Below are 288358 nucleotides of genomic sequence, written 5' to 3'. Positions count from 1 at the left end.
GAAAATAGCCTCGGACGGATCCGTCCAGACTTTCAATGTAAAGTCAATGGGGGACGGATCCGCTTGAAGATTGAGCCACATTGTGGCATCTTCAAACGGATCCGTCCCCATTGACTTACATTGTAAGTCTGGACGGATCCGCACGGATCCGCACGGCCAGGCGGACACCCGAACGCTGCAAGCAGCGTTCAGCTGTCCGCCTGTCCGTGCGGAGGCGAGCGGAGCGGAGGCTGAACGCCGCCAGACTGATGCAGTCTGAGCGGATCCATTCAGACTGCATCAGGGCTGGACGGCTGCGTTCGGGTCCGCTCGTGAGCCCCTTCAAACGGAGCTCACGAGCGGACACCCGAACGCTAGTGTGAAAGTAGCCTTACATTGTGTGCCAGGACGGATCCGTTTGGCTCAGTTTCATCAGACGGACACCAAAACACTGCAAGTGGAATGGAGACTGAACTGATGCATTCTGAGCGGATCCTTTTCCATTCAGAAGGCATTAGGGCAAAACTGATCCGTTTTGGACCGCTGGTGAGAGCCCATGACATATCTCACAAACAGAAAGCCAAAACACTAGTGTGAACGTATCCTAATCTGTATGTGACCCACAATGTGGTATTAACAGCTTGACATGACTGAAGATGGTGACAGACTCCCTTTAATGATCTTACTACAATGTTGCGCCAATTTTGTTACTATTGCTAATTTTGTTCATAAATATTTTTAAAACTCTTTCTAGTGCATCAATAAAGAGGTTTGTACTGGGGAGCCAGAGAGTAAGGGAAGGAGAGTACAGGAGGCTGTCCAGCGCATGTCCATGGCAGAATAGATGACATATAACTAGTGACCATACATCCTCTTTTTCCAGGAGAAGGAATAAAGTGGAATAAAGAGCCATTTTTCACTAATAACATATAATACAATGTTTCATATATTGGCCATACCACCCCCAATTGTTTGGACAGACAAAGAGGAGATCCAATCCCTGTCTGAGGAGGGTCATGGCTGGAGCCAGTGAGCGGCTGAGTAGCATTCACAGCCATGTCCTGCCGTGTCGAAACAGTACCAGCATGTGGGGTGTAGCAGGGATACTTTCATGATGAGAACTGCAGCGGCAGGGGATTGGTGAGGTGAGTATAATTATTATTTTTTTAATTTTTTTACAGCACATGCAGTCCCTTTAAATATTAGCATAAAAATCATCTGATTAAGAGCCCTTGCACACGAACGTATACCCTCCGAGACATACAGTCCGTGAGCGGGCCATAGGTCCCGGAGCGGCATTGATTGTGGGCACGGGAGCACACAGCATCATAGGTTACAATGATGCTGTGCACGTCGGGCCGCCCGCGGGGCTATTGTCCCACACTTATATGATCTTATGCGGGCGGCCCGACGTGCACAGCATCATTGTAACCTATAATGCTGTGTGCTCCCGTGCGCACGATCAATGCCGCTCTGGGATATATGCCCCGCTCACGGACTGTATGTCTCAGAGGGCATACGGTCGTGTGCATGAGCCTTAAGGCAATTTAAGTTGAGGTCTAATATACAGTTTCTGGAGACGTTTCACAAGCTTATCAATGCACGTTTATTTCCCAGGTCACAAAAGAGGGACATTTAAGGAGCAAAAACAGCAGGACTGGAGACAAAAATAGGGACTGTCACTCCAAAAGAGGGACACTTGGTAGACATGCAGTCACTCATAGCATTGATTCATGCAAAGTTTGTTGATAACTCCAGTGACCATTTAAATTTGTCTTCCTTCTGCAAATACTATTTTTGTGAAGTGAAGATATCTGGCAACGAGCAGCCGAGTTCTGGAATACATGGGGCAGATTTACCATTGCAAATGCGGCAGAATTATGATGCAAAGGCTGTGCACCACATTTTGTTTTCACCTCCAGACAGGGAGTAATAAACATAGCGACAAAGGGGACTTGACTTTAGACAGGGGCGGACTGGCAACCTAAAGGGATTCTGTCAGCTGGATTTTAGTAACAGTGCTTTTGACATCACCACATCAGTCTCCTCGATTTGTTTTAAAATATACCAGTATTACTGCCATCTGTCTTGTCATTTTGTAAAAAATATGCTAATTACCTCAGTAAAGTGCCCAAGGGGCTGTCCCTCTGGCCGTTGGTGCCCAGCCATGCCCATTCTCTAGGAGCCCAGCACTGCCCCACTGCTAATTATTCACTCCTCTCATCGCCGAAGGTGCGCCGTAATCTCGTGCATGTGCCCTGGATCCAATGGTCAGCACCCACGAGCGAAGTGCGCAGACAGCTGGCGCATGCGCGCTTCGTTCGCTGAGGCTGCTGCCAGGACACCTTGCGGGCACTGACCAGTGGATCCAGGGCGCATGAGCGAGATTATGGCGCACCGTCGGCGATGAGAGGAGTGAATAATTAGCAGTGGGGCGGTGCTGAGCTCCTAGAGAATGGGAGCATCTGGGCACCAACGGCCAGAGGGACAGCCCCTTGGGCACATTACAGAGGTAATTAGCATATTAATAAAAGTTTTTATTTTTTATTTTAACAAAATGACAAGACAGATGGCAGTAATACTGGTATATTTTAAAACAAATCGAGGAGACTGATGTGGTGATGTCAAAAGCACTGTTACTAAAATCCAGCTGACAGAATCCCTTTAAAGTTGCCCTGGAAAAAAACCTAAAAGTGGTCCAACCAAACTGACAGAAGGTGGGGCAACACAAGTAGGCATGGTCAGCCATACCATCTGCAGTGCCGGGCACAGGCCTATTCCAGCAAGAGGCCTTAGATGCTTGGTCCCTAGGACAGGGATCAGCAACCTTCGGCACTCCAGCTGCTGTGAAACTACAAATCCCATCATGCAAACATTCTCGGCTGTTCTCACAACTCCCATAGCAGTGAATGGGGCATTCTGGGAGTTGTAGTTTCAGAACACCTTGAGTGCCGAAGGTTGCTGATCCCTGCCCTAGGACATCTGTACACTGCCTCAGAGGCTTCAAGCCTAGTGGCCTGTTTCCTCTGAGGGTGAACGGCAGGGCAGGATGCCACAGTATTCAACTGTAACACCGTCCTGATAATGGTGATACAGTTGAATTGAGCAGAGCCCCTCAGGTACTCAGCCGGGAACGTAAGTACCTGATGATCCAAACATTAATCAACTCTGGGAATGTCAGATCATTATGTACCCGAGGAGAGCTCAGCTGCCCCATGAGCCTCAACCCAATGGGAAATTACCCCGTGAGGTCTATGGCCAGTCTGCCACCGATTTTAGATGAGATAAAAATACACCTAAATCCAGGCAGGTTTCCAGCACAAAGTAAGCCACATAAGTGGTAAAAGCCTAGGCCACACCATCTAAGGGTGCGTGAGATGTATGTGAGATGTACCATCCAGCATCAGCCACTGTGATAAATCTTGCACATTTTTATAGTGTCCAGTCTTAGATGCATTTGAACAGCACTAGTTAATCTACCCCATAGTGTTTGTGAAAAACCATCTATATTGGGTTGCAGCACTATTATAGTCTAAACTACCTCTGGAAGCGACAGACCCGAGACGGGAACACCTGTTTACATGGCCGGATAGGGTGCAAAAGATAAAAAAATTGTCTCACTTTTCACTGGAGCTCCAAGTCCAGCACCCAGTTCCTTTCTTCTCCTCTTCTGGACTGGAACATGGAACTATAAGCAGTACCATGCTGTGCCTGACCACGACCACCGAGTCTAATGACAGTCCGTCAGTTGTATTATGCATGTAGATGGCATGTCGCACTTCTGGTCCAACGAGGACTGTAAACAGAGAAGAGGGGAGCACGGTGCTGGACCTGGAGCGTCTTTGACAGATGAGACTTTCTTTCCCTTTGCACCCTGCCCGGCCATACAAACAGCAGTATCTGGTGTCAGGGAACCCGGTTACGAAAGGAGCGGAGGCTATTAAACCACCTGTGCCAGTTTTCGGACGTCAAATAGTTGCACATTTTGGTGCAAACCCGACTTGGCAGTTTTGCGCAGTGCTTGGTAACTTTTGGTGAGGAGTGGACGGAGCAAGGCCAGGCGTAGGCAGTCAGGCACATTTATCATAATGTACATCAGAAAACTAGACTGAATGATACCTGAATGAGAGATGACATCGATTTCTGTTCTGACACAACTGGGATGCATCACAATTATTGACTCGCATTTCTTAATAATTGGGGCGCATCTGACACCAGTGGAACGGAGAATAAACCCGGCTCAAAACACCAGTCTTATTAACTTTCCCTCTATATCTTCCAAGGATTATCATTTAAGCAAGTGCATGATCGAATATGAACAAATCGTACATGATACTCTCTGATGTCGCTATCATTGCCATTGTGTCAGTAGGTCACTGGTGTCGCCAGTCGCCTGAACGATTATCTACTCGACTAAATGAGCCTTTCGTTTTGGTAAGGAATGATCTTAAAGTGTCCCCAATGCAAAATCTGTGACAAGTTCCTCTACTACCACTTTCCAACTAAAATACTAGTGTTTTCTTTTGCAGTAGAGGGACATTTGGGCCCCTCTATGACCAGGAGCAACTGCTACCTCTACACCTCTTATAGCTATATCCCTGAGTGCACTTAGCAGGCAAAACATGCTTTCCTAGCATATTCTGGAGACACAATATACACTACCAGAAAATGGTATCAGCCATCAACAGCAAACTACAGTGTTCAGTGGTGAAAGCAGGTTCTGCCTTGGGACTAAGGCTACTTTCACACTAGCGTTCGATCGGATCCGTTCTGAATGGATCCGCTCATATAATGCAGACGGTGGCTCAGTTCAGAACGGATCCGTCTGCATTATATTGTCAAAAAAATGTCTAAGTGTGAAATTAGCCTGAACGGATCCGTCCAGACTTTTACATTGAAAGTCAATGGGGGACGGATCCGTTTGAAGATTGAGCCATAGTGTGTCATCTTCAAACGGATCCGTCCCCATTGACTTACATTGTAAGTCTGGACGGATCCGCACGGCCAGGCGGACACCCGAACGCTGCAAGCAGCGTTCAGGTGTCCGCCTGCTGAGCGGAGCGGAGGCTGAACGCCGCCAGACTGATGCATTCTGAGCGGATTCGCGTCCACTCAGAATGCATTGGGGCTGGACGGAAGCGTTCGGGTCCGCTTGTGAGCCCCTTCAAACGGAACTCACAAGCGGACAGCCGAACACTAGTGTGAAAGTAGCCTAATGATGGTCACATCAGAGTTCACAGGAGGACTGGAGAGTGCCTACTGCCATCATGCACCTAATCTCATGGTGTGGGGCGTCATTAGCTACCATGGCCGTTCCAGTCTGATATTCGTGAAGGGAACATTGACCCGCCTTCAGTCCAAGACATTGTGGATCCAGTCCTACTGACTTTTTTGACTCAGAAGATGTGGCGTTCCAACAAGATAATGCCTGTCCACACACTGCCCACACTAGACTCAGATTGGGTCACTGTCACTAGTGGGGTACCTCAGGGGTCAGTATTGGGCCCTATTCTCTTTAATATATTTATTAATGATCTTGTAGAAGGCTTGCATAGTAAAATATCAATTTTTGCAGATGACACTAAACTGTATAAAGTAATTAACACTGAAGACGACAGTATACTACTACAGAGGGATCTGGATAGACTGGAGGCTTGGGCAGATAAGTGGCAGATGAGGTTTAACACTGACAAATGTAAAGTTATGCACATGGGAAGGAATAATGCAAGTCACCCGTACATATTAAATGGTAAAACACTCAGTAACACTGACATGGAAAAGGATCTAGGAATTTTAATAAACAGCAAAGTAAGCTGCAAAAACCAGTGTCAGGCAGCTGCTGCCAAGGCCAATAAGATAATGGGTTGCATCAAAAGGGGCATAGATGCCCGTGATGAGAACATAGTCCTACCACTTTACAAATTATTAGTCAGACCACACATGGAGTACTGTGTACAGTGCTGGGCTCCTGTGAACAAAGCAGACATAGCAGAGGGTCCAGAGGAGGGCAACTAAAGTAATAACCGGAATGGGGGGACTACAGTACCCTGAAAGATGATCAAAATTAGGGTTATTCACTTTAGAAAAAAAGACGACTGAGGGGAGATCTAATTAATATGTATAAATATATCAGGGGTCAGTACAGAGATCTATCCCATCATCTATTCATTCCCAGGACGGTGACTGTGACGAGGGGACATCCTCTGCGTCTGGAGGAAAGAAGGTTTGTACACAAACATAGAAGAGGATTCCTTAAAGTAAGAGCAGTAAGACTATGGAACTCTCTGCCTGAGGAGGTGGTGATGGTGAGTACAATAAAGGAATTCAAGAGGGGCCCGGATGTATTTCTGGAGCGTAATAATATTACAGGATTTAGCTACTAGAGAGGGGTTGTTGATCCAGGGAGTTATTCTGATTGCCTGATTGGAGTCGGGAAGGAATTTTTATTCCCCTAAAGTGAGGAAAATTGGCTTCTACCTCACAGTTTTTTTTTGCCTTCCTCTGGATCAACTTGCAGGATGACAGGGCGAACTGGATGGACAAATGTCTTTTTTCGGCCTTATGTACTATGTTACTATGTAGACAATGTGGTCTTCACGGTGTCCAGCAGCTCTCCTGGCCAGATGTCTCCCAAAAACATCTGGGACTGGATGCAGAGACAGATCGCCCGTGTACTGCAGCCAACAACCACCTTGTCTGAACTACGGCTCCAAGTTGTTAGAGCTTGGAATGACTTCCCACAGGAGGATATCCAGTATCTGTGTGACCATTACCATGCCAGAGTGGCAGCGTGTATCACTGCAAGGGGAGATACCACCCAGTATTAATTAATGTGACCCTGCCTCAACATATACCCTGCTGCAGAACCCAAAATAAAGAGTGCACCACCTTGGTTGTGTGATCACTGACCAAGCACCACTAGTAGCTCATACTATAATCTCAGCTCAATCGCATTAAGTTTTTCAGGTGTTCTATCTTCATAGATGCAGAGGTTCAGTTATCTCGAAAACCTAAATAAATAAATATCTACTATTGTACTATTTATTTGGGTTTGCAGCCTCTTTGGGTGGTCATTTTTCATGTTGCTTTGGTATAATTGAGTTCGCACGACCACAAGACGCACATTGGAAAACTTTATTAAGTGGATAAATGACATGAGTGATTCTGATGTGGCATAATATGGTTGTCTGACCTAAACTTCATCTGTCAGACATTTTTCTTAAGAACACAGACATTAAAAACAGAAATGCACACCTATCTGAACACATCCAATCACAGTGCAACAAAATATTCATAGAAACGTGTACAACCTCTTAGATTCTGGGGGGCCAAGTAGCAGCTACAAATGTGCCGCCCCATTGAACAGGTTGAGTTTTGCCCGACATTTTGAACAAAACATACGTACTGGTAACACAACACTATTCATACAAGCAATGAGAGATGTCACTGGCACCAGACATACCCGGTGTTGTGTCCTATGCTCCTAGGTATATTCTGAAACCGATACAGCCCTTTATGCCCAGGACGTCATCTATGTGTATATTGCCTCCAGTAGTCATATGCAATAGAGAATGGAATAAAGTAACACCCTTAGTACATTGCTTTCATGTATGGCTGGTGGGACCCAGTTTTAGAGACCTAACTGTAAATATAATGGAAATGAATAGGGAAACTCTATGGATATCTTAACAAACTGATAAATAAAGTATAAAATAATAGTAATAAATTATAAACAGACATACATGGCCTAAAACATAGGGTTTGTGATGCAGACAGGAGTCCAGAAATAGCCAGTGCTAGAGACAATACTCTTCCTATGGTGGTCTTCTATTCCCCCATGCTTAAATTTCTATGGACAGTACGGGACGGAAGGTCCCAGCCTTGTTACGATTACTGCTTGAAATGAAAGTGCTGGAAAGGCAGGAAAACACAAGCATGACGATGCAATCTTTAATGCTGTTCAGTGTCACGGAGTCTACACCCAACGGCTGTGATCAATGCTGCGCCCTTCCCGCTGCCATCTTCTGAGAGGAGGAAGGACACGTTACACTTTGGAGCAAGGTCGACTACAGTCTGGTGCATTATTCTGGAAAAGCTGCAAGTAGAAGCAATTAAATGGTTAATTTAAATGCCCAGAAAACTTCATTTAGCTTTTACACTATTCCCATCAGCCAACACAGTGTCAAAGCCATTAATACCATCGTGGTGAAGTGGGCTACAACATTTTAATACTTTGCACGGTTTCCAGTTACAGTGGCCGGTTGTATCCCCCTAGACCTCCGTTATTTGACAGCGGCTCTTGTCAGCAGGGCGCCATGCTCAACATTTGGTGTGGATTTGAAAGGTTAATGAGGTATTCTGGTTTTAATGATTAGATTTATGTAGTGAATAGGATGTTAAACAATTTTCTAATATACATCTATTTAAAATTTTGGGACAGGGCATCAATATCAGAATGGTGGAGTCTCTGACACCTGGCATCCCCCGATAGCTCATCAACTGAAGTGAATGGAACTAAGATGCAATGCCAGCCAAAGTATGGAGCTGTGCATAGCAAACAGTAGGGGGGCCCTTCATTCAGGTGTTTGCTTTTCTAACAATCACTCACAAGCTCTTTACTCTTTCACCACTTTCCCAAATGGGGGTTTGTGGGAAGGAAGAGGGGGGTCGTGTGGCCAGCCCATTTGTCATCACTTATGGCAGCTCCGAGTTGCTGTAGATTTCTGTTCAGACGAACGGACTGCCGGAGGAAACGCCTAATTAGTGACAGGGCCTGCGCCTTTTCTAGGCAGGACATCATAGACCGGCATGTCCATGACCTTTGTCAATCTTGATATCTTACAAGATTCTCGCACCTACAGTCTACTCATTGATCGGAACCAATGAAAGAGCGACCATCAACCTGATATGTACAATTTGTACACATGACTGTACAAGAGCTCATGTCCGCCGGGCCCATGCTTCAGACCACAATGCACGGGCACCGAAAGTAGGGCCGCTGCATGCGGACCCATTCACTTAAATAGGGTCCAGGATCCGCATCCAACCGTCGGCACCGTAAAAAAGTAGTTCATGCACTACTTTTTTGCTGTGCGAAGGCACGGACAGAAACCACACGGAAGCACTCCATTGTGCTTCCGTGCCGCACCAGACCTTCCGGATTGCGCACCCATTCAAGTGAATGGGTCCGCCTCTGTGATGTGGTGCAAAACTCGACAGGGCCCGTACATTGCTGACCCGCTGGTCTTTGTTACGAGTAATTCAAGTAAATACATTGTAAATCTTCTTTTAAAACACATATAGTTTTTTCTAGCTGGACAAATCCTTTAAAGGCGTCCTTTACACAGGCAGATTACCGGGAATGAACATTCATATGAAGGCTTATTCCCTATAACTTGCCTGTGTAAATGTGCCGCCAATCAACCAACGTACAGGCAAACGTTATTTCATTGAGTGAAAACATTATTGATCCAGACACCAAAATCCCAGTTTCTGGGCAGCAGATTATGCTGTATAAACAGGGATATGCTGCCCAGAAAAAAATGAATCCATATGAGGATCATTAATCGCAGTAGCTCCAATGTAGAGGAGACAATTGCTGCATGTAAATGATGCCATCACCTCCTGTAAAGTTACACTACTTTATTAAAATTGCTTTACTCACTGTGGATGTAATTTATAGAGAGTTCCATCAACACCAACGGTGACCTCCAAATGGTCGAGGCCTCTGTTTTCCCGTATCTTATCTACCACGGCTGCCATCCCTGCCCCACACAACTGGGCCGCTCTTCGAGATACAACGCCACAGACTTCTTTGACAATTATACTGTCATCGCAGGTGCTGTTCAGACCCAGCTGCTGAAGGATTGATCGTACTTGCAGCAACGCTAACCTATCACTGTATGAAAAAAGATACAGCATCTCTTTAGTATCACATATTACATGACTAAGTAAGAGGGTTCCCTGCGTCCAGGTATTTGGAGCTTAAAGTGAAACACCATTTAAAAAAATCAAAATATACTGAAGTTCTGCCCTTATTAATTTCCAAATCCCCTGGTTGTCTGAGTGTTTAACCCCTTAATGACCAGCCTGTTTTGGGCCTTACTGACCAAGCGTTTTTCTTCCTTTTTTCATCTTCGCCTTCCAAGACCTATAACTTTTTTATTTTTCCGTCTATATAGCTGTATGAGGGCTAGTTTTTTACGGGAAAAGTTGTAGTTTTTAATGGCGCCATTTTTGGGTACACAAAGCTTTCTGATTAACTTTATTAACTCTTTCTCGGAGGGAGATGGGAAAAACAGCAATACTGCCACTGCGTTTTTACGTTATAAACTTTACGGCGTTTACTTTTCAGTATAAATAACATAACATCTTCATTCTCTGGGAAAGTACAATTACAGTGATACCAAATACATATAGTTTTATTTATGTTTTACTACTTTTTTGCAATTTTACTTCCCAAGACCCATAACTTTTTTATTTTTATTTCTATGGAGTTGTGCGAGGGCTTGATTTTTGCGGGACAACTTGTATTTTTCTTTGGTATCATTTTGGCTTTTTGATCTCTTGGTATTACCTTTTTTGGCATTCACCGTAGGGGATAATTTACATGATATTTATGTAGTCTGGGTCGTTACGGACGAGGCAATACCAAACATATGGGGGAAAATGTTTTTTTGCAATTCTTTTCATGAAAAGCATATTTTCTATTGACTTTTTTTACCACTTAATAGTCCCACACGGGGACTATAACAGACAATATTCAGATTGATTTTAAAATGCAATGCACTATCCCTATAGTGCATTGCATTTTAATGTCAGTGCTTTACTGACATTGACCAGCAGGCTGCGCCAGAGGCACAGCCTGCTGGAAACTATTCAAGGCAGGCTTGGGGCCTTTATAAGACCTCAGCCTGCTCTTACACACATCGGCACCCCGCGATCGCATTTGCGGGGTGCCGATGGGAGACAGAGGGAGTCCGGTCCCTCTGTCAGCGCTTTACATGCGGCAGACGCCATTGCCCGTGGCTTGTAAAGCGTTAAACAGCCCGGATCGGTACTACTGCTGGTCCGGACTGTTAGAGCAGGACTGCGGCTTTCATGTGAGAGCCGGGTCCCCAGCTCGCCGCTGCCTGGGGACCCGTAAAAATGTGACAGCCCAGCCTAAGGACCCTTAGTGAACGCTGTAAAAAGGCATATGGGTGGTCACTAAGGGGTTAGGGATAAGACCACATGGTCAGGTTTCTGCTTGCAGTTTTGGAAGCCAAGACCAGGAGTGAATTAAAAAAGAGAAGTCGTATCTGCCCTTTAGATTCTCTCTCCATTTAATATCCAATCCTGATTTTGGCTTTCCAAAACTGCATCAGTAAACTTGACCGTGTGGCCGCACCCTAATACTAATGACTTCTCTGGATGGTCACCGGTATCTGATTGGTGGAGGTCAGACTCCAGGCACCCCGCCGATCAGCTGTTTGAAGAGGCCTCCAGGGAGTGCTGTAGCCCCTGTTCCTAGGCCAATAACATCAGTGGTCATGGCCTAGGCACAGCTCAATCTCATTCAAGTGTTTTTTGCCAGACAAGTTGTAATTTTTAATGGCACCTTTAATCCCACCATGGTGAATGCCATAAAAAAATGCACAGTGCCAGAAGTGCTATCTCTTGGTTACCTCACAAAAAAAAAAAAATTGTACCAATAAAGACTACAATTCACCCAGCAAAAAAGTAAGCCTTTAGTAAGTCCCCTCTCTCTGTCTAACCCAGCAGAAGCAGAGCCGGCAATCAGAAACAGAATCAGAGCTCTGACAGGTTTAGGTTTATTACACTGGCTGCTAGTGTCCAGGATACAGCGACCGGCGGGGGACCTAGGACATAGCTAGGCATCGGTAAGGTGAGCATTCCTCAGTTTGTTTCTTATACCCTTCTAACCTTTAGATCAAACATGTCCATGAGCTGGAGAACCCATTGATATAGTGACCCCTCACATCTATTCAGACTGGCAGAAAAAGAGCAAGTTGTACAATAAGACACTTCTTTTAATACCCACACGCACATTATACCCATCACCTACCTCTCAATCTGAGAAAGGAATTTAGTTTCAAAGATACTCCTAGTTTTCAAGGCCTCAGAGATCTGGCCACGGAACAGAAATCCTCGCTTAGTAAAGTCCATTAGAATGTTTCTTACAATTTCTCCTAAGTACATTCCACTTATCATTTTCTCATATCTAGAAATATAAAAGAGATTTAATGCAGATACTATACATGCAGGTTTTCCAGTATTTAGCTTAGTTGGATGTCTGAATTTTATACCTCTGCTTTCCTGAATTTAGGGACAGTTCATCCACAGCTTTGTCATATTTTGTTCGGATATCATCCAGACATCCATTGTCACCGAAGGCTCCCCATTCCATGTTGACACACATTCTCCCTTCATCCCCATCTACCATTTCTATATTTTTTGTCTCTTCCATGTAGCATGCATTACTGCCGGTACCTAACACAAAAGAAGACATGCTCAATGTATATACATGAAGATATATAGACAAAAAAGGGGTTGTCCTACAATAAAATATTCTACATTTTTCAAGCCAGGACACTGGTTCTGAACACTTTTTAAATTTCACATACTATATAATTTTGTATAGCCAGTGAGTTATTCACTGATCTCTATCTGTATAGCGCCACCTGCTGTTTGCTCTTTTTCTAATTTCTCTGCTGACTGAGATGGCCGCACATGCTCAGTTCCATCCTTCAACTACCACTTAGCTGCAGTAGAAAGGACACACCCTAAAAACTGGGAGATCTCTGGATCCATGTGAGGTACAAGGCTGGTTCCCAGTTTGTTAGAAAGAAATCTTGTACCATATGATGTCTTATTTTCATTTTTTCACATTAATCATGAGATAACCCCTTTAACTATGGTAATAGCAGAAGACTAACATTCTGTTGACCAAAGGCAGTCAACATTTACAGATGGGTGCATTATGTATATCAGGATGCTGATATCTGGATCAAATGCAGCTGGGAAAATAAATTAATACCATTTTAATGGTTACTATTATTACTATAGGAAGGTGATTTGAGTGTAAAGCTGAAATTGGGTATTTCTATGCTTAACAGCATAGCCACAAGATATATACTGAACTGATAGATGTGGGTCCCATATCCTACATGTGCGTGGCTTTCTCCATTTACTTCTATGGGAGTCACAGAAACAGCTGTCCAAACTTGCGGTCAAATTTACGGACCCACCAGAGCGATTCGCTTGGGGGACACATGGGGGCAATGACCCCCCTTTTTTATTGCATTTATATTAGGTAGCTCTTGCTATCCTCCCCCCCCCCCCTTTTTTCTCTCTTTTCCCCTTGTTTTCCCGCCTTTATTTTTCAGGTAAAATTACCTCAGTCACGGTGTTGAAGAAGCTCAATCCGGTTGGAGCTGGTACTTGTTTACACAGAGGAACTTGTATGGTAACTAAAGCTGCGCTCCTGATTGGTTACTGCCTTTTGCTGGGGGAGATTTCCAGCTCTCTGATTTGTCCTTGCCCGCACGGCGGGAATTTTGTCCCCTTTATATTTGCAGGTTCGGCGCTACTTCAGGGCAGTCGACGCAGATCTGGACAGGGCCCGCCCTCCCTCCCTTAATTTTAAGCTATTTTGTCACTGTGCTTTATTAGAGAGGCTGTATCGCTCAGGTGATGCTGAGTGGATCTTGGTCTATATATGAATGGTTTTAAATAGTTTTTTTATTGTTATGGTTTTAATTTTTTTTTTTTTTTTTTTATTGGTTTTAATTATGGTTACCCTTAATAAAGCACTGCGGCCATTTCTATTCCAATAAAAGTTGTCAGTGTTGTTATTTATTTTAGTCACATAAGGTTGAGGCGGAGTGGTATCATTTGCCTCCATGGACGACATGTTTATGGAATGCGTACTTACCCACAATGAGACCAATTTCACAGTTTGGATCTTCATATGCACAAGTCATCATTGTCCCAACCGTGTCGTTTACTATAGCAACTACGTCAAGGTCAAATTCCTGTTTTAAAAAAATGATGTCATACTGTTAATCCAGAACTGATATTCTGCGATGTCCGGTAATCAGACACGGCACGTCTCAGCCGACTAGCACTAAGCAGCACATCTGAGAGCCAATTCCCTGGTACACTCTGCACCAAACCATATGGGGGTAGATCCTGCCACCTGAACTCAGGATATATGCCCAGTGTGACCACCCAGGCTGATCCTTCACAAGGCTGTGGGCTCTGTTGTAGTCTGTATGTGAATAAATACGTGTATACCGCCTGCTCTTCTCTGAAGTGACCTTTGCAAAGGCAACCAGAAGCGCAGTATCCAATGCACAGATTCTGTAACACTCCAATGTTTTATTTAGGTCATATTAAAAACCTTGAAAAAGGCTCTGTGGGGCCAAAACGTTGCCTAATATGACATAAATGACAGCTTTATAGAATCTCTGGTACCTTCGAGAAGATTACATTTCACATATTATATAGAGCCATTATAAATGAGGTCCTGGAGGGTGTGAAACAAACAGTAACGGAGGAGTTCTTCATCGTACATACCTCTCTCCTCTTGATTCCTTCCCTCAGCAGGTTAACCACATCTTCACCCTCGCAGTCAGTTGCTTTAAAGCCCTTAGTCCACGTTAGCAGGATGCCCTGTAGACAGACATGCATTGTTAGATCACAAGTCACCCTGGGTTCACACCTGAGCGTTTTACAGCGCGTTCCTACGCGCTGTAAAACGCTCAACAAGGAGAAACCAATGATTCCCTATGGGCATGGTTCTCACCTGGGCGTTTTACAGCACGTACGATCGCGCTGTAAAACGCCCGACGCCCCAAGAAGTACATGAGCTTCTTTGGGGCGTCTTGTCGGGAACGCACGACAATGGGCGTTCGCTTGTCTCTGTATGCGCGATTGCAAACGCCGGTACAATCGCGCATACAGAGCGCTCCATCGCGAACGCTCAGGTGTGAACCCAGGGTCAGGGTCAAAGCCCTAATCTGCCAAAACTTGAAGTTACACCCAGTTCAAAATAAGTATATGTTTGATTTTAGTATGTATGGAAATGCTATTTTATAATATACATTAGGGTGGATTCGAATTGGCGTTATTAAATTCCGTTAAAGGTTCATTATGACTCTTAACGGAATGCAAAACGGAAGCCTTTAAGAGGCATTGTTTTGCTCCGTCCTAATACATGACTATGGGGACACATAACGGTTCAGTTTTGTTCCGTTATACATGACAGAAAATATAGTCCTGTTTTGCATTCCATCCTAGAAATCCGTTATAACTCTGTTATTACGCAACCTATAATGGAATTCAATAACGCCAATGTGAACCCGCCCTTACTTACCTGTGTTGTATCTTGAGATCATGACTCCAGTCACATAAGCCAGTGCAGTAAACATGAAGGAGTTCCCACCGATATCACATCCACTTCTCTACTTCTGTCTTCCGGTCCAAAGAACGTCACCACCATAGGTGTCCAGAAGGCGATGCCGGAATCCTTCCCCAAGTTATGACTGGAGGAAGGCATCCAGCACAGACTAGGGACCACTCATGGTGGTAACACACTCTGGTCTGGAAGATCTTAGAGGATCGGCGCCTGAATTCCAATCTCCAGATACATCCCACACAGGTAATTAAAGTATATTATAAAATGAATAGGAGAAACAATGGAAAACAGCGACTCGACCTATAGACCGAATGAATAAGGGTGCTCACCTCTCGGTCCACCCAGACCGCACAAATAGACTAAAGAGAATTGTAGATAAGTGAGGGGCTCTCCGTATATGGGAATGGAGACAGCAAATGGATAATGGCTAAATATTATTTAATCCGATGTATCATAAAAAACCAATGCATCAAACAATAACAACATTAAAAACATCCATACAATACAATACAATAAAATGCAATAAAATAAATACCCAATGGATAAGGGCCCTGAAAATTCGCCAGACAATCGTAAAAATTATCAATATTCGTATTCGCGAATAATCGGCAGTCCCCACAATATTTCTCTGTGTGAGTAATCGCAGGGGATATTCATACACTTGGAGAGTTCGTTCTTAACTCCGGCCTCTGTCAGGCTCCAAATAATTTGCATGCACGATCTAACTGTGTCAGAAATATCGTACTGCGTACTGTCCGAATTAAATCCTCCAGTTTAGGCCGAATGCACACGGCCGTTGTTCACGGCCGTTGTTCACGGCCGTGAGCGGTCCGTGGAACCGCGGCCTGGATTCCTGCTGAGTGCAGGAGCGCACGGCGTTATGGGTTGCTATGACGCTGTGCGCTCCCTGCTGCCGCCACAGTACAGTAATATACTGGTATAGATCATACCAGGTATTACTGTACTGCGGCGGCAGCAGGAAGCGCACGGCGTCATAGCAACTAATGACGCCGTGCGCTCCTGCACTCAGCAGGAATCCAGGCCACGGTCGTGAACAACGGCCGTGTGCATTCGGCCTTATTCGGATAATCTGATATATCAGTGACCCCTTCCTCAGTGGTATACACCCCTTCCACTGAGGAAGGGGTGTATACCCTGAAACACGTCTGGGTCAGTTGGGACAGTGAGCTGTTCCCCAATAAACCAGAAGTCACCTAGAGGAAAAGACTACGTTAGGGGTGATCCTCGCATTTGGACTATTACCTTGTCTCGAACCAGAGGCTGTATTATTAAGAAGGATCGACAATTCCACTACTGCTTTAGCCGAGGAGTCACGTGAGACGTCACGTTCGAGACTCCATACCACGTGGGACGCCGCGTTTGGGTAAGATCGGCTGTATCTTCGATTCAGTACATCGAGCCGGTGACGGAACAAGGTAAGAGATCTCCTTCACTGATATATCGGATTATCCGAATAAACCGGAGGATTTAATTCGGACAGTACGCAGTACGATATTTCTGACACAGTTAGATCGTGCATGCGAATTATTTGGAGCCTGACACAGGCCGGAGTTAAAAACGAACTCTCCAAGTGTATGAATACCCCTGCAATTACTCACACAGAGAAATATTGTGGGGACTGCCGATTATTCGCGAATACGAATATTGATAATTTTTACGATTGGTGGCGAATTTTCAGGGCCCTTATCCATTGGGTATTTATTTTATTGCATTTTATTGTATTGCATTGTATGGATGTTTTTAATGTTGTTATTGTTTGATGCATTGTCTTTTTATGATACATCAGATTAAATAATATTTAGCCATTATCCATTTGCTGTCTCCATTCCCATATACAGAGTGCCCCTCACTTATCTACAATTATATTATAAAATGACCGTTCCATACATATTGTTATCATTGACGAATACTTATTGTAGACTGAAATGCTCCTTTGAGTGACCACTAAAATAAAAATAAATACTAAATAAGGTATATATATATATATATATATATATATATTATTTTTTTAAAGTTCCCATCATCGCCCAAGTGACTCACAGCATCCAAACTGGTTTGCTTGCAGGGGAAAGAGAAGGTGAATCCCAGAGGAAGTCGTGCCCCTTTAATTCCCATGTAATCCAGGAAATCAGAGATGCAGTGAACAATGTGATCGAATAGCTGAAAAAAGAGAAGATCTGTCAAGCACGCTAAACACAGGAACGTGGACCGTCCATGACATCCTAGGACAGAATACATCTTTAAAGAGCAACAGTTTGACTAGTCAGTATAGACGGCAATACAGGAGTGACAAACTATGTGTCTCCCTGACCTATGGACTGCCGTAAATTTGACTTCTTTCTATACAGCCAAGATATTCAGCTTTAAAGGGGTTCTGCAGTTATTTTAAACTGATGATCTATCCTCTAGATAGATCATCAGCATCTGATCGGGGGGGCTCCGACACCCGGGAAACCCGCCGATCAGCTGTTTGAGAAGGCAGCGGCGCTGACAGTAGCGCCACGGCCTTCTCGCTGTTTATCGCAGGCCCAGTGACGTCACAACTAGTATCACTAGCCTGGGCGGGGCTAAGCTCCATTCAAGTGAATAGAGTTTAGCCCCGCCCAGGCCAGTGATACTAGTCATGACGTCACTGGGCCTGCGATAAACAGCGAGAAGGCCGTGGCGCTACTGTCAGCGCCGCTGCCTTCTCAAACAGCTGATCGGCGGGTTGCTGATGATCTATCTAGACTAGAGGATAGATCATCAGTTTAAAATAACTGTAGAACTCCTTTAATGTGACAGTACTGCAAGTGTACCTTGAATACTCATGAGAATGGCATGGTGGCCTGGTCCCATCTCAACACACAGGAAATACCTGCTCAGCTAATCACTGGCTGAAGCAGGTCACTATGCGGCCGAGCTCTTTCCAAATAATTTTGCTGTGTTGGACAAACCCTTCAAACAATAAAAGATTTTAAGAGCAAGTAGATCTTGTATCCCATCTAGCACCTACATATAATGTATCACAAGTTCCTATTTTTTGTTGTTTTATTTAGCTGGCGACGTGTGCATTTTTACAATTGATTTAGCATTTAAGGCAACAATGCCTTAATAAAGTCTTGAAGGGACTGTCCAAATCGTCCACTTTCATATACCCTATTAGGGAATTCTAATGAAATAGAGGGGGTCCCCTGTTCATGATCTTAATCTTCGCTTGCTTTGGAGGACCCAAACTCTCCTGTATTACAAAGAAAACCGACTGATTTAAAAGGGACACTGTGTAATGTTTTATTCCCCCTGTGGTGGCGCTGCAGGAAAACTGAAACGCTTACTGCCAGGTTCCCTCACAGATTAGAGAGCTGATCTATGGGGGGTGCCCGCACACGGACACTCTATTAGCTGCTTATTTTCAAAGGACCCCTCTAATAAGTCAGGATTGTCAAAAGTGGGGATACCCTTTAATACACATAATTAAATCCATAGCTTTCCATATCGGACTAGAAGGATAAATGTAGTCATGATGTATTGGACTTACTTCGTCCCCAGTCCCTTGCATGACATCTGTAGGAATGGCATAGATTTTATTATGCATTTCCACTGTTCTTCTTTTGCCACTACGGATCTTGACAAGTAAAACTCTAAAGTTTGTTCCTCCAAGGTCCAGAGCCAGAAAATCACCATTTTCTAGAAAGCAATGAAACAAGATAAGCACTATGCGGCACACAAATATACATGATACATCATTAGCAAAAAACAAAGGAGGTCACTTATTAAAACCGGTGTTTTAGACGCCGGACTTAATAAGCCCCTGCGCAGGCGGTGGATCTGCAGAAGTTATGTAGAGGTGCCAGCCTCTACATAGCTTCAGCATAGCCAGCGCCGGTCTAAATGTAGGACAGCTATCGAGCTGTCTTACCTTTAGACCATTTTCTACACCTAAAACAGGAATAGAAAATGATGAATTAAAACGCCCCCTTTTTTAGATTTGGCGTGAGCGGAGAAAAGATGCAGATCGCCATAGGCGAAGTTCTGAACGTAAATGGTCCTCAGAGACTTTGTTGTTTTAGACTTGAAACCATAACCAACAAATCAATTAGCAATCAGCTTTCTATTCCCATTATTGTGTAATAGACGGGGCGGTGTGTTCAGGACCCTCATGTCTTAACCAGAGGGGGGAGCTGCTAAAAATAGCATATCAGGGGATCATTCTAACCAGCAGGTACTTTCCTGCCTTTAATGCGAATTTGTCACTTCTTCCTAAAGGGATTTTAATGCTTTTATCATTCAAAACATAATATCTGTATCATGAAAAACAGAATTTTCTATAATACTTTATGTTTCGACCATTTGTAAGATACCTGCTTGCTGTCGGTGGTCTGAAAGGTTGCTGTTTATATTCACAGGCTGAAAACTCTCCCTGCAGACACAGCTGTTGCTACAATGTATCAGTCCAGGACAGGGGAAATATCTGTGTTGCTGCCAAGTTTAGGGTCCATTCACGCGTCCGCAAAATGGGTCCGCATCCGTTCTGCAATTTTGCGGAACAGGTGCGGACCCATTCATTTGCAATGGGGCCGGAATGTGGTGTCCGCATCCGCATTTGCGGATCCGCACTTCTGTTCCGCCAAAAAATAGAACATGTCCTATTCTTGTCTGCAATTGAGGACAAAAAAAAATAATTTTCAATGAGAGTGTCGGCGATGTGCGGTCCGCAAAATGCAGAAAGCACATTGCCGGTGTCCGTGTTTTGGGGATCCGCAAGATCACATACGGATGTGTGAATGGACCCTTACCCTGCAAAGATTGTAGTGAACAGTTAAAGGGATATTTCATCTTTTAGGGTACTTTCACACTAGCGTTATTAGAATCCGGCAGGCAGTTCTGGCAATGGAACTTCCTGCCGGATCCGGCAAGCCGTATACAAACGGATAGCGTTTTAGACGAATCCAGTATTACATTTTTTTTCAAAGCTCAAAACAGAAAGTAACTCCTCCTATGTCCTGGTGCGTGCACAGACCGGAAAACTGGATCCAGCGATGCGGCAATTTCTGGAACACTTGGTACCGGATCTGGCATTAATACAGCTCTATGGAAAGTGCGGTATTGTTCCGGTCTAATACCGTACAAGGGACGGAACGGAAGACATCCTGATGCACACTGAACGGATTGCTTTCCATTCAGAATGCATTAGGACAAAACTGATGCGTTTGTTTCCGGTATTGAGACCCTTTACCGGATTTCAATACAGGAAAAGGATAACACTAGTGTGACAGTACCCTTAGATATTGACGACCTATCCTCCAGATAGGTAATCAATGTCAGATCGGTGGAGGTCCAACACCCGGCAGCCCCACCGATCAGCTGTTTTCAGTAACTGCCGGCACTAAACAGTGGACAGAGCCAGAAGCAGAAGTCTCCATCCACTGTGTACTGCCTGAGCCAGTATACTGCAACTCAGCTCCCATTCATGTGACGTTCACAGTCACTACACCGAGGACGGAGCCTTCTGCCTTCGGCTCTGCTCACTGGTGTCTACAAAAACAGCTGAGGATAGGCCATCAATATCTAAAAGCTAGAATACTCCTTTAAGGTGCCCATACTCCTTCCTTAGCTCTCCATGTGCGGTGTGCTCTCCTTCACTTCAGGCGATAGGAGTGACACTGATGGTATATCCTAGTGATATGCCGTTAAATTTCTGAGATGGGAATAACCCTTTAAAGGAATGAAAACTGGTAAACGTCATACGTAAAATACAGATGTTTAGACCAGGAAACATGGTACGGACACATGCTGATTGTGCACCATATTCACAGAATGTTTACATATGTAATACCGTAATCTGTAGCATATGTTTCTGGCAATTCTGGATGACTTTCCTGTTGTTATGAATGTGGAATTTGAAGTTTAGGACCTTGACCACCGTCCACCATAAATGATGCATGGATGTTCTACGACTATGTCCCCCAGACAGACTTCACGCATTGTGCTTCCCCCTCAATAATTTATAGATAGCGATCCTTACCAGAGCCATCTGGTGTACTGCGAACGAACGTTGGCAACATTTTCACTTTTGCAATCTCATTAGTCTTCTTCCTCAGTCCGTTCTCCATCTCGATCCGCATCCTTCTCTTCACCTCCAACAGCTGCTCATGAGTGAGGTTGAACTCCTCAAGTGTCTCATCCATCTGTCTCCGCTGCTCGGCCAGCCGGTAGGCCACTGCCGTCACCATAGCCGCTCCCTTACCGCTGCCGCTCTCGGACAACAGAAATCGCACATCGGAGTCAGGGACCAATCGTCTCACTGTTTTGTGTAAGCGCCTGGCGTATCTGCACAAATCGTACGGGAGAAAAGGTCAACAATTTTTAAAAATTGCCTGTATTTGATACTAAAGTTACACTCATTGTATGGATTTTAATATTTTACATTGAGCTCATTTGTCAGTGCCAAAGTAAAAACATCAAAGAACATTTTTCAACTATATAAGCAATAAGGAACTTAAAGGGGTTCTTCGAGATTTTGATGGCCTGTCCTCAATATCAGATTGGCGGGGTCCGACTCCCGGTACACTGTTTGAAGACACTCGGCATTCCAGTTATGTCACGGTCATCAGTCACACGGCCTAGGAGCAGCTCAGTCCTATTCAAATGAATGAGGCTGAGCTGCGATATCACGCACAGCCGCTATACAATGGATGGTTGTGCTTGGTAAGCTGCGTGGCGGCCACAGCACTCACTGGACAACCGCGCCTCCTCCAACAATAGATCGGCGGGGTGTCGGACCACCATTGATCAGATTCTGAAGTCCTATCCAGAGAATAGGCCATGGACCTGGAAAACCCCCTTAAAACGAATAGTGTTGGTACTGTGAGATCCAGAGAGCATTCATTCTGCAGATACTAATGGGACCCCGTCAGCTCCCGTATGCAGCGCTCACTGAGGATAGCGTAGTGCAGTGATAAACACACTGAGGTCTGTAACTGCCGCAATGGCATTCAGTACTTTTAGAGTACTTACCTGCTAAAGCCCGCAGTGTGCACCAGCGCTCTAAGGCCCCTTTCGCCTGGGCGAGAATTCCGCGCGGGTGCATTGCGTGAGGTAAACGCATTGCACCCGCCCTGAATCCGGACCCATTCATTTCAATGGGGCTGTTCAGATGAGCAGTCATTTTCACGCATCACTTGTGCGTTGCGTGAAAATCGCAGCATGTTCTATATTCTGCGTTTTTCACGCAACGCCGGGCCCATAAAAATGAATGGGGCAAGCAAGTGCGGATGCAATGCGATTTTCACGCATGGTTGCTAGGAGATGATGTTAGTAAATTGATAAAAGTCAATTTACTGTCTTATTTTCCCTTATAACATGGTTAAAAAGGAAAAAAAATGCATTCTTAATACAGAATGCTTACTAAAATGTGGCTTGAGGGGTTAAAAAATAAATTAACTCACCTCATCCTCTTGTTCGCGCAGCCGGCATCGTCTTTCTTCTTTTTCTTTCAGGACCTGCAAAAGGACCTTTGATGACGTGAGCGCGGTGACATCAGCACAAGTCTTGCTGAATGAAGATAGGATCTTCTATCTTCATTCAGCAGGACCTGCGCTGATGTCACCACGTGGTGAGCGCGATAACATCATCAAAAGGTCCTTTTGCAGGTCCTGAAAGAAGAAGAAAGAAGATGATGCCGGCTGCGCGAACAGGAGGATGAGGCGATTTTTATTTTAATTTTTTAACCCCTCAAGCCACATTTTAGTAAGCATTCTGTATTAAGAATGCTATTATTTTCCTTTATAACCATGTTATAAGGGAAAATAATAAAATGAGTAGAACACCTAACCCAAACTTCAGTGAACAAGTCCGGGTTTGGGTCTGGGTACCACATTCCGTTTTTTCTCAGTCGCGCACAAAACACAAAAAACTGAATGTCGGAATGCAATCACAGTCAAAACTGACTGAAATTGCGTGCCTACTCGCGCGGTTTTCCTGCAATGCACACGCGAAGCGTCCAGAGCAAATTATTCGGAACGCCCATGTAAAAGAGGCCTAAGAGAAACTAGACCGATTCAGACAATGATTGACAGTAGTCTATCAAACACTGTCTGGAGGCAGGGGGGAGGGCAGGGGCGTCGTACTGCATCAGACTCATCTCTCTTGAACGCTACGTTCTTTGGCAGGTAAGTACTCTAAAGCTACTGAATGCCATCACAGGAGTGATAGACTGCTGAAATCAGCGGGTCTATCACCACACTATGCTGCCCTCAGTGAGACCAGTATGCCATAGCCTTTAAAGGCTATGTGCAACTTCAGGGACCATTTTTTTAGGATTGCTTTTTACTCATATCAGTCAAAAAATAATTTTTTCAATTGGTTTTATTAAAAACTAGCAGAAGGACCCAGCTTTGCACGCGTATATTTCATCTATTTAATTTAATGTTTGTGTGTGTCGTTAAAAGATATCCCCCATTACAGTGACCTCCACAGCCCCCCACCCCTTAACACTAACCCCCCACAGTGCCCGCCTCCTTAAAATGTGACCTCCACAGCAGCCCACCACATTAACTTTGACCTTCACAGCAGCTCACCCCTTTTACAGTGACCTCCACAACTCGCCACCCGCACCCCTAACAACGACCCCCGCATTATTGTCTTTAATGGACGGTATATAAAACCCCACAGAATTCGTATACACTTAAGGTCACGTGAGTTACATCAGCCTATACAACAACGCTGGCTAAGCGTCGCAATCAAAGTTAGATTCAGGGTCTATTCACACGTCCGTTTTTTCTTTCCTGATCTGTTCCGTTTTTTGCTGAACAGATCTGGACCAGATCTGGACCCATTCATTTTCAATGGGTCCTGAAAAAAAATCAGACAGTGTGCTGTCCGTTTTTTTTCAGGTCCCATTGAAAATGAATGGGTCCAGATCTGGTCCAGATCTGTTCAGCAAAAAACGGAACAGATCAGGAAAGAAACAACGGACGTGTGAATGGACCCTAACTCACACATAACCTGTCTTATACTAAGAATGTCCTTCGTTGCCTATAGCAACCAATGACCTGTAGCAAAATAGAAGCTGTGCTGTGATTGGTTGCTATATGCAACCTGATGAATGTCTAGGCTAACTGCCAACAGACAATGGCTCCTGTAGTTTGGTGGTTAGGTTACTAAGCGTATTGTTTTGGGCAAATAATTGGAAAGCGCGGGGTGAAAATTTCCACTGAAAACATAGTCTATAACGTTCTCCGAGTCACAAGAGGCGGCTGTGCAACATTTCGTGATTGTAAATGCGATGGTGTGGATTTCTTTAGCGGACATACACACACACTCAGCTTTATATATTAATACTAGCTGTCCCGTCACAAAGGGTTAATTTGTCTAGCTGTGTGAATGGTACATTCACTTTTTGTCAGTCAGCTAATAAAAGTTATCTCTAAATTACTAAAAGGTAATAAACACTAATTTAAGACACATTCTTATCAGTAAGATAAGAACTGAGCCATAATGAGTGTTTATAAGGTCAGAGATAAGGAGCCTGTCAGCTCCCTGCCTGACAGAACGAAAACAGACAGCAGCTACTAGAGAAACTCAAGGCTGCACAAAGACAGTGGGTCAAGATTTTTAACAAAGACCAATTCAAAAAATAATTTTTAGCCCAAAATTAGTACTATGCAATAATAATAAAAAATGCCACTGTAACAACCAGCAATGGTGCATGTGGTCACCTCATTAAAAGTATCTATTCAAATAAATGTGTCTCCTGTCATTGCTCTGTTATGTCCTGCCATGCTTCTTGCTCTGCTAGATTACTTGTAAGTATTTGTCTGTAACACACACAAACACCGTTCTGGTACACACACAACACTACTATACTACTAACAGCTCAACTACACCCATACAGTTCTGCTACACCCATATAATACGCCTACACCCATACAGTTTTGTTACACACATACAGCTTGGCAACACACATACAGCTCTGCTACATACAAATAGCACTGTTACACACATACAGCTCTACTACATCTATAATGTGCAGGTACACACATACAGCTCTCCTACACACATACTGTTCCGCTACACATATATACAGATGCACACTTATCATCTTTAATAAAAACTCACATTTCCCTGCACTAGTGCTGGCTGTATAGTTTTTTGTTCTTTCTGGCTCCTCCCATTGATGACATCATCAATGGTCCTTAAGCTGTACTTTTTTCATGTCCTTTCAGTACAGCTGTAGGACCTTCCTCCCCGTGGTCTCTCCTGCTCCTCCACTGATCACACAGATCGGTGTGGGCACGGAGAGAGGTGTCTGCAGATGCACAGCTCTCACTAATTGGGCACAGCGCTGAATGTGCGCTCTGACCAATCATTAAGACAGCAGTCAGGGGGTCTGGCCATGCTGGATCTCCCCGATTGCTGTTTATATGACGCAGGCACTTTTTAGCAAGATTTTTCTTGCTAAAAAGTGCGTCTTATAAAGCGAAAAATCTGGTATAGGGTTGTTGAATTATTCTGGAGATGCTTTCGTGTAAATAAATGTATAACTCTTTATCGGCATGGATGAAACTAAACAGTTCAGCTTCTGTAAGGAGGTAAGTAACAGCATGGTCGATAAAATGAGGTTGATGGAACTTGTGAGGATGATATGTAACTGAGTAGATCACAACACAGCAGGTTACAGGTACAGATAAAACCTCCACACAACATTCTCTTTACTGAAGATCTATCACTTCCCTTCCATAGAACATTTGTCATTACTGGTCTAGGAGTCTGGAAGTTGTATCTACAGCAGTGACAGATAAATATTAATGGTACAGACTCGGTTTGGGTCACAGGGACCAGTGGGGTCCCACGGGGGTCAGTACGAGGCCCTCTTCCTGTTAATATTTATGAATGACCTTGTAGAGCGCTCACAGAGCAAAATGTCAATAACTGCAGATTATCCTCAGCTCTGTAAGTTAATCAACACAGCGGAGGATAATATAATATTACAGAGGGATTTGGGGAAGCTGGAGGCTTAAAAGGAGACAGTGGAAAATTAAAGGGGTTGTCCGGCCACGCAACAAGATTAATCAGCACCCGGAATGTGTGCCCTAAAAAAAAGAAAAAACACCATTCACATGTTCACACTGAAGCCATTCCAGGCCCATGTCTCCATATCTGACCGCTTCGGGAACCTCCCGGACTACAAGAGGCTCCGTAACGGCAAGGCACATTTTAAAACTTTGCACGTAGGCCGAGGAAAAATAATTCTACAATTATGTAGTGCATGTAAATAGTAAAACATTGAGATAAACAGAAAAAGACATGGGGACATTGGTGGACAGTAAACTTAAAGCTGCTCTGTCACCAGGATCAACCCTGCACAACCAGGCATATAGCCTGGTAGGGTTGGTGCAGCTGATTAAACGGATACCTTTTATTTTTTTTCTGCAGGAACCTGCATTTTTGAGAAATTTTAACTTTTATTAATATGCAAATGGTCTATTGGAACACCAGGGGACGGGCTTATGCGGTTTGAGCACTGCTCCAGTGACGCCCCTGGTGCTCCATACTGACGCCCCTTTCCTTCGAAACAAACCCCCCCACCCCCTAAATTGACAGCATTAGGCCAGAGGTGCATGCATGATGTTGCTACTGTACCTTGTGATATCATTGGTGGCAGTGCGCAATAGCAACATCATGCATTTGGTTCCTAATGCATGATGTTACTACTATTTTTTTATGCTCCCTGTTCTCACTGGTGGCAGTGGAGTCTCAGGGGAAAGAGACAGTGGCAGAGAGGGAGGTGAGAATACTCACCCTTCGATCCTACCCACAGCCAAGCTCCTCTGCTTCAGCTGAAGATGCATACTGCACACGCACCGTCACGTCACTGAACCCGGGAGTGGTGGCGCGGTCATCTTCAGCTGAAGCGGAGGAGGCCTACAATTTTGGGCATAAGAAGGACAGCCAAGGGAATGGGGTTACCAAGAAAAGAGGGTGTCCTCTACATCTACAACCTTCATCACAGATTGGCTTGTTTAATGTAAGATCAGCGATACTATGGGTCTCTCTACCACACATTGCCATGATGGTTGATGCATTGAACAAGTTCAGAGAAGCCTGGGAGCCTTTCGTGAAAAATCTAATATTACAAGCTATGGATACTAGATTTATACAGACCCATGGATTATATTCCCCCCTAATATTGTTCCATTGGCATCTGCCTCATAGGAGGTTTTTTGCTTTAATCTGGACAAACATGGTGGAATTAAAGGTTGGACTTGATGGACCTGTGTCTTCCTTCAGCCTTCACAACTATGTAACTAGGTAATGCTGAAAAAACATCAAAAGATAGAGTATGCTAAGAGGACTCTTCCTGAGACATGTACTCTATCTCAGCGTGTACTGTACATAAACAAATCCCAGGCCTTGCTGTCATCTTTAGTCTAAACGTCATTACAAACAAGTAGTCAAACTGACATACTACAAGCAAAGCAGAATTTATATAAAATAATGTACTGATAGGAAAAAATCCCAGCAGAATCTATTTATTGAGTATTTATTTCTTTGGGGGGGCACTCTGGTCTTTGCACTACTTCATGAAATGCTAAAAGGTTATCAGTGTGTCACGATACAAAGAATATCTCAGATGTCCACTTCCAAGATCAAGTGGAATCATGATGTGGGGAGGGAGATCATCACTTAATGACCATAAGGACACTTACTGTGGATGCATCTTGTACAAAGATCCATCAATGCCAACTGTGGTGCGCAGTCTGGGAACACCTTTGTTGTCCCGAAGACGAATAAGGATCCCACCCAGCGTGGAAGCAATCAGGTTAGCCGAGCGGAAGGAAACAATTGTGCAGACATGTTGGACAGCTATACAGTCTTCATGGGAGGGTTCCACCCCCAATCGAGTCAGTATGTCTTTGGCTTTGCTTAAACCTTCTTTGCTCCTGAAAAGCAAATAAAAAATTATTGAAACGATCAAAAAAATACACGACTCCTTGTGCTATAAGTAGACATTGCAAACGTGTAGGCTAAAATTGGGCACCTCAACTCTTTCCCATGTTCCTCTTTCTGGGGTTAACATTTTTAAGTTCTACGGGGTAGGGGATAACCCTTGTATGGAAGCTACAGTTCTTAGTAGTCTTAAGAAGGGCCGTCCATACAACCCGTGCTGGGTGTTACAAATTTACTTCACGTAACCATACTAAAATACCTATATGCCTCCTGAAAGAGAACTTGGAAGGTTCTTCAGCCAGAACTGTGTGGGTCAGCTGGAGTTATTGCCACCACTTGCGCCCTTCAGTAATATCCCAGTATAAGGTGCTCTTTGAATGGAATATGAAGATATATATTTCTTTGGCCCTTGGGATTTTCTTACACATCTTTGTAAGAGGTAACTTACTTTTCTATGGCCGATAAATGTTTAGTTTCAAATTTTCCTCTAGTTAACAGCTCTGGAGTGATTCTTCCTTCAAACAGTAGTCCTTCTTTGGCCATTTTGACCAAGATGAGTCTGACAAGTTCTCCCATGTACATGCCACTCACCATCTTTTCAAACCTGCAGTAAAAAAATCATACACAAAATGTGATTACTAGAGACAGGCCAATATGGTGTACTGTTCTCGGAACTGCCTGCTCCCGGTGACCGCACGTGTTTCAGAGCGGCTCGCGGCGCAGGCACAGGTAAGGCCTCACCTCTGCATCGCCGGACTTGGGAGTGAAGATGGCAGATCACATGTGTTCGTCATCGAACACTGCGAACTGGCCATCACTGGTCTCTACCATGGTCAACATCATCTGCATTTTTATCTGTGACGAGACTGTGACGAGGGGACATCCTCTGCGTCTGGAGGAAAGAAGGTTTGTACACAAACATAGAAGAGGATTCTTTACGGTAAGAGCAGTGAGACTATGGAACTCTCTGCCTGAGGAGGTGGTGATGGTGAGTTCACTAAAAGAGTTCAAGAGGGGCCTGGATGTATTTCTGGAGTGTAATAATATTACAGGCTATAGCTACTAGAGAGGGGTCGTTGATCCGGGGAGTTATTCTGATTGCCTGATTGGAGTCGGGAAGGAATTTTTATTCCCCTAAAGTGGGGAAAATTGGCTTCTACCTCACAGTTTTTTTTTTGCCTTCCTCTGGATTAACTTGCAGGATGACAGGCCGAACTGGATGGACAAATGTCTTTTTTTGGCCTTATGTACTATGTTGCTAATATCACAATCCCAGAAAACCCCTTTAAGAATCTTTGGAGCTGGGCATTTAGATTGATTATTCACATAGAAAAATGTTCTGAGTTCGTACAATACCATCAATATAAACATGCAGCAAATTAAACATGTAACGTCTACATTCGCAAATGTAAAAGTGAATTCTGGGTGGTAGAGAGAAGGACTCTGGATATGTAAAGTTACTTACAGCTGTTTTCCCGGATTCATGGAACCTCTGTCAATCTCTCTATCAAATTCAGTCCTAATGTCCTCCAGAGATCCATCATCCCCGAAAGCTCCCCATTCAGTGTTTATGCACATTCGTCCCTCATCTCCTTCTACTAAATCAATGTGTCTCAACTCCTCCATGTAACAGGCGTTAGTTCCAGTACCTTAGAAGACAGATCACAGTAAGCCAGGCTCCATATTATCCATGGTGAGAACCCTATATACAAATGGTTGCATCATGTTACCAATGATTATGCCAACTTCACAGCGCTGATCATCAAACCCACAAGTCATCATAGTCCCAACGGTATCATTTACAACCGCCATGATGTCTGCGTCATAGTCCTGTGGAATAAGAGCGAAACAATCAGTGTATTACTCATAAATCTTAATAAATACATATATAAAATCACCAGGGAACTGCAAAATTATGGAATAGTGAATAAGCCATACATAATGAATGCATCGCCGATTTCTATCCTGAATGATTGCGTCATCAGAAAATGACCTATTGTTTGAATCAGGGTTTTTATGTTTACATATTTCAAGATTTTTTTGTAATGTTATTTAAAATTTTCCAAGTCACAATCTATATGTAAAAACATCCTACAATCCTGCATTTTTCACATTGACCACTAAGCCTAATAATTTTCAGTAGTCATCTCATTATCATCACAGACAGGATTACAATGAAATAAATACTATCTTTATATAGATAAACCAGAATCGGTTATTTACAATAGGTGACAGACACAGCTTTTCTGTCATCTGTTCCTGTTCTGCACAGATCACTTTTCAGTAGTCATCTCATTGTCATCCCAAACAGGATTACAATAAAATATATCGCCTGTATATAGATAAATCAGGATCCACTAATGAAAAAAAGTAATAGACTCAGCTTGTCTATCACTTGTTCCTATTCTGCAGAGATTACTTTTCAGTAGTCATCTCATTATCATCACAAGCAGGATTAAAATGAAATATATCACCTGCAAATAGATAAACCAGAATCCACTATTTACAATAGGCGATAAACACAGCTTGTCTGTCACCTGCTCCTGTTCTACAGAGGTCGCTTTTCAGTAGTCATCTCATTATCATCACAAGCAAGAATATAATTAAATATATCACGTGTATAGATAAACCAGGATCCAGTATGTATAATAGCTGATAGACACAGCTTTTCTGTCATCTGTTCCTGTTCTGCACAGATCACTTTTCAGTAGTCATCTCATTGTCATCACAAGCAGGATTACAATTCAATATATCACCTGTATATAAAAAATAAACCAGGATCGACTATTTACAATAGGGGATAGACATAGATTGTCTTTCAACAGCCCCTGGTCTGCAGAAATCACTTTCAGTAGTCATCTCATTTTCATCACAGCCAGGATTACAATGAAATACATACCACCTGTATATTGATAAACCAGGATTGACTATTTACAGTAGGTGATAAACACAGTTTGCCTATCAATAGTCCTTGGACTGCACAGATCATTTGTCAGTAGTCATCTCATTATCACCACGGGCAGAATTTCAATGAAATATACAGTATCACCTGTATATAGATAAACCAGGGACCACTGTTTACAAGAGGTGATAGACACAGCTTATCCACCTCCTCCCTGAAGAATGACCTCTGCACAGGTCACAGAGCATGTCTAAGCAAAAAAAATAATCTATAATCAGAATAGAAAATCTAATAAAAAAAAATACAATTCTTTCACTATCTGGTTCTTAGTTAACAATATAGGTGATGCGTTCCCTTTTAATTGGTTTCTGGCTTTAATGAGCACAATCTGCACTAGATGAGTCAAGTAAATGTACAGAATGTTAGTCATCTGTGACCATCTGTACCTCCAAAATAGAAGAACTCCAGAAAACACGGCACAGCTCACACAGAGACGGAGGGCAACAGAGACTCCACCACAAATATATTTGTCACAATAGATAGAAATTTAGTGGGAGACGTATCAAACTAGTGTAAAGTAGAACTGGCCTATTTGCCCATAGCAACCAATCAGATTCCACCTTTCATTTTCCAAAGAAGCTGTCAAAAATGAAAGGAGGAATCTGATTGGTTGCTATGGGCAACTAGGCCTGTTCTACTTTACACCAGTCTTGATAAATGTCCCCCTTAGTTTCTGTACAGAACATTTACAACTCCAGCTCAGAAACAAAGACTCACCCCTCGTTTCTTGATGGCCTTGTTCAGTAGCTTGACCACATCCATTCCCTCCACTCCACTAGCCTTGAATCGCTTGGTCCACGTGAGCAAAATACCCTATGGAAACAATACTGAAATGAGGGACATGTTCTAGATATAACCTTCTAAAGTAGATTTCCAGGAGCTCCATCCCTGTACAGCCTGTGCGCGAGACGCTTCTGCTGGTCTGGGCCGTTAGAGCAGAAGCACGGCTCTCATGTGAGAGACAAGCCCCACTCTCCACTGCACGGAGTCCCCTGCAGAATTTAGACTAGGCCAACATACAAAGGCGGACGCCTAGCCTAAGACCGCTGTAAAAAGGCGTACTGGTAATCACTAAGGGGGTTAATTCTGATGACCAATCCTCAGGTCACTTGTATCTGATTGGTGGGGTCCTCCATCTGGTGATTAGCTGTTTGACTGGCCTAGGACAATAGAAGGAAAGCCCTGCCAGATATCTACTTGAGGTCCAGGAACTTCAAGCCAAGTGTCTCCCATACATGATAATCAGCTCAGAGATACTCATTTGTCATACTTGGGTTACGTTACCTCATCTAATTTTGACTGGCTGCATGGGAAGGAAAAGGTGAATCCCACCGGCAGCTTCTTGTCTTTGATCTGCTTCTTCTCCATGAAATCTCCAAGGCATTCAGCAACATGGTCAAAGAGCTAATGGGATAAAGAAGAACACTATATCACAATACTGCAGGAAATGAAAATACCGTATAAAACATGAGTATTGGACCAATACTGCCTATAATAATCTCCCTGGCCACTCAATTGTATGTGGGCATGTCTACGGCCCCCATGGTCACCATACTTCAAAAATACGATACCCTCATTTATAATCAGTGCCAGACCCTGAGTAATACACTCCCATCCTCATTTAGGGTACGGCTACAGAGTAATTCTGGGGCCGACACATGTCGCACGTCAAAGTATCGCAGTGTAGCCGTACCCTTAATTTTGTGAAGAGATACAGACATCAGTTCAGAACAGGGGTTTTGTGTTTTTGGTGCAATTTTTTGCTGCCTTTTATGCCACATTTTATAGGCTAAAAACTCCAGTTCCAGATGTTGCATTGAAGTCTATTGGAATCTGTCAGCAGATTTGTACCTATGACACTGGCTGACCTGTTACATGTGCACTTGGCAGCTGAAGGCATCTGTGCTGGTCCCATGTTCATATGTGCCCGCATTGCTGAGAAAAAGGATGTTTTAATATATGCAAACGAGCCTCTGGGAGCAACAGGGGCGTTGCTATTACACCTAGAGGCTCAGCTCTCTCCGCAACTGCCACGCCCTCTCCACTTCGATTTACAGGGCCAGGCAGGCGTGATCACATTTAAGGTACATTCACACAACCGTATTTATGGCAAAATGCGGAACGGATGCAGACCTATTCATCTCAATGGAACCACAAAAGATGAGGATGTCCACATCCGTACTTCCGTTCCGCGGCCCCGCAGAAAAAATAAAGCATGTCCTATTCTTTTCCGCAACTGCGGACAAAAATAGGCATTTCTACCATAGGCCTGGCCGTATCTGTTCCGCAAAATGCATAACGCACACGGCCGGCATCTGTGTTTTGCGAATCCGCAATTTGCGGCCCACAAAACACAGACGGTCATTTGAATGTGTCATTACACTGCCTGGCCCTGTCAATCGAAGTGGAGAGGGCACGACAGTTAAAGAGGTTATGCCCGGACCTGTGGAAAGCATGGCATTTTCTTTTCCCAATGTTTTTTCTTCATATAGCTCTAGAGAGGAAGTGAAATGGAGGGCACAAATCCTCTGGATAGATCATCAGCATCTGATTGGCGGGGGTCAGACACCCGGGACCCCTGCCGATCAGCTGTTTGAGAAGGCAGCGGTGCTGGCAGTAGCACCGCGGCCTTCTCGCTGTTTACCGCAAACCCAGTGACGTCACGACTAGTATCAATGGCCTGGGAGGGGCTAAGCTCCATTCAAATGAACAGAGCTTAGCCCCGCCCAGGCCATTGATACTAGTCGTGACGTCACTGGGCCAGGGGTAAACAGCGAGAAGGCCGTGGCGCTACTGCCAGGGCCGCTGCCTTCTTAAACAGCTGATCGGCAGGGGTCCCTGGTGTCGGACCCCCGCCGATCAGATGCTGATGATCTATCCAGACGATAGATCATCAGTTTAAAAAAACTGCAGAACCCCTTTAAGAGAGAACAGAGCCTCTAGGTGTAACAGCAACGCCCCCATTGCTCCTAGAGACTCATTTGAATACATGAAAACGTCCGTTTTCTCAGCAGTGCGGGCACATATGAACACGGGACCAACACAGGCGCCTTCAGCTGCCGAGCGCACATGTAACATGTCAGACGGTGTCATAGGTACAAATCTGCTGACAGGTGCCCTTTTAATGAAGTGCAAATAGACTTTTTTCTGGTGCAATTTTTTCACCCTTTAGGCATTTTTTTTTCAAATCGCAGCTGCATTTTTCTACCATAAACCTCAAAATTAAAACTCAATTTGCAATAAGTGCTGGAGTTTTTGTATGGCATTTTCTTTTCCCAATTTTTTCTCTCCTTACAGCTCTAGAGAGGAAGTGAAATGGAGGGCACACATTTTCCTCAAAAAAAAAATGTCAGGTTCTAAACATACTATATGGGCAAAAAAAACCTCACTATTACCCCAAAAACTATTTTTCTCCTTATACAAACCATATGCATCATGGGAAATTTCTTTCCATGGATGGCCCTTTCCTAATGACAATAATGGGAGCAGAAACCTATTGAAGTGCCCCATGGACTGAGCCGAATTTCCCACGTATGGCCATCGTAATGCTCAGCTTAAGTAATCGTCCGGGAAGTGCGGCAGATGCGAGCTACAAAAGGGCGGAGAAAGACTGACCATAGTAATGAATGAGCAGAAAGGTCTGCTGGTGACTGAGGTATTGTCTCTTAGATGTCCCTCAGCACCCCCGTCACCCTTGTATTGACCACCACCAGCCTGGTCAGACGTAATTACCCAATGTTCTATAGATTTGGTCTCTACAGACACCAAGTGCCCACAACATCTGTCACAAGATGTCACCGCGATCACAGAAACAGTAAACGGAGAAGGATTTGTGAGGTCTCATAGAAAGAAGAAAAAACTAGAAAGAATATCTGTAAAATACATCACAGTGAATCAAAGAACATAGTAAAGATGGGCATTGGTTTGATGTTCCTCGGGCCTCATGCACACAACCGGAAGAGCTTTTCTATCTGCAAACTACCAAACTACGCAAATACCGGCCATGTGCACCCCGCACGGAAAGAACACAAATACCGGCCATGTGCACCCCGCACGGAAAGAACACAAATACCGGCCATGTGCACCCCGCACGGAAAGAACACAAATACCGGCCATGCGCACCCCGCACGGAAAGAACACAAATACCGGCCATGTGCACCCCGCACGGAAAGAACACAAATACCGGCCATGTGCACCCCGCACGGAAAGAACACAAATACCGGCCATGCGCACCCCGCACGGAAAGAACACAAATACCGGCCATGCGCACCCCGCACGGAAAGAACACAAATACCGGCCATGCGCACCCCGCACGGAAAGAACACAAATACCGGCCATGCGCACCCCGCACGGAAAGAACACAAATACCGGCCATGCGCACCCCGCATGGAAAGAACACAAATACCGGCCATGTGCACCCCGCACGGAAAGAACACAAATACCGGCCATGTGCACCCCGCACGGAAAGAACACAAATACCGGCCATGTGCACCCCGCACAGAAAGAACACAAATACCGGCCATGTGCACCCCGCACGGAAAGAACACAAATACCGGCCATGTGCACCCCGCACGGAAAGAACACAAATACCGGCCATGTGCACCCCGCACGGAAAGAACACAAATACCGGCCATGTGCACCCCGCACGGAAAGAACACAAATACCGGCCATGTGCACCCCGCACAGAAAGAACACAAATACCGGCCATGTGCACCCCGCACAGAAAGAACACAAATACCGGCCATGTGCACCCCGCACAGAAAGAACACAAATACCGGCCATGTGCACCCCGCACGGAAAGAACACAAATACCGGCCATGTGCACCCCGCACGGAAAGAACACAAATACCGGCCATGTGCACCCCGCACAGAAAGAACACAAATACCGGCCATGTGCACCCCGCACGGAAAGAACACAAATACCGGCCATGTGCACCCCGCACGGAAAGAACACAAATACCGGCCATGTGCACCCCGCACAGAAAGAACACAAATACCGGCCATGTGCACCCCGCACAGAAAGAACACAAATACCGGCCATGTGCACCCCGCACGGAAAGAACACAAATACCGGCCATGTGCACCCCGCACGGAAAGAACACAAATACCGGCCATGTGCACCCCGCACAGAAAGAACACAAATACCGGCCATGTGCACCCCGCACGGAAAGAACACAAATACCGGCCATGTGCACCCCGCACGGAAAGAACACAAATACCGGCCATGCGCACCCCGCACGGAAAGAACACAAATACCGGCCATGCGCACCCCGCACGGAAAGAACACAAATACCGGCCATGTGCACCCCGCACGGAAAGAACACAAATACCGGCCATGTGCACCCCGCACGGAAAGAACACAAATACCGGCCATGTGCACCCCGCAGAACCTCTCTATTGCCCACTGACTGACTGCAGCCTTTCATCTGGAGACTACTTATATACTACTTGCTAAGGCCTCGTCCAAATTTCCGTGTCAGTGTCAGGTCCATGAAAAAAAAAAGCGTACGTGTTTCATCCGTGAAGGATCTGTAGTTGGTCTGTGTGTCCCTTTTTACTATCCGTGTGTCCATCCGTAATTCACTGACGTTGCTCAGCTGAAAATTAATTTCCAGAGAATCTCCTATCAGTCTTCAGTGAAAAACGGACGCACCACAGATGCCATGAGTCGTGTGTCTATGATTTTCACGGACCCATAGACTTCTATGGGCGTGCTTGGTCCGCATCACGGATCAAAGTAATGCATGTGATTTTTTGGGGTCAGTAAAAAAATACTGAAATGCGAACAGACACATTTAAATCAATGGATACGTGTGCTGTCCGCAGAAAATGCGGACAGCACACGTCAGTGAAAAATGGAAATGTGGACGAGGTCTAAAAGGTAGAAGGTGTAACAGTTATTAACGGCTTAGTATCTAAAAGTGAACCAGTCGGCACAATATCGGCCTCCAAACTGCCTGGAGAACCCTAATAGTCGGCTTATGTGGTCTCTGCTGTCTGCCGAGTGCACCGAAACTCATCTTTATTCACCCTCCCCACTGTATGTTCATCAGCAATTAAAGCCAAGGAGGCTGGCACCATCGAGCTGTGCCCCAAATCCTGCCCCATATCCTTTGATTGATGTTTCCTAGCCCAGAAGACATCATCCCCTGGCCTCCCCTTGCCTGTGCTCCCCCGCTGATTAGCATAGAGCGGTGAATAAAGATGGTTCTGACTGCACTGGGAAGACACCGGTAGGACATAAGAACTCCATCAGCTGACATGTGCACAGTGCTTATGTGTACGTTAGCCTATACGTGAAGATAGAAAAACGTGGCATACTGTGCCTTCCCATCCTGCAGAGTACAGGTTTTTTTGTTTTTTTTTACAAAGGCACAGATATGGCATCTGTCAGAGGCATCCGATAACATATCCGTTTTTTGTGTATGTTAAACGTCTGACAAAAACCCAGCCTTACGTCCCGATCCAGCAATTCCATTATTTCTGTTGTTCTGCTCATCTAACGGCAGAACAACAGACATAAATAGAGGCAGTGTGAACGGGGCCGACGAGGGGGGAACCATTACTGGTCTAAATAACAGCAGGGAATTATAGCCAAGTGATAAAGCCCAGTCCAATATGGCGGATCTTCCCTGTACCTTATCACTTCACTAAAATGCCTGCATTCACTACACACTGCACCACACACATCACACACTGCACCACACACATCACACGCTGCACCACACACATCACACACTGCACCACACACATCACACACTGCACCACACACATCACACACTGCACCACATACATCACACACTGCACCACACACATCACACGCTGCACCACACACATCACACACTGCACCACACACATCACACGCTGCACCACACACATCACACACTGCACCACATACATCACACACTGCACCACAGACATCACAAACTGCACCACACACATCACGCGCTGCACCACATACATCACGCACTGCACCACATACATCACGCACTGCACCACACACATCACACACTGCACCACACACATCACACGCTGCACCACACACATCACACACTGCACCACACACATCACACGCTGCACCACACACATCACACACTGCACCACACACATCACACACTGCACCACACACATCACACGCTGCACCACACACATCACACACTGCACCACACACATCACACGCTGCACCACACACATCACACACTGCACCACACACATCACACACTGCACCACACACATCACACACTGCACCACACACATCACACGCTGCACCACACACATCACACACTGCACCACATACATCACACACTGCACCACACACATCACACGCTGCACCACACACATCACACACTGCACCACACACATCACACGCTGCACCACACACATCACACACTGCACCACATACATCACACACTGCACCACACACATCACACGCTGCACCACACACATCACACACTGCACCACATACATCACACACTGCACCACAGACATCACACGCTGCACCACACACATCACACACTGCACCACACACATCACACACTGCACCACACACATCACACACTGCACCACATACATCACACACTGCACCACACACATCACACACTGCACCACACACATCACACACTGCACCACATACATCACACGCTGCACCACACACATCACACACTGCACCACATACATCACACAATGCACCACATACATCACACACTGCACCACCGTCATGTTTGCCAGGGTCCTCGGTCACAGCGCACCGCTCCCCTTACTACAGAAACTCTCGGGAGTTAGACCCATCTCTTTGCACATCCCGCCAGCTGCAGGACCCGTATCTCTCCGGCATCCTGCCCAAACCAACCAATAACCAGGCTCCTTGCTGTAAAGGAACTTTGTTAACGGTTATTTCAGGAACACGCAGTGTCGCTGCCCGTGCCGTTCAGAGCGTTTACTGCTCTGATGAATGTGAGGGAAAAGGCTGAGACGTATTGGTACACCTTAGACTGCTTTCAAGGAGTAAAATGGCCTGAACAAGCGTCTATGGCGTCTATACACTGCAGCGGGGGGCCACTTCTGGAGATAGAAGCAGGATCCAGGTGGATATGCTATAATGGTGGTCCTGTGGATGAGATGGGAATACCCCTTTAAGGAGGGAGAGGCTTGGCAATTGATGACTGAATGCAGAACCAGGGGCAGCTTTTGTGCTCCACATGAAGCACTGAACAATCTCCCACAGCTCTGGATTCTTCTTGCATATTTCCAAAAAGACGATACCTCGAAGACTTTTGAGGAAGAAGCCCCCCGTCCCATGTAGAAAACTCTTACCCGCGTTCCAGTGCCATGAATGATGTCCTCAGGTGTGTCGTATATCTCACTTTCCATCTGGACCGTCTGCTTCTTTTCATGGGAGACCTTCACCCGCAGAATGCGGAAATATGATCCACCAAGATCCAGGGCGATGAAGTCTCCCTTCTCTGTTTGGGGAGACAGGAATTGTGCATATCTTTAGCTGACTACTGGACATGTAGCACAGAGCCAACACTATGTCACAGATGTCCCTCTGTCACCCTTGAGTGACTCCAGAGCTGCACTTCAGCTAAACACTGGATAATTCGAATGTACATAACCTGGTAAGTGCGCAGCTAATGTGGTGAAAGCGATCTGACATCAATGTAATGAGGCAAGGCAAACAGGAGACATCCCGATAGATCGGCACCGAGCACAAGACATCAGTTATAAGTAGAAGTAACCCTTTCAGGATCATTCATATTTTTTTATAATGCAACAATAAATACTTTTCTCATTTCAAAGTTCAACAAAATGTTTTTTTTTTGCAGTACATATTAAGATTTCTAATAGCATCAATACAGATCCACTAACTTTTTGATTTGCTGACATTATTTAATGAAAAAGAGGGGAAAAAAGACAGAAATTCAACTTTCCTTGGATCTTTCTTTCCCCTCATCTAGTTGGTATATCCAATCAAATGGACCACAGAAAATACCTAAACAGTCACCCGTTACTTGTTGACCGCTGCAGCAATTACAGCCCTATTAAAGTGTTTTTTCCATAAAATACATTTTTAAAATAAATAAAATACAAATACGGCTAGTTTCACTAGCGGTAAATTCTTCCGGCAGAGGAACAGCCTGCCAAAGACATTGTATCTGGAAGAGGTTGGAGCATTGCCAGGCCCCATTGACTATAATGGGACTCGGCAGGGATATGGCCTGCTTCCGGCATTAGTGCCAGGATTCGGCCCGGACAAATAGCTCTGCAAGCAGCAAATTTTTGTCTGGCCGAATCCCAACGCGAATGCTGGAAACAGGCCGGATCTCCGCCAAGTCCCATTATAGCCAATGGGCTCTAGCAGGGTCAGGTAGTATCTGGCTATGGCTCTGTGAAACTATCCTAAACTTAACTCACTGATCCCCACCACTGACGGTCCACCTGCTCCAGTCCCCAATGCTCTTCACTGACGTCCAGGTTCCGGCTCCACACTGAAAATGGCAGGAAAGGCCCAATCAGCCTGAGGTACAGTACAGACCAAAAGTTTGGACACACCTTCTCATTCAAAGAGTTTTCTTTATTTTCATGACTATGAAAATTGTAGATTCACACTGAAGGCATCAAAACTATGAATTAACACATGTGGAATTATATACATAACAAAAAAGTGTGAAACAACTGAAAATATGTCATATTCTAGGTTCTTCAAAGTAGCCACCTTTTGCTTTGATTACTGCTTTGCACACTCTTGGCATTCTCTTGAGGTAGTCACCTGAAATGGTCTTCCAACAGTCTTGAAGGAGTTCCCAGAGATGCCTAGCACTTGTTGGCCCTTTTGCCTTCACTCTGCGGTCCAGCTCACCCCAAACCATCTCGATTGGGTTCAGGTCCGGGGACTGTGGAGGCCAGGTCATCTGGCGCAGCATCCCATCACTCTCCTTCATGGTCAAATAGCCCTTACATAGCCTGGAGGTGTGTTTGGGGTCATTGTCCTGTTGAAAAATAAATTATGGTCCAACTAAACGCAAACCGGATGGAATAGCATGACGCTTCAAGATGCTGTGGTAGCCATGCTGGTTCAGTATGCCTTCAATTTTGAATAAATCCCCAACAGTGTCACCAGCAAAGCACCCCCACACCATCACACCTCCTCCTCCATGCTTCACGGTGGGAACCAGGCATGTAGAGTCCATCCGTTCACCTTTTCTGCATCGCACAAAGACACGGTGGTTGGAACCAAAGATCTCAAATTTGGACTCATCAGACCAAAGCACAGATTTCCACTGGTCTAATGTCCATTCCTTGTGTTCTTTAGCCCAAACAAGTCTCTTCTGCTTGTTGCCTGTCCTTAGCAGTGGTTTCCTAGCAGATATTCTACCATGAAGGCCTGATTCACACAGTCTCCTCTTAACAGTTGTTCTAGAGATGTGTCTGCTGCTAGAACTCTGTGTGGCATTGACCTGGTCTCTAATCTGAGCTGCTGTTAACCTGCGATTTCTGAGGCTGGTGACTCGGATGAACTTATCCTCCGCAGCAGAGGTGACTCTTTGTCTTCCTTTTCTGGGGCGGTCCGCATGTGAGCCAGTTTCTTTGTAGCGCTTGATGGTTTTTGTGACTGCACTTGGGGACACTTTCAAAGTTTTCCCAATTTTTCAGACTGACTGACCTTCATTTCTTAAAGTAATGATGGCCACTTGTTTTTCTTTACTTAGCTGCTTTTTTCTTGCCATAATACAAATTCTAACAGTCTATTCAGTAGGACTATCAGCTGTGTATCCACCTGACTTCTCCACAATGCAACTGATGGTCCCAACCCCATTTATAAGGCAAGAAATCCCACTTATTAAACCTGACAGGGCACACCTGTGAAGTGAAAACCATTTCAGGTGACTACCTCTTGAAGCTCATCAAGAGAATGCCAAGAGTGTGCAAAGCAGTAATCAAAGCAAAAGGTGGCTACTTTGAAGAACATGGACTATGACATATTTTCAGTTGTTTCATAGTCATGAAAATAAAGAAAACTCTTTGAATGAGAAGGTGTGTCCAAACTTTTGGTCTGTACTGTATGTCACCTCTACTGCCAGTGATTGGTTGAGTGGGCCTTTCTTGGCATTTCTGGTGTATGGAGCAGGAACCAGGACGTGAAGAGCAGCGGGGATCGGACCAGTCTGCCGGGCGCCGGGTGTCAGACCTTATCAATCTAATACTGATAACCTATCATGAGGATAGCTCATAAATATCTACGTGTCAGAAAACCCCTTTAAGGTTCTGAGCCTGTGCCCCTGACTTGGCATCTATGTAGTGTCTGTACATGTACCTGGCCCCAATCATTTTTTGGTTAGGTGTAAGAGCAGAGAGGGGTAGGGCGGCTGGTGGAGGACAAGGATTTAATTTTGTAGGAAACGACTATTCTGTGTAAATTATAATTTTATTGATTTTTTTCCTTAAAATATGTAAATTCACATTTTTACACATAAACAAAAGTATAATCATATGTTAATCAGCATGAAAATTCAATATTGGAATTACGTCATTCCATTCTTGAAACAAATATAAAGAAATAAGAGCAACAAGTATACACAGGTATAAAGCATTTTGTACAAACAATTTGAAGAGCAAATAGGTACATCATAAAAAGGTTGGATGGGAGAGGAAGGAAGGGAGGGGAGGGGAAATGGACATTAGCAGAACAAAGTGGATGTCCCTATCTCGTATAGTGAACAATAAAATCCCTGACATTATAGAAGAGGATTGATGTTGTCATTCTCTATAGCTTGAAGCCACTTTTCCCAAACCTTGTAAAATTTTTCCGGTTTATGAACTGTGTACCACCTTTTCTTCTCAAAATCACAAACCTTACTAAACTCAACAAACCAATCTCCTAAAGTAGGTGGATTTTTCTGGAGCCATCTCCTCGGGATCAATAACTTTGCTGCATTCAGAATGAACGAGCACAGGTCAGACTTCACACAATGTTGATGAGCATTATGTATATTAAAAAGGACCATGTTGGTGGACAACTTAATCTCGGAGTCAAAAATTTTGTTTATGATTTTGCTGATGCCCTCCCAGAATGATGAGAGCGCTGAACAGGAAAACCACAGATGCTCGTAATTCCCAACCCCCTGTCCGCATCTCCAGCAAGTGTCAGGTATCTCCTGATTGTATCTATGTAGCAAGACAGGAGTCTTGTACCATCGTGTAGTAATCTTGTACTGCAGTTCTCTATAATTGAACGCAGGAGAATTGGAAAAGGCGAAAGTGGATCATACTGCTTCTCAGAAATAATGGGTAAACCTAGAAATCTCTTGGAAGGGGGCAAAGCAAACAGAACCCCACAGAGATCCCTCAGCACTCCCAGAGCACAGAAACTCTGCCCGGAAGCACCGGAATTTGTTCAAGGAAGACCTTCTAAGTCGTCAGAAATGTACCAACGTGGGGCTAGTTATGCCTCTGAGTCAGAAGAGGACTCGGTTCAAGAACAGGACGACCTTAAAAAACATATTAAAAGTATACCTACTATGGAGGATATGAAAGGTCTGTTCAAAGAAATGCTTGCTCCCATTAGAAGTGACATCACCGAGATTAAATCAAATCTTGTACAACTTCATGACAGGATCGATAACGTTGAAGACTCTACTACAAAGTTATCTTCACACGCTACATACATGGAGGAGAAAATCTTGTCACAGCAGAGCGAGATACATGACCTAAGATTGCACCTGGACGATTTAGAGAACCGCTCAAGGAGGAATAATTTGCGTATAAAAGGCATGCCGGAATCCGTAGAGGACAAGGACATTTCCTTTGCTCTTACCCAGGTATTTCTTGAACTTTTGGGGAAAGAAGAAGGTTTCCATCTAGGCATAGAAAGGGCGCATAGAGTGTACCGACCTAAATCCGCTCCGGCTGATGCCCCAAGGGACATTTTATGCTATGTACTTAGCTTCACGATCAAAGAGGAGATACTCAAAAAGGCGAGATTTGCGAAGAAGATAGAATACGAGGGTGGAGTAATCACCATATTCCAAGATTTATCTAGACTTACATTGGAGAAACGCAGGCAGTTAATCCCCCTGACGAGATCCTTGAGAGACAAGAATGTAAAGTACAGATGGCTCTACCCCTTTGGTCTTCTGATTAGCAATAATGGGAGACAACTGACCATTCGTACCTCAGGGGACTTAGCTTTCGCCTTGGAAAAACTGGATCTTACCCACCTGCATATTCCTGAATGGTTACCAGGGGAAGATACGCCTCCACCGCCAATCCTCTCTTCATCTGACAAGCTGGATCCGATGACTACTCCACAATCAAGAAGAAGGGAGGAGGAAAGCTTCCAGCGACCTAAAGCTCCTAGAAAGCAGGCCAGAGGATTTACTCCCTCCTCACGCCAACACTCGCCAGGCTGAGGTAGCCTATGCATACATATCCTTCTCTGTTGCCATTTCACATAGTTAGGGATATACATTCTAGCATATATTTAGATACTGCTATATACTAGTAGTTGTATTGAAGGATTATGATATGTTGCTCTATGACAGATGCTTGTCCTATGTTGAGCATCCACACATTTGCCACGACTCTTAGAGTTGCTGGCTTAGTTGTTTGTACAACTTTGAAATGTTAACCGTGTTCAAATTTTTATTCTTATTTTTTCTCCACTTCCTCATTATATGTTGTTTGACACCATCACCTTACATGTCTCTGGGAGCTCCCCCCAGTATCTATTACATTGTAGATTATACACAGTATATGTCATCTCTAGTGGCTATTTGACATGAGATTAAAGGTGATCTCTTTGTAAGGGTAAATTTGACAGTTACACCTCTCCACACCCCCCGATAGGTGGCGGTTCCACACGTTTGTGTGGGAAAACTCAGTCTTTCTTTCAAGAAGGACTGACACTGCTGTTGTCCATCCTTGGTACTATTCCTCTGAAATTTTGGAGGAGTACCAACTTTTTTGTTATTGTGTTACTATATACAGGAAACGACTATTCTGCATGATGTGGGCATATTATGGCATAGGCATAGGCATTCTGGATAGGCCAAGCATGATAATTGTGTGCCTGTACTGAAGGTAAGGAGATCTTGATTTATTTATTTTTGTTGTTTTTGATTTTTATAGGAAAAATTTCTGTCTCTAAATTTGAAAACAGAGCATCTACATTTGTGCCATTTTAGCGACAACAACACAATTATTTTGGTTCTTTACCACATCAGTAAGATCAAGTGTTGACAAAGTAATCACCCATGAAACAAATCACCTAAATAAATATGGATGATAATCTCGAAGAGGTTCATACTTCTGCACAATCTTTTTCATTAGGAGGTATTTTTATTTACAGTGATAACACTTCCCATCGACGTAGCTCTCACAAGCATCTATCTAGAGATCACAGGGCTCTATAAATGAGCGTTCACCTGCCTGCCCTCTGACGGCAACTGGCTCGGCTCCAGTGATACCGAAATTTGTACTGAGCGTGATGACAGACACAGAACTGGATGTCAACTCAAGGAGCAAGCAAAGGCATAAAAGGGAGTTATGAAAGCGGTCATTAGTATGCGGGAGGCAAAGGAAGGTGAGAACAGCGCTGCACTGGTTGTCCTCGCCTTCCCTGGTCTTCTTCCGGCAACACGCTGTGTCATGACATACAGTGTCAGGATGTAGTGCACGTAGACATGCACTATGATCTGATGCTGTGCGCTGTCGGGTCACATTACAGCGCGGCAGGAAGAAAACCAAGGAGGGTAAGTGAATCTGCCAGGTCTGACTGGGGGGGTCTTAACTGAGGCTGGGGATATGATCTGAGGCTGGGGGCTATTGGAGGTCTGATCTGATGCTGGGGGGGGGGGCTGATCTGAGGCTGAGGGGTCTGATCTGAGGCTGGGGGCCTATTGGGGATCTGATCTGAGCCAAGAGGGTCTGATCTGAGCCTAGAGGGTCTGATCTAAGGGCTGGGGGGGTCTGATGAGGGTCTGATCTGAGGCTGGGGGGTCTGATGGGGGTTAATCTGAGTCTGGGGAAGGTCTGATGGGGGTCTGATCTGAGGTTGGGAGGTATGACAGGGGTGTGATCTCAGGCTAAGGAGGGTCTGATCTGAGGTTAGGAGGTCTTATGGGGGTGTGATCTGAGGCTGAAGGGCCTGATGGGGGATGATCTGAGGCTAGGGAGGGTCTGATGGGGGTCTGATCTGAGGTTGGGAGGGTCTGATGGGGGTCTGATCTAAGGTTAGGAGGTCTGATAAGGGTCTGATCTGAGGCTGATGTAGGCTGGGAGGTCTGATCAGAGGCTGATGGAGGTGGGAGCAGATCTGAGGCTGAGAATGGGACAAAGGCAGGAACATTTGCGAAGAAAGAGGCAGGGACAGTGGCAGGGAGATTTAAAGCTGGACGAATCCCTCTCTGGGCCCCTCTGGGATGAGCTTGGCTGCCATTAAGGCCAAATAAAGAACTAAATATATAACATTCTTAACTTAAATATTAGACTGCTATGTGGTCAAAATGGTGCCTGTACTATTTGTAATATATAGTGCAGGCGCCATTTTGTGCTACAAAAATACAGCGCTCTAGATTTAAGGGCAATTTCTGTAACCTACTCTTAGGTCAGTTGTATGTTTGACCAAATGTAGCCATCAAAGTTGAGAATTTTGTATGGCCCCCGAACGATGTTACAAATATCCAAATGGCCCTCGGCAGCAAAAAGGTTCCCCACCCCTGGTCTAGAGGATAGATCATCAGTTAAAAAGAACTGCAGAACCCCTTTAAGAAACAAAACTGCAGTGTGTGTCAGGCGTATCAGAAGATGGATTTAGTGTCGGACTGGGGTTTCTGGGGCTCACCAGTGGAAATTATTATGGAGGCCCAACCACCTATATCAATACAGTTTAATAGGTGTTTAATTAAAGAAATACATCGTAATGGCAAGTGATTGACTCCAAAGGAAGCCAAATAGTTTTTTTTCTCCTGTATCTTTGGGGTCCATTATGGTATCAGAGCCTGGGCCCAGTGGAGGATCCTCTGGTACTCTGGTGGGCCATGTCGACCCTGGGTGGATTTCAGGCTACCCCAAAATCTGTATCATCAATAATCAGTGTAGCTAAGTACTACCCAACTGGATATCTACTGTAATGGCTAATGTTTTGCGAAGTAAGGTGGACAACTGAGGCAAATCTGATCGGTGGCCAAAAAATGATGCTGGCATATGTGACTTTCGATACCCAATCGATGATTTTGCACCCAGATTGATATGATTTGCTATTTTCCATCTGCACAGCCTAGTATCTTCTAGAGAACATGGCGACCACCACAAAGCGCAGGGCAGCAGGGACAATGTACAATCCTATTCTCCCTAATAGATTAAGGAGAATAAGACAAGGGTTCTAGCCCCATAAGGTGGCTAATAAGGAAAAAGAAAAGTTAAAAAGAGAACACCACAATATTAAAAGATTAAATCACCCCCTTTCTCAATTTTACATATTAAATATATAAACAAAAAAAAATAAACATATTAGGTATTGCCACGTCTAAAAAAACACGTCATTCAAATGGTATCGCAATATTTTTTTATGGTATCGAAATCTAATAAAAATTTTGACAACCATATCGTGACAACCATAGTGGCATACTACCAGATCCTCTCATTGTGGAGCAATGGATCAGAAATTTGGAAACTCATGTCCTGATCCACTTTTTCTCCAAAGATAGTCGTGCTGCTCCCATACACAGTAGATTGTCGGACAACCGTTTTACACCTTTTAACGTGTATGGCCGGCTTAGGGCTAGGGTCAGGTATGAGCTTTACATGTTATAATGACATTAGATTCAGTTTTCAATACACTTGTTCTGACTCTGAAATAGGCAGATAACAGGGAATTCCTGTTAAATTAATTAGTCTCCAACCGTTGATGGCTGCAGCCGCTGCTATCTCACCAGACACATGCTGTAATTATCCTGTCACAGCAATGGGAAGAGAGTAAGAGGAAGAACATAGCATTTTAGAACAACTTTCAGTTTCCTGATCATCTGCTTTTTCCTAATTACACATAAACCTGTATAAAAACATATGACGTGTATGACAATATTTATACTCAAAGATCAACATATGGCTGAAGATGATTGGGGTAGTGTCAGGACCTGCTTCTCCAACCGTGGTGAGATATATCTCCTCACACGCCATGTCCTGAAAGCTGGACATACATAGTTCAGTTAAGAAACGATATCAAATTATTGTTGCATTTTATGGTTATGTTGTCCCATGAAAAATAAAGCGGTCCTTGAAAGTTTGTGAACCATTCCGAATTTTTATATTTCTGCATAATTTTGACCTAGTACTACATCAAAGACTTGGTCATTTATTTAAATAGAGTAAATTGGTGGTTGGCTCACACTTAGATAAGTACGGGCGGGTGCTGCAAACTCACAAATTGGGTGCCCGAACCCAAAAATTGATAAACAATATGACAAAAAGAGAAAGGAGTGAGCACTCACACTATCTGGACCATGGGGAATAAATATTATTTAATTCTTATTTAATAATTCATAACACCACTCAAATACAATAAAATCACATAAAATAATAAGTGGTACCAACATAAAATCACACTGGCGGGTGATAGTTGCGCAAGCCTTGTATAGTAATCAATTCACACTTGCCACCAACTGGGATTATATGGTGGCAATGAAACCGCAGACCGCAAATATAATGTCCCAATACAAATTCGTGTGGCTCCGGATTAAAGTGTCCACGTGCATAAAGATGTCTCTCAATCAAGCAGTCTCTCCACAACTGGTACAGTGTGTCCGCAAGGGGCTATAGGTATTATATGCCCAATTCAGGTTCCTACCTTAATCCAAAGTTTTACCAGACTGTTCTCCGCTGGGCCGTCCTGCCACGAGTAGCAAGTGTGCCGGCCGCTTCGGCGTCTCACGTCACAGATCTCGAGCCGCTGACGTCACAGTATCGCGGGAACACAGGATTTGGCTGGTATGGATGGTAGGCAATTGTTGGGACCTGTATTCAGCTCCTATGTCTTAGTGGAGTATTAATAGGATTCCTTATCGCATGGCCATGTAATGTATTTTATCAGAATCCAGTAGATTGGGTGGGCGCTTCTTCCAGTCACCAGACGCGTTTCGGGGCGTTCTACACCCCTTCCTCAGTGGTAAGAGCGCAAGACCTCCCACTCCACCCTTTATAGTCCACTCGGTACTCACAAAAATCCGGATTTGGGACAAATGTGTTCCATTGCGGTTTCGATCCGGTAATGTTGCGGTTTTTCACAACCTCATTGCGTTTTATCACAAATCCAGTTAAAAACATATTAAAATTGACATATACCCCATTCAAAAATCAAAATAACATAATATTATCATTGGTAACATTAATATACCTAAAACTCTAAAAATATAAATAGGTCCCTAATCATGCAAATTCATCCATATATACTAAGCTGGGAAGTCCATAGAACAAGATCATATATATATGCATTTTTATGGAGAAACTGATAGCAGCATGGGAAGATCAAAAACGAACGTGTTTAATGCGGGAGCCCCAACTCCGAGGGAAAGTCCCAGAACCCAAAATGGTAAACTCTGGGACCCCCCATCGGAGACGGGACCCCCACCTTATAAGAAGCCGAAAATCTCCAGATCCGAATTCAGACCTGCCGGTAATAGGCAGCCAAATTCATAGATAAGTTTAGATTCGGCTCTGGACATCCTCTTTATATAGTCCCCACCTCTCCAGTGTTTATTGACTTTCTCTAACGCTGTAAAGAATAATTTAGACGGGTCCCTATTATGTACCTCATCATAATGTTTCGAAACAGAATGTTTTGCATAACCCTTTTTGATATTAGCAATGTGTTCACTGATTCTAATCTTTAATGTTCTTTTGGTTCTACCAATATACTGGCGTTTACACGGACACTGTAGTAGATAGATGACTCCAGATGTATTACATGTGAGACAATCATTTATCTCCCAAGTAAATGTATTGTGTGTCGAGTGTACGGTATCTGTCTTTCTTTCTTGTAGGCTCATTTTACATCCTATACACCTCCCACATTTGAAGAACCCCTTTAGATTTAGAAAAGAACCCATAATAGATGTAGATTTTTTCTCTTTTACTGATGGGGCAATTTTAAGTTTTAAATTCGTGGCCTTTGTATATATTATTACCGGTGTATTTGGTAGCTGTGGGCCAATCACCCTATCACTCAATATGTGATGCCAATGTTTTGTTATGATACTCTTGATCTTCTTATAATTACTACTAAACGGTAGAATCATCTTGATGTCAATCTTGGGATCCCCAGATGTTACTATTGGCCCTTTTATTTCAAAAAATGACTTTCTCTCAAGAGTTCTCACTTTCATCAGAGATTCATCCAAAATAGAGGTTGGATATTTCTTCTCTAAAAATTGGAGTCTCATTTTGACGGCTTCTTCCTCAAATCTAGCTTCTTCTGTACAATTCCTTTTGAGCCTACGAAATTGACCTAGAGGAACATTCAGTAGCCACCGTGGTAGGTGGCAACTGCTAAAGAGGATGAAGCCGTTCTTAGCCGTCGGTTTTTGGTATGTACTACACACATAACGATCATCCACTTTCTTAATTAACAGGTCTAGAAACTCCGTTTCTTCCTTAATGTTTGGTGTGAACACCAGATTACGATCATTGTTATTGATGGTTTCCAAAAATTCAGATAATTCAGTCTCCCCCTTCTTCCAGATAAAAATTATATCATCAATGTAGCGCCGCCATAGGACCAGATCCACCCCAAGTCTGGGCCCAATGTTGGTATGTTCCCATTCTGCCAAAAATAAATTAGCATAACTTGGGGCGAATCTGGTCCCCATGGCGGTGCCACATTTCTGCAAGAAGTATTCCCCCTCAAAATAAAAATAGTTGTGCTCCAAAATATATTGGATACCTTCCAATATAAGTTGGATTTGGGGATCCTTAAATGTACCATTTTTAATCAATTGTTGCTCGATTGCATCCAACCCCTGCTGATGGTCGATGACCGTATACAGGGATTGGATGTCCAGGGTCCCCATTAACCAACCAGGCTCAATATTCAATCCTTCCAAAATTTGTATGACCTGGGTTGTATCCTTCAGGTAGGATTTTATATTCTTCACTAGTGGTTGGAGCTGAGTGTCTATATATTTAGACAAATTGGAGGTAATAGATCCTATTCCGGACACTATGGGGCGTCCCGGGGGATTAATTAAGCTTTTGTGTACCTTGGGCAAACAGTAGAAGGTGGGTAGCCTTCCCTCTGTGCCCAAGATAAACTCTGACTCTTGTTTAAGGAGAACACCCTGTTCCAAGCCTTTGTTACAGAGGTCCTCCAACCCCTGGCTGAATCTTTGTATTGGATTATCTTTAAGTTTAACATATGTCCTCTGGTCCTCCAACAGTCTGAGACACTCTGTATTATATTGATCGGTGTCCAAGATAACTGGTGTCCAAGATAAGCGGTTGAAAGCTGAGAGCTATAGATTCAATGATTCTAATCAAAATGGAGCTCCAGCTAATAATACAATGACAGAGAGCTTCAGGACTTTGGAGAATCTGTTACAGAAACAGTTAAGGCAGCATTGGGAGATCCGTTCCCTACAATACTTTGTGGAAGAAACTAAGATCCCAAAAGGTTTATTGATTAATAAGAGTCCCGCACAGGACCTCGTCAGTGATGAATTCACTAGAGAGTGGAACAATTTACTTACCAGTCAGTCGATTGCTCTGATGAATTGTATCATTAAAAGGAGAACAGAAATTCTTGGTGATTTGAATATAAAGATTGGGAAACTAAAAGAATATATAGAGAAATTCCCCAAAAACACAGAATTCAGTATGTGGCAAGATAGATTGTGTAAAAGTTTAGATAAGTTAGAAGCTGATATAATAAATAAGAAAAGTAATAAGCATATAGAAGTCTATACTGATAGACGACAGGATAGATTGGTAGAGACTGAGGGAGAAGGGAACAACTCTCATCAGGAATTGTTGGATTTGGGGAGAGAGGAAGTGACGGATACCTATAATGTACCAGTGAATAATAGGTATGAGGAATTAGCAGGACAGCATTTTTTAGATTTAACCCCGGCACATCACAGGACACGTACGAGATACAGGGAACAGACACCACCACAGCACAGATCACCGTACAATTTGAGGCACAAGAACACCAGGTATCAACACCCGACAGGCAAGAACTCACATCCCAATTATCAAACACGGAACCAGTACACACACCATCATTACAACCACACCAATCACCGACAGCACCACCACGTAGAAAAACAAGGAGAAGTAGGAGAAAGGGATCCAAGACACCGGAGACATTCACAAACCCAGAGATGGGATCGGTAATTAATTTGAGCACAAAAATTCTCACTGTATCACAGATTAATTTATTAAATAAAGGGCTTAAATTTGCCCCATCCAATATTATAGATAAATTTTCAACCTATATAGGTGTCCAAAAGTTCATTAGGAGCCTTTGCCTCAAAAAATACTTTTTAAAAAATCCCCAAATAAAAAACTTCCCGGTTAATAAACCCTCAGAGGGATTTAATCATACTTCCCTAAAAAAGAAATCTAAAATGTTTCCACGTAATGAGATCAGCAGAGAAATTGCAACATTCCAAAAATGTGTTGAGGACGATTTGAGGAGAATTAAAATTAGACCCCCTAATAACAATAATTTAACGAAAAGGGAAATCCAGGCCATAAAATTGCTCCAGAAGGATAATAATGTGACCATCCGTCCGGCCGATAAAGGCGGAGCAACAGTTATCTTGGACACCGATCAATATAATACAGAGTGTCTCAGACTGTTGGAGGACCAGAGGACATATGTTAAACTTAAAGATAATCCAATACAAAGATTCAGCCAGGGGTTGGAGGACCTCTGTAACAAAGGCTTGGAACAGGGTGTTCTCCTTAAACAAGAGTCAGAGTTTATCTTGGGCACAGAGGGAAGGCTACCCACCTTCTACTGTTTGCCCAAGGTACACAAAAGCTTAATTAATCCCCCGGGACGCCCCATAGTGTCCGGAATAGGATCTATTACCTCCAATTTGTCTAAATATATAGACACTCAGCTCCAACCACTAGTGAAGAATATAAAATCCTACCTGAAGGATACAACCCAGGTCATACAAATTTTGGAAGGATTGAATATTGAGCCTGGTTGGTTAATGGGGACCCTGGACATCCAATCCCTGTATACGGTCATCGACCATCAGCAGGGGTTGGATGCAATCGAGCAACAATTGATTAAAAATGGTACATTTAAGGATCCCCAAATCCAACTTATATTGGAAGGTATCCAATATATTTTGGAGCACAACTATTTTTATTTTGAGGGGGAATACTTCTTGCAGAAATGTGGCACCGCCATGGGGACCAGATTCGCCCCAAGTTATGCTAATTTATTTTTGGCAGAATGGGAACATACCAACATTGGGCCCAGACTTGGGGTGGATCTGGTCCTATGGCGGCGCTACATTGATGATATAATTTTTAGAAGAAATCGTTTTTATTGGCATTTTCTGTAACTTGGCAAGATGAGCCAAAATTTGCATTACTCCAAAGTATAACAATACGTGCCTACGCAGTAGGCTTGCTCATAATACAATAGTATACAAGTACAAATTGCATATCTGGTGAGGTCTGTAACACATAGACCATAACATTGAGGGGTAAGGGGGGGAGGAAAAGAAGGGAGGAAAGAAGGGGTTTGGGATGAGCCCTAACGTAGTCTACCCAGGTTCGAGAGACCTGTATCCACTAGGCGTACCTCACTGTCTTCCCTCTCAGTGCAGGAACGTCTTGGTTATTCAGGGGGAATAGTTGGAGTTATGGAACCATAGATCCCAAGTGAGAATCCTGGATTTAAGGGAGATAACCGTGGGAGGCAGTAAACTCTCATATCTACATGACTTGTTAATCTCCTGTATAACCTCTGCTATAGTCGGTGAAATGGATTGCTTCCAATAACGTGTAACAATCAGTTTAGCGCTAAGTAGGACGTGACCAACCAAGTTCCTACCATCCAAGGGGATGGTGTGTATGCCCAAGAACAAGAGAGCCAACTCAGGGCTAGGATCCACTGCCTGAGCTAGTACCCTAGAGATCAGGTCAAAAACACTGCGCCAGTAAGGGGTAATTACGGGGCATGCCCAAAGGATATGGAGTAGAGAACCTCTAGCACCGCATCCTCTCCAGCAATTGGGGGAGGACGAAGGATAGATTGTGTGTAGCCTCTGTGGGGTGAAATACCAGTGTAATAGGGTTTTCAACCCCGCTTCGTAGTGGGTAACGCATTTGAAATTAGAAACCAGAAATCCAATAGCTTGTGCCCAATCTTCACCAGGAAATGACTTCCCCAGTTCAGCTTCCCATTTTTGGATAGGCAAGGTTTTGGCAAAAGTGGCTTTGTCCCCTAGAACATCATATATATAGCGCGTGGTATGTTTTTTAAAAAGGAGCGGGAACTGGAATAATCTCAGGATGTCGGAATTTATTGAGGGTGGATTCTGCGTAATCTGCGCAATAAAGTGTCTAATTCTAAGGAAATTATAGAATTCAGTATGCGGCAATGCGAATAAACGGTGGATAGAAGCAAAGGGGAGAAGACATCCGTCTGACAAAATTTGCGATACAGAAGTAATCCCTTTTTCTCGCCAATTTGTCAAATTAATGTCAGGAATGGTTAATTCCAGTGTTCTCATAGTGGCGTGAGTTAAGAGGGTAGATGTCGTGTCTTTCTGAACAGTATGAATCGTGGACCATAGGTTACAAACATGCTGTACCGTGAGCAGATTCCTGCGCGACTGGGACGGGTTCCACAGTTGATGAATTAAGTAATCTTTCAAGGAAGCGTGCTTTATAGTGGATGATTCAATCTGAATCCAGGCCTTTGTATCATCAGGGATCCACCATTCCCGGCCAAAGGAAAGCGCTATCGCTCGAAAGTAGTCCCTAATATCAGGGAGGCCTAATCCGCCAGCGTGTTTTTTCTTAGAAAGTAATGCCCTCGCTACTCTGGGTTTGGTTGGACCCCATACGTATTTACCCAAGTTTAACTGTGCTTTCTTAAAAAATGTCATAGGGATCGGGATTGGGAGAGCTCTAAATATGTAAATAAACTTAGGAAGGGTCATCATTTGAAATGATGCCACTCTACCCACCCAGGACAATGCTTTCATAGAGAAGCTGTTGAGATCGCCCATCATGGTATCTAGGAGAGGAAGGTAGTTCCTACTGTACAGTAGAGAGCAAGGAGAGGTAATCTTTACTCCCAAATACGGGAGCTCTGACGTTTGCCAGTCCAAATCATGAGAGGATCTCAAGGAGGCCACCTCCGCTAGCGGCATATTAATAGGGAGAGCTTGAGATTTGGCATTGTTAATTTTATAATATGAAAGGGACCCATACTCTGCAATCATGGAAAGGGCAGCGTCTATTGAGTTGCTGGGGTCAGTCAACGTGAGAATAATGTCATCTGCGTATAGCGTAATTTTGTGGGACTTGTTACCTATTTCCATTCCAGCTATTAATGGTGAATTCCTAACAGATTGCGCCAAGGGTTCCAGTGCCAACACGAACAATAGAGGCGATAGGGGGCAACCCTGTCTGGATCCGTTAGTAATACTAAATGGATCTGACACCACTCCATTAACCCATACCTTCGCCGATGGAGAAGAATATAGGCTATGAATAGTCTGTAATATTGGTCCTGAGAATCCCATTCGACGGAGTGTAGAGAATGTGTAGTCCCAATGCAAGCGATCAAATGCTTTTTCTGCATCTAATGTGATCGCCAGCATTGGGAGGTTATGCCACTCTGCATAATTGAATAAGTCTACAATCCGTCTAGTGTTGTCAGACGCCTGCCGACCAGACACAAACCCTGTTTGGTCAGGGTGGATCAGGGAAGGGAGAAGAGGAGCTAATCTATTGGCGATCAACTTGGCAAAGATTTTTACGTCAGAATTAAGCAATGAAATTGGGCGGAAATTCTGGGGTACATCAGGCACTTTACCAGGCTTTGGGATAGTGACTATTAGGGCTTCTAGCATGTCCGAGGGAAAAGAGTGTCCATCCTGCACTAATTTAAACATCTCGTGCATGTAAGGAGCAAGGATATGCTGAAAGTGGCGGTAGTATTCATTAGAGAGTCCATCAGGACCCGGGGATTTACCCAGCTTGAGAGACATAACAACCTTTTGAATTTCCGTAAGTGAGAATGATGCATTAAGGGACTGCAATTGCGCCTGAGTGAGAGTAGGGAGAGCCGCTTGCGAGAGAAAATTCTCCACCAAGACAGAGTAATTGTCAGGAAGAGGAGTGCTATCTTTAAGATTATAAAGAGATTGATAATACAATTTAAATTGGTTGGCAATCTCGCGGGGGTCTATCAGTTTTGCTTTATTTATAGGGTGGATCAAGTGCGATATTTTAGACTTTGCCTGTTGGGTTTTTAGTTGTTGCGCCAAAAGCCTACCTGCTTTATTGCTCTGGGAGTAGTATTTGGAGCGGAGCCGTAGGAGTGATTTTTGGTAATTTTGGGAGAGTAGGCTACTAAGCCTATTACGCGCGTCCCGAAGCGCAGCAGAGCATTGAGAGGTAGGAGCGGGTTTATTTGTGGCCTCTAAGTTGGCAATGTATTCTAGGGCTTGGGTAATGTCTCGTTCTCTGAGCTTTCTCACAGTAGAATTAAGTTTAATCAACGATCCTCGCATGTATGCTTTGTGGGCCTGCCACAATATAAACTTGTTCGAAACCGAGCCGTCATTAAACTGAAAATACTCATTCAACTGCGTAGAGAGCTCCGACACATATTTTGGGTTGTTAAAGAGAAATGTATTATTTCTCCAGATAGGGGGTCTGGTCGATTGAAACTGCTCCTCAAGGGTAATGGTAATCGGGGCATGATCTGACCACTTAATAAGGCCTATGTCAGTGGAAATTGTATGAAGCAGAGCAGTGTGATCTACCATAAACATATCTATTCGCGAGTAGGACACATGTATTGGGGAGAAAAAGGTAAAATCTTTTTCGAGGCTATGTTGCGCTCTCCACACATCCGTAAGGCCCTCAGAATGCAAGAAGGAGGCAACCCCTGCATCTGGTCGCCTGGTAGGAGAAGAGGAGTCAATAGTGGGGTGTAAGACGGTGTTGAAATCTCCGCAGAGGATTACCTTCCCCTGTTTGAGTTTATTCACATTGCGCATAAGTTTACGTAAAAAAACCAACTGGTGAGAGTTAGGGGCGTATAAGTTAACTATAGTGTACGTAATGCTGTTAATAGAGCAAACTAGAATAACATAACGACCTTGCGGGTCTGTTCTAGACTTAATCAGGGTATAGGCAACAGTGTTTTTGACTGCGATCAGCGTACCTCTCTTCTTCTTGTCACAGTGTGAATGTAGGACCGCAGGAAACAGGCGGTGGTGTATTCTATCAGCGTCTGCTTTCAGTAAATGAGTCTCCTGTATACACAAAACATCAACGTTAGCCGTCAGAGCTTCCTTCCACATATAAGACCTCTTCTGAGGGCAGTTGAGGCCCTTAACATTGAGGGACATAATTTTGAGACCCATAATGTCAAAGGGAACAGCTAAGTAAGGGAATACAGCGATATGCTTCAAGATCAATAAGGCAAAGTGTCAAGCACTAAGGCAATGGGGGGAAGAGGGGGGAGGAGAATGGCAGGGAGGAAAGGACAACAATCAAACAGACAAACAATTAAAGCGAAGTTAACCGCCTGAGACTTTGTAAGAATTGAACAGGACGGACACAACCGTCTAGGCAGAGAAAGGGCGAAAGTTCAATGCTAGAATTGAAATAAATCAAAAATTAAACTAAACGGTGACAGAGGACCTGCACCCAACATGGAAAGTCCTGTTCCAACGCCCAGATAAGGTAGCATAGAAGGAGTCACAGCATGATAGACAGAACAATGTACCACCACACCGGTAATTCCCAATTCCTGGCTGCCAGGCATAGGGGAGACACTCAGGGCATCAGCCTTCAGACGTGCGTGAGGTAGCAGGAACTACAGTAGCAATGTCTGCGTCCACATTACTGGAGGACAATGGGATCTGCCAGAGATGGAGTAGTCGCTTCCCTTCTTCCAGGGTCTTGATGGCGTGCGTCTGTCCGTTTCTGCGAATAAGGATTTTTAGTGGGTAACCCCATTTGTAAGGGAAGTCATTATCCCTGAGGGCACTAGTAATAGGTTGTAGTGCTCTGCGCCGGCGGAGAGTGACCATAGAGAGGTCCGTGAAGAGTTTGATCTTCTGATACGGAGCAGGTAGCGAAGGCGTATTCCGTGCTGCCATCATGAGTGCCTCTTTAGTATGAAAGAAATGGATACGCGCCAGAGTATCACGTGGAACATCAGGATCCAGGTGAGGGGGTTTAGGAAGTCTATGGGCCCTGTCAATGATCATATCAGGGATTGGGATCTGTGGTAATAGTGCCCTTATCAACCCTTTCAGGTAAGTTTGCAGTTCCTGGGGGGCAACATCCTCAGGAATACCCCTGAATTTCACATTATTTCGTCGGGAACGGTCTTCCAGATCCGCCATTTTCAACTTGACAGCTTCCAACTCATCAGCCATAGCATTGTGGGCATCAATAATAGCATTTTGTGACGCTGCAAATTCAGCCATTTTCACCTCCACATGCTGCACCTTGTCCTCAGTGGTCTGCAATCTGGCAGAGAGAGGGTTAATCAGTCCAGCTATGTCTGTCTGCAGGGAGGATTTCAGGGCTAGTAACATGGCTTTAAGAGAGTCCTCAGTAACAGGCTTATCTGAGGTGGGAAGCATTTGGAAGGGATCCAGGGGTGGAATATTGTGAGAGGTGTACTCACTCAGCTGTGGATGGCCTCCGGTACATCCGATATGCGGCCGGGTATGTTGTATGCTGGGCGGCTGTTCCCGCTGCGCCATAAGACGGGCGCCATCTTGGATCCCTTGCTGCGTCTGCCTTGGAGCTCTGGCCTCTTCTGGAGTCGGCGGGAGCGACGGAGGCGACACATGCAGCAGGTTAGTGCTGCCAGAAACGTCCGGTGGGGAGGGAGAGCGGGCTGTAAGCGCTGGCGACATCGCGCTGATAGGGGATCCCAGCGCTGCCTTGTCAGCTCCATCAGCGCCATCTTTGAATCGCCCCCATTCAAAATAGCTCTCCAAGTTTCCATCCTGCAGTTTCTGCAGGTTCTTTCTGGACTTCCCCATAGTGTCGGCGGGGGAGTAGTGCATCTGAGGGAGTCGGCAAATGCTGCTGTATGCTGGGTGAAGACGGGCTGGCAAGATTACAGTCGCTGAGGTGCAGGAGCTCCTCACTCAAGCAGCCATCTCCTTCGGCAGCCTAGCCACGCCCCCCTGATGATATAATTTTTATCTGGAAGAAGGGGGAGACTGAATTATCTGAATTTTTGGAAACCATCAATAACAATGATCGTAATCTGGTGTTCACACCAAACATTAAGGAAGAAACGGAGTTTCTAGACCTGTTAATTAAGAAAGTGGATGATCGTTATGTGTGTAGTACATACCAAAAACCGACGGCTAAGAACGGCTTCATCCTCTTTAGCAGTTGCCACCTACCACGGTGACTACTGAATGTTCCTCTAGGTCAATTTCGTAGGCTCAAAAGGAATTGTACAGAAGAAGCTAGATTTGAGGAAGAAGCCGTCAAAATGAGACTCCAATTTTTAGAGAAGAAATATCCAACCTCTATTTTGGATGAATCTCTGATGAAAGTGAGAACTCTTGAGAGAAAGTCATTTTTTGAAATAAAAGGGCCAATAGTAACATCTGGGGATCCCAAGATTGACATCAAGATGATTCTACCGTTTAGTAGTAATTATAAGAAGATCAAGAGTATCATAACAAAACATTGGCATCACATATTGAGTGATAGGGTGATTGGCCCACAGCTACCAAATACACCGGTAATAATATATACAAAGGCCACGAATTTAAAACTTAAAATTGCCCCATCAGTAAAAGAGAAAAAATCTACATCTATTATGGGTTCTTTTCTAAATCTAAAGGGGTTCTTCAAATGTGGGAGGTGTATAGGATGTAAAATGAGCCTACAAGAAAGAAAGACAGATACCGTACACTCGACACACAATACATTTACTTGGGAGATAAATGATTGTCTCACATGTAATACATCTGGAGTCATCTATCTACTACAGTGTCCGTGTAAACGCCAGTATATTGGTAGAACCAAAAGAACATTAAAGATTAGAATCAGTGAACACATTGCTAATATCAAAAAGGGTTATGCAAAACATTCTGTTTCGAAACATTATGATGAGGTACATAATAGGGACCCGTCTAAATTATTCTTTACAGCGTTAGAGAAAGTCAATAAACACTGGAGAGGTGGGGACTATATAAAGAGGATGTCCAGAGCCGAATCTAAACTTATCTATGAATTTGGCTGCCTATTACCGGCAGGTCTGAATTCGGATCTGGAGATTTTCGGCTTCTTATAAGGTGGGGGTCCCGTCTCCGATGGGGGGTCCCAGAGTTTACCATTTTGGGTTCTGGGACTTTCCCTCGGAGTTGGGGCTCCCGCATTAAACACGTTCGTTTTTGATCTTCCCATGCTGCTATCAGTTTCTCCATAAAAATGCATATATATATGATCTTGTTCTATGGACTTCCCAGCTTAGTATATATGGATGAATTTGCATGATTAGGGACCTATTTATATTTTTAGTGTTTTAGGTATATTAATGTTACCAATGATAATATTATGTTATTTTGATTTTTGAATGGGGTATATGTCAATTTTAATATGTTTTTAACTGGATTTGTGATAAAACGCAATGAGGTTGTGAAAAACCGCAACATTACCGGATCGAAACCGCAATGGAACACATTTGTCCCAAATCCGGATTTTTGTGAGTACCGAGTGGACTATAAAGGGTGGAGTGGGAGGTCTTGCGCTCTTACCACTGAGGAAGGGGTGTAGAACGCCCCGAAACGCGTCTGGTGACTGGAAGAAGCGCCCACCCAATCTACTGGATTCTGATAAAATACATTACATGGCCATGCGATAAGGAATCCTATTAATACTCCACTAAGACATAGGAGCTGAATACAGGTCCCAACAATTGCCTACCATCCATACCAGCCAAATCCTGTGTTCCCGCGATACTGTGACGTCAGCGGCTCGAGATCTGTGACGTGAGACGCCGAAGCGGCCGGCACACTTGCTACTCGTGGCAGGACGGCCCAGCGGAGAACAGTCTGGTAAAACTTTGGATTAAGGTAGGAACCTGAATTGGGCATATAATACCTATAGCCCCTTGCGGACACACTGTACCAGTTGTGGAGAGACTGCTTGATTGAGAGACATCTTTATGCACGTGGACACTTTAATCCGGAGCCACACGAATTTGTATTGGGACATTATATTTGCGGTCTGCGGTTTCATTGCCACCATATAATCCCAGTTGGTGGCAAGTGTGAATTGATTACTATACAAGGCTTGCGCAACTATCACCCGCCAGTGTGATTTTATGTTGGTACCACTTATTATTTTATGTGATTTTATTGTATTTGAGTGGTGTTATGAATTATTAAATAAGAATTAAATAATATTTATTCCCCATGGTCCAGATAGTGTGAGTGCTCACTCCTTTCTCTTTTTGTCATATTGGTCATTTATTTATTGAGGAAAATGATCCAATATCACATGTCTGTTCATGGCAAGTGTATGTAAACATTTAGGATCAGCAGATGATTTGAAGGCCAAGCTAGAGTCCGGTGGGATGATATTCAGGTGTACATGGGCCACCTATTTGATTTCAAGAACAGGGATCTATCAAAGTCTGATATTCACAACACGCTTGTAGAAGTGTATCATGGTATGAACAAAGTAGATTTCTGTGGTCCTCAGAAGAAGAGTTGCTGATGCTCAGCAGGTAGGAAAAGGTTACAAAACCATCTTTGAAGAGCCTGGACTCCACCAACCAGAGTTACTTAGATTGTATAAAAATGGAGGAAATCAAGACCATTATTACTCTCCCCAGAAGGGGACAACCAACAAAGATCCTGCCAACAGCGAGGTGTGTAATAGTCCACGAGGACTCAAAGGAACCCAAGGTAACCTCTAAGCAATTAAAGGGCTTCTGTCAGCCCACTAAACCCTTTTTTTTTTTTTTTCGTTAATATTAATCCCTACACTGCAAGCTCCCTGTACATATGCTAAATATTAATTTTCGTTCAGTAGATATTGTTAAAAATCAAGTTTTATCATATGTAAATTACCTTGCTACCAGCAAGTAGGGCGGCTACTTGCTGGTAGCAGCCGCATCCTCCTCTCATCATGACGCCCCCTCCGCCGTTTGATTGACAGGGCCAGGGAACGGGTTCGTTCTCTGCTGGCCCTGTTCGAATTCAAAATATCGCGCCTGCGCCGTACCTTTCTTTAATCGGTGCAGGCGCACTGAGAGGCGGCCTCTCTCCCGGCCGCTCCATCCTCAATGCGCCTGCGCCGGGTGTAGATGTGACGTCATCGGCGCAGGCGCATTGAGGATGGAGCGGCCGGGAGAGAGGCCGCCTCTCAGTGCGCCTGCGCCGATGACGTCACATCCACACCCGGCGCAGGCGCATTGAGGATGGAGCGGCCGGGAGAGAGGCCGCCTCTCAGTGCGCCTGCACCGATTAAAGAAAGGTACGGCGCAGGCGCGATATTTTGAATTAGAACAGGGCCAGCAGAGAACGAACCCGATCCCTGGCCCTGTCAATCAAACGGCGGAGGGGGCGTCATGATGAGAGGAGGATGCGGCTGCTACCAGCAAGTAGCCGCCCTACTTGCTGGTAGCAAGGTAATTTACATATGATAAAACTTGATTTTTAATAATATCTACTGAACGAAAATTAATATTTAGCATATGTACAGGGAGCTTGCAGTGTAGGGATTAATATTAACGGAAGAAAAAAAAAAAGGGTTTAGTGGGCTGACAGAAGCCCTTTAAAGACCTTTTTTTACAATAGCTAATATTAAAGGGGTTTTCCAGGATTTTAATATAGGATAGGTCATCAATATCAGATGGGCGGGGGTCCGACAGCCGACGCCCCGGCCGATCCGCTGGTTGAAGAGAAGGCTGCGCTCTGTGCGAGCACAGCCTTCCCTTCATTATTTACCTGCTCGCTGTCGACATCGCAGTGGTGAGCAGGTGTATAGGAACGAGCCGTCCCATAGAAAAACAACGTTTTGTGGACAGATAAGACCAAAAAGGAACTTTTGGGATTAAATGAGAAGTGCTACATTTGGAGAAAGGAAAACAGTTTTCCAGCATAAATACTTCATCCCATCTGTGAACCACGGTAGCAGTAGCATCATGGTTTGGGCCCGTTTTGCTGCATCCAGGATCACTTGCCATCATTATGGAACAATGAATTCTGAATGAAACCAGCAAATTCCAAAGCAACATGTCAGGACATCCGTCTGTGAGCTGAATCTCAAGTGATTGTGGGTCATGCAGCAAGACAAAAACCCTAAGCACACAAGACGTTCTACCAAAGAATGGTTAAAGAAGAATAAAGTTAGGCTACTTTCACACTCGCGTTTTGTGCGGATCCGTCTCGTATCTGCACAGACGGATCCGCACGAATAATGCAAACGCTTGTATCCGTTTGCATTATTCATAAAAAAATACGTCTAAGTCAATCAGTTTTCAATTGCACCATATTGTGTCAGTGAAAAACGGATCCGTCCCCATTGACATACATTGTAAGTCTAGACGGATCCGTTAGCCTCCGCATAGTCAGACGGTCACCAATACGCTGCAAGCTGCATTTTAGTGACCGTCTAAAAAATGTAACGGAGACCAAACGCAGCCAAATTGATGCATTCTCAGCGGATCCTTATCCATTCAGAATGCATTGGGGCTTAACTGATCCGTTTTGGGCCGCTTGTGAGAGCCCTGAAACGGATCTCACAAGCCGACCCAGAAACGCCAGTGTGAAAGTAGCCTAAAGCGGCTCTGTCACCAGATCACCCCTATTAAACCAGTCACATCGCCTGGTAGGGGTGATCCTGCAATTTAAAATAATACCTTCCTCCTCACTGTCGGCGGCACGACTGTTGATAAAATCATACTTTATTTGCTTTTCTGACATGCAATTTCAAGCACCAGGAGGCGGGCCATTTCAGTACAAGCACCACTATGCGACGCCTACCGATGTCTGAACACCCTCCCTCCCCTTGATTGACAGTGTCAGAGTACGACCTCAACTTGGTCTAGTGCTACCGGAGGGCTGTTTAGGCGTCGGTAGGCTCGTACTGAAAAGCCCACCTCCTGGTGCTCCAAATTGCCTGCCAGCAAAGGAACTGTATTCTATATTTTCCAAACCAGCACTTGGATTTTAATACTTTTATAACTGCATGTAATTAAAAAATGTAAATAGTCACTGAGTTATTCAATAAAATATATCTGTATAGCTGTTTGTTATTTTCCTCATCTCTTTGTCCACCAATTTAATTTGGACACACATGCTCAGTTCCATCATTTAACTGCCACCAATTATATCTACTGTTAGCAGCTGTGGCAGGTACAGGGATATAACTGCAGAACAAAGGACACACCCCCTCAGAAAAGACAATAAATAAATCTAGCAGAGCAATTGGAGCAATGAATGAGCAGAGCTCTGGATGCACGTGCGGTACAGGGCTGGCTTGAAAACGAACACTGGTGCAGACGATCTTTTAGACAACGATGACCTACCCCACCGGATAGGTCATATATGTGAGATTGATGGGTATCGATACCTGGCACCCCCACTGATCAGCTGTTTTTGGCTGGTGTCAGAAACTAGTTAGTGGATGGAAAGGGAAAGAGAAGGCTATGTCCGCTGTGTAGCGGCTGTGCCAGAAAAATAAAGCTCAGCTCCCATACATTTAAATAGGAGCTGGGCTACAGTAAGCCAGGCCAGCTGATTGGTTGGGGTGTTAGGTATCGGACCCCCATCAATATCAAATTGATGACCTATCCCGCGGATAGGTCATCAATATCAAAATGCTGGAATACCCCTTAAAGGCATCATGCATAGAACTGTATTTTTCATCCATGTTCTGTCCACATCTTTTGGACCTGTCCTAGGTTGCTATTACAGCTTATATGTTTATACAGCTAGACCTGCCGATAACCTTAATACAGTTCCTATGTTTGTGTGTTAAAGACAAAAGCAGAGTTATTCAGAGTGACTCCATTTTTGGATGTCATATCACTGTTATATTTTGTGTTCACAGAAGCAGAAAAGATAATATGCCTTATATGAATGTTAAAAGGTAAGCTCAATGACAAAGCAGAAACAACAGAAAGCATAGAGTTAAACTGTTGTTGCTGGGTAGGAGTCTAAACCAATCACAGCCAGCCTCACACACAGCAGGAGTTTTGACCAACCACAGCCAGCCTCACACACAGCCTGTGTAGGAAATTCCCCTAGCAGGAGCTGCTGGAATCATTACACCAGAGAGAGTAGCTGAACAGACACACACTCCACTAGGAGCTGTGTTTTATGGAAGCAGAGAGGCCAAAATAGGTATTTAAAACAGTTATATAATGTTCATACTGTTAATATAGTGATTAGAACTGTATACTGATCCAGTTATATGTGTGTTTACTTACAGTTCACCAATTGCAAACTACAACGTTCACAATCCAAATTCAAATTCCATATTGCAATCCAAATTGCATACAACCAAACCAATCTGCAAATAGTTACTGCTAACTGCATACTGCAAATTGCAACCAAATTCAGCAAGTGCACTATTAGTTAGACCTCAGATATACCTCTCAGAGAGATCATAAAGTGCTTGAATAACTTAAAGTGAGAGTACAGATACTGAAGAGAGAAATATATCCACCATTTTTTGTTGAATGACAAGATTGAACAGTTGAACCGCCATCTTATGCATACCACCATTTTGTGATATCTTTTCAACACGTGTTATGTACATGGACTATCTGCGGAGGTGGCAGTGTTATAGATGAAGAAAAGTTGAAGTTAATAAAGAAGTTATTTCAAGCATTTGGTGTGCTCTTTAAACCTACTGTTTCCATAGAACGGCGCTAAATTACAGAGTAATAGACAGTCTGGTTAGACTAAAACCTTAATGAAAGCTATTCTGATGAATGAATCTTTCCTGTCCATCTGCAAGTAAATGACATGCACTGGCATACAAATACAGATACCAATGGGGTCAAACGTGAAAGGAGATAACTGCCTGTGAAATTCTACAGCCAGAGAATCATACAAAGGGCTCACATACATGGCAGTTGCCCGGCTGTTCCGTGCATTAGGGACCACAATTTGCGGTCCCCAATGCACTAGTAACATCCGTGCAGTTTCCGCAAACAGATCCAGACCCATTCAACTTGAATAGGTCCGTGATCCGTCCGCACCGCAAAAAAAATAGAACTAGTTCAAGTGAATAGGTCTGCATCCGTGATACAGTGCACAAACTGCCGGGGCCTGTATATTGCGGACCCGATGTTTGCGGGCCGCAATACGGGCCCGGCGGGGGAACGGAGGTCTGCATGAGCCTTAAGGGTTCATGCACACAGCTATAGTTTCGGTCAATATCTTATCTGCATCATATTGGATGTGGACCTATTCATCTCATATGCTGTCTGCATCCTCATGTATGTGCCACAAAAAAGGAGGCGCATTTTGTGGAGAGGGGAGGCCGCACACTGCCACCAATGTTATTAATGCAATAGAGGGAGGGAGGGAGGGGGGGCCGGGGGAGGCCGCACACTGCCACCAATGTTATTAATGCAATAGAGGGAGGGAGGGAGGGAGGGGGGGGGGGCCGGGGGAGGCCGCACACTGCCACCAATGTTATTAATGCAATAGAGAGAGGGAGGGGGGCCGGGGGAGGCCGCACACTGGCCACCAATGTTCTTATTACAATAGAGGGAGGGAGGGGGGGCCGCACTGGCCACCAATGATATTCAAACTGGGGAGGGAGGGGGTCTGCCCCCTGCTGCCTGGCAGCCCCTGATCTCTTACAGGGGGCTATGATACGGCACCTGAGGGGTTAATTGTGCTGATCACGGCCCCCTGTAAGAGATCAGGTGCTGCCAGGGAGCAGGGGGCAGTCATGTACACAGTTTGTAGTATATTCTAACTAGAAGCGTCGCCATCACCATGGGAACGCCTGTGTTAGAATATACTGTCGGATATGAGTTTTCACGATGTAACTCATATCCGGCAGTATATTCTAACATAGAGGCGTTCCCATGGTGATGGGGACGCTTCAAGTTAAAATGTACCATCGGATTGGAGAAAACTCCGATCTGATGGTATAAAAGGGACTCCAGACTTTACATTGAAAGTCAATGGGGACGGATCCGTTTGCAATTGCACAATATTGTGTCAACGTCAAACGGATCCGTCCCCATTGACTTGCATTGTAATTCAGGACGGATCCGTTTGGCTCCGCACTGGCAAGGCGGACACCAAAACGACTTTTTTTTCATGTCCGTGGATCCTCCAAAAATCAAGGAAGACCCACGGACGAAAAAACGGTCACGGATAACGAACCTACGAACCCCGTTTTTGCGGACCGTAAAAAAAAAACGGTTGTGTGCATGAGGCCTAAGGAAAACACCTGAAAAAATGCAGGTCAAAGTGTGTGATAAATTTTTTTATGTAATGTAAATTTGTGTGTAAAGGAAGCTTGAATGAGCTTCGTAAACGCAGTGTGCTGTCCGCATTTTATTGCGGCCCCATTGAAATGAATGGGTCCACATCCAAGCCACAACAAATGCGGATCAGATGCAGAGCAAATACACGGTTGTGTGAATGGGGCCTTGTAGTGACAACACATGCCTCATCTTAAAAACATCATAATCTATTGCAGGAACACGTATAACACTGTATGCCTTATATGTGCGTAGGGTGCACAGATATGTACGTAACCTGTAACAAAGGAGAGCAGATGCTCGGGTGTCAGAGACAGGTCTTCAGTCTGAACCACTCTGTCCTTCTCATTTTGATAGCACCCTGTATTTTTAACCAGCCTGCGCTCAGCTGTCATTGCCTCCAGGCTAAATATAGGAAAACAAGAAACGAGAGACACCGACGACGCGGGCCAGAAATGCTGCCTTTGAAATGTCACAGAGTAAATATCATCAAACTGCTCAAATTAGCAGATCACCAGAACAGGTCAAAATGTCCACACGGGTTAAAGCTTGTCTGCCTCTGCTTTTGCAAATGGACGGCTACTTGGTTGGGGCAATGTTGTCCCATTGTTTCTAAAACAATTCATATACAGTAGATAAAACGGATAAAACAAAAAGTTACTAGGAAGCAAGTAAAAGTCTGATCACTGGATCCTCGGTGATCCCAAGAACTGGGGTGCATGGTCCTTAAAGCTGTAGGAGACGTGTCCACCCATGCATGATCACTCTCCACTGAAAAGGTCCACCATCTCTGAGATTTTCTGGATAACATGTAGAAGTTCTATCGGTTGGTCCTCAGCATCTGACAACCAGGGTCACGTTCTTTGGATTATTATATGTTGTGAGTGACAGTGTTGTGTTTTTATAGAGGCTTCTACTGCCACAGTCTCTCCTGTGCCAACAACAGGGATCATGCAAAGTGTTCATGGGATGTCTTCTAGTCTGTGATAAAGGTTATCCATCTTGGGTGGAGATTCCAAAGCCTCCATAATTCTAATGCACATGGATCTCTGCTCTCATCTGAGATAAGATCATTTTTTCTTTTTAATTTTACTTTTTTAAGTTTTATTCATTAGTATAGGTGATAATACAACTTATTCATGAAAACTGCCAGTTCCTGTGCTTACTTACCTCCCCTCTGCTCCTGCCCTGAACCCATTCTCAGAACTGACTGAACAAATCCATACATAGAAGTCCATACAGAGCCCATTAAAGTCTATGGTGGGGGAATGAGCGGCTGAGGCAGACAGAGGGCAGATGTGGCTGCAGCTTCTACTGAGTGATTTATCTCTCCCCAGAGCGGGATTATCAGGTACAATATATTACTCATCTCTGGGGTGAGATAAATCAGTACCTACAGCTGAAACCAGAAGTTTACATACTCTATATAAAAATACACATATGCATGTTTTTCTCAATATCTGACATGAAATCAGAATAAACCTTTCCTGTTTTTGGTCAATTAGGATTACCATAATTATTATTATTTGCCAAATGCCAGAATAATGAGAGAGAGAATGTTTTAAGGCAATGTTATTACTAGGGATCGACCGATTATCGGATTTACCGATATTATCGGCCGATATTCAGGATTTTGAACACTATCGGTATCGGCATTTATTTTGCCGATATTCCGATAGTGTATGGGGAACACAGATCGCGCTGCTGACAGCGCTCTCCGTGTTCCCTCAGCAGCAGCACAGGGGAGAAGGAGCAGTGTCTCCTCCCCCTGTGCTGCTGCTGCTGCCGCCAATAAAAGGACAGGGGACAAGAGGAGGGGAGGAGCTATGGCCACTGCGCCACCAATGAAGCTTAATCTCTCATTTATTCATATACAGGAGGCGGGAGCTGCAGAATCAAATACTCTATGAGCTGTAGCTGCGATCTGCGGTAGTTAACTCCTCAGGTGCCGCGGATCGCAGCTACTGCTCATAGAGGTCGGGAGCCGGCTATGTGATACTGCAGCCAGCTCCCGCCTCCTGTATATGAATAAATTAGAGATTAAGCTTCATTGGTGGCGCAGTGCGCCCCCCCCAAGCCCCCCAGTATCAGACATTGGTGGCGCAGTGTGGACCCCCCCCTCCCCCCCAGTATTAAGCATTGGTGGCGCAGTGCGCCCCCCCCCCCCAGTATTAAGCAGTGGTGGCGCATAGGGCCCCCCACCCCAGTCGCAGTGCGCCCCCCCCCACAGGATTCCCTCTCCCCTGCTCCTAGATCGGAGCCCCAGCAGTGTAATGCTGGGGCTCCGATCGGTTACCATGGCAGCCAGGACGCTATTGAAGCCCTGGCTGCCATGATAAGCTCCATGCTGCTGTGTGCACAAAGCACACAGCAGCAGGGACAGTGTGAGCTCCTATTCACCCTGATAGATCTCTATCAGGGTGAATAGGACAAGGGTTCTAGTCCCTAAGGGGGCTAAAAGTTAGTTAAAAAAAAAAGTTACAAAAATAAAAATAAAAACACCAAAATATTAAATATAAATGAAAAATAAAGATTTACAAAAAAAAAATACACAATAACAATAAACATTAATTTTCAGCAGATTTGTGTGAATTTTTAATTTTTTTTCAAAAATGAAAATTCCCAGAATATCGGTATAAATTATCGGCTATCGGCCTGAAAGTTCACAAATTATCGGTATCGGCCCTAAAAAATCAATATCGGTCGATCCCTAGTTATTACTTTCTGCAAAGTGAAAAGTTTATATACATTTCATTAATATTTGGTACCATTCCCCTAAACTGTATGACTTGGGTCAAACGTTTCTGATATCCTTCCACAAGCTTCTCACAATAGTTGGTCAGAATTTGGGCCCATTCCTTCTAAAAAAAAACTGGTGTAACTGAGCCATTTTTGTTGGTCGTCTTGCTCGCATCTGCCTTTTCAGCTTTGCCCATAAATTTTCAATAGGATTGAGATCAGGGCTTTGTGATGGTCACTCCAAAACATTGACTTTGTTATCCTTAAGCCACTTTGTAACCAGGTTGGCAGTATGCTTCGGGTCATTGTCCACTTGGAAGACCCATTTCCGCCCAAGCTTTAACTTCCTGGCTGATGTCTTGAGATGTTGCTTCAGTATTTCCACATAATCTTCTTTCTTCATGATGCCATCTATTTTGTGATAGTGCACCAGTCCCTCCTGCAGCAAAACAACCCCACAACGTGATGCTGCCAACCCCGTGTTTCACAGTTGGGATGGTGTACTTAGGCTTCCAAGCTTCTCCCTTTTTCTTCCAAACGTAACGATGGTCATTATGGCCAAAAAGTTCAGTTTTAGTTTCGTCAGACCACAAGACATGTCTCCAAAAATGTAGGTCTTTGTTCCTGTGTGCATTTGCAAACATTAATCTGGGTTTTTTAGGTTTCTTTTGGAGTAATGGCTTCAGAGTGGCCTTTCAGCCCATGTTGATACAGCACTCGTTTCACTGTGGATTTTGACACAATCTTACCAGCTTCTGCCATCAACCTGTCTCCTTCCTGAGCAGTATGATGGCTGGACATTCCCATCTTGTTTGTACTTGCATATAATTGTTTCTACAGATGAACGAGGCACCTTTCAGGTATCTTGAAATTGCACCCAAGGTTGAGCCAGACTTGTGCAAGTCCACAATTCTCTTCCTGATATCTTGGCTGATTTCTTTAGGCTAGGTCTACACGACGACATTTGTTGCGCGACAAAAAGTCGCGCGACAGATAGGGCGCAACAGTTGTCGCGCGACATTTTGTTGCACTAATGTCGCGCGACAATTTTTATAATGGCAGTCTATGGTGTCGCACTGCAACATGCGACATGTTGCGACTGCGACGCGACAGTCGCAGAAAAATCCATCTTGAATGGATTTTCTGCGACTGTCGCGTCGCAGTCGCAGCATGTCGCATGTTGCAGTGCGACACCATAGACTGCCATTATAAAAATTGTCGCGCGACATTGGTGCAACAAAATGTCGCGCAACAAATGTCGTCGTGTAGACCTAGCCTCAGACTTTCCTATGATGCTACACAAAGAAGCAGTGTGTTTCAGGTGTGCATTTAAATACACCCACAGGTGTGTCTCTAATTAAGACCTCATGCACACAAACGCATTTTCATTCCGTGTCCGTTCCGTTTTTTTCTTTGTGGACAGTATGCGGAACCATTCATTTCAATGGGTCCGCAAAAAAACAGAAGGTACTCCGTGTACATTCCATTTCTGTATGTCCGTATTTCTGTTCCGCAAAAAAATAGAACATGTCCTATTATTGTCCGCATTACGGACAAGGATAGTACTGTTCTATCAGGGGCCAGCTGTTCCATTCCGCATTTTGCGGATCTGTTTTTTGCGGACCGCTAAATACATATGGTCGTGTGCATGAGCCCTAACTCAGATGTTGCCAACAAACAAAAGTTTCCAAACACATGAGATCATCATATAGGCAGTTCAGAATTGTTTAACCCCTTCCTGACCAGCACCGTACTAGTACGGCGCTGGCCGGGTCTTTAAAGATGGCGCCCGCGCCTGAGCAGAGCCGCGGGGTGTCTTCTTTTTCTTATAGCAGACACCCGCGGGTAATATCGGCAACCGGCGGTAATGCCGATCGCGGACATTTAACCCCTTAGATGCCGTGGTCAATCCTTCCGGTGATGCTCCGGCTCTCCTGTGCGGCCATCGAAGGAGCCAAAGCTTGTTCGCAGCAGCACGTCTTTGTGAGTGACAGGAGTGACTGTTACATAGTATTTCCTATAGAGCCCTTGCCTGTAATAGGGCTGCATAGGAAACTAATTTTCTCATAGACTCCAATGCTAATGCATTGGAGTCTATAAGAATAGCAATCTAATGACTGCTTGTTATAGATCCCTATGGGAACTATAAAAAAGTGTAAAATAAAAAATAAAAAAATTAAAATCACCCCCTTTAGTCTAATGTGTGTGGGGACAGACGGCCTCCCGACGTCTAACGTTGGGTTAAACATAGATTAGACATGTTGAGGAACCACACGAAACTTCCTATGTGGAAAAGTAAAAAAGAGTGGCGTGCTGAAAGAAAAAGTGAAGACATTAGGAATAGCAACCAGCGCCCAGCTACTACGTTCCTTGTGCAGGTCAGGAAATATCATTGCTTACTACGGCAAACGCCTCCACTCTTCATCTAGAAGGTTTCATGTCACTTTTCATAGCCTGTGAACTTCAGAGTCCGGGTAACAAGCTGTTCTCAAAGCTTGTAACCAAGGGGACCTTTGAAGGCTTCAAACATGATGTTCCCCTCTGTAATGTGACATCTCATAGCTACAAGCATAGACGACACCGAACTAAATGCCACCTTGTGATGCAAGACCAATTCATACCACACCCGACTATTGTCTCCTGTAAGTATAGACTCCAGCTTCTGATCACCTGAGAGGCCCACCAAAGTCAATTCAAGAGGGAAATGGGCACAATAAAATGGTGGAAGTCTCAGTGTCAATGCCCACTGAGACCTGTTATCAGAAGTGAATTCCAATGCAGGTTTTAGGATGTGAATGTGGTATTCTTCACTGACTGACCTGAATTGGGAAACATAAGCACAATGAACGCTGCAGGCAATGGTTTCCTTGGGCAGCTGGGAAATGACTCAGTTTTATGATAACCACAGGAGAAACATGAATAAGCTCCTTACTTGAGCAATGCCCTGACCCCCCTGGTGCACCCCCATGTTGTTCTGGTACTAACAATATCTCACATTATACTGCATTAGTACCGGAGTGATGGAATGAGTCACGAGCGCTGGAACCATGCCCGGGACTGGTAAGGTACACACATCACCTTGACGTTGAATCTGTGGGAACTCTGCCTGCATGTAAAATGCAGTTTACAGATTACAGTTTGCAAAGTGGTTGACATTTTTCTATAAGGGCTTATACAGACGAACGGTAGAAAACTTGTCCGTGTTCTGGGAGATAAATGGACCGCAGACGGTACGTTTTTGTCACAGACTCGTTCGCTTGAGTAAATGTAAATCAGAACTGAATGGTGCATTTCTTGGCTCGGGCCGATGTTCTGTGATTTCATACAACATACTTGGTTAAAAATAAAAACGGTGTAAAACACACCAAGGAGGAGATTTATCAATCTGATGTAAAGTAGAACTGGCCTAGTTGCCCATAGCAACCAATCAGATTCCACCTTTCATTTTTCAAAGCTCCTTTGGAAAATGAAAGGATCAATCTGATTGGTTGCTATTGGAAACTGAGCCTGTTTTCCTTTACACCAGTTTTAATAAATCTCCCCCTTGGTGCGTTTTACATAGTTTTTTTGTTTTGTTTTTTAAATAAATTTGGCGCGTCTTCCAGCAGTCGTTGCACCAGAAATTCTAATCTATGCGAGCTATGAGTGTAGATCTTAATTACAATTCACACCAGTTTCTGGTGTAAATTATAGTAAATCTGGCTACTAATGACTGGTGCCGTCTCTCCCACTACGCCAGCCCCTTTTCGCAGCACTGACAAGAAGGTCAAAAGTCGAAAACTGGGCAGAAAATATGGTTGGTGCCATTATTTGCCTCTATTTAATGTCACAAAAGTGGCGTAAATACTGTGAAAAATCTGCCCCATTCAGAGAGTCCAATTTGCCCATGAATTCCTGGATACCAGTTAAACAGATGCCAGTTGTATCCGTACATAATGTGGCCATCAATAAATCATGTATGAGTCATTTTAAAAAGGTGAAATTATTTTTATATCAATACGAAGATTCTAAAAAGACAAGCATGAGTGTTATCGACAATGTAAGGCTACATGCACACGACCGTATGTGTTTTGCGGTCCGCAAATTGCCGATCCACAAACACAAAATGGATGACATCCGTATGCCATCCGTTTTTTTTTTTGGCGGATCCATTGTAACAATGCCTAAAAACGAACAAGAATAAGACATGTTCTATTTTTTTTGCGGGGCTACGGAACAGACATACTGATGCGGACAACACACTGTGTGCTGTCCGCATTTTTTGCTGACCCATTGAAATTAATGGTCCACATCCTATCCGCAAAAAAAACTGAACGGACACGAAAACAAACAACGTTCGTGTGCATGAGGCCTAAGGCCTCATGCACACGACCGTTGTGTGCATCCGTGGCCGTTGTGCCGTTTTCATTTTTTTTTCGCGGACCCATTGACTTTCAATGGGTCTGTGGAAAAATCTGAAAATGCACCGTTTTGCAGCCGCATCCGTGTATCCTGTCCGTCAAAAAAATATGACCTATTTTTTTGACGGACAACGGTTCACGGACCCATTCAAGTCAATGGGTCCGTGAAAGAACACGGATGCACACAAGATTGGCATCCGTGTCCGTGATCCGTGGCCGTAGGTTACTTTCATACAGACGGATCCGAAGATCCGTCTGCATAAAAGCTTTTTCAGAAAACTTTTTCGTGAAAACTCAGATCCGACAGTATATTCTAACACAGAGGCGTTCCCATAGTGATGGGGACGCTTCTAGTTAGAATATACTAAGAACTGTGTACATGACTGCCCCCTGCTGCCTGGCAACACCCGATGTCTTACAGGGGGCTGTGATCCGTACAATTAACCCCTCAGGTGCCGCACCTGAAGGGGTTAATTGTGCGTATCATAGCCCCCTGTAAGAGACCTGGGGCTGCCAGGCAGCAGGGGGCAGACCCCCCTCCCTCCCCAGTTTCAATTTCATTGGTGGCCAGTGCGGCCCCCCTCCCTCCCTCTATTGTATTTATATCACTGGTGGCCAGTGCGCACAGTGTGCGCCCCCCCCCTCCCCCGGCCCCCCTCCCTCTATTGTATTTAACTCATTGGTGGCACAGTGTGCGCCCCCCGACCCCCCCTCCCTCCCTCTATTGTATTTAACTCATTGGTGGCACAGTGTGCGGCCTCCCCCCCCCCCCCGATCATTGGTGGCAGCAGAGAAGCATCATACTTACCTGCTGGCTGCTGCGCTGTCTGTGACCGGCCGGGAGCTCCTCCTACTGGTAAGTGACAGATCATTAAGCAATGCGCCGCACAGACCTGTCACTCTCCCGGCCGGTCACAGACATCGCAGCAGCCAGCAGGTAAGTATGATGCTTCTAATACTGCTAAGTAACCATGGCAACCAGGACTGCAGTAGCGTCCTGGTTGCCATGGTTACCGATCGGAGCCCCAGCGATTAAACCGGGACTCCGATCGGAACTCTCCGCTGCCACCAATGATCGGGGGGGGAGGCCGCACACTGTGCCACCAATGAGTTAAATACAATAGAGGGAGGGAGGGCCGGGGCCGCACACTGGCCACCAATGATATTCAAACTGGGGAGGGAGGGGGTCTGCCCCCTGCTGCCTGGCAGCCCCTGATCTCTTACAGGGGGATATGATACGCACAATTAACCCCTTCAGGTGCGGCACCTGAGGGGTTAATTGTGCGTATCATAGCCCCCTGTAAGAGATCGGGTGCTGCCAGGCAGCAGGGGGCAGTCATGTACACAGTTTGTAGTATATTCTAACTAGAAGCGTCCCCATCACCATGGGAACGCCTCTGTGTTAGAATATACTGTCGGATATGAGTTTTCACGATGTAACTCAAATCCGATGGTATATTCTAACATAGAGGCGTTCCCATGGTGATGGGGACGCTTCAAGTTAAAATATACCATCGGATTGGAGAAAACTCCGATCCGAAGGTATAAAAGGGACTCCTAACTTTACATTGAAAGTCAATAGGGACGGATCCGTTTGCAATTGCACTATATTGTGTCAACGTCAAACGGATCCATCCCCATTGACTTGCATTGTAATTCAGGACGGATCCGTTTGGCTCCGCACGGCCAGGCGGACACCAAAACGACTTTTTTTTCATGTCCGTGGATCCTCCAAAAATCAAGGAAGACCCACGGACAAATAAACGGTCACGGATCACGGACCAACGGAACCCCGTTTTGCGGACCGTGAAAAAATACTGTCGTGTGCATGAGGCCTTATGCTGTAGAAAGCTGTCCACTAATAGCAGGACTGCAGTGCACCTTGTAAAGGAGATTAGCGGCTGTGTTAGAGGCCCATGCTCTAGCTACTTAGGAGGAAAGGAGAAAGTGGGTCATTCCAAACCGGACAAGGTGAGAGAACGCGGCTATTCAAATACATCCTAGTAAGGAGCCGGAAGCAGATATAAAGCCCACTTAGTACATACGGAGCTGTGCCCGTCTACACACAGTACAATATCAAACACTTGGTATAGATACATATGTGAAATATATGAGATATGCAGTCAGGAGCGTATCTATAGGGGTGCAAAGGCAGTAGTCGCACCCAGGCCCTAGAAACGGAGGGGGCCTAAAAGACTCCTTGCCTCATAAGAGCACAACAGAATTAAAAAAGGCACATATTAGGTAGGAGAGCCTTAGTTTCAAGTTACACCTCTGTATGCAACTGTATAATATACTGTACTTTGTGTATCAACTCCTTAAAGGGGTTGTCCAGGCTTTTAATAATGATGACCTATCCTCAGGATAGGTCATCAATATCAGATCATCAGGGGTACGACACCTGGGACCCCCCACTGATCAGCTGTATGATGAGACGGCGCGCAGTGCGCATGTGTTGTCTCCCTTCTCTCTTCCTGCTCGCTGCTGCTATCTATGGCAAAGCAGCGGCGAGCAGGAAGAGAGAAGGCACGTGCGCACTGCGCGTGCCGCCACCTCGTACAGCTGATCAGCGGGGCTCCCCGGTGTTGGACCCCCGCCAATCCTATATTGATGACCTATCCTGAGGATAGGTCATCAATAGTAAAAGCCCGGACAACCCCTTTAATATTTTCAAAATCTCAAATTTTGCAATCATTGTTTACTTCCAGAGGAAGAAATCTGTCCTAATCATGCAAGGAGTTATTTGCAGTATCCCTGGTGGTCTAGGGCTGTCAGGGTCAGACTGGCACACAGAATACCAGAGGATCCTCTGGAGGGCCCAAGCTCGGACACAAGAAAGAATCCCTGATAAATCAGGACCTCTAAGATTTAGCAGAAGACAATTTCATTTGGAGTAGACAATCATGGATGGGCATACCCTATGTGCAGCTGCACGGGTGGGGTCCACCACCATCTTATCCTATGCTTCCTAATATCGACCTCAATGCATGGGAAGGTCAACTATGGTCATGGCTGTAAATGGTGGATTAAACTCTGCAAGAAAAGTTGGTACATCATGAAACACCTTGCTAGAAAGGAGCTCTGTGATAGACGCCTCACTCTCAATAAACTAGCAGTTATACAAATGGGGCCCAACATTTTCCTTGCAAAGTGGCCCTATGCAGTCCATGAGGACAGGTTCTTAAAGAATCATTTTCTCTGGTGGGCCCAAGAAACCTTAGTCTGATATTGAGGGCAGTGAAAAGGTTAATGTTAGTACCCCTGGTGGAGCACAGTGAATGAATGAATGCTTTGTGCCTAGAGTCTTGTAGTTCTCCACCTCTCCAGGCTCTGGCATTGTCCTTGCTGTAACTTCCTGCTTCCCTTTAGCCCTGCAATGATCACTGTGCAGCCGCTGTAACTGTACGGCTGCACAGTATTCTCAATGATCAGGCAGAGCGCTTGGGAGCACCCTGCCCCATCATTAAAGGGCACCTGTCAGCAGATTTGTACCTATGACACTGGACACCTATGACACTGGCTGACCTGTTATGTTTTCACATATGTAAATGAGCCTTACCATTACTCTGACCTAGAGGCTCAGCTCTCTCTGCCGCACCCTCTGCACTTTGATTGACATGGGCAGTGAAAATGGCATCACACCTGCCTGGCCCTGGCAATCAAAGTGGACAAGGCGTAGCAGTTGCAGAAGAAGCTGAGCCTCTAGGTCGGAGCAACGTCAACGCCCCCGTTGCTCCTAGAGACTCATTTGCATATATTAAAACTTCATTTTTCTCAGCAATGCGGGCACATATGAACATGGGACCAGCACAGATGCCTCCAGCTGCCAAGTGCAGATGTAACAGGTCAGACGGTGTCATAGCTACAAATCTGCTGACAGATGTTAGATGAGGGGAGCCCCATTGGTTTAGTGGCCTGGTCTAAACTGCAACCGCTACAGCTATGCCGAGAGTTGCATATGGCTAAGCATCCCTATCCTAAATGTATAATGCTGCACACACAATACCTGGGTATTAGCAGATATGATCTTGCAGTAGTTTTATGAGTTTTATTGTTGAGTATTACACCATAAACAAATATTTTATTGTTGAATTTTCGACCACATAGACTTGTAATGTTCTCAGAGTTTCCTTATTGTACATTCTCATGTCCCTAACTGTTCAAAAATAATAATCTCCCATAAATCTGCTTAGCCATATAATCAGGGGATATAACCCCGGTGTGGGAGCGCAGCCCTAGGAAAGCGTATCTCCCTCTGCTCACCTGATCCATCAGGAATCGACCTCACAAATGTTGGAAGCATTTTGATGATTGCTGTTGGATTGGTGTCCCTCGAGAGACCATTTGCCATCTCTTTTTTGAAGCGGGACATAATATCCAATAACATTTCGTCTGAAAGTCGCATGGCGTACAGGTACTTATCAATCTGTGAAGAGAAGAACATATTACCAAAGTCAGCATGGCAGAAACTGTTATATATAAAGGGCGTTATGTTATCATTATATTATCATGCTGTCTGTATGATATTTTCAAGGTCGTGTAAAAACCTCAGCAGCACTGAAAGGGTGGAAAATCCACAGCCAAAAAAGTCTGCCCTGTCTGAACTTACCCTTGGATGTTGCGTAACACAGGTGACAGTCTAAGGCCTCTTTCACACGAGCGTGTCCGGATGCGTCCCGGTGCATTGCAGCAAACCCGCGCGAGTAGGTACCCAATTGCAGTCAGTTTTGACTGCGATTGCGTTCCGTTGTTCAGTTTTTATCGCGCGGGTGCAATGCGTTTTGCACGCGCGTGATAAAAAACCAACTGTGGTACCCAGACCCAAATAGGACCTTTGATGAGGTCACTACGCTCATCACATGGTCAGTCACATGATCCATCACCATGGTGATGGATCATGTGATGGACCATGAGATGAGCGCAGTGACATCACCACAGGTCCTTTACCCAGGTCCTGAAGAAAGAAGACAGAAGAAATGCCGGTTGCGCGAACAAGTGGATTAAGGTGAGTTAAAATATATTTTTTTAACCCCTCCAGCCCTATTTTACTTAGCATTCTGTATTCAGAATGCTATTATTTTCCCTTATAACCATGTTATAAGGGAAAATAATAATGATCGGGTCCCCGTCCCGATCTTCACCTAGCAACCGTGCGTGAAAATCGCACCGCATCCGCACTTGCTTGCGGATGCTTGCGATTTTCACGCAACCCCATTTATTTCTATGGGGCCTGCGTTATGTGAAAAACGCACAAACAGGAGCATGCTGCGATTTTCACGCAACGCACAAGTGATGCGTGAAAATCACAGCTCATGTGCACAGCCCCATAGAAATGAATTGGTCCGGATTCAGTGCGGGTGCAATGCGTTCTCGCCCGTGTGAAAGGGGCCTAATTTAAGAGGCCTCTGACCAAGGAAAACTCCACTTTTAAATAAAATTCACATTTTCAAAAGTGAATTTTTCTTTTAACTATATTTTTCTGCAATTGAGAGTTGTTGGCTACCGGTCCTTTTACATGGCCGGACGCGGGGCAACAATAAGACCTGACTGGAGTTCAAATAAGTCAGTCAGAAGCCATTTACACGGGCCAAGGGCTCATGCACACAAGTATTTTCTTTCCGTGTCCGTTCCATTTTTTTTTTTTTGCGGAACGCATGCGTAACGATTTATTTCAGTAGGTCCGCAAAAAAAAAAACACAGAAGTTACTCCGTGTGCATTCCGTTTCCGTATGTCCTTATGTCCGTTCCGCAAAAAAAAAATAGAACATGTCCTATTATTGTCCACATTACGGACAAGGATAGGACTGTTTTATTAGGGGCTAGCTGTTCCGTTCCGCAAAATATGGAATGCACATGGACGTCATCCGTATTTTTTTGCAGGATCCGTGTTTTGTGGACCGCAAAATACATACGGTCATGTGCATGGGCCCCAACTGAAACATTAGGGGAAACGAATGATCGTTGCTATGATTCATCCCCCGTACACTTTACATTATGTCAGCGGCACATCCCTGATGACATGAAGGCATGCGCAGCCAACCAGCGGCTAATCGGTGGGGTGTTTAGCCAGGACGATGATCAGCCGAACGAACGTTTCCATGAACATTCATTCCTGATCACCGGTTTATGTAAAAGGCCCTTAAAGGGGTTTTCCAAGACATTCAGGACCACCCGCCGATCTGCTTTTTGAGGTATCGGCTCTCGCAGTAGCGCTGCAGCCTTCTCACAGCTCACCAAGCTCAGCGCTGTACATTGTATAGCGGCTGTGCTTGGTATCACGCTCAGCCCCACTCACCTCAATGGGGCTGAGCAGCTCCTAGGCCACGTGACCGATAAACATGACACCACATGGTCTAGGCAAAGCTGGAGAAGGCCGCGGCGCTACTGCGATCGCCCGTGCCTTCTCAACCAGGTGATCGGCAATGGTCCCGGGTTTTGGACTCCCACCGATTAGATACTGATCACCAATCCAAGGGAACGGTCATCAATATTAAAGTCTTGGAAAAACCCTTTAACTCTGTGTTTCTGTGTTAATACTCTTTGGCATATAATAAAGATAACAAAAGGCATTTTAGAGAAGTAACATGCAGGACTGAACATGTCTGATAACTGGGAACCAGGAACCACTACGTAAGGGTACTTTCACACTAGCGTTATTTTTTTCTAGTATTGAAATCTTGTAAAGGGACTCAATACCGGGAAAAAAAACGCATCAGTTTTGTCCTAATGCATTCTGAATGGAAAGCAATCCGCTCAGTGTGCATCAGGATGTCTTCCGTTCCATCCCTTGCACAGTATTTGACCGAACAAAATCCCGGAACAATGCCGCACTTGCCGGATCCGGCATTAATTTCCATAGAGATGTATTAATGCCGGATCCGATACCAAGTGTTTTAAAAATCGCTGCATCGCCGTATCCGGTTTTCCCATCTGCGCCAGGATATAGGAGGAGCTAGTTTCGCTTTTGATCTTTGAAAAAATGTAAATACAGTAAACAAATTTGAATACGGTATATCACCGGATCTGTCTAACGGATCCGGAAAAAAAGAAAACCGTTTGCATACAGTTTGCCGGATCCGGAAGGCAGTTCCGGCAATGGAACTGCCTGCCGGATTCTAACAACGCTAGTGTGAAAGTACCCTAATGTGTATCTTTACACCTCGACTTATCTGAAGATTCATCTTGAGAAATATCCTGCTGTATTCACACAGGGGATCAAAACTGTCAGTCCCAGCTCACAGTCCAAGGAAGATGTTGGACGGTACCCGGTTCGGGCTCATGGGTGTGACTGGAGTTACTCGGGGAAGCTGAGTTTTGATCAACTAGATCTGTGTTCAGTGTTAATACATAACATGGACAAATACATACCTTTTACCTTTATGCACCTATGGTATGTACTACCTACCTTTAATGTTTCACTTAGCTCCTGCTCTTGTGAAGCCCAAAAAATATTTTATATGATATGAATTTGATATTCCACTTGACACTAATTAATAGGTTATGCCACCGCAAAGGGCCGCTGGAATACCTGGCAAGCTAGCATGTAGAAGGTCATCTCTATTACTATGCATGTGGTACTGCACTTAATAGAGCTTGTGAGAGGCGACAGACTCTTTCTTAGGCCTCATGCACACAACCGTTGTTGTGTTCCGTTCTGCAAAATTGGGTTCCGTTGTTCCGTGATCCGTTTTTGTTTCCGTGTGTCTTCCTTTATTTTTGGAGGATCACCAGACATGAAGGAAAGTAAAAAAAAAGTCTAAGTCAAGTTTGCCATGCAAATGATAGGAAAAAAACGGATGCGGATGACAATCTTGTGTGCCACCATTTTCCATGGAAAAAATAGGACAGGTTATATTTTTTGGACGGACTGGAACCACGGATCATGGACGCGCATTAGCCGAGTTTTCAACGGACCCATTGAAAGTCAATGGGTCTGCAGAAAATCACGAAAAACGGAACAACGGACACAGAATGAAACAACGGTCGTGTGCATGAGGCCTTAAGGGGTTGTCCAGTGGGAAAATTTTTAGAAAGGGCCCACAGTTCGATGAAAAAAGGGATAATTTTTTTGTCACACATTGCTCCAGATATACTACCCAAAGAGTTGGAGTAAGCTTAGCCGGGCTGTCTAGATCGGCACCAGATTTATAACAGGGGCTCAGGCTGCATGATAAACGTGGGGCAGGGATAGACAGTTTTCTCTAAATGTCAATTTACTGCTTAGATACGTTTTCGGAGAAGACCATTGTAGACAGGCTGCCTGCTCACTGAAGGATCAGATTACCTAGAAGTCTATGGGGGGGAGGTAGAGGAGGAGAGGGGAGGAGCTGATGCACGAAAGCACAATCAGAAAGGCTGAGGAGAGACTTGTAAGTGATTTGCTGCCTTATTTCACTCCTGAATTCACACCTAAACTGCTCAGTTCTGCTGTGTAATGACCTCCATTTCTGCGGCTGCTTCTGAGGATGTGCAACAGGCAGTGAGCAGGTATTCCTCTTTATCCATGTCCTCAGACATGATGATCAGCTAGTCTCCACCCAACAGCTTTGACAAATGCTAAAAATGGCAGATACCAGTGATATAATGGTCAAATTTATTGGTAGTACTCATACACCCACATGGCAGCTTATCCTGACAAATCACCTACATCAACTACACTTTAAAGGGGTATTCCCATATGGGACATGGATGGCATATAGCTAGGATATGCCATCAGTGTCAGAAAGGTGCGGGTCCTAAATCTGGGACCCACTCCTATCTCCAGAACAGGACACCCGAAGTGAACATAGAGCGACTGCGCATGCACTCACCTCTATGGGAGTTCTGAAAAAAGCCAAGCTGTTTCTGGAAGTCCAATATTTGTGAATGGAGAAGGGTCTGCGCATGCGCAATGTCCTCTTCATTTACCACTATGGGAATTATGAAAATAGCCAAGCACGCTTGTTCGGATGTTTTCGGAACTCCCATACCGATGAACAGAGAGGGCACTGCGCTTGCGCTTCACTTTGGGGGCCAGTTCTCTAGATAGGAGCAGGTACCATATCCTAGCCAAATGCCATCGATGTCCCAGATGGGCCAACCACTTTAAAGGGAGTTCATACTAATTTGGCCCTAAGAGCAGATAATGTGGACCCCGGTAAATGGACTTGGATCGCGTTCATAGATCTCCATGTACAAATGTCTCATCATGGACAGATGGAAGCAGTGCCGTCATCTGCATTTTATTACAAACTATATAGTTTTATAATGTCATAACATTATCACTGAAAATCGAATCAGACTATAAAATTGAATTGAAGCTATTTGTACGTTTCTCAGTGCTACGCAACATATTATGTCCACTGAAGGGTATTGCCGAGACGGAACCAGCAGACGGATTACCACGCAGGCACAGTGGCTGAAGAGATTCGGACAACGCACCCGGGGAAGCCTGTAATATGAAACCCTGTGATTCTTAGTGTTTGTGTAGCAATCCCGGTGCATTATAGAGAAGAATGCAGTAAAACTGGCCGCCGGGGTCTGCCCACACATGCCGTGGAATCCTTACTGCGAAACGCTTCAGGATAGGTTTTCTGTGCAAGAAGAATAAAAAATCCGTAAACTTTGATAGACAGCGGACAGTCTGCTATACAGATCAATACAGAAATGTCGCAAAATGGTCACGAACGTGCGAATAAGCCCTAAAGTTGATTATAAGCATTAAATTAATATACACCAAACCTAATGATTTTGTCAGGACCAGCCGAGTGTATGGGGGTATCCCAACTCTAATGGTACATGTCAGGGGAAAGAAGGATTGGGCATATTGGACTTCAACATGCATGATGCTTTGTTCTCCTAGGAGATAAGTGGCCACCAGAAATGTCTGCCAGCAGCTTATTCCCTCTCCCTGATGATAACACATGCATGCTCGGCTCGAGGGGCTCTAAGCTGTACGGCTACCATAAGGTTATGTGCTTCAAAGCTCTCTACTGTAGAGCCTGTCACAGCAGCAGAAATATCAGGAGTGAAGAGACTGCAGTGACCAAGAGACACCCCCTCTGACCCATCTGGTTACATAGACAGTCCCCTATCACCGCTCAGCTAGTTCATAGCTCCTCCCACCCTGCTAGTTACATAGACACTTCCCTATCACTGCCCCTAACAACACCCAGCTAGTTTATAGCTCCTCCCACCCCACTAGTTACATAGACACTCCCTATCACTGCCCCTAACAACACCCAGCTAGTTTATAGCTCCTCCCACTCCGCTAGTTACATAGACACTCCCTATCACTGCCCCTAACAACACCCAGCTAGTTTATAGCTCCTCCCACCCCACTAGTTACATAGACACTCCCGTATCACCGCCCCTAACAACACCCAGCTAGTTTATAGCTCCTCCCACTCCGCTAGTTACATAGACACTCCCGTATCACCGCCCCTAACAACACCCAGCTAGTTTATATAGCTCCTCCCACCACACTAGTTACATAGACACTCCCCTATCACCGCCCCTAACAACACCCAGCTAGTTTATAGCTCCTCCCACCCACCTGGTTACATAGACACTCCCCTATCACCGCTCAGATAGTTCATAGATCCTCCCACCCCGCTAGTTACATAGACACTCCCCTATCAATGCCCCTAACACCCAGCTAGTTTATAGCTCCTCCCACCCACCTGGTTACATAGACACTCCCCTATCACTGCCCCTAACAACACCTAGCTAGTTTATAGCTCCTCCCACCCCACTAGTTACATAGACACTCCCCTATCACTGCCCCTAACAACACCCAGCTAGTTTATAGCTCCTCCCACTCCGCTAGTTACATAGACACTCCCCTATCATCGCCCCTAACAACACCCAGCTAGTTTATAGCTCCTCCCACCCACCTGGTTACATAGACACTCCTCTATCACTGCTCAGATAGTTCATAGATCCTCCCACCCCGCTAGTTACATAGACACTCCCCTATCAATGCCCCTAACAACACCCAGCTAGTTTATAGCTCCTCCCACCCACCTGGTTACATAGACACTCCCCTATCACTGCTCCACCCATGGACATAAGAAGGAGCTGCATGTGACCACAACCCTAACTGGGAGATAGGAGCAATAAAGGTGAAATAAACACATTACAGAATTACCGTGACCTTCATAGATGATTATTTTAAAAGATGTTGAAACAAACCAAAAAACCCTGTTAAACCAAATACCAAGTAGGGTTGATCCTACTGACAAAATTGGCATCTGTCTTGTCAAAATCGGTTGCAGCATTCCTGACAGAAAATACTTTAATTCTTTATGACTGGGCGTGGCCATCACTGGAAAGCTGAGGTGCACTGGGGGCTTGGTCCTCAGTGCACTGAAGCCCTAATTTGCATAAAGAACAAAAGTCCTTCTTTCTCCGGAACAGTTATCTTTAATCAGCAGGATCAACCCTCGCTGGCAGTATGTCTTGTCTAATGTGGTTGATCCTGCTGATACATCGTTTTACTCTGATAACTCTTTGGCCATGCAGTAGGAAATCCATTTTAAGACCTGTGCCCTCTCCTGACATGTCTGCTTTACCAACTATACCAACCTTACCTCCTATTATAACCATTCTAGAGCATCTATTCTTATGGCTCTATAATGCGCAATTCCTTTATCATTCCTGCTAGAAGTTACGAATGGTGTGTCAGTTGTTTACAATAAAGGTCCAGATGGGTGTTACCAGTTGGGGGGGGGGGTCCCTGCACAGTATATTATCCAATCAGTGCTGCAAGAGTGTGGCTGTGCAGGGACACACCCCAACTGGTAACACCCATCTGGACCTTTACTGCAAACTGCTAGTAATTCATTCATAACTTCTAGCAGGAATAATAAAGGAATGGCACAACACAGTCATAACAATAGATGCTCCAGAATAGTTATTACATGGGGAATGCAAGTAGTTACTAAAATAGACATGTCAGGAGACAGGTCCTCTAATGCAAGACTTTCCAGACAATCTTATCTTTATGTCCAGTCAACCAGATGCTCCGATGATGTCATCAGTCAGCAGCAGGGAGTGTGTGAACAGGTGGACGGCTCTGTCTACATAGGTGTGTCCTGGCATCCCCACCTGAAGGTGTACAGCTACATGGCGACACTGGTCGTGGCATGGCAGTGTGGTTGTCATCTCATAAAAAAATGAATGGGGTTGCAACACAACACTGCTGGATTTTTTGGAGCATGTGCTTCTCGCGCTGTGACCCCATTGATTTCAGTGTCGCCATGTAGCCACCCCTCTACTGAGAGATCTTATTTATTACCAATACTTATAGTGTCGGCATTTCTTATGATGCAGTGTATGGCGGTGATGTCCAGTGCAGACCATGCGGGTTATTATATACTGCGCAGGATGGAAGGAGGACCAGGGAGGACTACTGCTGTGGGTGAAGGTCACTGCCCGAGAAAACTGAACTGGGTGAGACAAATACTTCATCCCCCAGCAATTAAAGGGTCATTAACTTTTTCAAAAACTTTTGATATGTCATAGAGATATATCAATAGTGTAGATCGGCGGGGGTCTGAGCACTGAGACCCCCACCGATCTCTAGAACTAGGGGAGAGAAGCACTTACTTAGGCACAAACATTGCTTGGTTCCGCACTTCAATGGGGCCGCAAAAGATGAGGACAGCACTCCGTGCCGTGTCCGCGTCCGTTGCTCCGTTCCGTAGGCCCCACCAAAAAAATTGAATATGTCCTATTGTCCGTTTTGTAGACAAGAATAGGCATTTCTATTATGGACGTCCCATTCAGCAAATTGCAGAACGCACACGGGCGGCATCCCAATACGCAGAAACACGGCGCGGTCGTGTGAATGAGGCCTTAGCGTGCTCCTTCTCCTCGCTGCACCAGACAGACTCCATAAAAGTCCTCCGCAGCGAGGAGAGTGTGCATCTCTCCCCTTATTATAGGGATCGGCGGGGTCTCAGCGCTCAGACCACCACTGATGTAAACCGCGGCTACACCTCCACGCTAGGTAATGGTAGCTGAGCCGGGACACACTGCGTCAATGTGACTGCTGAGCGGCCGGGACAGAATTAGCACAGATCATTGCGGTGCGCCATTTTCTTTTTGTGCCCGAGTGGAACAGGAGAGGAGACGGTAAATACAACTGGAGGCAGCGAGCTCTCTGAGGACAATATGGCAGCAGGCTCTCTGAGGACAATATGGCAGCAGGCTCTCTGAGGACAATATGGCAGCAGGCTCTCTGAGGACAATATGGCAGCAGGCTCTCTGAGGACAATATGGCAGCAGGCTCTCTGAGGACAATATGGCAGCAGGCTCTCTGAGGACAATATGGCAGCGGGCTCTCTGAGGACAATATGGCAGCGGGCTCTCTGAGGACAATATGGCAGCGGGCTCTCTGAGGACAATATGGCAGCGGGCTCTCTGAGGACAATATGGCAGCGGGCTCTCTGAGGACAATATGGCAGCGGGCTCTCTGAGGACAATATGGCAGCGGGCTCTCTGAGGACAATATGACAGCGGGCTCTCTGAGGACAATATGGCAGCTGGCTCTCTGGGGACAATATGGCAGCGGGCTCTCTGGGGACAATATGGCAGCGGGCTCTCTGGGGACAATATAGCAGCGGGCTCTCTGGGGACAATATGACAGCGGGCTCTCTGGGGACAATATGGCAGCAAGCTCTCTGGGGACAATATGGCAGCAAGCTCTCTGGGGACAATATGGCAGCAAGCTCTCTGGGGACAATATGGCAGCAAGCTCTCTGGGGACAATATGGCAGCAGGCTCTCTGGGGACAATATGGCAGCAGGCTCTCTGGGGACAATATGGCAGCGGGCTCTCTGGGGACAATATGGCAGCAGGCTCTCTGGGGACAATATGGCAGCAGGCTCTCTGGGGACAATATGGCAGCAGGCTCTCTGGGGACAATATGGCAGCAAGCTCTCTGGGGACAATATGGCAGCAAGCTCTCTGGGGACAATATGGCAGCAGGCTCTCTGGGGACAATATGGCAGCAAGCTCTCTGGGGCAATGGGGGGACAATATGGCAGCAAGCTCTCTGGGGACAATATGGCAGCAAGCTCTCTGGGGACAATATGGCAGCAGGCTCTCTGGGGACAATATGGCAGCAAGCTCTCTGAGGACAATATGGCAGCAGGCTCTCTGGGGGCAATATGGCAGCAGGCTCTCTGGGGGCAATATGGCAGCAGGCTCTCTGGGGGCAATATGGCAGCAGGCTCTCTGGGGACAATATGGCAGCAGGCTCTCTGGGGACAATATGGCAGCAGGCTCTCTGGGGACAATATGGCAGCAGGCTCTCTGGGGACAATATGGCAGCAAGCTCTCTGGGGACAATATGGCAGCAGGCTCTCTAGGGGCAGTATGGCAGCAGGCTCTCTGGGGGCAGTATGGCAGCGGGCTCTCTGGGGGCAGTATGGCAGCGGGCTCTCTGGGGACAATATGGCAGCAAGCTCTCTGGGGACAATATGGCAGCAGGCTCTCTGGGGGCAATATGGCAGCAAGCTCTCTGGGGGCAGTATGGCAGCGGGCTCTCTGGGGGCAATATGGCAGCAAGCTCTCTGGGGCAATATGGCAGCAGGCACTTTGGGGTCAATATGGCAGCAAGCTTTCTGGGGGCAGTATAGCAGCGGGCTCTCTGGGGGCAGTATGGCAGCGGGCTCTCTGGGGGCAGTATGGCAGCGGGCTCTCTGGGGGCAGTATGGCAGCGGGCTCTCTGGGGGCAGTATGGCAGCTGGCTCTGTGGGGGCAGTATGGCGGCGGGCTCTCTGGGGGCAGTATGGTAGCAGGCTCTCTGGGGGCAGTATGGCAGCGGGCTCTCTGGGGGCAGTATGGCAGCGGGCTCTCTGGGGGCAGTATGGCAGCGGGCTCTCTGGGGGCAGTATGGCAGCGGGCTCTCTGGGGGCAGTATGGCAGCAGGCTCTCTGAGGACAATATGGCAGCAGGCTCTCTGAGGACAATATGGCAGCGGGCTCTCTGAGGACAATATGGCAGCGGGCTCTCTGAGGACAATATGGCAGCGGGCTCTCTGAGGACAATATGGCAGCGGGCTCTCTGAGGACAATATGGCAGCGGGCTCTCTGAGGACAATATGGCAGCGGGCTCTCTGAGGACAATATGGCAGCGGGCTCTCTGAGGACAATATGACAGCGGGCTCTCTGAGGACAATATGGCAGCGGGCTCTCTGGGGACAATATGGCAGCGGGCTCTCTGGGGACAATATGGCAGCGGGCTCTCTGGGGACAATATAGCAGCGGGCTCTCTGGGGACAATATGACAGCGGGCTCTCTGGGGACAATATGGCAGCAAGCTCTCTGGGGACAATATGGCAGCAAGCTCTCTGGGGACAATATGGCAGCAAGCTCTCTGGGGACAATATGGCAGCAAGCTCTCTGGGGACAATATGGCAGCAGGCTCTCTGGGGACAATATGGCAGCAGGCTCTCTGGGGACAATATGGCAGCGGGCTCTCTGGGGACAATATGGCAGCAGGCTCTCTGGGGACAATATGGCAGCAGGCTCTCTGGGGACAATATGGCAGCAGGCTCTCTGGGGACAATATGGCAGCAAGCTCTCTGGGGACAATATGGCAGCAAGCTCTCTGGGGACAATATGGCAGCAGGCTCTCTGGGGACAATATGGCAGCAAGCTCTCTGGGGGCAATATGGCAGCAGGCTCTCTGGGGACAATATGGCAGCAAGCTCTCTGGGGACAATATGGCAGCAAGCTCTCTGGGGACAATATGGCAGCAGGCTCTCTGGGGACAATATGGCAGCAAGCTCTCTGGGGACAATATGGCAGCAGGCTCTCTGGGGGCAATATGGCAGCAGGCTCTCTGGGGGCAATATGGCAGCAGGCTCTCTGGGGGCAATATGGCAGCAGGCTCTCTGGGGACAATATGGCAGCAGGCTCTCTGGGGACAATATGGCAGCAGGCTCTCTGGGGACAATATGGCAGCAGGCTCTCTGGGGACAATATGGCAGCAAGCTCTCTGGGGACAATATGGCAGCAGGCTCTCTAGGGGCAGTATGGCAGCAGGCTCTCTGGGGGCAGTATGGCAGCGGGCTCTCTGGGGGCAGTATGGCAGCGGGCTCTCTGGGGACAATATGGCAGCAAGCTCTCTGGGGACAATATGGCAGCAGGCTCTCTGGGGGCAATATGGCAGCAAGCTCTCTGGGGGCAGTATGGCAGCGGGCTCTCTGGGGGCAATATGGCAGCAAGCTCTCTGGGGCAATATGGCAGCAGGCACTTTGGGGTCAATATGGCAGCAAGCTTTCTGGGGGCAGTATAGCAGCGGGCTCTCTGGGGGCAGTATGGCAGCGGGCTCTCTGGGGGCAGTATGGCAGCGGGCTCTCTGGGGGCAGTATGGCAGCGGGCTCTCTGGGGGCAGTATGGCAGCGGGCTCTCTGGGGGCAGTATGGCGGCGGGCTCTCTGGGGGCAGTATGGTAGCAGGCTCTCTGGGGGCAGTATGGCAGCGGGCTCTCTGGGGGCAGTATGGCAGCGGGCTCTCTGGGGGCAGTATGGCAGCGGGCTCTCTGGGGGCAGTATGGCAGCGGGCTCTCTGGGGGCAGTATGGCAGCGGGCTCTCTGGGGGCAGTATGGCAGCGGGCTCTCTGGGGGCAGTATGGCAGCGGGCTCTCTGGGGGCACTATGGCAGCGGGCTCTCTGGGGGCACTATGGCAGCGGGCTCTCTGGGGGCAGTATGGCAGCGGGCTCTCTGGGGGCAGTATGGCAGCGGGCTCTCTGGGGGCAGTATGGCAGCGGGCTCTCTGGGGGCAGTATGGCAGCGGGCTCTCTGGGGGCAGTATGGCAGCGGGCTCTCTGGGGGCAGTATGGCAGCAGGTTCTTTGTGGGAGGGGGGGTTATGTGACAGCAGTTTTCCTGAGGGGGCACTTATGTGACAGAAAAATGGTCCTAAAGGACATCCTCATCTTTTACTTAGATGGTGCATCACAACAGCTGGTGGAACATGGTGGCATAGTTACATTTTGAGGACTGAACCCATTCAGTCATGGTTACATCAGGCGGTGTAAGACATTTTATATTATTGTACGGTATTTCTGTCCTCAGTCTTTCTATTACCAGGCTGCACCAGCACGGCGGTGTCACTGATCGCTCCTCTGATACAAGTATATGTACACTCCCAAGGGTACGCTGTACTTCTTCCTGTCACACCTCCTGGGCGTTGCCATGGATACAACACAATTGAAGAAGCTGAGTGACTGCTGCCTGTTCTATGATCAAGTAATCTGACCACAGACATAACAATAACTGGTATCCTTCTCATCACTGCAGACACCTTACAATAATGAAAAAATATCAGTAGGAGATAATCCTCCAGTGTATGGCCGACACCATGACAAAATTTCACAAATTCATCTAGAAATGTAGTCCTTGATATTAGTCCTTAAAGGGGTTGTGCCAAGTTTGCAAGTCATCCCCCATCCACAGGGTCGAGGATAGCTTCTCTACGGGACTGCCGGAGATAGCAGACTACAGCAATCGGCTATTTCCGGTCGCCCCTTACAGAATGAATGGAGCGGAGGGCTCATGTTCCACTTATCAGATCAGAGGAACAGGACCCCTGTTCTCAGGATCGGTGGGGGTCCCAGAGGTCAGTTAGTTATCCCCTATGTCCTGCTTTGGACAACAGAACAGGTAATTAAAGGGGCTGTGCCACTAATGACACTTATCCCAATAAGTGTTTGATCGCTGGGAGTTTGACCAAAGAGACCTCCTGCCATCCCGAGAATGGGGGTCCCAAGCTGCCCCATGAGAAAGGTGCAGTGGTGCATATGTGTGACCACCGCACCATTCACTTCTATGGGACTGCTGCCAGCACTAGACTCTGCAGTCCCATAGAAGTCAATGCAGCGGTGGCCATTCATGTGCATCACGGCTCCATTCTCATGGGGCACCTTGGCAGCACTTGTGGACCCCATCTCCTGACAGTAATCTCGTATGTAAGGTGCCCAGATTACTGTGACCCCCAGGACTGAGTCCCCTAGGAGAGCAGAAGACCACCTCCTACATAAAAGAACTATAAATAACACCCTAAAAAGCTGGGTGATACCCCCTGGGGCAGTGATAATGGGAGCCTTATGGGTTATCACCCACTATTTTCACATTTATTTGAAGAGGTTGTTCAGCAGTATAAATGTATCAAATATGGCTCACTGTGAGTTAAAAAAAAAAATCACTAATCGCTGCCACTATTGTTCCAATGATTAGCAGTCTCCACTGCCCTGCACCTCCTGGTTCCAGCTCCACACGCATAAAAAATGCCAGGCACGGCAGCGCAGCCAATCACTGACTGAGGCGGGGCACTTTAAATCCCTTTAAAGGGATTTTCTGGAATCTTTTTTTACAGATATGCTCATGTAATTGCTCACCTCATATACATCTTCCCCATGTTTTTATTTTTTCAATTTGGATTCTCCTAACTCTTTTTTACCATGTAAGCCAATCCCTCTGGTGGGCTTCCATCCTGTATGTAGCACTTCCTGTTCCTGTATCCAACCAAACCCATGATGCAGTTCTCCTTCCTCTACCACAGCTCCAGCACCGCCCCTAACAACATCCAGCTAGTTTATAGCTCCTCCTACCAGCTAGTTAAATAGACACTCCCCTAACACCACCCAGCTAGTTTATAGCTCCTCCCACCAGCTAGTTACATAGACACTTCCCTAACACCACCCAGCTAGTTTATAGCTCCTCCCACCAGCTAGTTACATAGACACTTCCCTAACACCACCCAGCTAGTTTATAGCTCCTCCCACCAGCTAGTTACATAGACACTTCCCTAACACCACCCAGCTAGTTTATAGCTCCTCCCACCAGCTAGTTACATAGATACTCCAACAATATCCAGCTAGTTTATAGCTCCTCCCACCAGCTAGTTACATAGACACTCCCCAGACACCACCCAGCTAGTTTATAGCTCCTCCCACCAGCTAGTTACATAGACACTCCCCCATCACCGTCCCTAACAACATCCCACTAGTTTATAGCTCCTCCCAACAGCTAATTACATAGACACTCCCCTATCACTGCCCCGCCCAGGGACATGGTCATGTGACCACAGCCCAGAATTGGAGATAGGAGCAATACAGGTGAAATAAACACATTACAGAATTCCCGCGACCTTCATAGATGATTATTTTAAAGGATGTTGATGCAAACTGGAAATCCCCCGAATTAATATGGGTCCCTGTAGGGGGGGATTCAAGGACGTCATTTATTCCTATAGGTATTTATAATGATCCGGACGCTATGCAGAGTAACACCCTGCCATATCATCCATGACGGTGGCTTCCTTTCTGAGGACACGTACGAGGTCACGAGGAGAGCGGATAACATGCGCTCGGCCACTTCACATTCCAGGCCTATCTCAGTGCCGGACGTCCATCAGATCCATGGAAGGTTTCATGACGAGAACCACTAAGGAGCCCGGTAATGGCCGCCTTCTATTTAATAGTCAAGTGCTGTGACCTCCCCTCAGGATATCCTCAGAGGTCGTGTGCAGCAGCCAGGCCGGGCGCCCAGCAACAGTATAGCAGTATGGAGGAGACCTGACATGTCTTCAAGACACAGGCGTGTCCCCGCACATAGACCGCCTGATGGACCGACATGTCACCTGCATGCAAGCATCAACATGACCCCTGCAACTGCACTACTGATAGAGAGATAGAGGGCAGCGCCGCTCTCCTTCTGTGCCAGTCTGTAACTCGTCTTGCTCCTGCTTAGTGCAATTCTCTGTATTATGTCTGTGCACCCCCTCTCATATGTACAGGTCTGTATTATGTATGTGCACCGCTTCTCATATGTACAGGTCTGTCTTATGTATGTGCACCGCTTCTCATATGTACAGGTCTGTATTATGTATGTGCACCGCTTCTCATATGTACAGGTCTGTATTATGTATGTGCACCCCCTCTCATATGTACAGGTCTGTATTATGTATGTGCACCGCTTCTCATATGTACAGGTCTGTCTTATGTATGTGCACCGCTTCTCATATGTACAGGTCTGTATTATGTATGTGCACCGCTTCTCATATGTACAGGACTGTATTATGTATGTGCACCCCCTCTCATATGTACAGGTCTGTATTATGTATGTGCACCCCCTCTCATATGTACAGGTCTGTATTATGTATGTGCACCCCCTCTCATATGTACAGGTCTGTATTATGTATGTGCACCGCATCTCATATGTACAGGTCTGTATTATGTATGTGCACCGCTTCTTATATGTACAGGTCTGTATTATGTATGTGCACCGCTTCTCATATGTACAGGTCTGTATTATGTATGTGCACCCCTTCTCATATGTACAGGTCTGTATTATGTATGTGCACCCCCTCTCATATGTACAGGTCTGTATTATGTATGTGCACCGCATCTCATATGTACAGGTCTGTATTATGTATGTGCACCGCTTCTCATATGTACAGGTCTGTATTATGTATGTGCACCCCCTCTCATATGTACAGGTCTGTATTATGTATGTGCACCGCTTCTCATATGTACAGGTCTGTATTATGTATGTGCACCCCTTCTCATATGTACAGGTCTGTATTATGTATGTGCACCCCCTCTCATATGTACAGGTCTGTATTATGTATGTGCACCGCTTATCATATGTACAGGTCTGTATTATGTATGTGCACCCCCTCTCATATGTACAGGTCTGTATTATGTATGTGCACCCCCTCTCATATGTACAGGTCTGTATTATGTATGTGCACCCCCTCTCATATGTACAGGTCTGTATTATGTATGTGCACCGCTTCTCATATGTACAGGTCTGTATTATGTATGTGCACCGCTTCTCATATGTACAGGTCTGTATTATGTATGTGCACCCCTTCTCATATGTACAGGTCTGTATTATGTATGTGCACCCCCTCTCATATGTACAGGTCTGTATTATGTATGTGCACCCCCTCTCATATGTACAGGTCTGTATTATGTATGTGCACCCCTTCTCATATGTACAGGTCTGTATTATGTATGTGCACCCCCTCTCATATGTACAGGTCTGTATTATGTATGTGCACCCCCTCTCATATGTACAGGTCTGTATTATGTATGTGCACCCCCTCTCATATGTACAGGTCTGTATTATGTATGTGCACCCCCTCTCATATGTACAGGTCTGTATTATGTATGTGCACCCCCTCTCATATGTACAGGTCTGTATTATGTATGTGCACCCCTTCTCATATGTACAGGTCTGTATTATGTATGTGCACCCCTTCTCATATGTACAGGTCTGTATTATGTATGTGCACCGCTTCTCATATGTACAGGTCTGTATTATGTATGTGCACCGCTTCTCATATGTACAGGTCTGTATTATGTATGTGCACCCCCTCTCATATGTACAGGTCTGTATTATGTATGTGCACCGCTTCTCATATGTACAGGTCTGTATTATGTATGTGCACCCCTTCTCATATGTACAGGTCTGTATTATGTATGTGCACCCCCTCTCATATGTACAGGTCTGTATTATGTATGTGCACCGCTTCTCATATGTACAGGTCTGTATTATGTATGTGCACCGCTTCTCATATGTACAGGTCTGTATTATGTATGTGCACCGCTTCTCATATGTACAGGTCTGTATTATGTCTGTGCACCCCCTCTCATATGTACAGGTCTGTATTATGTATGTGCACCGCTTATCATATGTACAGGTCTGTATTATGTATGTGCACCGCTTCTCATATGTACAGGTCTGTATTATGTATGTGCACCCCTTCTCATATGTACAGGTCTGTATTATGTATGTGCACCGCTTCTCATATGTACAGGTCTGTATTATGTATGTGCACCGCTTCTCATATGTACAGGTCTGTATTATGTATGTGCACCCCTTCTCATATGTACAGGTCTGTATTATGTATGTGCACCCCCTCTCATATGTACAGGTCTGTATTATGTATGTGCACCGCTTCTCATATGTACAGGTCTGTATTATGTATGTGCACCGCTTCTCATATGTACAGGTCTGTATTATGTATGTGCACCCCCTCTCATATGTACAGGTCTGTATTATGTATGTGCACCGCTTCTCATATGTACAGGTCTGTATTATGTATGTGCACCGCTTCTCATATGTACAGGTCTGTATTATGTATGTGCACCGCTTCTCATATGTACAGGTCTGTATTATGTATGTGCACCCCCTCTCATATGTACAGGTCTGTATTATGTATGTGCACCCCCTCTCATATGTACAGGTCTGTATTATGTATGTGCACCGCTTCTCATATGTACAGGTCTGTATTATGTATGTGCACCGCTTCTCATATGTACAGGTCTGTATTATGTATGTGCACCGCTTCTCATATGTACAGGTCTGTATTATGTATGTGCACCCCTTCTCATATGTACAGCAACATGGAATGAATGGCGCTTTAATATTAAATAATAATAATAATAGATAGATAGATAATAGATAGATAATAGATATTAGATAGATAGATATGAGAGATAGATATGAGATGAGATGAGATAGATGATAGATAGATAGATGATAGACAGATAATAGATAGATAGATAATAGATAGATGATAGATAGATAATAGATAGATAATAGATAGATGATAGACAGATAATAGATGATACATAATAGGCTCAGCCACCCATGTTACAGGTCAGCTCCTGTTTCTAGCCCCTGTGAACGGCTGTCCATCAGGTACCGCACTGCCTGCCGCTCCTGTACATGGTGCTTTTGCAGGTGACGTTCTGCCGCCGCTGTGTGTGCACAGGCTCTACAGAGAGGCCTAATCTGAGACTACATGTCTTCCACATCCTGCTTTCAAGGACACTGCAGCCTCCACCATGGATACCGCTCTGTACCTGCATCCTACTCAACAGTGCTAATGAACGAACACAGGAATATACGTGCGGTTTGTGATGCGGTAAGCACCGGTAAATGTCGCCTGGTGTTGGGGAGTGTCTCTCACCTTTTTGACCTGATCATCTTTCAGCTCAGTGAAGTAATAGGCCAGGAGCTGGGCAGCTATCATCCTGCAGACTGTCTTCAGTCGACTCTACTTCCTTTGATGTGCTGCAAAAAGTCCCAAAACGTCTAGTGTGAACGAGCCGCAGCCGCAGCGCTGTCTCCTTCTCTCTGCGATCTGAGATGTGGACGTTCTGTCCTCCTCCGCAGTGACAGGATAGCCCCGCCCACTTCCTGCCCTGTGATTGGCTGCAGCGGAGAGAGCGCAGCCTGAGGATCAGCACTGGGGGCTGTGCGCTCTGGAGACCCCATCACTACAGTGCCGCTTCCTATCCGGTGTGTGTGCAGCCACCGAGGTGTGGGGGGAGGGTGTGCAAGACGTCAGCAAGTGATGGAGGGGGTGCACCTACTTATAAGGGAGGTCCTCCTCATCTCCTAAATATGTAATTCCAGCACGTTCAGCACGTCCTATGAGTGCGGTGCCCACCGCCTACCCCCATCACTTCCCGAGCCTGTGCACAGAGCCCTGACTGCTACAGCCTGCCCATATAACTAATTCTACAGCCTGTCCATATAACGACTGCTACAGCCTGCCCATATAGCTACTGCTACAGCCTGCCCATATAACGACTGCTACAGCCTGCCCATATAACTACTGCTACAGCCTGCCCATATAACTACTGCTACAGCCTGCCCATATAACGACTGCTACAGCCTGCCCATATAACGACTGCTACAGCCTGCCCATATAGCTACTGCTACAGCCTGCCCATATAAGGACTGCTACAGCCTGCCCATATAACTACTGCTACAGCCTGCCCATATAACGACTGCTACAGCCTGGCCATATAACGACTGCTACAGCCTGTCCTTATAACGACTGCTACAGCCTGTCCATATAACGACTGCTACAGCCTGTCCTTATAACGACTGCTACAGCCTGCCCATATAACGACTGCTACAGCCTGTCCTTATAACGACTGCTACAGCCTGCCCATATAACGACTGCTACAGCCTGCCCATATAACTACTGCTACAGCCGGTCCTTATAACGACTGCTACAGCCTGCCCATATAACGACTGCTACAGCCTGCCCATATAACTACTGCTACAGCCTGCCCATATAGCTACAGCCTGCCCATATAACAACTGCTACAGCCTGCCCATATAACAACTGCTACAGCCTGCCCATATAACTACTGCTACAGCCTGCCCATATAGCTACAGCCTGCCCATATAGCTACAGCCTGCCCATATAACAACTGCTACAGCCTGTCCATATAAAGCCAGCGCTGCTATAGGTCCTCTGTGGTGGAGACATCACATGGGTGACCCTGGTGACCTTGGGACCTGCTGCAGGGCTGTCTACTGTACACAGATCTCATTCCTTGTCTATTACCGAGTCATGGTGACGTCTTACAGCCGGTGGTGACACAGCAGCCCATCCCCCATGTATCTGCCAGGCTACTGACATATAATTTAACATGCCCCGGGTGCAGTTGTTCTGAACACCGGAGAACAGGTGCACCGCATCAGGTGATGTCACTGCTGGGAAGACACATCCAGTGTCGGGGGGGGCAGCCAATGGCAGGTGTTTTTATCCGTGTACAGGGAGAAGCAGCAGTGCGGGGACCAGGAGCGGTGCCGGGAGCGGGGTAAGTATATTACCTGTGAGGGGCTGTTTCAGAACTTGGATAACCTCTTTAAAGGGGTTGCCTGGGTTCTAGATATTGATGACCTATCCTTAAGGGGTTGTCTAGGTTCTAATAGCTGAGTGAAACTAGTAGTTATAGAAGTATCACCGATATTTCAAGAAACAAAATTTACCAGGGACCCACCGAAGAATAGTGGGGAAATATCCTTTTCTAAAATTTAACTTTTATAAGGTATACAATAAAAAATACACCAGAGGATGTATCAAATTGACAAACATACATACAAATAAGGGGTTCAATAATAGATACCCCGATGCTGGTAAGGAAAAAGATGATAAATGGAACTGCTGCGCCTGGGTAGACGCCAGCAGTCTTACCTGACCAACCGAGTAGCTAGGATCAGATCAGCAGACGTGATGCCTGGGTAAGACGGAGTCCTGTGTAGGCGTGCAGTCAGGGATGATGTACTGTGCCCTATCTCACCCTAGACTTGGGGGAAGGGGTCTGCTCCCATACTGCCTGTCTACACAGAGCACTCGCCCTAAAAAGGGCGACCCCGTCAGGATACCTGTCCCTAGTTATGGACCTGATCACTGGCACTAAAATTACTTAATTACTACAGACCTCCCGACGTGGCACGTTTCTGTCGTGTCGACTCCTCAGGGGAAAGCAAGTACATGTAGAAAAAGACTCAATAGATACCATATGTACCCGCAGGTAAAAAGATGCAGACACTGCGGTCAAATGGTACTAGAAAAATGGGCTCAGGTGGTTAAAATCAGAGCCTAGAAGATATGACATCCGTGGTGCAGGACTGCCATGTTGCGGAGGAAGTGATATTCCTCTGCTCTTTGGTGTGTGAGGATATGGTGGTCCTCACTCAAGGTAATATCCCTATGGTTTAGGGGGTTCCTCAGCCAATACCAGCCACAATGATACCTACCTTGATGGTGTTTTAAATAGAGCCCATTCGCGCCTCTTTCTGGAAGCCCGCCCTGTCAGCATCTGCGCCGACGTCACGCGCATGCGCCGGCGCATGACCTCACGCTCACGCGCCGCGTAGTGACGTGCCGGACGCCGATACCACATGACAGCGGCGGCCAATGGTATGGGGAGGCGGAGGGAGTGATCGGTTGCCTAGGAGACATATCAACAATGAGGCAACCGCACGGTACGTCTATTGATAAGGACGTCCATGAGAGAGCCATGACACAGAATCATAGCGAGATTAAACTGACATTTTTTTCAGGCATTATTGGAAACGGGAATAAGTGACAGAGTATACTGAACCTGTTGCCAAATTAGTATGACACCATGAGATATCTCATATGGACACCTCCCATCACGGTAAATGGGGTAACGCCGTTAATATGAGAAACAGGAATCACCACAGTTTATACAAAGCACCCAAAGTCTAATCTTTCGTTCAGGCCTAGGGGTGCAGACGTTTTAAGGCGAAAGATCCAACGAGTTTCACGTTGCAGGAGACATTTGTCCCAATCACCCCCTCTAATGGGAGGCTTAACGAGATCAATTCCCAAGAATTTCAAGGAGGCATTGCCATTATGGGCAGTGTGTACATGCTTTGATAGTGGGGTATCCCGTTGATGTGAGATATCCCCCAGATGTTCCCCTATCCGCCTCCTGAATTCTCGGATCGTCTTGCCTACATATTCAATCCCACATTCACATTGGATACGGTATATAACCCCTCTCGATTTACAATTAATGAAATGTGGGATTGAATATGTTTTACCTGTCACGTGGCTTACAAATGACTTAGTCGTTTGTATGCGCTTGCATGCCACGTAGTTTCCGCATTTGTAACAACCCACAATCTTGGACCGCAACCAGGTGGAGTTGGTGCGGTCAGGTGCGTAGTGACTATGCACCAATTTATCACGTAGGTTGGGTCCCCTTCGATAGGTAATTTGAGGTTGATTGCCCAAAACATCTTTCAGGTCAGGGTCCATTTTGAGCACCTCCCAGTGACGTTTAATGATGTTTTTAACTTGTTTGGACCCCCTATCAAAATTAGTGATGATTCTAAAGATTTTAGTTTGTGGGGTGGATGGTTGGTTCGGAGTAAGCAAGGAGGATCTCGGTCGGGACAGGGCTGTTTGGTAGGCCGATCTCAAGACATGATCAGGATAGCCCCTAGATAAAAATCTCATCCTCAAGTCAGCTGCCTGATTGATGAAATCGTGCTTGTCTGAACAGTTACGTCTGAGTCGCAGATATTGGCCCCTAGGAATTCCTCTCCTGAGTGGGAGAGGATGGTTACTCTCCCATCTCAGGAGCGAATTAGTAGAGCTAGCTTTTCTATATATGGATGTGTCCAGTTCCCCCTTATCATTCTTGGAGATCTTAATGTCCAGGAATGGCAAAGTAGTAGGATGCGATTCGCAGGTAAAATGCATACCTATCTGGTTCCGATTAAGTTGCTGTACGAAGGCTTCGAAACCTCCCTGATCTCCATTCCAGAGAATAAAGATGTCGTCAATGTATCGCGCCCACAGACCAATTTTATAGGTGTCCAGAGCTACATCTTCCCTAAAGACGAGGGTCTCCTCCCACCAGCCCAGGAATAGATTTGCGTACGATGGGGCACAGGGATTCCCCATCGCCGTACCCCTGAGCTGGTGGTAGGTCTTCCCGTCAAAGGTGAAGAAATTGCGCGTTAGCGTAAATTCAAGGAGACTCAGGACGAATTGGCTGTGGGCGCGATACTGACATCCCCGTGAACGGAGAAAATGTTCTACCGCAATAAGGCCCAAATGGTGTGGTATAGATGAATAGAGGGCCTCCACATCAATACTAGAGAGAAGACAAGTCTCCTCCAATGTCAGACCCTCCAGTCGTTTGAGGAGATCAGTGGTGTCTTTGACATGGGAAGGGAGAGCCAGAACAAAAGGTGCCAATATCCGATCAATGTAGATGCCTAAATTCTGGTTAAGGTTATCCACCCCCGAAACGATAGGTCTTCCCTTAAGAGGGGATGTCCCCTTGTGCACTTTGGGGAGACTGTAAAACGTTGATTTACGGGGATGCATCGGGAAGAGGAAAGCAAATTCCTCCGCTGTGATGATGTTGGAGGCCTTAGCCCCATCCAATATGGTTTTCAATTCCCGCCTATAACCCTCGGTAGGGTCACAATACAAGATCTCATACGTCCCAGTGTCTGACAATATATTCCTACACATATTCTTGTATTGCACCGAGTCCATGACCACAATATTGCCCCCCTTATCCGCAGGTTTGATGATAACCTGAGGGTCATCTGCTAATGAAGAGATGGCAGTGGTCACAGATTCGGCGCAGTTAGAATAATGTGTGGATACTCTAAGGTCCTCCAGGTCCCTGGTGACCATATTCAAAAATACATCAATACATGACAGTTCATTCGCCGTAGGTGGCATTTTGGTACTTTTTGCTTTTAGATCAGTAAATGGGCCACTGCCCTGCGTAGTATCTTCCTCAATGTTGAGTGAATGTAAGAGTTGTACATCCTGTAGTAGATCAATGGGGATCCCCAACTCTAAGCACTGGCGACGGTCCATTTGTTTAAAGTGTTTATGCCACCTAAGTTTGCGAATGAATAAATTGATGTCCTTGACAGATGAGAATCTGTCAAATTTAGGGGTGGGTACAAAAGTCAGGCCTAGTTCGAGGGCCTTAGTCTCATTCACACTAAGAACGCGTGAAGAGAGGTTAATAACTTGTGGTCCCAGGACTAGGTCGGAGGTTTCTGCAGACGGTTGCGCAGTGGATATTCAATGTCTAGGTTCTAGATACTGATGACCTATCATTAGGATAGTTCATCCATTTCAGATTGGTGGGGGTCTGACACCTGCCGCTCCCACAGGTCAGCCATTCTCAGCAGCCACCGACGCTGGCACTAACACAGTGGACAGGACTGGAAGCAGAGAGCTCCGTCCACTGAGGACCACATCTCAGCCCCCATCCTCCGTGGTAATTCCAACATTGGACAGCTGACCATGAGGTGTCGGACTCCACCAGACTGATATCGATGACTGATCCTAAGCATAGGTTATCGATATCTAGTTTCAGGAGTTAAAGGGCATCTGTCAGCAGATTTGTACCTATGACACTGGCTGACCTGTTACATGTGCGAATGGCAGCTGAAGGCATCTGTGTTGGTCCCATGTTCATATGTGCCCGCACTGCTGAGAAAAGTTATGTTTTAATATATGCAAAAGATCCTCTAGGAGCAACAGGGGCGTTGCTGTTACACCTAGAGGCTCTGCTCTCTCTGCTGCCACACCCTCTGCATTTTGATTGACAGGTCCAGACAGTGTAAATGACATCACATCAAAATGCAGGGGGTGTGCAGTTGCAGAGAGAGTGTAGCCTGCAGGTGTAACAGCAACGCCCCTATTGCTCTTAGAGGCTCATTTGCATATATTAAAACATAATTTTTCTCAGCATGGGAGAAAACACAGATGCCTTTAGCTGCCAAGCGCACATATAAAAGGTCGGACAGTTTCATAGGTACAAATCTGCTGACAGATGTCCTTTACAAACTATCTTCAGGGTAAAGAAGAAGAAGGGGTCCTGGAAGTGATGATATAGCCCCCACAAAGCCCTGATCTCAACATCATCGAGTCTGTCTGGGATTACATAAAGAGACAGAAGGATTTGAGCAAGCCTACGTCCACAGAAGATCTGTGGTTAGTTCTCCAAGATGTTTGAGCAACCTCCCTGCCGAGTTCCTTCAAAAACTGTGTACAAGTATACCTAGAAGAACTGAGGCTGATGAAGGCAAAGGGAGGTCACACCAAATAGTAATCGGATTTAGATTTCTCTTTTGTTAATTTTTCATTTTGTTAATTGATAAAAAAAATAAACTGTTAACACTATTTTTAAAAGCATTCTCACTTTTTATCCACACCTCTGCACAGCACATGCTAGCGGACGCAGTATAGAGGCAATCACAAAGTCTTTAACTTAAACAGTTCGGTGTTTATTCACACATAAGGGAAAACAAAATGACCGTTCACAGTCTTGGTGTTTGTTCACACCACGCAATGTCCATAGAACAAAATCTTCACCTGGTTAGCAGTTTTCCACCCGCAGTCCACAGCAGGCATTAGGGTCCTGTTTCCTGGCATGTGGCTCTCAGCCCTTTATGTCTGGGAAGGTTCTCAGTTATCCAGGTCATGGTATATCTGTAAAGAATAAATCAAGGCAACTGGACTTACTGTAGATTTCTTGAGTTAGTAGGTGATAATGACCTCCCAGAAAAAGGTGTCAAGACAGCATTGTATGTGGCAGACAATAGATGTCTAACCCCCCCCCCCCGCCTCTATTCAAGCTTGGTTCTCCAATTTTACGTAGATGGCCTCCTTCACACCTCGTTTGTACCAATCGGCCTCCTTATACAAAACACGTTGACTGTTTTGGACTTGACTGTCTTCAAAGGTGTGACCTGTTTCTTCTAGATGTAAGTACACGGCTGAATCTTGACCAGAGGTTTTGGCTCTTCTATGCTGAGCCATACGCTGATGTAGTTGTTGTTTTGTTTAGCCGATGTACAGTTCTGAGCATTCCTCATTGCACTGGACTGTGTACACAATGTTGTCCATCTTGTGTTTAGGCGTTGGGTCTTTTGGGCGAACCAGTTGTTGCCTCAGTGTGTTGCTGGGTTTAAAGCAGACAGGGATGTGATGTTTATTAAAAATCCTTTTGAGTTTCTCAGACACCCCAGCTACATATGGGATAACTATATTCTTGTGTCTGTCATGCTTCTCGCCCTCACTGGTAGTCTTAGTGCTCTTTCTTCTCCTTCCTTCTGTTTTGACAAAGGCCCAATCTGGATACCCACAAGTTTTAAGTGCCCCTCTGAGGTGTTTGAATTCCTTCGCCTTGGCCTCTGTGCTGGTGGGAATTTTCTCTGCCCGGTGGTGTAGTCTGGATGACTCCCAGTTTGTGGTCTAGAGGATGGTGGGAATCAAATAGCAGGTACTGGTCTGTGTGTGTTGGTTTTCGATAGACCTCTATTCCCAGCTTCCTTCCCTCTTCCACTGTTATAAGACAGTCCAGAAACGCCAGTTTGTTGTTCTGCATATCTTCCCGCATGAAATTTACATTATGATCTACTGAGTTGATGTGGTCGGTGAAAGCCTGTAACTCTTGTTTATGAATTTTAACCCAAATGTCATCCACATATCTGAACCAATGACTCTGTGTAATTCCCTTGAAAGTGGTCAGGGCTTTCCTTTCTACTTCCTCCAGATACAGGTTCACTACAATAGGTGAGACTGGCGATCCCATAGCACAGATATATTTTTGCTTGTAGAACTTGTCCTTATACTTGAAGTAGGTGGTACTCAGACAAAGGTCCAGTAAGGCACACACTTGGTCTGGGCTAAATTCTGTTCTACAGCGTAAGGTGCTGTCTAGTAGCAACTGTTTCCTGACTGTTTCAATTGCCTCTGTAGTGGGTATGCAGGTGAAAAGGGATGTAACATCATAGGAGACCATTGTTTCTTCTGTGCTCAATACCAAGTTCTGGATTTTGGTGGTGAAATCCTGAGAGTTCTGTATGTGATGTTGTGTGTTTCCAACCAATGGCGCTAGGATTCTGGCTAAGTATTTTGCCACATTGTAGGTCACAGAGTTGATGCTGCTGACAATTGGCCTGAGATGGGTCCCATCCTTATGTATCTTATGAAGTCCATAAATACATGGAGGGGCTTCCCCAGGGTAGAGGCGATGATACATGGCCCGATCAATGATTTTGTAATTTTTTAGTTGTTGTAGTAGTTCTATAAGCTTCTTCTTGTAGCCACTGGTTGGGTCTCGTCTTAGGGCCTCATATGTGTTGTTATCATCCAGGAGTGTGGTCACCTTGGCATCATAGTCAGATGTATTAAGTACAACCGTGCATCTTCCTTTATCCACAGGCAGGATGGTGATGTTTGTGTCTTTCTTCAGGGATGTAACCGCCCTCCTTTCTTCTCTAATCAAGTTTGAAGGAGGTGGTTTGGCACTGGCCAGAGCTGCAGACACTTTAAGGCGAAGTTGTTCAGCCTCACCCTGTGGTACATTGTTGCTGTGGATTGAGGCTTCAGTGGCTGAAATAATATCAACTATTGGTATGGTTCTTGGTGTGATTGCAAAATTCAACCCTTTAGCAAGGACATCCATCTCAGGCTGGGTGAGAACCCGGTCTGAAAGATTCTGCACCCATTTCTCTTTGTTTTGCACTGTCCTTGTTTCCTCCTTTCGCCTAGACATCTATTGTCTGCCACATACAATGCTGTCTTGACACCTTTTTCTGGGAGGTCATTATCACCTTCTGACTGATTAGGATGATGGAATCAACACCTTTGACCCCATGCTGGGTATAATGACCTCTGACCCCATGCTGGGTATAATTACCAGATGTTGATTCAGTTACATATTTATTCCCAGAGAATTCTTGTACAGTAACTCAGAATTGAGAAAGCTTGTTGGAAGAACGAGTGAAATGTTTTCAAGAAATCTACAGTACGTCCAGTTGCCTTGATATATTCTTTACAGATATCGCAGCCCTTTAGCACGTCACAACTTCACAGGTCCCAAAACACAGAGACTCCACAGCTTCTTTGTCAGATGGAGGATAAACCACACACAGCTGAGATTGCTGGCTGGGGTTTTTTTATAGGCCAAAAAGACCCGGCCTGGAGCGTGGGGAGAAGCCACCCACCCAGCACTTTGGCTACTCCCAGCAAGAGCCGGCCCGGATCGGCTTCACAGCCATACTAACAACACAGTGTCAGTCAGCACTAGCTGCCACTGACACTTAAAACTACCGGCTCTTACCTCACCGAGGCCAGGAATCTTGGTGACACATACCTTCCATCAATGACGGCCCCTTGCACCTTCCTACATACCTCCCCCCTTTGTTCAACCCTGAGGGGGTGAACACTTGCCAGACAGTGTACGGGGAACAGGGCATGTGCGTTTCCCTGTAACCTGCCTGCCCTATGTTCCACGGAAAATTTTAAGTTTTGTAAAGATAAGAACCATCTGGTGACCCGAGCATTCCTCTCTTTGGCCTGGCTCATCCACTTGAGAGGGCAGTGGTCAGTCACCAGACGGAACTTTTTCCCCAACAGATAATGGCGGAGAGACTCGAGTGCCCACTTGATGGTCAGGCACTCTCTCTCCACAATACTGTACCTAGTCTTGGGTGGGGTAAGCTTCCGGCTCAGGAAAACAACAGGATGTTCCTCCCCATTGATGTCCTGAGAGAGTACAGCTCCAAGGCCTACTTCAGAGGCATCGGTCTGTACCACAAACTCCCTCTTGAAGTCGGGCTTCACCAATACCGGGGACCTACACAGGGCAGACTTCAAAGCGGAGAAAGCCCTTTCCGCCTGCTCATTCCACTGAACCGTCACTGACTTGCGTCCCTTCAAAAGGCCTGTCAATGGTGTGGCGACTCTAGAAAAATTGTGGACAAACCTCATATAGTACTCCACCATACCCAGGAACGACTTTACTTGAAGAGTAATGACAGGTAAGGGCCAATTCCTAATTGCCTCAATTTTGTTTACCTGAGGTTTAATAATTTCGCACCCAATTACATACCCCAGGTACTTGGTCTCTTCTAACCCTATCGCGCTTTTTTGGGGGTTAGCGGTTAAGCCAGCCTTCCTAAGGGAGTCCACTACAGCCTGTACTTTAGGTAGGCGACTTTCCCAGTCGGTGCTGTGGATAACGATATTGTCCAGGTATGCCGAAGCGTACCGACGATGTGGACGGAGTACAATGTCCATCAGGCTTCATGCACACGACCGTTCAGTTTTTTGCAGTCCGTAAACCGCAGATCCGCAAAAAACAGAAGCCGCCCGCGAGTCTTCCGCAATTTGCGGAACGGAACGGGCGGCCCATTGTAGAAATGCCTATTGTCCGCAAAACGGACAAGAATAGGACATGTTATATTTTTTTGCGGGCCTACGGAACGGAGCAACGGATGCGGACAGCACACGGAGGTCAAAGGTCCAGGTTAAAGGTCCGGACCCAAGCCTGACCATTATAGATCCTACTCTGGGCTCGCTGCGCTGCCTCCATATGCTCCCTAACCAGAGGTAAAACTGTTTCCATCCATCCTTGCATCTGGGTGACGTACTCAACAACACTTCTGTGCGGTGTGGGTTGTTGTTCCCACGCCTCTTTGGCCACGTCCAACAGACCGCGAGGGTGTCTGCCGTATAGCAATTCGAAGGGCGAGAACCCAGTAGAGGCCCGGGGCACCTCTCGCACTGCGTACATAAGATAGGGCAGAAGAAGGTCCCAGTCCCTCCCATCCTTAGAAACCACTCTTTTTAGCATATTTTTTACTGTTTGATTAAACCTCTCTACCAGGCCATCCGTTTGCGGATGATACATGGACGTCCGTAGCTGTTTTATGTGGAGCTACTTACAGAGTTCCCTTGGACATAAACAGGGTCCCTTGGTCAGTCAGAATCTCCTTAGGCAGACCCACTCGAGAAAACATATCTATTAACTCCTTAGCTACAGTCAGGTCCATAAATATTGGGACATGGACACAATTCTAACATATTTGGCTCTATACACCACCACAATGGATTTAAAATTAAACGAACAAGATGTGCTTTAACTGCAGACTGTCAGCTTTAATTTGAGGGTATTTACATCCAAATCAGGTGAACGGTGCAGGAATTATAACAGTTTGCATATGTGCCTCCCACTTGTTAAGGGATTAAAACTAATGGGACAGGCTAATAATCATAAATCAAACTTTCACTTTTTAATACTTAGTTGCAAATCCTTTGCAGTCAATTACAGCCTGAAGTCTGGAACGCATAGACATCACCAGACGCTGGGTCTCATCCCTGGTGATGCTCTGCCAGGCCTCTACTGCAACTGTCTTCAGTTCCTGCTTGTTCTTGGGGCATTTTCCCTTCCGTTTTGTCTTCAGCAAGTGAAATGCATGCTCAATCGGATTTAGGTCAGGTGATTGACTTGGCCATTGCATAACATTCCACTTCTTTCCCTTAAAAAACTCTTTGGCTGCTTTTGCAGCATGCTTTGGGTCATTGTCCATCTGCACTGTGAAGCGCCGTCCAATGAGTTCTGAAGCATTCGAATATGAGCAGATAATATTGCCCAAAACACTTCAGAATTCATCCTGCTGCTTTTGTCAGCAGTCACATCATCAATAAATACAAGAGAACCAGTTCCATTGGCAGCCATACATGCCCACGCCATGACACTACCACCACCATGCTTCACTGATGAGGTGGTATACTTAGGATCATGAGCAGTTCCTTTCCTTCTCCATACTCTTCTCTTCCCATCACTCTGGTACAAGTTGATCTTGGTCTCATCTGTCCATAGGATGTTGTTCCAGAACTGTGAAGGCTTTTTTAGATATTGTTTGGCAAACTTTAATCTGGCCTTCCTGTTTTTGAGGCTCACCAATGATTTACATCTTGTGGTGAACCCTCTGTATTCACACTGGTGAAGTCTTCTCTTGATTGTTCACTTTGACACACATACACCTACCTCCTGGAGAGTGCTCTTGATTTGGCCAACTGTTGCGTTCCTTCTTTTTAAGAATGTTCCAAACAGTTGTTTTGGCCACGCTATCTCTCTGATGGGTTTGTTTTGTTTTTTCAGTCTAATGATGGGTTGCTTCACTGATAGTGACAGCTCTTTGGATCTCATCTTGAGAGTTGGTAGCAAGAAGATTCCAAATGTAAATAGCACACTTGAAATTAATTCTGGACCTTTTATCTGCTCATTGTAATTGGGATAATGAGGGAATAACATACACCTGGCCATGGAACAGCTGAGAAGCCAATTGTCCCATTACTTTTGGTCCCTTAACAAGTGGGAGGCACATATGCAAACTGTTGTAATTCCTACACCGTTCACCTGATTTGGATGTAATTACCCTCAAATTAAAGCTGACAGTCTACAGTTAAAGCACATCTTGTTTGTTTCATTTCAAATCCATTGTGGTGGTGTATAGAGCCAAAAATGTTAGAATTGTGTCGACGTCCCAATATTTATGGACCTGGCTGTATGAGTTTGGCTGATGTATGACGCAGTGGCACTGCCTCCGGGTACCGAGTGGCGTAGTCGAGGACAACCAAGATGTGTTGGTGTCCTTTAGCAGACTTCGGTACCAGGCCTATGAGATCCATAGCGATTCGCTCGAACAGGACCTCGATAATCGGGAGGGGTAGCAGGGGACTATGGAAATGTGGTTGGGGGCTAGTTATCTGGCAGGTTGGGCAAGACTTACAATATTCTTCTACCTCTCTGAACACACCGGGCCAGTAAAACCGCTGTAGAATCCGGTCCTGTGTTTTCTGCATTCCCAGATGAACCCAGAGAACATGCTGGTGGGCTAACTCTAACACAAGTTTGCAATAAGCCTGGGGCACCACCAACTGTTCAATGGATTCACCTCGCAGCTGGTTTACTCGATACAACATCTCTTGACGAACCACAAAATGGGGAAACACCAACTCTGCCCCCGGTTGTTGTGGTTCCCCATCTATTATTAATACATTTTCCCAGGCTCGGGATAGGGTTGGGTCCCGATGTTGTGCAGAACCAAAATTATCCCCGGAGACATTGAGGTCGGCTAGCTCCGGACTTGGCGGCAAGTCCTCCATGTCTCCCACCATCACACTTAGCGGGGTTGTCTCCCCCCCCTACCACTGGCCCTTCAGACTCAGGTTCCCAGGGTTCTGGTCTCCCCCCTGAGCTGGGCCACTCTGCTAGGGTCACATCTGTCTCACGGGTATCTGTAACTTTTGTGATCGGCCATAGTGCCGGGAAACCTGAGTAGTTTCTCCCAATTAGTTCATACAGTAATTTTGTAGCGACGGCCACCTCATAAGTCCACCTGCCGGCCACCGTTGATATAGAGACCAGGGCGGTGGGATAGTCCTTTAAGTCCCCATGAATGAACACAACACCGACCTTTCGGCCAGTATACTCGACGGGCTGCCCAGGGACACCAGGCTCCCTGAATCCAGCAGTGCCACGACAAGAGTGTCCCCCACTTCCACCTGGCACAGGTGGCTATTGTCTACAGTCTCGGAGGTACCTGTGGCACACAGTTCCTGGCATACAATGAGTATTGGTAGCCATAGTTGGTATCCATGGGTTCACTCCGATGGGGGCAGTCGGCCCTTATGTGTCCAGGCTCGTGACACCGCCAGCAAACCCCTGGGGCTAGGTCTGCAGGGGATACGCCCCGGGCGTGGTTGGCTGGCATCAGCCGCTGGGTTTGGGGTGGAGATTTCCGGGGTTTGATTGGCCCCCTCCCAAAATAACTCCCCTGTAGATTTCTGGTGGCCTCGTAGCGCTCCACCAGGTCAACCATCTCTAAGGCATTACCAGGAGACACCTGGCCGATCCAGTGCTGGAGAGGGTACGGCAAAGCCCTTACAAAACACATCCGCCAACAGACGGCCGAGCATAGTAGTGGGAGTCAATATGTCAGGCTGCAGCCACTTCTGCAACCGGTGTAGCAGGTCATAATATTGTGGTCTGGCGGGTTCAGCCAAGTTAAATTCCCACTGGTGCACCTGCTGAGCCTGGACCAATACATTTACCCCCAGTCTCGCCAGGATCTCACCTTTTATGATCAGGTTGTCAGCCGCTTGATCATCGGGGAGATCAAAAAACACTTGCTGGGGTCAAGACGCCAGGAACAGAGCGACGACCTCAGCCCACTGGTCTCGGGGTAGTTTCTCCCTCACGGCCACCTTTTCGAACATCGCCACATAGGTCTTGACATCATCCGAGGGGGACATCTTAGGGATCTTGGGTTTTTATTCCCCAGGTGCATTATCTTGCACTTATCAACATTAAATTTTAGTTGCCAGATTTTTGACCATTCCTCTAGTTTTCCTAAATCCTTTTCCATTTGGTGTATCCCTCTTACAAATCTTTGTGTGATCAGCAAAAAGACACACCTGTCATGGTCTTACCTTCTTGCTGTTCTCCTTCGTTTGACATGTGCTGGCGGCCATCTTGGTTTCTGGGTTTCTTGTAGCCTCCCACCCTGTGGCTTCTCCTTCCCACTGGGAGGAGCTGGATGCCTAGCTCATATATATAGGAGGTCTGTGGCTTCAGTTCCTTGCTTGGTCCTCCTGTGTTCACATGCTTCTAAGACTGCTGCTGCTTCTGGTTCCTGATCCTGGCTTCGTCTGACTACCCTGCTGGTTCCTGATCCAGGCTTCGTCTGACTACCCTGCTGGTTCCTGATCCAGGCTTCGTCTGACTACCCTTCTGGTTCCTGATCTCTGGCTTCGCAAGACCCTGCTTCGGTTTAGCCATCTGTTTGGACTTTTGCCTTACAGCTTGATTTTCAATAAAGCCTTCTTATTTCCACTTATCTCTTGTTGTACATCTGGTTCATGGTTCCATGACATTAGGACCAAGCCATGAATTCTGACGGTACAGGGCCATCCTCGCTACCTACGCTGGTTGCCAGACTTGATCAGCAGGATCACCTGTTGGGTCGGTTCGCTGTGGCGTTGCAAACCCTGCTTGAACGCACGGCTCATTTAGCTTCCGTTGCCGATGGGTCGGTTTTCGCTCCTGGGCCCGCTCCTACTGCCGCTCCGGTTGTTGCGCCAGAGTCTACCCCGACATCTGTTGCTGCGCCTGCGGTGTTTCGGGGTATGACCGGTTCTGCCCCCCTTCCACAGCGCTTTGGGGGAGAGCCAACTCAGTGCCGAGGTTTCCTTAACCAGGTGGGCATTTATTTCGAGTTGCTGCCACATGCCTTTCCTACTGAGAGATCAAAGGTGGGCTTCTTGATCTCGCTGCTCTCGGACAAGGTCTTGGCCTGGGCCAGCCCTTTATGGGAGAACAACAATCCGGTGGTTGCCGAGTTTTCCGGTTTTGTTGCTTCTCTTCGGAAGGTATTCGATGTGCCGGCTCGTGCTGCCTCTGCTGCGAAGCTCCTTATGTCCATCAGACAGGGTTCACGATCCGTAGCTGAATACGCCATTGAGTTTCGTACCCTGGCAGCAGAGGTGGGCTGGAATAATGAGGCTCTGGTCGCTGCTTTCTCTCATGGTCTCTCGGATGCCTTGAAGGATGAGGTTGCAGCTAAGGACCTACCAGTGGAGCTCGAGTCTCTTATTTCTTTCCTGATTTTGATTGACACCAGACTCAGGGAGAGACCTTCCTTTAAGGAGAGCCTGCGGAGGCCTTCTAACAGATTGGCGCCTACGTTTGCTGTCCCACCCGTGCCTCCCTCTCCTCCCACGCCTCCTGGGGATGACTTGTCTGGGGGTGAACCCATGCAGCTGGGGTTTGCTCGCCTGTCCGAGGGGGAGAGGGCACTCCGGAGACGCGAGGGCCGGTGCATGTACTGTGGTCTCGGTGGGCATTTTCGGTTGGCATGCCCGAACCATCCGGGAAACGCTCGCACCTGAGATCCTGTCGGGGGCAGATCTTGGGTGGAGTCTCCTCGTCCCCGGTTTCCCGTGTTGACAAACCACTGATTACTGTTGTCCTCTCCTGGGTCGGGGGCTCGGTGACGACCCAGGCGTTGGTGGACTCTGGTGCTGGTGGTTTGTTCATTGATAGTGTGTTCGCTGCCGCCAATTCCATTCCTCTGCAGCCTCGAGGTTCCCCACTGGCTCTTGAGGCGATAGACGGCAGACCCCTTCTGCCGCCACACGTGACTCATGAGACCCTTCCAGTGGGGATGGCCATTGGTGCCGTTCACAGAGAGTCGGTCTGTCTCCAGGTTATTTCGTCTCCACACTACTCGGTGGTCTTGGGGTACCCCTGGCTCCAGAAGCATAATCCGACTTTCGATTGGAGATCGGCCGAGATCCTCTCGTGGTCACCGCAGTGTGGGGCTAGTTGCATCCATGGGTCTGTCAAGTTGCTGTGTACTTCCTCGGACTCTCTGTTGCCTCCTGAATACGAGGAGTACCGGGATGTATTCGATAAGGTGCGTGCGGTTGCCCTACCTCCGCACCGCCCATACGATTGTGCCATAGAGTTACAATCTGGTGCCGTTCCTCCTCGTGGCAAAGTCTATCCACTGTCGGTAGCGGAGAATGAGGCCATGGAGGAGTACGTGAGGGAGGCGCTTTCACGGGGACACATTCGCAAATCCTCGTCCCCGGCAGGGGCTGGATTTTTCTTTGTGAAAAAGAAGGGCGGTGAGTTGAGGCCTTGCATCGATTACAGGGGTCTCAATCGCATCACGATCAAGAACGCTTACCCGATACCCTTGATTTCCGAGCTGTTCGATCGCCTCAAAGGGGCCACGGTCTTTACCAAACTCGACCTGAGGGCGGCATATAACCTGGTAAGGATCAAGGCGGGCGATGAGTGGAAGACCGCGTTTAACACCAGGAGCGGTCATTATGAATCCTTGGTTATGCCCTTTGGGTTGTGCAATGCGCCCGCAGTCTTCCAGGAATTCATCAACGATGTTTTCCGTGACCTGTTGCAGCAGTGTGTGGTGGTCTATTTGGATGACATCTTGGTATATTCTGAATCCATGGAGGCCCACATTCTGGATGTCAGACGAGTGTTGCAACGGTTACGAGAGAACAAGCTGTTCGGTAAGCTTGAGAAATGCGAATTTCACCGATCCCAGGTAACCTTCTTAGGTTACATCATTTCCGCTGAGGGGTTCTCCATGGATCCTGAGAAGGTTTCGGCTGTCTTACAGTGGCCTCAGCCCAGTGGTCTTCGTGCCCTGCAGCGCTTTTTGGGCTTCGCCAATTATTATCGGAAGTTCATCAGGGACTTTTCCATGCTAGCCAAGCCTCTCACGGATCTGACCAGGAAGGGCAGTAATCCCCAGGTCTGGCCGCTCGAGGCCATCCGAGCTTTTGAGGCTCTAAAGTCCGCCTTTGTGTCGGCTCCGATTCTGTCGCATCCCAACCCTGGGTTGCCTTTTGTCCTCGAGGTGGACGCGTCTGAGACGGGAGTAGGCGCCCTTCTGTCTCAGCGTAGAACACCAGAGGGTCCTCTGCTTCCTTGTGGGTTTTACTCCCGGAAACTGTCTTCCGCGGAGTGCAACTATCAGATTGGTGACAGGGAGTTATTGGCCATCGTGCAGGCCCTTAAAGAATGGAGGCACTTGCTCGAGGGCTCGGTGGTTCCGGTTCTCATCCTGACGGACCACAAGAATCTGACCTACCTCTCTGAAGCCAAGAGATTGACACCACGTCAGGCCAGATGGGCTCTGTTCTTGTCACGTTTTAATTACGTGGTCTCCTACCTACCCGGTTCCAAGAACATCAGAGCGGATGCCTTATCACGGCAGTACTCCGAGCTGTCCGGGGAGGAGTCGATTCCGACTTCGGTCATACCTCCGAATCAGATCCTGGCCGCCATTCGCACCAGCCTGACCTCTCCCCTGGGTGAGCAGATTTTGGTGGCTCAATCTGGTGCTCCCTCTGGGAGACCCAACGGCAGATGTTTTGTGCCTGAGGAGTTGCGCACTCGGTTGTTGCGAACCTACCATAACTCCAAGGCCGCGGGGCATCCTGGAAAGAATCAGCTGTCCTGGGCTGTTTCACGTCTGTTCTGGTGGCCTTCTCTACGTTCCGACATCGCCGCATATGTAGCGGCATGCTCCGTTTGTGCCCAGAGTAAGTCCCCTCGGCACCGTCCGTTGGGCCTTTTGCAACCCATAGCCACCGGGGAGCGTCCATGGTCACACCTGGGGATGGATTTCATTGTGGACCTCCCTGCATCCCGAGGCCATACGGTCATTCTCATGATTGTGGATCGGTTTTCCAAAATGTGCCACTGTGTTCCTCTCAAGAAGTTACCCTCTGCACAAGAGTTGGCCACGATTTTTGCCAGGGAGGTCTTCCGGTTGCACGGTTTGCCCAAGGAGATTGTGTCGGATCGGGGGAGTCAGTTTGTGTCCAGGTTCTGGCGCTCCTTTTGCTCCCAGTTGGGGATTCATCTCTCTTTCTCCTCGGCCTACCACCCTCAGTCCAATGGGGCCGCAGAACGATCCAATCAGGCCTTGGAGCAATTCCTTCGTTGCTATGTCTCCGATCACCAAGACAATTGGGTTGACCTCCTGCCTTGGGCTGAGTTTGCCAGGAACACGGCGGTGAACTCTTCCTCTGGGACGTCTCCCTTCATGGCCAATTATGGGTTCCAACCTGCCGTGTTACCGGAGGTATTCTCTCCCCAGGATATTCCGGCTGTGGAGGATCATCTTTCCGTCCTACGTGCTTCTTGGGTACAGATCCAGAGGTCCCTTGAGGTCTCTGCGCAGCGCCAGAGACTCCAGGCTGATCGCAGACGAGCGCCCGCTCCTTCCTACCAGGTCGGAGACCGCGTATGGTTGTCCACCCGCAACCTCAACCTTCGAGTGCCCACTCCCAAGCTGGCGCCTCGCTTTGTTGGTCCCTTCCGAGTGCTTCGCAGGGTAAACCCGGTAGCCTATGCCCTTGCGCTTCCTCCTGGCATGCGGATCTCCAACGTGTTTCATGTCTCCCTGTTGAAGCCACTGGTGTGTAATCGTTTCACTTCCTCGGTTCCTCCGCCTCGTCCGGTCCAAGTGGGCAATCGTGAGGAGTATGAGGTGAGCAATATCCTGGACTCACGCCTGGTCCGCGGTCGGGTGCAGTTTTTGGTCCACTGGCGTGGTTATGCTCCAGAGGAGCGTTCCTGGGTTCCCTCCGCAGATGTCCATGCTCCTGCCTTGCTCCGAGCCTTCCACGCACGCTTCCCTCAGAAACCGTTCTTTACTCCGCGGAGGAGGGGCCCTTGAGGGGGAGGTACTGTCATGGTCTTACCTTCTTGCTGTTCTCCTTCGTTTGACATGTGCTGGCGGCCATCTTGGTTTCTGGGTTTCTTGTAGCCTCCCACCCTGCGGCTTCTCCTTCCCACTGGGAGGAGCTGGATGCCTAGCTCATATATATAGGAGGTCTGTGGCTTCAGTTCCTTGCTTGGTCCTCCTGTGTTCACATGCTTCTAAGACTGCTGCTGCTTCTGGTTCCTGATCCTGGCTTCGTCTGACTACCCTGCTGGTTCTTGATCCAGGCTTCGTCTGACTACCCTGCTGGTTCCTGATCCAGGCTTCGTCTGACTACCCTTCTGGTTCCTGATCTCTGGCTTCGCAAGACCCTGCTTCGGTTTAGCCATCCGTTTGGACTTTTGCCTTACAGCTTGATTTTCAATAAAGCCTTCTTATTTCCACTTATCTCTTGTTGTACGTCTGGTTCATGGTTCCATGACAACACCTTACCATCGAGGCCTTCTGCAATTTCGCTGATAAAGATATTAAACAATATGGGTCCCAGAACAGATCCCTGAGGTACCCCACTGGTAACAATACCATGGTCTGAATATACTCCATTGACTACAACCCTCTGTTGTCTGTCCCTCAGCCACTGCCTAATGCATTCAACAATATGGGAGTCCAAGCCCAAAGACTGCAATTTATTAATAAGCCTTCTATGTGGGACAGTATCAAAAGCCTTACTAAAGTCTAGATAAGCGATGTCTACTGCACCTCCTCCATCTATTATTTTAGTTACCCAATCAAAAAAATCAATAAGATTAGTTTGACATGATCTCCCTGAACCCATGCTGTTTTTCATCTTTCAATCAATGGGATTTTAGTTGTTCCACAATCCTCTCCTTAAAGGGATTCTGTCACCTCCCCTCAGCCAAAAAACTATTTTAAAGCAGCCATGCAGCACAGCTTACCTGGATTAGGCTGTGCTCTTTTATCTTGAAATCCGTCCAGCAGTTACTTCAAAAAACGACTTTGATCAATAAGGAAATGCGTCCTGAAGGTGCCCAGAGGGGCGTTTTTTTCTTCTTAGTGAGCCCAGTACCGCCCCTCTTTCAGTGCCCAGCCCGCCTTCCTTGTACTTTCTAACCGCCGCCCCCAGCCTGCCACAGCCTCTCCTGCCTCTCCTCCCCCTCCCTCACGCCGAACGAAGTCTCGCACAGGCGCAGTACCCACTGAGGGTTGCGCCTGTGCGATCATCAGGAGACTGAGGGCGGCAGCTTCATCTTCGTCACTGGGCATGCGCCGAGCCCAGTGACGTCCGATATTAGCTCTTTCCCTCAGTCAGCCTGGTAGGAAGCGCAGAGGATTGCCGATCGGCTGCTGCACCCTGCGCTTTCTCCAGTCTGCCTTCCACAGTGAAGACGGCCAGCGATTTCTTTCCCCACCCTCCCTTCAGGAAAGAAATAAGTATTTGTTGGGGCGAATTAGGTCTTATTATATTAAGTAAAGGCAGGCAGACTGGAGAAAGCGCAGGGTGCAGCAGCCGATCGGCAATCCTCTGCGCTTCCTACCAGGCTGACTGAGGGAAAGAGCTAATATCGGACGTCACTGGGCTCGGCGCATGCCCAGTGACGAAGATGAAGCTGCCGCCCTCAGTCTCCTGATGATCGCACAGGCGCAGCCCTCAGTGGGTACTGCGCCTGTGCGAGACTTCGTTCGGCGTGAGGGAGGGGGAGGAGAGGCAGGAGAGGCTGTGGCAGGCTGGGGGCGGCGGTTAGAAAGTACAAGGAAGGCGGGCTGGGCACTGAAAGAGGGGCGGTACTGGGCTCACTAAGAAGAAAAAAACGCCCCTCTGGGCACCTTCAGGACGCATTTCCTTATTGATCAAAGTCGTTTTTTGAAGTAACTGCTGGACGGATTTCAAGATAAAAGAGCACAGCTTAATCCAGGTAAGCTGTGCTGCATGGCTGCTTTAAAATCGTTTTTTGGCTGAGGGGAGGTGACAGAATCCCTTTAAGTATGGTTTCCATTAATTTCCCCACTATTGATGTCAGGCTTACTGGACTATAGTTGCCCGATTCCTCCCTACTATCATTCTTGTGAATGGGCACAACATTTGCTAATTTCCAATCTTCTGGGACGACTCCTGTTGCCAGTGATTGGTTAAATAAATCTGTTAATGGTTTTGCTAGTTCACCGCTGAGCTCTTTTAATAGCTTTGGGTGTATCCCATCAGGCCCCTGTGATTTATTTGTATTAATTTTAGACAGCTGACTTAGAACCTCTTCCTCTGTAAAGACACATGCATCAAAAGATTAATTAGTCTTCTTTCCTAACTGAGGTCCTTTTCCTTCATTTTCCTTTGTAAAAACTGAACAGAAGTATTCGTTGAGGCAGTCAGCTAGTTCTTTATCTTCTTCCATATATCTTCCTTCTTTTGTTTTTAATTTGGTAATTCCTTGTTTTAGTTTCCTTTTTTCATTTATGTATCTGAAGAATGTCTTATCCCCTTTTTTCCCTGACTGGGCTAATTTCTCTTCTGCCTGTGCTATAGAAGCTCTTATAACTTGTTTGGCCTCTCTCTGCCTAATCTTATAAATTTGCCTGTTTTTTTTTTATAATTCCTAAATGCTATCTTTTTGTTTTTAATGATTTTGGCCACTTCTGCTTAGTACCACAGTGGTCTCTTCCTTTTTTTGCTTTTACTGACAAGCCTAATGAAATTTTATGTTGCCTTCTGTTTCTGGACAAGTGGCGTTACAACGGGTTTAGATGTACATACAACCACTATATACAGTGGATATAAAAAGTCTTACACACCCCTGTTAAAATGTCAGGTTTCTGTGCTGTAAAAAAAATGAGACAAAGATAAATCATTTCAGAACTTTTTCCACCTTTAATGTGACCTATTTTGGAGATGCTCTGTTACTAGTGAGCATCGCACACTTTAATAGCAGGCGAACCTGAAAAACCTTTAGGTCATATTTGCAGCCACCAAATACAAACTATGAGTGCACAAATAGTCCCACAACATGGACAGTGACATACCAGAGGGGGGTCATTGGCAAAAATTCCCACAAAAAATATGTATTTTAATCAGGAGCCATTTTTATGCGTTTTAAAGGGAAACTCTCAAAAAGTGCCCTGCTGGAGCCTAGAATTTTTTTTTTCCTATTGGTTTGATGCATACAAATGTGCAGCACTCCACGTTTTTGTATCCTGCAGAGTCCATTAAAAAATACGTTAACGTAATTTTTTTTTTCTACCATGGAACTGTATGGTGAACGGACGTCACTGTACGACATCAGTCTGAGGCATCTGTTAACGCATACATTTTTGGTTTGCATTAAATGGATGGCAAAAATAGGATGTGAACCCAGCCCTAGTGTCAGAATAAGCACCAATACACAGCGGAGCAGCGTGGCACAGAGGGGAGGCCGCCATGTACTGGCAAAGCGCTACCTGGTCCTGGTGGTCAGGGATGAGGACTGTGTTTCCCAAAGATCATTTTCTACTGGGGAAATACAGGGCACAGTATAATACACTAGAATCTCTATAATATAATGATATTATCCCTACCCCCGAATGATAATACAATTAGGTGATCATTTATTATATAGAAATATTATATAGAAATACGTCTATGTTAGGCGTATTACTGACACAGATTGTGGCGCAAAGGTCCTTAGCACCTGCAATCTTCATATTTTTCCCGCTCATGCCAGGTCTAAAAAAGGATGGCGTGGGCAGGGAAAGGGATACAGTTATGGCCATCCAGTTATTGGATACCGCCATACATTGACCGGATAATACCGCCATACCGTGACAGGATAAAAGGGTATAAGAGGGCACAGTACAGGGAATGACTAGGGGCACTGCACAGGGTGTGGTAAGAGGGCATAATGCAGGGTATAAGAGGGCACAGTATGGGGTGAGGGGCACAGTCACATGACCCTGTGACATTAGAATGTCTTTATGGTGAATGCGGTTCATACGCCACCATAATGAGAGGCAGAGGAGTGAGACAAGGGTGTGATTATGTGGCTATGTAACTGTCGGCCAGTACAGGCCCTAAAAATTAGGCAATAGGCATTCACCTGACAGCAAAGAACTTTGGATTCTGTGGCTGGAGGTACATTAGGCGGTCACAGGATAAATATGTAACTGTTGACCAGTGCAGGCCCCAAAAATAAGGCATTTACCGGACATAAAAGGCCTTATATGCTGCTGTATATACTTAAGGCAAGGACCATTCTTTGTTCTGGTTGGTGGCGGATATGTGTGAGCTGGCATGAGAAAATTCAATTACACGTGGTCATCACAGGTGTTGAATTCCTCCGAGATCAATGCCTCATTCATTTTAAAAAATGTGAGTTAGTCCACACTTCCGTGAGCTAGGTGAGTGCGCTTATCAGTCACAATCCCCCCTGCTGCGCTGAACGTCCTTTCTGAGAGGACACTCGACGAGGGGCAAGACAAGAGTTCCATGGAAAATTGTGCCATCTCTGGCCACAGGTCAAGCCTGCACACCCAGTAGTCAAGGGGTTCCTCTCTTCTCACAGCGTCCACATCGGCCGTTAACCCGATGTAGTCGCACACCTGTCGGTCTAGGGGTTCCCTGAGGCTAAATCCGGAGGGCGGCTGTCAATGGGTTGGATGCAAGAATGATCTCATATCCGAAGTGACCAACACATCTTCAAACCGCCCTCTCTTTGCAGGCGTGGTAGGATTGGTACCCGCACCTGTTTCGCTGTGGGTGGAAATTCCTCTGCCAGTGCCCGCAACCGCAGAATGCAGCATCTCTCACAGCAAGGCCTGGAAATGCTGCATTCTGACAGCCCTCTGTGATGCTGGTAACATGTCTGCCATTTTGTGTTTGTACCGGGGGTCTAAGTACGTTGCCACCCAGTACAGGTCCTTGCCCTTTATGCTTTTTATACGCGGGTCCCTCTTCAAACACTGGAGCATAAACGCCCCCATTTGCACTAAACTGGAAGCAGTGGAGCGCCCTGGCTCCTGCTCATCGCCCGGGAGAATGTCATCCTCAGTCTCCTCCCCCCAGCCACGGACAACACCAGGGATCCCCGAAAAGTTTAAGGCCTGCTCTTCTTGCTCCTCCTCCTCTTCCTCCCCCCAGTCACCATCCTCCTCTGACTCCTCTTCAGACTCCTGCTGACTTGTCTCAGATGGAGTAGCCCCCCCAGGGAATTCATTCAGAATTGCGACTTCCTCATCTTCCAGCAAATGCTCCTCGACGGCTTGATCAATGACACAAAGCAATGCATGCTCCAGAAAGCAGGCGTAAGGTACGATGTCACTGATCTCGCCCTGGCTGTGACTGACCAGTTTGGTGATCTCATTAAATGGCCGCAGAAGTCTGCATGCGTTGCGCATGAGCAGCCACTGGCACGGTGAAAAGAAACCAAGCTCCCCAGAACATGTCCTGCCACAGAGTTCGTACAGGTAGTCGTTAATAGCACGTTTCTGCTGGAGCAGACTATCAAGCATATACAAGGTGGAGTTCCAGCGTGTCAGGCAGTCACAAATCAGATGTCTGACGGGCAAGTGGTGTCGCTGCTGAACGTCAGCAAGGCGAGCCATGGCCATGTAAGATCTTCTAAAATGGCCAGAGATTTTCCTGGCCTGCCGCAAGACGTCCTGGACCCCAGGGTATTTAGCAACAAATCACTGCACGACTAAGTTCAGGACGTGTGCCATGCACGGCACGTGTGTAATTTTGCCCTGTTTCAGTGCGCTCAGCAGATTGGCACCGTTGTCGCACACCACTTTACCAACTGTCAAATTGAGCGGGGTTAGCCACTGATCGGCCTTTGAGCTGAAAGCAGTGCAGGACCAGTGTGGCTCTTGGCTTCCAGGCACAACAGCCGTAGCACAGCATGGCAACGTCTCACCTGGCACGTCAAATAGGTTCTGTGGAGCTTGGGGGTGCAGCGGAAGAGGCGGTAGCAGTGGAAAAGGAGGAGCTAGCCGAGGAGGAGATGGAGGATGGAGTAGGAGGTGAGAAGAAGAGGCAGGCCTGTATGCAATTCGTGGCGGTAACACCAAATCCACATGGGTGCCATGGGTTACATGCTTGACAGCCATCAGAAGGTTCACCCAGTGGGCAGTAAAAGTTATGTACCTTCACTGCAACGTGTCTGTGGTCAGATGTATCTTGGCACCGACACTGTGTGCCAGAGATATATTAACTTGCCACTGAAAGTGGCCATATAGTTCAGGGATGCCCTTCTGGGAGAAATATTTTCTTCCGAGGACCTTCCATTGCAGTGTGCCAATGGCCACAAATTTTCTAAAGGCCTCCGAGTCCACCAATTTATATGGCATAGAACCGAAAAAAAGAAGAAAAAGGCCTCCCTATAATACCGTAAATAAGGGCAAACAGAGAACCAATCATATAAACCTATAAATGCTGCTATAAAAACAACCATAGAATGCCCAGTAGAAATATAAATACTTTATTAGATCATCAATTGATCACAAAAATTCATAAAATATTTTACACAGAATTACTATGGAGAATAATCAGCAAAACAGACTGAATGCAATAGTCCCCCCCGTCGGTGCCTCAAACACCCGCCAAACAGATGGAATACATGTCAGTGTAATATGCAGTGAGGTGATTCACCAGTAGAAAGTATTAATGAATATCCACTACAAGTGTCTGTGATGTTCAACTCACTGCACAACCCAGCAGAAGATTAGTGTATGAGAAAATGCAGCCCAAAAATAGTAATACAATGGAGCGCAGAGTCACATAACATCCACCAAATACATCCAGATGGAATATGCCCATATACAATAAATCAAAAAATAACAGGCTGCAAGATCAAACTCCTACACAGAAATGTCCACTCGGGACGTGAGCATACCCACAGACATGATGAAGGGTTAAGGCACCGAACACAGGGCAGGAAAGAACCCCGACGCGCGTTTCGCCTCAGCTTCGTCAGGAGGTTTTTATATGGCAGTAGTTGGCGGGCTAGCAGTTCTGACAAGCCAGCGATCAGCAAGAGGATTATCCAGCGTCATCATTTTTTTACGCTCAAACATTTGGGCCACGGAAGCCTGCCTTGTGCCATATAAACGCGACGATGGCACAGTGGAAGGTGGAGTGGAGGACAAATGAGAGGAGAGAGGAGAGGCAGGACGTGGAGCGCCGGGAGTGTGGCTTTGTGGGTTCTGGCGGTGTTGCTCTCACTGGACTCGGTGATGGGAGGCCTTCTTAAGGCGGTCGTCCCTAGGTGAGTGTTCGGTTTACTGCGACCTATGCGTTGACAGCACAGGCTGCAGATGGCAACACTATTGTCAGCAGCTGACACGTAAAAAAAAAGCCCATACTGCAGAGCCATGTTCCAGCATCCTGGGAGCGCAAGATGTGACCGTGCATGGTGGATGGCTCGCTCCAGATACATTTGCAGTCTGCTTTTTGCCTCCTGTACACTGCGAGTTCTGCCAGCTTCTCCTCCCTATCTGCTGCTCTGTATCTCCCTCTAAACTCCCCTCCTTTTCCTCTCTTGTGGGCACCCACGTGACGTCCATCGACACGTCATCATCGTCACCTTCACCACCACCACTGGTTATAGTTCTTTCCTGTGAGCTCTGGATGTGTGGTGGATCGTCTGCTCCAGCTCTGCTCAAGATAAGTCCTGTCATGGGGCACCAAAGGCACACTTGGTCTCCCATCAGCCACAGACCTGCTGCTTAGCTTCAGGAGTGAGGATCTGTGTTTGGCCTCGTTCCCAGGGCGGCTTTGCTAGCTGGGAGGCTCCCTGCTCCTAGGTCTGCCTTGAGCGCCGAGCTGATGACTCTGTGCTCGACTTGTCTGTCTGTCGGTCATGTGACGCTGGCCACGTCACATGACCCTCAGACCCCACTATAAATACAGGCAGCCTGCTGGCCACAGGTTGCCTGTTAATTCTAGGTTCCTGGCTATCTGTTGGACTACTGATTACTCACCTGATCCTGTTCCCTGACAATCCTTTGCCTGCTCTTCCTGTAGTGCGCATCCCTCCTGGTATTGTGACCTCGGCTCCCACCTGACTACTCTTTGCGGACTCCTCTGGTATTTCTCTACTCTCCTGGTATTTGACCACGGCTTCTCCTGACCATTCTTGCTTAACCCTTTGTACTGCGTAGCTCTCTTGGTTCTGACCCAGTTCGTTCACATTCCGTTATTTGTCTTGTCTGTCTTCCCAGCATGTGTCCTAAGTTAGGGACTGCCGTCTAGTTGTTCCCTGTCATTAGGACTTGTGAGGCAAGTAGGCAGGGCCAGGGGTGAGGGTGGAGCGCAGTGGTCACTATCCTCACCCCTGTGTGTAGTGTACGTGACCGTAGCAGATTAACAGGCCGTAACCTAACCACTGTATCATGAATCCTCTGGTGACCCTGACTGACCATGTCTCTAACCTGATGCAGATGGTGCAGGAGCTAGGAGAGAAACTCTGTTCTTTTGAGCTAGGACAAGGTACTTCCATCCCTCAGGCCTCCAGTCCACATTTAGAGCCCCAAATTAAGCTTCCTGAGCCCTTTTCTGGAGATCGGAAGAAGTTTCTTTCCTTTAAAGAAAATTGTAAACTTTTTTTCCGTTTGCGCTCTGTATCCTCTGGCCCCGAGAGTCAACGCGTGGGCATTGTCATTTCCCGGTTACAGGGTGATCCCCAGGAATGGGCATTTTCTTTACCCGCTGACTCCAGTTGTTTAACATCAGTGGAGGTTTTTTTTCAGGCACTGGGTACCCTGTATGATGAACCAGACAGGACACTAGTAGCAGAGACTGCTCTAAAGGTTCTGGTTCAGGGCGATCTACCTGCAGAGGAGTATTGCACCCAATTCAGAAGGTGGTGTGTTCCCTCAGGATGGAATGAACCAGCACTTAAGAGTCAGTTCAGGTCAGGTCTGTCTGATAACTTAAAGGATCTTCTAGTGAGTTATCAGCTTCCAGAGACTTTAGAGGAGATGATGACCCTTGTAGTCCGACTTGACCGACTGGTTAGAGAGAGACGTCAAGAACGACAGTTCTCTTCTCAGATGGTGGTCCAGTCTGAGGTCTATCCCAGAAACAACGCTGAGGTCTCTACCGAGAAACCCATGCAGGTCGGCATGACTCAAGGGAATCTGCGCCGCAGACGTGGAGTGTGTTTTTCACTGGTTGATCCTGACCATTGGATCAACCAGTGTCCTAAGAAGGCCCCCTCCATTAAGTCTCCCAAGGCAAGGCAACCTAAAGACCAGGTACACCCTGATATTACGAAATGTAAGCTTTTAGTACCTATAACAATATCTCTGGGGGTTAATAAATGGCCGGGTAAGGCCTTTATTGACTCTGGTTCAGCGGCCAGCTTTATTGACTCAGAGTACGCCATTATACTGGGTATTCCAATTTTTTCTCTTCCTACACCTATCTATGTCATGGCTATTGACGCCACTCCCCTGGTAGGTGGTATGGTGAGGTCATGTACCTCAGAGATTTCTTTAACCGTGGGGGTGTGCCACTCTGAGAAATGTTCCCTCTTAGTCCTGGAGAACTTACCGGTCGAGGTGGTACTAGGGTTGCCTTAGCTCCGATTACACAACCCCACTATTGATTGGTCCAGGGGGGAGTTGGTGAAATAGGGACCTAAGTGTGACTCGTGCTTGTCTGTGGTACAAGCTGGGGTCTCAGTAGAATCCTGATATACTACCCACGGTCATTAGGGAATATTCTGATGTGTTCTCATCACCTACCCCGGAGGTTCTACCACCCCATAGACCTTATGATTGTGCCATAGAGTTAATAGAAGGTGCCAGGTTTCCTAAGGGGTGTATTTATAATCTCTCTAAGCCCGAACGCAAGGCCATGGAGGATTATATTAAGGAAAGCCTCGGTAAGGGGCACATTAGACCTTCTGTCTCTCCTATGGGAGCGGGGTTTTTCTTCGTTAAGAAGAAGGATGGTGGTCTTAGGCCTTGTATCGATTACCGGAAATTGAATAAGATCACTATCCAGAATAGATACTCTCTCCCATTGATTCCGGATTTATTTAACCAGGTTCTGGTGGCAACCTGGTTTTCTAAGATTGACGTGAAAGGGGCATATAATCTAATCCGAATCAAGGAGGGAGACGAATGGAAGACGGCTTTCAATACTCCGGCAGGACACTTTGAATATCAGGTTATGCCTTTTGGACTCAGCAATGCCCCAGCTGTGTTCCAAAACTTTATGAATGATATTCTTAGAGAGTTTTTAGGTAAATTTGTCATTGTCTATCTTGACGACATTTTGATATTTTCTCCTGAATTTTAAATCTCATGTGTCTCATGTTAGACAAGTATTAGAGGTGTTGAGGGAGAATCAGTTGTCCGCTAAACAAGAGAAATGTGTCTTTGGTGTACAGGAGATACTGTTTCTAGGGCATGTCCTGACCCCTCACGCCTTCAAGATGGATCCTGGTAAGGTACTAGCTATTAAGGAATGGGTAAGGCCTTCATCCTTAAAGGCCTTACAATGGTTCTTAGGTTTTGCCAATTACTACTGTAAATTTATTAAGAATCTTTCAGTAATTGCTAAACCATAGACCGACCTTACTAAGAAAGGGGCAGATTTGGAGAACTCGTCTACTGAGGCCATTACTTCGTTTGAAACACTAAAAAAGGCATTCAGTAGCGCTCCCATTCTGATCCAGCCAGATCAGGAGAGACCTTTTATTGTGGAGGTGGATGCGGCTGAGGACGGCGCAGGAGCAGTCCTTTCACAAGGTCCTGATAGTCTAACTAATCTGAGACCGTGTGCATTCTTTTCCAGAAAATTTTCTTCCACCGAGACAAACTACGACATAGGGAATCGGGAACTGCTGGCCATTAAGTGGGCATTTGAGGAGTGGAAGCATTTCCTTCTGTTTCTCGAATCTGCTAAGAGGTTGAATCCCCGTCAGGCTATATGGGCACTGTTTTTTACTTGTTTTGAATTCTCCATTACTTTCAGGCCTGGAAGTAAAAACATCAAGGCTGATTCATTATCTCGGAGCTTCCATGCTTTTCAGCCTACAGAAGCACCGCCTGAATCCATCCTACCAGCAAATATCTTCGTAGCAGCCTTAACCCAAGATATATCGGCTCTCATTAAGGCTGAACAACATCTGGCACCGGCAACCACCCCAACAGATAAGTTGTTTATCCCCATACAATTTCGTCTCCAGCTGTTGGGTGAGTGTCATGATTCTGCCTTTTGTGGACATCCTGGTTTTAAGGGCACTAGAGAGCTGGTTTCTAGATCTTATTGGTGGCCCACTCTATTTAGGGATGTCAAGTTCTACATGTCAGCCTGTGAGGTTTGTGCTAGGTCTAAGACACCTAGGACTCGCCCTGCTGGTAACCTACTACCCCTACCCATTCCCAGTAGACCCTGGTCCCATATCTCGATGGACTTTATACTGACCTGCCGCCGGCGGAGGGTAAGACTGTGGTTTGGGTAGTGGTCGATAGGTTTTGCAAGATGGTTCATTTAATTCCTCCGTCTAAACTCCCGAATGCCAAGACCCTGGCGTCTATTTTTGTGAAAGAAATTGTACGGTTACATGGTATATATTGTAGAAAATATTGTATCTGACAAGGGTGTGCAGTTTGTGTCCAAATTTTGGAGGGCTTTCTGTCAAAGATGTCAGATTTCGTTGTCTTTTTCCTCCCCCTACCACCCTGAGAGTAATGGGCAGACTGAACACCTTAATCAGTCTGTGGAACAATTCCTGAGGTCGTATGTTGCTGATGACCAGCAATTATGGGTTAAATACCTTCATTTGGCAGAATTTGCTTTGAATAACCGTGTTAATTCTTCTGCTGGGGTCTCCCCTTTCTTTTGTAACCATGGTTTTCATCCCCGTTTTCATTCTGGGTCGTCCGTCTCCTCCTCTAACCCTGAAGCAGATAAACTCTCCTCTGAACTGTGCACAGTTTGGGCCCGGGTTCAATCAAACCTAGAAAAGGCTCAAAGTTCCCAAAAACTCAAGGAGACGTTCCAAGGGGGTGAACTTTCAGGTTGGGGATAAAGTATGGTTGTCCTCCAAGAATCTATCTCTCAAGGTAGCTTCTCGAAAATTTGCTCCTCGTTTTATTGGACCATATAAGATCACGGAGGTGATTAATCCGTTATTGTTTAAGTTCGAGCTGCCCGAGTCGTTTCACATTCATAATTTATTTCATAAATCTCTACTTAACAAATATTTTGAACCTGTTGTACCGTCGAAAGCCTCTCCTCCGCCGGTTCTTGTTAATGATGCTGTCAAGTATGTGGTGTCTAAGATAGTGGATGTCAGGAGAGTGCGTAATTCCTTACAGTACCTGATTCACTGGAAGGGGTATGGACCCGAAGAGAGATCTTGCTCCTAGACTGGTTCAAAAATTTAATTTAGAACACCCTGAAAGGCCATCGCCTGAAGTCTTGGGTCCCGTTGCCCCTCGTAAAAGGGGGGGGGTACTGTCACGGGGCGCCAAAGGCGCACTCGGTCTCTCATCAGCCGCAGACCTGCTGATTAGCTTCGGGAGCGAGGATCTGTGTTTGGCCTCATTCCCAGGGCGGCTTTGCTAGCTGGGGGGCTCCCTGCTCCTAGGTCTGCCTTGAGCGCCGAGCTGATCACTCGGTACTCGACTTGTCTGTCTGTCGGTCATGTGACGCTGGCCACGTCACATGACCCTCAGACCCCACTATAAATACAGGCAGCCTGCTGGCCACAGGTTGCCTGTTAATTCTAGGTTCCTGGCTATCTGTTGGACTACTGATTACTCACCTGATCCTGTTCCCTGACGATCCTTTCCCTTCTCCTCCTGTACTGCGCATCCCTCCTGGTATTGTGACCTCGGCTCCCATCTGACTACTCTTTGGGACTCCTCTGGTACTTCTCTACTCTCCTGGTATTTGACCCCGGCTTCTCCTGACCATTCTTGCTTAACCCTTTGTACTGCGTAGCTCTTTTGGTTCTGACCTGGTCCGTTCACATTCCGTTATTTGTCTTGTCTGTCTTCCCAGCATGTGTCCTAACTGCCGTCTAGTTGTCCCCTGTCATTAGGACTTGCGAGGCAAGTAGGCAGGGCCAGGAGTAAGGGTGGAGCGCAGTGGTCACTATCCTCCCCCCTGTGTGTAGTGTACGTGACCGTCACAAGTCCTCTCCGTTATTTTCCATTGTGTCTTTTATCTAGGCCTCTAGGGAGATGCTTGCTTTCTCCGGGTTTGAAGAAGCAGGTTGCCTCTTCCCTTTCCCTACAGCTTAGGGTTTGTCCAGGGTGTATAGGTTTAGGCACGAGGGCATGTGCATATACACCATTAGGGTATGCACATGGGCACAGCAGTTTAGGGAAAACTTTTAGGGATCACTAGGAGGTGACCCTTTTCTCCCTAGCTTTTGGGCCTAGTCATTTGTTCTGTTTGTTTTCCTGTGTTTGGTTATTTTCCCGCTTACCTACCTATCGTGACACGGTTCCATCTTGGTTGCCGAGTGTCCTGGAGTGATCGGGGACACAGTGGAGGGGGGATTAGTCCATCACCTAGATGCGGCCCTTAGGAAGAGTGATTGTTCCAGGAGGACTGCTACAGCGTTTGGACAGAAGTCTAACTACCAAGCAAGGCCGCGTGTGTGATTAAGGGACTGTGGCATCTCGGTTAATAGGCATCCTCTGACTCAGAACAGACGCAGGTCAGTAAATCCGTTTACTCATCACATTATATTAGTGGCGCCTGAAGCATCAGAGACTAAGTCTGGGCTTGCAATTAGTTATCTAGTTAGTTAGGACTTTCATGTTTGGCAGGCTATACAGAATTGTTCTGCGGCACAGTATTGACTTGCAGGCTCTGCTGAGTGCGCCATCGGCTAGGTTTGTTCTCTTTTGCGGCACAGCATCGACTTGCAGGCTCTGATGTGTGTACCACCGATAGGTCTGTCCAGCCGGACAGGGACAGTGACTGTGGGCCCGGGGTATAAGATGTTTGGTGCACCTTCAGATTGTTGTGTTTATCTTACTGTTATAGTAAAGTTTCTGTTTTTGTACAAACCTGTGTGTTGTTGCTTTCCTCGTCTGTGACTTCGCTGTATCCTGGGGGTCCCTCCCCGGTTCACGGTCTTACAACTTGGCATAGTCAGCAGGGGCACCGGATCAGGACCCAGCTGAGGGTGTACCAGCGCAAGGCCAGCTTGCCCCCAACGCTATGCCCGCCCCAGTAGGACACATCCCCGTAGAGGCACTGCTGTGTCATCTGCCAAAGTACGACGGCCAAAACATGACGTTGCAGGATTGGATTAAAAGGGTGCGGAGCGCAGTTAGAATGTGTAACCTGACCCCCAAGCTGCAGGCAGAGGTTGCGTTGGGAGCTCTAGAGGGTGATGTGATAGCCAGATAGTGCCCGGAACAGATAAAGTCTGAGCTGACGTTAAACTTACGACCGCCGCAGTAGCTGGGCATACTGCGGTGGTACACGAGAAGCTACGCCCTATACAGTACATGAGGAATATAACCTGTATGCCAGCAGCCGCGTTATGGAAGCCGAGTTGGAAAGCCTGAAGGTACGCTGCCTAGTTGATACAGGGTCAGAGTGCACCCTTATGCCCCTGGAGTTCTTTGAAAGGCACTTCCGGCATATGATGGAGCTCGAAGACGGGAGCGTCATCAGGCTGACGGCTGCCGATAACCGAGAGATGGATGTCTGAGGGATAGTCTGGATGTGGGTCCGACAGTTTGGGCAAAACGTCGGCAAGAAGAGGGTCATGCTGGTGGACCATCTGTCCTGAAAAGGAATTGACGTGACCCTAGGTATGAATGTACTGAGGGACCTAGACCATCAACTCTATGCCAAAGAAGGGCCGAAGTATTGGAAATGGGCCACCACACACTGGCCAACCCAGAAGGTTTTACAACAGATGGTGAGGAGCTGTAGTCTGCAAAAGAGTAACATGTCCGGTCAGCCCATTGAAGACATGAAGGTGCCGCGGAGGACCCCGGTGAAAATCCCACCTCGACAAGCACGAATATTGATCCTGCCGGTGGGGGCTGGACGATGATTGAATGGACTGGAGGTCCTGATCGAGCCCGCTTATCAAGAGGAAACACAAACTCTCCCACTAGTAGCCCGGGCCCTCGCCATTGTGAAGGACGGGTGTGTGCCTGTACGCTGCCTCAATGTTGAAGACTGTGAGCTGACCATTCCAGGAAACACCTTGCTGGCCAAAGTCTATGTGTCCGAAGGGGATGTCTCTCGACAATGGATTTTCACGTTACAGCCTGATAGGAGATTAGCCTGGACCTATGCTGTAGAGGTTCATCAAAGGGAGACCCTGACAGTGGAGTGGAATGGTCGAGTGATCATGGCCCGGATGGGGGTGGACTGCAAGACTCTGACTCCCGGACAACAGAAGTTGCTGGAAGACCCCCTCTGGAAATTTCAAGAGGCATTCTTGTGACATGATGAGGACTTTGGGTGTGCTTCCGCCATTGAACACAAAATTCCTATCGGCGATAAGGGAGCGTTACCGGCAAATCCCACCTAAAATGTCCCAGGAGGTGAAGGATATGGTAGCCAGCATGTTGGAAAACAAGGTGATCCAAGAGAGTCAAAGTCCTTGGGCTGCTCCAGTAGTCTTGGTGCGGAAGAAAGATGGGAGCCTCCGGTTCTACATGGATTATCGGAAGCTGAATGCTCAGACCGTCTGGGATGCTTACCTACTTCCGCGGATTGAGGAGTCATTGTCAGCCCTGAGCCACACAAAGTTCTTCTCAACTCTTGACCTGGCCAGTGGATATTGGCAGGTACCGTGGCCAAGAAGGACAAAGCGAAGACGGCTTTCATTGTTCATGTGCGGCCGAGTCCTCCCCGCCCCCTGGTCCCCATGGAGACGAGGACGCACTTGCTTCGGACGCCGGCAGCACCCCAGCCACAGCACTGCTGGGCGCGTTGGACGAGACTCTGGGAACCTCTCTGACCTCCAAGCCGTCAGGACCAGCCACAAGCTGTCCTTCCACCAAAAAAGGCCTGCGCACGTCCCTTCCACCAACATGCGCAGCCTCGTGACGCTCCATCAACCCGCCTTCGCGCCCAAGAGGCCTGCCCTGGGAAACGGACCCCGCCAGAGCAACCTCGTCCTCCTTCTCTGGAAGATGCTGATCAGGGCGAGGCCTGTGCCCGCCCCTGGCACCGCCAGGCACAGCTAGGGGCCCATCCTGTAAGGGCCTGCGCTGGGCCCCGCTGTCCGCCCGCGCAGCCCCGCTGTTGTCTCTGCTGCCGCCACTACTCCCACGCAGTGCAGGACGGAAGGGGATCCAGCAGAACCTGGTCCTGACTCCCTCGCTGCTGCTGCCGTGGGCTGGGAAGATGCCCCCCCTGCCGCCGCTGGGTCCCGCTGGACACATGGATTCCTCCCACGCCAGGAGGCCGCAGGAGAGGTAATGCTTGAAGGGTCCCCTGAGGGGCTCCTGACACTGCGCAGGAACCGGGGGGGTATATCAGGACTTAGGCGAGCCGGCGCCGTACCCGCCGCAGCCGTCTGGCTAATGGAGTGGGGCTAGAGGTACCCCCTTTCGCCCCCCCCCCTAACATGGCAGTCACCTGCTGTTCTAACCATCTGGGACCCCTGGAGTCCGCCGCCTCTCTCAAACACCTCAGCATCGCCTCCACTGCTTCAGACATGGCAGTATGCGATGCTGCAGATGCCGACTCTTGCTCCCCAAAATGGCGCCCGCTATCTCGCCTCATCTCCACTTTATCAGCTCAGCTCCCCGCCCCCTCTCAACTCCTCCCCCCCCCCACACGTCTCCTTGTTAACTCCTAACCTACCCTAGCCCTCGCCACCCAAAACCCCTCATGCCGGCCTCCCCTGAACTGTTCGTTCCGTCCGGCCTCACTTGACCTGGCCAGTGGATATTGGCAGGTACCGTGGCCAAGAAGGACAAAGCGAAGACAGCTTTCATTGTTCGTGTGCGGCCGGGTCTTCCCCGCCCCCTGGTCCCCATGGAGACGAGGACGCAGGCTGCATCCTCGCTCCTGCACAGATGCGGGATGCCAGCGGCGCCACAAGGAGGAAGCGCGTCGCCGGCTCCCCGTTACATATATAGGCTGTAATGTACTTAAAAAAATGATGGTTGTGTCCCTTTGAAGGAAACAAGCGGAATTTAGACTTCTTCAAGAAGCAGCTAGACAGATATAATCATCCGCAACAGCTTTTCTGATGTGTCCTATCAGACTCTGCAGGTATGGTGGTATACTTTGCTTCTAGGTAAGAATATTTTCATACAAACAGTGGGAATTTATCAGGAGGGGAATAATTGAAGTCAGTATGTTGGAGTACTTTATGTCACATTTATTAATTGTCACATGTTTAATACATTTTTCTTATCCTTAAGGGCTTGTTCACACGAACGTGCCGTGTTTTGCGGTCTGCAAATTCCTGATCCGCAAAACACAGATGCCGCCTGTGGGCCTTTTGCAATTTGCAGAATGGAACAGACGGCCCATTATAGAAATGCCTATTCCTGTCCACATCTTTTGCGGCCCCATTGAAGTGAATGGGTCCTAACCCGAGCCACAAAAAATCCACCTCGTATGCGGAACCAAACCATGATAGTATGAATGAGCCCTAAACCTTACACTTCTGTCTAGAAAAACTACTCCAGTTTTCCTACTCCACCCTCCTCCTACTGGGGTGAGATTGTGACCTGTTTTTCAACTTTTAGATAAAAAAAAGTTCCATTAATAAACCTGCAGAGAAACTCATCAACATAGCTAATCACACCCCCTTTCCAACCAATATTTCGCAACTGGAGGTTGTAGTTTAAAAATGCAAAAAGTCACAAAAGCTTCATTTTACAACTTTTAGAATCCAGAATTCTGGAGTGAAGGCATGATAAATCAGGGCCATAGAGTCTGATGGTGCTTGTACATCACTGCATGGCTCCATACTAAGGATGGGACTACACATGTGACATGTGATGTTGCATTGCAACATGACATCTGAGTGTCAATGGGGTTGCGATGCAACAGTCTCAAGAAATCCAACACTGTTGGATTTTTGGTGGCAAGTCTCACTTGACTACGAGTTATCTCAACTGTATGTTTCCTTCTATTTGTTTTGCAATTTTCAGTGTTTTTACAGCTAAATCGACAGCTCTAAAATATGCACATGACAGCAAGTTGCATACAAGTTGCACAAATATTTTTGGTCATGAAAATTTTCGGAGACTTGCTGTAGCAGAAGACAGGTCACTAGTAGCCCAGCTAGGGATCAAGTACACAGCTGTGGCAGTTTTTGTGGTCCGCAAATTGCGGAACCACAAAACACGGATAGCGGCCACTTGCCTTCCGCAATTTGCAGAACGGAACGTCCAGCCCATAAAAGATCTGTCCTATCCTTGTCAGTAGTCTGGACAAGAATAGGAAATGGTCTGCAAAACAGAAATACGGATGCGAACAGAACACGGAGTGATGTCTGAATCTTTTGCGGCCCCATTGAAGTGAATGGGGCCGCATACGATCTGCAAAACATACGGATCAGATGTGGACCAAAAATAAGTTTGTGTTCATGAGCCCTTAAGGTATGTTTACACTATTGTAGTTTTTTTGTTTTTTACAAGGATACAGGTACATTTTTTAAGCCAAAATCTTCATTAAAAAACACTTAACATAAACATCATATTAATTTAAGGAGGTATTCCCATGGCTGAGATGAGAATACCTGTTTTATGGAAAAAGATGTAGCTCAGGAGCTACAGAAAGAGCATAGCTTCAGTAACCCTAACCATAACCATCTCATAAGAGGGCATTCCCATCTCAGCCATGGTAATACCTGTATAAGTGGGAATACATACCATAGTTTATATGGCGTGGGTTTTTTCACATTGCAGGGGATAAAAAAGAACATGGAAACTGTAGCAGGTGACCATACGTGGATGAGCCCCATCATGACATGTACAGCTGCAATTCTGCATTCCGAATGTAAAGCAATATTTGCATAAAACTGGAAAACCCTTTTAGTATTTAACAATGAGAGTTGCAGATACATTTGAAAGTATTTGTTTATATATATATAATGTATATAATGTACTTTAAGGACATTTGGCGCCCCCTAGTGGCATATATATTACACTATGAGCACTGCGATGTCAAGCCACCTACGTATAATTTTGTAGACTATTAATGGCAACTGAGAATATCTCAACCGCACTCAGACACCTGGTATCACAATGCCTTCTTACTGCCAATATCACTTGAAGCAATGTCACAGAGCCAACTCTACTAATAACTCTCAGTCTCTAAATTATGTATGATTGGGGGATTGATCTAGTGACTCAAAATCAATAGAAGAAAGCAAAAAAATGGTGTTATCACACAGAGTATTAAATAATTACAGTAACTGCATGGCACGCTTAGCCACATAGGCTAACGTCAACTTTGTGGTTAGGTGACACCATTTGACATCTTGTTCTTTGTTACCACCCACAAAGTACCTAGGGATATGTTCACACTGCACAATTACCAGTAGGTTATGGGGTGGGGATTCGCATCACTATTTGTTCTTAATGTTATATATTTAATGGTGTGATCATGAGAGTTATAGGTTTAATTGATACTGGAGAAGTCTTTGGTCTCAAGCTGATCAAACAGAGTGCATGGAGGCGTAATAGGCCTTAGTATGGAGACACTCGGCCTACATACACTGCTGGACAGGCACTGCTTCTAGGGAAGAATACCTTTGTACATATGGAGTCCGATGGAATTTTTTTTTCACCGGAAAACCCTCCAGATAGTATGCCTTCGTGAATCATACAAAAGGAATATGAAGGTACAGGAGAGGGTTCATGCACCTTTATGAAGCATATCCTCATAATTAGAGATGAGGGAGTTGATTCTAAACTCATCGGATATAACCTAAATTTGGTAAAAATTTGAATTGCTTCCAAATCCGAATTTTTGGTGATTAAATTCGGGTGAATTTTGGCAAGAGACAGAGAAAGGGAAAGAGAAAGAGATAAAATAATCGAAAAAAATCTGAGACTAGAGAGTGGAAATATGAGTCCTAGAAGACCTCAAAATGTTGCACATAGATTTTCAGGCTTTTTGGAGCACTTCCGATTCAGGTATGCCGACTCAGCTGAATTTAATTTTGACTGATACGCTTATCTCTCTACACAACGATTGCTTTGAATCTGTCTTTGGGAATATATATTGTAGTATTGTGTTAGGTTAGAGATAGTCTTCATAGAAAGCTGAGATTATGCATATTGTACTGCCTAATCGTACACAGCCAGCAGTTTTTATAGTGTTTATACCACACACAGCAGTACTTTTATGACGTTTGTGTCTGTGGTGAGAAATGATGCTTCAGCCACTGCAATGTCATGAATAACTACTTCTATACTTAGGCACCATGGTATAAATAATTGATTTGTTTGGATGGATAATAATTATTATATTGTTGCATTGGTTTAATTGATGACATGAAAGAGTCTGATATAATAGCAGAGTAAGGCTTTTATTATCTGCTTCCTTACCAGACTTCCCAGAGCCATAACTTATTTTTCTGTTCACATATGAGGGTTTGTTTCTTTGTAGGACAAGTTGTACTTTTTAACCACCTCAGCTTCCCTAGCTTAAACCCCCTTAATGACCAGACCACTTTTTACAATTCTGCACTACACTACTTTCACAGTTTATTGCTCGGCCATACAACTTACCACCCAAATGAATTTGCCTCCTTTTCTTCTCACTAATAGAGCTTTCATTTGGTGGTATTTCATTGCTGCTGACATTTTTACTTTTTTTATATTAATCGAAATTGACAGAAATTTTAGCAAAAAAATGACATTTTTCACTTTCTGTTGTAACATTTTTCAATTAAAACTACATTTCTATATACATTTTTCTCTAAATTAATTGTTCTACATGTCTTTGATTAAAAAAAATGCAATAAGTGTATATTTATTGGTTTGGGTAAAAGTTATAGCGTTTACAAACTATGGTGCAAAAATGTGAATTTACGCACTTTGACTTTCTGAGCACCTGTCATGTTTCCTGAGGTTCTACAATGCCCAGACAGTAGAAACACCCCACAAATGACCCCATTTCGGAAAGTAGACCCCCTAAGGTATTCACTGATGGGCATAGTGAGTTCATGGAAGTTTTTATTTTTTGTCACAAGTTAGCGGAAAATGTTTTTTTTTTTTTCTTACAAAGTCTCATATTCCACTAACTTGTGACAAAAAATTGTCACACATGTGGTATCGCTGTACTCAGGAGAAGTAGGGCAATTGGGGTGTTTTGGGGTGTATTTTTGCATATACCCATGCTGGGAGAGAGAAATATCTCTATCAAATGACAACTTTGTATAAAAAAATGGTAAAAGTTGTCTTTTAGAGAGATATATTTCTCTCACCCAGCATGGGTATATGTAAAAAGACACCCCAAAACACATTGCGCTACTTCTCCTGAGTACGGCGATACCACATGTGTGACACTTTTTTGCAGCCTAGGTGCGCAAAGGGGCCCAAATTCCAATGAGTACCTTTTAGAAGGGCATTTTTAGACATTTGGATTCCAGACTTCTTCTCACGCTTTAGGGCCCCTAAAATGCCAGGGCAGTATAAATACCCCACAAGGGACCCCAATTTGGAAAGAAGACACACCAAGGTATTCCGTGAGGGGCATGGCGAGTTCCTAGAATATATATTTTTTGGGCACAACTTAGCGGAAAATGATTTTGTAAGAGAGAAAAAAATATATAACATTTTCCGCTAACTTGTGCCAAAAAAATAAAATATTCTAGGAACTCGCCATGCCCCTCACGGAATACCTTGGGGTGTCTTTCCAAAATGGGGTCACTTATGGGGTATTTATACTGCCCTGGCATTTTAGGGGCTCTAAAGCGTGAGAAGAAGTCTGGAATATAAATGTCTAAAAATGTTTACGCATTTGGATTCCGTGAGGGGTATGGTGAGTTCATGTGAGATTTTATTTTTTGTCACAAGTTAGTGGAATATGAGACTTTGTAAGAAAAAACAAAAAAAATTCCCGCTAACCTGTGCCCAAAAAAAAAATCTTCTATGAACTCGCCATGCCCCTCAAAAGTGATCTTTATAGCGCCACAGCGATTTTACGGTGTTTTTGCAGTGATCAGAAAAAAAAACATTCTGTCACTGCGGTGGGGCGGGCTGAACGCAAGTGTGCGCACAAGATCAGGCCTGATCGGGCGAACACTGCGTTTTTTGTAGAGCCTATAGAACATGTCCTATTCTTGTCCGCGGACAAGAAAAGGCATTTTCTATATAGTTCTGGCAATGTGCGGATCCGCAAAATGCGGAAAGCACATTGCCGGTGTCAGTGTTTTGCAGATCCGCGGTGTCCGTGTTTTGCGTATCCGTGGATCCACGGATCCGCAAAACACATACGGACGTCTGAATGGAGCCTTACAGGGGGGTGATCAATGACAGGGGGGTGATCAGGGGTTAATAATCGACGGGGGGGGGGGGGTGTAGTGTAGTGTAGTGTGGTGCTTGGTGCTACTTATTACAGAGCTGCCTGTGTCCTCTGGTGGTCGATCCAAGCAAAAGGGATCAGGTAGTAGGTATATCAGACGCTGTTAACAAAACAGCATCTGATATACCTTTCAGGGGTTAAAAATCGCATCTACAGCCTGCCAGCGAATGGTTGCCGCTGGCAGGCTGTAGATGCACTTGTTTACCTTCGGTTCCCGTGAACGCGCTCTCCTGTGTGCGCGCGTTCACAGGAAATCTCGCCTCTCGCGAGATGATGCGCCCGGGAGGAACAACAGGGCCGCCGCCAGGACGCAATCCTGCATGCGGCGGTCCTGGGATGGTCAAAGTTACTATTTAATATTGCATACAATATAGTGGGAAGCTGGGAAAAAAATTCCAAATGTGGTGGAATAAAAAAAAAACACAATTCTGCCACAGTTTTATGGGTTGTTACTTATGGTGTTCCCTTGTGGTAAAACTGACGTATTATCTTCATTCTCTGAGAGGTTTAATTTCTGCGATCGGCATTAGCACCAACTGCAGACATTACCCCCAAGTGTCTGCTGTGTGAAACAGTAGGCATCTGGAGGCTATGGCGCCCGTCCCACTCTGGAGGGTGTGGCATCTCTAAAGTCGTATTTGGTCGTAGGACGGTAGGGAAAAGGTTAATAATACAAATTGATTGAGTGGAAGCTCCAGAATTGTTATTACATGGGGAACGCAAGCAGCTACTGAAACAGACATGTCAGGAGAGGTGACAGCTCCTCTTTACAGCACCAATAATTGGTAGGCTTACTTTGCTCTAAAACCACATCTGCGCATTTCAAGCCACACCCTTCCCGTTAAGTCATGCCCCCTTTTCCCTCTACGTTCCACCACCTCGCAGAACAAGTTTAACAAGTGTCTAAAACACATCATAAATGAGGTACAAGACACTTACTCAAGTTTTCTTGGCACAAATTGAAGCATAATTCTGGTGCAGGTAAATTCCCCCTTCCCCCAGTATGCTGGTTTTTCAGACTCCCTCAGGAATCATTTTGGTTGCATTAAATAAATATTAGACCATCCCTAGTAACGGAAGCCCATGCCAGAGTGACTCGTGAACTTTCCGCAGTATAAGGCCGAATGCACACGGCCGTGTTTCACAGCCGTCTGCGGGCCGTGGAACCGCGGCCTGGATCCCTTCTGAGAGCAGGAGCGCACGGCGTCACTGGTTGCTATGACGCCGTGCGCTCCCTGCTGCCGCCGCAATACAGTAATACACTGGTATGATCTATACCAGTGTGCTACTGTACTGTGCCGGCAGCAGGGAGCGCACGGCGTCATAGCAACCAGTGACGCCGTGCGCTCCTGCTCTCAGGAGGGATCCAGGCCGCGGTTCCACGGCCGTGTGCATGGGGCCTAAAACAGATGGACTGCTGATGGGTATTGAAAGGCATTTTGAGAAGTAACAGGTGGTTGATAAATTGAAACGGGTAAACTAGCTGGGGGTCAGAGATAAAATCTACAATTTGGCTAAAAAAATTTTTGTGTTGGATGCTTCATCTGTTGGCCTCTACAAACACCATACACAAAAATGAAAGGAGATGAAGGAAAGGGTCTTAGCATTCTTGGGGGAAAAAAGGAGCAATGATATTTCAGTAGCATGTAACAATAATATTTGAGAGAAATGTCTGAATTGTAGAAATATAGGGAGTCATTTATTAAGACCGGTGTTTTAGACGCCGATCTTAATAAAGCCGTGACCACACCGGGATGTGATTATTTTTTTTTAACCCCTAACAGGTATATTAGACGCTGTTTTGATAACAGCGTCTAATATACCTGCTACCTGGTCCTTTGGTGGTCCCTTTTGTTTGGATCGACCACCAGAGGACACAGGTAGCTCAGTAAAGTCGCACCAAACACCACACTACACTACACCCCCCCCCCCTGTCACTTATTAACCCCTTATGAACCCCTGATCACCCATGATCACCCCATATAAACTCCCTGATCACCCCCTGTCATTGATCACCCCCCTGTCAGGCTACGTTCAGACGTCCGTATGATTTTTACGGATCCACGGATACATTGATCGGATCCGCAAAACACATACGGACGTCTGAATGGAGCCTTACAGGGGGGTGATCAATGACAAGCGGGTGATCACCCATATAGATTCCCTGATCACCCCCTGTCATTGATCACCCCCCTTTCATTGATCACCCCCCTGTAAGGCTCCATTCAGACGTCCGTATGATTTTTACGGATCCATGGATATATGGATCGGATCCACAAAACACATGCGGACGTCTGAATGGAGCCTTACAGGGGGGTGATCAATGACAGGAGGGTGATCACCCATATAGATTCCCTGATCACCCCCTGTCATTGATCACCCCCCAGTCATTGATCACCCCCCCCCCCCCCCCCCCCCCCCGTAAGGCTCCATTCAGACATTTTTTTGGCCCAAGTTAGCGGAAATATATATATTTTTATATATTATATTGTTTTTTCTTACTAAGTCTCATTCCACTAACTTGTGTCAAAAAATAAAATCTCACATGGACGCACCATACCCCTCACGGAATCCAAATGCGTAACATTTTTAGACATTTATATTCCAGACTTCTTCTCACGCTTTAGGGCCCCTAAAAAGCCAGGGCAGTATAAATACCCCACATGTGACCCCATTTCGGAAAGAAGACACCCCAAGGTATTCCCTGAGGGGCAAATTGAGTCCATGAAAGATTGAAATTTTTGTCCTAAGTTAGCGGAAAGTGAGACTTTGTGAGAAAAAAACAAAAAAAAAAATCAATATCCGCTAACTTATGCAAAAAAAAATAAAAAATTCTATGAACTCGCCAGGCCCCTCATTGAATACCTTGGGGTGTCTTCTTTCCAAAGTGGGGTCACATGTGGGGTATTTATACTGCCCTGGCTTTTTAGGGGCCCGAAAGCGTGAGAAGAAGTCTGGGATCCAAATGTCTAAAAATGCCCTCCTAAAAGGAATTTGGGCACCTTTGCGCATCTAGGCTGCAAAAAAGTGTGACACATCTGGTATCGCCGTACTCAGGAGAAGTTGGGGAATGTGTTTTGGGGTGTCATTTTACATATACCCATGCTGGGTGAGAAAAATATCTTGGTCAAATGCCAACTTTGTATAAAAAAATTGGAAAAGTTGTCTTTTGCCAAGATATTTCTCTCACCCAGCATGGGTATATGTAAAATGACACCCCAAAACACATTCCCCATCTTCTCCTGAGTACGGCGATACCAGATGTGTCACACTTTTTTGCAGCCAAGGTGGGCAAAGGGGCACATATTCCAAAGTGCACCTTTCGGATTTCGCAGGCCATTTTTTACACATTTTGATTGCAAAGTACTTCTCACACATTTGGGCCCCTAAATTGCCAGGACAGTATAACTACCCCACAAGTGACCCCATTTTGGAAAGAAGACACCCCAAGGTATTCCGTGAGGGGCATGGCGAGTTCCTAGAATTTTTTTATTTTTTGTCGCAAGTCAGTGGAATATGAGACTTTGTAAGAAAAAAAAAAATTTAAATAAAAATCATTTTCCGCTAACTTGTGACAAAAAATTAAAAGTTCTATGAACTCACTATGCCCATCAGTGAATACCTTAGGGTGTCTACTTTCCGAAATGGGGTCATTTGTGGGGTTTTTCTACTGTCTGGGCATTGTAGAACCTCAGGAAACATGACAGGTGCTCAGAAAGTCAGAGCTGCTTCAAAAAGCGGAAATTCACATTTTTGTACCATAGTTTGTAAACGCTATAACTTTTACCCAAACCATTTTTTTATTTTTTTTGCCCAAACATTTTTTTTTTATCAAAGACATGTAGAACAATAAATTTAGCAAAAAATTTATATATGGATGTCGTTTTTTTTGCAAAATTTTACAGCTGAAAGTGAAAAATTTCATTTTTTTTGCAAAAAAAATCGTAAAATTTCGATTAATAACTAAAAAAGTAAAAATGTCAGCAGCAATGAAATACCACCAAATGAAAGCTCTATTAGTGAGAAGAAAAGGAGGTAAAATTCATTTGGGTGGTAAGTTGCATGACCGAGCGATAAACGGTGAAAGTAGTGTAGTGCAGAAGTGTAAAAAGTGGCCTGGTCATTAAGGGGGTTTTAGCTAGCGGGGTTGAAGTGGTTAAAGGGGTTTTCTAGCCTGTACATATTGATAGGTCATAATATAAGATTGGCGGGGGTCTAACACCCGGCACCCCCACCGATCAGCAGTTGCAGTTCCAGGAAGTAAACACGTGTACGGAGCCAGAACACCACAGCACGGTACACTGGGAGTACTGCAGCTCAATTCCCATTTAAATGGCTTGTCTGGTTGCCAGTATCGATGATTTCCTCAGTATAAGTCATCAATATCAGATTGGTGGGGGTCTGACTCCCAGCACCCCCTCCAATCAACTGTTTCACGCAGCGCTCATGCAAGTGGTGCGCAGGTGTAATTACTGCTCCTCCGTCCCATTCACTTGAATGGGATGGTGTGTAACTACAACTGCTCCTTCCCATTCAAGTCAATGGGATGGAGAAGCTGTAATAACACCTGCCCACGTCTGCAATGCCGACTGTGAGCAGGTAAATATTGAATAGAAAAGCAGCGAACAGGTAAACAGCTGATTGGTGGGGGTGCCGGGAGTCGGACCCCCGACGATCTGATATTGGGGATAGGTCATCAATATACCCCTTTAAGTGAATGGGAACCGAGCTGCAGTATGCCGACGCAGTCACTACACATTGTATGGAGCTTTCTGCTTTCGGCTCTATTACTTTTTTGTTTACAGCACTGGTGGCTGATCGGCGAGGGTCCCAGGTGTCGACTCTCCACAGATCTTATACTGATGACCTATCCAGAGGTTGGAAAACAACATCACAGTATCACTTTCTAATGAGGCATGTGACATACAGCATAGGATATCTGGGTCCCATTAATGTCACCAGTTGATTTCAGAAAATATTTCTGGAAGTATTGGTTTTGGATCTACAAAAAAAAGTCCATGTGTCAGTCAGCTCAGTCACGCTCCCTTGGGGGGCTGGCACACAGTGCAGTTCTGACATGCATTCAGGATGCAGATTCCATTTAGCCAGTTTAGCAGCCTCGTTAAATCCTGTTGTTCTGCATAGTGGGGAAGATTTTATTCATTTCAGCTAGCTACAATACACCCTTACAGGGAGAACTAGAATTTCTCATTTCTGAAACAGTTGGGGGGGGGGGGGGGGGGCACTCTAATATCTAGTAGTGTATGGATGAACCAGTCAGGTGATTATACCAAAATGAAAAAAAAATATGTATTCAGGGGCATAGCTATAGGGGGCACAGAGGTAGCAGTCGCTACCGGGCCCAGGAGCCGGAGGGGGCCCAAAGACCCTTGCCCCCCATACGAAGACACCAGTATTATAGAAAGTGCATGCTGGTCAAGGTATAGCTCTGGCTGGAGGGAAGGGCTTGGGTCAAGAATTTGGCATTGGGGGGTCTACTGTTTTAAATTTTGGCTATGTGCTTCCCTAGCCACAAAACACTGAGGGAAGGGGGGGGGGGGGGGGGGGCCAAGCTGAACCTTTAGTCCAGGGCCCATGAGTCTTTAGCTATGCCCCTGAATGTATTCATATATTACATAAAGAGACCATAACATTAACTTTGCATCAGAAATTGCTTCCTATATATCGACCCCAATAAAAATATATTAGTTGATCAACTAAATTGATGAAAAAATAAAAAATGATAAAAAAACATTAAATTTAAAAACAATGATGTCCAGTTCCGTTATATCGCATAGATGCTGTATTGCTATACGGACCCATTGACTTGAATTGAGCCACAGATCGTTATTTGCAGGCAATAATAGGACAAGTTCTATATTACTATTTTTCCTATCGACTACGGGTGTGGGGAGAGCACTGTACCATTGTTTCTCAGGTTGGTTGAGCCACTGTTTTTCTATTCTTTTCATTTCTGAAACAGCTGATCATGATGGCACCTATGAGTGGGTCCCTATGTGATCATCTTGATCCACAAGGGGTTTTCCAAACCAGTGAAGATCTGACATTTACATGTTATAGAGTATTGCATAGCATACTCCCAGCATAGGCACTAGAATTAGTTCCTGTATCATCCAGGGCTATGGCGTCTCATCAAATATTATTATTAATATAAAACGCATGTGCACTTACCTCCTCTGTCATGTGATGCCGTTTCGTGCACAGAGCTGCTGACTTACAGGTCACTCCCTGCTTTACTGCTGGAAATCACATTTTGTTTGTGTCCCATGAGCTGCCTTGAAGTGACCTTATTGAATAAGCACAATTCCACTGTTCAGCCCTCTGCTTGGAATGGCATTTTGCTTTTTGTATAAAATAAATGACCTTGCAAATTATCCAAATTTCAGCCTCGCTGTGAATACATTTTATAACAACAAGATCCATGCCCGTGCTGAGGAACTCTACTGGGCCTACGTGTTCTCTTTTCTGACCTATGAAATATTTTCTGATGAAATCATTGAATAATTCTGGTGGCCAAACACGCAGATAGGTATGACTGGTGATATCTATTGTCTATATGGGATTACATTTAGGCTACTTTCACACTAGCGTTTTAGTTTTCCGGTATTGAGATCCGTCATAGGGGCTCAATACCGGGGAAAAAAAACGCTTCAGTTTTGTCCCCATTCATTGTCAACGGGGACAAAACTGAACTGAACAGAACGGAATTCTCCAAAATGCATTCCGTTCCAATTATTTTCGTTACCTTACCGGAGAGAAAACCGCAACATGTTGTAGTTTACTTTCCGTCCTGGGATGCGGAGCAAGACGGAATGACCCCAATGCAAGTCAATGGGGACGGATCCGTTGTCTCTGCCACAATCTGCCACAATAGAAGACGGATCCGTCCCCCATTGACTTTCAATGGATTTCATGACGGGTCCTTCTTGACAATGTTAAAGATAATACAACCGGATCCGTTCATAACGGATGCAGATGGTTGTATTATCAGTAACGGAAGAGTTTTTGCTAAACCCTGCCGGATCCAGTAAAAATGCTAGTGTGAAAGTAGCCTTAGGATAATGGAGATTAGAATTAATCTGTGCCAGTTGGGTCACATCCATGATTAGCTCTGCCAAGTCCTGCACATTAGTTTCCTCCTCAATGACAATGCTGGCACTCAATGGAAAATCTGTTTTGTGATTATATTAATCTAACCTGTTAGCTTTACAGGCCTGACTTACACAAGGAAACCAAGACTGGTGGCCAAAGTACATACTAGAGAGTGTTTTATACATTGTGTGCATAATCTTACCATATTACTAGGGCAAATTAGATTTGTATGTCTGGTCCGTATATGAACAGGTACAGTCTGTAGTCACAGTGCAAAAGTTAAGGCCTTCTTCACATATCTGTGTCCGTGATGACACCTGTGACAAGATGGTCAGTAGTTCATCTGTGAAGATATTCGTGAAGAATATGCTTTTGGTCCGTGTGTCCATTTATAGCCATCTGTGGGTCATCTGTTTTACACAGATACTGTTAGGCTGAAAATTGGTTTCCAGAGTATCTGCTAGAAACGATTCATGAAAACCAGGGACCAAACACGGATGGCATCTGTGTTGTGTCTGTGGTTTTCACGGACCCATAGACTATAATGTGCATGAAGGATCCATAATTACAGATGAAAGTGGTGAGTGCTTCCATGGTGTCATCACAGACCCACCATCTGTGGAAAACTATTGATATGTGAATACATTCATTATAGATATGTAAGCCGTCCATGGAGACCATGTCCATGAGTCACAGACATGAGACAGAGGCCTAGCAGGTAATGATTTGAATTAGTAATTTTTTAAAGTTGTCATACCCCCAGTACACCACACCACCTACATACAGTGTTGCTGATATCTAACAGTAGGAACCTATGGAAATTTGTGAGCGGTTATCCTTGCTAGTGCTGCTCCTCTTATTCCTACACCACTTCTTGTGGTCAAATTTCCTTCACAGAGTAGATCATACTCTGGCCACTCTGTTAGAAATTTTGTATTGGGGCCCAGAAGCTCAAATCTACACCTGACAGACACAATGTAGCTCAATCAATACATGCTTTTATTATTGCTGCAGCGAAGATGATATTTCTAAACCATAAGTGTGTTATTTCAGTTGCAATGTAGTCATCTGTCTGCTCAGCCCACTAATAGTATTGTCTGAATGAAGACTGATACATTATCCTGTTCTGCTGCTTACCCAAACTCGCCTTCATTGACACTGGCTGGATCCATTAAGACGATTATACTATGAGAATAATCAGATCATCAATCTGATCGGTGAGGGTACAACTTCAGCGCCCCTACCAATCAGCTGTACAGACTATATAGATATATAGATACACAATCTATGTGATTTCTCTCCCTACCCCTGATGACTGCTCTGTGTGCACTTGCCTCCTAATCTACAGTCTGATACAAGACAGTCTATGTGATCAGCCTTTGAAAACTTAGATGCTTCCTCCCAATCCACACACTGATCTGCTGTGATAGATCTCCTACCTCCTCCCTCCCTGGTGGTACCTTGAACACTGAGAGAAGGGAGCAGACGAGCAGAGAGAGATAACACAGCCAGGAATAGTTGATCTTTGTCAGAAAGCAGCAGGGCCGGTATGTGATGGCGTTATTCAGACTATACAGCATCAAAATGGTAGGTAATTTTTATAGAAAATTTAGAAAATAGAAAGCAAATGAACAATAAAAAAGTGGAACAATGTTCATATATTTTTCATTATTATCCTTTACAATGTCCTAATAGTTCACACTAAACTTCAGAGCACCTGCAGAACCTCAATAGTTATTATTGTAACTCTTTGCCTTCTCTTTTAGTAACTTGTTTTTAATTCTTGCATGGTTCCTCTTGACTGTGGAAACGTTTGGCCACTGCAGTGATTAGAGCTGCTCCCTTCCCACTGCCATCTTCAGATAGGATAATTGTCACATCACATTGTGGTGATAACTTCTTCACGGTTTCTTGTAAGATTCTAGAGAAACTAAAAAAAAAACAGAATGAACATATCAGAAAATAGTAAATGCTATTGAATCTGATGAATATTTGATATCTTGGGTAGTTGTACCAAGTTAATTCATCACAGAGCTCAGCTTCTCCACCCATCATATTCTACTCTCATGACAGAAAAAAATCACATAAAAAATGTACTTTAGAGCGAATCTGTCACCAGTTTTATGGTGTCCTAACTAAAAGCAACATAAAATAGTGACAGATCCCCTTAGCAAAATACTAGCTCACTTTCTTTAATTGACCCTGCCATTTTGCTAAAATCTTGTATTGAACAGCTCCAGCGCATGCCAATGGGTCCTGTATATTCATGAGTGTTTTAACAGGAATTTTAATATTTTAGAATAAATAGGGTCACTCAGACTAAGTGATAAAATATTTACTAAGTATATACAAATCACATCCAGAATAAATAAAGTAAATAATAATCAAATGACCTACAATACAATGGGGGAGCACACGTCGCCAAGCTACCCACATAACACATAGCCGACGCTCCATGGTAATACAAGATAGAGACCGTAACCTACAGCATCCTACCTGGATGCTATTTTCATTGGAGATTAGTTCTTTGTCTTTAAATTAATAACTAGAAGTAAATATTTTTATTACTTAGCCTGTGAAAGCCTACTTATTCTTAAATCTTTGAATTTATGTTAACATCCGATGTCAGAAGCGGGATTTGAGTAACTAAATACACTTATTGTTAATAGGGTGATATATAGAGAGGGTAGTAGAGGTGGCGCCACTCCGAATGGCATCACAGGGATTGTCACATTGGTTATGCAACTCTGCTACAAGCTGTGAGTGGGGCTGTAGTAGAAGGTCTGTAGAAACTAGCTGTCACAGAGGAAACAAGTGAACCCTAAATTCCACCTGCACCTCTGTCCCTACCTACTTGCATGACTGCCGTAAGTGGTGGACCACAACTCGTCAATGTTCCCTGTTTATTTACATGCTGGGGCTTACCAGGGAAAAGCAGAGGGAAAAAACAATAAACAAAGCAACAGGTAGGCACACAAATACTGAGAAAAACCCAGAACCAAAGTACTCATAGTCAAATGTACCAGATCAAAACCAAGAGGGAACAATGAAGCCAAATCAGAAAGCAGATCACTAACCAATATCAAGCCAAGGTCATACACAAGTGCTCAAGTCCAGGTCCAAATACGTCAGGGAGAAGTGAGTCCAATAACCAAGCCAGGGTCAAACCAGGAGATGCAGGAAAGCCAAATCAGAATCCAAGAATAAGGGTCAAAAGGAGTAGCCAAAGTCAGAAGTAGGAGGTCAGAACAATCCACAATCCAAAGCACTGGTGACGTATATAGAACCATTCACAGGCAGTTTGTGACCAGCAGATTACCCGTTTAAACATCCCACACTTCCTGATCATGTGACATGCCCGGAATCACGTTACCTACGACATCAGGATACCTGACATGGGAGATCAGACTGTCTCCATGGTAACCGGACAGTACGTGGAGATTCGCATCTGCCGGCGCTGGTAGTGACACTAGCAGGGTTCTTTTCAGTTATAGAACCAAGCAGGGTTCGAAGTAACAGTAATAATTTAAGTAGTGAGAGGTTGTAGATTGTAGATATCAGAGCCCCTTTGATGCTAAGGGTGTTTTGATAGGTAGATATGTAGCAGTGCAGTATCAAAAACTGTATGGCACTAGCAAGAGAAAAGCACCCATGTCCTTAGAACAATCATAATGGTACTTTTGTTACCTTAATGGTGTGTGTTTCCAAGTAGGAAAGAGTTAAGTTCATAGCATTAGAGCCTGTTTTGAAATCGTAGAAGTAAATATTTTTATCACTTAGCCTGTGTAAGCCTATTTATTCTTCAATTTCACGTTAAAACAATGAGCTCCTTGATCTGGGTCGTGGGACCAGGCAAGGATGCCCGTTGTCGCCACTATTATTTGCTTTAGCGATCGAACCTTTAGCTATCCGTATTAGATCTGATGGCCAATTCAAGGGAATATTTATAGGTGATCAAGAGGACAGAGTGGGACTATATGTGGATAGCATGGTACTGTTTATGTCAGACGTGGAGTCTACGCTACCTCGTGCTACTTATCTCATTGAAACATTTAGTCAATTTTCCGGTCTCAGGATAAATTGGTCTAAATCTGTTCTATTTCCGTTATACTCCCTATCTTCATCCTCTCTTAATACCGAGCTACCTATAGTATCTGAATTTAAGTATCTAGGGATTCATATCACCAAAGACGCGGCCTCTTTCCACACTCTCAACATACAGCCTCTCCTGAATTGTAGTGCAGACAAATTTAGGGTGTGGGGTGGTCTCCCATTATCCACCCCGGGTTGAATAAATCTGATTAAGTTATCATTCTACCTAAGTGGTTATATGTGTTAGAACATGCACCTTTCATTGTTCCCAAAAAGATATTCCAGCATTATAAGTCACTACTGTCTCCATTTATCTGGGGCAATAATAGACCTAAGTTATCCATTGACGTACTGTGTCGCCCTAGAGGAGAGGGAGGTATGTCCTTGCCTGACTTATATTTGTATTATATGGCGGGACAATTGAGACAGCTAAGGTCATGGATCTCCTCGGAAGGTGTTCTGATTAGAGCAGAAAGGCAGTTGGCTGCATTTTTGGACATCTCCTCGTTGTGGACAGTGCTAGAGCAACCAAAACTATTTGGTCGATCACTCCTACCCGTACACAAATTAGCCATTCAGGTGTGGGATCCTGGCAAGAAAATGCATTCTTATACCGGACTGGCCCCTAATATAACCTTGTGGGAAAACCCTATGTTCCCCTCCCTTCATACTGGAATAGATAAGGCAGTTATGGAAGGATCATGGTATTACCGTCCTGGGCTATCTACAGTACAGACCAAAAGTTTGGACACACCTTCTCATTCAAAGAGTTTTCTTTATTTTCATGACTATGAAAATTGTAGATTCACACTGAATGCATCAAAACTATGAATTAACACATGTGGAATTATATACATAACAAAAAAGTGTGAAACAACTGAAAATATGTCATATTCTAGGTTCTTCAAAGTAGCCACCTTTTGCTTTGATTACTGCTTTGCACACTCTTGGCATTCTGAAGAGGTAGTCACCTGAAATGGTCTTCCAACAGTCTTGAAGGAGTTCCCAGAGATGCTTAGCACTTGTTTGCCCTTTTGCCTTCACTCTGCGTTCCAGTTCACCCCAAACCAACTCGATTGGGTTCAGATCCAGTGACTGTGGAGGCCAGGTCCTCTGGCGCAGCACCCCATCACTCTCCTTCATGGTCAAATAGTCCTTACACAGCCTGGAGGTGTGTTTGGGGTCATTGTCCTGTTGAAAAATAAATGATGGTCCAACTATCCTCTGCTATTATCCTCCGCAGCAGAGGTGACTCTTTGTCTTCCTTTTCTGGGGCGGTCCGCATGTGAGCCAGTTTCTTTGTAGCGCTTGATGGTTTTTGTGACTGCACTTGGGGACACTTTCAAAGTTTTCCCAATTTTTTGGACTGACTGACCTTCATTTCTTAAAGTAATGATGGCCACTCGTTTTTCTTTACTTAGCTGCTTTTTTTCTTGCCATGATACATATTCTAACAGTCTATTCAGTAGGACTATCAGCTGTGTATACACCTGACTTCTCCACAATGCAACTGATGGTCCCAACCCCATTTATAAGGCAAGAAATCCCACTTATTAAACCTGACAGGGCACACCTGTGAAGTGAAAACCATTTCAGGTGACTACCTCTTGAAGCTCATCAAGAGAATGCCAAGAGTGTGCAAAGCAGTAATCAAAGCAAAAGGTGGCTACTTTGAAGAACCTAGAATATTACATATTTTCAGTTGCTTCACACTTTTTTGTTATGTATATAATTCCACATGTTTTAATTCATAGTTTTGATGCCTTCAGTGTGAATCTACAATTTTCATAGTCAAGAAAACTCTTTGAATGAGAAGGTGTGTCCAAACTTTTGGTCTGTACTGTATATTCCAACAATGTGTTTAACACCTTTGAACAATTGATCGGTGTCATACGCTCCCAAGGCCCCAAGGGATTTATCTCTGCTCTTTACACTCACTTGCTGAGTACCGAGATGCATAAGGCCCCCCTATTAGTATTATCCAAATGGGAAACTCTAATACCGGGTATCACAAATGAAGAAATTAGCGACCTATTGGAATCTCCTGTATTAGTTTCCCCATCTATCAATAAATAAATGTATACAGCTATGTATTATTCACCAACCTTATCTATCACCCGTCCGGTTACAAAAGATAGGCAAATTGTCACATTCTAGGTGCCTTAGATGCGATGCGGAAGGGGCAACTTTCTGGCACCTTATATGGGACTGCCCATATATACAAACCTTTTGGTCTGACATCACAAGCTTTCTTTCGATGCTTACGCACCCTCCGATAGCACTTACCCCACAAGTATGCCTGTTTGATCTATTGGATAAAGAGGTATATCCTCACCATGCCAGAATACTCTTAAGAGAAACATTATTTCTTGCACGGAAGGCTATTGTGATTCGTTAGATGGGTGATAGACGACCTTCTCTTAACCAATGGAAAGTACTTGTGAATAATATGGTATCCTATGAGAATATTGTATTCAAGAATAGGGGTTGTCCTCAGAAATTCAGTAAAGTATGGGGACCTTGGTGTTCGTCCATGCAAACTATGTATTCAGCTCCTAGATTTTCAGATAATCTTAACGCAATATTAGGATAAGATGGTTATGTACTCACTACAAGCATGTGTCCGGTCAAATATGATTGCTCTGTACATGTATTGCATATGTGAATTGTTATCTCACCTTTATTGATATTGGTATGTATATGGTACTGTTTATGTATTTGAATGCCTTATTGACCTTCATGTATACTGATGTTCTTTGAACTTTTCTGATGATTTGTTCAATAAAACGAGTTTAAAAAAAAACAATGAGCTCCTAGAATCCCCCTTCTGCTAATATATTTGTAATACAAATGTCAATCAGTGGCAGGAGCGCAGAGAAAGCCAGTAGCTCATGAATATCAGGACTCAGCATGGCTATTTTCATGGCTATTAGTGCCAAAACCATAGTTGCTCCTGGGAACCCTTCTGAGAGGACAGCCTGCTGAATCCAATCAGGACACTCTAAGGTGGTGGTGCTGCCTTAACAGATCTGTATACCTTCTGTTGCCATGTACTAATGACCTTGTGACTGTTTTCATGGTGGTTGTATAGATTCGTTATTCATTTGCACAAAAAAGACTGAAAGAATGGGCGCGAGTTGTTATTTGTATCAAATATATTATTGGTATGTCAGTTTTTAGACACAAATAAAGTAAGCCAACTAAGAGTTGGAGAAAGTAGGGAAAAGTGTCTGATGGTCCTATTACACCGCACGATTTTTGGGCCTATTATCCTTGTTAATAGAGACGCTTGGTCCTGATAACTTACCTGTATAATCGATCAGCCGATCAACAAGCAAACTCTGGTTTGTCAGCTGATGGGCATCTTTCATCAGGAGGAAGGATGCCTGATTATCAGCAGCACATATCGATATGATAATTAACATAACGGAATGAGGGAGGAACGACTGTTGTAATAATCGTTCCACCCACACTCAGTTTGCATTAGTCTGTGTAATTATCTGCCATCAGCCAAACATTGGGCAGTGTAATACAGCCCTAAGCAAGGTGTGGCAAATCTATCATGCAGAATGAGGTAAGCTGCAATTCTCACATAATCCACTTGGAGTTATTACTGTTCATTGCATTATTCACTGAGCCTACCCCTCTTCAGTGAGTAGGCTCCATGTACTAATGTATCATTTAGTCAGACTCATATGTATAAAGGGAATCAGACACCAGTCTTATGCTGCCCTATTTGAAAACAACATAATCTGGTGACAGCCATCGTGAACAAAATGTTATGTCACTTTCTTGACTTGACCCATCCATTTTCCAAAAATCTGTATTGAGCAGCTTCAGTATGAGCCAAGCACTGAAGTCCACTCAGGACATTGCAGAAGCTCAGGAGTCCTCATATTTCTGAGCTCTGGGCTCTCCTCACGCCTTGGCAACTCTCTCCCTATAGCAATCAGTAGCAGGTATTGGGTAGAACCAGGAACTTGCGAATATGAGGGCTCTCATACTTGCACAGTCCATTGAGCAGACTTCAACATTCAGTATTGGGGAAAACCATAACTTCACATAACTAATATTTTTGATTTATCTCTTTTGGCTGGGTTGAGCAAAATGCTGGGTTGCTTACTTGGACTGATGCAGTGTTTTTCAGACCACTGTCGCGCCCTCTCAACTTTGATTGACAGAGCCAGGCAGTCAAAACGTCATCACTACATTTTTCTCAGCAATGCGGTCACATATGAACATGGGGCCAACACAGGTGCCTTCAGCTGCTAGGCCCACGTGCAACAGGTCAGCCAGTTTCAGTGACAGATGACCTTTAACTGATATAGTAATACTGTGATAACTTACTGAGGGTGTAACTTGTACAAAGTCCCATCAACACCGACTGTAGTTTTAAGATAGTCCAGACCACGGTTTTCTCTGATTTTATCCACAACTGCAGCCAAGCCAGCTCCACATAACTTTGCTGCTCTTGTTGACACTGCACCACAAACTTCTTTCACTATAATACTATCATCACATGTACTATCTAAACCAAGCTGTTGAAGGATCTTCCGGACCTGGAGGAGAGCTAGGCGATCACTGTGTAAAGAAAAAAGTAGCGATCAGTGGTATATACACTGTAAATACAAAAATGACATTCTAGGATGGATACTTAGAGGCAGGTGAAGCAGGGGAAGTGGCTGCTTTGGCCGCAAACTCATAAGGGCCCCCTCAGGAGGAAGACTAAAATATTTTATTGTCAGGGCCCACTCAACATTGACATTATATACAGTGAGACTGTAGGAAATGGATGGATTAGCTGCCAGGCCTCGTCTGAGAGCGTGATCTTGACTAGCCTCAGGAGTTGGGGTTGCGACAAAGTTGCTGGGGGAAGGGGGTCCGTTCAAAAATTTTCTATGGGGCCTGATCATTTCTAGTTACACCACTGCGTAGAGGTGTTCCATGAACATACAAAAGTATGACTATGTGTGGACCACCGTTGCATTGCTACTGGAGCAGCGGGGGATTTAACAGTTGATTTTTTTTTTACTTTGTCATATTTCCTACCATTAGCCTCATTTTTGTAACTCCTGTAAAATCCATCAAAAAGCAAAAGTAAGCTGATGACAACCCTGTAGTGATATGCTGTATCCATGAAGAATTATTATTGGAACGCTTTTGCTAAGAGGCCAGCTATAGGAAATTGGACTATTTCACTATAATCCAAACATTATGCCCTTCCCTTGTATCTAATTTAAAGGGGTTTTCTTGTTTCATGATATTGACGATCTATCTAGGCCATCAATATTATCAAACCAGACAACCTCTTTAATATTGCGTTTTAAGGTGCAGTTTTGTCTTATTCATATATGGAAAATTTAGTAGATACCGGTATGTACAGACATGTATCACCTTTCTATTTGAGAGATAAATTTTGTTTCAAATATTCCTTTTGTCCTCAACCGTTCAGAAATCTGTCCTCGGAATAAGAGGCCACGTTTGGTTAGGTCAATCAGTATCTGTCTCACAATTTCTCCAAGGTACATTCCACTGGTCATCTTCTCATATCTGGTAGTACATAGGCAATAGGTAGATTAGATATTTGCAAACGACGGTGCAAGTCCTTTAAAAATTATTTAGTTATTGGTATTTTCTATAATTATTAAATAAAATATTTTTAAAATTCAGACATCATAAAGTACATGACAATGTTTCTCTCAGGGGCGTAGATATAGTGGAAGAAGGGGATGCGGCTGCTTTGGGGCCCAAACTCAAAAGGGGCCTATGTAGGAAGAGGACTAAAAGATTTTATTGTTAGGGCCCCCTCAACAGTATTATACAATGGCATTACACACAGTGACAGTATATACACTGACATGACATAAAGTATATACTATACATGTAGAAAACAGATGGAGTGGCTGCCAAGCCTCGTCTGAGAGAGGGATGCCCTTTCTGCTGCAGCTCTCTCTCTGTGTCACAGCATCTAATAGTAGATTGATGGGGGGAATTATGTAGTCTAGGCCTCCCCCTCACAGCTATTATGAGACAATTAAGGAGTCAATTCTGACTCCACAACTGACTGCTTTGCAGCTGCTGGCCAATAAAACGGAAGAGCTTCTTCGGGTGACAATACAATTTTTACTTTTTGGACACAAAACATTTTGGAGAGATATGCTGAAACTAGCGGATAGGTAAGGTAGATGTTGCATCTTTCATTTTCAATCAATTTTACCTTTGCTTGCCAGAATTTAATGATTTTTCATCGACACGTATATCATATTGTGTCTGAATGTCGGATAAACAGTCATTATCCCCAAATCCTCCCCATTCTGTGTTAATACACATTTTCCCTTCATCTCCATCTATGAATTCAATGTTCTTCATTTCTTCCATATAACACACATTGCTCCCAGTACCTGCGGCAGAAACACGTACCTCAGATTATATACTTTTTCATGTTTTACTGTATAAAACACCTGGATGTATGGTGCCACATAGAGTTCCACTGGGAACGGCATGTGCTTGAGAGAAGTTCTGTATTCTCCACTACAAACATGCATTTTAAACATGAGAAAAACACTCTCAAGTTCCATCCATTTTTGGAAACCAAGAAACGGCAAGGTAACTCTGTGGGCGGTTGGATGGTATGACAAGTAGTGACGACTTGTTCTCTGTTCTTGTGATGGGTGGAAAATGGCTTCCATACAAGTTGATTTCAGATTAAAATAGAGTTTGCTTCCACACAACTATACAGCTGTTCTATTATATTCTGTTTCATATAAATAATTACCTGCAATGAGCCCAATCTCACAGTCTGGATCTTCATATCCACAGGTCATCATGGTTCCCACAGTGTCATTGACAATAGCCACAATGTCTAAGTCAAATTCCTTCAAAACAGGATAGAATATAGATGTGGGTGTACATAACATAATACATGATTCAGAAGCCAACACATGGAAAGTGTACTATTATAATGCACAAGTCATGTTACAACCACGCTGAAGATATCATCCCCAGACACATCAGGATTTTACGACCTAATCATTTAAACAGAAATCCAAGCAGATCTATTGTGCAGCATCCTGGATGTCACAAGTGAGGAAACAATATTTAATAAAAATACAAAAATTTATCAGAAATGTATCCTTCAAGTAAATTAACTTATTTAATAAAAATTAGTCCAGCCATAAGGTCTGACTTATCCCTCCTTCTAACAAAGGGTCCGTGAGTACCCACAAAGACATAAACAACCATATGACACTAATAAAAAAAAATGGTCGAGTTGGAACTAAAATTACAGAAGTTCAGACAGCTCCAAAACCCCAAATCCTTATTTTTATACCAAAACAGGTGGGTCACATAGATTTTACCGATTCAATGACCCACAATTACTGGGCTACAGAAAAAACATCACTAACCTCTATAACCACATTGAGCAACCATCCAATCAGCTGACCATTACCAGCTAAGAAAAATCAGGAAAACCAACACCAAAAGGTGGGGAAAACCCCAAAAAACCTAAGGAGAAATCAACATGAGTGATTATTTCACATGGAAGTGCAGTACTCCAGATCTGGGGGTATCTGCAAATGTTTGGTTTGTAATGTTATCTTATATTTGCACTGAACACCAACAGGTGAGCTATTGCTGGCTTAGGGATGGGGCTAACCACCCCATTCCTCCTCTCTTGTTAGGGGACTGTTAGGACAGTGAGTAAGTGGGTCATTTTGCTCCTTCTCCATGGGCCTTTGGAATCAGAGTGTGAGCTCATCTGTGAGACCACTACTGCAGAGAGACTAAAGGATAAAAAAAATACAGATACAGTCATGTGAAAAAATTAGGACACCCTTTGAAAGCATGTGGTTTTTTGTAACATTTTTAATAAAAGGTTATTTCATCTCCGTTTCAACAATACAGAGAGATTAAAGTAATCCGACTAAACAAAGAAAACTGAAGAAAAGTCTTTTCAAGATCTTCTGTAAATGTCATTCTACAAAAATGCCTATTCTAACTGAGGAAAAAGATAGGACACCCTCACATGTATTCCCTCTTAAATTGGCTCAGATCTCACACAGGTATATCACACCAGGTGCACATAATTAGTAGATCGTTACTCTGCATGTTGAATGAGGCTTGCCCTATTTAAACCTCAGACATTTAGTTTGGTGTGCTCCTGACTGTTGAAGTGAGAGTGAGCACCATGGTGAGAGCAAAAGAGCTGTCAGAGGACTTCAGAAAAAAGATTGTAGCAGCCTATGAGTCTGGGAAGGGATTTAAAAAGATCTCAAAAGATTTTGAAATCAGCCATTCCACTGTCCGGAAGATAGTCTACAAGTGGAGGGCTTTCAAAACAACTGCCAACATGCCCAGGACTGGTCGCCCCAGCAAGTTCACCCCAAGAGCAGACTGCAAGATGCTAAAAGAGGTCTCCAAAAACCCTAAAGTGTCATCTCGAGAACTACAGCAGGCTCTGGCTACTGTTGATGTAGAAGTACATGCCTCTACAATCAGAAAGAGACTGTACAAGTTTAACTTGCATGGGAGGTGTGCAAGGAGGAAACCTTTGCTTTCCAAGAGAAACATCGAGGCCAGACTGACATTTGCCAGAGATAAAGTTGACAAAGACCAGGACTTCTGGAATAATGTTCTTTGGACAGATGAGTCCAAAATTGAATTATTTTGACACAACAGCAGAGGACATGTTTGGCGTAAACCAAACACAGCATTCCAAGAAAAGAACCTCATACCAACTGTGAAGCATGGAGGTGGAAGTGTCATGGTTTGGGGCTGCTTTGCTGCAGCAGGACCTGGTCAGCTCACCATCATAGAATCCACGATGAATTCTACTGTGTATCAGAAGGTGCTTGAAGAACATGTGAGACCATCAGTTAGAAAATTAAAGCTGAAGCGGAACTGGACCATGCAACATGACAATGACCCAAAACATACTAGTAAATCAACCAAAGATTGGCTGAAAAAGAAGAAATGGAGAGTCCTGGAATGGCCAAGTCAAAGTCCAGATTTGAATCCCATTGAGATGCTGTGGGGTGACTTGAAAAGGGCTGTACGTGCAAGAAACCCCTCAAACATCTCACAGCTGAAAAAGTTCTGCATTGAGGAGTGGGGTAAAATTTCCTCAGACCGATGTCGAAGACTGGTAGATGGCTACAAGAACCGTCTCACTGCAGTTATTTCAGCCAAAGGAGGTAACACTCGCTATTAGGGGCAAGGGTGTCCTATCTTTTTCCTCAGTTAGAATAGGCATTTTTGTAGAATGACATTTACAGAAGATCTTGAAAAGACTTTTCTTCAGTTTTCTTTGTTTAGTTGGATTACTTTAATCTCTCTGTATTGTTGAAACGGAGATGAAATAACCTTTTATTAAAAATGTTACAAAAAACCACATGCTTTCAAAGGGTGTCCTAATTTTTTCACATGACTGTATGTTCAAAGCTACAAAGTTACAGCAGAGTGACCAGCTACCACAGCTATAAAGACTCTGCTGCAGGCGAGGGACTACAGGTCAGACACCCATCACCTAGAACACATTCAGGTCAGGTCAACCTATAAAAGCCTGCATTACACACTGGACACCTACAGCCAAAAGTGCCAGCTTTCAGCTGTTAGTCAGAAGTTCTGGAGAAAGACATTAGCAAGATAGCATACCAAAAGTGTTGTTATCTGTTACTTTGCCAGCCATCATACCGTATCATCTGGGAAGAGAACTTGCACTGTATACAACTACTGCTGGATGTACTACAACTCTTATTTTGCACTTAGTAAAGAAAGAATTTTAGTCTTCTACTTCTTGCCTGATCCTTATACCAACTTTTCACTGCACAGATCCCAAGGGAGCAATGGTCTGAGGGAGTACACCATGATACAACATCATCAGGGCCATTACCGCTCCCATCCTCGGCGCTGGCTCCTCAGGGGCTTGCTGCGAATGCCTCCTTAAGGTCTGGGATCATCCCATTATATATTGTTTTCACACAGACACAAAACATATCACATTTTAATTTGTAGGAACACAATAATTTGGATCATTACCGCCATGTTGGAAGGTGTTGATGTCCATAGATGTTTTTGCATTAACCCCACATAGCCACACATAAAACAATAAAACACATGATATCATGATCTTACAGTATAAAAATACTTACATTCCTTCTCTTGATGGCTTCTCTCAACATGTCTACTACATCCTGTCCTTCACAGTCAGTGGCTTTGAAACCTTTTGTCCATCCAACTAATGTCCCCTGTGAACACAGCATAACTCATGGGCATATTACAATGAGTATTTGTTGGATACCAGTCGCTATACCCCTAAAGGAATGGCTCCTAAAGTGCTGTAGACAATGCTGTAGCCATAAATATATTAACACTACACATATGGAGGAGAGTTGTACTTATTATTTACCTGCTTTCTGTTACAGGGAAGCAGAATCCTTACATAACATTACAAGCACTATACTTAGACACCAACTTTTAACGTTACATGCCTTATGGACTCACAGGGTACCTTGCAGAACCTGGGTTGGTAATAAGAATTTGTGTCATGCAGTAATCATTTTTAATTGACTGAATCATTACTGATGGCAAAGTATGAACAGATATATTGGAGAGTTGCATTGCATGACTGACATGGAGAATGTAAAGTGGCCACCTGACAACCTACTGTTCGAGACTGAAAGTCTACACCAGAGGTCCCCAATCTTTTAAAGGCTGCATGTCTCTGTGACACATACGACAGGTAAGCTAAGTTGACTATGAAAAGAGAAACTACCTGCTACAGATGGATCTGGATAGATTGGAGGCATGGGCAGAGAAGTGGCAGATGAGGTTTAACATTGATAAATGTAAGGTTATGCACATAGGAAGGAATAATGCAAGTCACCTGTACATACTAAATGGTAAAACACTGGGTAACACTGACATGGAAAAGGACCTAGGAATTTTAATAAACAGCCAACTAAGCTGTAGCGTCAGGCAGCTGCTGCCAAGGCCAATAAAATAATGGGTTGCATCAAAAGGGGCATAGATGCCCGTGATGAGAACATAGTCCTACCACTCTTCAAATCACTAGTCAGACCACACATGGAGTAGTGTGTACAGTTCTGGGCTCCTGTGAACAAGGCAGACATAGCAGAGCTGGAGAGGGTTCAGAGGAGAGCAACTAAAGTAATAACTGCAATGGGGCAACTACAGTACCCTGAAAGATTATCAGCATTAGGGTTATTCACTTTAGAAAAAAGACAACTGAGGGGAGATATAATTAATATTGTAAGAAGGTACAAGGAATCATCGTGAATGATAGGTACGTGTCACCGAGGTTCCTGGCCTTGGTGGAGTAAGAGCCGGTTTTTATGTGTCAGCAGCAGTTGCTGTTTGACACCTTAATACTTAGTATGGCTGTATAGCTGATCCAGGACAGCTCTTACTGGGAGTAGTCAAAGTGCTGGGTGGGTGACTATTCCCCATGTTCCAGGCTGGGTTTTGCCAGGCCTAAAAAACAGCCAGCACTGCCAGGTGAGGAGGATTACCTCAGTCTGACAGTGGAGCTCAGGAGGTGTGTTCTGGGATCTGAGGCTTGTGCCGTGCTGGAAGGTTGAGACCCGTCTGTAAGGGAAACGGGCCCCCTAAAAGCCTCCTATGGACTGCTGAAGGCAGAACTGCCAACAAGGTAATTTTTGCTATATGGACTTTCCATTGTGTGTGAACTAACACCAAGACTGCAAAGTGACGTTTTGTTTTTGCTTTATGTGTGAATAAACACAGAAGTTTGATTTAAGAACTGGTAATTTGCATCTATACTGCGTCCGCACACCCTGTCTACCAGAGCGAATCCCCACACTATGTATACATTTATCAGGGGTCAGTACAGAGATCTCTCCCATAATCTATTTATCCCCAGGTCTGTGACTGTGACAAGGGGACATCCTCTGCGTCTAGAGGAAAGAAGGTTTGTACACAAACATAGAAGAGGATTCCTTACGGTAAGAGCAGTGAGACTATGGAACTCTCTGCCTGAGGAGGTGGTGATGGGGAGTTCACTAAAGGAATTCAAGAGGGGCCTGGATGTATTTCTGGAGTGTAATAATATTACAGGCTATAGCTACTAGAGATGAGTTGTTGATCCAGGGAGTTATTCTGATTGCCTGATTGGAGTCAGGAAGGATTTTTTTTCCCCTTAAGTGGGGAAACTTGGCTTGTACCTCACAGTTTTTTTTTTTTTGCCTTCCTCTGGATCAACTTGCAGGATAACAGGCCGAACTGGGTGGACAGATGTCTTTTTTCCGCCTTATATACTATATTACTATGTTACCTATTAAATATTTAGTGTCATGATTAAACCTACCCTAGTGCAGTGGCATACCCGAGTAAAATTCCCATTGGCCTGCTGTGCAGATACCAGTTAAGCCCCCACAGTAATAATCCTCCATTATGAGGTCTCAATCCATATTTAGCTCCCCCACCACACTCCACTCCCTAAAATCCCCCCTGAAACAAAAAAAAACCTTACTGCATGGGCCACTGAGCAATGCTTATGCAGTAAAGTTTGTTTTTGTAATGTAATGTTTGTAATGTTTTTGACATGCTATGCACTGTTACAACAGCATAATGCTTATGGGTGGCACTGGGAATGGAACTAACCCCTCCATTCCACTCCGCCCCCTTGATAGGAGTGGGCTTGCCCGAATTTCTGTCAGGAGGAGGAGTTAGCTTGGCAAGCCTGGAGTGAGGAAGCATGTCCATCTGCTCCTGCTCCAAGGGCCTTAGGGACTAGAAATCCAGCTTTTCCTTCTGTGAGGACCACTACTCCAGGGAGATTTCAGGGTCCTAGGCCACATATATTCTGCAAGCTAAAGCTTTCACAATTAGAAGAGTGATCAGCACTATAGTTATACAGACTCCACTGCAATTGAGGAGAAACATGTTAAGACACCCATCACCACAGTTCAGGACAGGAAAACTCACAAGCCTGCATTTCACAAGTGCACACCTATAGTCACAAGTTCCAACTTATTGCTATTAGCAAGAGAATCAGGAGAGAAAGACTTCTGGCTAGTGTATTCATAGTGCCAACTGCTGCCACCATATCTCATCATCTGGGGAGTGAAACTGCACTTTGTACAAACAACTGCTGGATGTACTACAACTTACGCTTTGCATTTAGTAAAGAGAAACTTTTGTTCTTTTACTTGAGGCCTGATTCCTTGCACCATCTTTTCACTGCACCAATCCCCAGGGAGTGACAGCCTAAAGGAGTACACTGTGATGCAACATCTCATTAGGCCACTCAGAGACTGTAGACTGGCCCAATGCAAAGCCTGGTTTAGGCCTTGAGGAGGCACAGCCTACGAGACAGCCTGGCATGTCCTCTGACGACTAATCAGTGCATGCGCATCCGTTGCTCCTTTGGGCTGCAGGCCTGAGCCAGTCTGTGTGCAGTGCACAACATGCGACTGAATGAATAGCATTGTCTGTAATAGTGTCACAGCAGCTCCCTTGCAGTTTGGCACCCGGGGCAACTACACCCACCACACACATGCTATGCCACTGCCCTAGTGTTACTTACAGTTATAAGGTTTAGTACCAAGTTCTAGCAATACCATGACCTTCCTAATGCCACTACAGCACCATAGTACCAACAGGTAAGTAATAGAACCATGTAAGACAGAACTAGATAACCATACCTTGTCAATACGATCTTGTTTACATGGGAAGGAAAATGTAAATCCCAGGGGCAGTGGGGCACCTTTAATTCCCATGTAGTCTAGGAATTCTGCGATACATTCCACAATGTGGTCAAACAGCTGGAATACAATAGGATGAAAGACATAGTAAGGCATCCATTACATTAATGGCTGGCCTAAGGGGTGTTCCACCTGTGCCGTTACACTACTGAAGTCATTGTGCCAGATTATCTGGGTACCTGGAGCTAGTACCTCAGTCCCACACTTGGTTTCTGAATTTATAGAAAGGCAACTGCACAGGATTCATTCCTTGCTTTGTTGGGTGTCATTTAACCACTTAAGGACCACTAGTGACCAGGCCCTTTTTTACAAATCGGCACTCCACAACTTTAGCGGTTTATTGCTCGGTCATGCAACTTACCACCCAAATGAATTTTACCTCCTTTTCTTCTCACTAATAGAGCTTTCATTTGGTGGTATTTCATTGCCGCTGACATTTTTACTTTTTTTGTTATTAATCGAAATTTAACGATTTTTTTGCAAAAAAATGACATTTTTCACTTTCAGCTGTAAAATTTTGCAAAAAAAACGACATCCATATATACATTTTTCGCCAAATTTATTGTTCTACATGTCTTTGATAAAAAAAAAATGTTTGGGCAAAAAAAAAATGGTTTGGGTAAAAGTTATAGCATTTACAAACTATGGTACAAAAATGTGAATTTCCGCTTTTTGAAACAGCTCTGACTTTCTGAGCACCTGTCATGATTCCTGAGGTTCTACAATGCCCAAACAGTAGAAAACCCCCACAAATGACCCCATTTCGGAAAGTAGACACCCTAAGGTATTCGCTGATGGGCAAAGTGAGTTCATAGAACTTTTTATTTTTTGTCACAAGTTAGCGGAAAATGATGATGATTTTTTTTTTCTTACAAAGTCTCATATTCCACTAACTTGCGACAAAAAATAAAAAATTCTAAAAACTTGCCATGCCCCTCACGGAATACCTTGGGGTGTCTTCTTTCCAAAATGGGGTCACTTGTGGCGTAGTTATACTGCCCTGGCAATTTAGGGGCCCAAATGTGTGAGAAGAACTTTGCAATCAAAATGTGTAAAAAATGACCGATGAAATCCAAAAGGTGCACTTTGGAATATGTGCCCCTTTGCCCACCTTGGCAGCAAAAAAGTGTGACACATCTGGTATCGCCGTACTCAGGAGAAGTTGGGGAATGTGTTTTGGGGTGTCATTTTACATATACCCATGCTGGGTGAGAGAAATATCTTGGTCAAATGCCAACTTTGTATAAAAAAATGGGAAAAGTTGTCTTTTGCCAAGATATTTCTCTCACCCAGCATGGGTATATGTAAAATGACACCCCAAAACACATTCCCCAACTTCTCCTGAGTACGGCGATACCAGATGTGTCACACTTTTTTGCTGCCAAGGTGGGCAAAGGGGCACATATTCCAAAGTGCACCTTTCAGATTTTGCAGGCCATTTTTTACACATTTTGATTGCAAGGTACTTCTCACACATTTGGGCCCCTAAATTGCCAGGGCAGTATAACTACGCCACAAGTGACCCCATTTTGGAAAGAAGACACCCCAAGGTATTCCGTGAGGGGCATGGCAAGTTTTTAGAATTTTTTATTTTTTGTCACAAGTTAGCGGAAAATGATGATTTTTTTTTTTTCTCTTTTTTCCTTACAAAGTGTCATATTCCACTAACTTGCGACAAAAAATAAAAAATTCTAGGAACTCGCCATGCCCCTCACGGAATACCTTGGGGTGTCTTCTTTCCAAAATGGGGTCACTTGTGGCGTAGTTATACTGCCCTGGCAATTTAGGGGCCCAAATGTGTGAGAAGTACTTTGCAATCAAAATCTGTAAAAAAATGACCGGTGAAATCCGAAAGGTGCACTTTGGAATATGTGCCCCTTTGCCCACCTTGGCAGCAAAAAAGTGTGACACATCTGGTATCGCCGTACTCAGGAGAAGTTGGGGAATGTGTTTTGGGGTGTCATTTTACATATACCCATGCTGGGTGAGAGAAATATCTTGGTCAAATGCCAACTTTGTATAAAAAAATGGGAAAAGTTGTCTTTTGCCAAGATATTTCTCTCACCCAGCATGGTTATATGTAAAATGACACCCCAAAACACATTGCCCAACTTCTCCTGAGTACGGCGATACCAGATGTGTGACACTTTTTTGCAGCCAAGGTGGGCAAAGGGGCACATATTCCAAAGTGCACCTTTCGGATTTCACCGGTCATTTTTTTACAGATTTTGATTGCAAAGTACTTCTCACACATTTGGGCCCCTAAATTGCCAGGGCAGTATAACTACGCCACAAGTGACCCCATTTTGGAAAGAAGACACCCCAAGGTATTCCGTGAGGGGCATGGCGAGTTCCTAGAATTTTTTATTTTTTGTCGCAAGTTAGTGGAATATGAGACTTTGTAAGGAAAAAAGAAAAAAAAAGAAAAATCATCATTTTCCGCTAACTTGTGACAAAAAATAAAAAATTCTAGGAACTCGCCGTGCCCCTCACGGAATACCTTGGGGTGTCTTCTTTCCAAAATGGGGTCACTTGTGGCGTAGTTATACTGTCCTGGCAATTTAGGGGCCCAAATGTGTAAGAAGTACCTTGCAATCAAAATGTGTAAAAAATGGCCGGTGAAATCCGAAAGGTGCACTTTGGAATATGTGCCCCTTTGCCCACCTTGGCTGCAAAAAAGTGTCACACATCTGGTATCGCCGTACTCAGGAGAAGTTGGGCAATGTGTTTTGGGGTGTCATTTTACATATAACCATGCTGGGTGAGAGAAATATCTTGGCAAAAGACAACTTTTCCCATTTTTTTATACAAACTTGGCATTTGACCAAGATATTTTTCTCACCCAGCATGGGTATATGTAAAATGACACCCCAAAACACATTCCCCAACTTCTCCTGAGTACGGCGATACCACATGTGTGACACTTTTTTGCAGCCTAGATGCGCAAAGGGGCCCAAATTCCTTTTAGGAGGGCATTTTTAGACATTTGGATCCCAGACTTCTTCTCACACTTTCGGGCCCCTAAAAAGCCAGGGCAGTATAAATACCCCACATGTGACCCCACTTTGGAAAGAAGACACCCCAAGGTATTCAATGAGGGGCCTGGCGAGTTCCTAGAATTTTTTTTTTTGCATAAGTTAGCGGATATTGATTTTTTTTTGTTTTTTTCTCACAAAGTCTCACTTTCCGCTAACTTAGGACAAAAATTTCAATCTTTCATGGACTCAATATGCCCCTCACGGAATACCTTGGGGTGTCTTCTTTCCGAAATGGGGTCACATGTGGGGTATTTATACTGCCCTGGCTTTTTAGGGGCCCTAAAGCGTGAGAAGAAGTCTGGAATATAAATGTCTAAAAATGTTTACGCATTTGGATTCCGTGAGGGGTATGGTGAGTCCATGTGAGATTTTATTTTTTGACACAAGTTAGTGGAATATGAGACTTAGTAAGAAAAAACAAAAACAAAAACAAACAAAAAATTTCCGCTAACTTGTGCCAAAAAAAATGTCTGAATGGAGCCTTACCAGGGGGGGGGGGGGTGATCAATGACAGGGGGGTGATCAATGACAGGGGGGTGATCAATGACAGGGGGGTGATCACCCATATAGACTCCCTGATCACCCCCCTGTCATTGATCACCCCCCCTGTAAGGCTCCATTCAGACATCCGCATGATTTTTTACGGATCCATGGATACATGGATCGGATCCACAGAACGCATGCGGACGTCTGAATGGAGCCTTACAGGGGGGTTATCAATGACAGGGGGTGATCAGGGTAATCACCCCCCTGTCACTGATCACCCCCCCTGTAAGGCTCCATTCAGACATCCGCATGATTTTTTACGGATCCATGGATCCATGGATCGGATCCACAAAACGCATGCGGACGTCTGAATGGAGCCTTACAGGGGGGTTATCAATGACAGGGGGGTGATCAGGGAGTGTATATGGGTGATCACCCGCCTGTCATTGATCACCCCCTGTAAGGCTCCATTCAGATGTCCGCATGTGTTTTGCGGATCCGATCCATGTATCCATGGATTCGTAAAAATCATGCGGACGTCTGAATGGAGCCTTACAGGGGGGTGATCAATGACAGGGGGGTGATCAATGACAGGGGGTGATCAGGGAGTGTATATGGGTGATCACCCGCCTGTCATTGATCACCCCCCTGTAAGGCTCCATTCAGACGTCCGTATGCTTTTTGCGGATCTGATCCATGTATCCGTAAAAATCATACGGACGTCTGAACGGAGCCTGACAGGGGGGTGATCAATGACAGGGCGGTGATCAATGACAGGGGGGTGATCAGGGAGTTTATATGGGGTGATCATGGGTGATCAGGGGTTTATAAGGGGTTAATAAGTGACGGGGGGGGGGGGGTGTAGTGTAGTGTGGTGTTTGGTGCGACTGTACTGACCTACCTGAGTCCTCTGGTGGTCGATCCTAACAAAAGGGACCACCAGAGGACCAGGTAGGAGGTATATTAGACGCTGTTATGAAAACAGCGTCTAATATACCTGTTAGGGGTTAAAAAATTCGGATCTCCAGCCTGCCAGCGAACGATCGCCGCTGGCATGCTGGAGATCCACTCGCTTACCTTCCGTTCCTGTGTGCGCGCGTTCACAGGAAATCTCGCGTCTCGCGAGATGACGCCTATTGGCGTTAGTGTGACCTGGGAGAGCCGCCGCGATGACGCCTTTCGGCGTTAGCGTGGCGGCAAGCGGTTAATCAACTGTCTGGCACTGCCTTTTGAACACTTATGACAATGTTTGCAGGTACTGTATTATTGTTATTTGGGGACTGTATGGTATATCTAAGAGGGGGCAGCTACAAAAAGAGGTATCTCCCAAGGAAGAGAACCATATTGCCAGCACCATCTCTTGGAAGTGACTCTCTATGAGTCAAAATCCAACTTTCCAACAAGCCACGGGATTTGACAAGGCAATATAGCCAATCCATCCATTGACAGGTATCTGGCTTGGCTATATTCCCTTGTCAAATCCCAAGGTTTGTTGTTGGAAAAGAGTTGGATTTTTACTCATAGGGAGTCAGTTCCAAGAGGTGGCACTGGCGAGATAGTTCTCTTCCTTGGGAGATACGTACCTCTTTGCATATTTGTTTCCCATGGAGATTTGCCAATAAATCTCCATACAGGACTGGTCTATTTAAGGAGATTCAGCTCCTTGCGTAGGGTGTATCTACAGAAGCTTCTGCACACGTCAACATCCAAACTAAGGCCAGCCCTTGTTACATCAAGTTGGGTATCAACTGACCTTTTTAAACATTTAAAACCTAAAATATACAGTCACCTCCAATATTCCATTCTCTACCTTATATTACAGATTTTGAGATAATTTTAGTATGGGACATGCTGTTGCCATGTGAACACTTACCTCTTCCCCAGTGCCTTGCATTATTTCTAGTGGGATAGCAAAGATCTTGTTGTACATCCTTACATTACGTCTTCTGCCACTCCTGATTTTGACTAGCAAAACCCGAAAATTTGTTCCTCCTAGGTCCAGAGCTAGAAATTTTCCATGCTCTAAAATACAGATTGGAAATTTTAGATGATCAACCTATATTATGTATAGATTGACTTTAGTCTCTAACACTACCCAGGAGGAGGAATTGTACTATGCCTTTCTAATGGATGAGATGATTTTCTTATAAAGAGCTCCAAATCCCCTGCTTCTACCGGCAACCATTACTAGACTGTACTATCTGCATACAGATTTATATAGCTCCCTCCCTTTAAAACTTGTTGGAAGTAAAAGTGGAGGTCTTGCCTGTGGCAATCAATCAGGTTGGCCCTTTTATTTTCCAAAAGACCTCTCAAATATGAGGTGTAGAATCTGATTGGGTTTCATCAGTTACAAAATACGGTGGATTTACTTAGTTAAATGCAACAAAATTCTGGCTCAATTTGGTGTACATGCCTTGCTCCAGATTTATTATGTATTTTAGACACTGCTGAACCTTAACAGACATTGCCTACAAAGAGTTGTGGTTCAGAGGAAAAAATAATTTAAATTTAAACATTCACCTATATTGGTGCAAAAAATTGATGGAAAGCATGATCAGACTAGGGTTACTTGGCCTCACCACAGGAAATTATTTTCAGGGCTCAACCCCTTTATCAACAACAGTCTAATAGCTTTTGAATCTAAGAAATAGATCTAAGTGTCAAATGATTAGCTCCAAAGGCATCTCCAAATGGACCTTTAGGGCCCACTATGGCTTCAGAGATTGGGCCCATTGGAGGATCCTCTGGAACTTTGGTTCGCCAGTCCAACCCTGGTGAAAAATACGCCAATCAAGAGGTTACAATGTGATAAATTTGTTACATCTTCTGCCTGACTGCTCTAGATTTAGGCTATCTAAATGTATTGCAATAGTAACAATCTGCCCCAATGTGTCTAGTCCATCAAAAAGATTAAAACACAAAGTACCTGTCCCATCTGGTGTTCCATAAACATAAGTTGGTAACATTTTCACAGTTGCGGAGTCATGAGTTTCTTTCTTAAGTCCATATTTTAACTCTGTAATCATCCTTAATTTAATATCTGCAAGTTTATCATCTGAAATATGAAGCAGATCTAGAACCTCATCAATCTGCTTGTGTTGGGAGAACAACCTACAAGCCACGGCTGTTACCATAGCCGCTCCTTTACCACTGCCGCTTTCTGAGAGAAGGAATCGCACATCACAATTAGGAACCAGTCTCCTTACAACCTTGTGTAGTCGTTTAGCATACCTAAAAAAGAAATGATTCTGATAAAGTAAAGGTCAAAGGACATTTGAACAATACTTATCTTTCCTACATTATCTTTTCAAGAAACCAATGTCATGAATGATGTGGAGTCTTTTCCTTGGATATTTGCTTAGTCTCCTTAAAGAGACCAGTCCTATATGGAGACTTTTTGCCAATGCTCCATGGGAAGCAAATATGCAAAAAGGTAGAGAACCATCTAGCGAGTGCCACCTCTTGGAAGTGGCTCCCTATGAGTCAAAATCTGAGATTCTAACAAACATTTGACAAGGGAATATAACCTTTCTACTTAATAAGAATACAGAGCTCTGTAACTAAAGACTAATAGACATGACTTACTGCTCCGGGAAGTTCTGGATTATCAGACTTTTACTGTGTATTTATTATGATATACACCAATTAATCATAACATTAAAACTACTGACAGATGAAGTGAATAACACTGATTATCTGGTGACAATGGCACCTTGTCAGGGGCGAGGATATATTAGGCAGAAAGTGTGAAAAGTCATTTCTGGAATTTGATGTGTTGGAAGCAGGAAAGGGGGAAAGAAGGGTGGTATTACACTGCCCGATCATTGGGCAGTGGGATGGTGGTTGGAGGATAACACGCTTGTTTGTACCAACCTGATTACACAGGCCGATGCATACTGAATCGTGAGTTGTTCCTTTCTCATTTTGGTCTATTCGTTATCAGCAGAACATCCCTTACACATTTGCTGCCGATAATTGGGCATCTTTTATCTTAGTGAAAGATGCAGATCAGCTGATGAATGAGCATTTGCTTGTTCATCAGCTGATCGATTATACAAGCCTATTATTGGGAATGAGAGTTTGTACTCCCAGTAATTGGCCCAAAATCATGCAGTGTAATAGGGCCTTTCAGGTCTGAGTGACTTTGCTAAGGACCAAATTCTGATGTCAAGTCAACAGGACCAGAGAACTTACAAAGCAGAAGGTCTTGTAGGGTGTTTCCAGTATGCATTGGTTCTTAACTCAAAGTGGTCCAAACAAGCACAACCGGTGAACAAGGCAGATTAGTCAGACTGCCCATGCAGACCCTGTCTATCACTGAAAGCACCAACAATGAGTACATGAGCATCAGAGTTGAACTACCTGGAAAATGGTTACCTGGGTTAACAAAATGTTTTCTTTTGCATCATGGGGATCCGGTGCTTGTATTTAGTGCTTACCTGGGTAAGAGATATCTAGCCTTGCAGAGACAATGTGAAGGTCTGGGCAACGTTCTGCTGGCAAACTGTAGGTCCTGGCGTCCATGTGAATGTTACTTTGACAGGCTACACTAACCTAATCATTGTTGCAGACCAGACCCCTACATGGCAACAATATTCCCTAATAGTAGCTTCTTTCTACAGAATAATGTGCTCTGCCCTACTGCAAAAATTGTTCAGGAATGGTTCAAAGAACATGACAAAAACTCGAAGGTACTTTTTGTCTCTTTCTCTGCCTGAGCAATAGGTGTATCTAGTGTGCTAGTCCCTGCAAAACTTGTGTTTCATTAGTCTGCCTGTGTACTGACTTCTGCCTTATTCCCTGAACTAACTTATTTCTTGGATTCACACACACTCTGACCACCCTGACCTTGGCCTGTTACTGACTAAGTGTTTAGCTGTTCCGTCAGTGCTTTGCATCAGTGTCTCTGACTCCCATTGGTCTGACTCCCAGGGGTTAAAGGGTGAATACCATAATAACACCCTTAGGTTTAGCCCAAAGTCAAACTGATTGGTTGACACAGTGATTCTACACCTACTGACCATTACACAATGCTGACTTCTTTTTTTTTTTTTTTTTAAACAGTGCCACACCTGTCCACAGTTTGTATGTGGCATTGCAGCTCCAATTCAGTCACTTCAATGGAATGGAATTGCAATACCATGGACAGATGTGGACCTGTTTCTGGAAGAAAGAAGCCATGTTTTTTCCATCCTGGACAACCTTTAAAGGATCTACTGCTAGTTGTGGTGTCCATTCCACCATATATGATTAGCTACTTACTGGGGATGTGTTCTATAAACTGTGCCATCCATTCCAACAGTTATCCTCATCCTATCCAACTTCTTGTTTTCACGAAGTCGTGTCAGGATGGCGGCCAGGGCAGCTGCACACAAGTTGGCCGATCGGAATGATACTATAGTGGCGACATGCTGGACAGCAATGCAGTCATCTTCTGACGGTTCCAGCCCAAGGTCAAGTAATATTTGTCTAGTGTTATATAGCCCTTCATTATATCTGCAATAGAAAACCAATAACAGAAGTATACAGAGGAATCGTTTCTATATGTGTAGTAAATTAATATGTGAATCCATCCTTACTTTTCCATGGAGGCCACTTGACTTGTTTCTATCTTTCCCTTGGTACGGAGAGCATTAGAGATTTTGCCACCAAACAGAAGACCTTTCTTTGCCATCTTTAACAGAATGAGTCGGACGAGTTCTCCCATGTACAAGCCACTGATCATCTTCTCAAATCTATCATAAAAACAAGACACAGTGATGTTTTTATTTATTTTTTATAAACAATCAAACTAATATTCAAAATCCTATAAATGACGGATGTCAGACTCTAAGAAGTTAATACACCTGTCAGCAAATTGATTAAATAAAATTTAGACTGTCCTTAAAAAATAGGTGAAAATTCGTGGGTTGGCAGAGTATCTCAGGATTCCTGATAATACCCAGGGGGCACCACATAAACTCCAATATTCTCTATTGAGTAATAGCAGATATCTCTATTAAGTAATAACAGAGTATCACACTTACTTCACTGGGGAGGAGGGCATAGGATAAAGCTATATATGGTGCAATTGAAAACATATCCGTCCCCGACTTAGACTTTTTTTTAAATGAATAATGCAAATGACTCCGTTATGAACGGATACAAGCGTTTGCATTATCGGTGCGGATACGTCTGTGCAGATCCAAGACGGATCCGCACCAAATGTGAGTGTGAAAGTAGCCTTAGACTCTGCATGGCCAAGCATGGGAGTCAGCAAGGTAATCTGCGACTACAGACTTTGCTGTATGTGTATATACAGTTAAGACACGCGTTATGCTTAACCATGTCCTGTTACATCAATCCTATCAAGTGTGATACAGTATCACACATGATAGGATTAGATCCTTCACCTCATCTGTTTTACATATGACAGGCATAGGTACAGCGGCTCAGCAGACTGTATCACTTATACTGTGTGCTGAGCCGCTGTCTGATGAGCCGCTGTATCTAATCCCATCATGCTTGATACTGTCTGCCAAGTTGCTGTACCTAAATAAGGCATATGTGAAACTGTCTGATGAGCTGCTGTATCTAATCCTGTCATGTGTGATACAGTCTGACTGCATCTCATACTACCATATGTGATACTATCTCCTGAGTTGCTGTATCTAAGCTGATCATGTGTGATAATAGCTGCTGTATAAGCCTTTCATATGTGGTACAGGATAGTACAGTAATATTGTATTTTGTGATACAAAAAATGTCTTTGATTTAGGGCCCTCAGATATCTTTAGAAATGCCAAGTCCGCCCCGCTAGCTACTGAGGCATACCAGGCACCTAAAAAAATGTAAGACTATGTGAAGACTATGTTCTAGGTCAGTGTTGCCGAACCTATGGCACGGGTGCCAGAGGCGGCACTCAGAGCCCTCTCTGTGGGCACCCTGGAGAAAGTCTAAGCTGTACCAATATGCCTTAGACTTTTCCTGCCATTCATCAGTGCAGGGTACACTATGAACGGCACAGCCAGCACATTGAATGTAGGCAGGCTAATATAGCTAAATGATAAAGTACATGGAAGATATAATACTATACTGGACTGTTGTATTCATGGTAAATTGCTGTGTTGGCACTTTACGATAAATAAGTGGGTTTTGGGTTACAGTTTGGGCACTCGGTCTTAAAAAGGTTCACCATCACTGTTCTAGGTTATAAATATAATTTGGGTGGTAGTCCTACTCCTGGCATCCCCACCAAAGGATAAGCCATCAACTTCAAAGCATTGTTACAGTATATAAGTAAAGAACAAGATATATCCTCATCCATCTCTGACTGCCGTCCCAAATTATATCCTGGCAGAAGACTTTTTGGACTAAGGAAGTGTTTATGAATGAGAATTGTAGACAGTAAGGATACACGATCCTTTCAAGGTGGCAGACCGCCTTCTCTATGGGACCTGGTACAGAAGCATGACTTGTACATGTTATATGTCTTTAATCTCTTATTGTAAATGAAATTATTGTTCTCATAAATGAATATAACATATACTTACAATTGCTTGCCAGGGTTCACTGATCCTAAATCTATTTCATTATCAAAACCTGTTCTGATGTCATCTAAGGCACCGTCATCTCCAAAAGCTCCCCACTCTGTATTAATGCACATCCGCCCTTCATCCCCTTCCACCAGGTCAATGTTACTCAGATTCTCCATGTAACAGGCATTTGTACCGGTCCCTACACAGCGGGAAGACAGATATGCCAGTCATATACAGGTTATCGACTTCCTAATATACAGTCATTACCAGTTTCAAGCCAGGGGGACTCAGGTTATAGAATAGCAGAGCGATATTAAAGATTGACTGGCAATGGAGAGGGCACATCTCCATTCACCATATACAGTGCCACATTAAATAAATATAACCCACCCTATTGGGAACCATGCACACAGCATTGCCATGTGTACAGATCCTGTACAGCAGTGAACAAATATCCCACATGCTTATGTATGTCCATCCTTAAAGAGGACTTGTCACCTATCCTGACATGTATGTTTTAGCAATTACCGGTACTTGCATTCCCCATATAACACCAATTCTGGAGCATCTATTCTTATGTCTGTATGCAGTTTGCAATGAAGGTCCAGAAGAGTGTTACCAGTTGGGGGGGGGGGGGGGTCCCTGCACTGTCTGACACTATACAATCAGTGCTTCCAGTGTCAAACTGTGCAGGGACTCACCCAGCTGGACCTTCACTGCAGACTGCTAGTAATTCATTCATAACTTCTATCAGGAATAATAAAGGAATGGCACACCACAGAGACATAAGAATAGATTATCCAGATACATGGGGGATGCAAGTAGTTACTCAAACAGACATGTCAGGGGAGGTTACAGGTCCTCTGTAATCACAAATGTATATGGCCAAAGCAGTTCCTTGATATTTGGGCACAGACCAAAGAGGTTGTCCCTGCAGAGACATTGACAGCATATCAATAGAATATAGCACCAATGTCCAATCGGCAGAGGTACAACCATGGTAGACGCTTCTCCTCCCCTCATATCGCTAAAAAGAAGTGGAAGCAACTCTTAGAAAGCAGCTATAAAGATCTGACTATAGGGCCTCCAAAATAATCAGAGTCAACAGGAGACAAAATGGCCTAGCACTTTCCCAGCACCACTTTGGTCTAGTGGTTGGAGGGGATTACAGCCGGTCAGATCCCTCTCAATTGGACATTATTAGGAAAAATATGGTAGAAGCATAAGTACTTTCACATCATGGATACCAGTCACCTCCCCCATAGGCTCAGTCTGCAAAGTGATACAGAGCAGGAGTCAGGAACGCTGGATGATAATAGAGCTGTAATATTAATGAGCACAGTTGTATTTCATATCCTACAATACTGGAGTAAAACTGATTAAATTCTTTTACCTACAATAACGCCAACTTCGCACAACTGGTCATCATATCCACAGGTCATCATGGTGCCTACTGTGTCATTCACCAAAGCCAGGACATCCACATTGGTGTACTGACAAGAGAACAGTTTTCACAATTAAACAGAAACTTGGCAGATTATTGTATAGAATGTACACATTATATCATAGGCATCCCCATAGCCGAATGGTTCTTGTAGGAGGCTGTAGAACTGTAGATCATCCCAAATTTTATTCATCACTTTGAACAACTTTGTCAGAAGAATATTGATCTCCTCATCACTATAAGAAGTGGGTTTTGGAACATACCTTTTTCTTCTTCAGCGTTTTCCTCAGTGTATTTACTACATCAGTTTGGTGAACTCCTCTTACTTTATAGTCTTTTGTCCATGATATCAAGACGCCCTACAAAAAAATCATAAAGTATGAAGTCAGACTAAGACCTCATGCACACGATTGAGTACATGTCCTAAACTTGTCTCCAAAATGCGGACTGCAGAACCATTGAAGTCGAAGGGTCAACAAAAAAATATAGATGGCACATGGACCACTTCCATATTTTGCAGATCCACGGTTTGCAGACTTCAAAATGCTTATGGTCGTGTGCATGAGGCCTTAATTAAGGGTTGGAACTCTTCCAAGCACATCTGTTCCAGCACTGACGGTCCCTTCCCAGCTGCTTCTGGTCAACTGTGGACCAGAAGGGTGTTATCTTGTTCGTTGTCATGTGCACCACAGCAGTGATGTGTCTCCAAGTGCCTTGTGACTACTGACACCAGTGAATGACTGCAGTGGTCTATGTTACAAAGGACAGGATGTCACAATTCTGGTCCACAGGAGACCAGAAGTGAGGACATAAGCACCGAAACGCAACTGTTAGGAAGAGGTAAGCGTCTTTTTTTACTTTATTGTATGCACCTTACGTAAGTTTGAGTTAAGTGTCAGACAACCCTTTTAATCAAATTGGCTCTGCTTGGTAACAAAAAAAACCCCTCAATAAATATCTCACCTCATCAAGTCGGGTCTGCTTGCAAGGAAATGAGAAGGTGAAACCGAGTGGAAGCTTTTCTGTTATCTGTCTTTTCTTCATGAAATCACCCAGACAGTTCGCAACATAATCAAAGAGCTGGAAATGCAATGAAATGGTCACTATGTGAATGTGAATGTTCATATAAAGAGTGGTAACTGTATAGACATATAGGGGGTCATTTATTAACACCGGCGTTTTAAACGCTGGTCCTAATAACCCCATGTGCTGGCGGTGGATCCGCTAAAGTTATGAAGATGCGCCGCTCAATACATGACTTTGGTGCATCCAACACCGATCTAAATGTAAGACAGCTAACTTGCTGGCTTAAATTTAGACCATTTTCTAGGCCTAAAACAGGCATAGAAAATGATGAATGAGACGGGCTTGGCAGTCTGCCCCCTTCCTCACCCACACCACGCCCTCTTTTTTAGACCTGGTGTGAACTGGGAAAAGTCACAGATTACAGCGCAAATAACCTTTGCACCACAATCTGCGACAGATATATGCCAGAAAACTGTCAAATATCCGATGGTAAATGACCTCCATAGTTCACACGTCATACACATTGTGCTCTGTAAATGACTGTACATGGGGTCAGACTTACTTCAGCTTTGCTTCCATTTATTATTTCACTGGGGGTTGGATAAAACTGACTGTCCATCTGAACATTCTGTGTTCCATCTTCAGATACTTTCACCCTAAGAACTTTGAATTTTGAACCACCGAGATCGAGGGCAAGAAAGTCCCCCTTTTCTATATGGCAAGAGATAAAGGAAGATTATTACTAAAGATATCGCTGGGACTGAGTAGGAGCATAAATAATATATTAAGAAGAGGGTAAAAGTTGAAGGAGTGACAACTGCCTATAAAACAAATACGTTGCGAGGATCCGAGGCTGTGGGTCGTATTAACCACCTAGGCAGGATAACGATGCATCTGTCTTTAATCTTTCGTCAACAGTTATACAGCAAATGCAGATAGATGGCCCAGACAAGCTGCACCTCTGGACACAGGTGGACACCCTCTGAGACCCAATTCACGATATTCCAAGCTGGGACCTGTAGTTCCGCTGCCCCATACCAGGCTCTACCCACTGTCTCCCAATGTTTTAGGTTGGCTCATAGCTTTAGTATCACCCGCTGGTGTGTTTTGCAGTCACAGCCAAAGCTTATCCAGACCACGAACAGTACCCCATTGCCACCCCCAGGTTTGAGCTCGTCCCCCTGAGAACACCTCCCTCAATGCTAACCGGCCAGCACATCTCACCTCATGGCTCCAAAGTCTGGATGATCAAGGCATATGTATGTATGCATGGACTGTGTCTCCCACAGCACCCCTCCCAATCCACTAACAAAGTTTATTATGTACCCTAAAATACCAGAAAAGTTATATATCTGATATTCCACAACAAAAAAACTCAATGTAACCAGTGCTCCATGCTGGAAAAAGTTTGCATCGCTTAGAGCTGTGGATTCCACTCTGGGTCCATTAGTCCAGTAATCTTTAGTCCACAGCCAACTCTTCACATACGTATTAGTACTTTTTGAGCTTCCAGGGCTCACAATGCATATGACAGGTCAGTTGTTGAACTGCAATTCAGGTCAATATGGACTTTCAAAAACCCAAGTGGTGACCTATGAGAATACTTTTGAAGTGTGAAACCCATGCAACAATGGACAGAACATACAAACCGGATTCCAAAAAAGTTGGGACACTATACAAATCGTGAATAAATACTGAATGCAATGATGTGGAGGTGCCAACTTCTAATATTTTATTCAGAATAGAACATAAATCACGGAACAAAAGTTTAAACTGAGAAAATGTACCATTTTAAGGGAAAAATATGTTGAATCAGAATTTCATGGTGTCAACAAATCCCCAAAAAGTTGGGACAAGGCCATTTTCACCACTGTGTGGCATCTCCCCTTCTTCTTACAACACTCAACAGACGTCTGGGGACCGAGGAGACCAGTTTCTCAAGTTTAGAAATAGGAATGCTCTCCTATTCTTGTCTAATACAGGCCTCTAACTGTTCAATCGTCTTGGGCCTTCTTTGTTGCACCTTCCTCTTTATGATGTGCCAAATGTTCTCTATAGGTGAAAGATCTGGACTGCAGACTGGCCATTTCAGTACCCGGATCCTTCTCCTACGCAGCCATGATGTTGTGATTGATGCAGAATGTGGTCTGGCATTATCTTGTTGAAAAATGCAGGGTCTTCCCTGAAAGAGATGACGTCTGGATGGGAGCATATGTTGTTCTAGAACCTGAATATATTTTTCTGCATTGATGGTGCCTTTCCAGACATGCAAGCTGCCCATGCCACACCCACTCATGCAACCCCATACCATCAGAGATGCAGGCTTCTGAACTGAGCGTTGATAACAACTTGGGTTGTCCTTGTCCTCTTTGGTCCGGATGACATGGCGTCCCAGATTTCCAAAAAGAACTTCGAATCGTGACTTGTCTGACCACAGAACAGTCTTCCATTTTGCCACACTCCATTTTAAATGATCTCTGGCCCAGTGAAAACGCCTGAGCTTGTGGATCTTGCTTAGAAATGGCTTCTTCTTTGCACTGTAGAGTTTCAGCTGGCAATGGCGGATGGCACGGTGGATTGTGTTCACTGACAATGGTTTCTGGAAGTATTCCTGAGCCCATTCTGTGATTTCCTTTACAGTAGCATTCCTGTTTGTGGTGCAGTGTCGTTTAAGGGCCCGGAGATCACGGGCATCCAGTATGGTTTTACGGCCTTGACCCTTACGCACAGAGATTGTTCCAGATTCTCTGAATCTTCAGATGATGTTACGCACAGTTGATGATAATAGATGAAAAGTCTTTGCAATTTTTCGCTGGGTAACACCTTTCTGATATTGCTCCACTATCTTTCTGCACAACATTGTGGGAATTGGTGATCCTCTACCCATCTTGGCTTCTGAGAGACACTGCCACTCTGAGAAGCTCTTTTTATACCCAATCATGTTGCCAATTGACCTAATTAGTGTTAATTGGTCTTCCAGCTCTTCGTTATGCTCAAATTTACTTTTTCCAGCCTCTTATTGCTACTTGTCCCAACTTTTTGGGGATTTGTTGACACCGTGAAAATTTGAATCAACGTATTTTTCCTTTAAAATTATACATTTACTCGGATTAAACGTTTGATCTGTCACCTACGTTCTATTACAAATAAAATATTGACATTTGCCATCTCCACATCATTGCATTCAGTTTTTATTCACAATTTGTTTAGTGTCCCAACTTTTTTGGAATCTGGTTTGTACAACTCCATAGGAAAAAATGCTGCAAAATAAGGATGCTTTAAAAAATTAAGTGTTAGGCCTGTTTCAAACTAGCGTTAAAACAATCTGGCAGGCTGTTTTGGCAGATGAACGGAGCACCACCAGACCCCATTGACTATATGGAACCTGGCTGGGCTCTGGCCTGTTTCCAGCATTAGAGCCAGGAATCGGCTGGAGAAAAAAATGGTGCTTGCCCCAGTTTTTGTCTGGCCCAATCCGGGCACTAATATGGGAAACATGTTGGATCCCCGCCCAGTCCTATTATAGTCAATAGGCTCCGGCTTGGAAAGGCACTATCCAGCTATGTGGGATATAATGAACTCTGGAAGGCAAATGTGAAACTAGCCTTAGTAATTAAAATTTACATTTATTCTGCAGAAGAACAATAACTCTATACATACAGCCAGTGTCATTAAAGTGGTTGTCTCACAGAGGAAGTTAGTACAAGTTGCTAATGTATTGTGATTTTCCATATTGCCTCCTTTGCTGACTGGATTCATTTTTCAATCACATTATAAACTGCTTATTTCCATGGTTACGACCACGCTGCAATCCATCAGTAGTGGTCATGCTTGCACACTATAGGAAAAAGCGCTGACATCTCTGGTGGCCGGGACCATGGGAGCGCTCACAGGCACATGGAACAACCTCCTGCTGAGTTCATTCAAAAACTGTGTGTAAGTATACCTAGAAGAACTGAGGCTGTTTTGAAGGCAAAGGGAGGTCACACCAAAGAGTGATCAGATTTAGATTTTTCTTTTGTTTATTCACTTTACATGTTGTTCATTGATAAAAAATAAACTATTAACACTTCTATTTTTTAAACTATTCTTACTTTGCAACATTCTATCCACACCCGTCCAAACCTTTTGTACAGTAGTACTGTATATTGCATTTGCCTCCAGGACCCAGGTGTCACGCTAGGGAAAAGTAGAGAGGACGTGCGCCCCCTGACTGCCACTCCCAACTCTGTCCCTGCCTACCTACACTACCCGCCCTAGGCGACGGGGCGCAACTGGGCGGTGGTCCCTGACCTACGTAAGTGCAGAGTGGAGAGGACAGAGACAGAGAAGGAAACGAACAGCTGAGGCAGAGAACGGCAAACGCGTGCGGAATCCGGACGGTGGGACAGGGAGGCAAACAAAGGCAAAAGCGGGTCAACTAGCCGAGGTCAGTCCGTGAGGTCGCGTCAGTACAAAGGGAGAGGCCGGAGACTAATCAGAGAAGGAGCCAAGGTCAAATCCAGGAGGTAGCGACCATACTAAGGGAGCAGGCATTAGGCAGGTCAGAAGACGGATAAAGGTCAAATCCAAGAGGTCAAACGATGCAGTAACGCAGGTATGTACTCAGCCTAAGTGACGCAATCACAGGAACCTGTGGCCAGCAGGTTGCCTGTTTAAATAGTGGAGGAAAGGGATCATGTGACGTAGCCAGCATCACATGACCCATCCTCCCTGCCTGTTAGCCAAGCGCCGAGTGCCTAGCTCGGCGCTCAGCCCTTCTTAGTTCCTATGGTGACGGGTAACGTAGACTACTCCTGCAGGAGGAGTGTGGCCGGGCGCGCCACATCCCCCGTCACCATGACAACGGAGACGCCGGGAAGCAGGAAGCGCAGCGGGACGCAGCGAGCGTCCGTGCTGCAGTGAGATCGGGGAACGCCGACGGCGCAGGGGAACAGAAGCCCGCCGCCTGCGTCCCATAACACCAGGCCAATGTATCTTAATTAATAGGGGGACAATTCTACAAGAAATTATTATATGTATTAACAACCTATATGTCAATATTCTGTGTAATTTTTTTAATGAAAAATTGGAGAATGGTTTTACATTTTTGGTGAAGTCACTCCATGTATAAGGGCTCAAAGAGGCCGGCATCAATCGAATCGATATCTATAACATTTGATGCGTTATATACCCCTTAAATAGCCCACCACCAATTGACGACATCACATTACCATGGTGATTACTACATACAATTGTCCATGAAAAGAATACTCAACAACGATGTATTCCACCAGCCTGGACTTAATGGATCCAATTTAGGTTCAATGCTGTAACTGTTCATAGACTCAGTAAATATAATGTACTATGATAAAACATCATTATAGAGGCCTAGTTGATCCATACATGAAAAGTAATTAAAAAAAGTATGACTTTTTTTTTATTCATATTCACGATTAAGAACCATCGGCTCCAAAGTATGGATCCTATGGATCCAAAAAGCTTCTAGTTTTTTTTTTACTAACACACTGTAACCTTCTCTTCTTGGCTGGGGCACTTGCTCTGTGATCTGGAATCGCAATTCCGATATCCTATGTCTGCAACATTTAAAGTGATAAGATACTGGGAGGTGTAGATTTTTCTGTCTCATCGTAGGCTTATACTTTAAAAAATATATATTTTAAAATGCCTTTGTGGCTGTAGGTGAGACATCCATGCGTTTGAAGGATCCATTTCCTAAGCATAAGTCTATGATTAGATAGAAGAATCTATTCCTACCAGTTCCTTTTATCATTTTGAGCATTGCGGACATAGAATATCCCAATTGCGGTTGCAGATCATAGAGTGAGTGCCGCAGCCAAGGAGAGGAGGTAACAGTGTGCTACTTTAAAAAAAAAAAAGAGAAGCCTTTTGGATCCATAGGCTGCAAACTATGGGAATATGAATTAAATAGTTTTCTTAGAATTGTATTTATTAGTTTTCAAATATGGACCCAATAGGCCTCTTTAATGATGTTTTATAATAGTACATTAGATTTATTCATCCTATCAACAGGTACAGCATTGAATCTACATTGGATCCATTACATCCAGGCTGATACATCATTGTTGGTGATTTCTTTCATGGACAATTGTATATAGTAATCACCATGGTCATCAATTGGTAGTGGGCTATTTAAAGGGTGTATTTTCACTTCTGGGAATTTGTATGTTTGAAAAAGGCACGTGTCTGAGCCAAAACGTGTCACATGTTATACATATTGATGCAATAATAAAGTCACAAGCTCCATGGAATCCAGTGCTGGTCCATTTGTGCCTTTGGATTTGGGATGCCTTCCTTAGATCACAGTTTGCACTCCATGGATACTAGTTCCTGTTCAGTGTCTTCAAAGGGGTTGTCCCATCTGGCACATTTATGGCATATCTACAGGATATGCCATAAATGTCTGATGTTTTAGCCCAGCAGAAAGTATCACTTAGTACAGGGAGGAGTGAGGGGTGATGACTCAATAAGAGTACCGCAATTCCCTAATCAATGTACTGCTCCTCCTCTGTGGGCATGTTTTCTAGGCCTATCAAGAGTACATCAAGCTGCCATTTGGTCAGTCATTCCGATCCTCCACCTATTATTCCAGTGAGGATTACCTAGCAGATTAATCCATCCCTTTAAAACTTCCTTTGAGAAATGTTTATTTATTAGATTAATGCTACATAAAGACATATTGTTGTATTTCATGTTTAATGTCATAGTACTAACAAAATAAAAAATAACAGCCAAAAATAAAAATGTTTTATGTGAATATTGACTTAAAAAAATACCCTTTTATGATGGAAGTGTCCAGGGTTATACGGGATTTTCATATTGATGGCCTATCCTCAGGATAAGTCATCAATATGAGATTCACAGGGGTCTGGCACTCCGTCAATCAACTGTATGAAGAAGCCACAGAGCTCTGTGAGTGCTTAGGCCTCTTCCTAGGCCATGTGACATCATGTTCATTGGTCAAATGGCCTAGGCACAGCTCAGACCCATTCAAGTGTATGAAGCTGAGCTGCAATACCAAGAACAGCGACTACCAAATGGATGGCACTGTGCTTGGTAAGTTGCAAGATCATGGCTTCCTTAACGCTGGGTTCACACCTGAGCGTTCTGAAACGAGCGCTCTGTATGCGCGATTGTACGGGCGTTTACAATCGCGCATACAGAGATAGGGGTGCACACATTGTCGCGCGTTCCCGAATATCTATGTGCGGGAACGCGCGACAAACGCCCAAAAAAAAGCTCAAGCACTTGTTTGAGCGTCGGGCGTTTTACAGCGCGATCGTACGCGCTGTAAAACGCCCAGGTGAGAACCATTCCCATAGGGAATCATTGGTTCTTGCCTGTTGTGCGTTTTACAGCGCGTAGGAACGCGCTGTAAAACGCTGAGGTGTGAACCCAGCGTAAAACAACTGATTGGCGTGGGTGCTGGGAGTTGGTCCCCCACCGATCTCATATTGACCTCTCCTGAGGATAGACCATGATTATGATAATCCTGGAAAACTCCTTTAAGGTTGTTATGATATCATGTTATATCATACCTGCTATTTGTATGGTGAACCACTTACCAGATCCATCAGGAGTTGACCTGACATATGTTGGTAACATCTTGACTGAGGCGGTTGAGTTGGTATCTTTCTTCAGGCCTTTATCCATCTCTGCTTGGAAACGTGCCATAATATTCATCAGAGTTTCATCTGACAGACGCATATGGTACAAGAATCTATCAACCTGTACGTGTATAGTTAAACGACGTTAAAATATTTAATCAATAAATTCTCATCAGGGCATAGCAGCTACAAGGGCTGCACAAGGCTCGATCTTTCATAAAATTTTCAATGCCTCATGTGAGTTAGGGCTTAGGGCGCTTTCACGCAGTCAATGTTTGATAAGTGAGTTCCATCAGTGATTGTGAACAAAAAACAGGGGCATCCAAACATTGCTTGTTCTGTGGACCACAGGAAAACAAAATACAGTGGAACATGCCCATTCCATTCAATGGGTCAGTGGAAACCACAGATAGAACACAGATGCTTTTGATGTTTTTCACTAATGCTTTGCATAAAAAATGTATAAAACGTTCGTAAAAACAATACTAAATAAAAACAATAACTAAATAAAAAAGTTACAAAAATAAATAAATACATAAAACTGGTCAACCACCAACAAAGTTCTAATTAGTGATTTATTGAAACCTGTCTGAACAGTGATCCGGATCTATTTTGTTCTGGGAAAATCATGAAAATATCCCGATCATTGATTCCAGTGTTTGTACACTTATACTTCACACAAACATTAACATCACAGACTACTGCAAAATATTCAGTATTTTAGGAATGACCAGTACATACAGAAAGAACTTATAGCAGAGAACAATAACCAGAAATTATCAAAATTATCAGAAATTAAAAACAAGAACATTTTCTCTAGTCACTAAAGCTCAAGCTGAAGCCCTCTAACCCTGGGTTCACACCTGAGCGTTTTACAGCGCGTTCAAACGCGCTGTAAAACGCTCAAGACATGAAATCCAATGCTTCCCTATGGGAATGGTTCACACCTGGGCGTTTTACAGCGCGTACGAACGCGCTGTAAAACGCCCGACGCTCAAACAAGTACTTGAGCTTCTTTGGGGCGTTTTGACGCGCGTTTGTGGCCATAGGACACTGCAGTCAATGACACAAACGCGCGTCAAACGCGCGTTTACTATTACAAAAAACGCGCATAAGAACGCGCGACAAAAACGCGCGTTTGAGAAGCGCTCAGATGTGAACCCAGGGTTAGTGTGAAGCTTTATAGAAGATACCAGTGCAAAAAGTACATACTTGTTTTTAACTGCATACACTATTGATATTAGATTGGATTGAGGTGTGGAGAACTTGGAGACCAAGTCAACACTTTGTCATGTTCCTCAAGCTGTTTCTGAACAATTTTTGCTGTGTGGCATAGGGATTTATCTTTCTGAAAGACACTACTGCCAATGAAATACCACTGCTATGATGGGGTGTATTTGTTCTACAACAAAGTTGAGGTAAGACTATAGGACCTAAGGTTACAATGTAGAACATTACCTAGAAGATTACACTGCCTCGCTGGCTTGCCTTTGTCTTTTAGTGCAACCTGGTGCCATGTCTTCCCAGGTAAGTCATCCATAAGATATAGGAGAAAATGTAATTCCTCAAACCTTTGGTGCCCATGACCCTGTTGACAGTTCCTAGTTGTCCTTTTTTTACTAACCACTGTGCACCAGAACATCCCAGAACACCTGCTGTTTTGGAGACAGTTGTTTTCCAATTGCAACTTGGTCTTTGTCAAAGTCACTCAGATCCTTGTCCTTATCTACATTTAATAATTCCAACACATCATCTACAAGAAGTGACTGTTTCCAATCCCCGACTTCTAATACGAGGTGATCAATGTTATTCACTTCACTCGTCAGTGGTTTTAATGTTAAGGCAGTGGTGTAAAGTCTATATTAGGGAAAGAATGTGATCTAGAAATACTTCTTGGTGCTGACAAGCACATCATAGTAACTTCAAAACCCATGCATCATGACAACACAAGTGTATGTTTTCTCACAGTCCAACAAAATAGAGCTACTGACCATGGACAACATTTTATAGCCCCCAATCTAGGTAGCTTCTAATGTTTAAGAAAGCTCCCAACAAGGAGGCAGAAACATTGTTCGATTTATTTGCTACCAGGAATTCTCAACCACTTTCAGTTGACATGAAACTTCCTGCCTTCTGTTTACCTAGAAAGGGACAATAGATGTTGATGTGTCTGGAACTTGTTCTACCAGTTTAACTATACAAAGATTTATTTTCTCTTTTTCTCTTCAGGCACGGCCACACAGTCAGGTTTCCTGGTGCAGTTTTGGAAGCCAAAATCAGGAGTGGTTCATAAAAGGAGAGAAAGTAAAAAAGAACAGATATGACTCCTCTTCTTCTTTTTTTATTTATTCACTCCTGTCTTTTGCAAAACTGCATAAGGAAACTTCACTGTGTGGCCGTACCCTAAATGTTTGCCTACAAAACAAGAGTTTTTTTTTCTTTTATTTAAAGGGGAATTCACATTTGGACATTTATGGCACATGGATAGAATATGCCATAAATGTCTGATGGATGTTAGTCCCACCTCTGGGACCTGCTTATATCTCTAGAACAGGGCCCCACCACACACAGAGATGCCAATGCACATACACGGCTTTCTTCATTCACTGCTATGCAACCTCTACAAATAGTCAAGCTATTTTTGGAAACCTCAGAGCAGTGAGTGAAGTGGATGCTGCACATGTGCAACCATGGGAGGATTGTTAAAGTGGCCTGGGGAAAAATAAATAAAAATAAAAGTGGCCCCATGTTATAGAGGATCCAATTTTAGTAGGTAGGACCAGCAATACTGTAGTGCAGCACAAAATACTGCCTCAGCAGAACCAAATACATAGTGCAGCACAACATACTGCTCCAGGAGAACCAAATACACAGTGCCACCACCTGTGGAAGGCAATACAATTGAATGCAGGAGGGCACTTTCTTATGCCAGCCAGGTGTATAAGTGCCAGATTGCTGGGCACTGGCTCACTGGGAAATGTCCCTGTAGGGTCTATGGTCAGGCCGCCCCTGTGTACAGCCTCTTTCCATTCACTGCTATGGGACTGCTGAACATAGCAAAGCCAGTGCAGCATCCTCTTCACTGTGGCATGTGTTCTTAATATTTCACCGGTTCCCAGAGGTGGGATATCCTATCAATATGTCATAAATGCCCAGATGGGAATATCCCTTTAATGAATCATGTACTATGTGCACACAGATGAAGCCACATCTTAAAGAGGTTGTCGGGGTTCAGAGCTAAACCCGGACATATCCCCATTTTCACCCCGGCAGCCCCCCTGACATGAGCATCGGAGCAGTTCATGCTCCGATGCTCTCCTTTGCCCTGCAGTGAATCGCGCAGGGCAAAGGCATTTTCTGGAGTTCCGGTGACGAACCTGTAAAACGGCTAGGGCAGCGCTAAAGCCAGCCCATCAGAGCCGGTGACGTCACCTAACACACCGCTGGGCGGAAGCCTCTGCCCGGCAATGCGTTATGGTGAATAAAAGAGCCCTTGTCCTGCACGATCCTGTGGGGCTGTCTGGGTGAAATTATGGGTCTGTCCAGGGTCCGCTCTGAACCCAGACAACCCCTTTAAGCATCATGTTAATACACAAGATGCATTACAAAATGTGAACTTATTTCTTATAGAGACCCCCACACTTATGTTTTGGCGCTCAATTTTGATTCTCTCTGGTGCAGTATAAAGGCTCATGCACACGAACGTATTTTCTTTCCATGTCCGTTTTATTAAGTTAGTTCGTGTGCATTTCGCTTCCATATGTCCGTATTTCCGTTCCTCAAAATACGTAACGCACATGGATGTCATCCCTATTTTTTGTGGAATCCGTTTTTTGCGGACCGCAAAATACATACGGTCATGGGCATGAGCCCTAAAAATGCTGGAGAGAAGCTGATGAAAAAAACGGATCCCATAGTGTTCTGTGGGAACATTTTTGCCTCTGGTGGCATGTATTGTGAGACCAGATGTCATCCTTTGCTGGACATAAAACCATTGGTTGCAGCAGTTCGCTTTCTGCCTGTGAACGCCGTAGCGGCATACAACATCAATAGTTGTGTCCACGTCAGGCATAAAAACTGTGAGTTCTCCATTAAAACATTATAAAATGAGCTGAATACAAACAAATAAAGGCTGTCTGCAAAAAATACGGATGATGTCCATGTGCATTCTGTATTTTGCGGAACGGAACAGCTGGCCCCTAATAGAACAGTCCAATCCTTGTCCTTAATGCAGACAATAATAGGACAACGTTCTATTTTTTTGCAGAACTGACATATGGAAACGGAATGCACATGGTGTAAATCCTGTTTTTTTTGCGGACCCATTGAAATGGATGGTACCGCATACGGTCTGCAAAAAAAATGGAACCGACAAGGAAAGAGAATACGTTCGTTTGCATGAGCCCTAACCTACATTATTCATACCACAACTAAGTCCACCCCAACTGAGCACCCACACCCTCAGCTAGCCCCGAAACGAGGCACAGCTATGACGATTAGGTATTTCAATTACTGAGTGAAGGTATATGTGGGCTGTATCGGGACCACATTCAGGACATACTATAGCACCACAATTCATAAGTCTGAGATCAAAACCATTCAGTCACTAATCCCAGTTCTGCCCCATGAACTGATCAATAGGTTGACACATTAAGAAAATGAAAGGACGCTGCTTACCTTCTTTATCTGATCTTCTTTTAGTTTTGTGAACCAGAACGACACTAAATGTACCGCAAACATTTTAGACTAAAGAGTATAAAGGAATAGTCTAGTAAAAAACCCTAAAGTAAAGTTCTAACGTAGAAGGGTCCACATCCGTTTGCTACAAGAGGACTATGAAAATTGTGAAGACAGAGGCTGCAGTGATTAACTTTGCTGGTTCAATCATTAACGCTCTTTTCTGGGTTTATTGCTGGGACTAGATATTGATTAAGCTGTGGGGAATGAGTCATATGCACAGACACATTCTCATGGTCCATGTGTGACAACTCTAGGCCGAGCATGCATGTCCATTCCAAGGGGAAATTGCCAAATACTATATTTCTGACGCTGCTTATCTCTACTAGAACAAAACATGTCACAGGTTAGAAGAAGATTTTTAAAGGATAAGGCTATAGTCACATATTTTTACTTATTTATACACCTGCATAACCAAAACCGGACGGATCAGTTATTCAGCCCATAGACTTCTATTATGACGGAATGAATAACGGAATGCCTCTAAAGGCTTTCCGTCATGCATTCCGTCATAGAATTGCGCTATTGTTCGTGGTAACGGAATCCATAACGCAATTCTGCTTTTACCAGTAAACTAATCGCAAAGGAATTTCAAAATAGGAAATTGACTCATCTCTAGTTAGGGGTTTCTGTTCACCCATCAGGAAACATCCCAGCATACCGCATGCTCTGAATGGAAAACGATGCATGAACAGAACCTTTTTTAGTAGAATTACTTTAAAGGGGTTATCCCATGATTAATGTAATAATTAAAATCAGACCGCATATAGCACATGAGCATCTCTTTCTAATAAACTTTGAACCAGCCCTGTACCTCACATGGATCCAGAGATCTCCTCATTCATTTCTCCAATTGCTTTGCTCAATTTAATTCAAGATGGCAGTTAAAGGGGCATGCACACTCAGGGTGTGTGCTTTCTACTGCAGCAGGTGGCAGTTGAAGGATGGAACTGAGCATGTGCGTCCGCCTCAGTGAGATGGACAGAGAAATTAGAAAAAGAGCAAACAGCAGGTGGCGCTATACAGATAGATTTCATTGAATAACTCAGCGGCTATACTAAATGTTTACTTGTAATTACAAAAGGATTCAGATCGAGCTGCTGGTTTGAAAAATGTAGAATATTTTTCGTAGGACAACCCATTTAATATGGCATTAATGGGACCTGGTATGTGCCAGGTTATCCAATACTCTGGACTATCAGAAAGTCATGGGACTTGATATAAATCACCTATAGGGCCATTTTCACACTTAGTACTTGCTCAGTATTTTTATCGGTATTGTAAGCCAAAGCCAGGAGTCTGTCAATAACCCAAGAAGCACAAATCTTTCCAGCATACTTTTCCACTGTAGGTCCCACTCCTGGTTTTGTCTTACAGATACTAATGAAAAACACTGACCGTGACCATGTAACAATTGCCTAAGGGTAGAAAAACATCAGCTTAGGGGCACATTGATATGACTGTTATTTTGGTCTGCGTCTGATCCGCATTTTTTTGAGATCCTATGCGGACCCACTCATTTTTAAGGGGCTGCAAAAAATTAGAACAGCACATGGTTGTCATCCATGTGCTGACCGCATCTGTGTTGCTGAGCTGCAAATGATAGAACATGTCCTATTCTTGTCTCTTTTGTGAACAAGAATAAGCAATTTTTTTTATGGGGCTGACAAAAAGTGCTGGATGCACATGGACCACCTCCAAAAATTTACATTTTTATACAGAGTGTGTGTTTTGTTTCAGTTTTTTTCATCTGTGACATGGACGCAGCACACCACAGAATAAATTATTGTACTTTTTAGTGTTCTGTACCCATAGTTCTGTAAGAAATACAGGTTTTTGGAGGGGGCGTGGCCTGAGTATGCTGCCCTGAGGACACACTCTGCTGAGCTCCCAGACCCTGGGTCTTCTAATCTCACCCCTGGACGCTTTTACCCGGATTTTTGAACCGGAGGGAGGATGTTCAGACGTTCTGGACACAGGGGCTCCTCTTTTCTGGCGCCATAACCCAATGTTGCGCGGTACTTCAGCCAAGCTCTGGTTTCTGCTTGCCCGACGACGGATCCCAAGATGGCCCTCTGGACACGTTCTGGACACCGACAGCCCCGTCAAACCCCGCTCTACACAGCAGCTCCTCAACTCCAGAGCTGACGACATCTCGACTTCCAGCACCAGTCATCGGGCCCCTCTCGTGCACACCCCATGCAGACACAATGACGGAGGCCGAAGCCTCTCTGGACATGGTGAGGGACACTCTACATGCGTATCTCTTAAATTCTCCCGCGCCCAAATCCTCCATACCAGCGGCTCATAAGGATACTGCTGGGGACATAACCGCACCGCCTAAGTGAGTGACACTCTACATGCGTATCTCTGTGCCCAACACCATCTTGGACCCCTTGTCTACCCCTGCAATCTTCCAGACCCCTGCTTGTTCTGATGGCTCTGATACCTTGTCCTCAGCCTCCGCCTTCGGCAGCAGGCGCTCCCTGGTCCCTCCTTAGTAACCTTCCTACCAAGCAAGACATGGAAGCTATTATTTTACGAGTTGAATCCAAACAAAACCAGGCCATTGCAGCTGTCAAGTCGGACCTAAGCAATGTTTCTACTCAGCTATCTGCACAAGTACAGGCCACCTCTGCTCTAGACTCTCGCCTTACTGCAGTTGATGAAGACACATACTTCTACAAGTTGATGATCAAGAAAATAGAGGTCGTCATAACAATATCAAACTACGTGGGATACCAGAGGAGGTGCCTGCTTCTGACCTACCTAAAGCTGTTACCTGTATTTTCAATACCCTACTCTCCAGACCACCAGATGCAGTGGTAGAATTGGACAGAATACATAGAGTGCTGGGTCCCAGATGCCAAGAGAACCAGGCTCCCAGAGATGTCTTATGCTGGGTTCACTTCTTTAGGGAGAAAGAGGAGATCTTACAACGGGCATGGAGACATGGTCCTACAATGTTTGCGGGGGCCCAAATCCAACTCCTACCAGATGTCTCGAGGCACACCTTGATGATGAGACGCACCCTCAAACCTATCCTACAATTGATCACTGAATCTGGAGCCACTTATGGATGGGGACACCCGTTTCACCTGATCATCCGCAAAAATGGACTATCCTTTGCTTTACATTCTCCAGACCAATCAGAGGATTTGGCTAGGTTCTTGGAACTTACCACTCTCTCTTTACCGAACTGGCTGGATGTCCCTATTCTCATGCCTCAGATGTCTGTCCCTCCCACACGACCCATGGACAGTTCTCCACGCAGCCTCTCCCCAAGGAGACAGTCACCTAACCAGGATTTCCACATGGAGCTGGCGACCGGGGACTGTGGCTGATTAGTTTAGTCTTGACCCTAGCTGTCCCCCCCAGAAAAGATCAGAGTCAACCTGGGACTCTTACAATTCTCCAGCAGAGTGGGGAACTATCAGTCCCCCATTTGGTCTTGTTGGAATCTATCCTCATAGACGTCTTGTCCTCAGCCAGGGGTTCCACACTGTTTCGTTATACCTGGCCCAGGGAAGGGATAGCAGTTAGATTTGCTCTCTCTCTCCCCACATAGTAACGCGACTCTTGGTTGGCTCATCTGTGGGCTTGCCGAGATTTGCTAAGTGGTTTTTATTCCACAAGTTTTTGGGTTATTGTTATTTTACCTGCTTCGAATTAGCTGGACCGGGTATTTGGCTTTCAAAAAGCTATCCTATAGAGTTCTTAAAAAAACTCTATCCCCGTCTGTCGTCTTCCTTGCCCTCTCGTTCTAGTCTCTAACCCGCCCTTCCACTCCCCCCCCCTTTTTTTTGTGTTATTCTCTTTCTCCCTTATTATAGACTAAAAGAATGTCTACCGTCAACTTTGCGTCCATTAATGCCAATGGACTGAATACTCCATAAAAAAGGTCCTCTATCCTCCGACTCCTATAGAGCAAGAAGGTAAAGATTGCATTCATACAGGAAACACACTTCCGTAAGGGAGCACTACCCTCTTTCAGATCCTCCAGATATCCAGATTCTTACCATAGTTGCTACTCGGTGTCAAAATCTAGGGGTGTAAGCATACTAATCTCCAGATCTACCCCCTGGGAACTGGTAGACTTTCAGACTGATGATAATGGTAGATACCTTTTCGCAAAAGGCCATCTAGCAGGACAACTTTACACTCTAGCCAATGTGTACCTCCCCAACACCAATCAACACAAGGCTCTAGCGGGAATACTATCGAAATTAGAGGGTTTTGCAAAAGGTGTGCTCTTGGTTGGGGGGATCTAAATGTTGCCATAGACCTGCAGGTAGACGTATCTAGAGGGGCTTCACACTTGGTCTATTCTTATCTCCATCATATCAAACGTGTTCTACACTCCCACCAACTGATAGATGTATGGAGGGCGGTGAACCCGGATGACCGGGACTACACCCATTACTCTGCGGCAAGAGATGCCTACTCCAGGTTAGACTACTTCCTGATAAGACAATCAGCGGTTCCTCTTTTAGCTTCCTCCTCGGTCGACACAATGACCTTGTCTGATCATGCTATCCTCAATGCTTCTTAATAGAATCCCGCTTCCAGCACCCAAATCCTGGCAGTGGCGATTGAATGAGTCTCTAATACAGGATCTGGTGATCTCTTAAGATATCCACAAGGTTCTGTCCAGTTACTTCGTGGAAAACCAGGTGGATAACACTTCCCCCCTTACAGTATGGGCGGTTCATAAATGTGTGATCAGAGGGGCTCTCATTAAGCATGGAGCCAGGCAGAAAAAAAGAAAGAGTAGAGGAAATCTCCCAACTTCTTGCAGAGGTTTTCCTTGAGCTTGTTCACAAAAAGGCAGCCCTTTTGATAGCTCGCGGGAAGCTGAAAGACAAATTAAACATACGCACCAAAACCTTATTAACCACAGGTAGAAGACACTTCTTTGAATATGGCAATAAATGTAGCAGGACCCTAGCTCGATCTTTGCGGGAACAGAGAGTGAGAAACGATGTCCCCCAAATCGCCACCTCAAAGGGCAGTAACCTTATTGACCCAGATAAAATAACTGAGGTTTTTGCCCAATACTACAAATCCCTGTATAACATCTCCTGCCCCAGCGAAACTAGGCTTTCCCTTACCCCCATTATGTGCAATATTTATCTCAATCGGGTCTCCCAAAAATCCCACAAGAGGCACTTTCAGATCTAGGCAGGCCCATTTCGGAAGAAGAACTTTCGGAAGCCTTAAAAACCATACAATCAAGCAAAGCCCCTGGTCCAGATGGACTACCTGCATCTTATTATAAGAAGTACTTACCTCTACTGCAGGCTCCACTCATTAAGGCCCTTAACACAGTAGCGACAGGAACCCCTCTTCTCAGAGACATGACTCATGCGCACATCACAGTTATACATAAGGAGAGAAAGGATCCAACAGCCTGTGCGAGTTATCGCCCAATCTTATTACTTAATGTAGACCTCAAGCTTTTTGCCTAAATCTTAGCCACGCGCCTAGCTCCCCTATTATCAAGCCTGATCCACTCTGACCAAGTGGGCTTTATCCTATCCAGGGAGGCCCGAGACAATACCACCAAAGTACTGAACCTGATTCACCAAGCTAAACTTCAGCACGTACCATTCTTCCTTTTGTCCACAGACGCTGGAAAGGCTTTTGATAGAGTGAGCTGACAGTGAATATTTGAAGTCCTAAACCATATAGGCATAGACGGCTCAATAATGGCCTGGATCCGCTCCTTATATACCAGCCCCTCCATGGCAATGAAGGTGAAAGGGATTTTATCACCCACGTTTGAAATACAAAACGGGACCAGACAGGGTTGCCTCCTATCGCCCTTGATTTTCGTACTCTGCTTAGAGCCTTTACTCCGAACAATACGGTTGAACCCTAATATCACGGGTCTTGCATTACGGGGCAGGAATATAAAATTGCGGCATATGCAGATGACCTAATGTTTACAATCACAAAGCCTATGACATCTTTCCAGAATCTGATTAACTTTAAAAAATCAGAGGCCTTAAATATTTTGCTATTTCCAGCTCCTTGGAATCCAACTTAAGGACCTCTTTCCCGTTCCGATGGTCAGCTGGAGCGGTTAAATATTTAGGAACTTGGATTCCGAAAGAATTTAATGAAATCTACAGTAGAAACTATACCCCCTTACTAGGTCGGATTAAAGGAGACCTCATGAAATGGACAAAGGGTATGTACACATGGTTTGGCTGTTTTTAAAATGAATGTCCTCCCGCGCCTACTGTACCTATTTCAGACTCTCCCAATTAAACTACCTCCCAATTTATTTGTCAAAATACACGAGACCTATTCAACTTTATTTGGGAGGGCAAGAGTCCGAGGCTGGCCCGCTCTCTGCTTCATATCCCGAAGGAACGGGGGGGACTGGGAATCCCAGACCTTATAAAATATTATGCAGCTACCATGCTTCAGCAGGTGATGGACTGGTGTCAACACGCTCCCTTTAAGCAATGGGTCACCATTGAACAGCATTGCTCTCGAACCCCTCTAGCGCTCTTGCCCTGGGCAATGGTGTGGACACCAACCTGCGCTTTCCGCTCACCCCACCATAGGCCCCACCTTATTCCAATTCCACAAATATGCTGCCGTGAACACACTATCCCCTTCACCCTCCCCATTGTTCCCAATCCTGGGTTACCCAGACTTCCAAGTGAGCTGTTCCTCAGGGCCATACCTACAATGGCGTCTGAGTGGTAAGTGCAGGGCCCCTTTCTTCAGAACTGCAGGGAGATGGCTCACACATTCCGAATAAAAAAAAAAACTATTGGACCCGTGTGCCCTGGGGCATTGGAGGGCTAGACAAATATCTAATTTCCTCTCCTCAATCCCCTCGTCTCTGGGCTTCGACAGATCCTTGACTTCATTCGAAAAGGTCTGTATCGGCTCAGGAGTCTACCGACACTCTCTTTCAGAATTTTACAGAGCGTTGGTAGCTCGGAATCCGGACTTCCACCCTCCATATATTGATAAATATAATCAGACAATTTTCTGAGTCGATATATAAAACCATGACACAGATCTTCTCCTTTCCCATTCCGAATTCTCCGAGCATCTTTTTATTACTCCTTTCGGACCTACCTAACCGCCTACTATACAAATCAATATTGCGTCACCTAGTAAACGCTGCGAGGACCTGTATCCCAGCCAGATGGAAATCACCTTCCCCACCTGCTATACATAGAAACATAGAATGTGTCGGCAGATAAGAACCATTTGGCCCATCTAGTCTGCCCAATATACTGAATACTATGAATAGCCCCTGGCCCTATCTTATATGAAGGATGGCCTTATGCCTATCCCATGCATGTTTAAACTCCTTCACTGTATTTGCAGCTACCACTTCTGCAGGAAGGCTATTCCATGCATCCACTACTCTCTCAGTAAAGTAATACTTCCTGATATTACTTTTAAACCTTTGCCTCTCTAATTTAAAACTATGTCCTCTTGTAGCAGTTTTTCTTCTTTTAAATATTCTCTCCTCTTTTACCTTGTTGATTCCCTTTATGTATTTAAAAGTTTCTATCATATCCCCTCTGTCTCGTCTTTCTTCCAAGCTATACATGTTAAGGTCCTTTACTCTTTGACACCTTTGGGTCAACAAGGTAGAGGACATTCAGAGAATGGAGGAACTAACAGCCACCTTGAAAAACTCTCATGAGGCATTTGTCTAGGCATGGACTGTTGTGCCTTTTCATAGGTAAATGCATTGATATCCAATTATTTTAGTCAAGATGAATGTTCATTCCCTTTAAGAGCCATGCTCGACTATAGTTACAATTTTGTATGTCTTGAGATAGCCAAAGTAAGGTCACACGAAGGTTTCTACTTTTTAGTGTTATTCTTCTCATAAATGTACCAGTCTGAGAAGAATACTCCTTGTCTACTTTAAAATTTATGACAGGGAGGTAAAGATAAGCTCTATGCAGCTGGTGATAATTACCTATACAATTAGGCATTTATTAATGAAGCAAAATATATAATATTCCTGTATTCATTTAATGAGCCTTAGTCCTTAGCATAAGACAATCAGTAGAACACATAATATATATTATACTGTTATATGTGATGAAGACAACATGTATCTAGTATATTATATATATTTCTCATTAGGAGAATCTTTGTCTCTAAAAGAGTGTCTGTGAAGATGTGTGTTTTGTAACAATTATTCACCTCTTTGGTATGAGAGGAGATACTGATATCTCTGAGAAAACAAAGCCATTGAAGTTATTTACGATCCACAAATAAACAGTGTGAGAAACATTCAGAGAGACGCCTAGAGGTCTGTCTCTAATTGCTACAAGTGTCAGAGTTAATCCCTATAGCCTTGAATTAAAGCTTTTAAGGTCAATTGTATATTATACCTTTATTCAGACTTACAGAAGTTAACCCTTTATACTATGATGCAAATAGCTTACACAGCAGTGCCACCTAGGTATGAGTAGGTGACATTACAACAGTAGCAAAAGTGCATTCTGGGTAAGGTTATGATGTCATTTCTTATCAATGATCACACCCATCCAACAATGATTGGAAAGCTCCAAATTAGGAAGGTGTGTCTAACTGATAAGTTTGTGATCATAAACCATACACAGGGGGGAGAAAGGGGACACACAAGAAAGAGGAGAGGAGAGAGGAGAAGTTGAGCTCTCTAGAGGTGTCTATCAGGATGAAAGCCATGGTTACATGCGCTATGATGGACCACCCAGCTTTCCTAGGAGCAGAAGTGAGATTTCTACTAGGACTTGGTAAGAGACACAGAAAATGATATTTCATTTTATTAAGACTAATTTGATAGTGTGGGTGAAATTATACCATCTAGATTGGCGAATAAATAAATAAATTAATTAATTGATCATCTCCATATTGAGATGTAGTCTTAGGATATTGTGAGACTTCATTCTACCTGCAGAAGAATCAAGACTCATAATCTAGCAAAGTATAAAATAATTGCTTATATATATATATATATATATATATATGTATATATATATAGCAGAAAAGGAGATTTGGCGGCACCAGTCTGTTGGCTCAGGTGCTATGTCCAAAGGAATGAGCTTTCCACCTTCTAATAAATGCAGAGAATCGGACAGCACTCCAAGACTTGACAAAAGTAGAAATCTTTATTCACCCATGTGAAAAATAATTTGCAACGTTTCAGCTCACAATCGAGCCTTTCTCAAGCTTGAGAAAGGCTCGATTGTGAGCTGAAACGTTGCAAATTATTTTTCACATGGGTGAATAAAGATTTCTACTTTTGTCAAGTCTTGGAGTGCTGTCCGATTCTCTGCATATATGTATATATATATATATTTATTGATAGAACATTCTTCGCCAAGCTAATTGAAGGATTCCCACAGGAAAGACTTATTTCAAGTCTTCCCCATTTAAGATATGGTCTAGGAAAGATCCTAGATCCCTGTTATTTGTCTTAATAGTCTTACCAAAGTCATATGTGTGAAAATAGTCCAGGATGGGGCGGAAGGATATAGTTATCTCTTCTAAGTTATATCCTTGAATGGATTTTCCCATCCTGAAGTAATGTGATGTGTAGTTGGTTAGAGGGGGGTGGAATGTATTTAGCATTCCATATTGATGTCTAGGATTAGACAGGCCCATCCTGATATCATGAGGTTTCCTCCGAACAGAGAATTGATGTATATAAATGATGTTCCTATTTGATATCCTAACCTAATAATAGCTTGGTTATAATGTGACAAGTTATTTCCACTCACATGTATTGTTAAAGGGGTTGTCCAGGTTCAGAGCTGAACCTGGACATACCTCCATTTTCCCCCTGGCAGCCCCCCTGACATGAGCATCGGAGCAGTTCATGCTCCGATGCTCTCCTTTGCCCTGCGCTAAATCGCGCAGGGCAAAGGCATTTTCTGAGTTCCGGTGACGTACCGGGGCTCTCTATGGGGCTGACAGGAACCCCGGTGACGTCACCGGCACTGATGGGCGGGATTTGGCTCTGCCCTAGCCAGTAAAACGGCTAGGGCAGAGCTAAAGCCCGCCCCTCAGAGCCGGTGACGTCACCGAACACACTGCTGGGCGGAAGTTACCGCCCGGCAGTGTGTTATTGTAAACACAAGAGCCTGTGCCCTGCGCGATCTAGCGCAGGGCACGGGAGCGCATCGGAGCATGAGATGCTCCGATGCCAGGCTCAGGAGGGCTGCCGGGGTGAAAATAAGGGTATGTCCGGGTTCAGCTCTGAACCCGGACAACCCCTTTAAGCTTGTAATGCTTTATATTAATGCTATATATATTCATTTGCATGTATCATTGTGTTTATTTACTTATATATGTTTATAACCTTGTATCCAATAAATCTGCATATTTTTATAATACCTGTGTATTGTTGTGTAATGTAGGATTACATGTTTTATCATTAACGTCATCTCACGTCAAATAGAACTTATTTATCTGAGGAAATAGTCGGACTCAGATGCGAATTGTATCAATTAGGTTGTCTACAATTCACCAGGTCATGATTTTAAGAATTTCTGACAAATTTTATAAAAAAAAAATTTTTTATGGTTAATAATTTTTATGACCAAAATTAATAATTCTTAATTGAATTATTACAACCTGACAGGACTCTGTGGTTCACCTTCCAGGACACACCAGAATACCACACTCTGTTACATAATGGAGACCTTCTTTCTTACTTTACTCATCCCTCTTCCACACCCCCCCCCTTTTTTTTTCCTCTCCTCCCCCTTTCCCCACAACCCTCCCCTTATATTGCTGTTTGTCTCCCTCCTACTGTCTGTCTGATTATACAGTATTTAGGAGAAGATTGATCGTTTGAAGCACTGTTAGACTATATCATATGGACAACGCGCTGAAGATGATTTGTCACAGAGGACTTTTCACACAGGTCTATATTTGACATGTTTTATTTCAATGATGATGAAGATATTGAGTTGCTGACAACTCGCGCCTTACAGATATATGTCTGATATGTTTTATTGTAGTGAAGAGACTCTTGTTCTTGTCTTTATTGAAATTGCTTAAAGGGGTACTTCTCATCTTAATGATCACTGTTAAATCTGTTAATGATTTAACAGTGATCATTCTTCTAAATATATTTAATTAACAAATCCCCACCCCTTAGAAGAAAATAAACCTATACTTACCTGACTGTTGTCTTCCGTCTCCACTGGTTACGGCCACCGCTCTTCTCAGGAATCGCGGTGTCCGCGCGTGCGCAGACGACTTCTTCTCTTCTCCCGGCCACGCCGCGCGCTGTACTGAAGGCCGCGCATGCGCTATGGTGATTTCTTCCTGGCCAGTATAGTATACTTGCCAGGAAGAAGTCACCAGGGCGCATGCGCAGCCTCGGCGTGCGCGTTCAGTACAGCGCGCGGCCCGGCCGGGAGAAGACATCAATCAAGGTGGAGCCCGCCCCCTGCCGAAAACAGGAAGTGGTTAGCGCGCCGGGAGCAGGTAAGTATAAAACTGCGTGTTGATAATACCCCTTTAAATAATGAAAAAAATAAAAAATACAGGTTTTGGAAATAATACATGCAGCATGTTGCATTATATTTTATAGATTATGAGGGATTTATTTGTGTGAATCAGAGACGGGTAGGTGACTGTACGCATTAGGGTACTTTCACACTTGCGTTGTTTGATTCTGACAGGCAGTTCTGTTGCAGGCAAACTGTATGCAAACGCATGTCATTTTTTCTGACTGATCAGGCATTTTTCAGACTGACCCAACCAACAAGAATAAACTGAGATTAAACGGGTATATCATCAAAAATAATCCTTTATTGAATTAATGACACATAAAAACGAGACATGAGACAACAGATAAAAAATGGCTACATCTGAGGAGGTATGTTAACACAAATGAGACATGGGGGGGAGGGGTTTTGGAGTATGCAATGTACAAAAGGCGGTAGAAAAAAGGAGTACAAAACCTCACTGATTTCTGTATGTATAACTGCCATCACAGATATAAAAATGCAAAAGTGCAAATACTGAGTGGCAAAACACCATATCAAAAAAGTGGTTGCAGATAGCACCGCGACATATGGATGTCTGATGGTTCCAAGTTGTGGGACCACATAACAGCCAACAGAAGGTTAAAGTGCAAGTGCATAAGAAGTCACTATATCAATGGTCAGATACCACAATTGCAGCTGTGGTGACGGCTTAAACGTCCAAATACATGCAAAACTGGCTCAGGTGCACAGTGAACATCCACCTGTGGATAACCCAAGCGGGTATAGCTGAGCACCTAGAGCCAATGAGCACATCCCTATTTATTTTTGATGATATACCCGTTTAATCTCAGTTTATTCTTGTTGGTTGGTGTATTCATGTACACTGAGTGGGTTTTTACTTACTCTTTCCGGGTTTATTTAACATAGTATATTTAATTACCGTTTATGTGTCTGTCTATGTTTTGTGTAAACTACTTGTAATAATTTTTCAGACTGATCAGGATTCTGATCAGTCAGAAAAATGCATTGCAATTCCTTATCAGTTTTTCCGGTGTCATCTGGCAAAACGGATCCGGTATTTATTTTTTTCACATTTTTAAAGGTCTGCGCATGCACAGACCGGAAGGACGGATCCGGCACGAATACATTCCTTTGGAAAAAAAATGCAGACATTCAGGCAAGTGTTTCGTTTTTTTTGCTGGAGATAAAACCGTAGCATGCTGCGGTATTATCTCCGTCCTGAAAAGTAAAAATGACTGAACTGAAGACATCCTGAACGTATTTCTCTCAATTCAAAGATGTATGGGGATTAAACTGATCAGTTCTTTTCCGTTATAGAGCCCCCTATGACGGAACTCAGTGCCGGAAAATAAAAACAGTAGTGTGAAAGTACCCCTAGTATTTATCTAGCTCCTATTGTCTTACTCTGATTCTCACAGATAAAGGCCTTGTATGATCCTGTATCTCTTACATATGCTGTTTGCCAGAGAACAAAAGGCACTCAAAATGTGTCAATATTGGAGAAGTGTCATAAAATGCTAAAATACCTGGTTGATCACGATTCAGTTTCTGGGCAGGCCCACAGACTCTCAGATAACTGACATGGGGTGTTGGTATGGATGGGGGTTGACCGCTTTCAAGGAATAAAAGATCCATGCTTTGGGGTATATGGGGGGAAGCTGGAGGAGGCTGGGAGAAACCTGGAAGGGGACAGGAGAGGAGACTGGTGGACAGACCTAAAAAGGCCATGTGTGGTAAATGTGTACTGGGAGGTTTAAAGAGTTCTCTGTTTTGTCATCTTGGATTGGTGAAGTAATTGTAATTATTGTTATGTGTGTACGTCTCCATGTAATATTTATTTCTTTTGTTCCACTGTAACTCCATGCTCATCTATAATTATACTGTAATATTAATTTTGCACACTATACAATATATCCTTTTTTTATACTCATTGATTGCATCCAACCTCTAATCAGACCCAGTAAAAGGGTGTATTGTATATATTTATATATAATAATTTCTTACAGTTCTTGGTAGTATATCCTGCTTGTGACATGAGCAGAGTGCACAAACACAGAGGGAGATACATAAAGGATTTTACACCACTTTTGTAGCATAAAAAAGTTGCAAATTATCGTGCACGCTATGTTGCACATCATGTAGGGCTTTTTGTGCTTTTCGCCACTTTCATAGTCACCATAGTGAGACATTGGAACTCTCTGCCTGAGGAGGTGGTGATGGTGAGCTCACTAAAAGAGTTCAGGAGGGGCCTGGATGTATTTCTGGAGTGTAATAATATTACAGGCTATAGCTACTAGAGAGGGGTCGCTCATCCAGGGAGTTATTCGGATTGCCTGATTGGAGTCTGGAAGGAACTTTTCCCCTAAAGTGAGGAAAATTGGCATGTTCTTTTTTTTGCTTTCCTCTGGATCAAGAGGATAACAGACTGAACTGAATGGACAGATGTCTTTTTTTTTTTTTTGCCTTATAAAACTATGTTAGGGTGGGTTCACACTAGCGTTATGGCTTTCCGTTATAACAGGGTTTTAACGGAACATAACGGAATCCATAGGATGGAATGCAAAACGGAAGCCTTTAAGAGGCATTCTGTTTTGCTCCGTCCTAATAGAAGTCTATGGGAAAACATAACGGATCCGTCTGGGTCCCGTTATGCAAGACGGAAAACAAAGTCCGGTGGACTTTGTTTTCCGTCTTGCATAACGGGAACCAGACGGATCCGTTTTGATTCCCATAAACTTCTATTAGGACGGAGAGCAAACAGAATGCCTTTTAAAGGCGTCCGTTTTGCTTTCCGTCATAATGCAAGTCTATGGGCAGCAAAACGGATCCGTCCTTCCGTCTTGTGGATTCCGTTATAACGGACTCCATAACGCTAGTGTGAACCCACCCTTACTCTGTGATGAAAGGGTGTGGTGCTTAGTGCCAGAATTGGCATAAATTATAGCTCTAGTCTAAGGCTACTTTTACATTAGTGTTTTTTGGGGATCCGTTATAGATCTGCAAAAACGCTTCTGTTATAATAATACAACCGCATGCATCCGTCATGAACTGATCCAGTTGTATTATGTCTTCTACAGCCATGACTGATCCGTCATGAACACCATTGAAAGTCAATGGGAGACGGATCCATTTACTATTATGTCAGAGAAAACGGATCCTTCCCCATTAACTTACATTGTGTGCCAGTATGGATCCGTCTTGCTCCGCACCACATGGCAGACAGAAAAACGCTGCAGGCAACGTTTTGGTGTCCGCATCCAGAGCGGAATGGAGATGGAACGGAGGCAAACTGATACATTCTGAGTGGATCCTTTTCCATTCAGAATGCATTAGGGAAAAACTGATCTGTTTTGGACCGCTTCTGAGAGCCCATGACGGATCTTACAAATGGAAAGCCAAAACGCTAGTGTGAAAGTAGACTAACTGGTGTAAATTTCAGTTTCCGGCGCACCGAAGGACAGAGATAAACTTAATTTTTTAAGAGGCATCTCATTCTAGCGCACAGGAGTTCATGACTGGTGTAGGAAATGCTTCATCAACAATACAGAAGGAGATAGCCTTAGTGCTGATATATAACATCCGTAGAATTATACCAATCAAATCTTATCTTCCGTGTGTGGGTGTGTGCGTCTAGCTAGAACAAAGTCCAAAGCAAGATCTTAGACGTCTTTCACACGTCTGTGTCAGTGATGACATCCATGACAAGACGGTAAGTGAAAAAAAATACAATGCAACAGCACTCTGCGAACCAAATAAAGTACAATAATGTCATAGTAATAGAAAATATTCTGGTGCTAATGCTATGCTTATTTAGTAAATTTGAGATTCTTGGCAAATACATTTTGTGCAAAATTATTTGGGCACGCCTGCCAAACGTCAAGGCGATCTCTGTAAGACGGGAACCGAACACTAAATGCTACCTGTTATGTGCCATAACAGCCACCATAAAATTCAGGGAGTGCAAGTTCCACATGCATGCTGTGTCCACTCTGCTTTTTATCATTTTTGGTGCCAAAATGGCCTCCATTAAATTCAGGGAATGCAGGTAACATGCATTCTGAGCCCACTCTATACCCGTCTTACAGAGATCACCTTGATGTTTGGCAGATGTGCCCAAATAATTTTGTACAAAATGTATTTGCCAAGAATCTCAAATTTACCAAATAAGCGTAGCATTAGCACCAGAACATTTTCTATTACTATGGCAGAAGTCCTGCAGAAGTGGTAGCTGCAAATACAGTGAAGGAGTTTAAGCATGCATGGGATAGGCATAAGGCCATCCTTCATATAAGATAGGGCCGGGGCTATTCATAGGATTCAGATATATTGGGCAGACTAGATGGGCCAAATGGTTCTTATCTGCCGACACATTCTATGTTTCTATGTTTCTATGGCATTATTGTACTTTATTTGTGTTTGCAGAGTGCTGTTGCATTGAATTTCTTTCTGTTTTTCTAGCCATGGCAGCGTGCACCTGCGCATTGGGATGTACTGACTGACCCCCTTTTTTTTGGAAGACGGTAAGTGAAGATGTCTGCATCTGTGTGTCCGTTATTTTTGTCCTCTGTGTGTCATCCGTATACCATGTGCACTGTTAGACTGAAAAAAGGGATTTCTAGAGCATCTCCTACCAATTATCAGTGAAAGCCACTGACAGAACATGGATGCCATTTGTGTGGTCAGTGATTTTCACAGACTTTAATGGCCGTGTTTGGGCCGCGACACAGACCAAAGTACTGCAGGTCTCCGTCGTTTTTTCACCAACATGGTAAGTGGAAAACCCCTGATATGTGAACAAACACTGACATTGGATCCATGTTCTGTCTGTGGAAAACATGGACAACACATGGTCAAGATTTACGGACATGTGAAAAAGAACAGAGGCCTCATACCCACGACCATAGTTTAGGTCTGCATCCAATACACTTTTGCAGATCAGATGCAGACCCATTCACCTCTACCGCTGGGACCTCTTACCGATCACAAAACAGGGGCACCGTCTGCAGCATGAATGCGACCGCTCCATTTATTTGTATAGGAATTCTGGAGATAGCCGAGTACAGCGTTCTCAGAGGTAGGACATCCACCGATCTTATAGTTATCCCCTATCCTGTAAATAGGGGATAACAATGTAATTGGAATACCTCTTTAACCCCTTACAAAACTTGAAGCAAAGCAAAATCCTTACATTTTTGTCTGTACAACATTTTTGGGTTTTGTTTTTATTTTACAATAATAAAATATAAAAGTCTAAATGATCTATGATACTATTTCTTCTTTCTGTTCTTTTTTACAATGTCCAGTTCATTTAATCTGGTCTGGTTTCCACGAGTGTGCTGACGAGACATCCATTCCTTCTCCAGCTGTTTTAACATGTCTGGTGTAAGGAGTCCATCCTGAACCAGTCTAGATGTAAGAGATCCTTTCTGTCGTTCAGAATTTGATGGAAGCGACTTGGTCCCCCTGATTCTCCTAGGTACAGGTATTGTGGTGACATTCAAAGCATTTTCTGACTCCGTAGAGGCTTCATCGACTATCTGAAGAGCTGTCCTGCTTTCCGAGGCTCTTATGAGCTTGGTGATGCTATGAACGCCTGCCTGAATGATACAGTCCAGCTCTCTCTGAATAGCCCTGACAAGTCCAGCATCCGGAAACATATCCATGAAGCGGTAACTAAGAAAGAAATAGATGCTGAAATAAGTATGCGACATTTCCTACAACCAACAGATATGTATAAAATTCAAAATGTACAGAAACAGGTAAGGCTACTTTCACACTTGCGTTCGGAGCGGATCCGTCTGGTGTCTGCACAGACTGATCCGCTCCTATAATGCAGACGATGGGATCCGTTCAGAACGGATCCGTCTGCATTATATTTCAGAAAAATTTCTAAATGTGAAAGTTAGTCAGACGGATCCGTCCAGACTTTACATTGAAAGTCAATGGGGGACGGATCAGTTTGAAATTGAGCCATATTGTGTCAACTTCAAACGGATCCGTCCCCATTGACTTACATTGTAAGTCTGGACGGATCAGTTTGCCTCTGCACGGCCAGGCGGACACCCCAACGCTGCAAGCTGCGTTCGGGTGTCCGCCTGCTGAGCGGAGGCCAAACGGTGCCAGACTGATGCATTCTGAGCAGATCCGCATCCACTCAGAATGCATTGGGGCCGTATAGATCCGTTCGGGGCCGCTTGTGAGAGCCTTCAAACGGAACTCACAAGCGGAGCCCCAAACGCAAATGTGAAAGTAGCCTAAAGGTGTTCTGCCGCCGACACCCTCCTCGAAATTTCCCTGGCGCCCAAGTTGTTTATTGAGTGGAGGAAGAACTGACATGTCCCTTCTCAGCGCAGGTGCCTGCCCCAAAGGGTGCCGTGTCATTGTAATAAGCTGTCCCTCTTTCTGTCCCCTTTCCTAGTGACCAGAGCAGCAACCCCCCCCCCCCCCCCACCCCCAACTAGTTAGCTTCCCACGCCATGGTAGCAGTAGTAAGCTATACAGATTTGTCAAAATATACGCCACATTAGTCAAAGCAGACACTGCCCAACATCTGTAGTAGGGCTCTATGGCCAGGCCTTAAAGGATATGGACACACTTTTACACTAATTCATTTATTTTGTGGAGAAAATAATTTATCCAATTGGTTTTATTTATCTATCTTTTTGTGTGTTCTACAGCCTGGTGTGCTTCCTATGCACAGCATGCGGATCGCAGCGAGTGAGATTTCCCTACCTCCTGACTTCCTGTCGCACTGCTAATGACGTGAGGAGGCGTTCCTGAGTTTTGACGATCTGCGCATGTGCAAACCGACAGTTTATGGAAAATCTCAGCGGAGTTCAGCTTTAGACCGGGACACTGCCCATGCGCAGGAGAGCCTCAGTAGGGAAATATTACGGCCCAGTGCGCAAGCGCGGCTAACTCCGGCCGGCGCATGCGCAGTGTCCCGGTGTGAAGCTGAACTCCGCTGAGATTTTCCATAAACTGTCGGTTTACGCATGCACAGATCGTCAAAACTCAGGAACGCCTCCTCACGTCATTAGCAGTGCGACTTGAAGTCAGGAGGTAGGGAAATTTCATGAAGTAGGGTAATGTAACGCTACACCGACACACATGAAGCCCCGCCTCTCTCCCGAGAAGCCCCACCCCTCACTGACATCTTTCTCACCAGGAGCAGCTCCAGACTACATTGTGGTTACAGGACCTGTGGCGATGTCAAAGTCATGTGATCAGCCATGTGTGTGGGAGGAGTTAGGGGAACACAGGCTCCATGTACGGCACGGCAGGCGCCAGATGGGCGCTGTGTATGGCAGCTGTGGTCTTATGTTTAGTGTATGATGTTGGATAAATGTATGGGAGACTAGCAATAGTTTCCCTGCAGAAATATCAGCCTCCAAAAGTTATGTGGGCCTATGCATTATATATGTGAATTACCGCTAAATTCATACTCCTCTTCAGCTAAAAATACTCCTCAAAATTGTTAAGAGGAGTATTTGTACTCTTCTGGAGGAAAAAATGTAGTGCAACCTCTGCTGTCAGCTGCTTCAAACTGCAGACATAACCCCTTCCATGGTCTTCAGGGACCGCTGTATGGAAGGGGCTAATCATCAGGCCGCTGCTCTGCTGTGGCAGCGGCCCGATGCCGCCGCCCCCAAGCCCCCCCCCCCCCCCGCTGTGTAGGATGGCTGTCCTCGCCTCCTTACAAGCCGTCAACCCTCTCCCCCACCCTTAAGGATGGCTGGCGAGGCAACAAGCACCCATCGCCGTCCAAGTCAAGGTTTGCAGAGCGGCAGCTGTGGGCTAACACTCTGCCCCGCTGTCGCTCTGCAAACCTCGGGGGTTTGAGGGGAAGGAGGGGTGCTTGTTGCGTTGCCGGCCATCCTGAAGGTGTGGGTGGGTGACTGCTTGTATGGAGGTGAGGACAGCCATTCTGCTGCTGTGGCAGCGTCCCGATGGTTACCATGGCAACTGGGCACCTTCACAGGTATCCGGATTGCCAAGGTATAGCTGAGCCTCATCAGGCTTACTGTGACTGACAATACAGTGTATTGTAGAGGCATCAGACCCACTGGTTCTAAAAATAAAATAATAAAAAAAAAAAAAAAAAAAAAAAAAAAAATAGAACTTCTTCCTATATCCGCAAATATAATTGGTTAAAAATTGCTGCGTCCGTAATGACCTGACCTATAAAAGAATCATGTACTTTTCCCGCACGGTGAACGCCAGAAAAAAACTAAAAACTAAAAAAAACAACAACACTATGATGGAATTGCAATTTTTCCCAACGCACTTACCACAAAATGGTATAAAAAGTGATCAAAAGAGTCATATGTACCCCAAAATAGTACCAGTCATTTCATCCCGCAAAAAATGAGCCCCTACATAAGACAATCGTCCAAAAAATAAAAAAAATGATATGGCTTTCAGAAAATGGAGACACTAATGTACTTATGTACTATGTTACTCTTATTGTGTAAAACCAAAATATAGTTAACCCTATGGTAATAAAAACTATGGATTAAAAATGGTAATAAAAAAATGAGCCCCTAAACAGCTCAGTAGAAATAAGTATAAAAAAGTTATGGGGGTCAGAATATGGTGATGTAAAAAATAAATATTATATATACACACACACATTTTCTTAAAGTTTAAAATTTATTTTTACACTATTTAGACATAAAAAACATATATATGGGGTATTGTTGTAATCGTACTGACCCAGAGAATGAAGGGCATGGGTCAGTTTTGCCGTGGGAAAAAAATACCCTAAAACGGTGGAAGGATTGTTTTTTTTTTTCCAATTCCACCCTATTTGGATTTTTTTCTTCCTGCTTCCCACTACATTATGTGCTATAATTAATTGTGTCATTAGAAAATACAACTTGTCCCGCAAAAAATAAGCCCTCATACTATGTGACTGGAAATATATATATAAAAAAAAAAAAGTTATGGCTCACGGAAAATAGGGAAGAAAGATGAAAATGCAAAAACGAAAAAATTAAAAAAAATTAAAAAAAAAATAAACAGTGTGGTCTCATTAGATAACAAAAGCCAAAATAACTGGTAGCCAAAGGGTTAAAAAAACAGATACCATATGCATCGCCGCGTCTGTAACAACCTGCTGTATAAAAATATCATATGCGCTAATCCGTCTGGAGAACGCCATAAAAAATTAAATAAAAACCATGCTAAAAAAGCCATTTTTTTAATCACCTTACAACACAAAAAGTGTACTACCAAGCGAACAAAAAGTCGTATGTGCCCCAAAATGGTACCAATCAAACAGTCATCCCGCAAAAAATGAGCCCCTACATAAGACAATCGGCAAAAAAATAAATAAATTTGGCTTTCAGAAAAGAGACACTAAAAACATGATTTTTTTGTTTCAAAAATGTTTTTATTGTGTAAATAAAAAAATAGACATATTAGGTATCGCTGCGTCGTTACGACCTGCTCTATAACAATGTCACAATATCTACTCTGTCAGGTGAACAGTGTAAAAAACAAAATAAAAACTATGCCAGAACAGCCGTTTTTTGGTTACCTTGCCTCAGAAAAAGAGTAATATATATATATATATATATATATATATATATAATAAATAAATAAATAATCAATGGCAGCACATCAGGCCAAATATCAATATGAAGGTGCAGGCCAATGGATCCGGCAACAAATCCAGGACAATATAAGAATAAAAAAAAATGGCAGCACTCTCATAAAAAATGAGTGAAAAGAAAAACCCTTTATTTACCCCTGTGGTCGCAACTAGGGATGAGCGAACTTGTGCTTGAAGTTTGGTGTACAAGGTTCAGGTTCGGGTTATGTAAGAATTACGTTATGAATTCTGCTACCATGAGCCATAAACTAAGGGTCTATTCACATGTCCGCATCCATTCCGCAATTTTGCGGAAGGGGGGGGGGCGGACCCATTCATTTTCAATAAGGCTCCAAAAGATGTGGACAGCACACCATGAAATATCTATTGTGTCTACAAATAATAGCCTTTCTACAGAATGGAAAGTGAGAAATAGATCTGCTGATTACAGGCAGTCTGTATGGAAGTGGCTGCTAGCTGTGCAGCTATGTGCTATGTAACAGGAATTGGGGGCGGGGCAGCAGAGCTGGTGAATGTGAAATCCACTAGAACGCCCATAGAGCTGAGGAATCATGAGAAACGGTGAGTGAATCTCATAGAAGAGCATTTCTGAGTGCATGTGAAGCATTACGGTGAGATATGGGGTTATTGATTTTTAGTGCACAAAGGTGTCCATAGCCTTTAAGCTGGATTTAGACGGGCCGACTGAGTGGCTGATGGACGGGAAGGAAGTGTTCCTTCCCAACAGTTGGCTGCTCGTTCAGTGAAGGAAACCACTGCATTTACATGCAGTGATCGCCTTCAAGGTATGAGGACGGGGGAATGCTATAGCCATCCCTCATCCCCATACAGAATCATGGCTTCTGTGCAGCAGATCTCTGTTTAGACCACACAATCTGCTGCCCAGAAGCCATCATCGGTGGTGCCTGCAGGAACGTCAGGATTACCCGATGAACAAGCGTTTCACTCATTTAGCAGGTGATCAGCGGCACATTTGCATGGCCAGATTGTCGGGAACAACCGTTCGCAGTAACGGTCGTTCCCAATAATCTCCCCGACTCTTGGCCCGTGTAAATGCATCTTTACGCTGGAAGCATTGTATACGACAGGAGCCTTCCTACCCAAAAATGTGTCACTGGTAAAAGTATGGGTACATTTTAAGCTTACCTTAGCCACAGATAAAGATCAAGGATGTCATGTACAGCTTCTAGATGCATCAGATCTTTGATGGTTTTTGGAGGGGAAACAGGCCAGTGGACATGCTTACAAACCCATTGGAAGGTAAGGGGCTCATTCCTGCTGAACTGACGAGCAAACTGAAGAAGACATCACAGAAGCATATTAGAATAGGCATTAAAGGAGTTGTCCCACAATACAAACGTATCCCCTATCCACTGGGTAGGAGATAAATATCTAATTCGGTGGGCGTCCAACTGCTGGGACCCACAGTGATCATGTGAATGAGGATCCCGCTCCCCAAATGGAGCGGCAAGTTGAGCATGTGCACTGCCAGTCCAATCACTCTCTAGAGGACTGTAGCCGAGTACACATCACAGACTGGTTAGGCTACTTTCACACTAGCGTTCGGGTGTCCGCTCGTGAGCTCCGTTTGAAGGGGCTCACGAGCGGACCCGAACGCAGCCGTCCAGCCCTGATGCAGTCTGAATGGAGCGGATCCGCTCAGACTGCATCAGTCTGGCGGCGTTCAGCCTCCGCTCTGCTCGCCTCCGCACGGACAGGCGGACAGCTGAACGCTGCTTGCAGCGTTCGGGTGTCCGCCTGGCCGTGCGGATCAGTCCAGACTTACAATGTAAGTCAATGGGGACGGATCCGTTTGAAGATGACACACTATGGCTCAATCTTCAGGCGGATCCGTCCCCCATTGACTTTACATTGAAAGTCTGGACGGATCCGTCCGAGGCTATTTTCACACTTAGCTTTTTTTTTTGCCATTTTAATGCAGACGGATCCGTTCTGAACGGAGCCTCCGTCTGCATTATTATGAGCGGATCCGTTCAGAACGGATCCGCCCGAACGCTAGTGTGAAAGTAGCCTAATCGTACCAATTGTAAATGCAACAGATTGTTGTTGTTTTTAGTACGTTCTAAGGCTTTATGATAACAAACGGGTACAGGATTAGGCAGAAATGCATACTCACCCTTAGTAGTGAAGTGCAAACAAATGGCAGATTGCGGTTTATGGGAGCAGTGCAAAACACATAGCGTGCCCTTAAGTTTAACGGGATATGCTGGATCATGTCGGCTACAAATTTAAAATCCTCAATATTGCACACGAAATAATGTCCGTCCACTTGAGAGAGACTGACAAATATGTCCTAAAAGTTGGAAAGAAGTAAATAAAATGGTGGGTGGTAAATGCAGAGACAAATGCTGCTTGTGTCATAACTGATAAAAACCATACTAATATATCTGATAAATGGGGAGAAGAAGAAACGGCATTGTGAACTCCAACATGCCTGATCCTCGTGTCCTCCGAGGCCTCCCAGTCGTTAGGTCTCCATACACACTGAATCATCGGTGGATTCCGACATAATCTAAAGTGCATGGGCAGCTTAAGATCACACTACAAGGTTGGGCACCCATGAAAGTAGTAAATGACTGAGAAGTAGTGAATAGTCTGGGAGAGACGGCTGATCACTAGATTTACACTAAGACTGTAATTAAAGGGCACCTGTCACATTGAACCTGGTGTCTGAGCGGCAGGCATCATATTATAGAGCAGTTTTATGATAAAAGATTCAGTAAAACTTGCAATTTTCTCATTTATATCTGTGCTCAAGGAGGCGGTCCTATCAGTGATTGACAGCCTGTCCTCTATGGCTGTGTATACACAGATAGCTGTCAATCACTGATAGGACCGCCTCCTGGACTTCCAAGCCCAGAATGAGCACATATAAATGAGAACATGTCAAATTTTACCAGTTCTTTTACTATAAAACTCTACGTCAATCTGCCCAGCATCTCCTGCTCTAGAACAATGCCTGCATACTGCTCTGCATTTTCATGGTGACAGGTTCTCTTTAAGAGATCTTTCTATGTGGCAGCACGTTGGCTCAGTGGTTAGCACTGGTGCCTTGCAGCGCTGGGGTCCTAGGTTTGAATCTGACCAAGGACATCTATATGGAGTTTGTATGTTCTCCCTGTGGGTTTCCCCCTGGTACTCCAGTTTCCACAGACACTCCTCAGACATACTGATAGGGAACTTAGATTGTGAGCCCCATTGGGGACAGCGTGATGTTAATGTCTGTAAAGAGCTGTGGAATATAGCAGTGCTATAAGGGAGGAAAAGAAAGAAATAAAATAATGGGATAATATTTATTACCTATCCATAGGATAGGTGCTAAATAATGGATTGCAGGGGTCCGGCAGCTGGAACACCTATGATACAAAAAAAGAAAAAAAAAAAAAAAAAAAGGGGAGTCCTAGAATCCCATTCCCCGATTGGAGGAGTAGTAGTAAGCATGGGGTCCAGTGCTCCATTCACTTCTATGGGACCAAGAAAGCACTGACAAGGAGAGCCACATAGAAGTGTACGAAGTGGTGGACGGACGGTGCGCACTACTACTACATTCAGATAGAAGACCCCCTAGTGCTATTTAATGGGAATATTTAAATTGCTGCCATTCTTACAGTTAATGGCAGGGTCTTCAAACTTTGTACATTCGGTTACTGGTTGACGGCAATTCAAATTAAAATAGTGGGCGGAGCCACAAACAACCAGATTTTCCCTATTGACTCCTATGAGAAAATGTAAAAAGATGTTATTCTTACAATATGAAAGCCAGAGTCCCCAAACTGGCACCACGGATCACAAGGTGAGTGTGGTTAGAATTTAGGAAAAGTGGGTGGAGCCTTTAACAGCCAATCACATTTCAGCCATTTATATGGGAAAATTTTAATTACTGCCGCTCTTTGACGGTTAATGGCAGGGTCTTCAAATTTGTCATTGGGTGACTTGGGTTCCAATTTTAAAAAGTGGGTGGAGCCACAAACAGCCAATCAGATTCCAAGCCAACATCCTGTGGTTTCTTCAGAAACTACACCATCTAGTTTCCATGAGATGGATTCTGTGCATTTGCTCGCAACAGCCTTCATATTTCTCGCATATGAAGTATGTTGTCTTACTTAAAGGGTATGACCTCGTGGGGCTGTTGTGTTGTGGTTGCGATGCAGCCACACTGCGGTCGAGTACCCTGCGGCCATGTGGCCCAGAGCTGACTTTTGTTATCTAATGAGACCAACACTGTTTAGTCGGTCTTCATTAGCTGAAGCAAGTATGGCCCTGTGGTACTTACCGCAGCACAGCCACACCATATGGTCATAGCCTAAGAGAGCAAAACACATGACCCCAAAATATTTTTGTCACAATGAGGAGGATCCAGTGCCCCACTCTACTTGTAAGTACAAAAATTAAAGAGGTAGTATATACTGTATGGTATCCTATGTATGAAAAAAGTCACACAAGTCAATAGCACATAACAGCATACTTACTATGAGGTTAGCAAGAGTAGCATCGGGCAAATGGTAAGCAAACATCTCAATCTGCTCTGCTGTGGGATGCAACCCTGCAGCCTAATAAAAAAGGACAACAGAAATCACATGTAGAATTTATAAAACACATTAAAAACAGCTGCTACACAATGTCCATGGCAGATCTGTCGCTAGGCGTTTCCTCATCCTGTACACAGATTCAAAGTGGCGCTATCCAATGAGCTGCTCTCTACACTCCACCCCATACCCCTTTCTGGATCAAGTTACAACAGCTGGTAAGAATCTCTGGCTGCTGTAACTGGTCTTTCCACATCTTTACGTGACTGCACTCTGCTGCCCTCCCCCGTTTGCTAAGCCCTATGGAATTAATTGGTTTGTTTCAAAAAATAAGTAGAACGGTTAAACTTTAAAAGAACAGTCAAAACTGGCAGATCTTGACTTAGAAGCTACATCTACTACTATAAGATGCATGATAGGTACAGTAGAACAGAGCAAAAGTGCTCCTTTAAAAAAGACCCATCTAAATCGTTGCCACTGTAATATATAATAACCCCAGATCAGTGAGCAGAATTTCAGGAGCTAGACCACCAGTGATGAGCTTTCTTTAGAAAGACTGTATATTAAGAGAGGAGAAAACCTGGGGCCCTGTAATATGTTGTACTTCACCTGGATATCATTGACCGGTTTGTTCAGAATTTCCTTCAGCAGAGGTAGATCTTCCTGGACCATGGTGGTAACTTCACCTTCCTTAAACAAGGAGCTGAACCTGCCTGCTCTACCTGATATTTGCAGAGCCTGGGAAGTGGTGATGGTATCAATCTCTTTCTCCCCTTTCTCATTAACTGTTGGTTTTACCAAGGAATTGAAAATGATTCTCTTTATGCTCCTAAAAGCAGAAAACAGAAAAAGAGAATAAATTTGAATATTTATATAAAAAACAAAACTATTGGTAATCAAGATCTGCAGTGACGTGCCAACTAGAGAGACAAAGTGCAAAAACATACAAATGTATTACAGGACCCTGTGCTGCTGCCCTGCTCCAATGTCAGAGTGCTTCGGCTTTATGGGAAACCATTTAACTATTCTGGTTAGGCTTCATGCACACGGCCGTTGTTTTGGTCCGCATCCGAGCCGCAGTTTTTGCGGCTCGGATGCAGACCTATTCACTTCAATGGGGTCGCAAAAGATGCGGACAGCACTCCATGTGCTGTCCGCATCTGTTGCTCTGTTCTGTAGTCCGCCAAAAAAATATAACCCGTCCTATTCTTGTCCGCACTTTGCGTACAAAAATAGGCAGTTATATTAAAGGCTTTCCGTGCCGTGAACACACACTGACACCATCCGTGTTTTGCGGATCCGCGGTTAGAGTGAATTTCCTTTAGGGCTTATGCACACAGCCATTGCCGTTTTTGCAGTCCGCAAATTGCGGATCTGCAAAACACGGATGCTGGCTGTGTGAGTTCTGCATTTTGCGGAATGGAACATCCGAGACACGAATAGAACATGCATCAGTTTTTTGCGGGTGCCGCAGATCAGATGCGGACAAAAGCAACAGTCGTGTGCATGAGCCTGTGAATGGCATTAATGGTGTGGAGACTTTCAGATAATCAGATCCTGGATTATTAGTCTACCAACTGCTTCTCAGGGTTTCCACATGGTAATGCATTCTATGTTAAAAACAAGTGCCGTGGTTTCTGGATTAGGCCTCCTGCACACAAACTTGTGCTACCCGTTGCAGACCACATTTGTGGATGCGCAATACACGGGCACAGTTCCGTGTGTATTCTGCATCACGGATGTGGACCTATTCACTTCAATGGGTCCGCAAATCCAGAGATGCGGAATGGTGCAGAACGGAACTCTACGGAAGCACTACGGAGTGCTTCTGTGGGGTTTCGTCCCGTACTTCCGTTCCGCAAAAAGATAGAACATGTCCTATCTTTTTGCAGAACTGCCAGATCGCGGACCCATTAAAGTGAATGGGTCCGCGATCCGCTGCCCCACGGTCTGTGTTCGTGCAGGGCTCATGCACACGGATGTATATTTTTTCCCTTAAAGTGGTTATCCCATCTTAGACAATTGGGGCATATCGCTAGGATATGCCCCCATTGTCTTATACGTGCGGGTCCCACCTCTGGGACCTGCACCTACAAGGAGAACGGAGCCGGGGAGAGTTGTGGCTGGAGGACCCCGCATGCGCGGCCACCGCTCCCATTCATTTCTATGGGGCCCGACGGCAATAGCTGAGCCAGCGCCCGGCTATTTTCGGCGGCTCTATAGAATCGAATGGGGGTGGTTGCGCATGTGCAGTGCGCCCTCCTCAACTTTCTCCGCTCCGTTCTCCTTGTAGGTGCGGGTCTAGCGATATGCCCCCATTGTCTAATATGGGATAACCCCTTTAACAGCCCGTATGCAGAACCATTCACTTCAATGGAGCCGCAAAAAAACAAAATTACTATGTGCATTCTGTGTCTGTATGTACGCATGGCCATTCTGGAAAAAAAAAAAAAAAAAAAAAAAAAAAAAAAAAGAAAGAAAAGATAATTTCCTATTATTGTCCATATTACGGACAAGTATAGCACAGTTCTATTATGGGCCGGCTATTCTGTTCTGCAAAATTCAGAATGCACGGTATCCAACAGTCGTGTACATGAGCCCTTACTGGAAGCTAGGGATTAAAGAAATGTAACTTTATATATTCAGGTGACTGGTGTTCATGCAATTTCTCAAGGTTCTCCTCTCTAGAACTGTTGTTTCAAATGTTGTGTCAGACGCTTTTTTGAAAACGTACCAGGGGTGGAATTTATCATGAGGGGAATATTTGAAGCAATTTTTACTTGAGTTGGCGTACCTTATGCTGTATTTCACGGTGGTTTGATAACTTTGTCTTATCCTTAAGCCTAACACTTGTCTAGAAAAGCTCCTGCAGCTTTCCTACTCCACTCCTACTGGAGTAAGATTGAGACAATTTTTTTTATATATTTTTTTTTTTTAAGTCTCAGTGATAAATCTGGAGTAAAACTCATTAACATATCTAACCACGTCCACTTTCCCACCCAAATTTAAAACTGGAGTGAGTGGTGTAAGAATACTAAAAGTTGACTTTTTGGAGACCGAATTGTTGATTAAAAGGTTTGATTAATTAGGGCCCATAATGTGTTAAAGGGGTTGTGCCATAATCTACTTTTCCCTCTTGGATTGTTTTTTTTGTCACATTTCCCTGATTTGCAGTTCTCTCTTATCCCCCAGGCTTGAATCCCACTTCCTGGTTGGCATGTGTCTGCTCTCCCATGATGCCTTAGGGTAGCGAGATGTGACCTGACATAAGATCATCTGACACTAACCTCACCCTTTGTTCTTACCACGTCCTACATTACAAGGCTCCAATGCAGGACGGGCCCACAGGGTGCAATGGTGGGCTAATGACTTTAGAGTCACGCAGTTTTGATAAATGGTGGTATTTGGAGAAAGTGATATAACAGCGACATCTGTTAGGCGGGATCCATTTATATTAGTGGCACCACCCCTTTGTGGACACGTATATTTCAGTGTGGATGATAAGTAACTTCCGCCGTTGTTATCACTGCACAGTACACAGTTTGTCAGAAAGCGTATAACGCCTGTAAAATCGCCAATCAACCTTTACCCTAAAGCACTGGTGCCTGCCAGTCATCTCACCCTTTACCTTACAACGACTTCAGTGATAAGATTCCTGGCTGTCGGCGAAACACTGCATTGTGGAAAGGAGTTCCATTGTAGAAACGCATACGTTATCAGGTGACCCATGGCCTTTTCATCTATTGGACTAAGAGTAACTGGCTACATACAAATGTGGCCAACGTGCCCTTCCCCATGTACAGGATGAAAGCTGATGTGGTGCAAGAAACATGCTCTTCACCTAAAGGGTTGCAAATTATAACATAACTACATGAAAAAAAGGGCAACTCACAAGTTCAGTCCCATTCCAATTGCATCTGTGGCCACCAGGATTTTGCACGGATCATCTGGGTCGTTAAACTTGTTGGCCTGAGCGATTTTTGTCCCTGAAAGGGAAAGTGCTGATGTCAAGAGATGGTGACACTTCAAATACAGGTATACAGAAGATACTGAAAGGTAGTTAGAATAGTGGATGGAGGAGGCTCTCCATTCAGTCCAAGAACCAGGGTTTGGGGGGGGGGGGGGTTCTGTAAAAAGTGAGATCCATTGACTGCATTTTAGAGCAGTAAGCAGAAGGTCCGGAACGCCAACGGCTATTCTAACTACAATTAGAGAGGTTTCTAAAGTGTCATTGTTAAAGGGAATCTGTCAGTTCCGAAACACCCCCAAACTAAAGAAAGCAGTGAATAGTGTAAGTGACGCCGAGTCTGATTGGAGGTTATTCACATTGGGGTCTGAGCTGAGGTCTTATTCAGGATCTTATTAACATTGGGGGTCTGGGGGCGTGTCCGGACGCCAGCTAAGATGGCCGCGTGAGTGCTCAGCTCCTGCCTGTACCGCCGCATTCTGGCCAGCAACACCCTCAAGCCCGACCTGATGAGGAAAAAAAATAAAAAAACAAGTGCCCATAGGTCCTCTCCCCCTCACCGCCCAGAACACTTGAGTGCTGGACGCGGGTGGTGTTGGGACAGGAGCTCTCCCCTACAGTGCAGGAATTTTTACCTGCCACATCCAGAAGGGCAGGGGCTGACATGGCGGCCTTAGAGGACTGTGCTTCACAGGTATCTGGACGTGCAGGTACTGTACCCAGCTCGCACCCTGCAGAAAATAACTCCCCTATCCTCCTCACAGAGTCCACCTCTGGCTTTAACTGGGAACCCCAGGTCTACCCCTCTTGTGGGCATCCCACCTGCCCTGGCTACTATACGCAGCAGCTCTCCATCTCCCATTGATGCCTGGGCCAGCTCACCAAGCCCTCCTCCACTGGCTGCTTTATCTCCTCGTGCTGCTCCTGAACCTCCACAACCCTGGGCAAATTATTTCAGCAGATTCCCTACAAAAGAGGACTTTCGGATGCTTTTATCTGAAGTTAAGGGAGCTTGCAGGGCAGAGATTGCTGCGGTTCACACTGATATAAAAGCATATTGTAGATCAAGTGGACTCATTAGAAAATGCACATGGTGACACCAGAAAGTACATATCCACTCTTCATGAATCTGTAGCATCTCAAACAGCGGCTCTTAAGGAAATAGGTCGGCACTTGGAGGATCTGGATAACAGGGGCCGCAGGACTATTAGAGTCAGGGGTCTTCCGGAGGCAACAGGCGATGAAGACCTCCTTTTTCTCACCTTGGAGGCTATATTTAATATCTTGGGAGAGCCACCCTCACACAAGATCAAGCTGGACAGAGCCCACAGGGCACTTAAACCAAAGAGAGTCTCATCTTGTCCAAGGGACATCATAAGAATCTATAATGGTGAAGGCCTGGACATTGCGTAACTTTGAATTTGATGGGGCCCCCGTGCAGCTCTTCCCAGACCTCTCCTGGATTACTCTGCAAAAAAGGAGACACCTGCAGCCTCTCCTCACAGTCCCACGAGACAGTCAAATACTATACCGCTGGGGATTTCCATTCGCTTTGTCAGCACATCAGCAGGGAAAGACAGCAGCCCTTCGTTCCTTCTCAGACCTACACCCCTTCTGCGAGACGCTGGGACTTCCTGTACCTGCCCTGACTGACTGGGAGATTGACCCTCCTGTGCCACCACCGCCCCAGTGTTTGGTCTCAGACGACAAGGAAGAGCGGGGCTGAATGCGGGTCCATCCCCGTCCACACGGACGCCTCCATCTCCGGCACTTAGACCGCCAGATTGATCCCTCGGTTTTAAGTGGAGAGTGACGGTCTACATTTCTCCCCTGAGCTGCCAAATCAAACAGTAGCTTCCTATGGTTGCGGGCATCCCGCCCACTTTAGCTCCTAATGGTCACAACTTTCTGCTAGCTAGCCAGTTACATATTTTGGTTTCTACTTTCATGGTGCAGGCCCCCCTGAGCACCGGTTAACCTTAGAAGTTCTTGTTAATCAGTATCTGCTCCATAAGGAGGAAACCTTCGACACTGCTACCCCAGAAGAGGCCCTGATAGCAGCCCCTAGCAGGGAAACAATTCCCTGGGAATTGTCATTTATTGTTGGTTATATTTTTTCTCTGAATCTTGTAGGATTTGTCCCCATATCCTTTTCTAGCTACCTCACATTCCTTGATCAAAATCCCTACGGACTCTGTCCTCAGCTTGAGAATCTATCAGGAGTGAAATACCTCGACTAACGAACATGCAGACTTATTTCCTGCGGACGTTGGTGAGCTGTATTCTCCTTGCACATCACATCCCCCACACCAACATGGTGCATTGTGTGACCCTAAATGTCAAGGGACTCAACTTCAATGCCAAGAGGGGAATTTTGCTCTTGGAGTTAAAATCCCTCAAAGCGGACATTGTGTTTCTTCAGTAAAACCCACTTTGACGAAAATTCCTCCTTCCGCTTTGCATCTCCCCTGTATCCCATAGTATACTCGGCCACCAACTCTCGTCACAAGCCGGGAGTCACAATTCTTATTTCAGCCCATTGCCCCATTAGAATTGAGTCTTCAACACTAGATGCCAAGGGCGCTACATCATCCTGAGAGGTATACTCACAGGCTAGTCAATCACGCTTTGCAATTTGTATGCCCCGAACACATCCCAGATACATTTTCTTAGCAGTGTTCCATAAGGTCTTCGGAGTTCCCGATTCACTGGTACTACTGGGAGGGGACTTAAACACAATTTTCTCTGATTCAATGGATAGGCTGGCTCTACCGGGCAGGTCCTTACACTCAACACAACAGCGACTAGCCAGGGACTTTCACAAATTAATCCGACGATACTCTATATGACCTCTGGCGACTCAAAGATCCCACTAATAGATCCTTCTCTTTTTACTCTACCCCGTATGGCACCCACACCCGAATCAATTTGTTTTTTGGAACCATCTCCACTCCCCAGGTGTTAAAGGGGGCTTACATGGGCCAGATTACCTAGTCCAACCATGCATGAGTAATGGTTGAAATCGAGCTTGGGTCTGGTCACACCCGCCAATGTCATTGGCGTCTCAATGACACCCTCCTTAAGAGACCACCCTTACGAGACGAACCACAAAGTTACTTAAAATCCTATTTTGAACTTAATGAAGGGTTGGTAGGCAATATACGTTCCTTATGGGAAACTCACAAGGCGGTAATGAGAGGACACTGCATCGCCATGGGCTCAAGGTTAAAGAAAAACACAATAGCCACAGTACGATCCCTGAAATCCCGTTTGCGTGCTCTGGAGGAGACAATGTCTGCTCATCCTACCAGCCGCACGCTAAAGCATATAGTGGATGTTAGAGCCCACTTACATAGGATAGCCCAGGGCAGACTTGACAAACTAATGTTATATACCCGACAACGGTATTATGCGGGGGGGGGGGGGGAACAAGCCCCATACACTGTTGGCCAGACAACTTAGGAATCGCCCTCAGCACTCTGGTCCCTGTGTAATTAAGGGTACGGATGGGACAGTTCATTATAATCCCAGGAAAGTGGTGAAGCGGTTCTCGACTTCCTATGCCTCCCCACAAACATAGGAACCAGAGAGCACCTATTGCAATCATACTTGGCCTCGTGTAACCTCCCTACCCTCTCAACTGCAGATACCTCTGCCCTTAATATACCTGTGACTGGGGAAGAGATAGAAGAGGTCATTGACCAATTACCGGAGGGCAAGTCCCTGTGCCCCGACGGCTTCTCCTATAAATACTATAAGATTTTTTTTAATTAAGTAATTTTTTATTAGCATTTTAATAATACAAACATAAGGCCCCAACTCCCACATACCCTACCCCCACAAACCATCATTGTGATGCCCTCCATCTTCCATAGCTTCAACATTCGGTTACACCATCACAACCGCATAATAATTACACAAGCACAGGCCCCATCCCTACAACAATCCCACAAAATATTGAAAGAAAAGCGGTGATCTTATAATTGGAATGTACATTTGTTATCGGCCATAACCTCCCCACTTTACATTATATATCGTAGAAACATTCCATCGCCAATCACCGAGCCATATATGTACAATAAGCGATAGTACCCTCACACTAATCCCAGACGGTATCTCTGAAGTTCCCTGGACGCCAGCCCGGGGGCGTCAATCCAAGGAGTCCAGAGCTTTTCAAATTTGGCCATGGCACCCCTCTTCCTATAGACCCCTCGTTCCAGATTAAGTAACCAATTAATCTTGGCTATAAATTCTGTTTTACTAGGACTACCCTCATCCAGCCAATGTTGAGCAATCAGCTTACGAGCCATATACAACATTCTGGCCACTGCGGAATCCTCTCCAATATCTTCTGCCACTAAGTTTCCTCTAACGGCCCCATCTCCGCTTCCCATTTTGTCCTACTATTTATCGAGTGGTCCTGCAGAAATAGATCTAGCAAGGTCTGATAGAGCAAAGAAATAACTCCAGAGGAGGAATCCCTCTTCTCTATAAACGCAATTAAATACTATAAGATTATTAAGACGGAACCGATTTCCCATATAGCAAATCTCTTTAATCGATTCCTGGCGGGTTACGCGGTACCTACCCCATGTCCCACTCATACCTTAAGTTTATTCCAAAGCCTGGAAAGGACTATCTCGAGTGCCAAAACTATAGGCCCATTGCTCTACTTAATTCCGACATCAAAATTTATACTAAAATACTAGCCTTCCATTTAAAACACCTTTCTCCCCTCCTTGATCCATAAAGACCAGGTAAGATTTGTCCTATGTTGTCAGGGCAGTGACAATATGAGACGGAACATTGACTTGTTGGAGGTGGTTGACCGCTCGAGGGAGGAGGCATTGCTCCTCAACTTAGAAGCTGAATAAGCGTTTGATTGATTAAGCTGGCCGTTTTGGTTGGCGACCTTGAAAGCATATGGTCTCTCTCTGGCCCTTTTGTTCAGGCCATTCGAGGCTCATACTCCTCCCCCATGGCGACAATCAAGCTCCCACACGCCGAGTCTCGACCAATACACATAGCCAATGGGACAAGACAGGGATGTCCCTTATCCCCTCTACTGTTTGCAATGTGTACTGAAACCATTGCGGCCAAAAGTAGGACTTGCCCAGACATCAGGGTTATTATGGTCAGGGATAAGGAGTTTAAGCTTACACTATATGCGGACGATGTCCTCCTTACACCAAGTAATCTCCATGTCTCCCTCTCAAAAGCACTCCATTTTACAAGAGTTTGGACGTCTGTCGGGGTATAAGGCCAACACCCATAAAACTGAGGCACTCCCCCTCAATATACCTCAGTCGACTCTCAGTAACCTCTGGGCAAACTTTCCATTCCAATGGAAGAAGGACTCCTTGCGATACTTGGGTGTCGATCCCCCGCCCCCCCCCCCCCCCCCTTATACGTACCTCTACAGGACTACTTTCCCACGTATGTACAGAGAAATTAGAGATCTCCTTACCAAACAGCACACACTCCCATTATCCTTCCTAGGCCGTATTGCGGCTGTAAAAATGACTCTCTTACCTAAGCTCCTGTATCTTTGAGACTTTACCTGTTCCGGACCCAATCAAAGATTTGAGATCTGGTCAGTCCCAGCTCCTCAGATTTATATGGGCTGAGAGGCACCATAGGATCCCTAGGTATGTACTTCTATCTAGCAAGTCTCAGGGTGGTCTGGGAGTACCTGACCTGATCAAATATTATTGGGCAGCTCAATTACGGTGCATCACAGCTTGGGCATCTCTGCACCCATACTCTATCTGGATGCAGATAGAGAGACTCTGGCTGGCTCCTATACACCCTAATTCTCTGCTATAGTCTAACCCAAATAATACACCATCAACTAAAGATCTTTTGGGACCCATGGCCTCCACTAAATCCATTTAGCGGACCTGTTGCAGTAGGTTCCCCTAGTCTCTCGCCATTCTTCTATGACCTCCTTTTTATACCATCCTCTAATCCCAACGAGTCTCACCACATCAGTGACGAGGCTATGGTTTCAATGTGGCATTTTCCGCTATGCGGACATTGTAGAGCCATTCACTAGGGCATTTGAACGCCTTTGTAGAAGAGGAGTACACATGAAAGGGCTGATATCTGAGCTTTACTCTAACTGCTGCCCGCTGCCTTATTTCCCAATTCTGGAAACGCCCTGACCCCCGCAAGGTCTCTGATCTATATGCCAAGGTGTCAGAAATCCGGACCTTGGAATACATGACTGCAATGTTCCAGGACAAAATAGACCTATTTCATGCTATTTGGGATGACTGGGACAACTATTGCGCTAATAGGCAACCCTGAGAAGAGTCTGAGGAAAATGAATCACCCCCCTCCCCCCTGATGTGTCATTGTCTGTATTGTTTGTCTCTTTTTGTTCTGATAATCATATAGGTTCTAGCTTCGACCACAAGATCAGGTCACCGTAGCTACTCTTTCATGAGAGCCCCTCATATGCTAGGATACCACTGATAATTTCTTTCATTTATTTTCATTCGTCCTTCTTGTTTCTTAATATCTATACTTCTCTAAGAAATGAATATGACAAGACGTAAGTTTCTCATGTAGACTTTATGGGTTCTTGTCTAATTTACATTGCACATAAAATGTGAAGTTATAGTACATGTAAATCTGTTGCTTACGTCATGTATATTGCTTTGCTCACTTTCCCCTGTACAATTGTGCACACAGTTGAAATTGAATAGTTTTGTTGTATTTCAATAAAAAATACAACTATAAAAAAACAAACAAACATTGAGGGTCTGACTGCTGGTCTGATAAAAAATATTTTTTTCTTATTGCCCTCCTCTAAAACCTAGGTCGCAAGGGTGAAAAATACGGTAATTTTTATCTTTATACTAGCTGCATTCACTCCCGGGCTCACACACATAATGGAGAGGACTCGCAGAGGACTCTTCTCAATGCATTTTACTGGTGTTACGTGGGAGAACAGCATCAGAATCCAAGTGCATATGACGATAATTACATAATCAGACTCGGCATCACTTACACTATACCAGTGATGGTGAACCTTTTAGAGACCAAGTGCCCAAACTGCAACCCTACCACCCACTTATTTATTGCAAAGTGCCAACACTGCAAAGGCAATGAATACCAATATAGTATGTCTTCAATGTAATTTATCTATAATAACCTGCCTACATTCAATGCGCTGCCTGTGCTGTTCATAGTGCGCCCTGCGCTGATGAATGGCAGGAAAAGTCTAAGGCATATTGGTACACCATAGAGTTTTCCCAGGGCGCGGGTGCCCACAGAGAGGGCTCTGAGTGCCGCCTCTGGCACCCGTGCCATAGGTTCGCCATCACTGCACTATACACTGCTTATTCTAGTTTGGGGAGTGTTTTGGAGCTGACATTTCTTTTAAGGGAAGGTATAGAATTTTCAAGCCAAAGACAGAATGACTCACCTGGAGGTAGGCTGCCATAGATGACAGCACATTCTAATCCACGCGCCTCGATCTGCCGGCTGACAGAAAAGATGTCATTCTTATTGAAGCAAACTATACAGTCCCCAGGCCTGAGGTTATTCAGTGACTGAAGTGCATGATCCAAAAGTTTAAGAGAAGTCAATCTTTCGTAATTCCGTACCTTAAACAAAAAAAAAAAAAAAAAAAAAAATTATTTTATATAAATAAATAAACGTTTGGCAGCACCAATTCACACCAAAAAAGTGGGTGCTATGTCCAGGGAATTTCACTGCTTACCCTTGTAAATAGTCGGAAAAGGACAGCAACTCCAATAATACCAAAAAATATTATTTATTGGGCCACAGTGGCACAGTGAGGCGACGTTTTGGATTTTGAGCCGAAACGTCGCCTCACTGTGCCACTGTGGCCCAATAAATAATATTTTTGGGTATTATTGGAGTTGCTGTCCTTTTCCGACATATATATATATATATATATATATATATATTACACCGTATATATAACAGCTTCTTAACAAAATGCACACTAATTGGGATCAAGGTCATGTCACAGGTATCCTAATCATGGTGGTTACAGAACTCTCTTGGCCCATACTGTACCACTGTGTGCCACACTGAGTATTTTGAGAGTAACAAATATTGTGGAATATAGCATGTCATGCCAACCGTATAATAGCAGCAGCCCATGCACCATCAACATGTGGAGGCTCATATTCACTAACTGGACTTAAAGGGTCTTTCCTCAGGACAAGTAAATCAATATCAAACTGGTGTTGGTGGTGCAACGTCCAGCACCCATGCCAATCAGGTATTTGAAAGGGAGCTCCTCCGGGTGCTGCAGCTCAATCCCATTCATTTGAATAGCCAATGTGAGAGGCTGAAGAAGATGCCGCAGTGTTTGTCGAAGCCCGGTGGCTACTTCTAAAAGTTGCTAGGAGTTGGACCCTCACCAATCAGATACTGATGACATGAGGATAGATCATCATAAGTGCCAGAAAACCCCATTTAAATTCTCCTCCACTGCCAACAAGGATCTTTATTAGTTTTTTTTTTTTTTTTAACCAAAACCCAATTACTGCAAGAAAAAAACATAACTGCATAAAAACCATATTTTTCGCCCCATAAGATGCATTCCCCCACCCACCCCAAAAGTGTGTGGGGGAATGTCCTTGCGACTTATGGGGTGGATACTAATGAGCGCTTCCATTATGGATTTTAGACAAAGACTGCATTAGCATACCCCATGGTAAATGCCCTTTTATAGAGGCAAATGAGGTTGGGGATTTGTCCCAAGGTAGAAACTTCTCCTATCCTTTGATTAGACTGCTCTTGGCTCTGGTTTGTACTGCATTTTTATCCATTCTGCTAGACTATAGGGAAAACAATCATTTACACTGCCGAGATCTACAGCTATACATACTGGTTATCACTATAAAAAAAACATAACCAAATAACAGACACATCAGTAACTTTACCTCTACTTCTTCACCCGTGGTGTACATCAGTTCTGTCACTAAATGAATAGCAGCCGCCTCGCCACATAGATGGATTTCTTGTGCGCAAAGCCCTGGAACAGAAATATTGAACAGTTTGTGTTAAAAGGAAGAAATTGGGGTCCAGATCAGAGAAAGATGGGGTGCAAAGAGCAGAAAAGGAGATAATGAAAAGTAGCATAAAATGCTGTTACCTAGAAGTGCTCTTGTCCAAGCCCACCCTCTACCAGGATCTCTTATCATCTGAATTTCATCTATCACAGCTACCTCATCTAAAAACAAATGAAGAACAAAAAACTGCACATTTGTTTCCCAATTCCTGAGATAATGATGTGATGTGTTGATTGTTCATGACGTTACATACAAGGCGTGTTCACACTGCACATCTCTACTGTGCACGCTGCGTGTGCTGAGGGCTTTCCTTCAGGATCCACATGTATCAGCTCCTCCCCGGTTATTAAATCACAAGAAACACCCTGCAGAACAAAAAAAATAAAAAATAAAGAGATAAAAATGTCATACATATTTTCTGAAGCATTTCCTAAATATCACAGTTTTAATAAAAAAAAAACTAAGTTAGGTGTACTTTTGCAGTAAGTCACATGCCAGCTGAGTAGTTAACACAAGTATTTTTCGCCCTGGTTAGTGTATATACTGCTTGTAAAATAAAGAAATATACAACGTTAAACAAGTCTCACCGCATCGTTGCTCTTCTTGTAGATCTCATGTGCAAGCAGTTTTAACGGGCCACAATATATCCCAGACTTGGCACTCAAGTATCTCTGGATCGCATGGTACGTTTTCCCACTGTTTGTAGGTCCAGAATGAAAAATAATTTTGCGCTGAATGGCCCTTGCTTCAGGATACCTATACCAAAATCAGAGCAAGAATGGTTTATACTGATGGGGCCGAGAGTCTTATACACTCAGACAAAAAAAAACGCTGTAATGATGATATATGTAAGCGATTACAATATTAGAGCAAAAGGATAGTTTTTTTTTATGGGGGGAAAACTGTATAATTGAAAGGAGGCTCTAGGACCCTGTTGGGCCGGCTCTAGCCTGGACATGAAGCATACAATTTCCGTATGGTATTCTACAGCACTTTTGCCCACAGATGTTGCAGCTGGGCCTGTAGATCCTGCACTCTCGTAGGTTGCTGGCGTCCTAGCTGGTCCCATAAATGCTTTATTGGTAATAAATCGGGTCATAGGGTACAGCAAGGAAGTGTTGTAATCTGGCGGAGACATTCAGCAAGCATTATCCTGCTGAAAAATGCCAGTTGAAAGCCCTGCCAGGACACTGATATTTCTATCTGGAGGCATTATTTGCAAACTGAATCATGCAGACTTTTAAAGATGTTGAGTGCCATACAACAAAGAATTTATAGCCTCATGGTACCCATATGGCATTAACATACATACCAATTAGGAGGTAATCTCAAGTCACTTATTTTTCGGAGATCATCGATACAATCCAGCATCGGGAAGACCTGTTTAGCGTGCCTCATGAAGAATGGGAAAATGTCATCCATGTGACCTAAAATAAGGAAGGTGGCCATTACTAAAGGACAAAACTATTCATCACAGAAAGCAACGTCAGAACACGCAGTAAGCATATCAGCGATGGCACCCTGCCCTAATGTTCAAAACGGGCATTTCTATAATAAAAATAATTTAAAAAAAACACTGCAGAAAGTTGCACTATTGACTTGTAAGGGTCTGTTGTAGCAGATAGATGGGATTATTTTTCATCTGAGTCAGGTCTTACCAACTCCACAGCAGATATCATTCAAGACGATGTGAAGATCTACTTGCAGAGTGTCCGTTTCCATAATGTATCTTCTAAAGCTGATAAACGCTTGATGAAACAGACGAGCTGTAAGCAAGCCCAATGAGAATTCAGTCAGTGTCAACTGTTCTTTGCATACTAAGTTACTATCTTTACTACATTCTGCTTGGGATCAGTCCTGGGACAAGAGATACATGCTCTGTACAGACAACCAGAATGGGGTTACCCAGAGATGTGAGAATGTAGCCAGGGAGCAGCCAGAAGAATCCACAGTGTGGACTGACTTTATAGCTTTTAGGCTACATGCACACGAATGTTAGGGCTCTGTGCCCGTGCTGTGGTCCACAATGCATGGGCACAGACCGTGGGGCAGCCGCATGCGGATCGCGGACCCATTCATTTGAATAGGGTCCGCGATCCGCATCCGACGGTCCGCACCGCAAAAAATGTAGTGCATTCGCTACTTTTTTGCTGTGCGGAGTCACGCCCAGAAACACCACGGAAGCACTCCGTAGTGCTTCCGTGGGGTTACGATCCGTGCCTCTGTTCCGCATCTCCGTTATTGCGGACCTATTCAAGTGAATGGGTGCGCGATCCGTGATGCGCAATGCACACGGCCGGTGCCCGTGTATTGCGGACCAGCTGTGTGCAGGCCACAATACAGCCACGGGGGGCACACGGTCGTGTGCATGTAGCCTTATGATCCTACTCCTTTAAAGCCTAAAACAAGATTATATGTAAAATATAATTTTGCAGATTTAGGGTCCATTCACACGTCCGTTGTTTCTTTCCTGATCTGTTCCGTTTTTTGCGGAACAGATCTGGACCAGTTGCATACCCATTCATTTTCAATGGGTCCTGAAAAAAAATCGGACATTGTGCTGTCCGATAAAAAAATTTCAGGACCCATTGAAAATGAATGGGTACGCAACTGGTCCAGATCTGTTCCTCAAAAAACGGAACAGATCAGGAAAGAAACAACGGACGTGTGAATGGACCCCAACGCTGGGTTCACACCTGAGCGTTTTACAGCGCGTTCAAACGCGCTGTAAAACGCTCAACACATGAAAACCAATGCTTCCCTATGGCCCTGGTTCACACTTGAGCGTTTTACAGCGCGTTTGAACGCGCTGAAAAACGCCCTACGCTCAAAAAAGTTCTTGAGCTTCTTTGGGGCGTTTTGTCGCGCGTTCCCATACATAGACTTTCGGGAACGCGCGACAATGGGCGTTCGCTTGTCTCTGTATGCGCGATTGTAAAAGCCGGTACAATCGCGCATACAGAGCGCTCCTTTCAGAACGCTCAGGTGTGAACCCAGGGTAAGGGTAGACTGCCGGGATCATCCACCGACCATGAGAGCAGAAACCCCCAAGTACCCAGAGTGCACGCGTGACCACCACTTCATTCGCCGGCTATAAGGCTGGGTTCACACCTGAGCGTTTTACAGCGCGTTCCTACGCGCTGTAAAACGCTCAACAAGGAGAAACCAATGATTCCCTATGGGAATGGTTCGCACTTGGGCGTTTTACAGCGCGTACGATCGCGCTGTAAAACGCCCGACGCTCCAAAAAGTACATGAGCGACTTTTGGGGCGTTTGTGGCCATAGGACACTGTAGTGAATCACACAAACGCGCGTCAAACGCGCGTTTACTATTACAAAAACGCGCATAAAAATGCGCGTAAAACGCACGTTTGCGCAACGCTCAAGTGTGAACCCAGCCTAAGTGAACGGAGCAGCAGTCACACATGCAAAATAAACCGATGTGTTTACAAAAGGAATTCAGAGACCCCTGTCCTGTCCATCACAGTGGTCAAATGCCCATCGATCACATTTTATCACCTATCCTGTGGGCAGGCCATAAATGTTGTTCGTTCAATAACATAGAAAGGTGGCTGCTCAGATCTGATTAGACGTCATTGGAGCTGGCTGTGGAACGAATGACCCAGTCAGTAAGCATGGAGAAGATTGCGTTCCGGCTTATGGCAGAAGTGGACACATTGCCATTCCAGGAGTCCGTTATCAGTGATTATTTCAGTAGCCATCAAAGACTACTGGCTACATGCCCAGGAGACAGGATCATTGCCCATCTACCTTGGATCAGATATGGCATCTCTCAGTCTAATGCCTGGGCTACACTGCGACTTTTTGTAGCGCAGCTGATTAATTTTAACTATTGAATGACAGCTGCAGCCCACAAGATTGCATTCATGTGGACTACAGCTGTAAATAGTAAAAATCAACCAGTTACGCTACAAAATGTTGCAGTGTAATCCAGGCCTAACACAGAGCAAACTAAGATCCATTCATTTCTTACCGTCCAAACCATTCTCTGCAGCCAGTTTCTGTATTTCTTTTCTTCTGTAAAACTTGTTTAAAATGTTTAGAACTTCACCTAAAAAAACAAGTATCTTCTATTAGAAGGGACGCGTGACTGAGACTCGCTGTAAGTTCAGGGACCAGCAGTAAGGATGTATACACACATTCCCAGTCAAGGAGCCTTCGGTCCCTTTCACACGAGCGAGTTTTCCGCGCGGGTGCAATGTGTGATGTGAACGCATAGCGCCCGCACTGAATCCTGACCCATTCATTTCAATGGGTCTGTGCACATGAGCGTTGTTTTTCACGCATCAGTTCTGCGTTGCGTGAAAATCGCAGCATGTTCTATATTCAGCGTTTTTCACACAGCCCTGGCCCCATAGAAGTGAATGGGGCTGCGTGAATAACGCATTGCATCTGCAAGCAAGTGCGGGTGCGATGCGTTTTTCACTGAAGGTTGCTACGAGATGTTGTTTGTAAACCTTCAGTTTTTTATCACGCGCGTGAAAAACGCATCAAAACGCATTGCACCCGCGCGGAAAAAACTGAACAACTGAACGCAATCGCAGACAAAACTGACTTAACTTGCTTGCAAAATGGTGCGAGTTTCACTGAACGCACCCTGAACGCATCCGGACCTAATCCGTCACGCTCGTGTGAAAGAGGCCTAAGTTGTTCACATCTTAATTGACCGTTTGGGAAAATAATTAATTCCAGCTCTAAGGCCCCTTGCACACGAGCGAGTTTTCTGCGCGGGTGCAATGCGTGACGTGAACGCATAGCACCCGCACTGAATCCTGACCCATTCATTGACTAAACTTGCTTGCAAAATAGTGCGAGTTTAACTGAACGCACCCTGAACGCATCCGGACCTAATCCACAACGCCCGTGTGAAACCAGCCTAAGGGTACATTTGTTTCTGTGGTAGAGGATCCAGCGGGCTGTTGGACCAGAGAGCAGTCTGCTGGATTCCGCCAGATCCCATTGACTATAATGGGGTCTGGCGGTGATCCGACCACTTCCTGGCATAAATGCTAGGTTTTTGGCCAGAAATAAATAAACGTTGCATGCAAAAATCCGTGCTGGATCAGGCATGCTGCAGATGTGAATAAACCCTAACCTTATACCTGCCATTACAGAGCTCCAAGGGGATGTTCATATTTACTTCTCCATGGCAATCAGTTCAGGTCTTGAGATGCCTGCTAACCAGCACATTGGTTAAAGGGAACCTGTCATCGACGTTATGCTGCCCATACTAACGGCAGTATAAGGCCTCATGCACACGACAGTATTTTTTCACTGTCCGCAAAACGGGGTTCCGTTGGTCCGTGATCCGTGACCGTTTTTTCGTCCGTGGGTCTTCCTTGTTTTTTGGAGGATCCACGGACATGAAAAATGAAAAAAAAATCTAAGTCAAGTTTGCCATTGAAATGATAGGAAAAAACGGACACGGATCACGGACACGGATCACGGACACGGATGACAATCTTGTGTGCATCCGTGATTTTCACGGACCCATTGACTTGAATGGGTCCGTGAACCGTTGGCCGTGAAAAAAATAGGACAGGTCATATTTTTTTCACGGCCAGGAAAAACGGATCACGGATGCGGCTGCCAAACGGTGCAGTTTCCGATTTTTCCACGGACCCATTGAAAGTCAATGGGTCCGCAAAAAAAACGGAAAACGGCACAACGGCCACGGATGCACACAACGGTCGTGTGCATGAGGCCTAAGGTAGAGACAGGCGAGGTGATTTCAGTGGTCTGTCATTTATAAGTTAAAAGGAAGTGGTTGCCGAGAACCAACATCACAATCATTGCAGACTGGGCCTGGAAAAGAGTCACGGCCGCCTGAGAAGAGTCATGGCTATTCATGAATTCCTGCTCCCCCACCCACCTGCTGATGGCTGACAGGCTTCTACCTAGTTTTCTCTCTAGGAGAGAACTGCCAATCAGCAGCAGATGGGTGACTGCAGGAGATTAGGAATAACCAGGACTCTTCTCAGGTAGATCTGACTCTTCTCAAGGCCTGTGCTGTAATGATTATGATGCTGGTTCTCAGCAACCACTTACTATTAGCTGATGTGTGACACACCGCTGAGATCAGCATTTCTGTCACTACTTTATGCTGCCCTCAGTGAGGTCCGCATAAAGTTGATGACAGGTTCCCTTTAGGCTACATGCACACGGCAGTGTTTCTTTTTTTGCGGATCGGTTGGTTTCCCATTCATTTCTATGGATCCGTTAAAAATGCAGTGCAGTCAACCATTTCTTTTCTGCGTCTGCTGTCAGTGTTTATCGTGCACAAAAAAAAAAAAAAAGTATTGCATGTCCTATTCTTGTCCGCAATAAACGTTTTACGGACCCATTGACTTCAATTGAAGTCAATGGGTCCGCAAAAATAGGCTATGTCATCCGCATCCTTTTTTTTTTTTTTTTTTACAGATGGTTGCTGGGAAACCTGTATATATAAAATTTCAAGAATTACAGCCTTCAGGGTTTTTTTTGCAGACCGCAAAAAAAAAAAAAAAAAAAAAAGAAACTTAAGACAAACGTAACGGATGTGGATGTAAAAAAAGAAAACAGGAACAGGGATCCGCTATTTGCATGTAGCCTAGGCAGAGTTATTTCCGGTACAGGTTCCCAGCAGCTTCAGCCTCGAGGCAGACATGGTGGCGATGCTGTCCATGGCTCCACAGCCACAAGGACCATTTCATTAAGTAGTCTGTGTGATATTAAGAAAGCGCCTGGTTTTCTCTCTCCAGGAGCTGTCTGGTATTACAGCTGTGCCCCACGCAATCCATTTTTCTAATCTGGCACAAACCTAATTGATATAATTCTTTTTCAAGCGGATAATCCAAGAATTTAAAAAGTTTCTCTAAGAAGTTAAAGAGGACCTTTCACTGATCCTGACACTGAACTAAGTATACAGACATGGAGAGCGGCGCCCGGGGATCTCACTGCACTTACTATTATCCCTGGGCACCGCTCCGTTCTCCCGCTATGCCCTCTGGTATCTTCGGTCACTAAGTTATGGTAGGCGGAGTCTGCCCTTGTTCTGCTGTAGCGCTGCAATTGGCCAATCGCAGCGCAGAGCTCACAGCCTGGGAGGTTATTTTCTCCCAGGCTGTGAGCTCTGCAATGCGATTGGCCAGCGCTACATAAGAACAAGGGCAGACTCCGCCTACCATAACTGGCTAAGTTGCCCATAGGAACCAATGAGATTCTGACTTTCATTTTCCAAAGGAGCTCTAAAAAATGTAAGGTGGAATCTGATTGGTTGCCAAGAGCAACTAGGCCAGTTTTCCCTTGCAACGGTTTTGATAAATCTCCCCCCCAATGAATTCAGTGGAGCTGAGCTGCAATACGTAGCACGACCCACGGACAGGGTAGAGCCAACTTTGAAAGAAAGCAGCCACAAAGCTAATGGATAACTTTTTCAAGGGATAACTCAAGTTTTTACAAATCCTGGACAAACCCTACAGTCTACATCCGTAAGTGAATGTGTATGCCAGCGTCAGTCCTCAAAACCAATGCAGAGACTATTTATGCAGATTTAAAACACCCAAGAACCCCTTTAAAAGGGAACCTGTCAGCACCAAACTAGACCAAAACCGCCATCAGTACCTTAAGGCCTCATGCACACGACCATTGTTTTATTCCGTGTCCGTTGCTTCGTTTTTTGTGATTTTCTGCGGACCCATTGATTTTTTTTAATGGGTCCGTTGAAAACTCGGCTAATGCACCGTTTGCCATCCGCGTCCGTGATCCGTGGTTCCAGTCCGTCCAAAAAATATAACCTGTCCTATTTTCACGGAAAACTGTTCGCGGACCCATTCAAGTCAATGGGATCGTTAAACGCAGAGGCACACAAGATTTTCATCTGCGTCCGTGTCCGTTTTTTTCCTATCATTTGCATCACTTTTTTTTTACATTCCTTAATGTCTGGTGGTCCTCCAAAAATAAAGGAAGACACACGGAAACGGATCACGGAACAACGGAACCCCATTTTGCGGAACGGAACACAACAACGGTCGTGTGCATGAGGCCTAAAGCCGTTAACATCCGGCTTCTAATAATGTTCTTGTGTACGATGTTCGATCGCTGTAAAGCAACTTTTATTCCCCCCGCAGGTCGTATGCAAATTAGGCTTCCTTACTTCGAGTTTAGGTAAGCACCCCCCGAACCGTCCCCTCTTTTGATAGATTGACAGCCTGAAGAGCGGCCGGGATGGCACAAGTCTCGCGTATGCACAGTTGCGCCGCTGAAACCCGGCTAACAGCGGCATCCGGAGACCTGATCGCACCGCGCATGCGTGAGACTTATGCGATCCTGGCCGCTCTGCAGGCTGTCAATCTAACAAAAGAGGGGATGGCTAGGGGACGTGCTTACCTTGACTCGAAGCAAGGAAGCTCACGCGAGATTTTATCTGTAGGGGCGTTTCTTAGGCGGAGCTGAGAAAATATGAGACTTCTCTGGTCACACAAGTAAGATATGACTCTTAGGGTACATTCACACGACCGTATTTTTGGCTCCGCACCCGTTCCGCAATTTTGCGGAACAGGTGCGGACCCATTCATTTCAATGGGGCCGCAAAAGATGCGGACAGCACACAATGTGCTGTCCGCATCCGTAGATCCGCGGACAAGAATAGGCATTTCTATCATGGGGCCAGCTACAGTCACACGGCCGGTATCCGCAATTTGCGGACCGCAAAACACATACGGTCGTGTGAATGTACCCTTATATGTTAATTTGCATAAAAGGCGGGAAGTACAAAAAAGCGGAATATTTACTGAATTAGTCTGCAAATTAAATTAAAAGTGTAATTTATATGTTTAGGGTAACACAATGAACATTTAGAAACGCTCAGTGAGGGTAGCATAGTAGAGGTAGGTTCCCTTTAAGGCACGGTCTAGGGCATTTCTGCACCATTCATACAGGCGACTTTTGGGTAACTCCTCCCACACTGGACAGTTTAGAAGACTGTAACCTAATGTTCTCCCCACAAGGATACATTGATAGCCACAAAATAAACATAAAAATCAAAAGTACAATAATCCATGTTCAGAAATTAAACAGAATTGTATCCGACGGGAACAACTTTATTAAATGTGACAAGTGACGAAAAGAGAACGTTATTGGTCGGACATAGCAGGGAGATTTAGGACTGCAATCACCACATCATCATTAAAGCTCTTCCCCTATTCACGTGAACTGGAGTTAGGGTACTTTCACACTAGCGTTTTTAGAATCCGGCAGGCAGTTACGGCAACGGAACTGCCTGCCGGATCTAGCAATCCGTATACCAGGCATCCTCAAACTGTGGCCCTCCAGCTGTTGCAAAACTACAACTCCCAGCATGCCCAAACATACTACAGCTATCAGCCTACAGCAGGGCATGGTGGGAGTTGTAGTTTTACAACAGCTGGAGGGCCGCAGTTTGAGGATGCCTGCCGTATACAAACGGAAAGCTCTTTTTTCTGGATCGGTCCCATCCAGAATAACGGATCCGGTATTTACATTTTTTTCAAAGATCAAAAGACAAACCCACTCCTCATATATCCTGGCGCCTGTGCAGACCAGAAAACCAGATCCGGCGATGCGGCAATTTCCAGAACACTTGGTACCGGATCCGGCATTAATACATCGCTGCACGTGCGGTATTGTACCGGGATTTTGGCCGGAATTTTTTTTTATCCAGTCAAATGCAGTACAAGGGACGGAACGGAAGACAGGTCCCCACTCCCCATAGCAGCGCCATACACAGGTCGCCCCTCCCCATAGCAGTGCCATACACAGGTCCCCCCTCCCCATAGCAGTGCCATACACAGGTCCCCCCTCCCCATAGCAGTGCCATACACAGGTCCCCCCTCCCCATAGCAGTGCCATACACAGGTCCCCCCTCCCCATAGCAGTGCCATACACAGGTCCCCCCTCCCCATAGCAGTGCCATACAGAGACCCCCCCCCTCCCCATAGCAGTGCCATACAGAGACCCCCCCCCCTACCCATAGCAGTGCCATACAGAGACCCCCCCCCTCCCCATAGCAGTGCCATACAGAGACCCCCCCCTCCCCATAGCAGTGCCATACAGAGACCCCCCCCCTCCCCATAGCAGTGCCATACAGAGATCCCCTCCCTCCCCATAGCAGTGCCATACAGAGATCCCCCCCTCCCCATAGCAGTGCCATACACAGGTCCCCCCTCCCCATAGCAGTGCCATACAGAGATCCCCCCCTCCCCATAGCAGTGCCATACAGAGATCCCCCCTCCCCATAGCAGTGCCATACAGAGATCCCCTCCCTCCCCATAGCAGTGCCATACAGAGATCCCCCCCTCCCCATAGCAGTGCCATACAGAGATCCCCTCCCTCCCCATAGCAGTGCCATACAGAGATCCCCCCACCTCCCCATAGCAGTGCCATACAGAGATCCCCCCACCTCCCCATAGCAGTGCCATACAGAGATCCCCCTCCCCATAGCAGTGCCATACAGAGATCCCCCTCCCCATAGCAGTGCCATACAGAGATCCCCCCTCCCCATAGCAGTGCCATACAGAGATCCCCCCTCCCCATAGCAGTGCCATACAGAGATCCCCCCTCCCCATAGCAGTGCCATACAGAGATCCCCCCCCTCCCCATAGCAGTGCCATACAGAGATCCCCCCTCCCCATAGCAGTGCCATACAGAGATCCCCCCCTCCCCATAGCAGTGCCATACAGAGATCCCCCCCCTCCCCATAGCAGTGCCATACAGAGATCCCCCCCCTCCCCATAGCAGTGCCATACAGAGATCCCCCCCCCCTCCCCATAGCAGTGCCATAGACCGACCCCCCTCCCCATAGCAGTGCCATAGACCGATCCCCCTCCCTATAGCAGCCCCGGCCCTGCTGCTCACAGCAGACTAATCACTGCATCTTTATTTTACCTTACAATGACCCTCCAGTAACAGGCAGAGCGGGCGGCGGTGTAACGTCACTTACTCACGTGATGCACCTGCTCCGCCCACTTTATGAATGAAGGAGGCGGAGCAGGCGCGTCACATGAGTAAGTGACGTTACACCGCCAACGGCTCTGCCTGTTACTGGAGCGTCATTGTAAGGTAAAATAAAGATGCAGTGATTTAAAGTAAGCCGCCTGCCCGCATAGCAACGAATTAGCGATTATTCGATAACTGGATTCGTCAGCAATGAATCCAGTTATCGATTAATCGTTGCAGCCCTAATTGAGACCCGTTACCAGATTTCAATACCGGAAAACAATAACGCTAGTGTGAAAGTACCCTTAGGCTACTCTCACACTAACGATTCCATTTTGTCCCCATTCATTGTCAATGGGGACAAAATGTAACTCAACAGAATGAAATGCTCCAAAATGCTTTCCGTTCCGTTTAGTAGCGTTCTCATAACGGAGAACAAACCGCAGCATGCTTCAGTTTTCTTTCCGTCATGAACTCCATTGAAAGTCAAGAGACAGATCCGTTTAACTCTGACAATAGAAAACGGATCCGTCCCCCAATGACTTTCAATGGAGTTAATAACGGATCCATCTTGACTATGTTAAAGATAATACAACCGGATCCGTTCATAACAGATGCAGACGGTTGTATTATCAGTAACGCTCATAATGATGGACCATGTGATGAGCGCAGTCACATCACCAAAGGTCCTTTTCCTCCCAGGTCCTCAAAGTAGAAGAAAGACGACGAGCCGGGCTTCGCGAACAAGTGGATGAGGCGAGTTTAATTATTATTATTTATTTATTTTTTTAACCCCTCCAGCCCTATTGTACTATGCATTCTGTATTAAGAATGCTATTATTTTCCCTTATAACCATGTTATAAGGGAAAATAATAAAATCTACATAACACCGATCCCAAACCTGAACTTCTGTGAAGAAGTCCGGGTTCGGGTCTTTGTACTAAACATGCCGATTTTTCTCACGCGTGTGCAAAACACATTAAAAACGCATTTTCCCACAAAGCCCGCATGAAAGACGCCTTAGGGTACTTTCACACTGGCGTTATTCTTTTCCAGCATTGAGTTCCTTTCTAGGGGCTCAATACCGGAAAAGAACTGATCAGTTTTAGGCCTCTTTCACACGACCGTATGGCTTTTTCAGTATTTTGCGGGCCGTTTTTACCGGATCAGTTTTGTGTTTCCGTTCAGTTTTTCTGTATATACGGCATATACAGTATACAGTAAATACATAGAAAAAAATTGGGCTGGGCATAAAATTTTCAATAGATGGTTCCGCAAAAACGGAACAGATACGGACGCATTTCCGTATGTGTTCCGTTTTTTTGCAGACCCATTGACTTGAATGGAGCCACGGAACGTGATTTGCAGGCAATAATAGGACACGTTCTATCTTTTAACCGAACGGAGAAACGGAATGCATACGGAGTACATTCCGTTTTTTTTGCGGAACCATTGAAATGAATGGTTCCATATAAGGACCATATGCGGAATGCAAAAAATGGCCCGCTTTTGGAAAAAAATAAAAAACGGTCGTGTGAAAGAGGCCTTATCCTAATGCATTCTGAATGGAGAGCATTCCGTTCAGGATGCATCAGTTAAGTCCCTCTTACGTTTCTTGGATGCTGCGGTTTTATCTCAGTCTAAAACTCCGGAACACTTGCCCATTGACATGTATTAATGCCAGATCCGGCCCCAAGTGTTCTGGCAAAACTGATTCATTTTTGCGGTCTGAGCATGCGCAGAAAAAAATAAAATGCCGGACTCGTTTTTCCAGATGACACCGGAGAGATGGATCCGGCATTCCAATGCATTTGTCATACGGATCAGGATCCTGATCCGTCTGACAAATGCTATCAGTTGGCATACGTTTTGACGGATCCGGTGACGGAACTGCCTGTCGCAAGTGTGAAAGTTCCCTTAGCTGCAATAGCAGTCCACCCAGGACCCCTCTAGCATCTCCCACGTGCACCCCAGACTCACTCTTATTAAGAGGCTGGGTCAGTTCAGCTCCAATGTCTGACTCCGGGCTTTCGGTGTTTTTAAGCTCCACAGGGATGAATAATGAGGTGTCCAGGCGCTTCTCGTTCTCACTAGAGAGAGGTCTGCACAGGGAGCGTGTCCTCGACCATCCTGTCAGCGAGCCAAGGACCCCACTGCCGCGCTGTGTAGGAGACTGCAGGCTGCGAGTAGATGCCTGAAAGCAGCATCTGGCCAACGAAGACACCCTGTGCATGTACATGGCGGGGAGGCCGCCGGCCACTGCATGCACTAACGTTCCAGCCAGCGAACACCCAGCAGCAAGAGCAGCATGACTACGAGCGACGCAGTCTGATGACGTCGGCAAACCCTGCATGTGGAGGACAGCATGCCATCCAGCGGCGCAGCCTGATGACGTAGGTGACCCAGCAGGTAGAGGAGAACAGCGCGACACTTAGCGGCGCGGCCTGGTGATGTCACAAGAAAGGCCCCGACACATAGGTGACTCGGATAACGCCTGCGTGACATTGACAGGTCAGGGAGTTAGATGGAGTGGCAGGCTATGATGATGAAATAAGCGGTATTCTAAAAAGAAGGTCCCGTTTATCTGCTGAAGATGAAGTCCTTGATAATGAAGTAAAAAACGAAAGCAGAACATGAAGGAGTTGTCAGAAGCAACTAGTCACGTGACCAATTGCGGTTTCTGATGTGCCTTCAGACTGTCCACACTTCTTTTGGTTCTTTTTCCTAAAGGCGTTGTCTTACTTCAGAATGTAGCATTTCTCATGTAGATACAGTTACTACAAGGGACTTACTAATGTATTGTGATTGTCCATATTGCCTCCTTTGCTGGCTGGATTCATTTTTCCATCACACTATACACTGGTTGTATCCAGGGGTTACAACCATCCTGCAAACCAGCAGTGGTGGCCGCACTTGGACACTATAGGAAAACATACTGGCCTCTGTGGTGGCAGGGAGTGTGCGTGGGTAGGGTTGTCAACCGGTAAGATATTTTAGTGGTCCTGCCGGTAATTTTTTTTTCTACATTGCCGGTATTTTCCTACCAGGACTGCTACTAATGAGCGCTTCCATTGTGGAGAGCTCATTAGTGAAGCCTTTACACCACCCCCAACTGTGTTAGTTAATTAAAAATACAAAATAAACACTCACCTCCTCCATTTGCTTGCATAGCCCACCGGAAGCTCAGGACAGGACCTGCGAGACGTCATCACTGGGGTGCAGGTCCTGTCCGGAGCTCCCAGTCAGCAGTGAGCGTTCACAGCAGAGCGAGCAAGTGGAGGAGGTGAGTGCTTGCTTTTTTTTTTTTTTTTTGGCAGAGAAGAGGGCACTAATGGGGGCATCATTTTTCCAGGGGGCACTAATTAGGCATTATTCTTCCAGGGGGGCACTATTCTTCCCAGGGCACAAATAGAGGGTATTATTCTTACTGGGGCACACTAATGGGGGCATTATTGTTCCTGGGGCACACTAATGGGGGCATTACTCTTACTGGGGGGGCATTAATTCTGGGTTGCATTAATAGGGGCATTACTATTACTGGGGTGGACTAATGGGGCATTACTATTACTGGGGGCACTGATGGGGACAGTATTCTGGGGGGGCGTTAATCGGGTCATTACTATTACTGGGGGCATTATTAATGCTGGGGGGGCATTATTATTATTGGGAGCCACAGTATGACAGCAACTTAACACCCTGTGTTAAGCCACGCCCCACAACCACAGCCCCTTTTGGGTGGGATTTAACTTGGCCAGTATTTTTAGTTGGGAAAGGTGGCAACTAGGGATGAGCGAATCGACTTTGAAAGAAACATCTGAAGTCGATTAGCATAATACTTTATTTGAATACTGTATAGCGAGCGCTCTGTAGAGTATTAGAATGTATTGGCTCAGATGAGGCAAAGTTATTACTTCACGAAGTCTCGTGAGACTTCGCTTAAAAACTTCATAAATTAATTTCTACTGTGAAAAACCTTTTCCCGGGTTTGATTCCAGTAGTGTCACCTTGTGTCCCCAAAGGAACACTCACCTAGTGCATGTTTCTACCACATTGAATACAATGGTGGAGCAGGGAGCTGGCAGCTGCCACTGGTGGTTTAGCATAGGCAGGCGCAATACATTGACATTACCACTCCTGAAGCGCCTAGCTGCCAGGCAAACCAACACAGATCTGCTCTGCCCTGCTGCATCACTCTTTCCTATGCTAAACCACCAATCTCAGCCGACAGCTCCCTGTATTCAACTCTATCCACGTCCTGAGGATTTGGATGCAGTTGAAGTAGGTGTCCATTAATACCAGCAGTTACGGTTGCCATTAAAAAAATCTTTTACCGGCACAGGCTTATAGTTGTAAATAATGTCTGGGCCACTGAATTACTAGCTGTATCTACAGGACAGGGGATAACTGTTAGATCAGTGGAGGTCTTTACTGCTAGGACTGCACCGATCACGAGAACTAGGGCCCTGCACCCCAAACGGGATAGAGCTGCTGGTGGAAGAGGTGCCGTGCTGCCCTATTCCCTATGGATGGGGTCAGCAACCTTCGGCACTCCAGCTGCTGTGAAGCTACAACTCCCAGCATGCACACCTGCTCAGCTGTTCCTGTAACTCCCATAGAAGTGAAGAAAGCATTCTGGAGTGCCGGAGGTTACGGATCCCTGCTCTGTAGGACTACCACAGCAATTTGCAGATTTCTTTTTCCCAGTGTCCATAAAAAAAAACTGAAGGTGTCTGAAATGTTATATGAAGCTGGAGATGTTTATCATATACTTGCCAACAGTCCTGAATTTGCTGGTACTGTCCCTATTTTATAATTGCTATCCCAGCAAAATATTCGTCCTAGGCAGTTTCTAAAGGTTCTGTCTCCAACTTTATGGTGGCTGGCACCACCATCCTGGTCTTGTTTGAAAGCTTAGATACTTAGCCCTCATATGTCTAGCTGTTACAGTGGGGAAATAAGTATTTGACACACCTGCGATTTTGCAAGTTTTCCCACCTACAAAGAATGGTGAATCTAAAAAAAGAACAAAAAACCCCCCCACTAAATTACATTATATGATTTTTACATAATTAATAGGGATCGACGGATTATCGGTTTTACCGATATTATCGGCCGATATTCAGGATTTTGAACATCGGTATCGGCATCTATTTTGCCGATATACCGATAACGTATGGGGAACAAGGATCGCGCTGCTGACAGCTGCTCCGTGTTCCCTCAGCAGCACAGGGGAGAAGGAAGCAGTGTCTCCCTCCCCCTGTGCTGCTGCTGCCACCAATGAGAGGAGGGAGGACAAGAGGAGGGGAGGGGCTGTGGCTACCGCTCAGAGGTCGGGAGCCAGCTATGTGATTCTGCAGCCAGCTCCCGCCTCCTGTATATGAATTAGAGTTCTCTTCATTGGTGGCGTGCGCCCCCCAAACCCTAGCATTAATCATTGGTGGCGCAGAGTGGCGGGCCCCCCCCCCCCCCAGTATCAATCATTGGTGGCAGTGGCCACAGGGTCCTCTCTCCCCTCCTCCTCCTCCTCCTCCTCAGTGGCAGTTCCGATCGGAGCCCCAGCAGTGTAAGCCTGGAGCTCCGATCGGTTACCATGGCAGCCAGGACGCTATTGAAGCCCTGGCTGCCATAGTCTGCTCCCTGCTGCTGTGTGCACAAAGCAGCAGGGAGAGTGTGAGGTCCTATTCACCCTGATAGAGATGTATCTGGGTGAATAGGACAAGGGTTCTAGTCCCTAAGGGGGCTAATAGTAAGTATAAAAAAGTTAAAAATAAAACAAACCAAAATATTAATTATAAATGAAAAAGATAGATTTACAAAAAAAAACAACCTACATGTTAACAATAAACATTTATTTTCAGCAGATTTGTGTAGGAATAATTTTTTTCAAAAATGAAAATTCACAGAATATCGGTATAAATTATCGGCCTAAAAGTTCATAGATTATCGGTATCGGCCCTAAAAAAAAAAAAAATCTATATCGGTCGATTCCCTAATAATTAATTTGCATTTTATTGCATGAAATAATTATTTGATCACCTACCAGCCAGCAAAAAAAAAAATTCTGGATATCACAGACCTGTTGAGCCTCGTGCACACGTCCGTGAAACACGGACCATGTGATACTGGCCTGGATTTCTCGTATGATCTATACCAGTGTATTACAGTACTGCGGCGGCAGCAGGAAGGGCACAGCGTAATAGCAACCAATGATGCTGTGCGCTCCTGCACTCAGAAGAAATCCAGGCCGGTATCACATGCTCAGTGTTCCACAGACGTGTGCACGAGGCTTTAGTTTTTCTTTAATAAGCCCTCCTACTCTGCACTCATCTGTATTAATTGCACCTGTTTGAACTTGTTACCTGTATAAAACACATCTGTTCACACACAATCAATCACACTCCAACCTCTCCACCATGGCCAAGACCAAAGAGCTGTCTAAGGACACCAGGGACAAAATTGTAGACCTGCACTAGGCTGGGGTGGGCTACAGGACAATAGGCAAGCAGCTTGGTGAGAAGGCAACAACTGTTGGCACAATTATTAGAAAAATGGAAGAAACACAAGAGGACGAAAAATCTTCCTCGGTCTGGGGCTCCATGCAAGATCTCGCCTAATAGGATAAGGATGATTCTGAGAAAGGTCAGGAATCAACCCTGAACTACACGGGAGGACCTGGTCAATGACCTGAAGGGACCACAGTGTCAAAGATTACTGTTAGTAACACACTACGCCGTCATGGATAAAAATCCTGCAGGTCCTCCTGCTCACGCCAGCACATGTCCAGGCCCGTTTGAAGTTCGCCAATGACCATCTGGATGATCCAGAGGAAGGTCACGTGGTCAGATGAGAAAATAGAACTTTTTGGTATCAACTCCACTCGCCGTGTTTGGAGGAAGAAGGATGAGTACAACTCCAAGAACACTGTCCCAACCGTGAAGCATGGGGGTGGAAAAATCATACTTTGGGGTGCTTTTATGCAAAGGGGACAGGATGACTGCACCATATTGAAGGGAGGATGGATGGGGCCATGTATTTCTTAGGTAATGTCAGTGTAAAGGTTACTACGCAGTCACCTTCAAATTGTGTACGTTGTTATCCAGAGCAAGACCATCACCGATGTCAAGAATGAGGTACCTCAGTGGGAGCTTCAGCAATGGCCTCGATTGCTCTCATGGAGGTGGAATTTTACCAAACTATGAGAGATTCGAAACTCAAAAGTTTTTTTTAAAATTATGGTGAAAAGACCACATGGGGTTTGTAATATATTTTATTTACGGATTATTTTCCCCAAAACATGTAGATATAAAATACTTTAACAATATAATAAAGCAGTTTATATACAGTGTGAATGTGAAAAGCATAAGGAGACTTGTACTATTAATAGAAAATACAGAACTACATAGTGACATCATGTCCGATAACTAAAAACATGATTCTAGCAATATACAAACGTTAGGAGAACACCTTAGGTAAAGTCTACACAGCGCCGTAGTCACTTAACATATGATCGCGGTGTTGCGCTGGTACGTTGCACCACTGATAGTGAATATGGTCAGCCTGCAAGTTTCTGTAACCCGACCAGTGGGGAGATCTATGTGACCACATTCACTACCATTAGGTGCAACTGGAAGCGAGACATTTCAAATCAAGTCACCATGTAACCCTAGCTTTACAGGGAACACACAGATGTAAGCGGACTTAGGCCTCTTTCACACGAGCGTGACGGATTAGATCCGGATGCGTTCAGTGAAACCAGTGCAACCATTTTGCAAGCAAGTTCAGTCAGTTTTGTCTGCGATTGCGTTCAGTTTGAGGAGTTTTTCACGCCCGTGATAAAAAACTGAAGGTTTACAAACATCTCTTAGCATCCATCAGTGAAAAAGGAACTTGCTTGCAGATGCAATGCGTTTTTTTCACCAAAGCCCCATTCACTTCTATGGGGCCAGGGCTGCGTGAAAAACGCAGAATATAGAACATGCTGCATTTTTCACGCAACGCAGAACTGATGCGTGAAAAAAAAAGAAAGAAAAGAAAAATGTACACATTGCACCCGTGCGGAAAACTCACTCGTGTGAAAGGGGCCTTAGACAAAGTTATAGGAGCAGGTGCATAGATAACTGCAAGCAAGATGCTGTATAAAGGCCCCTTTACATCGCTCAATTGAGCAGATCATTGTCTTCCTCCATGGTAATCATTAATGAAGGAGACCTCTGTATTTACATGCAGCGATCTCCTCCACAGTATGGGGAGGAGGGATCCCTAATGCCATCGCTTATCCCCATATAGAATAATTGCTTACCGGCAGCAGAGTGCCGTTTAGCCACGGCAATCTGCTGCCGGCAAATGATTTCAGTGACCGCATGAAAGATCTTATTACCTGATGAACAAGCGTTTCATTCGTTTATCAGGTAACCAGCGGCGCCTTTACACCAGCAGATTAATCGCTAAGGAGCGCTTGTAGGAACGCTCGTTAGCGATGATCTACCCAATGCCCGAGCAATGTAAAGGGGCCCATTAGAAACTTGAATAGGACTTCACACTCTCCCTGCTGCCCTGTGCATAGTACACACAGCAGCAGGGAGCTTACCATGGCAGCCAGGGCTTCAGTAGCGTCCTGACTGCCGTGGTAACCAATCGGAGCCCCAAATTACACTGCTGGGGACTCCGATCAGAAGCTGCCACTGATGAATGGAGGGGACCCTGTGGCCACTGCCACCAATGATTATAATACAAATATAGGCAGCTGGTGCTGGTGGCAGAATCACATAGCCGGCACCGGCTTCTATGACAGGGCACTGCAATCCACGGCAGTTAACCTCTCAACTGCCACGGATCGCAGTGCCCTGTCATAGAGGCTGCGTGCTGGCTATGTGATCTGCCACCGGCACCCGCCTCCTGTATTTATATTAATGGGTTAGTTATCATCACTGGTGGCACAGCCCCTCCCCTCTTATTGGCAGCAGCACGGATTGGGTATCGATAATTCGATACCTGATGAAACTATTAGAAAGTATGGTCAGAAAATTTGATTATGGCACACAAACTGCAGCTATCTTGACACTGGCATCTATTCCTTGTACAATAGTAACAGTATTAAGGGTACTCATATAATGGATTCTTATTTATTAGAATAATTTGGACACAGAAGATCTGCTAGTTTAGGATCAGCTATAAACAGCTAAATCAAATTATGAACGCATGAATAAGAAAAGTTCCTTTCTAATCTGTGACAGTAGAAGCATAGCCTTATAAAATATAACTACCTATAACAATAATTTCATATTATTAAAGGGGTTGCCTCACGAAGACAAGCCCCATCTACAATATATGCATCATAGAGGAGGGGTCCTCTGTTCAGAACCGCTCTTTGTGAGCAAAAACTGTACAAGCAGCTTCGGTTCTGGTGGACTCAAGCCGTCCTTGTATTAAAAGGACGCTTATTCATCTGCATTGCCAGCCTGCAATACTATGTTTTCTGGATGCGGAGGCTTCCCCAGCGAAATCAGTCATTTGCCCTAGGAGCATGCATTTTGAAAGGGATAGTCTCTGATGAGACAACCCCTTTAAAGAAGGAACTAAAATCAGAGAACTTCTTTGCTATAAATTAAACCCAAGTACTGTACATTTTATATTTCACAATGATTAAGGCCCAGCTATGGCCGACAACTCATAATTGGGGTTTACGCACAGTTAAAGGGGTTGCCCACTTTCTAAACCCCTTTCTATAGGTTTTATCAAGCCCGATTAAGAATGCCTTCCTCCAATCAGGCAGAGGACCACTGCTGTATAAGTGTTACTCGTCTCTTGATTTCAGTGGGCAGATCATTCCTCAAGCCTAGTGCTGTACTCAGCTATCTCCAGCGCTTCTATAGAAATGAATGGAGTGGTGGCGTGCATTCCACTTAGCCGCTCTGTCCATTTCAGGGGATGCTCCATGGGGTTTGGGGCCCCCATTCTTGATCAGTGGGGGTCCCAGCTGTAGGACCCCCATTAGACAGGGGATAACGTTTTGTAACCAGAATACTGGTGGTGCAGCAGAGGATCACTAAGCTGATGGGCTTCCCTACAGATTACAGCCGATTGCTCTGAATTTCTACCGCTTCTAGAACTCTTAAATGAGCGGCTAAGGGTACTTTCACATTAGCGGCAGGGGAGTCCGGCAGGTGAACAGCCTGTCAGATCCGTCCTGCCGCTAGTTTATGTGTGCCCTCGGACTGCCGCTCCGTCCCCATTCACTATAATAGGGGCGGGGGCGGAGTTCCAGCGGCAGCACACGGCGAGAGGCAGCCGGACTAAAAGTACTACATGCAGTACTTTTAGTCTGGCTTCCTCTCGCCATGCCGCTGCCCCCATTATAGTCAAAGGGGACGGAGCGGCAGTCCGGGGGCACACGTGAACTAGCGGCAGGACAGATCCGACAGGCTGTTCACCCGCTGGAACAGCCTGCCGGACTCCCTGCCGCTAATGTGAAAGTACCCCAAGACTGGTCCATCTACTGGTTGCAAAAATAGAACAATTTGTAAGCGGACTGCATGCAGAGGATGTCCATGTGCTCTCCGTTTTTGAAGTGAATCAGTGCGTCTTGCATGAAAATTTAACCTAAGTGGAGCATGCTCTGGCATATGGAAAATTGCACATGCGAATTGGCCCACTTAAAGGGCCAGTGTTCACTCTGTGTGCTCTCCATTCTACAGTTGGAAAGCACACTAATGTGAACATTACATGTGTGAATGAGCTATTATCCAGTTCCTTTAAAAAAAAAAAAAAAAAAAAAAGAAGAAGAGCAGCATATACTACATAGAAAAAAAATAAACTACACCTCTGTCCCCTACTGCTCCAGCAGTCCTCCCAGTCTTTGCTTACTGGCTTCCAGCACATAACCGATGCTGCAATGGGAGCCATGATTCCAGTAGTATGACATGTGACTGACCAGTGAGGCTGGCTGCAGCGTTTATGTGCTGGGGGTATGTAAACAACTGGTGGACTGCTGGATTGTAAGGATAGAGGTAATATCTCTCTCTATTTATATATATATATATATATATATATATATATATATATATATATATATATATATATATATATATATATATATATATATATTTTAATATTATGTGTGTGTGTTATATTTAAATTTTCAGGCACTACAGACTGCTGTTTTTGGGACATCTCTACGGTATCAGTGTGCAGCAGATCTGGAATTTCATTTTTTTTTTTAAGCACACTTTGTTAAGGATCACTTCAGACCGAGTTTGCGACTTGATAAAAAGTATAGACAAGGAAGAAATTGTCAAGATACTTCTTGTAATTCTGAAAACTAATGCTAACCATAAAAGTTAGTTCATTATACGCGCACTACTTATTACCGGAGATCATGTCTGCCAGCCCCCAATACAAATTTTATCAGCAGGGGGATCCGACAGCAATCTCATGTGCACTGGGTCGTAATAGTTAGCTCATGTGTATTGTCTGTCTGCAGTCCGGAGTGAAGGTACAAATCTTATCCCTCTTCACTCCTGGATGTTAAATGCTCACTGAAAGCTGTTGCTTTGATGACATTTCTATCAATTAAAGGGCATCTGTCAGCAGCTTTGTATCTATGAACCTCTGACCTGTTACTGTACATTTGGCAGCTGAAGGCGTCTGTGCTGGTCCCATGTTCATATGTGCTTGCATTTCTGAATAAAATGAAGTTTTAATATATTCAAATTAGCATCTAGGAGCAACGGGGGCGTTGCCATTACACCTAGAGGCTCCGCTCTCTCCATAACTGCCGTGCCCTCTGCACTTTGGCAGGGACAGGTGTGATCATGTTTACACTGCCTGGTCCAGTGGAGAGGGCGCAGCAGTTGTAGAGAGAGCTGAGCCTCTAGGAGTAATGGCAATGCTCCCGCAATGCGGGCACGAATGAACATGGGACCAACTCAGATGCCTTCAGCTGCCAAGTGCACATGTAACAGGTCAGCCAGTGTCATAGGTACAGATCTGCTGACAGATGCTCTTTAAAAAAAAATATAAAAAAATCTTACCCTAACGCCTCAAAGGATCGGGGTGAGCATGTAAAGCAAATGATGTCATCCTGCCCAAATAGAATAATCGCACTTCTCTCTTTCATGCAACGTACATAAAAAAAATAAAAAAAATGAAACATGTGGAAGACAGAACAGGGATGGGACAAAAAGCACTAAATAAAATTGACGCATACACAGTAATGTCTTCAAAATGTTTAATAAAGCCTTCATTTCTAAAGTGAATCCTATGAATTTTGGGATGATTCACAGTAATTGGAGACCTGCCTGTTCAAAACAAATATAAATGGATTTGCAGCAAGATGTGCAATGCAATAAGTGTATATGAAGACACACACAGAGTAAGGCCCTGGTTTCAATGTACACCCCAGCCTACATGCATGAGAATACACTGAGACATTTGATTTAGCTTGATGCATGTTCCATATGCAGAATCCCAAAATTAAAAATTAAATGAGATATATATATAAAATGCTAGTCTGAGAAAGGTCCAGTGTTTCAGCAAAAGCACTTGGTATTTATATATGTACAAGTGGAATTACATACAGACCCGCAGAATGTTTGGTGTGGTACAATGGACAGCAGTGTCAGATGAAGGAAGGCGATCTGATGGGCGTTTGGCCTTTTCCTGGTTCTGTCCTTCATCTGTTGTAGGGTACACACTTCTAAATCTCAGGCTGCTCGGCTGAGGCTGGAGGGTCAGGACCTTCATATCGTTGATGAAAGTTAGTTCTTTTCCTTATCTTCTCGGGTGCTTTTCTCCACAAAATAATCTCCTGTTTTCAGCAAAATGAGAGACAAAGATTGAAGATTTCAGATTGGAAGTCTATCAACGATCATTTACTTGTAATTAGTTGAATTGTAATAATACAATGCCCTACGTGGAGACACTTTTATCCTTTCTCCAGAGGCGGCTCTACTGTCAACGCTCCCAGGTTCCACTTCCAAGACCAGAAAGAGGACTGAATTTTTACGGCTCATGCAGTGATGCCCTTCATGTCTATTAGATCACCGCTATTCTGGCCACAACCAGTGTCACCATGTAGACGTACACTTACTCTCCTTTATTTTGGTCACCCGCCAGATTATGCCACAGAAATGGAAATCTCCTGTTCCCCTCAGGTATATTGGGTGGAGGCCCTCAACAGGATTAGGAGGATGGAGGAACTCAGGGCTGGAACTCATCTTCTTTCTGCATTTCCACCAGTGGATATCTTACATTCCCGCTCTTCCCCTTACCTTTGTGGAGTCTTTGGTTTTCATATATTACACATAGTATCTATATGATATGCACATCATTTTTGTACCTATGTGGTTTTCTAATAAACATTTTGACTATAAAAAAAAAAAAAAAAAAAAAAAAAAAAGGAAGTCGCCCTCACCCACTCTTGATCTGACTTCGATTTCAGAAAAAGTGGTACGAGTGCTTCATAAATATGGCAATCATACTGAACACCTTATTGTTCAATATATTTGCAGCAGACAACTGACAAATACATAGATAAATCCCCTGCCTGCAGCCACCTTCAGGACTAGGACCACTAGACATATAGGACTTCATGTGACCATTTGCATGTGCAACTACATGTACTTAGGGCTCTTTCACACTTGCGTTCTTTTCCGGCATAGAGTTCCGTCGTCGGGGCTCTATGCCGGAAGAATCCTGATCAGGATTATCCCAATGCATTCTGAATGGAGAGAAATCCGTTCAGGATGCATCAGGATGTCTTCAGTTCAGGACCGGAACGTTTTTTGGCCGGAGAAAAGACGGATCAGTCTTCAAATGCTTTCAGTTCACTTGCGGTGTTACGGATCCGGCGGGCACTTCCAGCAAATGGAGTACACGACGGATCCGGACAACGCAAGTGTGAAAGAGCCCTTAGACGGTGGTTACTTAGAGAGTAAGCTAGGTGGTTGCCTGAATTTTTCACTCCAGTTGTGGATCTGAAAAAAAACCACCTTCCTTAAGTCCTATCACAAAGTTTTCGAGCAATAGGATGTATTAAATATGAAAGATGCACCCCAATATGAAACAATGTTAAAACTGAAAACAGACTTGGGGTGCTGTCACATATAGAATTGCATGCAGAAGATCCATCTCATCTACACACACTGAATCCGCACATAACGACACGTGGTGTGGATATCTCCTGCAGATCCATGCAGGGTAAAATCTGAGGACAACTCTGATTTGCTGCAGAATCCATGATGGATTTTCAGGACTAAGGGTCCATTCACACGTCCGTAGTGCATTGCAGATCCGTAATACACCTGGCCGGCACCCCCATAGAAATGCCTATTCTTGGCCGCAATTGCGGACAAGAATAGGACATGCTCTATTTTTTTCCGGAGCCGCGGACCGGAAGATCGGCGGCGCGCTCCGGAAATGTGGAGGAGGACAGCACACTGTGTGCTGTCCACATCCATTCCGTCCCTATAGAGAATAAAAGGGGCCGCACAATTGCAGAAGGGATGCGGACGTGTGAATGGAGCCTAAAATATGTCCCCTGTGGACGTACCCTTCATGTACAAACATTCAAATTCCTTTTGATGCTAACAGTTAATACATATCAGTGCATCGGAGAACGTGCAGGAGATTTCAGAGAATGCCAGAAGCTACCTGTTGTTTGAAATATCTTCTGTCTTCCTCATCGACAAGGACCAAGTTCAAGAAATACCTCACAGAAAACTTCTTATTGACATCTCTCATTGTGGGTGTGGGGTCGTAGCCAGCAACGAACAGCCGAATGGGAATGGACTCTCCTACAAAGCACAAAACACTTAGTTGACAGACCAAGGTGCCGGTTCAGATGTTAAAATCTCCCACTTCCTACGAAATGTAATGTCTCATCTAAACGTGAAAAGCACAAAATATCTGCAATTCCCCTGACCGATAGTAATGATAAACTGCAATATGGGCAGTAAGGTATAAACCAACACGAAGAAGACATGAATTGTGTAAAGTGTCCCTACAACTTGACAACCCTTAGGATACCAGAGGTTTTTTTTCTAGAGATGAGCGAATTTCATATTTTGAAATTCGTTCACGCTTAGTTTGGTGGCAAAAGCAGAATTGCAGGAGGCGTGGCCTAGCGCGGTATGTGAGCAGACGCTGCCATTCACTCTCCCGGACGAAACTCCTGAAAAATCCTAAAGCATCCGCCTTTATACAAAAGGCATATGAACTCAGAACAAGGTTACCGCTTACCGGAGGTCAGGTAGACCAGGCAATACTAGTATGACGCGCCAGAACAAGGAGAAAGAAGGGAAGGAGATCGGGCCGGCAGTGCGGGCGAGACAAGATGGCGCGGGAGTGAGAGCAGCGGAGGTGGCGGTGCGGCTGGAGCAATTCGCCAGCGTGAATCACTCAGATGCCCCAAAAGGTACCTGATGACATACAGAGGGGAGACACCAGACAGGGGGTCTAGTCCCCCCTTAAAACATGCGCAAACAGCGCAGAGAATGTGGGGAGCCTGGGGGCCGATAGTGAAGCCACAACAAGCATGGCGGCTGCTAGTGGAGAAAGTAAGACTGAACCTGTACAAGAGATAAACGAGCCTACCATTATGGATGTCTTTAATGCGGTCACCAATCGCAGTAAATAGCTTGTTTCCCTCAATACTCAAATGGGGAGCCTACAAGAAAATATGTCCTTCATCAGACATGATTTAAGGAAGGTCTCTGAGAGAATTAAAGACGTAGAAGATCGGGTCAGCTGTTTGGAAGATCAAGTATTTCCTATCAGAAAAGATCTAGGAAAAGTTGCCCATGAGGTTTCCTATCTGCTCAGCAAGGCGGATGATTTAGAAAACAGGCTTCGCATTAATAACCTGCCCCTTGTGGGAATACCAGAGAAAACAGAAGAAAATAATGCCGCAGTCTTTTTTGAGCAGTGGTTGACCGCAAAATTTGGCAAAGATTCCTTGTCCAACATGTTCGCCATTGAAAAAGCTCATAGAGTGCCCTTCCGATCACCACCACCAGGGGCCCCTCCGAGACCAGTCCTGATTAAAGGGGTTCACCTTTTTTTTTTTTAAACTGATGATCTATCCTCTGGATAGATAAGAATCTGATCAGCGGGGGTCCGACACGCGAGACCCCTGCCGATCAGCTGTTTAAGAAGGCAGCAGCCCTGGTAGTAGCGCCGCGGCCTTCTCACTGTTTACCGCAGGCCCAGTGACCTCACGACTAGTAACACTGGCCTGGCGCGGCTAAGCTCCATTCAAGTGAACCTAGCTTAGCCCCGTCCAGGCCATTGATGCAGCGCTGCTGCCTTCTCAAACAGCTGATCGGCAGGGGTCCCGGGTGTCAGACCCCCGCCGATCAGATGCTGATTTATCTAGAGGATAGATCATTAGTTTAAAAAAACTGCAGAACCCCTTTAAGCTTCTGCATTTTAAAGATAGGGACACCATACTGCGTAAAGCAAGGAACCACGGGGATCTATTAATAGATGGCAGAAAACTATTAATCTTTCCAGATTTCTCAGCGGAAGTACAAAAGAAAAGAGCAAAGTATATGGAAGTGAAAAGGCGCCTGAGGGAACGTCAGCTACCATATTCGATGTCGTACCCGTCTAAACAGAGTCGTGGCAGAAGGAAAGATTCACACCTTTGACACGGCTAACGCTGTGGCGGATTGGCTGGAGTCTACAAATCCATCAGCGGATCCGGAGTCTTCGTCTGGGTGAACCCATGGCACAGAGAAGCTAAACAGGACTAACCCCAATGTTGGGGGCGAAGATACTTTGGTCGATAAATATATTAATCGGGACTCTGATGTTAGGGTGCAATTATTAAAAGTTTCTATAAGGGAAAACGCACTGTTATGTCATATAGTAATGCAATGTACTATGCAGAATAGGATGCATATATGCTCTCCAAGTAAGAAAAGTCCGGGAGGAGAGTGAAATGAAAGTAGTATAGCCGGAGGTTTATTTTTGTATCCTAGATATTATAAAAGATAACATTGCTCACAGTTGCTGGGTATCATAATTTTACAGCCCTAATCCCTGTGTTAAAAAAAGGGGAATTGTTTATGTAGGTGTATTTTTGTAAGTTCTGGGGAACCGCACCATGACCGTAATACTGTGACATCCGTCAGAAGGGAGTCAAAGCTGGCAAAAGATATGTGGATTGGGAGGCACGCTCAGAGGATGTTATCATTAGGATTTGATGATGAGGTTAACATAATAGCCTGGAATGTGAGGGGCCTCGGGGACACAGCCAAGGGATACGCTGTGTTTAACTCCTTAAGGCAATTCCAATTATATGTTTATCTGAAAACGCATTTAACAAGAGAATCTATAGCTACATAGATGGGGGGGGGGGGGGGGGGGGCAGTGTACTTGTGCATAAACAGATCCCATTTCAATGTCCTAATCCCCATGGTCGCTATGTATACATGCAATGTATGATATTTCAGTCAACGATTGTGATAGTGGCGATATATATTCCTCCCCCGTACACGGGAGAGATACTGAAACAGGTACTGGCGTTCGTGGCTCCGTCTCCGGGTGCTCCCGCAATTATAGTTGGAGATTTTAATATGGTGCTTGACCATAATATGGACAGGCACCGTGGGGATGCCAATTCAGAGGAGATGCTGCTGTCAAATATGGCAAAGGTATTCATGGAGTCAGCGTTTAATGATATTTGGAGAATCCGTAACCCTAACGTTAGACAATGTTCATACTACTCTAGCTCTCATAACACATTGTCCCGCATTGACTTAGCAATGGGTAATCAGCATATTGGTACGGAAAAATTTAATATATGCCCAAAAGTGTTTCTGACCATTAGCCTATCAGGGTCGAACTAAACCTGGATCCCAGACCTGAAGGGGGTGGAGGACTGTGAAGGTTAATTTCTTTTTGGCTGACTCTTTTACAGCATTCTGTGGGAATAAACAGAAATTACGGAATTCCTGACCTTTAACATTGGAACGGCATCTACGATGTCAGTCTGGGATGCCTTCAAAGCCTTTGTCAGGTGACTATTTATTAAACATATTCAAGGGCACAAGTCCAAAAGTAGGGAACTGATACAAGAGTTACAGTCTAGAGTCACTAACACTGAATGTAAATATGTAGAAAACCCCACAAAAGTGAATAGGTCCAAGTGGATTGAGGCGCAGAAGATCTATAAGGATCATCAGTTGGAGATAGCGGACCATAAAAGGCTTTTCTGGAAACAAACATTTTGAGGAGGGAGAAAGTGCAGGACACATGTTGGCCACTATCATTAAGGCTCAGCAGGGCTCTTCCTATATAGGATGCATCCAGGATGTGACGGGTGATTTGATAACTGAAAATAGAGAAATTCTTAGGGTATTTAGTGGATACTATAAAAAAAAAAAAAAAAAAAAAAAAAATTAAAAAATTATATATATATATATATATATATATATATATATATATATATATATATATATATATATATATATATATATATATATATATTCCACTAGGCTACAGTGTTGGGAGAGTGAGATTCAAAACTACCTCGCCTCAATTCAACTGTCAAGGCTGATGGAGGAACAGAAGGCGGGTCTTGAAGAACCCTATAAGTTTGGAGGAACTTAAGAAAGAGGTGAAGGGACTACCTAATGAGAAGGCACCTGGGTCAGATGGAATACCAGGGGAATTCTTAAAAAAGAATATTATATAAGGACTTCTTGCTACCACAGCTATTAGCAGTCTTTGAACAGGCAGAAACACAGGGTAGGCTACCTGAATCTATGGAAGAGGCAATAATAGGAGTGTTACCTAAACCTGGTAAAGACCCCACCCATCCGGAATCCTATAGGCCTATATCTCTGCTACAGACATTAAGCTCTTGGCCAAAGTACTGGCCAATAGGTTAGTGAAAGTAATCCTTAGTCTGATACACAGTGACCAAACTGGCTTTATGCCTGGTAAGTCTACCGCCATCAACATAAGACTATATCTTAACCTACAGATGTCTGCAAAGGGGGTGGGAGGTCATGCGATTCTTTCACTTGACGCTGCGAAAGCTTTCGACCTCGTTGAGGGGAAGTTTCTGTGGGAGGTGATGGCAGCCATGGGCTTCGTGGCTTCAAGATTCATGTCCTGGGTGAAATTGGTTGGCCGAGGGCTTGTTTACTCATAAATGGAATGATGTCTGGTACGTTTGTCTTAGGCCGAATGCACACGGCCGTTGTTCACGGCCGTGAGCGGTCCGTGGAACCGCGGCCTGGATTCCTGCTGAGTGCAGGAGCGCACGGCGTCATGGGTTGCTATGACGCAGTGCGCTCCCTGCTGCCGCAGTACAGTAATACACTGGTATAGATCATACCAGTGTATTACTGTACTGTGGCGGCAGCAAGGAGCGCACGGCGTCATAGCAACCCATGACGCCGTGCGCTCCTGCACTCAGCAGGAATCCAGGCCGCGGTTCCACGGACCGCTCACGGCCGCGAACAACGGCCGTGTGCATTCGGCCTTAGGGAGAGGCACACGTCAGGGTTGCCCCGTCAGCAATGCTCTTTGCATTGGCTATAGAACCCCTGGCCCAGATAATACGTAATGATCCTAGAGTGACCGGTCTAAAATACGGAAGCATAGAGGAGAAAATTGAACTATGCTGATGACATGCTGTTATTTCTGAACACAGTGGAACACTCTCTGCCTCATGTAATGAAGGTAATTGAAGATTTTGGCATCTACTCAGGTTTAACTAAAAACTGGGACAAATCAGTAATGCTTCCTCTGGACCCTGTGACAGTGTTATTTCAGGACAAAATAGCCCCTTTACAAATAGCTACCATTTAAGTATGTAGGGGTACAGGTGTCAACCAAACCACAAGAGTACGTCAAGCTGAACTTGACCCCTCTACTTGATAGGAGTACTAAAAAGGTACTCCTTTTTACCACTACCAATTATAGGGAGAACCAACTTAGTTAAAATGGTAATGATTCCACAATTTCTCTATGTCTTGCATAATAGTCTGGTGTGGATACCAATGTGTCATTTCTACAAAATTCAGGGTCTCTTTAGGTCCCTGATATGGAATAAAAAATCCCCAAGAATCAGTTTAGAAACCCTACAAAGAGATAAGGACAATGGGGGGTTGGCGATCCCTAACCCATGGCTATACTTCTTAGCGGCACAAGCTCAACAATGCAAAACGTGGGGAACGGTAGACAGCTCGAGTCCAGTAGGTGCACTAGTGTCTCACTTGATGGGAGGGAGGCCATCAGGTAGAGGTGGGACCACGAATCTTGCTGGATTCGAGGACTCGAATCCCGACGTAATTTACTGGATTCGAATACGACAAATCCACGTGACATCTCCATAGTCATCTGTATCGCCGTCCTCAGGACAGCGATACAGATGCCTGTGCTGCCGGCCTAGTGCCTGCAGCCTATCAGAGGCCGATGCAGGCGGCGCTATGACGTCATCGCGCCGCCCGAGCCGCACAGGCCGGAAGAGACCTGCATCGCATCGCTGACATGGAGGTAAGTATGTGTTTTTTTTTTTTTTGTTTTTTTAAATGTACAATACAATTTTACTGGCACATTGATGGGGGGGGGGGGGCACTCTTTACTGGCACATTGATGGGGGGGCACTCTTTACTGGCACATTGATGGGGGGGGGCACTCTTTACTGGCACATTGATGGGGGGGGCACTCTTTACTGGCACATTGATGGGGGGGGGCACTCTTTACTGGCACATTGATGGGGGGGGCACTCTTTACTGGCACATTGATGGGGGGGCACTCTTTACTGGCACATCGATGGGGGGCACTCTTTACTGGCACATCGATGGGGGGGCACTCATTACTGGCACATTGAGGGGGGGCACTCATTACTGGCACATTGAGGGGGGGCACTCATTACTGGCACATTGAGGGGGGGCACTCATTACTGGCACATTGAGGGGGGGCACTCATTACTGGCACATTGAGGGGGGGCACTCATTACTGGCACATTGAGGGGGGGGCACTCATTACTGGCACATGGGGGGGCACTATAGGGGCATCTACTGAGGCCACAAAGAAAGGGTATTTTATATGGGGGGGCTCTGTACAGTAGCATTTTATATTGGGACACATTATGGTGGGTATTATTGGGAAGGGGTATTTTATACTGGCACATTATGGGGGCACTAGGAGGAAGGGAAGAGAGGAGCACTATGGGGGCATTTATTGGGGCACTATATAGGGGTATTTTATACTGGCACATTAGCTCAACTGGGGGCATTACAAGGGGGTATTTTTTTCACTGTCACATTATAAGGAGAATTATTTCTACTGGGGGGGCATTATGGTGGGCTTTATTACTCCCCATGGTATGAGCCCCCTAATAGCAGCACCAGCCTCTCGCTGCTCTGCTATCCCTCTGCCCCTTCTCCAAATCCTTATTATGAAATCTCTCATTAGGATAAAACACAACATCAGCTCCACCGAGCCCCCCCAGCCAAGTGTTAAAGTGGTGTCTGAGATCCCCAAGGGCCAAGCCAAATAATTGTAAGATTTCATGTGAAATATGTTATGTACAGGATTCGCGATTCGAAAGATTCGAGAACCTTATCCGATTTGAAAAAATTTGAATCGTCCTACCTCTACCATCAGGATACATAATGGAATTGGGCTCAGTTATACGTCCCCCAGACAATATCCTGAGTGTACAGCTATTTTGCAAAACTTGGCAGAAATTGAAAGATGTTACAAAAATCAAGGGATGCAGTGTCCTCACTCCTTTTAGTTCTGGTAAATTATGGTTACTCACTATAGGAGTGAGTGGCTTTGGTACATGGGAGGGTAGGGGAATTTATTGGATAGCACAACTATATGCGAACGGGACACTTAAAAGTTTTATGCAATTGAAGGAGCAGTTTAACCTCACTAATTCATACTTTTACCAGTACCTTCAACTACGACATGCCTTAGCATCGCAGGAGAAGATGTCTAGCCTCACCATACATGCGCCCATGATGGCAGAGCAGATTAGGAAGAGGGGGAGAGACTAGGGTGGTGATCTCCACCTTTTATAAGTTGTTACTGTCATTCTATCAGGAGTGCTTGCCACTAACAGTCAAGGAGAGGTGGTCCTGGGATGTGGGTCCCTTAACAGATTCACAATGGTTGGAGGTGCTATCCATGGGTCCCTTGTTATCTTTATGCGAGACACAAACACTCTCACAATTATATTTGTTACATGGGGTATATAGGACACCCACATTTCTATACAGAGTGGGTATACATGAAACATCAAATTGCCCTAAATGTAATATCCCTGAAGCACACACAATTCATATGTTCTGGGAGTGCGCTGCCCTGGGCTCTTTCTGGCGTGCAGTAATGGATATTATTTTTGAGGTATATAAAATCAGACTTCCTGCTGAACCGTTGCATGTATACTGGACCTACTACAGGATGATTCCACAGAAGGACCTACTATTGGTATAAGCAGACTATTATATCAAGCTACGAAACTAATAGCCAAATATTGGGTTAGTACCAATGTGACAACCAAAGAGGAATACATTGTGGGTATGAGGATAATAGGGCTAGAGAGGAGTGCATTATAAAAGAGGAACTATTAAAAAGTTTGATTCTATATGGGGACCATGGTTGTCGAAACCGGGGTTACCCTCCAGACGTCTTCTTTCCATTCAGTTGGGGAGAGACAATTCAAGATAATGATAAAGTTAGAGGTGATTGAGGGTGATCAATTAGTAAAATATACTTGCGCCAAGAAGTACAGCACTACAAATTGGGAAAGGAGAGAGATATAGTTTTAATGCGGAATGGTGCGGTTCAGGGTGGGACATGCAATTGTATATGTTTAGTCTTCGACTACTGTTGTACCCATTTTGGGTACATATATGTTCACACGTATGAATATGTGCCATTTTTGTTCATGTACAAAAATTTTAAAAATAAAATGCATCTTATTTATAAAGAAAATAAAATAAAGAGCAGAATTGCGTTATGAATTCCATCACCACAGACCATAACGCAATCCTATGACAGAATGCCTTTAGAGGCAGTTATTCATTCCGTCATAGAATTGCATTATGGTCTGTGGTGATGGAATCCATAACGCAATTCTGCTTTTACCACCAAACTAATCGTGAACGATTATGAAATTCGCTCATCTATAGTTTTTTCGTTTTCCTTTCCCATCTTCCTTGAGCCATAACATGCTCTTCGTTCTCTGGGTCAGTACGATTCCAACGATACCCCATATGTATATATTTTTTTATATATCTAAATAGTGTAAAAATAAATGTAAACTTTGAAAAAAATATTTATTTTTCCATCACCTTATTCTGACCCCCATAACTTTTTTTTATAGTTATGTCTCCTGAGCTGTATCGGGGCTTATTGTTTGCGAGACAATATGTACTTTTTATTGATACCATTTGTGTGTGTGAGACTTTATCACCATACCAGAGTGTGTGTGACTTTTTGATCACATTTTATTTATTTTTTTGGGTAAGAGAAGCAATAAAAAATAAATAAATAAAAAAGGCAAATTGGCCATTTTGACCCATTTTTCCGTTACGCCATTTACCGTATTGGAAAAATATTTTTAGATTTTAATAGTATAGGCATTTTTGGTCGCGGTAATACCAATTAGGTTTAGATTTTGTGTTATTTATGTATTTATTTTATTATACGGAAATTTAACATTTTTTCTATATTTAACATAAAAAAAAATTGTAATGATTTTAAGCTCATATATGAGCCTATAAAATCGTTTTTTTAATTTTGAACAATTATGTATTTTTAAAACGAGTTCATTACTGTCATTTGGTCATTTCTTACGGTGGTCTGCTGTCTGCTCGCCAAAATAAGAATTGCAGCATAAATGCTGTGGGTCTCTTCAGTGAGCCCCAGCGCATTCAAAGCAACTACAGACATCCCCTATGGCCGCGTAGGTTTTTGACACTTTAGATGCCGTGATCTCACTTGATCACGGCATCTAAAGCCTTTAATTACCACGATCGGCTTTATTGCCAGTCAAAGTTTAGCCACAATTCTCTGCTGTTTGAAACAGCAGACCTGCCGGCCATGATGCCCGCTGCACGTGTGAGCGGGCGCCATGTTTACACATCGCTCGTAGCGAAAGGGGCTACCTCATATCATACATTGATGGCATATCGCAAGAAGATGCCATCAGTGCCAGGTAGGTGTGGTTCCCACCTCTGGGACCTGTTCCCATTTCCAAAACGGGGCCATCGGGTTCGTACATTGTGTCCCTATTTTTACTGGAAGCATCCATTGCTATTTTGTTTCCAGCAAATTTAATAGAATCTGCAGCAGAGGCTTTGAATGGAGTCAGCTTCAGACAAACGAGTCAGCCTCATGACAAAAATCTCCAAAAAGTTAAGTCATGTGTCACCCCAAAAATAATGCTTACTAAGAGCATTTATGAAAGATTACCTTTTACTGGAGCCCCATCCATAATTTCATATTTTGCAACAGTCTCAGTTTCAGTTGTGGTACTGGGACCTAGAAAACAAACAAAAAAAAATATAAAATTACTACATATTTGTCCAGCTTTCCCCCTTACCATTAAAGGGGTATTCTGCTTGTGTGAAGTTATGCCCTATCCATAGTATAAAGATAACTATTAGATCATGGGGGTCGCAACGGTAAGACCCTCAACGATCACAAGAACCTCGTACCGCATGAAGCCCCCTGAAATGAACGGATCGGCTGGTCAGGTCGATCCAATTATTTCTATGGAAGGCCCGGAGATAGCCGATCTATTTATTTCTATGGGAGGTCTGAAGATAGCCAAGTTACAGATTCATTTGGGGTGTATCCACGGGGTCTAATGATCAGTGTGGGACCCAACAATAAGACCCCCTCCAATTTGTTATCCCTTATCCTTTGGACAGGGGATAACTTCAAATACACCTTTATTACAGAACATAAGCATCACAGAACCAGCATATGGTATCATGAGCAAATCTCCATTTAAAGGGGCTGTCTGGTTTAAAGAGGAAACCGGACAACTCAAGGGATCCACCTGTAGTAGAGAACAGATTATTACTTGCCTGACAGATCCTGCACGGCTGCTCTGGTTCTCCCGGCAGGGTACGTGACCGTGCCTCAGAAGTGCACTGAAGAGGCCTGTGACTGGCTGCAGCAGTCATCTGTTGTCAATGTAACACTACTGCTGCAGCAAGGAAACAGAGCCCTGCCAGCGGTGCAGGAACTGTCAGGTCTCCAGAGTTGTTCGGTTTCCTCCTAAAACTGGACAATGTTTAATTCCACATTTTTAAAAAAAAAACAACATACTCTGCGTGATATTTAACAGACTTTTTCCACCTCATTTCTATATATTTTTTATTTTTATATTTATAATTTATCCGGAGTCAGAGCTTAGTTTTCCCTGACCTGAGCGCTCAGCCGTTCCATGTTGAGTCTGTTGGTCAGCAGAGATTTGAAGTGGATTCACAGGGGAGGTGATTTAATAAAGGAGAGGAGATCCATCTTACCTATTCCAGTAATTTCTTTTTTAATCAGCTGCAGTTCCATGTGCTGAATTTTTATTCTGACAAGTAAGAAGTAAATTTTCCCAACAATGACATCTTTTAAGTGGTACCTATGAAGCAAAACAGGAGAGAACCTTTTTAACAAACAAAACAAAAAAAACAAAAAAATGAATTTGTGATGACAAAGTGAAAATATGAATATTTCTCTGATCATTTGGAATCCAGACGGAATGGAGGGCTGAAAGCGCGGAACTGCCCGAACCCTGACGGCATACCTGATGGTGACATGTAGCGGCCGCTCGGAAGAGTAAGTGCAGGCCCCGGAGAGCAGGACAGGTGAGGGGGGGGGGGGGGGGGGTAGAAGCACCCAAATAAAATAGAAAGAGGAACCTAGGCCAAGGAGGAGCGGGGGTTCGGGCGGTTTGGTGAGGGAAAAAACACTGGCCTTCCTCCCCAGGTAAACAGAGAGGCCCGTCTCCTACAGACACTAAGCTAAAACTGATTAGCTCAGTGTGTGCAGGAGAGGTATAGCCGAGACCCGGCAGCTGGTCCTCCACAATATGCAGGAGAAGGCATAGTCTAGTAATATGCCAACATGGCTGAAATATGCCTTTATAAATGTCTGATTACAATGATATTTAAAGTGTACCTAAACCTTCAGATATTTATTAAAACATTCTACATGTGAGGGAAATATTTGTTTTCCTATTGTGCTTTACAACCCGTACACAGCCGTGTCCAGGAGTATGGATTTCCCTGCTGCCGCACTGAGCGCTGTACAGCCTCACAATTTGGGCGTAGGGTTGACGACAGATTTCACAGGCTCCAGCAGCTAAAAAGTCCAAAGCAGTTTATTTTTCATCCAATAACTCAGTGACATCCAAGTTCAACAGTCACTTGTATAGTTCCACATCAAAATAATCGCCAACAAACTCCCTGCACGTCTGGGTTTTTGCCTCACCTAGACACAAGGTGAACACACAATCAGGCTCTCAGCCAACAGGTCAGTAGGTTCCAGGCTTTCAACACCGAATGAGCTTTTCTGCCCTGTTTATTCCCCCAGTAGCTACACCTGGGTTTGCCTGGGCCTATGGGAAATGGTTGTACTGGAGTGGGGAGGGAATGACAGATCCCACTACCACTCTACCCACCATTGGGTAAACAAATTCAGCCCATAAAACACTTAAAGAAAAGTCCCTCAGCAAGCCACACGCTTTAACGACCTAGCTTTCCTGGATTCTTTTAACCTCACCCATCTTAGCATTCTAGGTGAGATATACATCCCCTCCAGTACTTTTCCAGACACCATTTTACAACCGGTAGGGGCATCCATCGCTCCTCCTGCCTGTACCAGCACTGCTCTACTAAAGCCTGGCTTAGATGGGCTATTTCAGAATTAGCAGAGCAAGCACAGGCAGGAGGAGCGATGTGCTATGTCAGCCGCTACCCTGCTAGTAGCATGCATACCAGATCAGTACAGGGTATTAGAGTGGAGCAGGGCAGGAGCTCACATAGAATGTGCTATGTCAGGCTTTAGCTAAGCAGCGCTGGTACAGGCAGGAGGAGCAATGTACGCTCCTGTCTGTACAATGCTCAGTGCAGCAGCTATGGAATCCGTACTCCAGTACACAGCAATCTACAGGTTTATGGACTTCAAAGAGTAACAGGCACCTGAAAAGCAAAAAAAAAAAAAACAATATTGTATATATACACAAAATAGTATGTAATGTTACAAGTATTATTGCCCTCACATGTAGAATAAGTTTTATTAAAGTGTACCCAAAGTTTTAGGTACACTTTAAAAGGGTTGGCCACTGTGTATTTAAGACTACCCATACATGGTGTGACTATATGGCTTTTACGAATATAGCCTCTGTTGATATTCTGTGCCGTTTGAGCCCTTCTTAGGCAGATCTTCTGTGATGTCTGCATACCCTGTCCATAAGATGGCCGCTGATGGAGGGTCATGTGACCAGACGCACCACTCAGTCGCCCCAATTCAAACACACTGCGTCAGCACTAAATTCTAAACAGTCCAGACGGCAGGTGCAGTCCATATGGAGGTGATGTGTCTGGTCAGCAGTCATTTTATGGACAGGACCGCCATGTGAACAGCACAAAAGAATGGGCAAACCAAGGGACATACCTTATGAACCATAGAAAATGGTAAGGCTATATTAGCAAGTGCCATATAAGCATCTTACAAACACATTGGCCAACAGTAACCAAAAGGTGGCCAACCCCTTTAAGCCACATCCATAGCTATAAGGATACCACGTTCCTAAGGATTATTTGTGTGTAGAGAAAACAGTTCCATCTAATAGAGGTATGTCCTATGTGCGTTATTATTAGTACTCCCCTACTAATAGGATACAGACACGGACATACAACATGTACGAATATATCTCTGGAGAGTTTCAAAACTGGAGAGAAGTACTTTCCTCCACTCCACAGCAATGGTATTTCCTATATATTTTAAACTAATTATAAGCAGACACTAATGAATATTCTATTCCTAATCTGTTTCTATGTTTTTAATATTATTTTCTATACATGATCAAAGGGGCAGTCATCTTCCCGGAGCTGCAGTTTACAGCATTTAGACTTATGGTTTACAGCAGCCACATGAACAGTAGGAACCTGTAGACGGTAAAGGACTCAGACTCCTCAGGGAGAGCGTTGTGGGCATGCCCTGTGCAGAGGTCGTTAAGCAGGGAGCGGTCACCATAGTCTAGTGTGAATGGAGGAGCCTGTGTTGTATATTATCCTTCATTGTAATACTGTCTGTGATAATAAGATGACTGCTGAAAAGAGACCTGCACAGGACAGTTGTCCACCCATTATAAAGTTCAGTGGTTAGTGTAAAAACTGAAACTTATCTTAAAAAAAAAAAAAAAAAAAAAAAAAAAAAACAGCAACAATAAATCCTAATAAATATGTTAAACTTAAAAAAACAGATCCATTTACTGACCTTTTAATAAAGGTGATTAATCTTTCTACTTTGTGATCAGTGCGGTGTGTGTATTACAGTCTTTCTACTTTGTCATCATTGCGGTGTGTGTATTACAGTCTAGTTTGTCATCATTGCGGTGTGTGTATTACAGTCTAGTTTGTCATCAGTGCGGTGTGTGTATTACAGTCTAGTTTGTCATCAGTGCGGTGTGTGTATTACAGTCTAGTTTGTCATCAGTGCGGTGTGTGTATTACAGTCTAGTTTGTCATCAGTGCGGTGTGTGTATTACAGCAGATTCATGTTGGTATATTTTATTATTGGGACGTGCAGTGATAACGTAGAGCACTCACTTAGATTTGTTGTATTCAAATTCTATGTGCAAGCAGTCCTCGATCCCAACTTCCATTTTTATAGAGTTGTTGACATCTGGATATGTGGCAAGCTGGTGAACAATTAAGTCATACTCCTTCACCAAGTCTGTCAGACGTCTCACTATTGTCACCTTTAAGAAATACCTGCAAAACAACCAATTTGCCAATGAGCACTACTGATATAAGGCACGCCAACAATTTTTGCAGTGAGGCAGGCCACTGCCATTAGAGATTGCTCTTCTACAACAACGTTTCGGTAGATGGCATGTATTAAGTCTCTGCTGAATTTTTATTTTTTATAGTGCCTCATGGTGCCATTTCTTCCCCAGGTAAGTGATGCACTCATACCTGGTGGCCCTATGATGTAAAAGAAAACATGATTCATTACATCAGGCTGCCTTCTTCCAATGCCCCATGGTCCAGTTTTGATGCTCACTAGCCAGTGTAGGCCCTCTGACAGTGGTCAGCATCGGCACTCCGACCATTCTGAGTATATGTAGCCCCATACGAAGCCATCTGTGATGTACTTTGTGTTCTGATTACTTTCTATCATAGTTAGTATTAACTTCAACGATTAGTGCTCCAGTCGCTCTTCTGTGAGACCGGACCAGATGAGCTAGCTTTTGCTCCACATGCGCATTAATGTGGGCGGCCATGACCCTGTTGCTGGTTCCTCGCTTGTCCTACCTAAAAGACTTGTCACATTTTGTCATCTAGCCAGCAGACTTTGGTCTTCAGCTTCAAGAACTGACTTCTGGTTGGGCTTCCACGTTCAGGTTTATTGGGGGGACGTGTATAAAGGAATGGCTGAGTCTCCTCCTTTTGAATCCACTCTTGGCTTTGGCAATAAATACTGCATTAAAAACCTGGAAACCTAGTCTAAATGCATACCAAAGTGCTTTATCCTAGAACTGATGCCGGAGTAAAGTCCCATACATCCGAAGTGCGACAACTATATTGCACTGCGAACGCCAATACCTACCTTAATCTTACATTTGAACCTATGTAGGACTCGTATGGCTTCTCAACTTGCATGAATTCAAAATCATAACTTCTGCTTTGCGTCAGCTCCCCAGGCAGGGCTAATTCTTTGACAAGGTTTACAAACTCATGTGTATTGCTTTTATCATTGAAGAGTTCTAAAATAAAAAAAAGAAATACAGAAATAAAAAAATAAAATAAAAAAAGACATTTCGAATTTCAGTCTGGAACCATCTGTAGGAAGCAAGATTGCCTTAGACTTTATAAAATGTCTGTGGGCCAAAAATTGTGATATCCTATCGTTAATGACAACCCACAGCAGCAAGTGGCCACCATGTCAGGCGACGTGTTTTCATAATGGATCACACATCATGGTGCAGCTCAGCATACAAGGAGGGGTTGGGGGGGGGGGGGGGGGGGACACAGAAGATTGTGGAGGTGGTGTGGGAAAGAAATAAGTGAACTGTTTATTACACCATTTCTGGCCCACAAACCTCTATACATTAGAAAATGTGTGCGCTATTGCATCCACTGAACAGTACCCCAAAGTGACAACCAGGGGGGAAGCTTAAAAGGAACGCTAGGTTTGGGGCCACTAAAGCGTCATCATGTACTTATGCAGCTGCGGTTTAACGTTCTAAATCTGCCCATCAGAACTGGCTGTTTTGGAAATGATGTAGTAAAAGAACTCATCCATTACCGGAGAGGAGCGCGGAAGCTTTCAGCATATGCACGTTGCACAGATAAAGAGATGAAGTCGAAGGCAGTGTCCAATGATATGGGTAGTCCCTTCCTCAGCTTCCTCTGTGCAGTGCACCGGACACGTCTCGGGTAATGGATCCGTTTTTGTAATTCTGAAATGAAAGCTTCTAACAGGGGCATATGGGCAAATGACATACTGGTGGGTGACTGCCCCAACCTACTGAGGTGTTCCCTCTTAACTGCAAGTACTTCATGGTTTGGTGGCGACACATGTTGTGCATCACATGATCCCCGTCACCAGCTCTATGAAGGATTGCATCATTTCCATCTCCATACTTTAACACGTCTTGCACAGAGAGTTCCTCCTTAAAGCAACCGGCAGGCTCCTGCTTCCTAAGGCTTGGTATAGTTTGGCAATTTCCTGATAATTAGCTTTTTTCCCTTGGTGGTTTTGTAATCTCTATTTTATAATTATTCTGCCCTTGGTATAATGTAAATTATTTCCCCACCCCACTCTCCCTTCCAAATCCACACCACCCTTGTCTATATTATCTGTATAATATATAATCTGCCCTGGCAGAGAAGACTACTACTGGAGTTACCGTACCCGGCATAGGCAGATACCGCTGGATCCCCATCCACTATAATGGGATCCATCAGGTTTCCAGCATGAATGTCAGCTTTCTGCCCCCCCAAAAAAAAAATAAAAAAAAAAATCACTGCAGGCAGTGGTATTATTCTGGTAGAAAGTTCCTATTGATGCCGGAAACCCACTTGGATGTGAGCCTAGCCTTAAAGACGACCTGTCACCCTTCCAGACATGTCTGTTTAGGTGACTATCTGCATTCTCCATGTAACAACAATTCTGGAGCATCTATCTGTATGGCTCTATGCTGTGCCATTGCTCTGTTATTTCCACTAGAAGATTATAAATGAAATGCCAGCAGCTTGCAGTAAAGGTACAGAGGGGTGTTACAAGTTGGGAGTGTGTCCCTGCACAGTCTGACACGAGCAGCACTGATTGGACCGAGTCAGACACACCCACTATCGGTAACACCCAGCAGTACCTTTACAGCAGACTGCTGGCAATTTGTAAGTTTCTAGCAGGAATAATACAGGAGTGGCACAACATAGAGTAGAAAAAGAATAGATGCTCCAGAATGGTTATTACATGGGGGATACATGTAGTTACTAAAACAGAGATGTCAGGAGAGGTGACAGGTCCTTGTTAATTCTGCAGAGCTGCAATACCAGATAAACCGATGTACAAGAAAGGCGCTTTCTAGAGGGGCGGGGTTGGGTATAAACAGACCCTTTTCCTTTAGTCTCATTCAACCCCTATATGTTTTGAGTACAGTATGATCTAATGCATTGCTAGATCTTTTTTTGTAATGTGGTGACCTCTAAGTCTCCTGACTTCTTTCCCTTCAAATCATGGCACCCATTTCACCTGCAGAAGTGTCATGACCTGATGGGAGCACAGAGAAGTAAGGAGTCTCTGCATGTAAGCAGTGTGTGAGCATAATAATGTCCCAGTCAATGTTGGCTGAGGGTGCAGAACATGATGGGCTCATGTAGAAGAAATGAAGTCCTTCCTCGTGGCAACCAATCAGATCTCTTATTTTCTGAATTGCGGTAATAAAAAAAAAAAAATTGAAATCACTGTTTAAAAGGGCATCTAAACCTTTCCCTCAAGGAACAGAAGGTGTGGCGGTGCTTTTCGGAGCGCCCTGCACCTTCAGCATGCTCTGCTCTTGTAGCATCTGTACTCCACATGCATATCAATTATTTTACTACTGTTTCACAGACTTCCATACATAATTGAGAGATACGCAGTGTGTGAACACTGTATCCGAATGGCCATAATAACCTATCAATGTCAACTGTTCATGTGACCTCTGACAAGCTGTTCCACAAACCTACTCAATGTGACTTTCATTTACTGCCCGTCTTCTCCATACCGTATTCTACAGAACGGATATTATACAAGCTCACCGATTTGTCCAACAAACTCGATTCGTATTCCCTGGTGCTCTAGTCTTTTACCGGGTTGCTTGAAGACTATATTGACCTAGAAAGAAAAATAGTCTTTAGGGTCCCATTTTCTTAATTACGTCTTGCCAAGTTTTAAACGTCTGACCATTGGGTCCCCCACTCTATAATGCTGAGTACTGTGAGCATAGAGATGGAGTGACAGTGGATAGGCTACACCACTGTTCAATTCAGAGGGGATCCCAGTGGTTAGAGAGAGAAGAAGAAAAAAAAAAAAAAAAAAAAAAAAAAAAAGAGAGATTTTTGTACTTAACGTAAAATCTGTTTCTCTTCTGTTCATTGGGGAACACATGCTTGACCTTGGGTATAGTTATTGCCACTAGGAGGCGACACTAAGCACAAAAGTGAGCTCCTCCCTCCAGCTATACCCTTCCTACAGGGACTACATTTGTGCAAAAGCAAAAAAAAAAAAAAAAAAAAAAAAAAAAAGAAACACCACCACCACAGGAAAACCAAACTACGTACAAACCCAGAATCAAGCAGGCCACAACGAGGCCCGCAGACGGAGAAAATGGGTGGGAGCTGTGTACCCCAATGAACGGAGGAGAAACAGAATTTACGGTAAGTACAAAAATCTAGTTCTCTCATCCATATCATTGGGGGACACAGACTTGACCTTGGGATGTTACAGAGCAGTCCCAGGGGTGGGCCATAACGAAGAAGCCCTCCAGCCAATCAGAGAACCGCCGTCTGCAATACTCTACGCCCCAGAGAAGTGTCAGAGGATGCAAACGTGTGTACTCTGTAAAACTTGGAAAAGGTGTGTAAATATGACCAGGTAGACACCTTGCACACCTGAAGGGCTGAAGCCCCATGATGTACTGCCCAAGAGTCCCCCACTGCCCGAACAGAATGAGCAGTAACCCGGAATGGTGGGGCCCTGTCATTGCTGCAGTACGCTTCCACAATGGCCAAACAAATCAATCGGGAAATTGAAACTTTGGACACAGCCAGTCCTCTTCTTGGTCCCTCTGGAATGACAAATAGAGAATCCATCCGTCGGAAAGAGGACATCTGAGACAGATAGATGCAAGAGGGCCGAACCAAAACCAGAGTGTGGAGCGACTGTTCACAGGGATGAGACGGGACAGGACAAAAGGAAGGGAGAATGACCTCTTCATTGAGATGGAATGCTGACACGACCTTCGGAAGGAAAGAGTGGACAGAGCGAAAGACCACTTGCGTGCCATACTCTGCCTGGCCACGAGAATGACAGGCAGACCTTCAAACCTGATATTTCGGAGAAGACGCGGAATGAGTGGAAGAGAATGGAACAAGTAAGGAAACATGAACTGAGTCCACGGGATCACAAGGGTGTCTGAGACCCGAGCCAGAGGATCCTTGGACCTCGTCACAAAGGTCTCTACCTTGCGGTTGAAGCAGGAGGCCATGAGATCCACATCTGGCCGACCCCATCACTCGCAGATCGCGAGAAAGATCTGTGGATGAAGAGCCCATTCGCAGGGATCGAGTCTCTCTCGGCTGGGAAAGTTGGTGATACAGTTGTTGACCTGGGGATATGAACTGCCGACAGAGCTGGAACATGGCTCTCCGCCCAGGAGAGGACTGGCGCTGCTTCAGACATGGCTGCGGGGCTCCGGGTGCCACCCCGGTGGTTTAGAAATGCGACTGCCGTGGATTGGATTGAACCCAAACTGGATACCCTCGGAGACAGTCTGTCCATTAAACCAGAGAGACGAATGGCCCGCAATTCCAGAATATTGATCGGAAGTTGGCATTTCTCACGTGACCAGGATCCCTAGACTGAGCGATTGTCCATAACTCCTCCCCCCCAACCCCAGAGACTGGCATCCGTTGTCAACACTATCCAACAGAGGGGAAGGAAGGAAGGAGCGGCCCGATGTGAGCTTCGGAGACATCAGCCTGGAATAACGGACCCTTGATCAGGATATCGTCCAAGTAAGGAATCGCCACTATCCCCCCCTAGTATGAAGCAGAGCCATGACTGAGGCCAGAATCTTGGTAAAGACTCTGGGAGCTGTGGCAAGACCGAACAGAAGGGCCACAAACTGGTAATGAAAAGGTCCCACTGCGAACCGAAGAAATTTCTGGTGACCGACACAAATGGGAACATGGAGGTAGGCGTCCAAGATGTCTATCGAGGACAGGTATTCCCCCGCAGGGACTCCATTCGGAAGCGGCGGAGTTGAAGGAATCGGTTGAGGGCTTTGAGGTCTAGGATTGGATTAGAATCTGCAAAAACGGCCTTGAGGCGGAACCGGGACAATCACTCCCTGCCGCAGAAGGGAGAGAATAGCCTGAAAAAAGGAATTGGCAGCGGAGGGAGAGGTCGGAGGGGACGAGCAAAATAACCGGGGAGGAGGTGGGGGATCGGAACTCCAGTTTGTAACCCTCCGATATGACTTCTCGCACCCAGGCATCGGAGACCTGAGCTAGCCAGACATACTGGAACAGATAAAGACGACCTCCCACTCGACTGGGGGGCGCCAGAGGACACCAGTCATGCAGAGGAGGACTTGGGGGTATAGGGCTTGGAGCCCTGCTGGTGAGGACGCCAGGGAGGGCGAGGCTTGAAAGATGGTTTGCGCTTCTGCTCTGGAGCAGATTTGTCAGTTGGCCGCTTCGGGATGGAGGAACTGCAAAAGGGCCAAAATAGAGGTCTGCGCTTTTTAGATCTGTTGAGGCGCATCCTGCTCTCGGGCAAATGGGTTCTTTTACCCCCTGTAGCATCAGAGAATCTCATCCAGACGCTTGCCGAAGAGTCTGCTACCTGCAAAGGGGAGGGACGTCAAGGCCCATTTAGAAGCATTATCCGCGGCCCAGCAAAAAAGCCGATACGGCAAATAGCCACCAAAAAGGCCGAAGAGCAGGCCAAAAGCCTGGCCACGTCCAGAGAGGCCTCACAGATGTAAGAGCTGGCGTGGGAAAGTTGCACTGCAATATCCCAAAGTTCCTCTGGGGAGTCCCCAAAGACGAGGCCCTGACGTAGCTTGTTTGCCCACTCGGTCATATCCTTACTAACCCATGTCGAGGGAAAAAATTGAATTCATGCCCCCATAATGGAGCCGGCTGGCCGCAAAAAAGAAAAGGGAGCACATCAATTGACTCCCCAGGACTCTCCCCCACACCCCCATTACACCTGTCACGCCCCAGGAGCCCTGGCGAGCGGAGCGGAAGTAGGCCGCAGTAGAAGCCGGGGTCTCAATTTACAAGCTGCCCCAGCGGAGGAGAATAGCGGAACTCCGCATGAAACAGGTGGGGGGCAGGCTAGGGTGGGGATTTAAGGCCCAGATAGAAGCTTGGAAAATACAGAGGGCTTCCCTTCACCCCACCCCCACAGGAGAGCTGACATGCAGCTGTTAACTCTTTCCCCACCTGGGCAGAGGGCCGCCACACCGGAACAGAGGGGACTTATTGTGGGCAGCCGTGGTGACCCAAAGGCTGGCGGGATGCAGAGGCTTTAAGAACCTCTGGTCCTCCTTGTCTTCTGGAGACCGGGAAGGAGCAGCGGGCTTGGGACCCCCTGGTCTCCCGTCTTCTGGGTGGGAGTGCAGGCAGCTAGGACTGCCTGTAATCCCGCTGGAAGAAAGAAAAAAGGAGAAAATAAATAAAAATCAGCAGACCTGCAAAGCAGGGAAGGTCTGCCTCCTACGGACACCAAGCTAAAACTGTTTTAGCTTAGTCCCTGTAGGAAGGGTATAGCTGGAGGGAGGCGCTCACACTTTTGTGCTTAGCGTCGCCTCCTAGTGGCAATAGCTATACCCAAGGTCAAGCCTGTGTCCCCCAATGATACGGATGAGAAATGATGTTTAGCCCAAAATGAGTAAAATGCCATCATAAAATAAATTTCCCCCGAAAGTGTTCATAGGCTTTAAATGGGTTCTCTGGGAATGATTTAAAATGGTCCTAGAACGTGAGCAGAGCTGATTACCTCCACTTGCAGAGTGTGTGTGGGGGGGGGGGGGGGGGGGGGCTCACTACGCCCTGGCACTTGCATAGACTACATATTGGTGAGCGCTCCTGTTAGGCTGCTCGCTCAGCCATGACTGCATATCATAGGCAGGATCACATAATTATCACCTATTGTAGAGCAGTGTAGTGAAGAAGCTCAGCACCAGCACTCATGTAGACAGAACGTCCATTCTCTAGAAGTCCAGAAAACCACTGTCTGTCATAGTGGAGCTCCACGCAGAACTGTTCATACATAGGCCGTGGCGTCACCAAAGCTTCAATCTATTTAAGGCTGCTTTTACGGTGTTTGGTTAGTCATTTCTAGGGATGAGCAAATCGACTTCGGATGAAACATCCAAAGTCGATTCGCATAACACTTCGTTATGACTTCTCGCATAACAAAGTATTAGTATGCATTGGCTCCGATGAGCCGTTATCATCACTTTGCGAAGTCTCACAAGACTTCGGGTAGTAACTTCAGAAATTAGTTTCTACGGTTAAAAACCTTTTACCGAACTCTGTTTCGGTTCCAATATAATGCTATGCGACCCCAGCAGTGCTGGAAGATCAGGCCGGGTGCTGCGCTGCAAGTCTGGAGCGTGACACCCGCTTGTATAAAAGGGGCCTGTGTTAGTTTATCCCCAACGTACAAGCTGAACATAGGATAAAATTGTGGTATGAATGCAGTGTTATACCGAAATAGCTATGCTTTCCACATTTCCTATCACAGTGGTGCTTACCTTTCCAGCTACTGACTCCCCATCGTAGAACAAGAAGTGTTTTTCAATTTTGCCTTCTTCAGTTTTAATCTCAGAAAGCTTCCTGGATTCTGCATCATTGAGCGCAACTTCAATCTCACAAATTGGACCAAATAAACCACTCAGAAAACTCTGTGGAAAAGTAAGAAGTTAAATATCTGCAATCATTTACACCTCTGCAAGAAGGCCAATACTCTAGACCAGGGATGCTCAACCTGCAGCCCTCCAGCTGTTGTAAAACTACAACTCCCATCATGCCCTGCTATAGGCTGATAGGTGTAGGCTGTCCAGGCATGCTGGGAGCTGTAGTTTTGCAACAGCTGGAGGGCCGCAGGTTGAGCATCCCTGCTCTAGGCTGACCACAAATGATGTACTAGACACTAAAGGCCTGTTCACACAGATGGGATTTGCCTTTGGATGTGTTCTCAGGAGCCGGTACATGCACAGACAAAAGCGTGGTGAAAAACTGTATACATTCATCAATATTTAAAGGGGTTTTACAGCATTTAAGAGATAGTCTATGCTCAGGATAGGTCATCACTTGCTGATCTGTGGGGGGTTTGATATCAATAATTTGTCACCGGAGCTACAAAGCACCAACATTGTAGAACAGGCCATCAATATGTACATCCTGGAAAACATTTTACTCATTTTTGGCAAAAAATAATTTTTTCTATTGGCCTTTAATAAAAATATTGAGCCCTTCTGTCCCAAAGGGTAAACAGTTTTTCTGTGTTGACAGGTACTTTCACTGTGTGCCTGGACATCTAATAAACCTCCTCTCTAAACTACTGAGATGTCAAACACTTATTTAGGATCCATTCAGACATCCGTATGAATGGGCCAGATCCGTTCCGCAATTATGCGGAACAGGTGCGGACCCATTCATTTTCAATGGGGCCGGAAAAGATGCGGACAGCACACAGTGTGCTGTCCGCATCTGCACTTCCGTTGCTCCACAAAAACAGAGCATGTCCTATTCTTGTCCGCAGCTGCGGACAAGAATAAGAATTCTCTATATAGTGATGGCGATGTGCGGTGTCCATGTTTTGCAGTCTGCAATTTGGGGACCGCAAAACACTACGGACATCTGAATGGACCCTTAACCACATTCTTATCAGTAAGATAAGGATTAAGCTATGATGAGTGTTTATAAAGTCAGAGATAAGGAGTCCCTCAGCTCCTGGTCTGACTGAAAAGACAGAAAATACAAAGGGTGCTACTAGAGCAATGCTCGTGATCAGTGGGGGTCCCTGCTGTAGACACCCCCCCCCCCAATGTAAGAGTTATCCACTATCCACATAACAGTGTAACTCTGATACTATTTTAACTCCCAATACGCCTTATGGTCAGTGTACGGTGGGAGTTCTAGTTCTGCAACTGCTGGAGAGCCGCAGGGAGGAGGTCTTCTGCTGTAATGTGATCTGCTCCTATGTGGTCCTCACAACGACTGTTTGAGGTACGTTCACACGGGGCAGACTTGTTTGGGTCCGCATACGAGCGACCGTTTTAGCGGACCTATTTTGGGGCCGCAAAAGATGCAGACAGCACTCCGTGTGCTGTCCGCATCCATGGCTCCGTTCCACTGCCCTGTTAAAAAAATATAACATGGCATTTATATTGCCGGAGCCCGTTCGGTTGATTGCGGAAGGCAACAATGGCGGCTTCCGTTTTATGCGGATCCACAGTTTGCAGACCGCAAAAAACGGCATGGCCATGTGCATGAGGCCTTAGGCAAATGTATCATGGATTTTTCATAAAAACGTGTAGCAGAAATCACACAAGGCATACAAATCTCTTACCATTTAGGTGCTAAAAATCCACAACGAATGAACTACAATGAAAAACATTTGCCTAAAGTAAATCTGCCCCGTGTGAACATACCTCAAACAGTCCTTGTGAGGACCACATAGGAGCAGATCACATTACAGCAGAGGACTCCTCTCTGCGGCTCTCCAGCAGTTGCTAGAACGCCCACCATGCACTGACTAAGGCATAATGGGAGTTAAAATAGTATCAGAGTTACACTTATGTGGATAGTGGATAACTCTTACATTGGGGGGGGGGGCGGTCTACAGCAGGGACCCCCACTGATCACAAAAAACAGGGGCCCGTACACCCAAACAGGGATTCACTTCTAGGAGCAGCCACGAGCTGGCCACTCCATTCATTTTTTTTTTGGGGGGGGGGGGGGGGGGACTACAATACAATAATAAGAAATATTGCCTCCAAAAGGTGTACATAGCCTTTAACTCTCTGAAAAAACCCTGCAGGGTACAGTCATGCTGCAGATTTCCCCCTGTGCACTAGAAAGGGTGAAATCTGTAGTGGATATGCGCAGCAGGAATCGACAGGCTGCTAGCTTGAAATCCACACTAAAGGTTATTGCAGATTTATTTTCATTTTTTTGCATCTTGTACTGTAAAACGTTGTGGATTTTCTGCACCCAATTGGTAAGATATCTGTATGCCACGTGTGAACATACCCTTAAAGGAGTTGTCCCATCTGGGACTTCTGTGGCATATCGCTAGGACATACAGTCCTGATCAAAAGTTTAAGACCACTTGAAAAATGGCAAAAAAATCCTATTTAGCATGGCTGGATCTTAACAAGGTTCCAAGTAGAGCTTCAACATGCAACACGAAGAAATGAGAGTGAGACAAAACATTTTTTGAGCATTCAATTTAATGAAAACAACGAATAAACTGAAACAGGCTGTTTTTCAGCTGATCAAAAGTTTAGGACCACATGCCTTTAAAAGGCCAAATCTGTGCAAAGATGTGGATTCATTGTCATTTTCTGTCAGGTAGACACACGTTGTGATGGCCAGGGCAAAAAAAACTCCCTTTTTTAAACGTGGTCGGGTTGTTGAACTGCATAATCAGGGTCTCTCACAGCGCGCCATCGCTGCTGAGGTGGGACGCAGTAAGGCAGTCATTTGGACTTTCTTAAATGATCCTGAGGGTTATGGAACAAAAAAAGTCAAATGGAAGACCCAAACAAATGTCATCAGCACTGAGCCGGAGGATCCAATTGGCTGTCCGTCAAGACACTGGACGATCCTCGACCCAAATTAAAGCCCTTACTAGTGCTGACTGCAGCCCCATAACCATCAGACAGCATCTGAGACTGAAGGGCTTCAAAAACAAAAAACGTCTTCAAAGACCTCGTCTCCTTGAACGCCATAGAACTGCTCATTTGAACTTTGCAAGAGAGCACCAAACATGGGACATTCAAAGGTGGAAGAAAGTTTTATTCTCCGATGAGAAAAAATGTAACCTTAATGGTCCTGATGGTTTCCAACGTTACTGGCATGACAAGCAGATCCCACCTGAGATGTTTTCTACACGCCACAGTGGAGGGGGCGCCATAATGGTCTGGGGTGCTTTTTCCTTCAGTGGAACAATGGAGCTTCAGGAAGTGCAGGGGCGTCAAATGGCCGCTGGCTATGTCCAGATGTTGCAGAGAGCATTCCTCATGACTGAGGGCCCTCGTCTGTGTGGTAACGACTGGGTTTTTCAACAGGACAACGCTACAGTACACAAGGACAAGGGACTTCTTCCAGGAGAATAACATCACTCTTTTGGCCCATCCTGCGTGTTCCCCTGATCTAAATCTAATTGAGAACCTTTGGGGATGGATGGCAAGGGAAGTTTACAAAAATGGACAACAGTTCCAGACAGTAGATGGCCTTCATGCGGCCGTCTTCACCACTTGGAGAAATGTTCCCACTCACCTCATGGAAACGCTTGCATCAAGCATGCCGAAACAATAACGGCGGAGCTACTACTCATTACCGAGTTCATGTTTGGAGGTTGGATTTCTGTTTTTTTTTTGGGGGGGGGGGGGGGGGGTGTTAGTTTTTTTTTTGGTGGTGTGGTCCTAAACTTTTGATCAGCTGAAAAACAGCCTGTTTCAGTTTATTCGTTGTTTTCATTAAATTGAATGCTCAAAACATGTTTTGTCTCACTCCCATTTCTTCTTGTTGCATGTTGAAGCTCTACTTGGAACCTTGTTAAGATCCAGCCATGCTAAATAGGATTTTTTTGCCATTTTTCAAGTGGTCTTAAACTTTTGATCAGGACTGTACCATGAGGGTCCAGCTACACAGAGACAAGAAAGTCGCACGACACAAAAAGGCCCGACTACATGGTGACCAGTGCTGTACAACATTTGATATGATATATTTTAGTGGTGCTGCATTGCAATATGGTGCGCGACAGTAGCGGAAAATCCGACATGGACTGTGGCTTCGCAGGATGCAGCATGTTGCATTGCAACAACATTGAAAGGCATTCAATGAAATGTTGCTGCGTAGCTGGACTCAGCAGCGACATGCTCACAAGCACCGTGATGTGCCAATTGGGGACACATCACTGCTGAGGCCAGTCATTGGCTGCAGCTGCGTACCTGCCCTTGTCCATGTGGAGACCAGAAGGGCAGTGAAGACAGCTTTGGAGCCACAGAGATCAAACGGAGCAGCAGGTAAGTAAGATCTTTCTAACAGGTACCACCTTGGGGAGGTGATAAAGGGTATATAAACCTTTACTGAAACCACATAGGTGCAGCAGCGCTTCTCACAGCATTTTGCACCTTCGGTTTCAGCGCCCCGCTTGGCTTTTCTAGCGTTTAGAGTACAGATTCTATATACCAGGGATCAGCAACCTCCAGCACTGCAGCTCATACTACGACTCCCAGCATGCACACTTGCTTGGCTGTTCTTGGAACTCCCACAGACTGACGTGGATGAGGTCCTCCAGCAAACACCACGTCTCCTTCATTGCTTGCCAAGCACCGTGCCATGCATCTGGTAGTGGCTGTGCCTGGTACATTCAGGTGGAGGGGAGTGAGCTGCAATATTAGGCAGAGCCGGGAAGGAGACCCGATGCTCCAGGCCTTCATTCATCTGACCTGGATTAGCTCCACGAGGAGCCACTGTGGAGTCATCAGCAGAGGTTCAGCTTGGGATTTCTGCTACACATTTTTATGAAAAATTCATGATGCATTTGCCTAAGGTGAATTTGCCCCGTGTGAACATACCTCAGTCCTTGTGAGGACCACATCGGAGCAGAGGACTCCTCCCTGCGGCTCTCCAGCAGTTGCAGAACTAGAACTCCCACCGTGCACTGACCATCAGGCATAATGGGAGTATCAGAGTTACATTGTTATGTGGATAACTAACATTGGTGGGGGTTCTACAGCAGGGACCCCCACTGATCATGAGACCAGGGGCCCGTACCTCCGAGCAGCCAGGCGCATGCCCAACTGGCCACTCCGTTCATTTCAGGGGGGCCGCAAAGGCTACGGGGCCCCTGTTCTCGTGACCGTGTAGGACCCCCGCCAATCTAATAGTTATCCCTTATCCTGTAGAACAAGGTAACCGAAACACCCCCTTAAGCCACAGGTTGGAACGTGGGAAAAATCCAAAAACATCCGTACAGAAGGCTGATAACTGTGAGGGAGAGCATACATGGACTACTACTCCTCTCCTCCGTACCTCACCTGCGGGGACAGAGTAGTCACCCACCGGCTGAGACCCCCTCCATGTCCTCCCATCTGGGGGCCCGGGGTCCTGCCCTCAACCCTCCCCAGTGCTGCCCACTCATCCCGGGCACAGAAGTTTCCGGAGCCGTGCAGGACACTGGGTGGAAGTCGTAGTCGGCCTCCAGGGCAGCGTCACGCGTCTATGGGAAGTTCTCCGTACTTGGCCCCGGGTGTGATGACAGCTCAGGCCGTCCCGCCCCGTACTAGGCCTCGGCGCATCCCCGGCCTATCCCCGTGCACGCCGCTCTGCTCCGCCCTGCCCCCGGTCTCCAGAGGACGCGGCTCCCCGCCAGAGTCTCCGGACACTCACCATCTTCTCCCACCGAGCAGACTAGACCCTCCGCACCGACCGCACAGCTCCACCCGCTGCCGCCGTCACGTGACTCCGGGGGGCGGATACCGCCTGACGCCACGAATCCCCTGTGACCCGTCAGCTGACCGGAGAACCGCGTGATGTGCACGACGGAGAGGCGGCAGTGTGGGGCGCTGGATGACGGGAGAGCGGCTTCTGGTCACCCGGGGCCGCGGGCTTGTACAGCAGCCATTTAAAGGGGAGAGTCAGATGTGTGTAAAGTCTGGAGTCCCACATTCTCCGCCGCCTGTCTTGGGTACATTCACACCACCGTGTGTAATCCTTTCCGTTTTGCTGTCCGCAAATAACGGAACCGTGTAGACTTCCGTTTGTGTTCCGTATGTCTCCCGTTTTTTTTACAAAAAAATGGAAGGAAAAAAAAAGATAGAGAAAAAAAATGAATTATTCAGGCTCCATTCACACGTCCGTAGCGTGTTTTGCAGATCCGCAAAACACGGACACGGCAATGTGCGTGCCTCATTTTGCAGACCGCACATCGCCGGCACTAATAGAATATGCCTATACTTGTCCGCAATTGCGGACAAGAATACGACATGTTCTATTTTTTTCGGGAATGGAAATGCGGACCCGGAAGTGCGGATCTGCATTTCCGGAGCCAGGCCACACATCATGCGGCCCCATAGAAGTAAATGGGTCCGCAATTATGTCCTGCAAAATGCGGAAGGAGATTGCGGACGTGTGAATGGGTCCTAAGGCCTTCAGAAATACAGAAACGGATCCGCAAATTGTGGATCCATTGACTTGAATGGGGCTGCGGACCGATCTGTGTGGACAATAGTAGGACAAGCTTCATATTTTTGCGGACTAGAAATGCAGAAACACAGATGCGGACCACATACTGAACGTTGCCGCACATTTTATTCACCCATAGAAATGAATGGATCTGCATCTATTCCGCAAAATGCGGATCGGATGCGGATAAAATAATACGGTCGTTTCAGTAAGGGCTCATGCACACCACCCTATGTATTTTGCGGTCCGCAAAAAATGGATCTGCAAAAATTACGGATGACGTCCGTGTGCATTCCGTATTTTGTGGAACGGAACAGCTGGCCCCTATAGAACAGTCCTAACCTTGTCCGTAAGGGCTCACGCACATGAACATATTTTCTTTCCGTGCCGTTTTTTTTTGCGGACCGTATGTGTAACCATTCAAGTCAATGGGTTCACACAAAAAAGCCAAATGGAAGTTACTCTGTGTACATTCCATTTCCGTATGTCCTATTATTGTTCGCATTACGGACAAGGATAGGACTGGTCTATTAGGGGCCGGCTGTTCCGTACGGTCGTGTGCATGAGCCCTAATGCAGGTAATAATAGGACAACTTCTATTGCGCTGGGACCCCAGAATTGCAAAATAAATCTAAATCTAGCAGTGTTCGATTTTTTTGCGACTCTGCAGTCGCGGGAAACGTGCTGCGACCCCATTTATTTCCATGCTAGCACTGTACACTGTAATCCTAGGGCGTGACTACTAACCGAACACCCATCTGGACCTCTTGGAGACACGCCTGTATGACGCCCTCAGAGACGTTTTGCTCAGTTGACAGTCTTTGAGAAGAGGCGCATCGTTAGGGCTCATGCACAAGAACGTATTTTTTTACCGTATCTACTCCGTTTTTCTTACGGCCCGTATGCAGAACCCTTCACTTCAATGGATCCGCTAAAAAGTGGACATGACTCCATGTGCATTCCATTTCCGTATGTCTACATGGTCCACGTCATCGTAATCGATCCGCAAAAAAAAATGGATGTCACATGGTTGTTGTTTTTTTGCAGATCTGTGTCTTTGCGGACCGCAAAATTCATACGTTCATGTGCATGAGCCCTTAGACAGAGAGAAGCCTGATGGTCGTTGGATGATTTGCCCTCTATCTAGGCTGTTCAGACCTAGCTGTCGGGAGCGGTGTCTATGTGAGGGCACCAGTGATGGTCAGTTCGCAGTGTTAATGCGGCTGCCATCTTGACTCACCCGTCCGGCAATGCACAGGTAAGCCCTTACCTGTGCCGGGAGCCGGTCTGAAATCAAATGCGGTCACTGGGAGCAGGCAGTTCCGAGAACAGCCTGATAAAGGCCCCCGGCTGCTGTTCTCGGAAACTGCCTGCTCCCGGTGACGGCATTTGATTTCAGATCGGCTCCCGGCACAGGTAAGGGCTTACCTGTGCATCGCTGGACTGGTGAGTCAAGAGTCATGTGTACGCTGGCGAACACTGCGAACTGACCATCACTGGAGGGCACGCCCTACCCAATGAACAGGCTCTGGACACTCCACCAGTAGAGAGGCTCGTTTGATCCACTTATAAGCACGGTTGTGCAGCGCCCGGACATAGGTGGCGCCTTCATGACACTCCCCTGTCTCTACCCGGACCATTTCCAGGTGCCTAGTAGAAGGCTGGTGTCATGACGCCATTTATGTGCCCTGTCCTTGACAGTCAGCCACCATCACTTTGTGAACGAGAACCCCGGACTGCTATGGACTAGAACCGTATCGTCTTTTGTGACTAATCTAGGTTCTGTTTGGGATGGAGGCCTCATGGTGAGCACTTCAACCCTGCCTGTGTAGAGGGGCAGCACACTGCCCCCACTGCTGGTGTGTGATCAGTCAGTCACCCCTAACAGCTCAGTGATATGTGCAGGACGTCCTGCGGCCACGTGTTCCTCTCATGGCAGGGCTTCCGACTGGCATTTTCACCAGGGTAACGATTGCCCATACACAGCAAAGATTTCCCAGGAATGTCTCCACCAGATTGCAACTGTTAAGGGTCCATTCACACGTCCATGTGTGTTTTGCGGATCCGTAAAACACGGACATTGGCGATGTGCGTTCCGCATTTTGCAGACCGCACATCGTCAGCATTCGCATAGAAAATGCATAGAAATGAATGGGTCCGCAATTCCGTTCCGCAAAATGCGGAATAAAATTGCGGACGTGTGAATGGACCCTTAAGGGATGTATATCTCAGAATGCTCAGGACCAAGGGCCCAGTGTGGGAGGGGGGCCCTTTCTGACCGGCGGCAGGGCAGCAGAAGTGACGATGAGCGCTTCCACTGTGGAAGAGCTCATCTCTATATTCATCAGTATCGCCATCCTCAGGACAGCGATACAGATGAATGGTGCGGCGGGGCAGGGGAGAGGCGTCTCCCTTCCGCAGTCCTCTGATAGGCTGCAGACCTAGTGCCTGCAGCCTATCAGAGGCCAGTGCAGGCTGGGCACAATGACGTCATCGCGCTGCCTGAGCCGTGCAGCGCGGGACACAGGCCGGAAGAGGTCTGCATCACATAATGGAAAGCAGCGTGGAGGTAAGTATGTGAGTTTATTGCTTTCATTATTTTTAGTATAGTATGGCAAGAAGGGGGTAGGGGGCCCTATATACTGGCACATTATGGGGGGGCACTCTGGAGAAGGGGGGAGGAGCACTAAGGGCCCTATATACTGGCACATTATGGGCAGGCACTATGGAGAATGAGGGGAAGGAGCACTTTGGGGGCCCTATATACTAACGCATTATGGGGGGCACTATGGAGAAGGGGGAGGAGCACTATGGGGGCGTTTACTGGGGGCCCTATATATTGGCACATATTATGGTGGGGCATCTACTGGGGGCCCTATATACTGGCACACATTATAGGAGCGCTATTGAGAAGTGGGGGGGAACACTATGGGGCATCTACTGGGGGCCCTATATACTGGCACACATGGGGGGCACTATGGAGAAGTGGGATGGAGCACTATGGGGGCATCTACTGGGGGCCCTATATACTGGTACGCATTATGGGGGGCACTATGGAGAAATGGGGGGAGGAGCACTATGGGGACATCTACTGGGGGCCCTATATACTTAAATGCATTATAGGTGGGCACTATGGAGAAGTGGGGGAGAAGAGCACTATGAGGGTATTATATAGGGGCATTTAATACTGGCAACCATTTTGGTGCCACTATGGGGAAGGGAAGAGAGCAGCATTATGGGGGCAGTCTGTAGGGGCATTTTATACTGGCACATTATGGAGGGCCCTAGGGGTACGGGGAAGGAGCACTATGGGGGCATCTTCTGGGGGTACTATATAGGAGTATTTTATACTGGCACAAATTATACGGGCACTATGGGCACATAAACTCATCTTTTGGCACTAAGTGCTTTTTGTAGTGGTACATAGTACGGGTCATTGGAACACATGAGGGCACTCTGGGGATATTGGCTCTACTGGGGGCACTAAGAGGAGGTGTTTTTTTTTTTTACTGCCACACAATGGGGCATTTTTGGTACTGGCGCACATTACAAGGGGGCGTTTTTCTACTGTCACACATTATAAAAATAATTATTACTATCAGGGGATTATGGTGGGCTTTATTACAACTGGGGGACTATGGGAGCATTATTACTTGTGGGACACAATTACTGTTGGCACTGAAGGAGCACTATTATTACTAAGTGTACTCTGGCAAAGGAATAATTACTATTGTTGGGGCTTTGGGAGCACCCTGGAACAGCACCAGCTTAGCACAGTTCTTTTTGGGGGACATTATGGTTACACTATAAGTGTCAGGGGCATTATTATTTGCTGGGTGCAGTTATTTTTTAGGGCATTGTGTTCCAATAATTATTGAAGAGGGCACTATCTGTGTGTAACTAGTATTTTCAGGGGGGTTATCTGTTTCTGCAG

General features: G+C 45.2%; 4 protein-coding genes across 4 annotated transcripts; all 4 read right to left on the bottom strand.

Annotated features, from left to right (window-relative positions):
* Positions 1-7099: 7099 nt before the first annotated feature.
* Positions 7100-98367, bottom strand: HK1 (hexokinase 1). Its single transcript, XM_044296285.1, has 18 exons — positions 98137-98367; positions 79425-79587; positions 39627-39775; positions 32598-32717; positions 32031-32126; positions 30082-30181; positions 29817-30000; positions 28800-28955; positions 28111-28344; positions 21426-21730; positions 18939-19087; positions 17462-17581; positions 14560-14655; positions 13916-14015; positions 12288-12471; positions 12047-12202; positions 9644-9877; positions 7100-8074 (listed from the first exon to the last, which is right to left on the bottom strand). Exons 1-18 carry the CDS (start codon positions 98197-98199, stop codon positions 7930-7932), a joined length of 2754 nt encoding a protein of 917 aa, XP_044152220.1. The 5' UTR covers positions 98200-98367; the 3' UTR covers positions 7100-7929.
* A 49805-nt stretch (positions 98368-148172) lies between these two features.
* On the bottom strand, positions 148173-190941 carry HKDC1 (hexokinase domain containing 1). The gene is made up of 18 exons (XM_044298891.1): positions 190801-190941; positions 186082-186244; positions 179058-179206; positions 178433-178549; positions 177733-177828; positions 177419-177518; positions 176041-176224; positions 174088-174243; positions 173771-174004; positions 171435-171739; positions 170379-170527; positions 164922-165041; positions 161388-161483; positions 158012-158111; positions 157454-157637; positions 156631-156786; positions 155584-155817; positions 148173-149074 (listed from the first exon to the last, which is right to left on the bottom strand). The coding sequence occupies exons 1-18, from the start codon at positions 190861-190863 to the stop codon at positions 148921-148923; spliced, it is 2760 nt and encodes a 919-aa protein (XP_044154826.1). The 5' UTR covers positions 190864-190941; the 3' UTR covers positions 148173-148920.
* Positions 190942-207490: 16549 nt separating this feature from the next.
* Positions 207491-242878, bottom strand: SUPV3L1 (Suv3 like RNA helicase). The gene is made up of 15 exons (XM_044297847.1): positions 242501-242878; positions 233540-233617; positions 231203-231310; positions 230857-230971; positions 230132-230300; positions 229798-229909; positions 229628-229705; positions 229416-229507; positions 227921-228101; positions 220414-220507; positions 217131-217350; positions 216465-216545; positions 214112-214288; positions 213121-213269; positions 207491-208031 (listed from the first exon to the last, which is right to left on the bottom strand). The coding sequence occupies exons 1-15, from the start codon at positions 242871-242873 to the stop codon at positions 207626-207628; spliced, it is 2433 nt and encodes an 810-aa protein (XP_044153782.1). The 5' UTR covers positions 242874-242878; the 3' UTR covers positions 207491-207625.
* A 9854-nt stretch (positions 242879-252732) lies between these two features.
* VPS26A (VPS26, retromer complex component A) lies at positions 252733-283777 on the bottom strand. The gene is made up of 9 exons (XM_044299153.1): positions 283630-283777; positions 277758-277907; positions 273028-273103; positions 270332-270488; positions 269329-269493; positions 266029-266135; positions 264965-265033; positions 255170-255312; positions 252733-253325 (listed from the first exon to the last, which is right to left on the bottom strand). The coding sequence occupies exons 1-9, from the start codon at positions 283630-283632 to the stop codon at positions 253215-253217; spliced, it is 981 nt and encodes a 326-aa protein (XP_044155088.1). The 5' UTR covers positions 283633-283777; the 3' UTR covers positions 252733-253214.
* Between the last annotated feature and the right edge of the window lie 4581 nt (positions 283778-288358).

The sequence above is a fragment of the Bufo gargarizans genome, chromosome 6 (assembly GCF_014858855.1).
Source record: "Bufo gargarizans isolate SCDJY-AF-19 chromosome 6, ASM1485885v1, whole genome shotgun sequence".
NCBI classification, from domain to species: Eukaryota; Metazoa; Chordata; class Amphibia; order Anura; family Bufonidae; genus Bufo; species Bufo gargarizans.
Note: the sequence above shows the minus strand (reverse complement) of the source record. Positions and strands in the feature narration are given on the sequence as shown.

Coding starts and splice junctions, on each gene's coding strand:
- HK1 (XM_044296285.1), bottom strand. CDS start 98,199: ATGATAGCTGCCCAGCTCCTGGCCTATTACTTCACTGAGCTGAAAGAT. Junction 79,588..98,136: donor AAGATGATCAGGTCAAAAAG/GTGAGAGACACT, acceptor TTCTCTTCACAG/ATTGATAAGTACCTGTACGC. Junction 9,878..12,046: donor TTCCTTTCTCAGATTGAGAG/GTAGGTGATGGG, acceptor TTTTTCATACAG/TGATAGGTTAGCGTTGCTGC.
- VPS26A (XM_044299153.1), bottom strand. Junction 273,104..277,757: donor GGGAGTCAGTAGCTGGAAAG/GTAAGCACCACT, acceptor TTTTCTTTCTAG/GTCAATATAGTCTTCAAGCA. Junction 269,494..270,331: donor GGTTCAAATGTAAGATTAAG/GTAGGTATTGGC, acceptor GTTGTTTTGCAG/GTATTTCTTAAAGGTGACAA.
- SUPV3L1 (XM_044297847.1), bottom strand. CDS start 242,873: ATGCAGGGTTTGCCGACGTCATCAGACTGCGTCGCTCGTAGTCATGCT. Junction 229,706..229,797: donor GTGCAGTGTGAACACGCCTT/GTATGTAACGTC, acceptor ATTTGTTTTTAG/ATGAGGTAGCTGTGATAGAT. Junction 217,351..220,413: donor ATTGGAATGGGACTGAACTT/GTGAGTTGCCCT, acceptor TTCTGCTTTTAG/GAGCATAAAGAGAATCATTT.
- HKDC1 (XM_044298891.1), bottom strand. CDS start 190,863: ATGTTTGCGGTACATTTAGTGTCGTTCTGGTTCACAAAACTAAAAGAA. Junction 155,818..156,630: donor TTTATCTCTCAAATAGAAAG/GTGATACATGTC, acceptor TTCTTTACACAG/TGATCGCCTAGCTCTCCTCC. Junction 149,075..155,583: donor TTGTACAAGTTACACCCTCA/GTAAGTTATCAC, acceptor TTTTTTTTTTAG/TTTCTCTAGAATCTTACAAG.